This window comes from Drosophila takahashii, chromosome X (genome assembly GCF_030179915.1).
Source record: "Drosophila takahashii strain IR98-3 E-12201 chromosome X, DtakHiC1v2, whole genome shotgun sequence".
NCBI lineage: Eukaryota > Metazoa > Arthropoda > Insecta > Diptera > Drosophilidae > Drosophila > Drosophila takahashii.
Window position 1 is genome coordinate 10,166,626 of NC_091683.1, and position 243,793 is coordinate 10,410,418.

Sequence of the window (243,793 nt, forward strand, 5' to 3'; positions counted from 1 at the left end):
AAAAATTTTATTAAAAAATTCTGATCTGCGAAATTAAAATTGGCGCATAAAAACTGAATCGTTCACGAACTCGGCACAATCATTACGAATAATTTAAAAAAAAATTGAAGAAGATCGATCAAATAGTTCTTGCGCAATCGTGGTCACAGCGAAGGGACTTTTGGAAAAACACGACTTTGAGATAATCGCATTCAAAGTTTTACGTTGACGTTGCAACTATTGAAGTCGAGCGCGTCAAAACGCGGTTTTCCTATCGAACTATTATTCGGATCTGTATGAAAATTTGGGAAGATGTTCTCTAGGGGATATACTTTAAGATTCAGCAAAAAAAAAAATTTCGTTTTTTTGAAAAAAAAAAGGTATATAACCCCTTAAGAGATACTTGGTTAAACTCACTTAGCTTAGGAATTTGGAATGATTTTACAACTAGCATTGCAAAACTTGAATTTAAAGTTCCATTTAACTATTTTTCAAAGAAACGTTGTTAAAGGCATAAAATTTTAATTGGCATACTTTTCTATATAATAATATTCGCCGCAAATTTGTTGCAAATGCCTATAAACCGTAAAAAAAAGTATACTTTTGGGCTGATCTCAGTGATTTTAAAAGAATGAAATTAATGAATGAATTTAATTTTTTTATAAGGGGGTACCCCATGATTTTTTGCGAAAAATTAAAAATGAATAAATTGTCAAGGTTTAAATGCCAATCGTTAGGAAATTTAATAACGAGTTCAGAAAGGTATGACAATCCATACTTTGAATCAGTATTTGCTTTGTGAATTTTTTCTTTTGGTTTTTTTGCTATAACTTGGCCAAAAATTGTCCTACACCAAAAATTCATACTGTTTTGAACAGATAACAAAATTTGCTATAAATCCATACAACTTTCCGTGTAATTTTGGAAAAATAAAATTTTCGCCAATTTTTAATTTTTTTACAAGGGGGTACCCCATGATTTTTTGCGAAAAATTAAAAAGAAATAAAATGTCAAGGTTTAAATGCCAATCGTTAGGAAATTTAATAACGAGTTCAGGAAGGTATGACAATCCATACTTTAAATGAGTATTTGCTTTGTTTTAGCGAAAAAACCAGTTTTGTTTTTTTTTTGGAAATTCGGGATTTCAGTTTTTGACAAAAATTGGAATTTTTTCTTTTGGTTTTTTTGCTGTAACTTTGCCAAAAATGGTCCTACACCAAAAATACATACTGTTTTGAACAGATGACAAAATTTGCTATAAATCCATAAAACTTTCCGTGTGATTTTGGAAAAATAAAATTTTCGCCAATTTTTAATTTTTTTATAAGGGGGTACCCCATGATTTTTTGCGAAAAATTAAAAATAAATAAAATGTCAAGGTTTAAATGCCAATCGTTAGGAAATTCAATAACGAGTTCATAAAGGTATGACAATCCATACTTTGAATCAGTATTTGCTTTGTTATAGCGAAAAAACTGCAACGTTTTAGCGAAAAAACGGGTTTTGTTTTTTTTTTGGAAATTCGCGATTTCAGTTTTTGACAAAAATTTGAATTTTTTCTTTTGGTTTTTTTGCTATAACTTGGCCAAAAATTGTCCTACACCAAAAATTCATACTGTTTTGAACAGATAACAAAATTTGCTATAAATCCATACAACTTTCCGTGTAATTTTGGAAAAATAAAATTTTCGCCAATTTTTAATTTTTTTATAAGGGGGTACCCCATGATTTTTTGCGAAAAATTAAAAAGAAATAAAATGTCAAGGTTTAAATGCCAATCGTTAGGAAATTTAATAACGAGTTCAGGAAGGTATGACAATCCGTACTTTAAATGAGTATTTGCTTTGTTTTAGCGAAAAAACCAGTTTTGTTTTTTGTTTTTCGGGATTTCAGTTTTTGACAAAAATTGGAATTTTTTCTTTTGGTTTTTTTGCTGTAACTTTGCCAAAAATGGTCCTACACCAAAAATACATACTGTTTTGAACAGATGACAAAATTTGCTATAAATCCATAAAACTTTCAGTGTGATTTTGGAAAAATAAAATTTTCGCCAATTTTTAATTTTTTTATAAGGGGGTACCCCATGATTTTTTGCGAAAAATTAAAAAGAAATAAAATGTCAAGGTTTAAATGCCAATCGTTAGGAAATTTAATAACGAGTTCAGGAAGGTATGACAATCCATACTTTAAATGAGTATTTGCTTTGTTTTAGCGAAAAAACCAGTTTTGTTTTTTGTTTTTCGGGATTTCAGTTTTTGGCAAAAATTCAAATTTTTTCTTTTGGTTTATTTGCTGTAACTTGGCCAAAAATGGTTCTATACCAAAAATACGTACTGTTTTGAACAGATAACAAAATTATCTTTAAATCCATAACACTTTCCGTGTGATTTTGGAAAAATAAAATTTTCGCCAATTTTTAATTTTTTTGTAAGGGGGTACCCCATGATTTTTTGCGAAAAATTAAAAATAAATAAAATGTCAAGGTTTAAATGCCAAACGTTAGGGAATTTAATTACCAGCTCAGGAAGGTATGACATTTTATATTCTGACCCTTTTTTTTTTTGTTACGCCAAACATTCTGATATTTTTCTGCAAAAAAAAACCATTTAAAACAATTTTGATTTTTGGCAAAAATTAAAAAATAAAAATAAAAATATAGATTATATCTGTGTGGTATTCTTCGTAGATAGGCCGAAAAGGTCCCAATATAGAAATAATAAGTTATTTGAAAAACTGAAGTTTTGACTAAGCTGTTGATTGCAGTTCCATTGATACACCTATTTTAATCGCGGTCCCACGCGCTCTTTCAGCAAAAAGGCCAAAGAAGAGCTTATCATAATTAGTGCGCTTTTCCTGCGCCACGTGTACGGCTTAAATATAAAAATATCAGCTTACCTTGTGCAAAGCATGTAGCATACATACACCACAATTATGAACAATTAAATAGTAAATAAATTGGAATAACAAAATTACAAAACCAATAAAAATGGGTGAACTTATTTAGAAATATTTAAATATTGATATAATCCAATGCGCGAATTCTTAAGCATTCGAGATTTTTCTTGATATATTTATATATTTGATATATTTCTGGTTCTTCAAAATTGTCTTCTTTTGATAAATACATCTATTATAATCAATTTCGTTTTGGATTTTTTTTCAAATCAAAAATATTAAAAGTTTGACCACAAGCGTATGTAAAACATGGAAAGGAGATGGGCTGACTATTTATAACTCCTTTAGTCAAACGATCTCCGGTTACCAAGGCAAATTAGCCATACATGGAAAAATCATATTGAAATGTGGATGGGGGGGGGGGGGGGGGGGGATATGGGGAGAACCGGGGAAATATGTGCTAAAGTGCGCCGGCCAACCTCAGGTCAATTAATCATACTTTAGTGTTTGGCAGACACCACCACAAAAATATAAGCACAAACAACGAAATACATGGGGCACAATTCATAATAATAACAATAATTTAGCATAAGAGAGGGGGACGGGTGACGGGGGAAGTGAGACGGCGAATGTACACATTAAAAGTCAGGGTCAAAGTGTGGCCATTGTATTTGCCTCTCCCTCTGGCGCTCCGGCCCCCCACATCCCCCAACCCCCCCCGCTCACAAGTGTCTGCTGTTGTTCGAAACAACAATAAACAAAAAGAAATATGAATGGCAAAGCAAATGTAACAAAATGTTAAGAAAAATAAAGAAAACCGAGTAGAAGCAAAAAAAATAATCAAAGAGCATACTCCATTTGGAAATACTCTACAAGTTCTTATATAACTTTTGAAGATTTTTGTTAATTTTCGTTCATAAATACATTTTAAATAACCGTTTACCGCTTAGAGTTTACAATATCGATTAATTTGTGAGGCGCCCGAGCAGGGACGATTTTGAAGAAGTTTTTTTTAGTTAGAAATAGAGGAAACTTTACTACAAATTTACTATAAATTTTAGGGAAATATAGAACGAAGACTTTTTCGTTATTTTGATAAAAAAAAATTTGTTTTGTAGTTTGAAAATATATATCTCCTACAAAAAGCTTATGGTTCTTTGAAAGTAGCTTGTTTTTGAATTATAAAATATATTATTTTGGCATATTGAACTTGTTCCCATCTTTATTCGTGCATGCCCCTTTTCTTTTGGGGTTAAAGGGAGTGAAACAACAATATCGACTGCGACGTCGGGCCGCTGGGGTCGCAAGTACAACTACAACTACAACTACAACTGCAAATACAACGACAACAATAACAATGGCCGGCAATTGTTTTGCGGCGTCGCCTCTGCCGCTGCCGCTGCCTCAGTCGACGCCAATGACGCAGCGCTATGTTTGCGGTGGCTGTTGTTGCTTTTATTGCTGTCTACCTCTCCCCCTCCCCCACTCACTCTCTCGCCCCCATCCTAAAAAGCCGCAAGGGGTTTCTATATTGTTTTTCTTGTTTTCTGTTTGCCGATTCGGTTTTTTCTCTTTCGTTACTTTTTTTTCGAATAAAAACTGTTTTGTTACAAGCGAATGCCGATCGCAGTCGATCTTTCTACACGTTTTCATTATCATTTTACTGTCTGCCTCTCGCTCCCTCCGCCCACCCGCTGCCATCTCCCTCACTCTTTAGCCTACAGTCGAAATTCTATAATTTGAATTAAAAATTTTAAAATTTTATAACAAAATTACAAAAATCTAAGGTTACATTTGTATGAATACCTAAATTTTAGATGAATGTAAACCATAGTTAACTAAATATGCATATGTATATGTTTGTATTCATTTTAGTTTTCAAAAAAACCAAACTGGGGGAAAAATAAAAAAAGTTATCCTCTTGCCGTTTTAGCAATTACATTTAACATGGCGCCCGAACAGGGTCCCTTACGAAAATCCTTCTCAGTTTGAGTAAGAAAAAAGTTAAACGAATTTTTGTAATTGGTTTAGCAAATAACTATTTTATTAAAAAATCCATACAATAAAAATATCTACAACAATTAAAATTGTATCCTCTAGCCGTTCTAGTAATTACATTTCACATGGCGCCCGAACAGGGTCCCTTACGAAAGAGCTTCTTATTTGTGAAAGAGAAGAGAGGAATGAAAATGTTTTAAATTCTTTTTAACAAAAAAACTAATTTAATACAAAATCCGTAAAATAATCAAATCTGATATACCGGCGAGTTTGGCTATTGGAGGCTTGACTGTATATTTGGCGAGGCAACTCTTTCAACTTGTTGCTAAAAATATGCAAGACAGTAAAAGGAAACCGGTTCCCCTCTTATATGTACATACGTTCGTATATGTACATATGTATGTATGTGGATATGTCTATATATAACTGGTTGTTGCTGGGTGCCGAGCCACTGACCGAACGGGTGGATACGAGGGGGGTTACGGGATACGGGTGGTACTGGGTAATGGGTACTGGGTACTGGGCGGTGGAACTGGAACTGGAACTGTGACTTGATTATTCAGTCGGCCCAAGAAGCAAGCCGATCCGTGCACAAATAAAGCCAGGGTAAAAAGAGAAATAAAAACAACATGCAAAACGCCAACACGTAATACAAGATCGTAAAGCGGTTGCTATATAGAGGGGGTTGGCGAAAGGCGGTGGGAAAGGGGTTGGGGATGGGGATGGATGGGCAGCATCGATTACGCGCGCAAAACCGGCAAGCCGATGCAACAGTGGGCCCTGGCTAAAATGGATCACTCGGAATGTATCGATGTATCTTAAAGATAGAAAAGTTTTTCGGTATCTAAATGTTGTATGGAAAAGCCCCGACCTTCGATCTAATGAAGAAGATCCAATGAATCAAACCTTATAAATTATACTCAGTGCACCAACTGCAAATTTTAATTACTATTAAATATAAATATTATATTAAATATAAATATAAATAGAACGCGCTTGATTTTTAAAATGAATCTGTATACATTTTTCAAGTTGGTGCCATCTTACGGGGATCCACTGTACTTGGATGTTGTTGTAACCGTCGATTGTTGTTCTAGTTGTCGTTGTTATTTTTATTGCTGTTGTTGTCACCGCAAGTTGCGCTACTTTGCGCTTATTCGGCTTCTCTGTCTCTTTCTTTCTTTTTCTCTATTTCTCTTAATTCTTTTTGTGTTCATTTCTTTTCTTGTCTCCCGTCTCTTGCAATGTCACCCACCAAAAGAGCCAGTTGTTGTAGATTCAGATTGAGATTCAGGTTAGGTTTATTGCTCTCCCTCCCCCGCCCCTTTCTCCTGCCCTCCCTTTCGAATTCGCCCCGCCTCTCCCACTTTCCTATCTCTGTTGATATGGCTTAACTGTGAATTGGCCGCGCGGCGAACAAAGATCACATCAACTTAAATTGTGGGTTAGGTCGAATATGTGTGTGTGTGAGAGAGGGGGGAAAGGAGGGAGAAAAAAACCGAGAGGTAGGACAAATGATAAGCCGAAAAAAAAAACGGCGCGCGATAATAAAAAATCTAAATAAAAACACATCAACAAAAATTAACAACAACACTCGAAACGAACAGACATGTGTTTAAGTAGGGGATCCAAGGGGCAGTACGAGGGGTTATAAATAGGAAAAATGGGGCGAATGATCGCATCTCCACTGCGGTTGGGGGAATCACGTTCCCACCTTATCTATGTATATATGTATGTATCTGTAGCTGTATCTGTATCTATGGAACCTGGCACCGAATGCAAACATAATTTATTTGGTACGATTCGCAAGTCACACTCGGTATACAATGCAAAAATTCTATAGTGGATGCTCAAATTATTGTTTATGTCGGTTCCTTACCTCATAGAGATAGCACATACATACAAAAAATATTTTAAGAAATCCTAAAGAAATCAAGAACTAATTTCATTCACTGGTTTTAATTTAAGGTATTTATTTAGATACATAATAATCTCTCATTTACTTTACTTTGCAACGATTGACTTTAAAACACATCCATAGATGTTATTAAAGAGCTTTCTTTCACAATAAGAATCAAAGAATTGAAACCTTCAATAAATTGCTGACGTTATTTCGACCCTCCTACGCTGTTGTGGGTAAAATATTGAAGGGTGGTCATGGGGATAACAGAAATGTCAGTTTCGCAGGATGACGTCAAAGGAGACTTCCACATTTGTACTTGAAACCTTGAACTTAACCATTCGAGAAGAAGGGATTTCAAAGAAATATGAAGATATAGAAAACCCTGTAATACAGAAATCTCTTAAAAGTTTTTGTATTTATATCTTTTATTTTGTTTTAATATTACTATTAAGTTAAATAAAATAAAATGTGATTATTGTTCACAACTACCTCAAAATATTAAACAGCTTTATGGGTTCCCTAAAAAACTAACCCAGCATAACCTCAACCAAATCGGTCACGTTATTTTGACATCGAAGGGGGGTTTACATAGTATGGATGGTATCCAGATGCACAGCGTGCAGTCGAAGGGAGTAACTGGCAGGTAAACAGAAGCAACAAAAATAAGAACCTTTAGCACGTGGTGAGCCCTGCTGATGTTCGGTGAATCTTAAGCGGATTATAAGACGTTAACCCCCTCCCCCCCGGCTGTACATTGATTGACCCGTTTTTTACCCCATCTCCCTATAAACTCCCCAAAAAAATACAAGAAAATATAAAAAAAAGACCCGAGAATTCGCCCCCAACATTTTTGCTTCACGTCTTTGAATATTTTTTGCATGTCCAGCTTCGGGTTACGCCAAAATCCACCGCCGCAACCCCCCTCCCCCCAGAAAACCCAAGCCCCCGAGAATTTCGCAGTCCACTCTGTGTATGCTTTTATTTTATTTCGCTTTTCATATTATTATTCTTGTTATTTTTATTTGAGACCCTTGCTGGCATAGCTGCACAGTGTGAAAAATGTAATTCTTTGTTTTTTTAGAAATTTATTAATAGAAATTTGTTAATTTGTAAAACTGTTTTTTTTTCGCTTACACAAAGTCAAGATTTTCGAAAATCCAAAATAATTATTTAATTTTTTTTAATTTATTTATTTTTATTATTTTTCTCTCACTGTCCCTTTTGCTTTATTTATTTCGACGCGTTCGTTTCGTTTTTCGTTTCGCTCGTGCTCTCTCGCTCGCACGCATCAGTCTCGCGTGTCATTCGGCTGCCCCTCTCCCCCTCCCGCTCTCCATCGTCATCGTCATCATCCCCATCCTCCTCCTCTTCTTCATCATCATCATCTTCTTCTTCTTCTTCGTGGTGTGTGAATGTTTGCGTGTGTGTGCCGAAGTTGAATGTGCCGGTTTGTTCTGTTTGCTTGTTGTTGTGTTGGTCGTGTCATGTTGATTTGTGAGCTCTCTCCCTCTCCCTCTCTCTTCTTTTACGTCTGCGCTAGTTATTTGGTATGCTGTTGTGCTTCTTCTTGCTCTTCCACTTCTGCTTCATCTTCACATTCAAGCACACACACACTTGCATACATATACAGACAACTACGCAAACAACATCAAGACAATGCGCAGTAGATAACAAATAGCCCTCTCCCTCCCGCGCACACAAACATACGTACATGCGTACATATGAATTACGTGTGTCTGCTTGTATCTATGGCAACACAGCGTGAGATATATAAGATGTACGTATGTATGTAATGAATGTATGTGCGCTGTATCTGAGTACGTATGTACGTGTGTGCGGTGCTTATGCAGACAGCTGCTTTGTGTGTCAAATTGTAGCGAAAAAAATTGTGTTTTTTTGTACCAACGCGAAGAGGAAGAGGGCAAAGAAGAAGAAGCAACCAAGCGGTAAACGAAGACCCAGTGGCGAATTCGTAGATACAAAGTTACAATGAACAATTGATGATTTTTATGAGAGAAATACATTTTAGCACTTTTTCGTTACATACATTAAAATTTTTGCAAATTGTGAGATTTGAAAATTATGCTGTTTAGCCTAATTTATTAATCAAGTGAAACACGCAAATAAAATGTGTATTATCTCAGAATGTAATTTTTGAAATTCGCCAAAATTTCCACAGGGCTGCTTGTGTTTTTTTGCAATCCGCACTTCTTGCTCTTTGCCCTCTCTTCTCATCAACCAGCTACTGGGGCACAGTGGGGAAATGATTACTTTACAATCTATAAATGGACTAAAAATTATATAATTATTTATTAATTATAATTTATATAAAACTAATAAATAATATTATTAAAATAATAATATAACAAGTTATTAGATTACTTTGCTTTCCACTTTTGACCGCTGTTTGCCCCACTGTGCGCTGTTGCCGTGCGGCGCTGCGCAAAAACAACGCAGGCCACTCTCTGACGCACTGGCTCGCTCACCGACTCTCCCACCCGCCCGCTCACTCACTCACTCACTCTCCCGCCATCTGGCGGTCGCACTCACGCGTCCGACATTCCTTACTGTTTGTTTTTGTGTCTGCCGGCGTCGCTCTCTGGCGACTGCGCGGTCCCAGTGCCGCGTTGCCAAACTTCACTTCGCCTCTGCGTGAGTGTATGTGTTTTATATCAGAAATTTCCATTTAATTTTTTATTTAGATTTCTTTTTTTTTGCCAGGCTTGCGTGTGTGTGTTTATTGGTATATAATTTTATGTGTGTGTATTTTAGTTACACTTTCAGCTGCTGTTTCCAAGCTTCTTGTTTTTTTTTTTGCCATTTCTTCTTTTTGTTTTGCTTGTGTGTGTTTTGGCTTCTACGTCACACCTTTTTTCGGGCAAGAGAAAGAGAGGGAGGCCGAGAGAGCGAGAGAGATGGGGAATTACTGCATAGGCCTGCGAAAAATTGGCAGCAAAATCTCAGACGAGGGTTGTTTTATTTTATTCCACGTTTCCCCCATTTTTCGTCGACTTTTTCGCATAGCCACAGGTGTCGTTGCGCAGTCGACGTCGGCAGAGGCCCGGGCAGAACGACTGAGTGTCATCCGTCAAGTTCAGCTCTCCAAAAAAAAAAATTACGCAAAAAACTTTGCACCTTTGTGCAAATTATTTTGTCGTCAAAAAGTTAACCTCAAAATGCAGCCTCTGCCGGCGTCGACGTCGACCGAGCCTGTTGAACGTGACTCACAGGCCTAAAACTTAACTTTTCCCTGCAACTTTGGGTAGTACCTATTGAACACATGTAAACAAAATACAAAACATTTATTTTTTTAAAGCTCATCTTAAGAAATTTTCTAGTATTTTTTGTAGGCCTTTTTCTGTCTAAGAAAAATTCACTTCTTTGTGATTTCGAACAAAATCCAAACTTTTATCTTAGTAAATTTTTTTTGTATATTAATTTTTTTTTATTTTAAATTTTTTAAAATTTTTTTTCAGTTTTTGAACTTAGTTTATTTACTAAAAGTAAAAGAACTTTCCAAAGTAATATCTAAGAAATACATTCATACATATAAAGATACACACCAGAATCTCAAGAGTTTTGCTTGATGAAAAAGTTATGTGAACTAAATGTTTCTTATTTTTGTTTCATTTGTTTATATGTCGTTTGTGTGCGTGTGTGCACTCAAACAAACTTTGCTCCCTACACTTGACCTTGTTTTGCCATTTTCATTTTGTGCCACAAACACACACACACATATGTACGTATGTATGTACATGCCGAGATGGGGATGGATTATTGCGGTTGACTACGACCAAAAACTGTTTGCCAGAGGAAAAGGGCGAATAAGGGGAGAGAGTGAAGGATGAGGAGGGAGACGCCAACATGTCAAAACCAAAGACGCTGAGAAAGGCAAATGGCGACACACACACACACACACTCACAGTACAGTGGACATCTGAACTTTCAAACATGCGAATTTTCCAGAAACTACAAGTTTCATTTTCAATGCACTCGCCAAAAAAATAAGCTAAAAATGCAGATAAAAATTAAAAAAATATATATGTATAAACATTACATTAAAATAATTAAAATATATATTATCTTTTAGTGGTTGTTAAATATTTTTATTTATATGTATCCTGTAAATACTATCAAGTAAACCCCATCAATAGTTCAACCCTTTTAAAGCCCATGTAAAAGTTAAAAATATACATAAATAAACCTTGCATTTTTTCCAGTGATCATCTGTGTGTGTTTGTGTGTGTGGAATAGAAGAAGGCCAGTAATTTGGCTAAACTTTGTTATTTTTTTCTGAGACGGCTTAAATGCCGGCTACAACAACTGAGTCGACATCAAAAGCGAAGAGCCCAAAAATAAAGCATGCAAGAAAAAGAAGAAAAACACCAACGGCAAAATTGATACACAGAACGAAAAATGGGTACCCTTGATAGTAAAATATAATATGTCAAATATATTTTGGGAAAAAATTAAAAAAAATTTCGGTTTGGAACCCTCGATTTTGTTACTACAAACATAGAAACATTATTTCTCTATCGAAACGGGGATTCCTTTTTCTTTTCTCTGTAAGAATCGACAGCAAAAGCGAAGGGCGATGGAGAGGACGAAAATGAAGGGAGGAATGCGAAGTAACGACCAACGGCAATAAAAATTCAGAGCAAGGCGAAACAAAAACAAAACAGGAAGGACAGGGCAACAAAGTTAAAGTTATTAATGACCTGCTGGCGGCTTTTATTTTTATTTTTTTTCCATGGGTTTTTTTGCAGAACGCAAAGCAGGGGGAGAATTAATCGTTAAGAAAGCGAATGCGAAAAATGAAAACCTCCACATGTGGCGCACAGAACTTAAAAGATTAGCGAAAATAAAAGAGAACTTGAGAAAAAACTAATCCGTAATTCTCAAGGAATGCGAACCGCACCTCTAATCGGTTCTCGAAAATATTGAACCTCAGGGAAATAAATTTATGGCCATAAAATGTAATGATACAATAGTCAAAATTCTAAAAAAAAACATCTTAATCTTTGTAATTTTCAGCGAAGGGAGAAAACACGTTTTCCTAAATTTGTAACGGTTAAGGTAGGCAACAACAAAGGTGTGACCAAATGCAAATAACAGTTAAAAAATGTGATCAAGTTACGTGCATGCACAAATAATTACACACAAATATATGCATGTAATACATAAGATATACATATGTACATACATATATCCCTTAAGACAACCCCTTTCTCTTATTCTTATTTTTGGCCCTTCTGCCATTTACCATCCACTTTTCGCACCACCTTGCTCACTGACGGAAAAAAGGCGAAGCATAAAGAAAACAAAAAGAAAATAGAGAACCGACCTAACCGAAAAGTACACAGAAAAAAACATTTAAAATTATTATTCACGATTTGTTAAGGAAGCTGATTTTTCATTTATCATCTTTGATGATAGTTTAGACAAAAATAAAATACATAATCATTAATTATAATAAACCTAAAGAGAAAAAATTTTTTGGGTTCAAATCCTACTGCTGTTAAATAGATTTGTATATATGTACATATTTAATGTTAAAAATTTTGTACAACATACGAAATATCAATATTAAAACTATCGACTTCATATTAATAACGTATCCCTTTTAAATATTCACTGTACATAATTAAAAAACCATGTAAAAGTTACAACTTTTTTCCAGTGCAGCGATAATAGAGCAATGTGTAAAAGGGCAAGATAGAGAGAGAGAGCGATAGAATGCGAGAAAGAGAGGAGCGGCAGTATAACGGCAATGGCAATGCCAACAAATTAAAGTTACTAAAGCAAAGGAAACGGCAAAAAAAGAAAGAACGTGTGAGCGGAAAAGAGAGGGAGTGACGAAGAAAGAGAGAGGAGAACGAGAACCCAGCGGCGAGGCAAAGAAAGCTGAAATAAAATAAATAAAAGAATCGCAGTCGGCAGCAAAAAATCAGAAGACGGAGAAGGAGGAGAAGACAAAAAAGAAGGGAGGCTGAAAAACAAGAAGTGAGTGGAGGAGGGGGGAGGGAAAGAGGGTGGGGATCCGCATGCAGAACCACTCACTCAAATTTAAAATGAATAAAAACCGGTTCGGTTCGTTTTTTTGTTTTATGCCTTTTTCCTTTCCCTCCCCCTCCCCCTCCCTCCTTCGTGCGTCTTCCTCTCCTCTTTCGCCGACTGCTTTGCATTTGCCATTTTTGCATTTTTGCGTCGCGATGCAGGCGGCTAAAATGTCATTTTTCGGTTCGTATTTATCGGTCTAAACTTTGAAAAAAAAAACTTTTTCAAATTGTATTGGAAAAGCTATTATACTTTTTTATTTATTATTGGAAATTAAATTAAAGACGTTTAACAATTGAACGTTCGCTTTAAAGTTTATTTACAATTTAATTTCAAAACACAATTTGGAAATACAGCATTTTTTTTTAATGGAAAACCTGTGTAGAAAGTAACTAAAATTTAAATATTTTGAATTAAATATAAGATAATTATTTGTATTCCTATATACCATATAAAACAATTTACTTGGCGACATGATAATAATTTTAATACAATATTACAAACTTCTTGAAATCATTTTTAATAAAATGATCTTCCAAGTTTTAAATGACAACCCGATTAAATTCTTAAGATGATATTACATAGCTATACCTATTTGGGGCCCGGAAGAAAGCGGGCCTCGAAGGAAAGGCGATTCATGCGGCCGTAGACGAGCACCTCGCTGATGATCCGTTCGGCGTAGAGTCGCTGATCGGGTCTCATGTGCCGGAAGTGGGTGGCCATCCGCCTTCCGATTAGCTCGCACTCGTTCTCGCTCTCACTCTCCCTCTCCCTGTCCCTGCCTCTATCTCTATCTCTCTCCCTTTCCCTATCCCTATCTCTGTCTCTATCCGGAATCTCCTCCACCCTACGCTTTCTCCCCGTTTCGCCGTAATCGGTGTCATTGCTGCTACGTCTTCGCCGGATACGGATACGTCGATTGGTTTTATCCGTAGCTATGGAACTCGACGGATTATTGGCATACGGATTATTCTTGATATTCCCCTGATAATCGTCGACTTTGTGTTCCGCCTCTGTTTCCGGATCCTGATCGTGTTCCGGTTCTAGTTCCGGTTCTGGCTCCGCCTCGCCATCGCCCACGGCCTCAAGACGCAGTACATCCTCTTCGGTGTGAAAGGGCTCCGAAAACATATCATCGTCCTAAAAAAACCAAAAATAACCAGGTAATGTTACAATGATATTATATGTAATGTATAATCTTAAATGATATATCCTAAAATATTATAATCTTATAATGATATCATATAAACTATATTATTATAAATATCATTGATAGGTGATATTAGTTTTTATAACCAGTAATTCTTAGATATTACATAATATTATTTAAGAAAATTTTTTAAAAAAAAATTTTAAATTATATGCTCTATTTTTACGATATTTTGGGGCTAGAGGATTTCCCATCGATGGACTCACTTCGCTGCCCATTTGTTGGACCTCATCGTTCTCGGACTCCTCGGTTAGATCATCTGGCTGCATAAATCCCAGGGTTTCGTCCGATTCCGTGACGGGCTGGAACTGCGCTATGGTTTCATGATCCTGCAGGAATTTCGATTCCTGTTCCTGAGCCACCTGACGAGTGGCACCTGCGTTCGCCAATTGCAATTCGCCGGTTTCCAGTTCGTAGAGAAAGTCGAGTTCCTTGAAGTACCAAAGCGAGGGCACATAATTGTTGTCACTCTCCAGGACCTTTCGCAGTTCGCGGCGATACGAAGTCCGGAAGTTGTTTATCTTTCGTTTCAGCGTATGGATATTGGCATGGCTGTCGGAAACGCGCATCAGGCCCAAAAGTCGACCGTACGATTGGTCCTTGAGCCGGCGATCGCGGTACAGTTTGCTGCGCACCAGCCACAGTTCCGGCATCGATCGGTACATCCGGAAGAACTCGGTCCAATACTCGATGGCCGTGTGACTGTGCTGCGACATGGCGAATGAACGACTGTCGTACGACCGGCGAGTCAATTGTCGTACGACCGCCGTCAAACCAAGTCGAACGAGAGCGAGTACCATCCCATACAATCTCAAACAACAACCCTTTCTCTCCGTTGTTTAACTAAACTAAATTTATTAAAATGTTGACACTTACTAGGGTTGTCAGATAGTCTTTTAGATCTAATAGTTACATTTTTGTTACAATAGGTATAATATAATTAGGACTCTCCGTTCTCTTAAAAATATATACATATAACAAAGAAAATTACAATTATCATCTTAAATTCTTACTTTCCTACTCTATCTTACATCTTACTAAAGTTTAAAAAAAAATATATATGAAACATATTCAAATGTTGACACTTAATAGGGATTTTAGTTAGTCTTCTAGATCTAATAGTTACATTTTTGGTATAATAATACTAGGACTTTACGTTTTTTTTTTTAAATATATATAAAAAAAAAGTATTATTACCATCTTAAATTTCTCTTATTTTCTTACATCTTAGTAAAACACCAAAATGAGATATAGAAGTAGAAAATATTGAAATTTTACAAGAGTTTTTAGAAAATCTTCTAAATCTTATCTTGTAAACCTGTTACATTTTACGTATAGGAGGTATAATATAATGATAATAATAATGATATCATATTTACTCACATGAATGCTTGTCTCGTCGAGACTATCGTCCATACTCTCCGATTTCACGCGGACCGGCGATTGGATGTTTAGCACCGGCTTGAGGAAGTCCATCAGATGGAACCACCAGAGACGCGGCTGATAGCCATTCAGAGAGGCCTGGACCTTCTTGATTTCCCGACGATAGCAGCATCGCAGCGAGTTGATCTTGCGCTTAACATCCTGAACCGAACAGCCGCCGTTGACGCGTCGCAGGATCTTCAGGAGCTCCTGATAGCCGGGCTCCTTCTTCTGTTTCGATAGATAATCGGGACTGCTGCTGTCCCACAAAGCGGTGAAATGGCGATAACAGCTGATGAACTCCTCCATAACCTCGGGCTCGTCGTACAAATTGTTGGCGCCCACGGGGGACATTCTGCTTTTCGATTTCATTCACTTTTTACCGTGAAAATTTCGACAATTTCGATAAATTGTCGATATTAAATTTCGATCATATTTGCACACCCCCACTTTTCGAAAGACTGACGTTGAATGATGGAGAATGACGGAGTTGTAAATGATATTATAAATTTCCCGGTATGATGTTGCCCCTGCGGTTTCGTTTCCTTTGTATGATGCGGTATGTCATGCAAGTGCAACGTGTGTGAGCGGCCTTTTCGTGCCGTCTCGCTCCTTCGCCCTGTCTTGCCATCTCTTTCTCTTTCTATTTTTGCTTCTTTTATTTATTTATGTTTGTTATAAAATGTCGCTGCTGCAGCAGTTGCTTTTTTTCCCTCGCGCAACGTTGCCGCTCTTCAGTTCGCTTCGAACATGTTGCGACGTTGCCGCTTTTATGTGTGCCTGTGTTTTTTGCACTGAAAACTGGCAACGCGGCGTGGTTGGCAAAATGAAATGGAAAAAGAAAAAAGTGCTTAGAAAAATGTTGCAAGTCTTCCGCCGGCCGGTTGCAAACAACAACTAAAAGGGGCGGGGGGTGGAGAAAAGGGGGAAGCGAAAAAGTAAAAAAGATATTCGAGGAAAAATAGGAGTAAGTCGGAGAAAGAGGGAGAGAGATAGGAAAAACGCGGGCTAAAAGACCTAATAATAACAAAGCAAACGAAAAACAACAAATATTTATGGATTAGAGCAAATTGAATTGTTTTTTAGATCAAGTAATATATTTTCTTTAATTATAGTGTCTTTGTAAATTAGATTATTATAGAAAAACTTTTTCAACTATCAGAACAAATTTGTATCAATTCAGAATCGAATAGCATTTTTCAGTAATATTACATTTAACATGTATTTTTCTTAAACTAACAATAATTTGATTTTATAAAAAAAAATCTCTAAATATCTTAATAGTTTGTAAAATATAAAATTGATTCAAAATTAATATAGACCTATTGTTAAATCAAAGTTTTGTAATTTTCATAAATAAATAAAATATAAAGTAAAATACAAATAAGAATTAAAATGAAATACAAATACAGATTCGCATTTAATTAGCGAAAAGCGCGACTAGAAAATTGGTTCGATGAGTGGGAGCGAACATGCAACCTGATTGAGCGATTGCAGGTAAATCGCACGTGTGTTCGGGTTATTTTTTTTTTAGGCTCGGCCTACGCTGGCCGTTGCCCTCTGCACCCCCGCCCACCGACCACTGCAACCACCCCCTCGTGACCCCTCGTAACCCCGCCCCTTGTCGAACCGCCTGCGCTCGGCGCATTTCACTTTCACTGCAAATTGGCAAGTGACGAAAAAACACAAAAAAAGAAGAAGCAGGGAAATACAAAACACATGAACGCGACGAATGAAAATTATCAAAGGGGCGGGGTGGGGGGAAAATACACAAGAACGAAAATTAAACCATTGCAAAGGCTCATTTTTCAATTTATCAAACGTTTTGCCAGGCGAAAAGCTCGCATTACCCACTAGATCGCTTTTCGTGGAAATTTTTTGTACGTAAATATGGGTAACTGAAACCTATAGACATGGAATTGCATTGCGTGGAATTTATTAAAATAAACGTAAACCTCTGGCAAGTCGTCTCCAATGCTTAAAAGTAGATGATATACCTATTTTTTTAATTATAGCTTCAGTTATTGATTATATATATACATTCTTATGTAATAGTAATACAGGGTATTTGTCTAATAATAATAGTATAAAATTTAAGATAGATAGCATAAGTACCATCACCCAAAGAAAAAGGACTAACTTTTCAAATTTTAAAATAAAATAAACATTCAAATTTTATATCCTTATTTTTAAATTTGTTGTATACTTATAGCTAAATAAATATATTTATAAAATACAATAAGAAAAATGTATTTATGCTTTAAATTAGATTATACCATTTATTTTTCAATAATTTCTTAATTTTATTCCTCAATGTTGTATTGGAATATGAAATTATATGCATTAGTACTGAAATAATATTAATATTTATTTATTTAAAATTAGATTCTAAGATCTTAAAGGAACTCCCCATAATTTCCACTATGTGAAATAATTTGGGACGCAACTGTGCCACGCAGTTCGACGCCCCGTTCGAAACGGTTGCAAACGGTTCGAAGCAGTTCGATGCTCGACGTCGAGCTCATTGCTCGAGCCGTTCGGACTAACGGCGAAAAGCCGTCTGTCTCGCTCGCTTTCTCTCTCTTTCTCTTTTAAAAATTCAAAATAAATATTTTTCACGAATTTCGTAAGAATTTTGCAATTATTCTTGAGCTTTCCCAGTATCGGTTGCCATCGATTTGCGACTTTTTCCCAGGCCAAACATTGATAATCGAAGGGGGCGAGGAAAAAACTGAGACGCAACATCTGCCGTGGTTGCAGTTGCCTCGGCCGCGGCCGCTGCCGGCGTCGCTGCTCGCCAGCTGGCGCTGCGTTGTCGTTGTCGTTGTTCAATGGCTAAAAACTCGGGTGTGTGCTGCGCGCAGAGCATGTGAAAAATTGACAACGTTTGCGCCAGATAACATATACGTTGCGAATTTATTTATAACAAATTCACGAAAATTAACCGAGGTAAATGTGCAGCGCAATTCGTTGAATAAAAAAAATAAATAGCGAAAAAAAATATATACTTATATATATTATATTCGTGTGCGGTTTTCTCTGTGCATATGTGTGTGTTCGTGTGTGTGTCTCGGTGTGCCAGCAAGAAGAATAAAAAAAAAGAAGTTAAGCTGAAGAAAAAGCCAAAAGAAAATGAAATATATATCAAAATTGCGTCGCGATTTTTTTTCTCGCTCTCTCTGTCGCTCTGCTCTCCTCCCTCCTTCTCTCTCGCTCGCTCTCCCATTAAAGTGGAAAAATTTCTAAATGTGCCTGTGTGCGTGTGTTCTAATTTTTTGTTGTTTAATACATTTAAAAAAAGAAGTCGCACACACACATACACACAACGCAATTGGGGAGAGAATTTGTTAATCGACAACAACAAAAGAAAAACACAATTTTTTTTCGACTCCGACAACGCCCTGTGCTAAAATATAAAAAAATAAAAATGTACCGTTATTTGCCTTTTACCCTCCCCTTCGCTAAAAAAAATAAGAGAAATATATATGTATATATATAATGCTTATAAAGTTAACTTTTTTTTACTGTTACGTTAATCAAAATGCGAAAAATCAATAGGAAATAAGATATCGCGTTTTATTTGTGCCTTATGAAAAAGGAAAAATATTAAATTCAAGTTAAAATCGTGACAAAAACTGATTATCATGGATTCTCACGGATTTTTTCATCGCGGATTTAACCATCATTCAACGTCTAACGGGTAAGTTTTGAATAAAAAGTGGAACAACAAATAAATCTAAGATAACTTGAGGGTTTCCAAGAGTTTGTGTTCAAAATGAGCATTTCTAAAGGTTCTTACTTGGGATGGAATGTTTTATTTTATAATTATTCGTGCAAATGTGAAGATGTAAAAATCATATATCATTATCAAACAATGTTTTAGTTTGATTAACCAAAGTTAATTTAAAAGTATTCTTTGTGGTTTAAATAATTCTGAAATAAGATTTGACTTGAGATATATAATATATGAGTTCATTTTCATAAAAACATATTTGAAATCGTGTTTAAAATTCAGGTTTTCAAATAAATAAACTAGAATTACGAATTCGTCATCGATTGGGTTATGGAATTCAGTTTCATAAATAATAATTTTCCGTGTTCGTTTATCAAAATATCTCAAAATTATTTTATGCTCTCTCGGTAAACAGTGAAGTGCATTAACAATTTGATAAATATTACAATATTTTACTGGACAACTTGAAAAAGTGCAGAGTTATAACCTTAAAATATCCATAAATTCCATTGTTCAAATCTTCAAATTCGTGTTTTTCCTTTTGGATTATAACTTTCAAAAACGGTCTATACGATAAAATTAACGTTTTATATTACTAAGGGTAATATGCTAAAAATTTTAATCAAGAGAAACTAAAATTTATTTTAGCTATCTTAACAGAATACCTATTCTTGTTCAATATTAAACATGAAAATGATTAATGTGATGTTCATAAATATAGTAAAATATTGTTTTTAATAAAATTATAACCCTGAAGTGAATTTACTTTTTTCAAAAACTTGGCCATTTTTGTTCTAAATAAAAGTATTATTTTCCTATTGGCTCTCAAAAAATAACCCCAAAATATAAGAAATTTCCTATATGATTAAACTGGTTTGAAAAGAACCCTTCTATAGAAATGGGTTTCTTGTAGACTTTCCACGTGAGTTTAAAGTCCGCGATCTGGTTCTTCAACTCAGCTTGATTTCATTTTTGAAATTCCAATTCCGATTCCCCATGACATGTGTTCGTCGTTCTCCTCTACTTCTTCTTCTTTCATCCATACGTGTGGCGCCAAAAATATCAAGTTTTTTTCTTTTATATTTTTGTGTCTATTTTTTGATGTTCTTCGAGTCTCCGCTTTATATGTGGTATATATTTCCATACATTTGTAGTTTTATTTATTTATACCTTTCTTGGCTTTGCCTTTTGAGCAACTTCTATATCTATATGTATTGCAGTCTCCCATTAGCATTTTAATTATGCAAATATTACTTGTGTTTCTTTTTGTTTTATTTACTTTGTATTACCAATTTCGTTTCTGTGGTTTAAATGTGAATAGCTATACTATATATTTAAATTGGTAGATGGGTAGATGGGGGATACGTGGCCTGAGGTTTTTGTTTTTGTAGCTCGCTGTCTCTTTTTGTCTTCTTTGCTTTCTGATATTTTTTTTATATATTTTTCTTATAAGCCGCACGTAGAATTTCTTGTTGAACCGGTTTTTTTTAGCCGTGCTTACCATATTTTATTTGTTGCCACACACTCACATAATATAATACAAAGAAGCCAAAATATATACGCAATAATACTAGGTAAAGCCATTGACGAAAGAAATTTGAGAAAGGATCTTCAAAATAAATCCCTTGATTGAAAATTGTTAGAGTAGGTCTTAAACTTTATTTTGTTATAAAGATTTTTCTTTTAGAAAATCTGATTTTTCAAAAAAGTATAATATATTTAGGTTTTGTTTTAGCTTTAAGTAAATCAAATACTATTATATCACAGATGTATTTACATACATATGTGTACATCACATAGATTTTCTTGTTGTTTTGCTACTCTTTGCCGTTTTCTTGTTCATTTAAATGCAATCGCAATCCGCATATTGATTTTTCCTTCTCCAGAAAGACAAAAAAAAAACCGAGTTGGTAAAAACAAAAAGAAATACGCAACACACACGAAAAATAAAAAAAAACTTCACGTTCGAATGAAGTTTGGCAACGTCGCCTTTTCACTGATGGCCAGAGGAGATGAAGAGCCAAACGGAAAGAAATAAAATAATATAAAAGAAAATTGTAAGGAAAAAGAATGTCCTTGTGTTTTTGCTAAGGTATTTACTTTATCCCTTTGATGACCGTTTTATTTCCATTAAATTGGGAGTTAAAAACTGATTCCTAATAAAAATATATTTAAAATTTTATAAATAAATAAATAAAATAAATTTTGAAGAATATTCAAAATTCCCTTTCATTAGCTTGCAAGTAAAAAACTGGAAATGTGTATAATATAAAAATGGGAAAAAAGAAAGAGTCGGCTAAAAACTGTCACTTGGCATTTTAATGGAATTTTTGTGTTTGCCAGCGGCAAAAACAATAAAGCTCAAATATATGTACAAAGCAAAAAACAAAATAAAACAAAACAAAATAAAGAAAACATTAAAAACACAAACGAAACAAAGCACAGCGCAGAGTCAAAGTTTATATTAATAATTTGTATTTTTTCCCGCCAGCAAAAGCAAATGTAGATCATTATTTTTTTTGTTCTATTTACTTTTGCCCCGTCTGAAATTTCCGCTTATTATTCCATTGCAAACTTTGAACATGTGAAAGTAATTTAAAAGCAAATTCTTTGCTCTTGTTCTTATCTCGCAACTTTCTTATCTGCCCCTCCCTCTGTCCCCTTTCATCCGTCCCTCCATTCACGCTCCTTCTCACTATCTCCGCCCCTCGAATGTTCTTGAACCTGAAAGAGGAGGAGAACAGACGAGAGAAGAAAGGAAAGGAAAAGAAAAGAAAATAAAAGAAAGAAAGACCAGAAGAAACTATAAATATAAAGCTTGGAGAATCAGAATTCGCTGATTTAATATCAATATATATTTTTGGAATTATTTTTCAACATCATTTACGAGTTACTTAACTATTAATCGTAAATTCAAATATTTCTGATTTTTTTCCATTAAAATATTTACATTTTTTTGGATGAATCCCCATCTATAATATCTTAAATAATTTATTCATATTACAACTTACAAGTTACAACCTTCATTTGAATTTTAAATAATTCATTAATTAATTCAAATTATTAAGAGAATTTGTATTATTTTGACTATTATTAAATCTATATAATAAATAACTTCAAAAGGAATGTAAAATATTGTGAAATATCCGAATATTGCGTTGAAGGAGTTTTCGTAGGGAAATTTAAAAACCTTTTTGTGTTAATTTCGACTCAAATTCTAAACATATGCGAAATGCTATAAAGTTTCGTCGAGAATTCCGCGCCGATTTATTTTCGCAAAATTACAAAAATGAAGAAACCACATGTGCGGCATGTGTGTTTAATATTGCAATATATGTTTGTATATTATTATTTTTGCGTTGCACATTTTTTAAAATTGCAACGTGCGTGTCTCTTTTTTGGGTGGGTAGATATTTTCGTGTAGAAATACAAAAAAGAAATACATGCAACCTACGGTGGAAACTTTTTGAGGTGGAAAACACGTTTTCCCAGGCAAAAACAACAAGCGCAGTGTTAACTGATAAAGCACACGCACGCAACAAAAACAACATGCACACAACAACACATTCAAGTAAAAAGAGTAAATATATGTGTACAGCTGCGGTTGAAATACAATTTCTGTTTAATTAACATTAATTAAAACATTATTATTACGTTAGCTCAGGGCGCCCAAAAATTGCTAAATATTTATTTAGATTTTAAAAACATATATAAAACTATACGTTTTTATAAATTACAGCTAGGAATTAAGGGCATGCTCATTAGAATTTTAAATATTTAAAAATATATTTCGATTTCTAATATCCAAATTGAAATATTTAAAATAAAATATATAAAATTAGGATCATTTACAGAAATATGCAAGATTATAATATTAATTAATTAAAATATCCATATATTTGCCTTTTTATCTTATTTTTCTTTAAATATTTTTTAAACCTACAGTAAATACTTGAAAAATATATAAAAATCAAAAATAAAACGCTATTGCTGACATTCAAAACCAAAATAATTGTAAAGAGCTTTTTATTGTACTGTTTTAAAGTTAAAAAATATCCTTAAATATAATTTGAATCTCATTGAGATATTAGAAATCGAAATATATTTTTAGGTACATTTTGCGAGCCTCCACTGTGTTTTAATACGCCCATATAAAATGCCCGAAAATAAAAAGCCAGCCGCGCACTAAATTAAAGCTCGAAACGAAACGAAAAATCAATACTTTACTTTACCCAAAACACCGAAAAGCGTAAAGGGGCGGAGGAAGGGAAGGAGGCGAAGGATGAAGAGGAGGCGGAGAAGAGGAAGAGCCGGGCCTAAAGGCAGCGGCGTTGGCAGCGACGCCGGCAGCGGCGCTTATCTGAAATAAATTGCTTTCGGCCTACTCGTGATTTTTTGTTGTTTTCCTTTTCTTTTTTTGGTTTATTTTTGTTGTACTTATTTTGGTGTCTTTACGTGTATTTTACACTGTATGTATGGGTGTATATTTTTCTGGCTTTTACCACCCACACATGTGCCCGAATAAAACAGTCAAAAGCATGCGCCTCTGCATGTGTGAGTGTGCTCCACAATTATTATTATTATTATATCGCTCTCTCGCTCTGCCTCTCCTCCCCCTTCCATCCCTCACCCTCTCGCTCTCGTTACATGGGTTTAATTTTTTCTTTTGTACGTGTTTCACCTTGCGCGCCGTGTTTATTGCTGTTGTTTTTGTTGCTGCTGCTGCGTTTTACTCGTTAGACTCGTTTTTACCTCCACCCCACCCCCTCCCCATTCTTTATCATGCTCTCTTCTCCTCTCTCTTCGTAAGTCTCCTATCATTTTTCATGCACAACAAACACACACACGCACACTGAATCGCTTTTGTTGCTGCACTTTGTGGGAGCCAAAATGCGATGTTGCCGCATTTCACTTGGAAATTAAGCTATTTTCAGAGGCATCTCAAAGAAAGGAAAGACGCCTAAATTCGTGGGCAAGCGTAAAAATCTTTAATACATTACGTGTAAATTTTTAAATGAATTAGTAATTTTTATAGTTTTTAAAAATTAAACAATAAAAGGATAATTTTTATGTTATAAAAATCAATAAATCAGAAATATTAAAATGTTACAAAGTTCAGTTCACAAAATGCTAAAAATATTTATTTTAAGTGGCATTCTAATCTTTATTTATTAAAAACTATTTTTACTACATCTGGGTATTCTATAAAAATTAAATATAAAACTGCAAATCTGTAAAATGACAAAGAAATAAAAGGATATCCTAGGGAATCCATTAAATTACTATTCAACGATTCATATGCTCTTGTTTTTGCAAAAAATGTGCCAATTGTCAGAAAAAGATGTCCCAATAAAAATGAACCCACAAAAGCATGACCTTAGTACTTTGTATTTCCAATTCGATTCCAATGTGCTGTGTGTTTATGGCAAATATTTAATTTTTTTCTGCCTCAAAATATTGTGCATTGCATTTGTCTGAACTTTTAAATTGTCGGAAAAAGCGAATGCAGAAAATAAAAGCAGACAACAAAAACAACGACAACTTGGCATGAGAGCAGTAGTGCCCCGTCTCGCTCCCACTCACTGCCCGCCGCCACCGCCCTCTCTTTCCCACACTTGGGTTCGTTCTCTCTGGGGAATTTTGTATTTGTGCGAGTTTGTCGTTTTGTCGCGTCGTCGCTCTGTCGCGTCGTTCGTCGTTTAGTCGCTTGGTCGCTTTGTTGTCCGATTCGTTTTATGACGTTGCGAGTTTTATGTCTGCCCGCGAGTGTATTAGTGTGTGTGTGTGTGGGGTATTCAGTTGCCAACGGCTCTGCCGCCTTGCACTTGTTGTTGCTGTTGCGTCACCCGCACTCTTTTACCCACACCAACACACACTAACGTTCCTGCGCACGATGTCTCTTCATCCCCTCCCCCCTCTCTCAGTCCACCACCCTCTCGCCCCAACCACTTCCTCTTTCCACTCCATTCGCCATGCCGCCTACTGTTAGCTTTGGCATAGTGTACGGCGTACAAACACACATTTGTGCATGTGTATGTATGTAATTCGTTTTACAGCGGTGTTCGCAGCAGAAGCACCTGTCCAATTTAAAAGTAATAAAAGGAAATTAATATTATTTGAATATTTTAAAATTTTTCTTTAATAAACAAAAATTATTTGTACTAATTGTACATATTACAAATTACCTATTATTAGCGCCGGTTTTCTCAATTCCAAATCTTCTTAAATGACTGGCACATTTTGTGAGCTAATATCTTGAGCGCCATTGTGTGGCCCCACGCTTTTGTTGTTGTTGCTCTCTGTTTTTGCTCAACCTCAGCAGTGGCCTCTCCTCTCGGCTCCATCGTTTCCCTTTCATCCTTCGGCCCCCCGCCGACCCCCCCTTGACTGCTGTCTTCTGTGCTCCATTACTGCTTGGTTTATTTGTTGTTCGCTATCGCTCTCTCTCCTGTCTCCTTCTCGCTCTGTCTTCCGCTTGACTTGTGCGCAGATCCCAACACACCTCTCTCGCTCGCTCCGGCACTCCAACTACCGCTCCCTCTCGCTCGCTCCTGAACATGTGCCTCGGCATCATTTTCGTCTTCTTCTTTAAGTTGGTTTCTTCTTTTTAGTGCTGTGCACACTCGATACAATGAACCCATGAGAACCAAAAATCTTGAGATACAATTTTATTTCGAAAGATATATTCAAAAAGGAATAGAACAAATATTAGTGCAATATTTTTGTACATATATTAATTATTCCTTTTTGAGTTATTAAATAAATAAAATCATAAATTTCTAATTAATCAAAAAGTATTTCTTGGAATGATAGTGCTCTTTAGAGAGTGCCCACTGTAGTTTCTTTTGTATGCTGTTATTATTATTATAATGCTTTTGCTTGTGTTTCTCTTTTTGGCTTTTTTATGCTTTTACGTTTTTTGTTTTTCCTATTTTCATTTATTTTTTTTGTTCGTATAGTTTTTAAGCCTCTTTTTTTCTCGAACACGAATACGTATATATTTTCCTTGCCTGCTGTTGGTATGTGTGTTGTTATTTTTATTAATTTGTTTGCGCTGGGGCTGTTTTCTGCTTCTCTGCTCTTTGCTTTTTGCCATGCTACTTGTGAAATTTGGCAACGGCGCTGCTTTAATCTTACGCGTGCTTAAGTTTTTTTGTGTTCTCCCGTCTCCCTCTCGCCTTCTTGTTCGCCGTGTGAAGTTTGGCAACGTGTCTTCGTCTGGTGCTGCGACGCTTGGTTGAGTTTTTTTTCCGCTCTCCTCTTTCTTGTTTTTCTTCTTCTTCTATTTTACTTTATACTTTACTGGAATTTCGTGCTTAATTTTCGCATCTTAAATTCAATTCAATTTTCATAGTGTGAATTTAATTTACTATTTCGCTTCGTCGTTTTCGTTGTTTGCATTCTCCGCTTTGTTTTATTTATTTGCGGCCGTGCAGTTTAATTGCTTTCATTAAAAGCAAACACAGTTGCAAAATTGCAAAATAACAAAATAAAACAAAAGAAAAAAGAGCAGCAGGAGGAATAAAATCGCCGACTGCGACGCCGGCAGCGGCAGAGGCAGAAAAACATGTGGCCAAAAATATTGGAGAGTTTTTCATGGCAACGTTGCCGAACTTCAGCACCCATGATTTTCTACCAGGGCAGCTGTCTTCCTCTGTTTTCGTCCACTCATACATATATCTCCGTTTATATATATGTATTTGTATGTATATATACGATACATATATGCCATCGAATGATAGATGAGTGGGCGAAAAATTATTGATGAGTTCTGCTTTTAAAGAGCTTCTTCAGTTCCATTGGGTGTTGAAATAAATTTAGCAGCCATACGAATACAAAAGAGTTTTTGGGGATTGGGTAAAAGTTTTTATAATAGAATGGCGGTTTAAAAGACGGTCGGAAATACTTGAAATTCCATTGGAACTACAGTTAGAAATGCGGCTTTTATTCAAGAAGGCTTAAAGTTTCCTTATTCAGTTGTAAAAGTTTTATTTTCTCCTTATTTTGTTTGGATTTTCAGCTTTTAGTAATTTGTTCGCCTGTTTATCAAATCGAAAGTAATTTTATCTCTTATACAATGTGTGTAAAATGTATTTATTTATAGTATATTTTTGCAGTTTATATTTGCCAATCAATTCGGCGAACCAATCGTTAAAAAAATTAATGAGCATATTTCGGAATAATTATATTCTGTTGCCATTTAGCGAAAAAACCATTTGAGTAGAATTTGTCGAATCATTTCGCTTAGCAGCTTGAAGTCTGAATTTGAATTGATTCATTAATTGTTTTTTATTCCAAAATAATTATAGAAATTTAATGGACATTGGTTTGGTAATCATCAAAAACGCGTGTTTGGCAATGAAAATGTTTAGTAAGAAGTCTGTGACCTTTAATTTTTCCCATCTTGAGTTTCATACAAATATTGTTATAAATATTTTATTTTATTTTTATTTATTTAGAAAAATTAAAAGCTAATAAATGTTTTTAAATGTGTTTTCCTTTATGCACCCGAGTTATAATTTTGTGTATAGTTTCCTCCAATCAATGCGATTTATTTGATTCGGTAATCGAAATAATCGATCGATAACTAGATTGCTTAGAAATGTCTCACTAATTTAGGGCTAATAATTTCTGTTGAAGTACACAGGTTACTTGGCCGCGTTTTCTGTGTTGCCGTTTGAAATGCTCGACCTGGAGGACTTTTGGCCGTAAAAATACCTTAAGCCCCCGGGTCGATAACAAAAGTCGGATTGCGATGGCTGGGCGGGCAATTCAATGACAGAAATAATCGCAGACGCGATAATGCGCTCTGCACTTCAAACCGGTATACCAGCGGGGTTTTAGGGTTTCGGGGTTGGGGTTTTTGGGGTCTCGAGTGGGGAATGCGGAATGGGGAACGCGGGGCACATTATCTGCTGGAATATTTATGGCCATTATCGATTTTCTAATCATCTAGCCTGCTATGCCTGCTATTTTTGCAACTAATCAGAGTGTTTCTCCTTCTTTCTTTTTTTGCAGTTCGAAATGGACGTCGACGACTGGATGATAAAAACACTAAGTAAACTTCTTTTGTTTTTACCTCTTTTTTTTCGGTGTCTGCCTTGTGATAGAGCGAAAGAGAGGGGGCGAGAGTGAGCGAGCGAGAGGCCGAGAGGCGATTGAAAAAAAAGTGTGCAAGAGCTGTTAATTAATGGAAAAATTCGTTTCGTTTGCGTTGTCGTGTTTTTCGGTTCGGTTCGTTTAGAGGATTAAAAGCAAAATTAATAACAAAAAAATACAATAAAAAAATACAAGATATTATATATTAAATGCCACACACGCACACACACATATCACCATTACCGAAGAATTACTTTTTTCGAAAGTGTAAAATATTTTTTTTTCGATTTTTTTTATTTTGCGTAAAGTGAAGTGATTTATGATATGAAATATGAAATCCAAGCAAAAAATTATAAATAATATTTAGTGCTGAAAACCCCCCGTTTTTACTTGTCATTCCAGAGCAGTGTGTGTAAATAGGAAAAAGAAAAATCAAGAGAATAAATATAAATATTTATATATATAATTAATTAATTAATTGATTTATATTGTGCAAAAAGAAAAGTGCAGCCAAAAAAGCGAGAGAAAAAAAAGAAAAATGCAGTCGCATTAAGGCAACTGTTGTTGCCCCAGTTGCAGCAACAACAGCAAACCGAAAAAAGCAACTTCAAAAGTTATACAAAGTTAAGCTTGAAGAGTTACAAATAAATAATAAATAAATACAAAATATATATAAAGTAAAAAAATCCTAGTGCTAACTTTAAAGCGAAATTTTTTTGTGGGGCACTTCCGAGAGAATGTCGCAGTGCAATAATGTTGCAACTGTCGACAGCAGCAGCAACAACAGCAGCAACAGCAACAGCAGCAACAGCAGCACGTTAACACTAAACAAATCAATCAATTCTGCGGCCAACAACAAGTGTTTAAGCTAAAAGAGTTCGGCATGAAATGGAAGCAGCTATACGCTCCATTTCAGTGCAGGTCGGTGCTCCGCCGCCCACAAACAACAGCAGCAGCAACAACAACAACAGCAGCAGCAGCAACAGCAACAACAACAACAGCAGCAGCAACAACAGCAACAGCAGCAGCAGCAACAACACACCCAACGGTGCGCAGCAGCAGCAGCAGCAACATCAGCAGCAGCAGCAGCAACATCATCAGCAGCAGCAGCATCACCAGCAGCAACGGGTTGTTGCCAGCAGCAACCAGCAACAACAGCAGCTGCAGCAGCAACAGCAGCAGCAGCAGCATGATAATGGACCAACGTCCCATCATTTGCATCAATCATCTATCAGCATCTCTAATCAGCAGAATAAAGCAACGCAACAGCAACAGCAGCAGCAACACCAAAAGCAACAACAGCAACAGGCTGCCAACATGTCCGCGTATCAACAACGCCTGCCATCAAATGCAGCATCGCTTCACAGGTGAGTGTTGTTTTTTTCTAGTTTTTAGACAGTAGAAAAAAAATTTATTTGTAGGTTCAAAAAAATTTTTTTTTTCTATAAAAGTTGATGTTAAAAAGTGGCGACAAAGGCAAGTTTACGACTCAAATTGTAGTGAATAGGAATGAAATAACATTTTAGAACTGAAGTAGCATCTTCTAGATTTTCAAATATTAAGTTTGCAGTCAAAAGTGGGTATTTTTCTCGTATTCACTTTGGAAAACAGTGTAAAAGAGGCAGGATTAATACATAAATCATCGTGAATAAGAAAGAAAATTACATTTAAGGACTAAAGTATCATTTTTTATTTATGTCGAATATATCACAGTGATACAAAATAGATTTTATATCAGTGTAAGGAAGAAAATGGCATCCTAATACAAGTGGTAATCAAACGTACCCATTTCCACCCAGTAAATTTCCGCCGCAAAGCTCATTTCCTGTCTGCTGTCTTTTCCAGCCTTTTTCCGTTCAGAGTTGCTTGAAAAGCAGAAAGAAAGAAAGTCAAGAGCCAAGGCGGTGCAAAAACCAGTAGAATGAGGGATAGGTTTTCCTCTTTCACATTATCGTACTTATTTAGCCGGGCTTTAAAAACCAAAACTGCATAGATTATCTTAGTTTTTTATTAAAAAAAAAAGACAAAAAAAAATAAGAAAATTCCCAACCAATTCAATTTAAAGTATAGATAAAACCTTGAAAACGTTTGGGAACTCCGAGTTTAAAGCATACTTTAAATATTTTTTGTTTCCTTTCCTTTTTTTGACTTTGAGGGTTTTACTACGTATTATATATTTACCTCAAGGAAAATGCCAGTTTAAACTGCATTTCGCCATCATCAGAAGTTAAACAAGTGACAGTTTTCCCAGGTATTGAATTTCCTTCGAAGGGCCCAATTATAAACCATATATATGTAGCTTCCCCTCCCCTGACCAAACGTATTCTTCCCTATCAATCAATTATTTAGCTTCCCTTTGTCCGGGGCTTAATGGTGAAAATGGGAAAAGCGAGTGTAGGCTTTCCCATCATTATAGGCTAATTAATATCACAATTTTCGATGAGCTAATTGTATTATACAATACACAGAAATGGTTTTAGATTCGCCATGTAACGTCAAATATAACTAAACTGATTGGTCTTAAATTTCTTTTACAATATTAGTTGCAACATCGGCATTGTTATTTCCTCCCACACAGAATGAAAATGTTTATTTTATTTATATATATATTATTTTGCTCTAATTGGCTAAAGCTAACGCTTGGCCATTTTTATTCTCCCTGCAATCAATTATACGGTTTCCTTCGTTTTTTATCATCCTGCTGTGGGCGTTGGTATTATTTTTCCTCAGCGTAATTGCATTTTTCCTGCGAGAAAAATAAGGAAAAGCTGCTTTCTGCTGCTGCTGTTGTGGGGTATTAGTTTCCATCATGTTTTTGTAGTAACTTTTCGCAGTAAATTGCAAATTGCATTGGTTTTCATTTTTCTCTCTCGGCGGCTTTAGCTAAAAATAAATTGCATTGTAAGGATTCGGGGAAATGATATGAAAGAGGGTATTTATTTATTTATTTATTTGTTTGATGATTGTTCTGTTCTTGCTCCACTCGAAAGGCCAGACTTGATTTTGTTTATCAGTCGACTTTCAATTAAAATTCTCAGAAAGTAGGTCCCAATTTTGATAAGATTTCCGGTCATGAAAATAAACTTGCATCAAGTTTATTTATGTTTTTCGATTAAAACTCTCAAGTGGTTTCTTCTGAAAATAAAAAAAAATACGAAATAATACTAAATTTTGATAGACATTAAAGATTATTTCGTAGAAAAACGTGTTTAAAAATTGTGCTGCTTTTTTTTTGTTCTGCGGACCAATTAATTGACCTTGACTCGTTTCAATGGCATTTGTCACTATCTTTTAAACGAGTTTTATCTAAAGCTATGCTAATTTTCCATTTTCTTTGTTGTTGTTGTTAAAGAAACAGGTGGCATTCGAATATGATAATAGGTATTAAAGCTTCATAAATTATATTAATAATATTTTTTTGTTTAAAGAAAAACTGGAATCTTATAGGAAAAGTTTATAGTTCTTCTATCAATTCAAAACTCTGTAAATCTGTAAACCAACCATTATTTCCGTAGTTACCTATTTGTATTTTTTTTTCCTGAATTCCACTTTGGGAACCTTAAAAGTGCAAATATCATTTAGCCACATTTTGCATTCCAATTGATTTCGTAATTTGCACTTTCAACGCCAGTTGGCAAATGAGTGAGTCATTGCAAAAAGTGTAAGGTAATATAAGATTTATATATACAGTTTACCTATATATATAGGCATAAAAGAAGTGGTAAAGTAACACAAAAAAAATCCGGAAAACGTAACAAACAAAAACAGATGTTAATGATAATGGCAATAAAGATTATAATGATGATAATGATGAGGTTCGGCTTCAGGTTTTGTGGTTTAGGGAGACAAGCGAAAAACAAAGCGGGAAGTGGAAAGCACTTGAGAAGACAAAAGACAAGGTGATGAAAATGGAAATGAGAGGAAGAAGAAGAAGCTAAAAATAATAATATGTAATTTGACACCATTGACCTGCCGCAATGATTACAGTAAGGGTTAAAAAGCGGACGACAACAGAAAGAGAGGATGGGATTTCCTTTTTCCTAACACTTTTTTTATTCTTTATGAGAAAAAGGGTCCCGATATATTCTATAGTTACCATAGGAACGCTCGAAAAAAATGGAAAATATTTCGCTGTTAAAGCTATTGACATGAAACTTGACAACCCTAGTCAGAATAGGATATTTTATAGCTACTTTCAGAGCAATAGTCTGAAATAAGTTAAAATGTGATGTTTATCGCAATATTTGCTTATTATATCCCGCTGCAAAATCAAGGATTTTTGTAAATTTTATTGTGATTTTACAATAAATATGTACTGTATAAGCAGGCTAAATGAAAAATAGGAGGTAAGATAGAATGCTGAGGACGATGACGATGGACCAAAGATATTTTCTATCTCTTTTCTTGTTTGCTCGTTTTTTTTTGTTCGTTTAAGGTTTCTTTTTTGCTTGTTGGCCAAATTAGAACGCAATTTAAAAGACAAGAGCAGTAGTGTCTTCCTCTTGTTTTTCTTGCGGAAAAAGTTCGGTGATTGATGTGTCTGGAGTACAGATTAAAAATAAAAATTAAAAAAACTACAAAAATGTTTGCAAGAGATTCGAGAAAGATAATGAACAGAACGCAAAACTCAAAGTAAACACTCTGAAAATCTGCGTTTTTTTGTATCTGCTTGGAATTTATAAACAAAATAAATAAATAAACTAAAAGATAGAGAAATGAAAGAAATGTTTGAATTTAGGTATGCAATTTCCTTGTTCTTGTTTTATATTAGATTTTAATTAGAGCTACCTTTAATATTATGGTGGTCTATCTAATATAATATCCCAGGTGAACAAATCGATGTTAAGGGGTGCAAGTTCCTCAGTTAATCGAATTTTAATGGCCACCTTCTATATGTGCCAGGAAATCAAAATATAAACACAGGCACACACTGCACAATTTAACTTTACTTGAATGTCAGCAGAAAGGATTGAAAATCGTTCTTTTGTTATGTTTCCGTTGAAAATGTTTATTCCAAATGGATCAGAAAAGGAAAAAAGCTCAGAAAAAATGGGGGTACAAATAAAATAAAACAAAAAATGATTCGTTGTCTTTTGTTTGTTATGATGTCTCTTGTTTCTGCTGAATCAATTCGAAAGCACAGTTATCGGATTTATCTGTCGGATAATCGAGTAGTTTGTTTAGTTTAACTATTTGCGATTTGCTTCATATTTAAAATGATCGAGCTTTTATTGTCAAATAATTTCAAATCATTTCATATATGTATATGTATGGCTATCTAATTAATCGACACAAGTGTAATCGATAAATATGAAATATACAGTGAAGTTCTGAAATATTTCCTAAATTTTGCAAATCATATGCTTGCTTTCAAGAGGCCTTTTCTTTAACAGTTGTAACCCAGTTTTTCCGCCCCTCCCCCTTTTTCCCGTTTATATTTTTCATCGCTAGCATCTGTGTTATCGATATGCACATTTTGTTTGCTTTTGGGGCAGTGTGGACTTCTCATTTCTCCCATCTCCTCTCCACCTTTCGCTATTCCCTTTGCCTTCTTTTTCTTCTTCTGCTTTGCCAAATGTCAACAATTTTTGTTTCATTCACAAGGGGCGCCACCCACACACCCAAAAACACACACTCGCATAAATTCAAACTGCAATTGCATGAACCCACACACACACACACACTCGTACACATGCATTCGCATTTATACATCGCATTTTTAATCGCTTTCGAACGGTCAAGGTTGCAAAATATTTAATGAGTCAAATGCGACGTCGTCGACGCCCGCTATCAGCTGGCAGCGCAGTCGACGTCGACGCTGGCAGCGCGGCCATCGCTTCCTTGCTCTTTTTTTATATATGTATGTATATATTTTTTTTATTTTTTGTTTATCGACCCGGCACTTTGCACACACACACATTCACATGTACGTGTGAGTTGTTGTTTGCTTGTCACTCAGTCACTATTGCCCTTTCCCTCGCACCTTCCTCCTTCTCTTTTCTTTTATTTGTCCATTTCCTCCTTCATTTTATTTATTTTTTTTTTTTTGCCATTTTTAACCCACGTTTTTTATGGGGGGTGCTATTACTTTTGGCACTCTAAATTACTACAGAGGTCTAAAGCAAACGCAATAAAAAACAAAGTTTTTAGCTTAAAACTGCGGATTAATAAATATTCCAGTTTTCTAACAAAAGAAAAGATTTTTTTATTTTATAAATACACACATATATACGATAGTTTTATTATCAATTAAATTATTATTTTAAATGAATTTTAAAATTAGAATATATTTTTAAAATAGAAGTTCTGTATAAACCTAGTGGATTGAAACCTAAGAATAAATAGTAGGTAATTTTTTTAGATACACCGAATTTAAATATTTAAATATTAACAAAACACATCTCTAACCCAATTTTAAATTTCCCTTTCTTCGGTGAATTTCCGAAACCTGAATGAAAATACACAAAAGCTAATGGAAATTGATATTGCTAATTGCAAACATTACAATTTCAAAGGAAGTTTACATTCGTGTCGGGGAAAATAAAACCACTTAATTCTCGGGTTCGGGTTAAGTTTATTTACTTATGCACATTCGATATTGTGGCTGGCCTTTGTGGGAAGCAAATAATGGCGGAGAAAGAGGAGGAGAAGTCGGGCTAACGCAGATGCAGATACAAATGTATCTGTATCTTTTTGCGTATTGCCTTTGTGTATCTGGTATCAGCGCCCCGAGGCCTTTGTTATTGAATATGCAGCTATAAAAATAAACAAAGAACAGGCCACAGCGACGCCCACTGCCCACTGCCCCGCCTCCTTTTCCATTTCCATTCCCACAGACTTTAAAATTCATCCGAGAAAAAGTTTCGCCTTCGCCCATTTTAGTTTTTCTTTCTTTGTTGAGCCAAAACTATTTTGTAGTTTGTGTAACTTTGGCAAAAGTTTTGAATTTCCATTTAGAATATTTGAAGGGGAGTTTCTCTCTGTGCTTTATTTTTTTTGTTTTTCTATTTTTGGGAAAGTTTTAGGAACTAGAGGAAATTGAAGGAGGGAAAAATGAAACTTCAATTGAAGATTGCATTCGGGGAATTGTAAATCAATTTGAACTTCCTTGCTGGAAAGTTTTTGGTCGATTAGAATTACGATTTTTTTTTCTAGAATTTTTCGTTAAATTACTTTTTCTAAACCACTGAATGTTTTATTTTTCTTACTTTTATTGCCTAACAATCCAATCGACTTTTAGAAAGGGAAATTAACTACGACCTTATTAAGTATTTTAAAGTCAAGCTGTTGCAGAAACTGATTGACTTGGTTTTCGAATCAATAATCAAGTGTGTCAGCATAGAAGAAACTATTTTATTTGGTTTATTAATTCTTCTTTTATTATTCCTATTTTACTTGTCTTGAATAGCCACTAATTATGAAATTGCTGTAATTTGTTATATAAATTACAATATATTTTCCAAATTCTTCTAGATAGACTGTACAAATAACCTTTTTTATAACATACATTTTCAAAAATAAATGCTTGATTTAAAGGCGAATTTAATCCAATGCTTCAATTAATTTAATAAAAATTTTCGATCGAATATTTTGAAGGAATAAAAAGTAAAATCAATCGAAAATATCGATATCTAGAAGTTTTTTTTTATTCAGCTTTTATTCAGTAAGTAAGAAAAGTGTAGCAGATACAAAAATAGTACTGATATCTGTATATCAGAAGAATATGCATCCTTAACTGGAATAATTCACATGTTACGTGTATCGAAATCCCCCCGACCTATCCCACTAGTAAATAGCATTGGGGAAGCGTTTACAGTCGTAGTCGCGGCCGCCAGGGGGCGACAGCTAAAAAAAACGAGAGGAAAAGGCAAAAGCACAAAAAATGCCAATAAAATGCACATACGTAATGAAATATTATTAAAGAAAACGAGGGGAAAAAAAGAGAAAAGCCAAGTATAATTAACAATTGACGCGGTCGATGCCAACGTCGCAGTTCGCAGTCGCAGTCGCCGCTGGCGTCGACGTCGGCGTCCAGACAATGTCTATTTTTGCAAAAGCGCAACAATACAAAAAGTGCAGCGGCCCCAAAGGAAAAATGCAAAAAGCTATAATACAGAAAGAAAAAGGGGGTAGTGGGCAGGGGAGGTGATAAAGGGGGAGGCACTGGGTAAAAAAAAAGTGAGGAGGACTCATTATGAAATCACCTTCAACTATAGTTTTGCACTGCAACGACCCCAAGATAGACAGAGAGGGAGATAATGGACGAGCGAAAGAGACACGAGAGCAATCGAGATGGGGGCAAAAAGAGACCGAGAGATGTCGAAAAGGAGACGGAAAGAGGCTATGAGATGCTCTGGGCAAAATAGCTGTGGTCAAATAAATAGCACTGCCAAATGGGAGAAATATCGAAATTATCGCTGGCACTTATCGGAAATAAATATAGATTACGAGATTATAGCGAAATTACCTATCGAAACTAAAATATGATAACGAAAATATTGCCAACAATTAATGAAACTGAAACTATAAATGTGTATAGTTTCTTTACCAATAAAAATATTGATATTTTATCGATATATATCTGACAACGATATGTGTTGTAATCGCAAAATATCGATAAAATTGTTAAGCTGTAAAGAACACAAGAATATAATTAATTAGTTTTATAGCTATAAAAATCTGTGGTTACTATTTATAGTACCATGCTTTAATCGATAGAATTGAAAAATTAACTTAATCTAAATCGCTAGCATTTTTACCTCTGCTGTATGCTGATAATGTATCTGTATCCGCAATACAATACCTCACACACACTTGTAGAAACGAGCGCACACTCGAGGCCACGTAAAACGGCTAGAGTTCTCTGAGTCATGCCAGCCCCACCCCCTTTCCGCTTCCTTTTTAAGCCCCCCTTTTTTTCCAACCCGTCTATACATATATCTCCATTGAGCAGTAGTTTTACAGTTAATCAGAGACAGAGACGCATGCAAACGACGACATTTGTTCGCATTCTCAGCGATTGAAACTTTAATGACCCCGCCCCCTTCGGCCAACCAGCCCCCCATTCCTTATTATTCAATTTTGATGATGATTGCCCGTTGAATTTTTGATACGTTTTTGCATAACCCATTATATTCTTATAGCCGTCTATCGATCGAATTTGGGTTCTAGAATAATCGTCGGTTGTTATTTTGTATTACGTCGATCGGTGTTAATACAGAAGTATAATTAAAGTTACTTTGTTATATTAAAAGAAGAGCTTGGCACATATATTTATTTTCATGATCAAAATAATGTTTTTTTTGTTTATTAGTATATTTTAAATCTAGGGCTTTAATTACTGAACGTAATTTTAAATTCTCAAACTTGGTATGCCCTCTTAATGATTGAGTAGTTTCTGGAATAATTTGACCATTAAAATTTATATTCGATAGAATTGCTTGTAGGTCAATTAATTTCCTAACGAATATATGTGGGTGTTTTTTAGCTGAACTTTCTGAATGGTTTATTGCTACCTGAATTTGTCTTTCCATAGTGACTCCTATGTGAATCCTATCTTCAATCTATCTATATATTATTCCCTATCGCACCTTTCCAATTCACTTTGTTTTTGTTCCTCTTCCGCGTTTAGTTGTCAATCGTCAATCGATTGCGATAACGATTGATAACGCCACGCACACTCTGTGTTTGACCAATGTCACGTTCCTGTTCACACAAATATATTTACACACACTGCATTCCCACTAGATTATTAAATCGCGATAAGTTTTATGACTTTTATTGTATATTATTTGTTTTACTCGGCATTCGTAATTGGTGTTCGTTCTGCTTTCAGATTAGATTAGCTATGTGACAGCAAAAAAAAAACCTAAAAAGTATATGTACCTATAAAATAAGAACAACAAAAACAGATTAATTCATGGCCCCGTTTTGGCGCGCATTTATATTCGTTTGTTGTATAAAAGTAGATCGTCAGAGTGGAAAAGATAGAGTGCATGGAATCATTTTTATTTATTTTCGTTTTACAACCCAGATTAGATAAGTCCATTTTTGTACACCTTCTCCTCTGTTCCATCCACACTGACCCTTGTATTTAATGTTCAGAGACACTGCGGCGAAAAATGGGAAATTAAATTTCGTATTTGAAGGAAAAAGAAAATACATTTTTTATGAAAAATTGGAATTATCGTTTAAATGTACAGAATTATAACAAACCAAACATAAAGATACAATTTTACCAATAATTTTTATTTTTATTTCGGAATATATTCTTATCGCTTGGATGGCATTGTTGTAATAGTTTTCTCTCTGTGTATCTACATAACGTGGATTTTTATGGGGATTTCAATTGTTTATGAACCTCTGGCTTTTTCAGGCCGGAGTTGAAATTCATGTGAACGCTTGCCATAAATCGCATATATACAATATAATCTATATATTTTTAAGTTTTTTTTTTCCTTAAAGACCATGTGCTGGCAAAAGTTCAATGCACAGCTATGAAAATGGAATGAATTTTCATAGAACCTCTTTGTTGTATCCATATAGACAGGAAATTGCTTTCACAACCTCATGTGAAAATTCGCAAGTTGGTGGAATGTTACGATACAGTCATTTATTCCCAGAATTCATAGAGTTGAGACATACATACAAAGAAATTATTTTTGTTGAAAGTGTTAGTCTATATTTTCCACCCTAAAAATTCAGTTTTTTTCGGCAAAACAATGCAAAAAATTGTCCAAATATGGAGTGTCATACCTCGACGAGTTCGTAATCAAATTCCCAATCGATTGGCATTCAAACCTAGAAATTTTTTAATTTTGTAATTTTTTGCAAAAAATTGTGATGTTACCCCTTATAAAAAATGCAAAAATTGGTCAAAAAATAAATTTCACAGAAAGTGATCGGATTCGTTAGCATAGGTCGTTAGCTGTTCAAAACAGTTGGTCTTTTAGCTGTAGGCCTTAAATTGTCCAAGCTATGACTAAAAAACCATATAAAAATGACTATTTTCGTCGAAAATTCGAATCCATATTTTTCACCCTAAAATATCAGTTATTTGGCCGTAACAATGGAAATAATGATCCAAATGTGGAGTGTCGTACCTCGATAAGCTCGTAATCAAATTCCCAATCGATTGGCACTCAAACCTAGCAATTTTTAAATTTTATAATTTTTTGCAAAAAATTGTGATGTTACCCCTTATCAAAAATGCGAAAATTGGTCAAAAAATAAATTTCCCAAAAAGTGATAGGGATCGTTAGTTTACGTCGTTAGCTGTTTAAAACAGTCGGTCTTTCATCTGTAGTCCTTAAATTCTCCAAGCTACGACTTAAAAACCATAAAAAAAAGACTATTTTCGTCGTAAATTCGAATCCATACCTCGATGAGCTCGTAATTAAATTCCAAATCGATTAGCATTCAAACATCGTAATGTTTAATTTTTTTGTAATGAATAACAAATTAAAGTTTTAATAGTGCTTTAATAGTAATAGTATTTTTACCTTAAAGTTCTCCAGTTCGGTGGATGGAAGAAAAAGCATTGAAGTTCTCTGATTTCTTTTCCCCCTTTTGATATCACAATTTCTCCATTTCGCTGATGTCTTGGTTATTTGAGTACATTTACTTGAATATCATAACAATTTTCAGCGCTGACTTTGCTTTGCGTATGAAATAAAATATCCCAAGGGGCTTAAATGGCGAAAACAACCTGAAGAGCGAACCAAAGAGCCCCCAAGTCAAACTGCTGACTATCGTTGGTTGTGGAGAACAGCTGTCAAAACAGCTGGGTAAAATATCGAAAAAGAAAAACAGAAATAATGAAAGGGCATAAAATTTAAAGAAAATAATATACTTTAAAGCAAGGGAAAAAAATGTGCTTAGGCTCGCATTTAAAATTGCGCGTGTGTAGAGAAAATAAAATAACAAAAGGGGAGGACCGTCGTATGAACGATTCCTATCAATAGTTATCGATTATAGAAAAATTAGAAACAAAATATTAAACAATTGACAAATAAAGTGTGAGTATAAAGTGTAATGAAGCCATCAAAAAAAAAAATAGACAATATATCTTTTAAAGGGATAAAAACTACTATGAAAAGGATGGATTTCATTTATCGATTGATAGATAGACGATAGTCACGAAACCAGCATTGTATGCACTTTTCGACTGGAAGAAAAAGGAAACGCCCTGAAAGTCCAACCGCTTCAGTTTTAATTTGTGTACTTTTTTTGTAATTTATAATATTACGCAAAGATCGGCAAATAGTTGCAAATAGCTGACACATGTGTGCTAAGCTAAGGTAATTTACTCTGATTTTTAATAGGTATTTACATATGTACGTGTGCTGGGCAAACGTAATTAGACACGGAAACAGTCAACAATTTATTTTGAAATTGCGCTAAAAATAAGAGGCAGGCCAATTGGAAATGTTGGGTAAATATATGCCACTAGATTATTTAATATGTGTTGCTGTTAAATGGGTGCTCCACTTTAATTTGCGTTTGATTATTTAACCTATATTAAATAAAATATAATTTAAAAGTATTAATGCTCGATAAATATAATACTTGCCTTTAATCACATTTCCGAAAATACTTGTTTTCAGGTATATTACCCTTAGATTGTGCGATTGCGCTATCTGTCAAGTGATATTAATGCCCAGAGTTGTGACAAAGAGATTGTTATGGGGAATGGGAATCGGAATGGAAGTGGAGGGGAATGTACGACGCCCACTGTCATAATAATAACACTAATCTGAATGGTCATGAGTCATTTGCGGTTTTTTTTCCACTACCACTACCCCTTCTCTTTTTATTTTTATTTCTATTATTTTTGCCTGGTTTTTTGCCTTTGTTTTTTTGTTTTTTTTTTTTTACTTTGGTATAATTTAGTATACGACGCTCTCTATATTCATGAGGTGTGTTGTGTGTGACAGGTGTGCGAGGGGAAAACCTAACCATACCAAACCGGCGGACGGCGGGATGATAACTCATCGATAGACAAGCTGTGTTGTACATTGAACTACTAAATGGGTAAATGCAAATGTGCAATTTCAGCTCATTAATATTCAAGTGCCTCTGTGTTTGTGTTTGTGTTTGAGTTACCGTGCGAGTAATAGATGGTGGAATATGGATATAGATAGATATAGATATATACAAGTGACAGTTCAGTTGACGATAACAACATCCCATCTTGACTTGGCTATTGCTTCGATTTGCTACATTTAATCGATTAACTTAACTGACCCTCGCATTCGCAATGTGTTTAGGATATGAATCAGCCACTTAAAAATATACACTGGGAATATCAACTAAACTGGTTCGAAAACAAATTCATAAATATGCTAAAAAGTTGATAGGCAACCCGGGTGGAAATTCATTCGCTTGGTAACTACTTTTTATGAATTGTCAGAGGGATTTCTTTAGAGGATCATTTATTAGGTTTGATTTATTTATAAATATTAATAAATAAATTAATAATAATTGTTACTTCCTTGGTATATATTTTCATTCTGAACTACAAGAAAGAAAAGAAATCTAAAGTGATGTTAATTAACCATATTTATTATTACCATATTTTTTGACACCCAATTAAGGGCAATAAATTCACTACATATTCCTTCGCGACCCGATTAAATCGTATTAAATAAATGCACAGCAGTGTTAGTGCTTTTCGCGTGCTTGGTTAACTATTTTAGCCGAGTTTTCCCCATTAAAGCTAAAGCCGCCCACCATCCATCGATGGGGAGGAAAAGTTGGCATTCCGGCTCAAAAAACAGCTGATCCAATTCGTGGTGTCTCCATCTCTTTCCCGCCCATTAAGCGGCTCTATCTCTGTCTCTCTCTCTGTATCCCTCGCTCTCTATTTCGCTCTCTTTCCCTCCCTATTTCCATCTCACTTTTTCCGCTTTTGTCTCTGTTTGCGTGGCTTTTCTTGTCTCAAGCACAAATTAAATTTCCAACGAATTTAATGGCACACAGACAGACAAGGAGGAAGAGGAAGAAGGTGGCGAGAAGGAGGTGGGAAAGGAAGAGGAAGAACAGAGACACAGATAGCAAAGGACGTTTTAAAGCTGCAGCTATCTCGCTTCAGCAACAGCGCAAAAGTTGAACGCCTAAAAGCAGGCAACGAAAATAAAAAGGACGTGCGAGGGGGCAAAATATATACATACTCTGGAAAATATGAGGCGAAAAATTAAAGGAAAATGGAAATGGATGGCTGGGGGGAAAAACCGGAGCCAAGAATAATAATCAGCATGCAAAATACGGCAGGCTTTCCTTCCAACCAGCAACTTTTCCCCCCACCTTTTAGCCCCTCTCTTTGGGGAATTCATAACAAGGCTGTCATCGCCCCCTTTTCTACTACGCCCCTGCATTTTCTCTCGCCCAAAAAATCGATAGCGAAAAAAAGTTTGTTATTTTTTTGCTGGCTTGCACTGCACACTGCGCTGCAGTTGAAAAGGCGGGGAGATCGGGAAATTGGGCGGGAAAGTTTGGAAAATGGACGGGAGGGGGCGATAGCAGACAGCTATTTGGTGTATGTACACTTTAAGAAAATACCGGAAACCTTATTGTTTTAAATTAAAAAGTAAGAATTAGGTTTCAATTGAAATAAGTAGGATATGTTATAATTTAAAGTGTTACTCAAGTTAAACATTAGATAAAATACAAAAATGATAAAAAAAAGGATATAAATAAAAAATTGTAAAAGAATTTTACTATTTTAATGAAATGTATTTCAATAGAAGTATGGGGATATATTCCGAAATACCTGCTTTTCCTCAGTGTACGTACTTTTTTTCCAGATTCAGCTTCTTCTTGTTTTGTTCTCCTTTTATTTTTTGCATAGTTTTTTGTTCGTTTCCCTCGGTTGTTTTGTGAATTCATCTTCTTTTTTCTTGGCGGTTTTTCCCTTGTTTTATACTCCCTCTCTTCTTCTGTTTTTCTGTTAGTTTTACTCTAATATTTTCGAGGTTTTCTTTTATTTTGCCGTGTATATAGGCACACATACACATGTTCATATATACATGCATGCATTACATATGTACAGACACAGACACAAGGCGTGGCTGAAAGAAGAAGCAGATGATAAAGGGGGGATAAAGTGGGTGGCAACATGATTGTGTGGATGTGGATGCTGCTGCATGTGTGTGTACATAAAACATATGGAGAGGATGTGTTGTACTCATACATATATATGACTTACTGCGCACATAACGGTACATGTGTGCTTTCTCTCTCTTTCGCCCCCCATGCATCCCCATCCCTAACCTTTGATGCTCCCCATCTCTTTCTGGCTGCATGTTGTTTTCAAACTTTTTCAAACGAAAACAAAGCTGTGCGGTTTTTAATTATTTTCCTTTTTGTTTGGTTGGACTTTAAAGGGGAAAATGAAGAGGAAAACGAGGGAAATGTTAAAGGAATAAGCGGGGAAAATGTGAAATGGAAATATAAATAGAACAAGAAGAAAATCTAGAAGAGAGCTTGAGCTTATTAGCCGAAGCTTTTTTTTTTGACATGAATTTTAAATGTTTTCATTTAAATTTAACATCTTTTGTGGGTTGGCGACCAACAAAGGGGAAAATCGTATAATCAAAGATACATTTTCAATCCCTTACTTACTTTGTGATTTTTATTATTATTTTTAGCAAAATTAAGCGTTATTTTATTTATGACATAATTATTTAGAGGAGTAAATAGAATTAATTCTATTTAAATTGTATACACGTTTTTCTCTATATAACAATTGCTTATTTCTCGTTTTCCCTTTTTCTTTTCAGGTAAAACATCTCAACGAACATGTAAACCAGTGAAAAAAAGCAAAAAGAAATCAGGAAAACACTTTGCATTTTTAGCGAAGGAAGAAAGGAACAAAAAATGGGAAATAAAGTAAAGTAAAGTAAATTAGAGTGAAATGTTGGAAATATATAGGTACAATTTTTAGATTACCATATCAAAAAAAAAAAAATTACATGTATTAAATAATAAAAATAAATAAAAATACAGGGATATATTTCGGTTTCAGAAGGCAAGGTCAACAAAGGGAATTTACAAATGATTTATTTGAGGAAAGTATACACAGGTAGAAGAACGGGAAAAGCTTGAAGGAAACTTGAAAGGTCAAAGTGTACGTACCATATGTACTTACAAACGTGTATATAAAGGCTTTAATAAGGTAAATAATAAAAAGGAAAAAAAGGAAGGCTGAGCTTGTTTATGGGTAAATAAAGTCTAATTTTAAGAAGTTAAAGAGACAAAAGTACGAAAATATAAAGGAAATAATTTTTTTTAATTATCATGTTAAATAACAAAATTAATAAAAGCAAAGCAAATTTTTAATGATTTTCTGCTTTGGCGATTTCGCATGGCTCGTCATTCGTCGTCATTCATGATTGATGATTTCGCTACATCATTTTGTTTGAACTTTTCTTGTTTCACATTTTAAAAGCGCGCTGAAACTGGACAAAAGCCTTGAATTTGATGTTTTCTAAATAAAAGAATGGTTCACTGTGAAGTTTGGCAACGTTGTGCGCCGGCCGCAGGCCATCTCTTTCGCACTCACATTGAATCGTCTTTAATATTTAATGAATTAATAAACGGGCCCGAGTTTGTTTGTATGTTTGTGCGTTTGACGTTGATGCATGAGGTCGCGACGCTGCGTCGACGTCGGCAGAGCCACCGGGCAGAGACGTCGGGTCAAACGCGTCGCACGTTAATCACAAAAATCACAAATCCCCTCAAATGCGTTTATTATTGTTAATAATACTAGGTACTAATCATTTTATTCGAAACTTTGCACAAGGAAAAATATTTATTTTATGTATTTTAGTAAATTTATTTTTTCACTGGATTTTCTAACTATAGTTTTTAGTAAATATAAAAAGTAAATAAAATATGAAATTTATATTAAAGATTAGGTTTTTAATGGCTTAGGCTTTAAATAGATTTAGGAACTTTTCATGAAAATGCTTAGTCATACAATAATTAATTCAAGCTGTCTGGAAAAACAATAAAGTAATGGCATTCTAAAAGTTTGCTAATAAATATTAATAACAAATGCAAAACTATGTTGCCTATAAAAATACAATTGTTAGTGCATTTTAAGCAATGCTTATAAATATTAATGGCGGGGTTGTTATTGTTGTCTTTGGTTGGAAAATGTTTCCCAACGTAAAACAACCAACGTTAAACATCATTTAACAAAAGCCTAACTATTTTGTATTTTTCTCTATTAAATTGCAGTATAATTTAATAACTAATTTAAAGAAATATGTATACTTTTACATAGTTTTTTCATAAATGTAGCATAAATTATATTGTCTAGTTTTTCTTCTTAAATCTATTTTAATATTTTCGACAAAAGCCAAATTAGCCAATACTTTTAAGGTATAGCTAATTTTTGAGCCTCCACTGTGTGGAATTAAAGAAGGCAACAACAAAAATGTTGGGCCGCTGCCTCTGCCCAAGCGGTTGCAGTTCGCTGCGCACATGACTGACCGCCAACATGTTGGGTGGCTCCAATCGAGCATGTTTGACTTCGAACACGCTCGATGCGGCAGCACATGGCTCATCACGAAAACGAAAGAGATGGCAGCACCAGGTTCGCACCGACCATCTCAATCTCTATCTCTTTCCCGCTCGCACAGGTTCGAAACCGGCCGGGGTTCGTGTCCCCAATAACAAAAATAATAATAATAAAGAATAAAGCATAGAACCCACTAAATCAACCGTTAGATCGTTTATACCCCACTTATATTTATATATATAGTATACAAAATACAGTATATCTATAAAGTATAGCACAGTACAGGAGCGTGGAGCCGTATTATGCAGATATGCTAAATTATATGATGATGCGATCATCCGATTATCTTAGATTGCCGGGAAAAACGCGGTCAAGCCGCAGTTGTTGTTGGTTCCATTTATTTCAGTATTTCTCGTTTCTATCTGTCTGTAAATGGGATTGCAGATCACACAGTCCAGCTAGTCCAAATCTCAGAACTAGCATTACACGATTAGCCAGAAGATTTAGAATTAGAATCTGAATAGAACCAGATTTGGTTAGAGATCGCTTTATTATCATTGTAACGGGTCAAGGTGTTTTGAATTTCCATATTTACAATCAAAGAACTTAACTTCTTTTGTCAGTTTCGTTTATATCTTTATAATAGATCACAAAAATGATATAATAAGAAATCTTCTAGATCGTAAAATGTGTGCACTTTAATATACTGATCAAGAAAAACCTTAGGAAATCCAAAGTGGGTTTTAATTATTTAAAATATCAAATTTGAACATTTTAGTTAATTCAGATATTTTGAAAATAAATATATTATATAATATAATATATATAATAATTATAACTTTCAGAAAACCTACTTTGCTTTACATTTAAATGATCTTAAAATACAGTTGATTACAGTTAATTACCAAAAAAATCCAATAAATACTCAGTTTTAAAGTATAGATTATTTTCTTTATAAAATTCAAAGGATTCCTTTCTTTGCTTCCACATATTTGCCCATTTAATCACGTTTCCTCGTCCGCATGGTAAATTTAAAATAAGCTTTAAACTCGGAATTCTAATAGGTTTTCAAGATTTTATCCTTACTTGAAATTTAACAAGCGGATTAGAAAACGGCCTTTCTTTGCTTCCGCAGCAAAGCATTATTCCATGTTAAAATTAAAGTAAGCTTTAAACTCAGAAATCCCAAATATTTTATCCGTACTTTAAATTTAACATGCGGATTAGCAGGATCACTGACCAAATGAGACCCAAATTTAATAATCTGCTGTGTTTTCTCTCCTTTCGCCCCCACTGGTCGTACAGGGGCCTCGAGCAGCTGCCGCAGTATGCCAAGCAGGTGGCGCAGCTGCAGCAGCATCAGTCGCATCACCAGCAGCAGCAGCAACAGCAACAGCAGCAGCAGCAGGAGCAGCAACAGCGCACCAGCCTGCATCCGCAGATCCACCACCACCACCAACAGCAGCAGCAGCAGCAGCAGCAACAGCAGCAGATGCAACAGCAGCAGCAATCCTCGAGAGCGGCGGCCAGTCCTTTGTCACCACCTCGTCCTGGAAATCCTGGCAGCGGCAACAGCAACAGCAGCGGCGGCGGCGGCAGCAACAGCAGCAGTGCAGCAGCGGCAGCAGCAGCAGCGGCAGCCGCAGCGGCGGCCGTCAACACGGGCTATGCGCCACCGCCCCCGCAGCATCGTTTCATCCAGAATCCGGGCTACAGCATTGCCCCGGCGCCCACCTACCGTGAGAATCCCTACTCGCGTCACACGCAAATTCAGCAGCAGCAGCAGCAACAGCAGCAGCAGCAACAGGCGGCAGCCTCGATGCCCGAATATCAGAGGGCGGCAGCTCGAGCGGCTGTGGCTGCTGTCTCGACGGGCAAAGGCCAAAGTTCCAACAGCAGCAGCAGCGGCGGAGGAGGCGGAGAAAGAGGAGGTGCCGGCGGATCAGCTCCTCCGGGCGGCGGCGTCGTTCAGGTGTCGCAATCCAGCGGAGTTTTGGTCATGGAAGCCATGCCCCATTATGCCAGCCAACCAAATAGTAATCCCTCCCAGCAGCAGCAGCAGCAGCAAGGCAGCAATCCCAGTGGCGCGGGAGCAACAAATGCCGCCTCCTCCGCTGCCGGCAGCATAATGGTCGGGAATCTGGGGCGCATCCTGATGCCCCATCCGCAGGCTCTCCAATACACCAGCGAGTACCTGACCAATGCCACAGCGGTGGCCGTTGCTGCGGCGGCGGTTAACCAGCGACAGCAATTGCAGCTGCAGCAGCAGCAGCAGCAACATCCGCCCGAGCCATTTGGCGGCCAGCAGCCGTACAAGAAGCAACGGCTCAGCGAGGCCAATGCCAGCAACATGAATCACCTGCCACCACACCCGCAGCAGCAGCAGCAACATCAGCAGCAGCAACAGCAGCAGCAGCAGCAACATCAGGCTCACCAGCAACACCAGCGATCCTCGCCAGCCCAACAGCAGCAGCAGCAGATGAACAGCAGTCGGCAGAGTCACAATGACATGTGCCGACAAGTGGTCACCACGCCAATGGGAATGCAACTCAAGGTGGAGACACTGCCCCAGCAGCAGCAGCAGCAACAGCAGCAACAGTTGCAGCAGCAGCAGCAACACCAACAGCAGCAGCAGCAGCAACATGCCTCGCAATCCCAGGGACGAAGCCAAGCGGCGGTGAGCAGCATGTCCTCCGGTGGAAGCCAACCCGTGGGCACCATCACCGTTTCCACGGCAGGATCCTCGTCGGGGAGTCACAGCGGCAATGTTGCCGGCGGAGCGGGGGCATCGGGAAGCAGCGGAGCGGCCAGCACAGAGGCCTATCATCCGCAGGTGAGTGTGAAGGCTGTGAATTTAGAGAGACCCCAGAAGAGCACTTCTTGAAATCTTAGTGGGATTATTAGTGGGATCTTAAATCCTATAATTTTAACAGATTTTTAAAATATTCTTCAAAAAAGTATCTAAAAAAAAAGAAAGCCGTATTATTTTATATTTGATATTATTTTGGATTTTATTTTTTTTATTTTAGATTTTTATGTCAATTTGTTTTGGGTGAACTTAGCTACTTCCCCTTTTTTTGTCCACACTTTTATATAGTAGTTTGGATATATATACATTTAAAACACTCTTTAAAAATTAAAAAAATAAATTTACAATTTACTTTACAAACTTTCTGCAAAATTCAAAGTTAAATTGAAGCTTAAAAAAGTTGTTGAAAAATAATTGGTTATTTAAAATTGTAATTCTAGTTCCTCTAGTAAGAATATAATTTTCCTAAATAATTTATAGCTCTTGGTTTTTTATAATAATTGAATAACTAGATAAATAAAAATGATATTAAAGTCAAACCTAAAAATATATATTGTTCAATCAAAGATTTATTTATATAAAATATATATAAAAATAAAAAATATATAATATAGATTTAAAAGGGGATTTTTATACCCTAAAAAACTAGTTTAAGCATAAAAATAGGGATGCCACATTTCAGGGTTGCTACCTGTTTTTCTAGACCCCTTTTTTCTGAAAGAGGCTCTCAACCCTGCGCTTTATAACCTATTAAATGTAGTCTCACGTGACTTTCACACTTGATTCAAGCAGAGCTCTTCTCCATGTCTCAGCGTAAATCAAAGAGCCCACTAATTAACACTTTCCATAATCCCCAGGTGGAGGCCATTTCGCCCACTCTGCCGAGCGACAGTTCGATCGAGGAGCGCGGAAGGACGAGCGCCAAGGAGGACCTACTCATGCAGATCCAGAAGGTGGACAACGAGATCAAGTCCGCCGAAACGACGATGGAGACGCTGCGCAAGAAGGAGAAGTCTCTGATGGAGGAGGCTGCTCTGGCCAAGGAACAGAAGGTTGCCTCTCAAAAGGAACAACAGGATCAGCAGGAGGATCAGCAGCAGGAGGAGGTGGTGGAGCTGGCCTGGCGCAGTCAAATGCTGGCGGAGAAGATCTATGCGGCCAATCGGAAGACGGCCAGTGCGCAACATTCCATGCTGCAGAATGCAGCGGCCGATGAATCCTCTCCAGGATCTCTAGCCGGTCGTCCCTGGCTGCCTTTGTACAACCAACCACTCGATGTGGAAGCACTCACCCTGCTGATCCGCCAGCACCAGAATCAAGTGCGTGCTCCCCTGCTGCTGCACATCAGGAAACTGAAGGCGGAGCGATGGGTTCACAACCAGGGACTGGTGGAGAAATACCTCAAGGAGCAGGCCGACTGGCAGCGCCGATGCGAACGCATGGAGGCGAGCGCAAAGAGGAAGGCGCGCGAGGCCAAGAACCGCGAGTTCTTCGAGAAGGTCTTCACGGAGCTGAGGAAACAGCGCGAGGACAAGGAGCGCTTCAATCGCGTCGGTTCGCGCATCAAATCCGAGGCCGATCTCGAGGAGATCATGGACGGTCTGCAGGAGCAGGCGCTCGAGGACAAGAAGATGCGTTCGTATGCCGTGATACCGCCCCTGATGCACGATTCCCGCCAACGGCGATGCGCCTATCACAACGAAAACGGACGCATCGAGGATATGGTGGCGGTGCATCAGCAGCGCAAGGCTCTTAACATGTGGACAGCCGGCGAGAAGGAGACGTTCAAGGAGAAGTACTTGCAGCATCCGAAGAACTTTGGCGCCATTGCGGCCAGCCTGGATCGCAAGTCGCCGCAGGACTGCGTACGCTACTACTACCTCAGCAAGAAGACCGAGAACTACAAGCAGTTGCTGCGCAAATCCCGCCAGCGCACGCGCAGCTCCCGCAATCCGGCCAAAGCCCAGGCCGCCCAGCCGCAGTGCATCATTGATTCGATGACGACGGGCGTGATGACGCGACTGCAGCGCGAGCAGCAGCAAAAGTCGGGCAATCGATCTTCAGCGGTTGCGGAGCGGGAAAGAGCGGCCGAAAGGGAAAGGGTGGCCGAGAAGGCGGCTGCCGATGCAGCAAAGGCGGCGGAAAGTGCCGCCGAAAAGGCAAGTGCGGCTAGCAAGGCCGTTGAGGCGACGGCCGCCGGTGAAAAGGTGGCCAAGGCGGCAGCAGCAGCAGCGGCGGCAGCGGCAGCAACAACGGATAAAACGGAAGCCTCGGGCAAAAGCGAAAAGAGTGCGGCAACTCCGGCAGAAACACCTGCAGTAGCAACACCACCACCACCACCAGAGATCTCAGCGAGCAAGGCAGCCGCCGGCGAAGAGGAGGCAGCGGCGGCCACCGCGGGAGCAGCCACTGTGGCCACCACGGGCATCGCGGCCAGCGGAGCCAGTGCAGCGAGTGCGGGCGAGGCGACAACGGCCACGGGAGCCACGGCAACGGCGGCGGCCAAGGGAGCAGGGAAGCCGGAAACAGCAAACGAACCGGCGGGCAGTGCGGCCAAGGGAGCGGATTCCCGGCTAGAAGTCAACAATGAACCGCTGGCCAAGGCAGCAGCTACCAATAACGGTGGGTTAATGAATTTCTCTATTTAAAATATATTAAATAATAATATTTAAATTGCACATTCCAGCCAGCAACAGCAGCTCCAGTGCGGCGACTACCGCTGCACCGGGCGTAACCTTGAATGGCTTCAAGCCGGGCTACCAAACGGTGGTCATGAAGCCAACAGTCGAGGATTCTGCGAGTGGTGGAGGTGCATCTGCAGTGACGAATGCAGCGGGAGTGGGAACTCCAACGACGACGACGGGCGGCGGTGATAAGATCAACGCCAAGACAATGCCGCCAGCCAGAGCTACTCCGAATTCCACATCCACAGCCTCGACGGAAAGTGGATCTGCTGGTGGTGGGGTGCCCACCTTTGCCCACACCGCCACCACGGCGGGCAACTATCTGGGCCAGAAGCTGAAGGCCGCCCAGGTCGAGGGACTGGGAGCTGGCAATGAACTGCACTCGGATGTTAGGTGAGTAAATTAAACGAAAGATGGGAAAATATTCACCTTTTTTATTTGGTTTTAAGCTGTTTTTTTTTGTAATGCAATATGTACATTTAAACGTTTTAAAACCGCTCAAATTATTAATGAACGGATATCGATATTTTCGATATTTATCGGAAACATTGTTGTAGCTTCTGTCATTTTTTATAAACATACTTATTTATAATAATGATTTTAAGCCGTTTTTCTGGAATGCAATATATACAGCAAAACGGTTTAAAACTGCTCAGATTACTCGTTAATGAACGGATATCGATATATTCGATATTTTTTAAACATCGATCTAGTTTCTCATATTTTTTTATAAACATATTTATAATAATTGTTTTAGATATAATTTTTCCTCAAAAACAGCGATATTATCGATAAAATATTGTGATAATATCGATATTTAAGTTCAAGTTATATTTCTTGTGCTTTTAGTATTGTTAGATTTATATTTTTGATTAAACTACAACTAACTATTGCCATCTCACTCGATTTTGCAGTGAATCCAAGAGGAAGCGCTTCGAATTGAATTCTGGCGAGGCGAGCGGAGGAAACAACGCATCATCTGCGAATAGCAACAGCAACATTAGCAACAGCCACAGTATAAAGGCCAATGCCAAGGATCCAACGATGGCCAAGACATCGTTGCCATCCGCGTCATCGGCATCGGTTGTTACATCCACGCCATCGGCATCCTCATCCTCATCCGGCTCCATGCTGCTAATCAGTGCCGCCTCCATCATGTCTACCGCATCGGGAGCCACGTCCTCGAGCACGGCGACCACCACGGCCACCGCTCCGGCGATCTCTATGCCTTTGTTGGCCGATGGCAGTGGCAATTTGATGGTCAACGCCTCCGAGGTCCTCGCCCTCGATGGCAAAGGTAAGTGCTGGAATTTTTACTATTTATTACTGCTTTTATTGGAAAGAAATGGGAATTTATTAGCCAAATAATATATATTTAATCTTTCAACTTTACACTGGAATAGGTTTCTAGATTTAATAGGATATTAAAGCAGTAGTTAGGCCTTTTAAAGGGTATAACCCATATTGAAACGTCAGATTTACTATCTAATATTTTCTGTATAAATCAAGAATTTTTATGTTGATCTGGATGATCGAAATATTCTATTTTTGTATTTGATATTCCTTATAAATCTTCAATTGAATCTATTATACATTTAAAATGGTGAATACCTTATTGGAAGAAAGGAAATCCGTTATCCTAGATCCCCAATTGAATATTATCTATTCTTCATAGGCAGAAAGAAAATTACAAATATTTATAACATTTGAATTTTGATAAAAAACTTGATAAAAAGCTGTTCTAAAGCGGTTAGCTTTCAAGCACCAATGTCCTTAAGCTTTTTGACTCTCGAGCTTTTATCTCGTGCTTTTAATCTTTACTAAAAAAGGACCTTTGAGCTTTTCAACTTGCAAAGTTTCTCGCCTTCGACTGCTTTAAAGCTCTCTGTTAACCAGTACTTTCATTTGATTTTTTCCTGCTTATTAAGATTTAACATTGATATGTTAATGTCCTTTTTCGGTCCCTTCTCCCTCAAAAAGGCTTATGAAAAATGCATTTCCCGCCATTGACAACTGCAATGTGGTGGGTGCAGTCTCTTTTGGACCGTTTAATCACACTATCCACCGCCCAACCACCCATAAACCCACCACCCACCTCCACAATCCAATCAAAACTGGCTCCATATCTCCGTTTCTTTGGCTTCTGTTTGCCCTGCTGCTTCTCCGCCAGCGATTTCGATTAATATTTCATCAAAAAAAAAAAAATGGAAAAAGAATACAAAAAATATATGGCCTTAAGTCTCAGGGCCGCCAAAAAGAGTTGACAGAAATGAGAGGGGGATGGGGTGGGGGGTGGCTTTCTTACCCCCCAGAGGAGGTGGAAGAAAAAGAGTAGCTCAATTGGTGGTTCGCTGTTCTGTTCCCGGCTTCTCAAATTTTCCTGCGGCTCAGCTCAACGTTTTTCGGCCGCTTGCGGTTTTGTTTGCACCACCGCCCATCCGGCAGCCGCCACCCACCCACTTAAATCCACCCTCCCACCCACTCGCCACCCACCTCCCCTTCATGCTCATCATCATCTTCGCTTCGCTTCGCTCGGCCTTGTTGGCTGTCATCTCCCTGGCGAGTTAATTAAACTCAATTAAATTAAAGTCTTTTTTGTAAACGTCTTTTTTATTATGCAAGTGATTTAATTTAATTATTAAATTGCGGCAAGGATTGTTTACCTTAGTACCACCCCCCACAACGCCCTTCCAGACATCGCATTTCAATCTACGCTTAACGGAGAAGGTGGAAAAAGTAGATCAGGACAGTTGAGGATGTCGATAAGCTGGAATGGAATTCGATTTAGTATTTGCGATAAAATTGTAATATCGATTATTTCGATAAATTTCGATTAATTTTGATAAAGTTAATCTTAGCTTATTTAATAATGATATTGTCAAAAGATGTAAAGAAATTGGTGATGAATGCACATTTTCTGCCCAAAATTCGTTGAATAAGTACAATCGTTATTTTTGCTCGTTTAAGCAATCGATGATAAAATGTCTAAGAAATTTGGTTTATCAATGGCTTAATACTTGTCCATTTAGTCTCGATTTACTTACCTATTTCAGTTATCGATAAACAAAAATACAAATTGACAGATTGTTTATCGATACTCCTTTTTTCAGATTGTTTCACTTGATTTTCTTGAACTTAACCCGCTGTATTCACAAAAATAGTCTCTTCTTGATTGTGATTTTTAAAATACTTTTTATTTATTTATTTATTTGCATTTCTAGGGCGACAAAAAAAAAAAACATTTAGCGTGTGTGTTGTTGTTGTGATGATTGCTGTATATAAATTCGTAGATTTCGTTGCTTTGATTTTGATATTATATCTTAGGATTGTGCCTGCTGATCATCGGCAGTTGTAGCTGTTGTTGCTTCCGTTGCTGTTGCCTCTCGTTTTGTGTTGTTGCTGGAACTAATGTTGCTGTTGTTGCTGCTGCTGCTGTTGCTCGTGGCAGTCGCTTCGATTTCATCCGCATGGCACATTTTGCGATGCTTGTGGACAAAATAATAGCTGGGAAACTTGCTGCCGCACGTTTTGCAGGGATAATATTGGACATTCATGTCTAGAGGTCGCACTTCTCTCCGCAACAAGGCCGCTGTTGCAGCTCCAGTTGTTCGCTGTTGCTCCGTTGCATTTGCTGCACCCTGTTGCTGTTGCTGCTGCTGTTGCAGATTGCCGCTGTCTAATTCCGGTTCCGCCAGCAATTTCTTATCCGTGGTCGTCAAACTCAATGGATTCAAGTGTCGCTTGGCATGTTTCTGATAGCAATATTGTGATTTAAAGGTGTGCTTGCAATAGACGCACACATAGAGTTCCTGCTGATTAACTGCTGATGAAGTAGATGAAGCAGTAGCCTGTGGTAATTTCTTATGGCCACCTGAAGAGGATGAGGAGGATGATGATGCAGTGGCTCCTCTGGCGGCTGCCTGTTTACCAGCTGCACCACCATCGCCACTATTCTCGCTCTCCTCCTGCTGCTGATGGCTCAACTGTCGCTGCTGACTGCTGATGGCCCTGGCCATTTGCTGGTGAAACGAATAGCTGACGCTTTGTTGGCTGCGCAGTTGCTCCTGGGATGAGGATCCTCCTCCTCCCACTGATGATCCTCCAGCGACACCAGAGGAACCCGATTCCTGGCTCTCTGGCTTGTGGCCATAGGCTGTGTTTAGTATTCGGCGAAATCTCACCGGTCCATCGCAACTGGCCACATCGATGATGAATTTCGAGGGAGTCATGGGTGTGGTGGCCGCCAATTCGAGCTGGGCAGCTGGCACCGGAGCCTTGGCCACCTGTAAACCCGTGGATTTTCTCGACCTCGACTTTCTACCCTTTGATGATTCCCTCTTGGATTGAAGATTTTTCCCCTGAGTTTGCTTGGGGGCAATGATTGTTGGAGTAACTGGCACCGGAGTCGGTGGCTTCACATCCAAACGCTCGATGTTCAAACTGCCTGCACTGCTTCCGGCCAGGGAACTCACCACCGATACATTGCAGTCCATGTCCACATCCGGCTCGGGATCAGCCTCGTTATCCGTCACCGTATTGCTGTCTATAAAGACCTCTATATCTTCATCCTCTTCGTCGATATCCTGAATGGGAGCATCGTTATCCATGAAAGAGGGAGCTACTGTAGGTGGAGGAGCAGGATGAGGAGCAGAAGGAGGTGGAGGTGGAGGCGGGGGAGGATGAGCACTTGGCAGGGGCAGAAAACCGAAATTAGGCATTGTGGCCTTGCTGGGAATCGGCCGGATGACCTTGGCTGCCTGAATGCCGGGAATTGCTGGACAAAGCTGCGGTGCCTGCGGATTGCCGTTTAAATAGCCCTCTGTTTGAGCTCGCGCCAAGAAAGAACTAGAAAAAAAAATTTTTTTATACTTAAATCATCTTGGGAATTCCTTATTACTAAAAAAAGTAACCAATGAATTGTTGAGAACTCCGGTGAATAATCTGTCCAGACCTTAAAATCTAAAAAAATTAAAAAAAAAACTTTTTTTTTTTGTAATTGTTTTGGAAATTCCTTGTTATTAAGAAAAATAATCATTCAATTGTTGAGAACTCCTGTGAATAATCTCTTCAGACCTTAAACTCTAAAAAAAATTAAATAACTAGAAAATTTTTTTTTTTTCAAATATCATCTTGGAATTTTCTTGTTATTAAGAAAAGTAATCATTGAATTGTTGTGAACTCCAGAGAACCATCTCTTTATACCTAAAACTCTAAGAAAATGAAAGATTCCCCGCCGAACCCGAACCCACCGGCAGATTTCCAGGGCCCTTGGCATGTGAAGGACATGGGTGGCCAGCAGAACGGCAAAGATATTGTCGACGGTCAGGTCCAGATATCCCGTGTACATGTAAGTGAGCAGCGGGGCAAACTGATCGGCGGTGACATTACTGATATACAGTAGTAACTCGCCCGTTGACGTGGTGGTGGCTGAGTTGCTTGGATTATTGGAGGCTGCTGTCCCAGCTGATGATGATGCCTCATCCAAGCGGATGGCGGATCTCAGGTAACCACTGTGCATGCCCAGCACCAAGCTGTGGGCCACGAAGCGCACACTGCTGGGCGCCGGTCCGACCTCGAGGATGACATCAGGTGGCGAACTCATCACCAGAGCGGCTCCTCCCATTCCGGATGAGGATGCGGATGCGGATGAGGATGCGGAACGGGTGGCCGCCGTGCTGCTGCTGCTGCCCGTCAGCCAATTGGTGAACATATTGCACACGTGCACAAAACAAAACAACAAAAAAAAAAAAAACAGAATTATTTCGCTGCGAGAGTTGCAAGGACAAAGGACGAAAACGAATGGAGCAGCGTCGCGTGTCCAAAGGGAAATCGGCTGGTGAACTGATGGCCGACAGCCGCGCGTCTCTGGTATTTATACTACCCGGCAGCCAAAAGCAACATGCGACGCTCGTCCTTCGTCCTTCGTCCTGCGGCCGAATCGTATTCGCATTCGTATGCCACTCGTTAACTGTGCCGAAACACTGGAAACTGTGTTTGAAAGACCTCAGCTCTCGAAATCGAAATCAGTTGTGCACCACTTTCAACTGGTAAATTCTATATAGAAGCTTATTACCATTCTAGAGTTAAAAGGGGTTATTTAAAAATTTCTATAGCAATTAATACAAAAATCATATTGTATAATAAAGGTACAACAATGTGATAATTTATATTTTTTATAAACAGTATAAATTCCTTTGGAAAAGTTGTATTTGAAATATTTTTAAAATGAAAATGAAATAAGAATTTTTGCAATAAATTTAGGTTTGAAATTCGGATAGTAAGGATTATAATTTTAAATTGTATTATCGTATTATTATTCAGATTTTCAATTGCAGTAATAGATTGAAATCCTGATTATTGTGGATAGGAATTATTTGAAGAAGTTAAATCTATAGTTAGTAATTATAAATTATTATTGTGGAACAATAGTATAATACAGTTATGATTCAGATTTTAAAATCAGTAATAGTTTCTCTTAGGAAAGATGTATATGAATTATTTTTAAAATTGAAGTCAAACATTATTTTCTACAATTCATTTGTATTTGAATTTGGATTGTAATAGTCAGTAATTTTTATTTTTGTGACCAAACAATTTGCCAGCACTGACCGGAAGCTGAAAAGTTGTTGCTTAGTGGTCTGTTTAATTGGTTTTGTGGGGATTTGATTTGCTTTTTATAAATTATCAAATATTTAAGATGGGTATTACGCTAGCTCTTAACTATGGAATTGCATACATTTTGGGGCTCAGTTTGCATTTTGACCCGAATGCACTAAAATTGGACTCAGCTTCGCGGTTCTTTTGAGTCCTTTTCTTTTCTCCACTTCCACTTTCGTGTCCTGCGTCCTGTTTCCCCTCTTTTGCATGTGTCATTTGAGCGCTTAACAACTCTTTACCGTTTTCTTGTGTGCGTGTCTGTGTGTGTGTATGTGTGTTACCACCCGAAAATGTTGCCCCAATCGACTTAATTGATTTGTGGGCATAACCAACACATATTTACATACAGTTTGTAGCCGTATGTGTGCCTTCTCATGTTGATTTACTGCTTACATATGTGAGTATATGTGCTTTTGCCTTATCTGTGTGTGTGTGTATTGTGGTCTTGCAGCTCGAATTCTCAATCAGCTATTAGCGTTTACCCTGGAATACCTGGAATACCCTGGAATTTGATGGACATAATGGAAAAATTTAGAGAGTGAATTATTCCCAAATTTTGCTTTTTGATTTTGATTTTTACATCAAACTGTATTTTAAAGATCCTTAATTTTTGAAAAACATATATTTATATTTATAGATAAATAGCAAACTATTGTATTTAAACTTTGAAATATTTAACGGATTTCGATTTTAGATTATATATTTTTATATCGAACAATATTTCCAAGATCCTTAATTTTTTAAAAAAATATATATATCTTTTCTTAAACCTTAAGATATTAAAGGAGTCTTTTCACCCTATTTAATAAAGTTCTTGTAGAGAGTACCCTTTGCTTCGACTCATTTTCGTAACTTGAAAGGTTCCTTGTGTTATTTTTCTAAGATTTCCATCAGCATACACAGAGTTTGCCCGTCCCCATTTCTTTTTTTGGTGTGGCTTATTTGGTCATTTGGTTGGCTTTTAATTACCGTTACTGCTGATCGGTTTATTTGAGCAACCGCACACTCAACCCCATATGAATGTCCTCTTTTTCGAACCGGAAACACTCCTAAACCTAAAATACGAAAATACTTGAACCTCTGTGAGCTGAGCGACAGACTGATTTCGGTTGACCGATATGGCAATTGGTCAGTTTGTTGGCATTTTATTATATTATGTCCCTTATATTGATGGGCTAATTTAATTAAGTCGCTTTTGTAAGGACCTCTCACACCCGCTTCCTGTATCTGTTCGTCTGTCTGTCTTGTTCGATTCGATTTAACTTCAATCAAGCGTTAACAATTTTAATTAAATTATTTCCAAATGTAATTATAAATGTGCGTCATGCATAAATTGTGTTATTAATTTATTTACCCACCCACTGACAACAGCAGCAGCAACAACAATTGCAATTACACTGCGAGAGAAGAGGGGTCGAGTGAGGGTCCTTGCTGCAGGATATCTGCAGATGGATGGGATGGTATGGAATGGATGATGTGGTGGTGCATGGATGGAGTCGCCACCAGACGCTGGCCGAGGCCAACTTTTTGAATAAATAATCACAACGTAGGCAAAAAATAAATTTCATAAATTGGCATCAGCGCATCGGCGGCGAAAAAAAAAACCAGAGAAGGCATGTTTAAAAAAGTGGAAAATTGGAAATTCAGAAGCACTTTTCTGTTGTCGTCAATCTCTGACATGTTTTTAAACGTTGCATTAATCCCCTATCCGTTCGTCTGTCCTGCTGCTTCCGCATCCTTATTTTCCCTGGTTTGTTGTTCAATTTTTCAATTATTTCCGGGAAAAACGCTGTAAATCGTTATCTCTTATTCTTCGATCTTCTGATTTTTTTAAGGGAGTATATTTAGCTATAGGCCTTGAAATGTCCAAGCTACGACTAAAAAATCCATAAAAAATATGAATATTTTTGTCGAAAATCCGAATCCATATTTTTCATCCTAAAATATCAGTTTCTTGGTCGTTACAATGGAAATAATGATCCAAATATGGATTGTCATACCTCGTTGAGCTCGTAATTAAATTCCCAATCAATTGGCATTTAAACCTGAAAATTTTTAAATTTTGTGATGTAACCCCTTATCAAAAATGCGAAAATTGGTCAAAAAATAGATTTCCCAGAAAGTGATAGGGATCGTTAGTTTAGGTCGTTAGCTGTTCAAAACAGTCGGTCTTTTCGCTGTAGGCCTTAAATTGTCCAAGCTACGACCAAAAAAACATAAAAAAAGGACTATTTTTGTGAGAAATAAAGGATTCACTAATGAGAATAATAAATCGAAATATTATATTATATTTTCCTTTTTGTTATCTTCCCACTGTATGTTTCAACCGCACAGTGGAAATGTGTCACTTGCAGTCGCCATGCAATTCAATTCAATTAATGAAACGTTGTTAAAGAAGCGCAGGGAAATCCTGAAAACCCCCTCCCCTTTCCTCCCCACCCCTTCGTTCGTTTGCCGTTGTGTCACCTTTGCCCTCTCTTTTGTGTGGGTTACACTTTGTGCTGATCTTTGCAGTAAGTTGGCAAATTGCCTGACAACCGGAAAACCAAATCGAAGCAGCAGCATCTCGCACACCCGCACACACACACGCACACTCACCTGTCAACTGGCTTACGCACACACACACACATGCAGCTTTGTCCATGTTGACAAGCAACTTCTGTTCCGCTCGCCATCTTGCATCTCGCTCTCTGCTGCAGCTTATCCCAGTTGGATTTTATTGTTTGCATACACTCTACTCACTTACACACACCCACACATTCTGCCGCCCACCATAAACCTACCACCCCCCACCCCCTTGGCCCACGCTTTTTATCCTCCGAGTCAAAAGGGACAAACCTTTTATGACAATTAAAACATAATTGACGGTCAACATTAATAAACCAAACGCACACCGAAAAACAAGAGAGCAGGAAAAAAGACACAGCAGCAGCAGGCGAAGCAAAGAGCAGAAGGCAGGCAACAACAGGACAGCCAACGGACAGGATATGCAGGATATATATATGCACTGGGCAAAAAAGAAGTGTAGTTGTAAAGGTAGAAGAACTTTCGAGTTACCCTTAAAGTAGCACTACGGAAATAAAACAAGAGAGAACGCTATAGGCGAGCAGTAAGTGAACTGCTTGCACTGATTTCCTTCATTTATTTGCTCATAACTTTTTAGTGAATGCTCTGGTATTAATATTTTTTTACACTTGGATAGGTATTAATAAACACAACAAAATTGCATTTACACTTTTACAAAATCTTTAAAGAAGTGAGCGCCAGGATTTTTTAAGGTCCCTGAAGACGGTTGGGATTTTTTAGCTTTACTCGTTTGGATTTAGGCTTTTAAAAATGGTTTTTTATCTACAGAAAAATGTTTATGATTTTATTCTTTTCGAAAACCTTAAGAACAGAACAGTTTTCTTTCCTTTACCCTCGATTATTTGCCTATTTTCGATTTTTCCTAGTGCAGGCTTGAGGGGAAAGAGTCGGTGAGTGAACAATCTGCGTTTTTCTGTTGTGTGGTATATATTTACCCCGAACAACAACAGCAACATCGGCAAAAAGATTGCAATTGAACTTTGGGCAAAAGGGTGCGATGAAACCGAATAACGCACTAATCCCCAGCCAGAAACCCAAAGAGTATATCTATATATCCTGCCCACCTGCCACGCCCCCTCTATTCGTCCGCCTCCCCCTATTCTCATACAAATCAACAGCCATTTTGTGTTAGTTAAAAATTCTTTTTGTGTGTTAAACAACAACCCGAAAACACGGGAAAAAGGAAGGCAGCCGAAAGAAGCCAAAGCACCAAAAACACAGAAAAAAGCGCGCCAAAAACTAAATTTGAAAGCATTGCCAAAGGGGGAAAGAGTGTGGAATGTTTACAGTTGTCAACAAAATAATAGTTGCAGTTCCATTTTGCTGGGTTTAAAGTAGAGCTTGAAAAATATCGAGAGTTTGCTATTGAACGATAATTAATTTGTGTTTCCCTTAAAAAATCGATATTATCGAATCGATAATGTCAAAATATCGAAAATATCGATAATTTTGCAAGCTCTAGTTTTAAGCTTTACAAAATACTTGCAGTTAGTAGTTAAATAAAATTTTTTATGAGTTTATGTTTTAAATATATGTACTTTTAATGATTCTTTCTTTTTTTATACATAGTGACTTTCTTTCTTCTAAATAACAAATTTTCTTTTGTAACTTACCACTATGTTTTTACCCCTCTCTGTGAGTTGTATATGTGTGGGTGTAGTACTATCCTCTTTGGGCAATTAAACTGGTGACACGCTGTTATTGTTGTTGTTTATTAATTTGTTCATTGCATTTTAAGTGATCGCTCTCCCTGTTGCTCTTTTGTGCATTATGCTGATGGAAAGTAAACGAAGTAAGAAGTGGTTGGGTTGATTTTTCGGTTGGCTTTTGTTGTTTTTGGCCTTTTCGGCCGAATGCAATTTGATGTTTTGCGCCATTTTTCTCGTTGGGTTGACTGTCAAAAAGCGGCCAAAAGTATGCAACACGCTGCAGCACGGCTTAAATGCCCAATGTCCCAGGGGCGTAGGGCAAAAAAAGGGGAGAGGGAAAAAAGGGGGTGCTGCTGCAAAAGTCACTTGGCCAAAGAGACTGGCCGCCGTTTATGAAATTTTGAACAAAATTGAAATTACGCTAATTGTTTGGACTCGCGTACACGCTGCCTACACCCCTGCCATTTTTTTTTTGTTGTAAAAGGGGGTTAGGTGGGTAAAAAGGGGTAAAGGGGGGTTGTGTGTTCCTGCCTGGCCAAAGCAAAAACAATTAGCGAATTTGATGAGCAAATCCTCGTTACACGCGTTACAGTGACGCAGGGTGAAAGGGGGTTAGAAAACCCCCCTGTTGGTGCAGCTAATTAATAGACTTTTGTGTGAGTGTGTGTGTGTGTCTCAGGCTTGTGGCTCCTCTTCTCTGTGTGTGTGTGTTTCATTTTTGTTTGTCCAGCGCATTAGCCGCCAATTCGCTTTCGTATCCACATCCGCATTCGCATCCGCATCCGCATTTTACCCCCCTTCGCCAACATCCGCAACCAATTTGTTTGCCTGGCAGTTTGTCAGTTTTGCGGCTCTCGCTGCGAGTGTGTTTGCTAATTAGTAAATCATAATTACTCACTCGCATTTCACAATTCGTAAGCTCCGAAGCTACCATCCACCCACCCACTTTATAGGACCTCCATTTTCGAATCCGATCCATCTGTCCAATATCACATCCAACCCCCATCCCCCAGTCGCCATTATTCGCCATTCGTTGGCCAGGTCGAGAGTTTTTCGGCCCTCTCAAAATGTGTCAAACACGGTGAAGGACACATGGAAAAACATCTATAGTTTTTGTCAATAACTCCAATTTATAGGGGAGTATTATCTACTTTTTTTGAACATTTATTCGTGATAGTTGTATCTGGAAAATAAATATGATATTTATTTATTTATTGAATTTATTCTATTTTCAAAAATATTAGTTAGTTTTAATTTACATTTTTTTTTACCAACTTTTCTCTCAGTGTAGCGGTAAACGCGTCTTTCTAATTGCCCCGCATGAAATGCATAAAGGGAACACAGGTGCAATACGGAAATGGATGGGATAATGGGGTCTAACTGCTCGGCTTTGATTGCTGATATCCCCAAAAGAGATTAAAAGAGTTGGGGGAAATATTAACGAGCCCTTTTCTCAGCGTTGGTTGGATTACCGTTGTCAGAAACGGAAAAGCTAACGGCTTATTTAATGCTTTTTCATTTTTTCAGCAAGAATATTGTTATTTTGCCAAAGTTGGTTGTGGAGTTTAAAGAAGAAAAATAACTAAAAAGTTTTAAAATTAAAACATTTTTAAAAAATGTATAATTAAAAATTAAATAAATAAATCTTTAAGAATTAATTGCACATAATATTTGATATTAAATATGTATATCAAAGTAAAATTAAACTTAACTTTGCTTTGTGATTCCTGTTAACCTTTTAAACCTAATTTAAACTCAAAGAATAGAGTCAAAAAGTTACTAAAACGAAATGAAAAAACTGTTGCTTGCTTTTGGGCGCTGACAAACTAATTACCAACTTAAACTTAAACTTAAACTGACAAAAAACCGAAAAAGCCCCAAAAATAATCCAACAAAAAGCCAAAGAGTCAACACATACACATATAGAGAGAGAGACAGAGAGAAAGGAGAAAGTAAGGAACAGAACAGCATCTGCTAATTATGTGTGTATGTGTGGCTTCTTCTACTCCCCTCTCTTTCACTCGCTGCACTTCCCTCTCGTTCTGGCCGAGACTCTTGCTTACATATGTAATTAAATTGCTCAATTAAAATTGCACACCCTTTTGATTATCGCTGGCGCACTCTCTTTCTGTCTCCCTCCCTCCCTCTCTCCGCGATTCTCACAGTCTGTTATTAATCAGACAAAATCGTTGTCCAAAAAGCAAGGATTCGCATACAGAGAAAGAGATTTCGGTGGTATTTATGTCATATTTTATATATATTTTTTAAGTGAGTATTTTTTTCTTATAATGTAAATATAATTTTTTTCCCATAAAAACTTTTGTTTTGAAATCAAGTATATTTATTTATTATATATATATGCAGTTACTAATTGTTTATTAAAGGATACAGATTGATTTCTGATTTACCATAATTTATGCTTTTTTTCAGTGCATTTACACGCACACACACATGTGAACTTTTAGGGCTCTAGTGAAATGACGGCCACAATTGCCCGGAATAAAATATGCTTTTCTTTTTATACCCTTGCAGAGGGTATTATGATTTCAGTCAGAAGTTTGCAACGCAGTGAAGGAGACGTTTCCGACCCCATAAAGTATATATATTCTTGATCAGCATCACAAGACGAGTCGATCTAGCCATGTCCGTCTGTCCGTCTGTCCGTCTGTCCGTCCGTCTGTCCGTCTGACCGTCTGTCCGTCTGTCCGTCTGTCCGTCTGTCTGTTTCTACGCAAACTAGTCTCTCAGTTTTTGAGCTATCGGGACAAAACTTTCGCAAAAGTCTTCTTTCTATTGCAGGTAGTATATATGTCGGAGCCGACCGGATCGGACAACTATATCTTATAGCTCCCATAGGAACAATCGGAAAAAAAAAACTTTAAAAAATTCTAGCTTCGGTGTTTTTTGAAATATTACCTTCTACTTTTGGGGATGTTATTTTTTAAATATTTCTGAATTTCGAATTAATTTTTTAAAAAATCGGACTACTATATCATATAGCTGCCATAGGAACGATCGGAAAATTAATGGAAAAGTAATAGGAAATAAATTCAAGCTTCTTTGGTTTTTATTGTATTATCTTCTACTAGGATATGACTCTTTTTAAATATTTCCGAATTTCAATTTTAATTTAATCAAAATCGGACGACTATATCATATAGCTGCCATAGGAACGATCGGAAAATTAATGAGAAATATTAGAAAATTGAACATTTTTGCGATTTGTTAATTAATAGGAATGATCTGCAAGGGTATATAAGCTTCGGCTGGCCGAAGCTAGCTTCCTTTCTTGTTTGTTGTTATTTCAATTTCTTTTGTGCTGCGCTGCCGCTGATGCTGCTTTCCCCCATCCGCTTTCCCTTTTCCCCCGCTTTCCCCCATCCGCTTTCCCTTTTCCCCCGCTTTCCCGCTCTGCTGGCGTTTCTCTTGAGCCAGTGCCGCCTTTGCCGTTAAATCAACACCATTTCGTAAATTAAAAGTGCCAAGCAAAGCGTTTGCTGCCTCTGCCGCCGAGCGACGTTCATATTAACTGTATTTACAATTATACGGTGCTCACTATCTGCTCGCTTTGCCACACTGAAAAAAAGTTGATGGTTGGTTTAAAATTTCTATCAAAATTAAATAAATAATTTCTGTAGATAAATAATTTCTGTAGATAAATAATTTCTATAGATAAATAAATTTTAAAAGCAAGTTAATATATACTAAAAATACTGGACATACCATAAATTAAAATATGTGTTTAAAATATACCAAATAAATATAATAAAATACTAAATTGATGATCTATATAAGTATTTTTCTCCGTTCTCCTGAACTACAACCCCCCACCCCCTCTCACTCACAATCCCTCTGCATATGTGCATGCCATAATTCCTTGTACTCCCCTTTCCGCCCACTTTCTCCCCGCAGCCCCCCCTTTACGCCCACTTTCACCCACTGAATTCGCTGTTCTTTGATGTTTGCACAAGTTGGAAGCTCGACTTCTTGTGCTTACGCAAGTTGTGATGCTGCTGCTTCTGCCTCTTCTTCTTCTTGTGCTCTGCCAACAACAAATTCCCCATGGTGCTAATTAGCGGTGGTGTCCTGCGTCCTGCGTCCTTCTTCATCCTTCGTCCCCTCCCCTTGTGTCCTGCCAACGTTTTGCTTGCTCCGGTGTTCCGATTCGCGTATATTTTTTAATTGGCCGCTTTCGGCATTTCCATTGTTGTTGGTTTTTACTGTGGCTTCCGTTGTTATCTCCAAATTGATTGATTGTTGCTATTGTTGTTGTGTCAGATTTGATTGGATTTGCGTTTTTGATATTTTGCAAAAGGGATGTGTGTTTAAATAAATCATATATAGTCATACATTTTGATATGAAATACGTTTTTTATAAATAATTAAAATGATGTATTACAAAATTATATTATAATTTTTATAATATTATAAAATTTTTTTATTAGAAATATGAAGGTAATTCTCAAATCGAAAAACCCTATATACTAATTAATCCACCTTGAATTTGCCTGCCATCCCTTCTTCATTTTCATTTTCATCAATTGTTGTTTTCAATTGTCTAATTGAAAGTTAAATAAATTTTTGGTAACTTGTGCAGAAATTTTGTGCTGCTGCAGCAGAGTCCACAATCCAGTGGGAATTACAACGAGTGCAAAAGGGACAGGATGTTTGGGGTAGAAAAGAAAGGGAGATGGGGGCTAAAGGAGGAAGTTCGGGTTAATTTCTGTTTGCTTATATTTGTTGATTTGCCAAAACTATTTGCCAAAATGGTCAAAATTTAATTGCACAATTAATGCGGTGGATAAATGCAAGTATAGTGGTGGAAAAGATAAGGAAACGAGAAGGTAATGGGTTCGGTAATGTGTCAAATTCCTTTAGTAGGATGTAACTATAAATATGTTAGTTAATAAAGTGGTAAATAATGAGTGTAGTTGGTAATAAGAGGTAGGTAGTTTTTTAATGGGTATCTTTTATTCTTCTATGGGAAAGACCTATTCCGTGGTAATCAGTGAGGTAATGCTTCGGGTAATCTGTGTGTAATTCATGAAAGAATAGAGAATGCTAATTGGGGAGTTACTTACTGGGTCAGCAGCATCACTCACACAATCTCAAACGCAAATAGAGACATTAGGCCTACACACACGCACACAACTCCCCTTTCCAACCACCCCATCGTCCACCCCCTCCCCCTTTTTCATAGACCTCCTCAATATTTACTCTTTGTACTTGCAAAAGAAATTGTACTAATGGAATTATTTCATTTTGGAGAGCAGAGCGAAAGAGACGGAGTGAGGAAAAATATAGAAAGAGAGAGCGATAGTGAGGGGGTGTGCGTTGCGTCTCGTTTTGTTTTGTTTGTCGTTTTGATTTACTTTTGGTTTTCGCTTTTTCCCTGGCTCTGATATTTTTTATATATCTTCACTGTGCAAATAACTCGCAATGTTCCACGTTTCATCTGCTTCCCTCTCTTTCTTCTTTCTCTGTCTCCAAAGTCGCGACTGCACAAATCAAAGTAGAAAAGTCACTGGGAAATGAGAAAGAAGATGGATACACGCAGAAAAAAATGTGTATTCTGAAATTATAATTGTATTATCTAGATCCTAAAATATATCAAACTTTTATTTAAAAAGTCTAGAAAGTTTATAAAATTGGTTTTGAAAAATACCGAAAAGCTGGTATATTTTATGTTACTATTTTGATATTATAATATCAAGGAAAATATTTTCCCGGTGCTTTAAGAAACCAGCGAAAGCCCAAACCTCAAGCCCAATGCCAACTTCCTCTTTCCTCCTTTCTCCGTACTTTCACCGCCTCTCCCGTCTCCTCCCTTTCCCATTTCCTCTGCTGCGGCGTCGAAACTTTTTTGTTTTCCTTTGGGGCGGTTCAAATAATTTTTTGACTGATTGAATTATTAATAAAATTGATCGAAATGCAAAGAGAGCCGCGCTGACGACAACGAACGATGCTGGTCAGCAAACAAAAAAAAATAAATAAAATAAAAAATAAAATAGCTGAACGGAAATTCATATCACAGTTTTCGATTTTTCATCTTTGCTTTACTTATTTGTTGTTATTATTTGATTGAATTACTTTAAAGCGAGTGCAGCTGGGGAAATTCATCTTGTCGCCCATATAAGTATGCTTTGCAAGCATGCTTCGATTCGATTTCGTGTTGTAGGTCACATTTAATTAACACAAATTTCCATTAATATGCATTAATTACACCTGACTTCATTTTGTCGAACTGGCACGTCCTTATTATCTATGTGCTATATTGCCAACAACACAGGACATCAATTGTGCCTGACATTTGATCGGTCGACATGAGTTTCCATCAACAAACTCTGATGGCCAGTTAATTATTCCATTATTTGTGGTTGGCTTTTGATTAAATAACTGATGGCATAAAACACCATTTAATAACTTATTATCATGTTATATTTGTAGCATTAAAATTGAAAAGGGAAATCGTCTTTGCATAAGTACGGCTTAAAAACCTATTAAACTGAATTATCCTTAAATCGTGATAAATATGAATTCGTTTTCGTTTTTTCTTGTCTTTTATTTCATTTTATTTATTCTTCTTTTTTTTTGCCATCGCCGAAGTGTATTAAATATTTACAGAATATTTTAAAATCAAAATTAAATAATAAAAAACGAGGTTTGCTCTGTGGCACTCAACCTCAGCGCCAACCCCATTTTCCTGTTTTCCCCTTTGAAGGCTGGGGGTTGGGGGGTCGTCGACCAATTGCCTTTTTATTAATTAATTTATTTGGTGTTGCTGTTGTTTTATGGCTATTTTTACCGTCGCTCTGTGGCATGTGTGCTCCATATATTGACGTCCTGGTGCTTTAATTCGATTTTATTACGAATATTATTTTAATTTAGATTTCTGTTTATTTGACAACATTTTATAAAATTATTCAACCAATCAATCAAATTAAATAAAAAATGTTTTTAAGTAAATAATGAAATTTAAATAGTAAAAGTTACTAAACAAATTCCTAACATTTTAATTTATGTTTTTTTAATTTTAAAATATGAAATGCCTTACAAATATTTCTTTTCAATATAAAATATTCTAAAATTTAAATAAAATTTAACTAGAGTATCCTAGAGTCCACTAAAGGTTCTTTCTATTCAATTCTCAACTTGTTTTCATTTTGATTTACAACATTTTTTTGGTTGCCCGCTTTTTGTTGATCTCTTTCTGGTTTCTTGTTGTTACAGTTATTAATATTAAATATTTATTTTGTGATTTTTATTTAATTTGCAATCTATAATTGCAATTTGATTGAGCTTTTTGCAATGAAGATACAAAAAAAGCGTTGCCACCTTTTTTTGCGGGCACACAGAGTTGAGTGGGTGAGTGTGTGTGTGTGTGGGGTTAAAATGGCAGCCCAGTTAACTTATCCACCTGTTCTCGCCGCCCACCACCCACCACCCCTCGCTTAACAATCAAAATTAAAATGAGTGGCTTATTAAAATTTTAACGCTCAAAAAGCATTTTTACTTATCATTTCTTTTTTTTTTTTTTGCTCAGCTTGGACAACGTAATAAAGTTGGGTGGGTGGTGCAGGTGGTGCAAAGTGGGGAGGCGGCGGCTACTTTGATGTATTTTCATATTCCACTGAGATTCGCGAAATACGCAGGGTGGCTGGGTTTCTGTTTTTTTTTTTTTTACTGAGCCACAAGGACGCAAAGGACTCCTCTCTGTTTGGTCAGCAGCCAGTCGTCGTCGTCGCAGTCGTCTCACTGGCATTTAAAACGCTGATTGATTTCACTTACAATTATTCTTTATTTCCCTCCCTCTTTTCCCTGCTTCCTTTATTTTAATTACATTGATTTTGGCTAAATGCCGCAATTGTGCCTGTGCTCGTCGTCCCATTTTCCCGCCTTATTTGCACATCATTAAAATTGTAAAATTATTAAAGTGGCAAAACAAAAACTAAGACAAACAGAAATTGCCACCGAGTCAGGATTTTTGAGTGGGTGGTTGGTTTTTGCCTTTTCCTCTTTTCTCAGGGGTGCTTCGTTTCCTTTCATGCGATAATCCATTTTATAGAGGGTATATTGTATGTTATTTATCTTGAGGTTTGCTCAAAAGAGTTTAAAATTAATTTCGATGTTGGGAATAAATGTTACCAAAGCAATTATAGGAGAGTAAAGTGAAATATTTGTTAAAATATGTTTAAATTATTATTTAGTTGTTAAAAATATTATTTTTATATTAAATTTTACTTAAGAATACTAAAAGTAATCTACCTTCTCGGCAGAGAGACCTTATCCCTTCTCAAAGCATCCATTTCCATTTATTGCCATCCATCCATCCATCCTCCTTCAGTTTTTCCCATCGAAAGCTGCCTGGGTGGAAGGCGTTTTAAAATATTCAATTGGCTGCTGCTCATTATTTGTTAAGTGGCTTAATGAAAGCGATCCCCTGCTCTTCCCCCCTCCGCCCTCTTTTGCCTGACCAGTAGCTTTAATTAAATCGCATTTTTTAATGTGTTTGCATAACTTTTGCCTGCACTCAGCGAAAATTTCAGATTTCCATTGCCTAAGTAGATGATGAAATTAAGATTGTAAAACTCTTTGGGCTTTTTTTTTTAGAAGGTATTAATGATAATACTAAAACTTATTGGATTGAGGAAATTGCAACAAATGCTTACGGACTTGTCCTTATAATTCTCAACCACTTATTCTGCGACCACAATTTAATTCTTTTTTGAATAGCTAAATAATTTACTTGGATACTAACAATTCCTTGAAATGTTAATAAATTGTTGAGGAAATTGCAATAAATATTTGTGGTTCTTCAATATGAGAAATAAGTGTGCTTATAATTCTCAACTACTTATTCAGATGAAATAATTTTCCTATATATCAAAAAAATGTTGAATACATTATATTCATTAGAAATAAGAGATTCTTCCAAGTAAAGTTGAAAGATTAGATATAAACGCAGATAATTTTCCATATTTTTTCCAGTGTATAATATATTTTTCCCCAGTGTAGAAGCCACTTACTAACCTTGGATTTCTCCCCTCTTTTTTTTCCCCACCAGACAAACTGGCCAGCTGCTTTGTGTGCAAGGCGGAGGCGTGTCCGCGCACCCGCCCCCTGAAGAAGGGGCGTGGCCAGCAGTACGGCATCCCGGACGACTCGATTCCGGCGGGAGCGAGGGTCTGCAACAGCTGCCAATGCAAATCGGTGCGCAGCCGCTATCCCAACTGCCCGCTGCCCACGTGTCCCAATCCCAAGGATCGGGCCCAGCGCCTCCGGAACATTCCCTCGCGACTCTTCGAGCTGCCCTCGGAGGTTCGCGATCCGGTGATGGCCGAGTTCCAGATACCGCCGCACGCCACCCGCTGCTGTTCGGCCTGCCTGATGCGCATCCGCCGCAAGCTGGATCCCCAGCTGAATCTCACGGATGGCTCCTCTTTGGGGGGAGGAGGAGGCGGAGGAGCGGGCAGCGGCAGTGGAGGCGACGAGACGGATGTCTCCACCTCGTCGTGTGATGAAAGGGAGCCTGGCGGCTCGGATACGGCATCGGTGGAGAGTCCCGAGAATCTCCAGCGACACAAATCCTTGACGCTGGTCAAGCAGCAGCAGCAGCAGCAACAGCAGTTACAACAGCAGCAGCAGCAGCAACAGCAGCAGTTGCAACAGCAGCAGCAGCCACTATCGCAACCCCAGCCACCGCCTGCTCCGCAACAAAAGGTGGTGACCACTCCGCGAGGAGGAGATGCACCACTGATAATCACACCCACACGCAAGGCGGGATCGGGATCGGCGACCGGGGGCAATGACAACGATCGCCTGCTGCCGCCCGCCGCTGGACAGGCGCCGAAGAAGCAGAAGACCAGCGAGGAGTACGATTCGTCGGCCACCGAAACGGCCGATGAGGAGAATGAGAACTCGCCCGCCAATCGCCAGAGTCCCAAGGTTCTCTTCCACGGCAGCCATGGTCATGTGGCCAATAATGTGTCCAATCTCCAGCCGCCGGTTTCGGGAGTTTCGGGAGGAGCAGCTGCAGGAGGAGGAGGAGCAGCTGCCGGAGGAGGAGCACCTGGCCAGCAGGTCAATGGACCGATAAGCATGCGACGCGAGGCGGTCAACAATGTGCAGGATTGTGTGTTCTCGGTGATTGAGCGTTCGCTGAAGCACAAGGGACCGCAGCCGAAGGGGGGACAAGGTCAGCAGGGTCAAGGTCAAGGTCAGGGACAAGGACAAAGCCAATCCCCCTCCCAACAGCAACAGCAACAACAGCAACAATCTGCTAATAACCTGGAACGCAAGGAGCTAACAATCGTAAGGGAATATCGACAGGATCCTACGGCCATTCTAAAGCAGCAGCAAACTGCAGGAGGAGGAGGAGCAGGAGCACCACCACCGCCTTCCTCCTCCAGTAATCTACCACATGGAACCTCCGTGCAGAAGCTACCATCTCGGCCAGCTGCAGTGCCTCCGCCGGCACCGCCACCAGCTCATCCGCTGACCCCAACGAGCAGTGGGAATAACAATGGAACGAGCGATAGTTTGGCCACCCTTTCGGTGGTCAACTCTCACCTGGGCAACGTTCACCCGGCTCTAATGGCCCATTCCTCGGCAGGCGGAGGAGTAAGTGGTATCCCCGGATTACCTGGAATACCCGGAATCGGTGTGGACAAGGCCACCATTACGCCGGTGGTCAAGAGCAGTGGTGGTTCGTCGAGTGGTTCATCCAAGAGCGGAGCAACGCCCACGCCGCCAGAGACGATTATTTACAATGTGCCAGCGGCGCATCCGCAACGAGGGATTCCACCGCCGCCGTCGCAACACTCGGTGCATCCATCGCATGGTCAGCATCCCCAGCATCCGCAGCATCCTCAGCATGGTCAGCATAATCAGCATCCCCAGCATAATCAGCATCCGCAGCAGCAGTTGCAGGTTCCCGAACCAGAGCCCCAAACCCTTGACCTCAGCATCAAGAAGCCGCCGCGCGATGGTCACTCACCGCACACGGGTGGATCATCGGCAGCAGCAGGGGGATCCAGCAGCTCCTCCTCCACTTCATCCTCTTCAGCGGATCGCCATCACGGACCGCCGCCGCCAACGATGTCAATGAAGCATATTGTACGCTCAGCCAACATGTATCGCGGCGAAACAGTGAGTGTTCCCTCGCTGGCGGCGCCCAGTTCGTATCTGTATCCCACTCCACCGCATGGAGTGCTCAAGGCCACCGGTGGCGTGGGTGTGGTGCCCGGTGTGATGCCAGGTGCGATTCCAGGAAGCGCTCTATACCTACAACCTGTACCGGTGCCCGTGCCCATTTCGATTTCGGGGCAGGGACAATTGCCTCCTAGAGCTGGACAACCGCCGCCGGCGCAACCGCCATCGAGCAGAGGTGGTGGAGTGGCCAAGGTGCCGCCCAAACTGAGTCCACATCACCTGCAGCATCACGGCCACTCGCCGTCGCAGCAGCAGCAGCAGCAACAAGCGGCTGCCCAGCAACAACAGGCGGCTGTCCAACAGCAACAACAGGCGGTTGCCCAGCAGCAATTGCTGGTGAAGAGCGGCTCCATCACACACGGAACCCCCGCCAATGCGGCCCAGCAGCAGATACAGATCGTTCATGCAGCAGCGGCGGCAGCAGCAGCGGCGGCGGCCTCGTCCTCCCTACTCAGTCCCAAATTCGAGGGACTCGTAAGGCAGACGACGCCCGAGGGCGTGGGAAACGTGCCCGGTGGCTCAGGCAACAAGCATGGCTCCATTACGCAGGGCACACCGCTCCATATGCCTCCCCATCATCTGGAGAGCAAGCGGGCCTACGAGAGCTACTACAAGAGCTCACAGCGTCATAGTCCCGCCCAGCAGCCGGGCGCCAGTCAGCAGTTGCCGCCGCCGCCGCAGCAATCGTCGCCGCAGGCGCCACCGCCACAGGGCTACGGAGTGGGCGTGAGCTCACCCTACGCCCGGTCGCCATTCAGCGGAGTGGTGGAGCAGGCACCGGTTTTGAGTACGCGACAAATAGTGATGCACGACTACATAACCTCGCAGCAGATGCAGGGACAGCAGCAACAGCAGCAGCAGCAACAGCAGCAGCAGCGCAACATGTCGCGCGGCAGCAGTGCCAGCGGGGGCGGCGGAGGAGGCGGCTCCGACAAGGAGTCACCCTCGCCGCGGAACAGCGTGGGCAGTGGCGGAGGATTCGCCTATGGCGGGGAGAAGGAGTCGGCGCCACGCGGAAGACCGGAGTACTCCAGTCGGGCGTCGCCAGCAGATCATGCCAATAGGTGAGTGGAACTTATAACTGGAGGTTAGCCAGGGGTTGACTGGGGGTTACTAGAAGTTATCAGGGGTTTAGCGGGGATTTAGAAGCCAAGTTTTGAGTCTAAAGGTGTAAGATAGTGGTAAAAGGAAAGAGGAACTTATTACTAGAAGTTAACTGGAGGTTAACTGGGGGTTAAGTAGCCAAGTGTGTGTTGAAAGGTATATGATATTAGTAAGTGGGAAGGGGAACTTATGTCAACTTATGGGTATTACTAGAAGTTGACTGAGGGTTAACTGGGGATTAAGAACACAGGTGTATGTTTTAACGTATACGATACATTTTTAAACTTATTATCCAAGAAGGCATTTTAGTTTAGTTTCATAAAGACTAATTTTGCATACTAATTGCAGTGGAGAGGATTGAACTGTATTTAAGATATAAAATATATATAAATACCTAGATGAATAATAATTTAAGTGCCAATCTAAAATGCAACAAGGTTAAGCATTAATTACTATCAAAAATTCGCTGAGGTGAAAACAGGAAATGCCATTTGAAATCAAAATGATATCTGTGTAAAAACATATGCAGCGATGCCGAAAGCTTTTGAAATTCCACCGTCCAGAGCAACATTTCAATTATGGTTCATATATATTTGTGCAGTGGGTCTAAAAGGTCAGCTTAACAGGACTTGACCCCATTTTAACTAATACAGTGGCTTCCGAGGCCAATAGATTGCGTTTCACGCGTAAATAAACAAAATCTGGTGGGCAGCAAATCATTAAAGTATCGCATTCGAATCGCCACATCGAATGGGCACCGTAACTCCACACATCTGCGTCATAATTGCCCACATTCGGCGGAGCAGTTGTCCGATTTGGTTAAAATCCTGTTAAGCACTATCCTGTAAACAGGATGGATGACTGAATGTAAATGAGAGCGATGCAATGCGGAAAAAGTTGCGTCTGCGAGCAGAAGCCTCGATTAAAAGCTCCCGAAATATACAAAAAACAAAAGTGGACAGTCCGAAAAAGAACCTCCAGTTTGGAAAAATCATAAGAGCCAAAATTAAGAAGTTTATTTTGAAAAAATACGAAGAAGAAGATGCGGATAAGTAATAATTAATTCGTGTTGTTTGCTGACATTTGGCTAAACAAATTAACCGAGGATTACAAAACTTCAGTTTTGACACCTGTTGAAAATGATTAAAAATAATATAAAAAATAATGGAAATTCAATTAAAATTTTTTATAAATTATAAGAATTTTTATTAGCGAAAAGCTTGATTTTAAAAGTGACACCTGTTGAAAATGGGAAATACCAAATTTCAAGGTCGTTTTCTGATTCAATGTCAAAGAATGCTAAGGAAGGAATTTTCACTTGAAAAACAAATAAATATTTAGGATTATGTATTTAAAGAAAGGAAACCCATTTCGAAAATTTAATAGGTAACTTTTAGTAAGTTTTGTAGGCTATAAATTAATGAATACATGATAACCCTGGAATGCGTAGATTTTCTAGATTTTCGTATGTAGTTTTTAAAATAGGTACTACTCAATATATTTCATAATTTTTTTGAACCTTGATTTAGAAAACGGTCACACTAATTCCACTTTTTTTCCTCCCTAAAATCTAGCACTCCAAGTCCGCATCGCACGCCGCCACCCCAACGGCAAGGCGTAATCCAGAGGCACAACACGGGCTCCAAACCGCCCTCTCCGGCAGCTCCGCCACCGAGGAGCATGCACATTGTGTCCCCCTATCAATATGCTCCAAGTAAGTTTTAAGCTTTAATTGATAGAGAAACTAAACTTGAAGAGAAACTAATATACGTATTTTCTACAGGTGGTCACGATGCTTTGGCCTCGTTTGTGGACGTGGCCGTCCAGCAGCCGCAGTTGCCGGTGCCGTCGCAAAAGGATGACAAGTCGCCGGGTGCGGCGCCTGGTCCGCCGGGCCAACTTAGCGGACCACCGGGATCCGGACCACCGTTGGGCCCAGCGCCACCCGGACTGCCGCCACACGCCGTGGTGGGCGTGGCTCAGCCACCGCCGCCGACCGCTCACCACGATCAGCGGTATCGCGACTTGGCCCTGCACCACCACCACCACACTTTGGTGCAGCAGCAGATTGCCCAGCAGCAGCACTACCACCGCAGCCTCAATGTGGCCGCCCAGGCGGATATGCAGCGCCAGATGGACCAGGCGAAGCGCGTGATGCGCCACCAGCAGCATCAGCAGGCGCAGCACCAGCAGGCCCAGCAGCAGCACAACCATGCGCTCGTCGAGCGGGACAGGGAGATTCTGCAGAGCCAGGAGCGGATGCGTGAGCGTGATCGTGACAGGGAAAGGGAGCGAGAAAGGGAGCGGGAGCGGGAGCGTGAGAGGGAGCGTGAACGGGAGCGAGAGCAGCGAGACCGGGAACGTGAGCGGGAGCGGGAACGGGAGCGAGAGCGACGCGAACAGGACCGGGAGCGACGGGTGGTGGCCGAGGAACGGGAGCGGGACAGCCGGCGCATGGAGCGCATGTTCGCCGGCGGTGTGGTCACCGCACCAGGCGGACCCGGCGGCCCCGGCGGCGGACCCTCGCCCGGCCAGTTCCTGCGCGCCTCAGTGCCCGAGAGCGGTCCACCACGCTCCATCCCAGATCGCGAACGAGAATCGTAAGTTCTTCAATAATTATAATTAAATAAGTGGAAATATATAATTATGATATGTAATGTAAAGAAATGTTAATTTGGAAATGTAAGGAAGAGTCAGTTGGGAAGAAATCTGATCTTAATTAGTTAAAAATATAAATCTGCATTGATTCTTCAAATTTTAATGATAACTTTCTATATATAAAGTATTTTTATGCCTTGAAAAATTATTCATTTGAAGCTGATGGGAATTACTTGAGGATAAATCATTTCTAAGAAAAAACCTATACTATACTAAGAATATTTGGTAAAAATATGAACGTCGTATAATAATAATTTCTTAGAAAAAACCTACACTATACTAAGAATATTTGCTAAAAATATGAACTTTCTGGCTTTACTGGTTTGGATTCTACATTCAACTTACAATTTTATAAAAAGTGTTTTATATTTATATACATAGATAGATTTAAAAAAAAAAAATACCATAAGTATAATACCATTTAAAAATATACAATAAATATAAAGTACTTTACTAATTCTGTATATACCTCCGCAGATACTATCGTCAGGCACATGGAGGCCCCGCACCAGAGGACACGCCCGGCCAACTGAGCGCCCAGAGTCTGATCGACGCCATCATCAAGCACGAGATCAATCGCTCGAATGACGCAACTGCAGGACCTGGTCGCGAATTCCCTCGCCCCACCTTCGTCCATGCTCCGCTGCCGCCGCGCGGATCGGGATCAGGTGGCGCCGGAGGCACTCGCTCCTCGCCAGCGAACGTCTTGCATCAGATGTACGTGCGCGATCATCGGCAGCCGCACGAGAGCGGAGCAGTCTCGCTGCTGACGGCCGAGAACAATGGCAAGCCCAGCTCCTCGGGATCGCCCAGTGTGATCAACATTGACCTGGATCAGGAACGCATCTCGGCGGCCGCAGCCCAGGCAGTTGCCGCCCAGCAGCAGCAGCAGCAAGCTGCGCCGCCTCCCTCGCAATCGTCGCAATCGAGATCCGTGCATGGCCAGTTGAGGACGCCGACCTCCCAGGCGGGCGGTTCGGCTCCCAGTCCCCAGCAGCAGATCCACACCAAGAGCATCACCTTCGGGGAGCTGACGGATTCGATAATTACCAACGACTATGTGACCAATCCGCATCTGCGGCCGACGCCGCCGTTCATGGCCTATCTGCAGGAGGCGCAGTCCATTCTGCCGCCGGATCGCTGGAAGCAGAATCGCCGCATGCAGCAGAAGGCGGAGGAGGCGAAGCACCACTCGCAGCAGCAGCAGCAACAGCATCATGCTCAGCATGCTCCTGGTGGCGGAGGAGCACCAGGCGGAGGAGGAGCACCCGGCGGAGGAGCACCCAGCGGAGGAGGAAGTGCCGCCGGCAGGGCCAACACGCCCGGCGAGGATGGACGCAACATAATCCGAATGCCGCAGGCGGTCAGTCCGCGTAAATACAGCCACGAGATGATGCTGCATCATGTGATGGGAGCCGGTGCGCCGGGCGGTGAGCCTGGACAGTTCTTTATACCCAGCCGCGTCGTGATGCCGGAGCAGCGGGGAGCGCCAGGCGGAGGAGGAGGAGCACCTGGCGGCGGCGGCGGTGGAGGAGGGGCTCCTGGCGCCGGAGGCCCCGGTTCCGGAGGATCCACCATTGACAACTATGTAAAGAACCGCATCGCCGAGGTGATGCGCGATGATATAAGCTATGGGAAGAACCGAACGGTGGAGGTGCGAACGGAGGAGGACATGGCCGATATGGTGGCCGCCCAATCGCATGCCGCCCATGTTGCCCACGCCGCTCAAATGGCCCATGTGGCCCACGCTTTGGAGCTGCAGCACAGGAGCAAGGAGCAGCAGCAGCAGCAGGCGCCTCCGCCGGAGATCAGTGTGTCGCGCAAGACGCCCAACCAATACGAGGTGGTCGATGCCAGCGGACGTCGCTCGGCGGGCAGTGCCGCCTCCGTTTCGGTCTCCGTCTCGGGAGCCAATAGCCACCACTCGCCGTACCATCCGCCGGCGGGAGCCTATGCCCCCAGCACCTATGCCTTTCCCTACAGCGCGCTGACCGTGCCGAGTGCCGCTGGGGGATTGCCGCCGCCGCAGCCGCTGCAGCTGGCCCACCAGGCGCTCGCGCCGCCGGGGAATCTGAGTGCCAAGGCCAAGGCGGCACATGCTTTGAGTGAACTGGGCGCCGTCGGTGGCGGAGTGTCGCTGGTGGTGGGTGGAGGGTCGAGTGGAGGAGCACCCGGCGGACCAGGCGGCCCAAGTGGCGGAGGAGGCGGCGGCGGAGGAGGAGGAGGAACACCCGGCGGACCTGGTCACAATTCCATCCAGCATTCCGCATCGGCAGCCGCTGCTGTGGTGGCCGCTGCCGCAGCAGCCGCCGCGGCCGGCGAGTCGAAGCCGCTGCTGTTGTCCAAGTACGACGCCCTCAGCGACGAAGATTAGTTGTGACTGCCGGCGTCGTCCGCGGCGTCGGCGTCGCACCTGCGGCCAGGAGCAATAGCAGTAGCAGCGGCAGCACTGCCACCCGGCAGCGGCGGCACGAGCGTGGTCTACGGCTATCCTGGCTACCGGCGACACTCCCAGCAGCAGCAGCAGCAGCCACCACCTCATCCGCATCTCGTCCAGCAGCAGCAGCAGCAGCTTTATCAGACCACAGTGCTGCCGCCTCCGTTGCAATCCCAGCAGCAACAGCAACTCCAGCAGCAACAGCAGCATCAGCAACATCAGCAACTCCACCAGCAGCAGCAGAGGAGCCTCTACTATGCCAGCGAGCATTATCCGGGGGGCAATGGGAGCAGTGCTGCCGGCGGCAATCCGGGCTACTATTAGGTTACTAAGATCACTTGTTGGACAAAGAGCCTCCGCTAAGCAAACGAAATATGTATGTAAAAGAAAAGGAAAAGAATATGGCTTTAAATCTAAAAAACAAAACAAGATTAAAACATAAAGAGGAGGCAAAATCAGCAGGAAATCTAAAAAGAAAGAGAGAGAGAGAAGCTGAGAGGAGACAGAGAGGGAGTTCAAGTTTTGTCCAAAATTTAGACATTTTCCAAACAGTTTAAGCAAACTATTGTGACTGCAGGCGAGGGCAGACCCATTTAAAAATTGTAAATCATGTATACCACATTTAATTTTAACTTAGACTTTTTAACAAATGAAAAATGATTTTTCGAGGTGATTTTAAACAGAGATTTTGGAAATGTACATAATCGAACTTTAACCACCTGTCTCCCCTCGAATCTCCTTTGTGTCGCCTAAATGTAGTAATGTAATAATGTCCCTGTTCTTTCGTGGCATCTGTAAATGTTTCCTCCTCCTCCGCCGCCGCCTCCGTCTCCTCCTCACACAGCTCTAGCCTCAGCACCCCGAGTCAGAACGTAATGAAATTGGTAGTGACCACAATATAGATATATGAAAAACTAGAAATCACACCACACACTTATATATACAATACACCTATGGTTATAAGGAGTAAACAAAATAATAAAAACACACTGTTGGGCTGTTCTTAGAAAAAAAAACAAAAATAAAACAAAAACAAAAACCTAAAACCTAAAGGAAGAAAGTAAGAGAAAAGAAACCAAGTAAAACGAGAAACAAGTAAATAAATATATATATATTACCTATAGAACACTTTAAACATTATTTAAACGACTTTTTGTAAATTTCATAAAAACTGCGCATAATTTTAATGAGCATCATTTAATCAATCTTATTGATAAATTTACAATTTACCACTACTATTATTCGTTTTTTTTTGCTATTTTTATATGCAAGATCTAATTTATATGGAGCATGATTGTGTTTTATTCTCTTCTTAAGCAAACGCTATTGAATTATGTACGTTTAATTGATTAGCTGATAAGCTAATGAAAGTTTCGATGTAAGTAAAATAAAAAGTAGGCCCCAAAACATATAAATATATATATATGGGATATACATACGCATATTTTTTTATATAACACTTATGTCTTACGAAACAGTTTTAGTGTTTAGCTACTTTACTGTTTAATTCGTTTTTTAACTATTTTTTTTTTTGATATGCAAACGCGAAACAAACGTGAAACCAATTGAGAAACGTGAAAACAAAAAATTCAATATTTTTAATACATAATGAAACTAAAAACGAAACAAAATCTATATAGTAAATATATATGAAGTAAACAACAAACGCTAAGACTTATTCAACAAAACAAAAACTGTAAAATATTAAAAGATAAATGATAAACGATATATAAATATATGAATGTAAAAGCTAACGATGCAGATATTCGCAACCGAAAACCGAAATAGGCGGAAACGGAAATGGATATGGAAAACCCAACACGCAACTCTGGCCGAGCGGCGCGCGCAGCAACGTTTTAGTTAAGGGCAGGAAGCGTATTTTTTTTTATAAATATATATATATATATATACATTAAATTAAAAATAAAAAAACAAATTCTATATATATACAGAAAATTTTACAAAATATATATATATACATATATATGATAATAAATGTATGTAAAACGGCAGCATAATAACTAACGGAATAAACAGCGCCAGAGGTTCGAGCCGAAGGATCGGGTGGGGCGATGGCGGCCGGAACTGCACGGACGGACAGACTCGCGGACAGACTCGCGGACAAGGACTCGAGGAGCCGCCTACACAACGAAACGGCTCGCGTCGCCGCCACCCGATCGCTGACAGCCCCGATATCCTCGATAGAGAGCACTTTCTACACATATAAATATATAAATGAATACTGTATGAATAACCGAATTTTATAGCCGGGCGAATTACAAAAACCCCGGCTGAATTGAATGGATGTAAAACAAACAAGAAACAACAAAACAATGTGTATGCACAAGGCGTGCCCTGAAAATTTGATTTAAGCAAATTGCAAATCACAAAAAACAAATTGAAATTCGTTGTATTGAAGGACCTTTTATTGTTTGGTTTTTCCGTTTTATTTTTCGTTGTATCAATTCAAAATCGATATAGTTGTATGGAAAAAGAAAAACAAAAGAACGAGTAAAGGCGGCTTTTGAGTGCATAATGATAACAATAAACACAAATTATGAATGGAGATAAAACGATAAAAAGAGGGAGGAGTGAAAAGTAAACAACAATATTATGTGGAGTATATGCATATAATGTGCGCCGAGTCGCAGAGCTAGAGCCGATTATGATCGATACATGATAATGATGTTTAGCACTTAAGTTTTAGTTGTAACTTTATGCCTTAAGTTGTAAGCTTAAAAATAATAATATAAAATTAAATACAACATATTAAAAAGCAAACAAAACAAAATAAAAACAAATACAAAAAAATAAAACAAAAGAAATGTATAACAAAATGTTCTTGTTTTTTCTTTGTGTCTTAATGGGTTTTTCAGTCAGATAGTGCTAAGGATCAATTGGATTAACAAAAAATGTTTGCCAATTTTTTTTTTTTTGTAATTATGATTTTTTTATGAATTTAAAAAGAATAAAATGTCAAGGTTTATAAGCCAATCGTTAGGAAATTTAATAACGAGTTCAGAAAGGTATGACAATCCATACTTTGAATCAGTATTTTCTTTGTTATAGTGAAAAAACTACAACGTTTTAGCGAAAAAACGGGTTTGGTTTTTTTTTGGAAATTCGCGATTTCAGTTTTTGACAAAAATTGGAATTTTTCTTTTGGTTTTTTTGCTGTACCAAAAATGGTCCTACACCAAAAATTCATACTGTTTTGAACAGATAACAAAATTTGCTATAAATCCATAAAACTTTCCGTGTAATTTTGGAAAAACAAAATTTTCGCCAATTTTTAATTTTTTTATAAGGGGGTACCCCATGATTTTTTGCGAAAAATTAAAAATGAATAAATTGTCAAGGTTTAAATGCCAATCGTTAGGAAATTTAATAACAAGTTCAGAAAGGTCTGACAATCCATACTTTGAATCAGTATTTGCTTTGTTATAGCGAAAAAACTGCAACGTTTTAGCGAAAAAACGGGTTTGGTTTTTTTTTGGAAATTCGCGATTTCAGTTTTTGACAAAAATTGGAATTTTTTCTTTTGGTTTTTTTGCTGTAACTTGGCCAAAAATGGTCCTACACCAAAAATTCATACTGTTTTGAACAGATAACAAAATTTGCTATAAATCCATAAAACTTTCCGTGTAATTTTGGAAAAATAAAATTTTCGCCAATTTTAAATTTTTTTATAAGGGGGTACCCCATGATTTTTTGCGAAAAATTAAAAATGAATAAATTGTCAAGGTTTAAATGCCAATCGTTAGGAAATTTAATAACGAGTTCAGAAAGGTATGACAATCCATACTTTGAATCAGTATTTGCTTTGTTATAGCGAAAAAACTGCAACGTTTTAGCGAAAAAACGGGTTTGGTTTTTTTTTGGAAATTCGCGATTTCAGTTTTTGACAAAAATTGCAATTTTTTCTTTTGGTTTTTTTGCTGTAACTTGGCCAAAAATGGTCCTACACCAAAAATTCATACTGTTTTGAACAGATAACAAAATTTGCTATAAATCCATAAAACTTTCCGTGTAATTTTGGAAAAATAAAATTTTCGCCAATTTTAAATTTTTTTATAAGGGGGTACCCCATAATTTTTTGCGAAAAATTAAAAATGAATAAATTGTCAAGGTTTAAATGCCAATCGTTAGGAAATTTAATAACGAGTTCAGAAAGGTATGACAATCCATACTTTGAATCAGTATTTGCTTTGTTATAGCGAAAAAACTGCAACGTTTTAGCGAAAAAACGGGTTTGGTTTTTTTTTGGAAATTCGCGATTTCAGTTTTTGACAAAAATTGGAATTTTTTCTTTTGGTTTTTTTGCTGTAACTTGGCCAAAAATGGTCCTACACCAAAAATTCATACTGTTTTGAACAGATAACAAAATTTGCTATAAATCCATAAAACTTTCCGTGTAATTTTGGAAAAATAAAATTTTCGCCAATTTTAAATTTTTTTATAAGGGGGTACCCCATGATTTTTTGCGAAAAATTAAAAATGAATAAATTGTCAAGGTTTAAATGCCAATCGTTAGGAAATTTAATAACGAGTTCAGAAAGGTATGACAATCCATACTTTGAATCAGTATTTGCTTTGTTATAGCGAAAAAACTGCAACGTTTTAGCGAAAAAACGGGTTTGGTTTTTTTTTGGAAATTCGCGATTTCAGTTTTTGACAAAAATTGGAATTTTTTCTTTTGGTTTTTTTGCTGTAACTTGGCCAAAAATGGTCCTACACCAAAAATTCATACTGTTTTGAACAGATAACAAAATTTGCTATAAATCCATAAAACTTTCCGTGTAATTTTGGAAAAATAAAATTTTCGCCAATTTTAAATTTTTTTATAAGGGGGTACCCCATGATTTTTTGCGAAAAATTAAAAATGAATAAATTGTCAAGGTTTAAATGCCAATCGTTAGGAAATTTAATAACGAGTTCAGAAAGGTATGACAATCCATACTTTGAATCAGTATTTGCTTTGTTATAGCGAAAAAACTGCAACGTTTTAGCGAAAAAACGGGTTTGGTTTTTTTTTGGAAATTCGCGATTTCAGTTTTTGACAAAAATTGGAATTTTTTCTTTTGGTTTTTTTGCTGTAACTTGGCCAAAAATGGTCCTACACCAAAAATTCATACTGTTTTGAACAGATAACAAAATTTGCTATAAATCCATAAAACTTTCCGTGTAATTTTGGAAAAATAAAATTTTCGCCAATTTTAAATTTTTTTATAAGGGGGTACCCCATGATTTTTTGCGAAAAATTAAAAATGAATAAATTGTCAAGGTTTAAATGCCAATCGTTAGGAAATTTAATAACGAGTTCAGAAAGGTATGACAATCCATACTTTGAATCAGTATTTGCTTTGTTATAGCGAAAAAACTGCAACGTTTTAGCGAAAAAACGGGTTTGGTTTTTTTTTGGAAATTCGCGATTTCAGTTTTTGACAAAAATTGGAATTTTTTCTTTTGGTTTTTTTGCTGTAACCTGGCCAAAAATGGTCCTACACCAAAAATTCATACTGTTTTGAACAGATAACAAAATTTGCTATAGATCCATAAAACTTTCCGTGTAATTTTGGAAAAATAAAATTTTCGCCAATTTTAAATTTTTTTATAAGGGGGTACCCCATGATTTTTTGCGAAAAATTAAAAATGAATAAATTGTCAAGGTTTAAATGCCAATCGTTAGGAGATTTAATAACGAGTTCAGAAAGGTATGACAATCCATACTTTGAATCAGTATGTGCTTTGTTATAGCGAAAAAACTGCAACGTTTTAGCGAAAAAACGGGTTTGGTTTTTTTTGGAAATTCGCGATTTCAGTTTTTGACAAAAATTGGAATTTTTTCTTTTGGTTTTTTTGCTGTAACTTGGCCAAAAATGGTCCTACACCAAAAATTCATACTGTTTTGAACAGATGACAAAATTTGCTATAAATCCATAAAACTTTCCGTGTAATTTTGGAAAAATAAAATGTTCGCCAATTTTAAATTTTTTTATAAGGGGGTACCCCATGATTTTTTGCGAAAAATTAAAAATGAATAAATTGTCAAGGTTTAAATGCCAATCGTTAGGAAATTTAATAACGAGTTCAGAAAGGTATGACAATCCATACTTTGAATCAGTATTTGCTTTGTTATAGCGAAAAAACTGCAACGTTTTAGCGAAAAAACGGGTTTGGTTTTTTTTTGGAAATTCGCGATTTCAGTTTTTGACAAAAATTGGAATTTTTTCTTTTGGTTTTTTTGCTGTAACTTGGCCAAAAATGGTCCTACACCAAAAATTCATACTGTTTTGAACAGATGACAAAATTTGCTATAAATCCATAAAACTTTCCGTGTAATTTTGGAAAAATAAAATTTTCGCCAATTTTAAATTTTTTTATAAGGGGGTACCCCATGATTTTTTGCGAAAAATTAAAAATGAATAAATTGTCAAGGTTTAAATGCCAATCGTTAGGAAATTTAATAACGAGTTCAGAAAGGTATGACAATCCATACTTTGAATCAGTATTTGCTTTGTTATAGCGAAAAAACTGCAACGTTTTAGCGAAAAAACGGGTTTGGTTTTTTTTTGGAAATTCGCGATTTCAGTTTTTGACAAAAATTGGAATTTTTTCTTTTGGTTTTTTTGCTGTAACCTGGCCAAAAATGGTCCTACACCAAAAATTCATACTGTTTTGAACAGATAACAAAATTTGCTATAGATCCATAAAACTTTCCGTGTAATTTTGGAAAAATAAAATTTTCGCCAATTTTAAATTTTTTTATAAGGGGGTACCCCATGATTTTTTGCGAAAAATTAAAAATGAATAAATTGTCAAGGTTTAAATGCCAATCGTTAGGAAATTTAATAACGAGTTCAGAAAGGTATGACAATCCATACTTTGAATCAGTATTTGCTTTGTTATAGCGAAAAAACTGCAACGTTTTAGCGAAAAAAACGGGTTTGGTTTTTTTTGGATATTCGCGATTTCAGTTGTTGAGAAGATGTGGAATTTTTTCTTTTGGTTTTTTTGCTGTAACTTGGCCAAAAATGGTCCTACACCAAAAATTCATACTGTTTTGAACAGATGACAAAATTTGCTATAAATCCATAAAACTTTCCGTGTAATTTTGGAAAAATAAAATGTTCGCCAATTTTAAATTTTTTTATAAGGGGGTACCCCATGATTTTTTGCGAAAAATTAAAAATGAATAAATTGTCAAGGTTTAAATGCCAATCGTTAGGAAATTTAATAACGAGTTCAGAAAGGTATGACAATCCATACTTTGAATCAGTATTTGCTTTGTTATAGCGAAAAAACTGCAACGTTTTAGCGAAAAAACGGGTTTGGTTTTTTTTTGGAAATTCGCGATTTCAGTTTTTGACAAAAATTGGAATTTTTTCTTTTGGTTTTTTTGCTGTAACTTGGCCAAAAATGGTCCTACACCAAAAATTCATACTGTTTTGAACAGATGACAAAATTTGCTATAAATCCATAAAACTTTCCGTGTAATTTTGGAAAAATAAAATTTTCGCCAATTTTAAATTTTTTTATAAGGGGGTACCCCATGATTTTTTGCGAAAAATTAAAAATGAATAAATTGTCAAGGTTTAAATGCCAATCGTTAGGAAATTTAATAACGAGTTCAGAAAGGTATGACAATCCATACTTTGAATCAGTATTTGCTTTGTTATAGCGAAAAAACTGCAACGTTTTAGCGAAAAAACGGGTTTGGTTTTTTTTTGGAAATTCGCGATTTCAGTTTTTGACAAAAATTGGAATTTTTTCTTTTGGTTTTTTTGCTGTAACTTGGCCAAAAATGGTCCTACACCAAAAATTCATACTGTTTTGAACAGATAACAAAATTTGCTATAAATCCATAAAACTTTCCGTGTAATTTTGGAAAAATAAAATTTTCGCCAATTTTAAATTTTTTTATAAGGGGGTACCCCATGATTTTTTGCGAAAAATTAAAAATGAATAAATTGTCAAGGTTTAAATGCCAATCGTTAGGAAATTTAATAACGAGTTCAGAAAGGTATGACAATCCATACTTTGAATCAGTATTTGCTTTGTTATAGCGAAAAAACTGCAACGTTTTAGCGAAAAAACGGGTTTGGTTTTTTTTTGGAAATTCGCGATTTCAGTTTTTGACAAAAATTGGAATTTTTTCTTTTGGTTTTTTTGCTGTAACTTGGCCAAAAATGGTCCTACACCAAAAATTCATACTGTTTTGAACAGATGACAAAATTTGCTATAAATCCATAAAACTTTCCGTGTAATTTTGGAAAAATAAAATTTTCGCCAATTTTAAATTTTTTTATAAGGGGGTACCCCATGATTTTTTGCGAAAAATTTAAAATGAATAAATTGTCAAGGTTTAAATGCCAATCGTTAGGAAATTTAATAACGAGTTCAGAAAGGTATGACAATCCATACTTTGAATCAGTATTTGCTTTGTTATAGCGAAAAAACTGCAACGTTTTAGCGAAAAAACGGGTTTGGTTTTTTTTTGGAAATTCGCGATTTCAGTTTTTGACAAAAATTGGAATTTTTTCTTTTGGTTTTTTTGCTGTAACTTGGCCAAAAATGGTCCTACACCAAAAATTCATACTGTTTTGAACAGATAACAAAATTTGCTATAAATCCATAAAACTTTCCGTGTAATTTTGGAAAAATAAAATTTTCGCCAATTTTAAATTTTTTTATAAGGGGGTACCCCATGATTTTTTGCGAAAAATTAAAAATGAATAAATTGTCAAGGTTTAAATGCCAATCGTTAGGAAATTTAATAACGAGTTCAGAAAGGTATGACAATCCATACTTTGAATCAGTATTTGCTTTGTTATAGCGAAAAAACTGCAACGTTTTAGCGAAAAAACGGGTTTGGTTTTTTTTTGGAAATTCGCGATTTCAGTTTTTGACAAAAATTTAAATTTTTTCTTTTGGTTTTTTTGCTGTAACTTGGCCAAAAATGGTCCTACACCAAAAATTCATACTGTTTTGAACAGATGACAAAATTTGCTATAAATCCATAAAACTTTCCGTGTAATTTTGGAAAAATAAAATTTTCGCCAATTTTAAATTTTTTTGTAAGGGGGTACCCCATGATTTTTTGCGAAAAATTAAAAATGAATAAATTGTCAAGGTTTAAATGCCAATCGTTAGGAAATTTAATAACGAGTTCAGAAAGGTATGACAATCCATACTTTGAATCAGTATTTGCTTTGTTATAGCGAAAAAACTGCAACGTTTTAGCGAAAAAACGGGTTTGGTTTTTTTTTGGAAATTCGCGATTTCAGTTTTTGACAAATATTGGAATTTTTTCTTTTGGTTTTTTTGCTGTAACTTGGCCAAAAATGGTCCTACACCAAAAATTCATACTGTTTTGAACAGATAACAAAATTTGCTATAAATCCATAAAACTTTCCGTGTAATTTTGGAAAAATAAAATTTTCGCCAATTTTAAATTTTTTTATAAGGGGGTACCCCATGATTTTTTGCGAAAAATTAAAAATGAATAAATTGTCAAGGTTTAAATGCCAATCGTTAGGAAATTTAATAACGAGTTCAGAAAGGTATGACAATCCATACTTTGAATCAGTATTTGCTTTGTTATAGCGAAAAAACTGCAACGTTTTAGCGAAAAAACGGGTTTGGTTTTTTTTTGGAAATTCGCGATTTCAGTTTTTGACAAAAATTGGAATTTTTTCTTTTGGTTTTTTTGCTGTAACTTGGCCAAAAATGGTCCTACACCAAAAATTCATACTGTTTTGAACAGATAACAAAATTTGCTATAAATCCATAAAACTTTCCGTGTAATTTTGGAAAAATAAAATTTTCGCCAATTTTTAATTTTTTTATAAGGGGGTACCCCATGATTTTTTGCGAAAAATTAAAAATGAATAAATTGTCAAGGTTTAAATGCCAATCGTTAGGAAATTTAATAACGAGTTCAGAAAGGTATGACAATCCATACTTTGAATCAGTATTTGCTTTGTTATAGCGAAAAAACTGCAACGTTTTAGCGAAAAAACGGGTTTGGTTTTTTTTTGGAAATTCGCGATTTCAGTTTTTGACAAAAATTGGAATTTTTTCTTTTGGTTTTTTTGCTGTAACTTGGCCAAAAATGGTCCTACACCAAAAATTCATACTGTTTTGAACAGATAACAAAATTTGCTATAAATCCATAAAACTTTCCGTGTAATTTTGGAAAAATAAAATTTTCGCCAATTTTAAATTTTTTTATAAGGGGGTACCCCATGATTTTTTGCGAAAAATTAAAAATGAATAAATTGTCAAGGTTTAAATGCCAATCGTTAGGAAATTTAATAACGAGTTCAGAAAGGTATGACAATCCATACTTTGAATCAGTATTTGCTTTGTTATAGCGAAAAAACTGCAACGTTTTAGCGAAAAAAACGGGTTTGGTTTTTTTTTGGAAATTCGCGATTTCAGTTTTTGACAAAAATTGGAATTTTTTCTTTTGGTTTTTTTGCTGTAACTTGGCCAAAAATGGTCCTACACCAAAAATTCATACTGTTTTGAACAGATAACAAAATTTGCTATAAATCCATAAAACTTTCCGTGTAATTTTGGAAAAATAAAATTTTCGCCAATTTTAAATTTTTTTATAAGGGGGTACCCCATGATTTTTTGCGAAAAATTAAAAATGAATAAATTGTCAAGGTTTAAATGCCAATCGTTAGGAAATTTAATAACGAGTTCAGAAAGGTATGACAATCCATACTTTGAATCAGTATTTGCTTTGTTATAGCGAAAAAACTGCAACGTTTTAGCGAAAAAACGGGTTTGGTTTTTTTTTGGAAATTCGCGATTTCAGTTTTTGACAAAAATTGAAATTTTTTCTTTTGGTTTTTTTGCTGTAACTTGGCCAAAAATGGTCCTACACCAAAAATTCATACTGTTTTGAACAGATAACAAAATTTGCTATAAATCCATAAAACTTTCCGTGTAATTTTAGAAAAACAAAATTTTCGCCAATTTTTAATTTTTTTATAAGGGGGTACCCCATGATTTTTTGCGAAAAATTAAAAATGAATAAATTGTCAAGGTTTAAATGCCAATCGTTAGGAAATTTAATTACGAGTTCAGAAAGGTATGACAATCCATACTTTGAATCAGTATTTGCTTTGTTATAGCGAAAAAACTGCAACGTTTTAGCGAAAAAACGGGTTTGGTTTTTTTTTGGAAATTCGCGATTTCAGTTTTTGACAAAAATTGAAATTTTTTCTTTTGGTTTTTTTGCTGTAACTTGGCCAAAAATGGTCCTACACCAAAAATTCATACTGTTTTGAACAGATAACAAAATTTGCTATAAATCCATAAAACTTTCCGTGTAATTTTAGAAAAACAAAATTTTCGCCAATTTTTAATTTTTTTATAAGGGGGTACCCCATGATTTTTTGCGAAAAATTAAAAATGAATAAATTGTCAAGGTTTAAATGCCAATCGTTAGGAAATTTAATTACGAGTTCAGAAAGGTATGACAATCCATACTTTGAATCAGTATTTGCTTTGTTATAGCGAAAAAACTGCAACGTTTTAGCGAAAAAACGGGTTTGGTTTTTTTTTGGAAATTCGCGATTTCAGTTTTTGACAAAAATTGAAATTTTTTCTTTTGGTTTTTTTGCTGTAACTTGGCCAAAAATGGTCCTACACCAAAAATTCATACTGTTTTGAACAGATAACAAAATTTGCTATAAATCCATAAAACTTTCCGTGTAATTTTGGAAAAACAAAATTTTCGCCAATTTTTAATTTTTTTATAAGGGGGTACCCCATGATTTTTTGCGAAAAATTAAAAATGAATAAATTGTCAAGGTTTAAATGCCAATCGTTAGGAAATTTAATTACGAGTTCAGAAAGGTATGACAATCCATACTTTGAATCAGTATTTGCTTTGTTATAGCGAAAAAACTGCAACGTTTTAGCGAAAAAACGGGTTTGGTTTTTTTTTGGAAATTCGCGATTTCAGTTTTTGACAAAAATTGAAATTTTTTCTTTTGGTTTTTTTGCTGTAACTTGGCCAAAAATGGTCCTACACCAAAAATTCATACTGTTTTGAACAGATAACAAAATTTGCTATAAATCCATAAAACTTTCCGTGTAATTTTGGAAAAATAAAATTTTCGCCAATTTTAAATTTTTTTATAAGGGGGTACCCCATGATTTTTTGCGAAAAATTAAAAATAAATAAATTGTCAAGGTTTAAATGCCAATCGTTAGGAAATTTAATAACGAGTTCAGAAAGGTATGACAATCCATACTTTGAATCAGTATTTGCTTTGTTATAGCGAAAAAACTGCAACGTTTTAGCGAAAAAACGGGTTTGGTTTTTTTTTGGAAATTCGCGATTTCAGTTTTTGACAAAAATTGGAATTTTTTCTTTTGGTTTTTTTGCTGTAACTTGGCCAAAAATGGTCCTACACCAAAAATTCATACTGTTTTGAACAGATAACAAAATTTGCTATAAATCCATAAAACTTTCCGTGTAATTTTGGAAAAATAAAATTTTCGCCAATTTTAAATTTTTTTATAAGGGGGTACCCCATGATTTTTTGCGAAAAATTAAAAATGAATAAATTGTCAAGGTTTAAATGCCAATCGTTAGGAAATTTAATAACGAGTTCAGAAAGGTATGACAATCCATACTTAGAATCAGTATTTGCTTTGTTATAGCGAAAAAACTGCAACGTTTTAGCGAAAAAACGGGTTTGGTTTTTTTTTGGAAATTCGCGATTTCAGTTTTTGACAAAAATTGGAATTTTTTCTTTTGGTTTTTTTGCTGTAACTTGGCCAAAAATGGTCCTACACCAAAAATTCATACTGTTTTGAACAGATAACAAAATTTGCTATAAATCCATAAAACTTTCCGTGTAATTTTGGAAAAATAAAATGTTCGCCAATTTTAAATTTTTTTATAAGGGGGTACCCCATGATTTTTTGCGAAAAATTAAAAATGAATAAATTGTCAAGGTTTAAATGCCAATCGTTAGGAAATTTAATAACGAGTTCAGAAAGGTATGACAATCCATACTTTGAATCAGTATTTGCTTTGTTATAGCGAAAAAACTGCAACGTTTTAGCGAAAAAACGGGTTTGGTTTTTTTTTGGAAATTCGCGATTTCAGTTTTTGACAAAAATTGAAATTTTTTCTTTTGGTTTTTTTGCTGTAACTTGGCCAAAAATGGTCCTACACCAAAAATTCATACTGTTTTGAACAGATAACAAAATTTGCTATAAATCCATAAAACTTTCCGTGTAATTTTGGAAAAACAAAATTTTCGCCAATTTTTAATTTTTTTATAAGGGGGTACCCCATGATTTTTTGCGAAAAATTAAAAATAAATAAATAATCAAGGTTTAAATGCCAATCGTTAGGAAATTTAATAACGAGTTCAGAAAGGTATGACAATCCATACTTTGAATCAGTATTTGCTTTGTTATAGCGAAAAAACTGCAACGTTTTAGCGAAAAAACGGGTTTGGTTTTTTTTTGGAAATTCGCGATTTCAGTTTTTGACAAAAATTGGAATTTTTTCTTTTGGTTTTTTTGCTGTAACTTGGCCAAAAATGGTCCTACACCAAAAATTTTGCTATAAATCCATAAAACTTTCCGTGTAATTTTGGAAAAATAAAATTTTCCTACACCAAAAATTCGTACTGTTTTGAACAGATAACAAAAACAAAAAAATGGTCCTACACCAAAAATTCTTACTGTTTTGAACAGATAACAAAATAATAATTAAATCCATGGTACTTTCTGGGTGATCTTGAAAAAATAAAGTGTTCGCCAATTTTAATGTTTTTTGTAAGGGGGTAGGTACATGATATCAACAAGGTTTATTATTCCCATTGTTGAGTTATAATGTGAATTTTTTGGTACAAAATCAGGATCGGAGATTGTGATAAGTAAGATTTTTAGGACCGGAACAGACTGCTCTTGACTATTATTTCACTAAGAAAGTAGCGTCACAACCATTATCCGAGGTTCCAGAAGGGAAGAAGGAAAACAAGAAAGCTTTTTCGTAGTGCCGAACCAGAAACGTACCGACGTAAGACCCCAAAAAAGCGAAACTAGGCGACGTCACGTCGTCGGTCCAGATAGGAGTGAGATTAGTGATAACCTCTGTTATCGGGAGCAGAGAAGACCTCGGAGACCTTGCTGCTAAAATACAAAGTATTCGAAATGAAAACGAGAGCCAGATTGTATTTATTTTTTCATTTATTTTGTAACGTTTTTCTTTAGTTGCTATTTAACTTAAAATTTGCCATAAACTAAATTGTTTTCACTTTAATTTACTATATAAAAATACGCACAATAGTGTTGCAATGGAAGCATAAATAGGCATGTTTCAGCATTAACAAAATTCATGTACAATTGTGTTCATTTCTAAGTTATTGTTTTGTCTTTTTCGTTGTTTTTTTTTTTTTGTATTTTTCTTAGATTTTTGTTTTGTTTTTCTGTATTTGTTGTTGCCAAGGCGGATATCTATGAAATATTATGGTATATGGTTATATAAATAACGAACAAAGTATATATAAATAGTGTATAATTCAACTGGCATTACATTTCTTGTTCTTCTTTGTTTATCGATCATTCAAGAGTACCACATATAGTTTAGTTTAATTCACTTAGTTTTTCTTAGGAGGAAGACGACTTGGACTTGGGTAAGTGTTAAGTGTAAGGTTTTCTTTTATTCCGATAAGGCCACACTTGCTTCATGCTGGGCACAGTTTTTTGTTTTTGTTGTTTTGTTTTCTTTGTTTGTTGTACAAAGGGAAGAACGCGTTAAAAAAAAATCATTATAATAAACATCCAAAGCTCAGGTTTAAGTTAGGTGTTTGGGTGTTTAAAAATTAAATAGAGCAAAAAACAGTATAATATATAAGTATGTTAAATATAGGCATTTTAGTAAACCTTTGCACGCTGCCGTAACTCTCCATTTCGATCAAAACAAGTGCATGGGGGAGTGAGAGTAAAATCAAATCAAATCGAAGGTAAAGTAAAAAATAAAATAGACTTTAAAATAAAATAATAAATAATTAATATGCCTTTTGCACTGCGCTTCCTCTTCCTCATCCATTTCCATTTTCACAAGACTATACATAATTTGTGTTTTTGCGTATATATAATTTATATATAATATTAATGATAAGGCACTTTGAGAATTATTTACCCCCCTCGTGCGCGGTGCACACAAATTGATAAACACGCGTGGAATTTGCTCTTTCGTTTAAGTCATGCTTAAATTTGTTGATGCTGCTGCTGCTGTTGCTGTCATTACATAATTTAATAAGCCGAGTGAAGAAGGTAATAAATAGGAGTAATTAAATATTTGATTTAGTTCGACTTGAATTGCGGCTCGGCTCGGCGCAATTGTTTCGATATAAATTATTTGCACAAAAAAAGGTCTCAATAGATGTAGACTAAAGTCGCTGTATACAGGTTACAGATTATATATTTAGATGTATATATATATATATTTATATTTGTATGGGGCAAAAAGTGTGTACAAAAATAATTTAAATATTTCCTTAAGTTTTGCGCATTTGCATTGCGTTTTGTATTTTGTTTGCTCAGTTTTTCTCGCTTAATTTTACATTTCTAACACTGTACTCAGTTTGTTTTTCCGCTTTTCGGACTTTTCTGATTCGTTTTTCTCTCTTTTCCGGCACATACAAAGATCGACAATCGGTTGCTTTTCCCTACATAAATATATTTTAAATAGGCTTTTTTTGTTGTTTTTGTTAAGGCTTTTCCTTTGTTTTTTCCGTTTTTATTACATATGCATGTACTTCATTATCATTGACATAGGCATAATTATAATATGGTTTTATATAAGTTGTATATAAATTAAGGGTTTCTCTCATAACACTAAAAATTATATAACTGCCCCCAAAAATAGAAGAAATCAAGAAAAATGTTTGTAAAATAAATTAAATAAAAATAATATATAATAAACAAAATGATCTGTCGCATATACCATATAAAAAACATAAAATTATCAATGGTCAAAATATATATATGTGTGCGTGTGTGTGTGTATGTCTGAGTGTGTCGCGTGTGTTGTTTTCATAAATTATTAACATTAATTGCATATAAAATATATCTGGTATGTTTTATGTAAATAGATGTGAAAATAAATTATGGTGTTTAAAAATCAGCATTTCCATTTCATAGATCGATTTAAATAGTACAAAGAATCGTAGTCATTTCAAACAAAAAAAAAAAGTAAGATCAAATCAATGACAGAATTCCATTATTAACTTCTTCTCGAAAAACGAATAAATTGTTTGTTGCTCGTTGGTTGTTGGTTATTTGTTGTTGTTGTGATTGGTTGCACGAATTGCAGAGGTATATCATCAATAATATTCATATCATCCAAGATCATCATCGTATAATCGTAATCGTAATGTAATTGGTAAATCATAATTTATAAACTTTATCAAAATATTAACTCTCGTATGTACACAACGTTTTCTATTACATAAATTTAGCAAAAAATAATAAATTAAAGAATTTCCTTAGCTCCGTTTCTCATCGATCGATCGATTGATTGATTGGCTTGGCTTGGCTTGGATTGGAAGACATCAGATCATATCAGATCAGATCAGATCAACTCTATACTCTCTCTTCATCCACATCAAGGGATATATATACAGGAGCTGGCCATATATATAAACCGATAATCAATTTTTACATAAGACTAATCCAAAGTGCGTGGCCTATAAATATTGAACAAAAGCGACAGGTGCGTTGTTGTGCTGGGGTTCTAATGGGTGCACTGCAGTAGGTTCTATATAAATGCAGGAACGATATTCACGTTCGTCGTTGGCCGTTTGTTGATTCTCGCTTTCACTTCGATTTGAGCAACATTCGCTGAAGATTCCCATTTCGTTTCTCGTCTTGTCCAGTTTTAAAGAATGTTTCGTTAGGCTTTCCTTCTTCCTTTCTGTTTAGTTTTAGTTTTAGTTTAGCGATTCAGCGTTTAGCTTTTAGTTTAAGATCATCGTTTGCTTGGATTGTTTGTTTGTCATTTACGTATCTATCTACCTAATCGTCTTAGGTCCTTCGGTCCTTCTCATATTTAACGAAAACGATTGACTGTCACAGCATGAGAGAAATCATATCAAAGATCGTTTCACATCTAGGGGATGGTTGTACTTGGATTTGAATTTGAATTTGGATTCCGGAAGGAATTGTTTGGATTGCTCGCTACTGAGATTTTGTCAAGGATGCTGTTTGTGGTTTGCTTGCTGATGGAGGGATGCTTGGATGGATGGCGTGTGATTGGATGTTGGATAGTGTTTCTCTTCTTTGTAATTCCTCCTCCTCCTCCTTAGAGCACCAAATTGGACTGCTGCTGCTGCTGGTAGGCCTCCACCGCGGAGCTCAGGCGATTGAACACCGGCAGCCTGGGCGTCGAGTCCTCCTGCTGCATCGGTGTGCTGACGCTCTTCTGCAGCAGCTGCTTGCTGCCCGCTGCTCCAGATGCGGAATTGGGTCCGCTGACCACCACATCGTAGGGCGGCGGCGTGTGCACCGGCGAAATGGGCACATTGGGACTCTCGGGCGGCGTGGCCGGTCCATGGTGGCCCATTCCCATGCCCATTCCCATGCCCATGCCCATCACCATGCCCATGCTCATGCCGAGGCCGAGGCCCGAGCTCGAGGATGTGGACGAGGCGGAGCTGTTGCTGGCGCCGCCGCCGCCATTGGAGGCCAGGATCGGCAGGGCGTCGTGGAAGGGGAAGCTGGTCAGCGAGTTGGTGGGACTCAGGGACAGCGATCCGGTGGGCGACTCCCGGTCGGATCCCGTGCTCATGCTCAGCGGTGGGCTCAGCGGCAGGTAGAACTGCTGGCTGCTGTTGTTGCTGCTGTTGCTCTGGCTGCTCTGGTTGCTCTTCGACGAGAAGCTCTGCTGCTGCTGGGAAGACGACGAGGAAGACGACTGCTGCTGCTGAGACTGCGACTGCGACTGGGAGGAGGAGGACTTGGCTGCCTGGGCCGCCTGCTGGGCACGGGCCTCGTCCGCATTGTGGACAAAGTGACAGCGCGGCCCGTAGGGACAGAAGCCCACGCTGTGGAAGGTGCGGCAGTACTCGGTCTTGTACTTGGGATGCCGCTGCAGGTTGCGCAGCTCGTGGTATCCATGGGCGAACTGGCACTTCTCGCCGTACTTGCACTCGCCGGCCTCCTCGAAGGGGCGGCACAGCTCCGTCTTGTACCTGTTGAAAAAGGATGGGAGAAAGGCAGCCATTAGTCGCGACTTCTTGTGGAAAGGGTTGGTTTTATACTAGGTAAAGCTCTAACCATCTGTTTTTCAAAATGAAATACCAAACCATCGCTCTTGTCGCTGTGTTCCTTGTGTTATAAATTTACGTATCCCTAAGCAACGACATACGATTAATTTTTGTTGACTTTAAAATTACAGTGAATATCCCTAAAAGGCAAATTACATTTCATTTATGTTGACTTAAAAATCTCAGCAACTATACATGTGAATTTGAACAGGTAAGTACTATTCTGGATATAAATATCTATCAATTGATTGTGACCAAAATCGAAGTGGACAGATTCAATTATTTTCTTTATAAAATAAATATCTATATTAAATATCTTTATTAAATATCTATAGACATATCTATAATAAATATGTTTCATTATATTATATTTCTTATTTCTATAATAATTATCTATTAGAAATATCTATAATATATCTAAGATATCTTTTATAAATATGTTTAATAAATATCTATACAAAATATCTATAATAAACATATATATCTTTCTAATTAAATAAATTCAGGATATCTGGATTAATACAAGATTCAAATCTAAATGAACAGATTAAATATCTATAATGAATACCTATTTATAATAAATATCTATAATAGATATCTATAGAAATATCTATAATAAAAATCCTTTATAAATATCTTTAAGAAATATCTTTTATAAATAAGAATAAGAAATATCTTTAATAAATATCTACGATAAATATCTATATATTTCTAAATAGACCCCTTGATACAATTGGTCTTAGTTGAATTACCACTCACAAATCCCTACTTGCGCTTGAATTTAGATCGGAATTTTCCCGAGTTCCCAGTCCTTTGTTGACTTGACATCCCTTATCTTTTCCCCTTGATTACTCCCCCTATTTTCATTTCCCTTACCTGGAGGTGTTCATCGGCTGCTGTGGCAGTGGCTCCGACTGCGTCCGCTCCAGCTTTCGGTGCAGGTTCATGTTGCCCAGGTTCTCGATGATGGTCACCAGACTGGCCACCGGTGGCTGTTGCTGCTGCTGTTGCTGTTGCTGTTGCTGCTGCTGGATGAGCTGGTGCCTCTGCTGGGCCGGCTGTGAAATGGTGCGTGTGAGGGCGCCATGGTGGCGATGTGGCTGCTGCTGCTGGTGGTGCTGCTCCATGTTGCTGCTGCTGCTGCTGTTGTTGTTGTCCAGGACGAGATCCTGAAGTTGCTGCTGCTGCTGCTGCTGCTGCTGGAGATGATCGCGATCACGGTCGCTGGCCACCTGTGAATGCAAGAGGCGAAAAGCCAAAATCAATTTCTGTCTCTCTGTCGCTCGGGCGTATACGTAACGAGCGAATATTTCGCAAAAATCCCAAAACCCAAAAACATGAAATAAAATAGAGGGGAGGCCGAAAACAAAGGCAAAAGGCAAAAATTCGAAAAAGGCAAAAAGCAAAAGCAGCACAAAGCCAAAAGCCAAGCTCACTTTTACTTTTAACTTGACCTATAAGCAAAAGCAGAAAAAAGAAAAGGCAGAAAAGGCTGAAAAAAAACTGAAAAAACCCAACCAACACACAGAGAAGAGCTGCTAGACGACTGGGGAATATTGCAAAAGGCACACAAAAATGTTATAATTTTCCAGACATTAAACAAGCGCCAAGAAAAACCAGCTACCTCTCTTTTTTTAGCCGCTTTCAGTCACTCTTTGCCCCTTTTTTTTACCACTCTGTTACCACTCTTTCAATACCCCCCACCTCTGGTTTCATGTCGTCATCAGTTTCGGTTTTGTTTCTTTTTTTTCTTTTTTTTTTTTTTTTTTTTTTTTGGAACGCAACGTCCGACTTGGCCTGTTCATTTTCGTGCGATGCTGTAACATGTTATGCAACCAGTTAACACACACACACACACACACACACACACAGGCAGACCGAGTCGGCACTTAGCCCACTCCATCGAGCGTGGCCAAAACTAACAACAACCACTACCAATTACATATGTATGGAGCTCAAGTTCAAGCCAACAACACGAAAGGCAGGCAGAAAGACAGAAAGACAGAAAGGCAGAAAAGCCGAGGCTCAAAAACGCCAAGCTCAAAAGCCGGAGCTACGAAAAAGACAACAACAAGATTTTCGGGGCCCTCCCCCCAACCAGTAATCAACCGCCTCAGCACCCCCCGCTAGTCGAAAAAAGCCAACACAATTTGCCACTCTCCGCAGACGAAAAACTGGTTGGCTTGCTCAACAAGTGGGAGGGAGAGGGAGACATTGAGGGTGTGTGGCGATGCCGAGGGAGTGGGAGCGAGACAGCACGAGGCGGTGGCGCATGCGCACCTACTAAAGAGACCAGGGTTGCCAGGGTAATGCTAATAAGAAATGCTAACGACATTTAAAACAAATTTAAAAAAACGGAAGAAAATAAACAAAAAAAGAGCTACAAAACAAGACTCTTAAATAGCTTAAAAAAATTTAAACTTTTATGAAACAAGGCAGTCCTTTTAAAAGGTTACCACTAAATTAAATTAAAAACTCACCAACAAGTGTTTGTACTGATAACCAAAGCCAATTCCATTAATACATTTCAAATTTGATTAATGTAGACTAATATAGAAGTTGATATTAAAGGTTTCAACTTTAAAGTAGTAGAAGAAATACTTTTTTCTTTACTCTAGCGGCAATATAAACACTTTATTGACCACAAATCACAGGATTTAGATTTGTGCTGTGGACTCGCAGATGTTCAACTGTACATAGAGAGCCAACATGCGATTACAGAACGATATAGCCCACTTAGAGCGTCGTTATCTCGACAGATTGGGGTTTGGATGGGAAGTGGGGGGATGTGGGATGTCAAGACACATTAAAAGTCAGCCAGACATCAGATGAGGCACATAACAAATAAATATTTATACATATATGTACGTATGCACTTCATTTAGGTTATCTTTGGCCCGATTTCAGTTTCAGTTTCACCACTCAGCATTCCTTGAAATTTCATGAGTAATTCCAGAACAGGCTGAACGGGCCAAACGAAACGAAACAATTTAAATGTTCAATTAATTAATTTGCCTGCCCAATCAGTTTAGAAGCTCCATATACCATATACCATATAGCATATAGCCGATGTTCTTGTTCTTGTCGTCGATCGTTCTTATCTTATCTCTCGTCCCATTTGGCATCGTGTTGTCTTGATTTTTGTTGCTGTTTCTGTTTCACTTTTATTTCACCATTGGCATTGGCATTGAAGGGTGAGAACCACTTTTCTACCTTGGGTTCGGTACTTGACGGGCTAGAAATTACACCATTTTATTCCCAAGTACCTATGTACCTAACCCTTTAAGGTAATTTTAAAGAGCGAAATATTTGTGAAATTATTTAAACCCTGATCAAAAGACTTGAAAAAGTATATGAAATCAATAAATGTTTTAAAAAGCATCCGAAAGTATTTTGTAGTACCCTTTGGGGACAAAATAGGTTGTAAAATTCCATTTAATGAAATTATGTAAATATATTTCAAAGAAGTTAGCCTGCTATAAATAAAAGTCTGTACAATATCTCTGTTCAAATCTCATCAATGGTTTTTCCACGCGTTAAATAAAAACGGAACTTCCTGCATTGCATCGTTAATTAGTCGACTGACATTGACGACCACCTGGCAACCCTGTTTATCAGTTTCCCAGTTTCAGTTTCAATTTCGGTCTGTAACTCCGCTGCGCAGACAGCAGAAAAAGGAGGAAAAAACATGGAAAAAAACAACAGAAAAAATTAAAAACATTAACGAGCAAGCGCAACAAGTTTAGCAAACCTTTGGCGATGTTTTATTTTTTTTGCTCTTTTTTTCTGACCAACTTCAACGCTTACGGCATCTTTGCGACTGCGACTGCGGATACGGTTGCTGCCTCCTGCTTAAGCTTTTGATTTTGATTTTGCTTTTTGCCTTTGGCTTTGGCTTGCACCAAGTACCATAAATAAGATCCAAGTTTATGCCGGGTAATTTACGATTTCTTCATTTGAAGAGCCCATAAAAATCCACCAGAGGCCACCCTTGAAAAACATTACTCATATTCGCTAGGCAAAGTTAAAAAAGTGGGTAATCTTAAAGTTTCACAATAAAAAACAGCACTGATGAACTATTTGAATAAAGTTATAATGGTGTTAATATCTTCTCTTTACCCGTGAAATATTTGTATTTTCTTAAACACATATTTCAGATATCAGTATTCTAAAAAAAATTTTGATTTTATTTATTTTTTATCTATTCTATAATCTTGGTAAATACAATGAATCCTTGAATAGGTAATCGAAAGTGAAACTGGAACACAACCCAAATACCGCGTTAGCAATCCGAAACTCGGTTGAAAAGTGAAAATCGCTATCGGTGAAGAAATCTCACTTCCGCAACGAAAAACCCAAAGATAACCTTCAAACACGACGTTTCTTTTTTTTACGATTATTTGTGTGTCAATTAGTTTTGTTTAATTTTGCACAGCTGTTTTGGGGACGACGACGTTGAATTCATGGTCAAGTTATGACTCCGATTCGTGAACTGATTTCGCAAAGAGAGGTTCGCATAAACTCGCTTTGTGTGGGGTGAGTAATGGGTGATAAAATGGGGTGGAAAGGGGGGAGGGACAGGCAGACAAGGAAAGACGGTGTTTTTTTTTCTCCTTTGAAACGTGTTCGAAAAACGACTTTAAGACAATTCACCTCTCTTTGCCCCTCTTTCTTTGGCGGGTTTTGTGTAAAAACAAGATTAAGACCCATTTTGGCGAAGAGGAGGAGAAGATGGGGAGTACGGAGAGCTAGATTTGCGGTTCGTTTCAAAACTCTTGTGTTTTTTTTCCCTGTTTTGCGACCGTTTTTCCCCTGTTATGTATTATGCCTTGCTCTCTTTCTATCGCCAACTCGCCGTCTCTTTCTATCGGTGCTCCACACACTCATCTCTCTTTCTTTCCTTCCTTCTTCGTCTAGGTGAGAATTTCCCTTTCATTTGAAAATGAAAATAAGTTTACTTTTCTTTCAGTCATGCACGTTGGCTTATTTTTCAAGCTCTTCTTGTTTTCTTCTACTTGCTGGTAGAAGACTCTCTTCTCCCCCTTCTCGCTTTCTTCCCAATGTTTTCTTGCCACTTGTGTTTTGGTCGCCTGGTTTTTCTGTTTTCCGTTTCATTGTTGCGGTGGGTTAGGTTAAGACAACAACAGAAGACTAGACAGAGACAGAAGGAGAGAGTGTTTGTGGGTGGGAAAGAGAGGGAAGAATGGGGAATATGCGCTATTCGAGTTAAGGGCTACAGACCTTGAAGCCTTTTTGCAAATTTTTCCATTTTCATAAATTCTATTTTATAATATAAAATTACTTGCTCCATGCACTTTTATTACTTCATTTAGTAAAGCCAAGGGTGCTACTTTGGAGCACTATTAATTAAGTCGTAAAGTCTACCTACTTAAGTCGTTATCAAATTGTAAGCACTTTAAATGCAATGAAGTTTCGATTTCCCTTGGGAAGCTTGAACTATTTCAGATTCTAGAAAAGGGTATATTTCCATATCATATAATGAAGTTGAGTAATAGTTGAGTTACCATATAATTCTAAATGTTTTTAAACTTTAAATGATATGCAGGTTTACTTTAAAAAGGGTTCGTTTCACTCAATTTCAGATATTACATTAATCCATTAATCTTATTCCATGTCAAAATGTGCAAACGACGATTTCAATTTCGGTTCTTAATAGTTTCGATATTTTTTGGTTTTTGGACAACGCATGGATTACACATGGAAAACTTTAGTTATGCAGATGTGGTGTATGGTTTATGGTATATGATGTATGGTATATATACCATATATATATCTCTTATCGAGAGTGTGTGTTCAGGTCTTGGCTCACGGGCTGTTAGGTAAGATCGGCGATTGTTGTTGCTGCTGCTGCTGCTTACTTGTTTGTGTCTCATAAACACGTTCACACAGACACACCGGACTTTCTGAGAATGTGTGCGAGATGCTGAAGACCTGCTGTTGTTGGATTTTTGTTTTTTGTTTTTGTTTTCTTTTTTTTCGGTTGGACTAACTGGTTTATAAAGCCGTACCAATAAAAGCAACAACAACAACAACATCGCGATGACGACGACGCAATATCCATAACCTCGATGAGCTAACACCAATACAATGGTAAAAATAAAATAAAAAAAAACAGTAACCAAACACACACCCAGACAATCTTTATTCTGTTCATATATATGCGAATTGAAAATGAATACAAAGTTATTATTGAGTGTTATTTATAATACCTGAACAACCTGCACGAACGGCTAAAAAGAGATGGAAAGAGGCGAGGGGGCGTGGCGCTACTATATATTATGTGTCTGTATACAGCGGTGGATCAAAAAATAGGATTGAATCGTAGTAAACAGAAATAAAATAAAGTAAAGTAAAACATTTCTGGGGAACATTTTTATAAACCACATATATTGTACTCATGATTGTTACTAATATTTTGCCCACCGCTGTCGCTGGTATAATTCGCATCTAGTATTAATCGACTGGGGGAATAACATTAGCAATTAAAGCGGGCTATTTTACATTTAGCTAGGGATGGGAAGGGAATACTTGGAATGATGATCGATCGAACCGCACAGATAAAGATCCGATAGATATACGCACCTGATTTGCATATTTACACACACACACACACAGACGAGATCTTTACGGTTCAATTAAAGTTCAAGGTAAGCCTCAAATTTTCTATGCAAAGTGCGAGATTTCTTCCAACGAAATTTGATTAGCAGCCAGACGCAGATCAAATTAAATAAAATCAAAAATCAAAACAGAAATCGTACCTTCTTTTATCCCATTTGTTTTCTCTTTCTGTTTTTTTCTTGTTTTTTAACGAAAACAAAAACCTCGCATCGATTTTAATTGTTGGCAAATTTGAATTGGTAATTAACACATGCGGCTGTCATGCGAGTTTTTCATTGCTTTTCATTTTCATTCTCATTCAAATGCATTCCATTTCGATTTCCATCTCCATTTCCATTTCCATTGCATTTTGCATTGCGTTCCCCCCTTTCCCTCTCCCCTTTCCTTCCTGATCAGTGATCACTTTTGATCGATTGATGGGCTGAAAGCACACAACAAAACAATCTAGAACAGACGATCCCCCAGCCCCTTTTTTCTGTTTTCCTGAACCCCCCTCGAAAAACACGATCTACAACTGATAAAGCACAGAAAGCAACGTGCGGCACTGAACGAAAACGTTTGTAATTTAAATTTGACATGAATAAAATATTAAGTAAATGAAATAATATTTTAATTAATATCTTAGGATCTCAGATCATTAATGGGAATATAAACCAATTAATCTATAATCAAAAATAAACAAAAATTTTTATAGAATATGAAGACTATCATTGGATAATCGGAACCCCATTTAACGTCTTTAACAAAAACTAGTTAAAATGTTTGCATAATAAGCTAATAAGGGATTAATAAACAAGGCATGAAATTGAAAAACAGACCTTACAAGTTCCGGCTAAACAAATGGGTTACTATAGGTTCTAGCTTTTAAGAAACTACAACTGGAGCAGGGGGAAATTGGTTGTTTCGTAACTCAAGAGATGGCTATTGTATCACAAGATATATCGTTTAGTTTCTTCCGATCAAGGAAAATAAATACATAATAATTTACATAATGTTGCCAAAGGGCTGGTAAAACTTGGTTTTGGTTTTGGTTTTCAGTTTTCGGTTATTTGGTTATTCAGTTTTTGGTTTTGGGTTTTGGGTTCGGGCCATCCATCGATTGAGGTCTAGGTCGAATCGTCGAATGGAGCATTTCACATTTTCGTGGCGTTTGCGTTGTCCATCCGTTCGTTCGTTCGTTGTTAATATTTGGTAAGCGAAATAACAAAGCATAGATAGCGAGAGTGTTTAAGGGGGACTGGGGGAGGTGGATAAAGGGAGGAGGGAGGAGGGGGACAAAGAGGAAGACCAAGACGCATGCGCAACTGCCGTGCCAGTTTCGTTTCGTTTCATTGCCAAGCGTCCGTTGTCTCTTCCTCTTCTCTTCTCCTCTTTTCGCTTCGTTTCGTTTTTGCTTTTGTTGTTTCTTTTCCTTGTTTTTTTGTTGTTTTGCTTTGTCGAACCGGCTCACATAATAATAATTGGCAACAACGAAAATCACATAATAAAGCACAATAAAAGAAAACTTCACAACGACTTGGCCTTGCTAAATTCGGAGCACAAGAGCCATTAAAACCAAGCTTAAAAAAAAACATAAGAAGTACAGTGAACACTACTGCAGCATTGCTTGGAAATTAGAAAATATTAGTAAATACAAAGGTTTACCATGTAGAGAGTTTACTGTACTGCTACAAAATCCGGCACAGACAAAAAAAAAACGAATCCAATCACAAATCGAATTTCGTATCCAAGAGAGTTCCGTCTTTAATCGATGCACATACATATAAAAATAAAATAAAATAAAACATAATAATCATTTTCTTCTTCTTCCTCTGTCGCAACGCGTTGCGTTTGCGCAGTTTCTTTTATTGCTTTTTTACTTTTTTTTTTTAGCGTAAAAGAAGGGAAATACATATAAAATGTTGCAATTGCCGTTTTTGTTTTGCTTAAGCAAACCAGTCAAACAAATGCAAAATGAGAGAAAGAGAAGGGGAAAAGGGGGGCCAACGAAAAGAGGTAAAATGGAGAAAGGGAGATGGATGATGGAGACCTTTTGCACAAACACACACAAGCAGAAAAAAAGAGAGAAAGAGGGAGACGGAGAGAAAAAAGCCACCGTTATGCAATCGAAATGGAGAGTTTCGAATGGGAGCAAAGTGGGAGGGAGAGGAAGATAGAGATAGAGATAGTAGATATGTATCAGATAGTAGAAAGAAAAAGTGGAAGGTATCATTTTCAAGGTAATCTTAAACGCAAAATTATCTCATGTTACTTACTATGTAACATGAATAACAATAGGAATTATGAGAGGCATATAACACTATATTCGAATGTTAAATTATACACTTGTATTATTCATTTGTTTCCATCCTTGCAATATTTTACATTTTTTAAAGACCAGTAAATTCAGGAAATTGGTTTCGGAAGCACTAAAGCAAAAATACAAATTGCCTAAAAAGTGATTTGTAGCCAACAATACAACCGGAAAAGTACACCAAACTCTCGAATTACATAATTCAATCAATCGGATTCCCCACTGATCTTAATTATGATATTTTCCAACTAGTTTCAGGAGCCAGAAAATTCACAGGAGTTCCGGTTACAAAAAAGGTTTTCCTTCAAGAAGCTAAAATTTCACGCGTTTTTATTGAATCAGAAGTTTATTATCTCGTCAAATTCTGTCTATCTCGAAGAATTTTAGATAGCAAATTGTTTGGTTGTTTGTACAGATAATAAACAGGGAATAAATGACCGAATGTATTTACTTATGGAGCTCACATTTTCCGTTCCAGAATTTTGTAGGCCCGGAAAATCAACAACCCAGAAGTGGTAACCCCGACCCCTTTTTGCCCTTGCCTTAACCTCTGCTCCGCTCCACTTGCAACCCTCTACCTCTTTAGTATTCCAGTATCCCCCTTTTCCAGTGAACAGACTTGGTCTCCTTATCAGACGACGGGGTGTCCAGAACGTCGAACCTTATCGGGGGACTTGTTTTTTCGGTTGGGTTCCCTCTGATTGTTCGTGTGTGTGTGTGGTGGAGTGACTTTCGGTACCCCAATCACAATCCAAATCCCACTCCCCCAACTCCAAATCTGCTTGTTTCTCCCTTGGGGAATAAAATGCCATAAAATAAATCCCTAACCGCGACCCGAGAACTCGATTTATAAACGATCCAAAACAATGCGATCCGCTCCGATTCAAACAGAGCTTTAATGCGTTTGCCGAGCACCACAAACATTTCGAAATTGATTTGTGTGTTTTTTACTGTTTCTTTCTATAATGCTCAAATTACGAACAGCTTGAAATGATATTGATAAAATGATGAAAATTACCCAAACTGTCACTTTAGTGTGCCCGTTTCCCAAGCATGTTTGCCAGTGTGGCTGTGCTTCAACTTTAATGGCGTTAAGTAGGAAATTATGAATATCATCTTGTGATAAACATAAGCCTAGCAATTTTATTTGCTTGTTCTCTGTTCTCTGTGTTCTCCACTCTCTCGCTGTTCTTAGGCGCTTATCAATCGGGCCGGCAAATGTATGCCTGTGTTTGTGTTTGTGCCCGAGCACAAGCACATGGCAGTGGCAGTGACCACCTCCCCCTCCCAATCTTTCACCAAAACCCCCTCTGAACTTCTCCTATCTGTCCTATGCACACTTGTATGTGCTCTTTTCTCCCAGTTTCACCAAGTGCAGGGCAGGCACGTAAATCATAAAAAATAAAAGAAGGAAAAACACACATTTTAAGTATAGATTGAGAAGAAACGACGCTCTTTCTCTGTTAACACACGCGCGTTCTAAAGTGCAGCTATCTGTGTGTGTGTGTGTGATTTAATGTGATAAGAATACTTATTATTGGGTTAGTTAGTTCATACAGTAATAATAATCTTTCACTCGCTGCTGTTTTTGTTGCCACTCAAAAGCGATAAGCAAAGCGCACAACTGATATATGAGTACTAAACTAACAAAACCCGAGAGCAACAATAACTGAACTAATAAAAGAAACAACAAACGAAATATACATGCACATACACAAAACATCAACAACAAAAACTGCATGTTGGGCAAAAAATAAAAAAAATAAAACAACAAAAAGCGGCAGAGATCATCTTAATTTCCAGCTGAAAACACCGGCGATCAGTCGAAAATCGGAGATTCCATTCCAAAGGCAATTGGAATTTTCCAGAAGTTACAATGAGACGTCAGAAAGTAATGATTTGATAAGCCCGGTAGAATTCCGCTTGGAAGATTTGTTTGGATCATCAAAGTGACGGCACTAAAAACCATCTAATAAACAGCCAATAAATAAACATGTTTGTTATTTTTGACAGCTTTAAAGGCACTCGAGTACTTGTAATAAAACTTTTTAAAATGGGTTTGATTTTATTTCAAGAGTCTCTTATATTGGAAATTCGAACTTATTATGAAATTCATATTTATAAATAATAAATTTAAGTAAAGTACAAATAAAGGCATTAATTGAACAAAATAATAAAAAAAAATCTTTTTGATTTTTTTTTGAAATCAACCCCTTTGCATTCTTCCCTACTCTCTTCTCATTCTTTTTTCCTGTGCCAATAATTTATCGGCTATTTAATAACCCGCACAAACAAAACAAAGAACAAGAACCAAACAATAAGGTATGCACCGGAAAAAATATGTGCATAAATACGAAGTGGTCAAGACTATATATATATGTTAATACCTTTGATTATTTCTATAACTTATAATTTTATATTAAACCATTTTCAAGAGGGTATAAAAATATAGAAAGTCCTTGAAGTATTTTATTACAAGAACCCACTCTTAATCTCCCATCTCACGTGCATTCATCTTCATATCACACTATTCGCTTATCAGCTGTTTCTTTTTTTTCTCTTTGTGTAGACAGAGAAATAGAGAGGGAACAAAGGATGGAGAGCGAGATCAACTTGTTGGGAATGTGGTAAACACGTGGTTGTGGGACTCTCGGAAACAGAAACCGAAATCCGATCGAAATCGTGATTAAAATAAATCGGGGGTTGCTTAGAACAGGAAAAAACCAACAAAAACTCACATGTGTTGCTGCTGTTGTTATCTTTGTTGTCCTGCAAAACCAGTTGTCTGAGTGTATGCTAGACAGGGACAGCGCTATCGCAAAAGCAAAGGCACCAAGCAAAACGCAAAAACAAAAGCAAAAGCAAAAGGCAAAAAGCAGGCGATCAAAAAGCGACAGTAAATGTGAATGGAAATCTACTAAACAAACGGGGTTCTCTGCCAGCGTCGACGTCGACTGCGCTGCCAGCGTCCGCATTCGATCGCGACTTTATTATATAATAGATTCGATTGGATTGGATTTTTCGGTGGATTTCGTTTTTGTGTGGATTGGCAATCAGAAAAGAAAAAACATGTTGCAAGCCGCAACTTTTTGTAGGGTGGCCCGCATGAAAAGCGTGAAAAGCAAATGCCAGCCAGCATAATGGAAATATTATTAACGAAATTAATAAGCGAAGCAAACAGTAAAAGGGAGATGGAGATACAGGCTGTTATATGGTTTTCTGCGAATAACAAGCCATACAGAATATTATTTTCCACACATTCCCAGAACTCGGGGAAAAATCAAACTTAAGATCGATTCTAAATGCAAATAAAACCGCCTTCGAATGCATAGAGAAAAAAACCTATGGCTACTATTAAAGTAACGATACGTGCACAGATAATTTTTATGTTTAAATATTAGGTATTAAAGGGAGCTTTAAATCCCATTGTTTTATATTTTAAACTTGCATTTAAATAGTTTTATATCAAAGTGAAATGTTTCATCTCATCAAATTGATCATTGTATCGTATCCATTTTTTTCTTTCTGTGCATGCAAACAACAAACAAAACCGATGGGGGCGAAGGAGATGGCGGAGAGAAGAGCGAGGGAGAGGCGAGATGTACTTTGGCACTCAATTGAGCGGCCATTAGCAATAATACCAACAACAATGAGCACACAGTACAGCCAAGACAATTTCAAGATTACAACAATAACAACAGCAACACAAATGACAATAGAATATGAAGTGTCTTTGCCTCTATTCTCCATCCCGTTCTGGCCAACGGCAAATGGCCCCAATGCGCACGCCTGCCTGGCTCGCTCGCTCTCCCGTTCTCCTCGCTCACCTCCCCACCTCCATCTCCATCACTCCCCTCCCCCCATGGAGCTAAGCCAGGCAAGAGCGAGAGAGGTGGAGAGCTGGAGAGTGGGGGCCGCCAGGCAATTGCGTTGGTGTGGGCGAGATAGCGAGGCGACGACAAAGGCGAGAGAGCGCGGCGAATATCCCACACAGGCACACTCACATTTGTGTGCATGTTTTTTTATTTGTATTTTTTACAACTGCACGATAAGAGGACAGCCAGCAACAACAATAATACCAATAATAATAATAATAAGCAGCCAGTAGCACTGCACGCAAATAACTTTATTTATACTTTATTTTTTGCGCGGCGGGGGAAACAAAGAAATGAAGAACAATTAAATTTCAGTAAATTGCTATGTGGAAAACGCAATATTTTCGATGTTTTTCTTAATATTTATGTTTCTTTGATATTGTACATAATACCAATTTAGTACTTTTAAAATTTTTCAATCTTATAATACAAGTATACAATCTGAGCCATAATTATTCTTTTTTTATACGACCCTTTTCATTTTGAGTTGAAAACCAAATCGTTTTTGAAATGTTTCGGGGTTGCGATCCCTAATTTCAACCCCCATCGACTAATAAACTCTTGACGAACCGAACCGAACTGAGGATCCCCTTCTTTTTCTTCATCTTCCTTTGCTTCTCCTTTCCCCGTCCCCATCTTCCCTCTCGCTCCCACCAAGGGCATCTCAAGGGTCAGCCAGTCAATATGCCGACAATGTGTTCTTGTTCTTGTTGTTGCCCCGGCCTCATGTCCTCATCCGTTTCATGAGTTTAAGTGCCCCGTCGAGTAGTGAGTTTAGATGAGGTGCCCACTTTAGCCTTTTCATAGCCAAGTTCTAGAATGAATTGCTAGAATTCGACACCACAGCAGGTTTATTTTTTTGAGAAAACATTATTTTCGGAATATATGTACGTACAAATTCTTCAAAAGCATAAAATACATGAACAGGTGTATTTTTAGCTACTTTTATAAAGCCAAATTAATAAACCTCTTAGGGAAACATTAAATAACAACTTTAATTTATTCTGTTTATCTATTTCATTAGCCTCAAGATATTACAAGTACATATATGTTTTAAGTAGTTTTCAATATATTTTGGGGCTGGCAACACTATCGCTGCGCTTGCATTGTGCGTCAGTGTGGGTGAGTGCGAGGGAGAGCGAAAGAGTGAGAGGTACGGGGGGACTTGAGCCTGGGATTTTGATGGGATGGGTATGGTTATACGCGGTATTGGACCTGGACTTTGGGGATGGGGCTGCATATTAATCGAGTCGAGTCGGATCGAATCGAAATGAAATGACGTTCGGCGGAGTTGAGGGTTAACGAAGGAGAATAGGAGGAGGGGGAGAAAAGGAGGAGGAGAGTGAGGATTGAAGATTGAAGAGTTGCCTTTTTTTAGGTAGGTAGCGGTGGTCGCTCTTCCTCTCCTCCTCCTTGTACTCCTCCTCCTCCTTCTTCTCCTCCCCCGCCACTCGGATTCTTCTTCTTGCAGCAATGGCGTCGGGACAAACACACACAGAGGAGGAAAAAAAACACAGATCAAAATAAAACGACGACGTTGTTGTTATCGCCTTGGCAGGAAATGGAATTATATTCGTAAAAAGTAGTCGCCGTTTGTCGCTTGTAAGTGTAAGTGAGCCTCTCAGCAGGAGAGGGAAGCGTGGAGAGGGGAGGGGGTAGGGGACAGTCAAGGGGAGGGGGCGGGGGAAGGGAATGGAGAAGGTAAGGCAAAGAGTGGAGGTGGAGGAGTTTGTTGAAACGTAATACCGCTGATTACGTACGAGGATTTCGATATAACAAACTAAGCACATTTTACACATTTTACTTTTCAGCCTGAAAACAGAGAAGCAAAAAAAAAAGAAAAGAGACGGGCCAAACAACTGCAACTACAGTGGGCCCTACATTACTGTAACTTGATTGCCAAAGCTTTATTTGTTTTTATATTGTACAGCGAATTAAACTACTATTTTTCTGTGTTTTGCTATAAAAAAAAGTTAAAAAAATAGCTGCAATTTTCCTTAATATATCAAAGTACAAATATAAAAAAAGATTTCCGTCATGCTATTCCACTGTACCGAGCGTGGAGTGCAAACTGCACATAATGCACACATGGTAATATGTATACATTTCATAATAAAATCAAGAAGAAGCCAAGAAAAACGAGAAATTAAAAGTTATGCGAAAAAATGAATTTTAAACTTGGCGCTCCCTTCCCTCCTCTTTCGGGCCACTATTCTCCCTTCTCCTCCCCTAACCCCACCACACTCCATATTTCAACCGACCAAAGTGGCGCAAGCAATGTAAAGAAAGCCGAAAATGTTTTTTTTATAAATCCAAAAGCACTAAGATTGCGAAACTTTTGTCGCCTGAAAAATGAGGAAACAAAAAACTAATTTTTTTTTGTTTTTGCGATGATATGAATTTGCCTTTCCAAATCTTTTGCCTGCGTACACGACAGAAGAGCAGCAATATAAAATTTTCCAAACCTAAATAAAAGTTTCCGTTTTGGAATTCATTTCTGAATTTTTAAATGTGTAAGTAGGTTATGACAACCGAAAATAGAGTTCAAGTCTCAGCAATTTTAATATTTTAGATCGCCAAACTTAGTAACTTATACCTCCTATACCTTAGGTATTAGGTAGGTAATTTACATAACAAATTGAAATGGTAGCTGGATCTAATGAACTTTTTTTTGGCTTGCACAACGAGTGCGACCATTTTGTCGCCTGCAAAAAGTTGCGCTGCTGCAGCAAAAGTTTTTATGTGTGTGTGTTGCGCCCTTTCGCTTTCGGCAGCAATTTGTTGTTGCCTTTGTATCTGTCGAAAAGCAAAAACAAAAAGCGCTGCGTAATGACAAAACAAAAAAAAAACATCGAAATGAGTTTTCCATGCGAATAATCGCTGCTGCCTGTCGATAATCGATAACACGGCGGCAAAAGCAAAGTTCATTCAACAAGCATTTGCAACTTTATCGGACGTCAACCTGCCTTGGCCCTATTCGTTGTTGTTGCTGCTTGTTTTTCTCCTTGCCCTCTTGTTTTTTCCCCCTTATTTTGTGGTTCTACTTGACCCTTTGGCTTTGCATTTTAGTTTACGCAAATTGGCGAAAGGAAGAACAAGAAAATCAAAACAAAAAAATGCTCTCTCTTTCCCCTGTGAGCTCCACCTCCTCCTCCTCCGCCACCCACTCTCTTTCTTCTTTCTCTTTCGCTCAAACTTTGCACGTAATCGCAGCAGCAGCAGAAAAAACCTGGCTCATTTGAGAGCAACTTCCAATGCGGACACAAAACCAAAAAAAAGAAAGAAATATAAATGAAATAATATAAATAATACAACAGAAATCACTAAAAACACAAAAAATCCAGCCCAAGCAAACCCGGAACTTGAGTTAATCGAATTTGTTGTCGATCAACAGCTGCTCTGCCGACGTCGCTGCCAATAACACGCACACCAGCCAACACATTTGTTATGTATTTTGTGTATATATGTATGTATGTACGAACAGTAAATGATCACGAGTGGTGTTATTGGTGTTGTTGCTTTTAATGATGCTGCTGCGATGACGCCAATTGTAACAAATAAATGTGACGTTGGAGAGGGGGGTGTGGGAAAGAGAGGGGGCCGAGCGGAGAGTGAAGGATGCCCCGCCCCCTTCGCCAATACACTTATCAAAAATCCTTATCAGACAATTATTTAGTCCACTTTACAGTCAGTCGTTACTTCGCTTCTTCTTTTTCATTTTCGATTTCGATTTTGTTGCTGTGAGTTGACAAACCGAAATAATAATTATGAATCAGCTTTAATAATGGGGAATAACAAACAGCCAATGCAAGTGTAACGAAACGGAAATATAACGAAATGAGAAATGGAAAACAAGTTATCGAAATTAAGCAAACGCTGCACAAATTGCTTTTAACGACACACGAAAACAAAACGGCGAAACGCAAAATGCAACTCCGAAAATAAATAAACCCAAAAACAAAAGAACATGTGGTTTAGGCATGTTTCAAGTTGTCGACCTAAAAATATTTAAAGTGTTTTTCAAGAGACAAAAATTGATCACTTCAAATAGGACTGCCCTAAGATCTTGGGTTTTTTGTAAAATCTAAAATGCATTTATCATATTTTTCCACTTATAGTTGGATAGTTTTGGCTGTGGTTCCGTTTTATTAAACACACTTGACTATCTTTTTTATAAAAATTCGAATTTGAATAAAATATTTATGTTGAAATCAAGTTATTAACTATTTCAACCAAAAAACTAAAGATTTATATCCATATCTCTTTAGTTTAAAAATTATTTATAACTGTCTTAATTAAAAATTAATTATTTTTATATAAATCCTGTTAATTTCAGTTTTTCTTTCTTTTTAGCCAAAAATTTAGTTTTCTTCCTTTCCCTAGAAACCTAAATACGATTCCCTTTAATAAACCTTTCTCAGGATTGGAAGAACAGAATTTGGGGAAAATAAAATGAGAAATATCAAAAACGATCCCTGGTGGAGAAAAAATTCAAATTCATTTCCCAAGGAACTCATTACAAAGGGTTATTAAAAAAACACACATTAGGTTCCGCCTAAGAATGTTCAATATTAGGTTTTTCAAAAGTTAAATTACCCCCAGGAGAAGCAAAAAAAAATAAATAGCAAATTCTAAGAAAAACTTACCGCTTGGAATATGTCGCTGCACTCGAAAAAATGCGAATTAGCCACCGTCGTGGATTTCTGCACTACAGTAGCAGACATTTTGTGGTTCTCGTTTAACAGATATTGAATTTGATTCCGCCGTTGTTGTTGTTATTGTTGTTGGTGTTGCTTTTCTATTTTCCACTGGACAAGACTGAAAAAATATGCGATTTTTTCGGTTTGTTTTTGCTATATTTCTTTTTATTTTCTTTGCTTTTTTTGTTTGATTTGTATTTGCTTTGCACTTGAATGTTGAGTTATGTGTGTTGTTGTTGTTATTGGTTCCGCGAATATTGCATTGCAACAATAAAAAAAATCAGCTAAAAGAGTGAAGAGAGCGTGTGATTAGCAGCGAACGATGGAAGAGAGAGGGAGAACGAAGAGCGGCGAGAGGGAGCAGAAATTACACGTGCTTGGCGTACGAGCGTTTAGGTGCGTGTGTGTGTGTCTGTCTAGGACATTTTTCACGCACATGTGTAAGTCGTTTTTGCTTTGCTTTGTTCCTTTTTCCCTTATTTTTTTTAGATCTTTTTCTTTTTTTTTTGAAACGGCAACAGCCGATGTCTGTTTCACGCATGTGTGTTTGTCTTGTTTGCTTTGCTTTTATCGTCGTCTTCGTTCGCGTTCTCGAAAAGCGGAGATAAGCTTCGTCCCTTTCCCTTCCTGCCCCCTCCCCCTCCCTCTCGCCCTCTTTGTTTGCCCGTGTGTTCTGCGTGTGTGTGTGCGATCTCTAGTGGTGGTCGTATCTCAAATGCGTCTGTGTGTTTGTAATTTGTATTTTATTGCTGCGCCAGCAAACTCAAAAACAACAAAAACAAAAAAATAAATTAAAAAGGGCAGCGATTGCGCTGTTGCTTTTGGCCTGTTGCTTCGCTCGCTCCTGCTGCTTCTTCTTCTTCTACTGGAGGTCCTTGCAACTGCACACATGCGCACGTGAAGTGTTTGCTTATTTGAACATGTCGGTCTTTCGGAAATTCCCGTTTTACTATTGTTTCTACTTAACACCTTTAAAAAAATGGGCAAAAAATATTTGTTACTGGAAAAACAAAGTAAAATCAAAGTTTAAGTTTTCCGGCACTTTAAAAAAAAAAACACCTCCACTCGATCGATCGCACAATCACATTCAAAGCACAGGGAAAAACACAATTTGAATGGGCTCGCTAATTACTTTGGGTACGGGCGCAGAGGTCCTGTCGCTCCTCGCTCGTTCGCAAAAAACACAACAAAAGAGACGCAGCACGTCCGTGAGACACAACCAACCAGATCGAAATCAAAACTTGCACTCAGTGTTGCCAGGCGAAAATGTTGCCTTCCGCCTAAAAAATCTCAAACGCCGATACTTTCGCCCTAAAAAATCCAGCGAACTCTTAGACGATACTCTTTCTCTTTGTGAAACTCTTTCCGTTTTCTTACGCTCTTACGCTCGCTCTGCCTCTCTCGCTCTCGTTACGTTTTGATTGCCAGCGGAAAAGTATTGAAAAACTCAGCCGATCTTAGTTGATTTGTATTTTTTGTAATATTCTAGTGATTTTTCGAAACTTTTGTGTAATAAAATTTCCGAAAAAGAGTCCTAAATTTTACCTCTAAAAATGTCTCCCCCCTAAAAATCCGCATAGCACGTCAAAAAACCCCTATATTTCGGGGAAAACCCCTGTTGTCTGCCGGTGTGACCAGACTGCGGCGGCCCCGAAATAGAGGCAGCGAATCATCGATGGCGACTATCGGCGTGTGCACATCACTAAAATGTTAAGAGCAGCGTATTTTGAATAGAAATGTTAAGCTATTTTGCACTAACTAAAATATAAGACAAATGTATTATTAAATATTAATGGGAAACAAAATTATTTTATCCAATATAAATTTACTCCGCACAAAGACAATTTGGGCGCTCTTTCAAAATGCTTATTTAGTTAATACCAAATAAAAAACATTTAGATTTAAAACTTGGGCAAATAAAATAAAATTAGTTTAGAACTTTCCCGTTTTAATTTTCGAATTTGTACAACAAAAAACAGGTACAATTTTGATCGAGATTTTTTGGCGCGAAAATGTAAAGAATTTGAATAATAGGAAAGCAATTCCAAGACAAATCATGACCCCATACCACTTTTGGTATAACTGCATAATTATTTTTAATATTCGAATATTTTCTTGTTGAAATGTTAATTTGAAACAAAACCAATTAAGGCATTCTAAATATTTATAGAATAAATAAATGTGACAAAAATTAACTTCATTGTAACTAAGAAAGAATTTAAAGGTTGACAACGATTATTTTAAAACTATAAATTGATGGTAATTTTATATGTTTGGGGTAGTAATTTACAGTATTGGGCGGAGGAAAAGCCCGGATTTTGTCGACCTGTGTTATGGGATATTGTTTACTAGCAATGTATTAGTAGCTATTAAGTCACAAGTGGACTTGTTCTTATCAGCACTGCAATTGGTTCTCCAATCAGCGCCTTCTGCTGAAAAACGGGTTGCCGATTGGGATGGGTCAGTGGTGCAGTGAACATCCCACCGCAGTTAATAAATAAAATAAAAGACAGAAATCGCAAACAGACAGGCGGCGTACGTGTCGTTAGTCAACAATGACGAATAAGCAAAGAAATGGAGAGGGCCTAATAAATACATATATTTCACAAGCGGTTTGCAAAAGACGTCAGCCAAGTTTGTCTTAGCTCCCTAAAATACCATCTGAAAAAAACAAATAAATCAGTTAATTTGTGTTTCGCAAGAAAATAGTAACTGAAACACCTTGAGACCTTTGGGAGTGTAAACCGGTTTCCAATAAGATTTCAAGAGGTTTTCCTGATGCATCTAATCAGAATTTAAATCTAACCCTATACATCAAAAAATTATATTTTAAGAACCTTAATATCTAATTACCAGACAGATTTTTAGGTTTTATGCTGGTAGCCTAATAAAATAGTCTAATTTTTAAACATTTGTGCCTAAAACCATCGTACCCAATAGATTTTCTTCAATATAGCACAGCTAAAACAAATTGTAAGTCATAAGTCACGTTCTAGTTTTCATAACTTAACTTGTATTATCGGACACCAAAGGTGCTTATTTATACGTGCGACTTTAAGATCTGAAACCCCAGTATGAAATTCCACTTAATATATTTTGATTATATTAAATACACGAATATTCAACTGAAACTATTCTCAAGCCAATACAAAAAAAATGTAAATAAAACGTATCAATTCAAAACATCGAGTTTTTTTTTTAATTTTATAGTTTAATAAAAAAACCTAATTATATGCTACATCATTGAAAAGGGATTAGAAATCATAAAGCCTAAACTTTGATAAACAAGGCAAAGTATTTGATAAGTAAATACATTTTCTCTCCCTTTTCGTTCGCCCCATCTCTGTCTAATGCAGATGTGAACAGCTTGGAGTCGAAATTTAATTTCAACATATTTATTGATGTAATTCAAAAATTAAATATAAGTTATGTTTATAATTATTACTGCTTACTATGCAAAATTACTTTGCAGTTTTGCGTTCTGTTGTTTGTTTTTTTTTTTGTTTCCTTCATTATAATTATTATTATTATTTGTTTGTTTTACTCGCGTTGCTGGTTGTATTTTATTACTTTCCCCCATCTCAGTTGGCTTTGCTTGGTTGTTTCTCCTCCTCCTTCTCTTTCTCCTCTTTCTCCTCCACTATTCTGCATAAATTTTTTTGTTTGCTTTTCTCAGTGTATTTTATGAATTTTTTTATTGTTTATTCTCGTTTTTGTTTCTTATTTATTCCACTTTAATTAGTTATTGAGTTTTGCTTCGCTCGATTCATAATTAAGCATTGGATTCGATTTGACGTGAATCAAATGGGATATATGCATACATATATTGTGTTTATTCGCTTATATATATACATATACATATATATAGGTTTAGTTTTCCTCAGCATTACTTCTCCTTGCTCCTTCAACATTACCATTATTATTATTTCTTGTAATTTATTAGGCTAAGTGTTGATTTCTTTTTGTTTTTTGTTTTTCTTTTAATTTTTTGTTTTTTTTCATTTTGGGCAATGATGTTTGCTTGTTTTGAGTGGGTTTATGAGAGTGGGTGTTTTGTGTTTGTGGGTGAGTGTGATTGTGAGTGTGAGTTTGGGTTGCGAATTGATTTGAATCGAATTGATTTGTAACAATTTGTGTGTGTTGCTATCGATCGCAGTGATTCACTTGTGAATCACATTTGCTGGGGTATCATTTTTGTATATTATTATTATGTGTTGTTTGCTTCTGCCTTGCTGTTTGTTGTTTGCTGTTTCTTGTTCCTTATTTGTTTAGTATTGAATTTAAATTAATATTAAGAAACATCCTAACGCCCGCTGCCAACGTTGTTCAATCCTCCGGCTTTTGCAGAGGCTGTTTCCTCCTCTTTGCTCCTTTCTCCTTGCTCCTTGCCAGGCTCAGGCCTTCCGCCCACATCCGCATCCTCCTCCGCCCTCCTCCTCTTCGTCTTCGTCTGCAACCTCGCCGCCAAGCTGATCCCCAGCCTTTAGTCCGCGATCAGGGGCTTGCCGTTCTGCTTCTCCTTGTCCTTGTCCAATTGCTCCAAGAGTATAGCTGGATTGGGCTGACCCTGGTGGGTCTTCTGCTTCAGCATTGTCCAGTCGTAGATGTAGTCATACTGATGGTTCAGCGTCCTGAACAGTATGCTGTATGGCGGATTGTAGAGGAAAGAGAGAAAGTTCGGATTAGTCTACCATTAGATCATCGAGCTGCGAAAGCCTATGACTAAAGTGGAATCCCAATGTGAATGTCACCATAAATACAAGTATTACTAAGAGATATTCTAAACTAAATAATTAAATCGAATATGTGAAATTATAGTTTTTAGAAATAATTATCAACAGTAACGGAAAGACTGATAATAAAATAGCTAATAATTAAAAGAAGATTAAGTTAAGTTTTCCCCAAATATGTTAACATTTTTTCTAAAATTGCAGTTTTTTTTATAAACTTGTAGCAATAGGATGTTTTCATTAAATGAAAATAAAAAAAAATCCTCCAAATCAAAAGGGAATTATTTTTTGAACATAAATACAAATAAAATAAATAAAAATGAAAATGAAATGTGTATAAACTAGTATAAACACAAAATATGAGATATTACTTCAGTGGGTTACAAACACCTAACCAAAATGGAAAAACCGCCTTGCATGGGATTACAAACCTTATCACTAAATATTTGTAAGTAACTCTGGGTAATTTCAGTGATTATCAATTGTACTTAATTTAGCTCCTTTAGCTTATTTAAATTACGGATAAGAGTGCCCCAAAATGTAGCATATAAATATTCAAAATAAATCTTGATTTAAATTGAATTAATAAGACAGTACAATCTAACATTCTTAGCCTGATCATTAAGACATTAGATAAAATGAAAAATACCGATCCCCATCCCAATACTTAGCACTCACCGGAACAATTGACGTAGGTACATGTAGTCCGGCTGCTCCTCGAAGCGCAGACTACGACAATAGTTCAGATACATGGAGAACTCGGCCGGCGAGCCCTTGCAGAGGACCTCGATGGGCGTGGACATCTTCTTCTCGGAGATCTTCTCGTACTTCTGCTGCTTGGTGTTGGCCTTCATGCCCTGCCAGGGCAGGACGCCGCGATTGAAGTACATCATCACGTAGCCGAGGGACTCCATGTCGTCGCGACGGGACTGCTCGATGCCCAAATGGGCGTTGATCGACGCGTAGCGGGCCGTGCCGGTGAGGTTCTTGTCCTCGCGGTACAAAATGTGATGGCGCGTGTGCGGATCGCGGAACTTCTTGGCCAGCCCGAAGTCGATCAGGAAGAGCTTGTTGCAGTGCCGTCCGATGCCCATGAGGAAGTTGTCCGGCTTGATGTCGCGATGTATGAAGCACTTGAGATGGATGTACTCCAGGCGCCCGATCATCTGGTCGACCAGCATCAGCACCGTTTTGATGGTGAAGTGGCGCGTGCAGAAGTTGAACAGGTCCTCCAGCGAGGGTCCCAGCAGGTCCATGACCAGGGTGTTGAAGTTCTTCTCCTTGCCATGGTGGCGGATGCGGGGGAATCCCACCCCGCCGCTGAGGATCCTGTACAGCTTGGCCTCGTACAGCAGCTGCGGATGGCGGGCGTGGGCGCTCTCCATCTTGATGGCCACCTCCTCGCCGCTCTGGATGCTCATGCCCAGGTAAATGTCGCCAAAGGAGCCGCTTCCTGTGGGGTTTTATTTATTTTAATTTAAAAAAACAAATCTCTTTGGCTTAGTTTACTCACCTATCTTTCTGATCACCCGATATTTGCCACCGACGATTATCTCGGGGCGACTTTCCTTCAATATCCTCATCTTGTCCATCCTGGCTAGCTGCTCCTCCACCTAGGGGCTTCTCCTCAAAAGCAGTTGTGTGGGCTCTATTGAAATACTGCAGATTCGCAGGGCAAATATGTAATTAAAGGGTTTTTAGGATGATGTAAACATGATGTAAACAGCTGGAATTCCCTGAAATAAACTACCAGTTGGCCTGGTCCCTCATATAAACATAAAAAATACAACTGATACTAACAGTAGGTAGAGATTCGATGAAATTACACCTAAAAGGGATCTATTACAATGGAAAAACATCTGTTGCGAGTCCCTAGAAAATCTGAGATGGAACTTATGTTACATTAATGTACTATATATTTTAGAGTTCTTTTTTTATAAAGCTTATTACTATTTACTTATTCAAGATGGGTTGACCTTAATATTGGAAATGTGATTAAGAGTATATTTTTCAGAAAATTAATTTCAAAAGCCTTTCCAAAATTACAACACAGTTAAAATTTTTTTTAGTTAATGGTCAATTTGGGGATTTAGTTATTTAGAGAGTGGTACAAATATTATGGAAGATCTTTTCAACAGACTTTTAGATAAACCCCCTCGACAAAAACTGCAACGATTAACAATAACAATCGGAATTGGGATTTACGGACCAGCTGACATTTACCTAATATTATTAAATCTATTTCTTTTTTCGGTTGTATGCTCTGGCTATACTTTCTTTTCCACCTTTCTTCCTCTTCTTTCGGATTTGTTTTGCTTTTTTTCACCAGCTTGCAGTTTACGTGTTTTTCTGCCCAGTACTTCGTCCAATCGATATATCTGCATTATCGATTACACCCAGCAGTCGATCCCCATTTTGGTGTATGGTGTTCGGTGGGAGAGGGGGATTTTCCTGGGGGAGGGGGCGGAGGGATAAATAAACACAGACAGACAGACATCGATAGACGATAGATTGGCGACAGGTACTGCTTCCTCTTCTTCCTTACCCCGTTGGAATGCATATTACACACACACACTCATTGCTATGACGCACAACAACAACAACATGTTCATCAGCCAGTGTGATACACACACACGCACACAGCTGCAGTTGCACCTTACAAATGTTTTACACAAAAGAAAATTTCGAAGGCACACATACAAACAGTCATCGCTCAACGAGACACGCACACTGGCAGAGACGAACACACACGCACACACACACACACGTTTGCATATTTAGCACGCATTTGGAACTGGACGAAATGGGGAAAATATGAAAGATCCTCGCGGATATTCGGCAATCACGTTTCGGCAGCTGAAAATATTGCTTACCCGCAGACGAGAAAACGAACAAATTACTGCCCTGCTGGGTGTTTTTCCTCAAGGTTGGGGCTCTTTTTACAAATATATTCGCTGCTCTGCTCTCGGCTGCGCTGCTTTTGCTCTGCTGCTGCTTCTGCTGGTGGAGAAAAAAAAAACGGAACGGGGAAAATTTCGTCGCAGATCCGTTTTCTTTTCGCTCTTTCCTTCCACTTCTTCGTTAAATATTGCACGTCGGACGCGAGGCCTTTGCAGCTGTTTCGTACGCGCACAAACGGAACAAAAAGAGAGGAAATATATGTATTTTATTAACTAAAATAAAATGGTAGACTCCAGCAAAAATGCTTTTGCATTAGTCTGGTGTGTAGAGTAGTGGTGGAGAGACATCGATGCCAACATCGATGTTTTCACACTATCGATAGCCTCGATGTTTGGTGGGGAAATCATCGGTGTTTTTCAAAGTTTATTTTACTATTTATTACAAGGCTAAACAAATTACATTTAACATAACATACACACACATTTTCTTGAATTTTTTTTGGCAATTCAGCTAGTGAGATGATAAAATGAATTTACATATATAAATTATTAATTATAATAAATTATTCATAAAATACGTTTTTGCCAGTAAGAGAGGTCTTTTGGAAATTCTTATTGAAAATGACTATAGGGGGATTCCCTAAACTGTTGAATTGCTGAATTGTTGAATTTTGGTCAGCTGTTAATCAGCTGTTCCATACAAAGTCAACTTTCAGAAATTTCAGCAATTCAACAGCCTCGGGGCTGCTGAAAATTTTGTTGAATTGCTGAAAAGCCAGAGTTGTCACCTTTTTTTAAAAGTCGTGGCAACTCTGTAACATTTTAGTATCACCAGTACGCATTATTTATTTTAAAATCAACTTAGAAAGCCTATTTGTGGTTCTTTTTACCTTAATAACACTTTTAGACAGTAACTAGCAATAATAAATCAAATTTTACATGCTTTAAGTTCCGTGAAATTTTTCAACAAATAACAGCTGTTTGAAAATTCAACAGGAACCATTTTGAGTCGTTCCCTTAATTGCTGAAATTTTTTGTTGAATTTTCAACAATTCAGCAATTCAACAGTTTAGGGAATCCCCCTTATTTAATATTGTATTTTTATTTCAAACATCGATGATTTTCTTGGCAATATGCGATAGTTTGCTACCAGATCTATCGATTGTCGTGTTACTGCGCGCCGCTTTTCAGCACTGTTCCGTTGCCGCTATTTTCAAATAGGCAAATACTTTTATTGTATTTCCAATAGCATTTTTGCACTGTCTGAGACTTTAGGTAAAATCAAAGACATTTTCCCTAACCATTTCAATACGAATTTCCTATATCCAAAAACCCAAAGTATAATCCAATAAGACGCCATAGTGCCTGTTTTTTGGTCTATATATTTTTATTAAAAACAGTTTTTTTTGTTGGTTTTTCTCTTTCAGTTTTTTTGTTTTTGTTTTTGTGAATTTTCGGTTTTTGTTGTTTTTTTTTGTTGGTTTTCGGTTTTTGTAAATAACGTGACGACTTGAAAACAGAAATTAAATAAGTGTACTTTACTCGTAATGTAGTAGAAAGTGTTATAAAAGCAATATTACAATAACTGTGGTAGAATTGGCTCCTAAAATAGATATTTTACAACTGATACCACTTCTTGTCTTTATATTTAAGCATTAATTGATGCGCAGTGCCGCTGAAATCTTGAGCAGTGTTGGCCATGCGCTCGGCGCGCTCCTCCAGCAAATTGAGCTTCTCGCCGCGCTCCATGGCCAGCTGGTGCGCCCGGCTGATCTCCGATGCGGCGGTGGAAGCCCTCGCGCCGAGCTGCTCCAAATTGGCCCCGGGTATGTGCCGGGCCACCGATCGGTTCGGCTTCCCGCTCTGCTCGCCAACTGCAGGGATTAAATGGGAAAAGTATTATTATTACTTGTATTTAAAAGTCACAAAGCTCTACTTACATAGCTCCTCGCGATCCAGGAGCTTGGCGCCGCCGCCAAAAAGACCCTTGAAGAAACCCTCCTTCGGCTGTTCGGGCATTTCGTGTACCGTATATAGTTCACCCATCATCTCCAAAATAAATTGACTAGAAATATTGAAGCGAATTTGAATTAGTATCATATACGAAAACTTGAATAATTAATAAAATATGAAACAATTTAATTCGGCTTATAATAACTAAGTTTACTAGAATTTTGAGATAAACATTTTCCTAAGGCTTACCAAAATTCCGATGATATCGTGAATTTTTGAATTTCGGTGGGCGATGCCATGTACAATCCATGACCTTTATGACTAAAGCAAAATATTTTTGATATTCTGTGGAATAGAGAACAGCAAATGTAAAAGTCACAATCATGATTTCCAAGTTCCAGACTTACTGAGTTGTATCTTCATGAACAATGATCTGTTGACCCCATATCGAAAGCATTGGATCTACAATTCCCTGTTTACATTTTGTTTGAAAACTAAGCAGAACAGAACGAGAACATTAGTCCGTGGCAATGAAATATAAAGAAATGAGTTCAGATCACCTTAGTTCCATAAGCGGTAAGAAATCAGTATCCAGTAACAGTTTTAGACTAGGAAGACTATGTACCATTAGATGGCCATTCGAAAGATAGGTTGCTAAGCAAGAGCCATCTGAAAATGGAAGGAATGTGGGTTAATTGAATTATTTGATCATGTTGATGAATATAGATAGGAATAAATTTCAATTTCAAATGTATTATAATTACTTAATCCTAGTAAACTAAATATTCTGTTCTTATTATTAAAATATAATATTTGCATTAATAGGCCTTCAAATACCTTTCATCGTGATAGTTTCTGCCTTGACTGCAAAATCCATTTCCGATAATTGTATGCGGTTGATGCAGCACTGGTTGGCCACATCGAAGACTTTTGTTTGCTTCTCGCTAGCGATAACGATGTATTGTCGATCGGTGAGAGTTTCCAGGCCGGTGCTCACGCTTCCGCTGATGCCGCTGCTGCTGGCGCTGCTGCTGCTCATCCCGCCGCCGCCGCCGCCGGTTGCTCCGGCACCACTGCCGCCGGCCGCTCCAGCCGATGCCCCACCAGCTGCACCACCAGCTGCTCCGCCAGCAGCTGATCCTCCACTCGCCGCACCACCGGCAGCACCACCAGCACCGCCGACTGCTCCGCCGGAGGACGCAGCACCCGCCATGCCGCCAGCGACCGAGGTGTTTGATATTGTATTGGCAGTTGTCGGTGCGAATGTGGGACTGGTGCGGCTGCTGCTCTTTGTGGGTGTGCCTTTAAAGGGTATTTCAAGAAGAAGATTAGTCAAGTGGATGCCCATTACATTTTGAGTGGGCCGCCCTTACGGTCTTTGTCCCCCCTTTTCTCGTCACGCCAGGTCTCAAACGTATAGGGTATGATCGAGCCGTATGAGTCTAAAAAAGACATGGAAGTTATGGATCCTTTGAGTCGTACCACGGGGCCACCTGGAAAGTTAATAAGCGCATAATATATCATTATGGATTTGTAATATAATCATTTTAAATGTTTAAACAAATTGATTCACGGCTTCTCCAATTGAAATATAGCTCTATTTAACTAGTTGTTAAATTATTCAAAGAGTTCTGAAAAAATGCACGATTTTTTTCCATTGTTACGTCCAAAAAACTGATATTTTAGGGTGAAAAACATGGATTCGAATTTTCAACGAAAATAGTCCTTTTTCTTTGGTTTTTGAGTCGTAGCTTGGACAATTCAAGGCCTACAGCTAAAAGACCGACTGTTTTGAACAGCTAACGACCTATGCTAACGAATCCCATCACTTTCTTTTTTTTTTTTTTTACCAATTTTCACGTTTTTGATAAGGGGTTACATCACATTTTTTTGCAAAAAATGACAAAATTTAAAAATTTCTAGGTTTTAATGCCAATCGTTAGGGAATTAAATCACGAGTTCAACAAAGTATGACATTCCATATTTGGATCATTATTTCCATTGTTACGACCAAAAAACTGACATTTTAGGGTGAAAAATATGGATTCAAATTTTCGACAAAAATAGTCCTTTGAATACACATATTTTAAAATGCCGTAAAGTCTAGGTACTTCCAAAGACACTTACCATTTATTGTTATCAATACTGGCTGAGATTTGCGCACATCTCGCTCCGGCATGGTGATGAACAATGTCAGTATCGAACCGAAACTAGTTCCAATCCACAAAGTAGGAACAAGTGTCAAAATATCTGCATTGAAAATATATACATTTAGATAAAAATTAGTATAAATTGAGTAACCAATCGATCTTACCATTTCGTTTTGCATAACTCTCGATAAAAGCTAAACAGGTAACAGATTCAGAGGAAGACATATCAATGCTGGACATTGACGATGATCTGGATCTTGAGAAAGTTCCATCCAATTTATCTGTAATTTATTCGGGTTTGGTTTTGGGGATCAGAAATTGGTTTTTTGATGGATGGCAGATACAGATAGGAGAAAGAGAGAGAGTTAAATAAACGAGTTACATCAAAATCGTTAAATATTTTAATAAATATTGTGAAACAGAGACAGGCGGATATAGAAATAGAGAGAGATAGAGTGATAAAGAGAGAGAGATAGAGAGAGAGAGAGAGTAAAAGCGGCGGGCGGTAGTAAGCAAAACTTTTGCTTAGATATTTAATCGAATTTTGCTTTATTTTCTAATTGAATTATTATAATTGCGATTTTTGCACTATGTTGTTTTTGCGCTGGACAACACTAAAATTACCGCTAGGCTGCCTAATTATTGTTACTTGCTCTATGTGTGGTTTGCATGTTTATGTGTGTGTGTTTTTTTTAATGTTTTTAGCCGCTCGCACGATTTAAATATTCCTATCATGGGATTACCAAAGCAACTAAAAAGTATTGATGGACTTTAAAAATGATTAAAGTCAAAAATATATGCAATTATTTCCATTTATAAATTTGTAAATTGACCTCATTATAAATATACTAAGCATGTTATTTTGAATTCATTTGCAATTATGGTAAAAAACATTGTTCATCTGTTGATGATTTGATTTTACTTCAATATCAATATTTTACATTTATGTGAATAAGTGATTTTATTGTTCTATATTAAAATAATATATATTGCTTTGAAAAGTGCTTTAAAAATAATATATTCAATATAAACATTTGGTATATGTACAATATTATTTTCAGAACTTTATATGCCCAAAAAAATCATTTTGACTTATTTATATAGTTTGAAATAAAATAATCCCAGTTCAAGTTTTTACATCTGCGAGCGACTTTTATATTTTTTTTTATTTTTCCATTAGTTTTTTAATTTTTTTTGCTGTGAGTGCAATTTCGAAAGCAGCAGGCGTCTGACTAGGAAACAAAAAAAAACTCACAAAAAAAAGGACGAGTGAAACTTGGTTGCATGTGTGCTTAGCTAGGCTTTTGTATGGGTGTGTGTGTGCGTGTGACAGTATGCAGTATGTGTGTGAACTATGCGAAAGTTTAGTTTAGTTTAGTTTTTGCCAATACAAAATCGGATCTTGTTGTACTATTTTTCCATAAGTATCTATATAGATATAGAAATCCGGTTAGTCTAATTCTTGGTTTAGTTATTCGGTTTGAAAATTCATTATTATATTTCTGGTTCAAAGCGTGCCAAATGCAAATACAAATACCGAGAGAGAGAGAGGGAGATAGAGACACAGAGCGAAAGAGACAGATATAGTGGGAGACAGTGGCAAGAGGATAAGAGGAAAAGAGAGAAAGTAGAAGTATAGAAAAAGAGACAGCGAGCAGAGAGCGAACAAGCGAGCGAGACAGATTGAGAGAACATATTCATATGCACTGTTATAGTTATAACTAGATTGTTTTCTAGGGCTAGAGAAAGACAGAGAAAAAGAGAGAGCGAGAGAGAGAGCGAGCGAGCGAGCGAGCGAACGAGCGAGAAAAAGACAGACAGCTCCAGCCATCGCCCCCCCTCAAAAACCCCAATAAAAAAAAAACTAAAAAACTGATAAACAAAAAAAAATCAAAACGAAAATGTATCGAAAATTTCCAAAAATTCCAATTTCAATACACACACACACCAAGTTACCCAGACAGACACGCACACATACAGAGGAAGGGGGCGGGGCCACAAGCAACGTGCATCTCGTCTGCTGTCCATATTCAGGTGTGTGTGTGTGTGTGCGTGTGCTTGGATGTGTGCGTATGCGGTGTGTGTGTGTGTGCAAAGAGAGAGAGATAGAAATACACAACGTCAGCGATACAGTCGAACTTCTTTCTGCCGCTTCACCGTTGACAACCAGCCCAAGGGATTAAGACCCTCATTTACCAACTACATTGGACAAACCACTTGTTGGTATAGCAAAATGGACCAAAAAAATAGGACAGGTCGCGATAGAGAAGTTCAACTGTACATAGATTGTGTCTTTGTGGTGTATGTGTGTGGTACACTTGAAAAAAATGCAATTCGTTGTTCATGACTAGATAGTGCAATCTGTTTTCTTTGTTGGTTGCTATTGGTTGCTGTTGTTGTTCTTGCTGTTGTAGTTGTTGCTTGTATTTATTGCTGTTATTTTGTTGTTGTTTTTGTAGTGATTGCTGTTAGCTGTTATTGTTGTTGTTGTGGTTTTTTCTGTAGTGCTCTGTTGTGCTCCCACCTTGTGATTTGGACTTTTTTAGGGACTCGTACGATGTCACTGACTGCTGTTGCTGTATAACGGATGTTTGATGCGGATACGGATGCGGATGCGGATACGGATGCGGATGCGGATGCTGATGCTGATATTGATGTTGTTGCGCACCTGCACCGCTAGCACCACCACCACCGCCGCCGCCGCCACCGCACTCGCCGCCCCATGGATCACAAGACGATTGATCAAACGATTGCTGCTGTTGCGATTGCTGCTGCTGTAGCTGCTGTTGCAACTGCTGCTGCTGCGACACCACCTGTTGCTGCTGTTGCGGCTCAGCCGCACCACCGCTAAATCCACCGCTAATCGCACTGCTAATACCACCAACACCAACACCGACACCGCCACTAGCAACACCCGCACCTGCATCGTCTGCACCGTAAATCCCGGAGGATCCCGCCAATGTCGCTGTTGCTGCCGCCGCTGCTGCTGCTGATGACGATGTTGCAACATGATCCCCGGAATCAGGACCACCACCCATCGATTGCTGCTGCTGTTGCTGTTGTAGCTGCTGCTGCTGTTGCTGTTGCTGCTGCGATAGCTGCTGCTGCTGCTGTTGCTGCTGCGATTGCTGCTGTTGCGGTGCTGCAGTTGCAACTCCGCTGCCGTTGATCTGGGCAATTGCAAAATATACATAAACAATAATTGTGGGAGACACGGGAGAGAGAGATAGAGAGATACACACACATAGTCAGAGATAGAGAGAGAGAGATAGAGAGAAAGACAGAGAGAGACAGAGAGATAAATGCACTAAATGATTGAATGGCCATCTCTTTCACATTTCGTTGGTTTTTTCGAGTTTTGTTTTTCCGTTTCTTTTTGCAATTTCTTCTGTTGTTCTATTTTGTGCCGAGTGGGAGTGTACATATGTGTGTGTGAGAGCTGTGTAGGTGTGAGTGTTGGTAATGGGGGTGTAGCATACTTTTCAGATACGCTCAACATAAGGATTAACGAAACTAGTGTGCAAATTAGGAGAACTTTTGGTGAGTTTATGTACAGTGAAGGCTGGCTAACGTTTCATGTGGACATATTCAAATGAAACCTAGTTTTTGTTGGCAAATTGTAAACCAAAGACAACTTAAAATTCGATTTGCACATTTAAGGTTGGGAGTCAAGTTTCAAACTGTTTTGAAATTTAGAAAATTTAGCAATTGTCTACTTATGCTACAGCCAATTTCCATTGTCAAACTCAATTTTCTCTATAGCTTTTTATATCCTTCAACGCGAGTATAACTCGTCTAATGGATCAATGAAAGTAATTTTCTTACAAATAATATTTAAAACAGAATTCAATTTATACCATTTTTAGGAAACAATGATTTAAACTACAAATTTTAAACTTTTTTGATATTAATCCTATTCTTGAATTAAATTATAGTAAAATAAAAAACTTACTTTTCAATTTGATCAGTAATTCAGTCTTTTTAACTCGTTTCTTACTTGACAGATAGATCTTCTAGATAGGAAAGGTTAGAGATACATAAGTGTATTTAAATTAAAATAAAAATTTAAGCTTTTTTCGTCCTGACTAGCAAGCGATCACTTTAGTTTAGAGTGTTGGTGTTATTTAAGCAATTTACATTGGTGTCCGCTAATCGTTTTTCGTTTGTCGTTAATCGGCTCTTTTCAGGTGCACAGCAAACAAGAATGTAATATTTTTGATTGAATTGTGATAAATACAGAAGCGTTGGATGACGATTAAATTTTGGTGATTAGTGCAAATTGTATGTGTGTTTATACTTAATATTCGCTTAACAAGTTATCAATTAATCGAGTATCCGATCACAACACAAATACGATTACACAGCGAGAAACGGAGGCGTCGTTGCAGTGGTGGTGGGTGGGTGACATTGATTGGGTGGCTTGATTGACAGTGATAAACATAAGACACAATAAAAACACGAGAACACGATAGTAAATATTTAGGTGATCATAGCAAGGATAACATTAGAGTAGATTACTTTGGCAAATGTATGTTATGTTATGAAATATGGGTAAGTGTCAAAAATTCGAGCGAGACAGAGAGATTGAGAGATAGAAATTTGACAGATATATAGAGCGAATAAACGTTGGTGGGTCTCGGGTTAGAACGAGAGGTAGACATATAGGTAGACATGTGGTTATGTGGGTGGAATTTTTAGCTGTTATTACATGAATAATCGATATAAAAGTATTTAGGTATATATATATATATGTGTTTTAGCTTAGTTAGTAGATTTCTCTTAATCACTTTTCAATAGCTTGATTGGGTTGGTATTGTAATTATGTACAAGTGAAGAATTGTGAAGTTGGGTAAAGCGCTAAGCAAAATCGGTAACAAAAACAAAGGCATAAAGGCAACGGTAAATTTGCTTATCGATAGCCAAAACACACATTCAATGGAACAATCGAAACGAATATAATTTTTAATTAAACATAGAAAAATAATGGAAATAACCTAGGTTATCGATAGCAGAAGATACGACCAGGGGCGTTGGGGCGTGGGTCTTGAGGAGGGGCGAGAATCGGGACGGAAATAACATCGATGGGAGCACAACGTTTGAGCCTAACCTCACAATCGAACTTGGTTAACAAGTAGTTCCAAGTGGCATCGATCAACAAATTGTAACCGTACGGCATTGGGCCACCCACCTAATTGAGTACTGATTTTTCTTTCAGTGTGTATATAAGGTGAGTTCGAGTGGTGAACTTACAAACTAACACGGGTCACAGTGGTCAACGTACAACAATCAACAATTCGTTTTCAGGTTTTTAGATTTCGATTACATTTTAAATGCACTTTCTCTTTGCACAGTGCATTCGTATGGAGTGTGGTGTGGTGTGGTGAGTTGAGTGGCTGGTGATTGGTGAAACTTTCAGTGTGTGGTGTGTTGGCCTACAGCACCCGCTTTACATCGATCTCTTAACTTAAGATTTATACATATAATGTGGTGTTTTTGTTTTTGCATACTGAGTAGATAGTTTTATAGTTACACTTTGTATGTGGGTGTGTTGGTGCTTGTTAGTGGTTGTTGTTCTTGTGTTTTGGGTGACTGGTGAGTAGTGGTAGTGATGGTGTAGTTGTTGTTGTTGTGGTGGTGGTTGTTAAATGATTTACCAAAGAACTTCCACACAATCACATACAGGCAGTTGTATTGCAGCTCTTCTGCATCCGTTGCCTAGGTATTGAGGAGAAGAAGAAGCATAGATAAGAAAATTTTGGCAAAATTTGTACTTTTGTTAAGTTTTCTATTTTCTATTTGTTGTTGTTTTTTTATTTTAGTTGTTTTTGTTTGGGTGCGTATGTGAATTTTTTGTTGGTTGCTGTTGTTATTGCATCACGTTGTGGTTGTAGATTGCTGTTCTAGTTGTTTTTGTTGGTTGGTTTCCCATTTATATATTTACTGTTACTTTTACTTGATTTTAATTTGTTGTTTTGTTTAGCTAACTCTCTACAAAGTAAGCTCTATACAAAAAATGCAATTTTGGTTTTTGTTTTCGTTTCAAAAATCAACAAAACAAGCATCATCGGAATTTTGATTATCGTTTCGATTTCATCTCGATATCCGATTTTGGAATATGCACATCTCTAGCTGCTTTATTTTAGGGGGTTTTGGGAACACGGGCATGGGCAAGGGAGCGGGGTGCTAAGTTTACAGTTGTATCTCATTTCATTTGCTATTTTCTACAGTTTGCAGCAACTAAAAGCAACAAAAAGCAATAGCACAACACAAAAGGGAATAGAGAAAGTGAAGAACCCAAATAGAAACGACGACAGAACGCCGATTTTCGGGGGAGCAGAGAAAGAGAGACAGAGTGGGAGGACTGGGTGGGGAGAAGGTGTCGAGAGGAGGGAAAAAGAAGATATCACTTGCAACGTCGAGGGGGGAATACTGCGTTTATGCGGAACTAATACTGACAAAAATAATAAATAAATATCCTGTTCTTAGGGTGATAAATTCTTCGGTTCAGAATGGGATTTTTTATTATTAACAAAAAAGTTTGTTTTGATATATATTTTTAAGATGTAAACTGCTCCTATCACAACTCCCGAACATCCGAACAAGCCTAACAAACATATTTGTTTCTCTATCTCAGGAACACGGTCCCTGCTCGGGCGCCATCTGTAAAATTTCGCTTTAGCGAATATATACACCGCAGACCATCGCATAAACGCAGTAATTACATATCCGAACCTCCGATTCGGATTCCTGATTCACATTCTTTCTGCCTGCCTTGCGACCACTCAGTAAAAAGTTCGCTCGCTCGCTCTGCATATGATATATTTTTTAGGGAAAAGGGTTCGATTACACTCTCTTTTTTTTTTTGTTAACCGGGTAAGATAGGTAAGATGATCCTTCGCCGGGGCCATACTTACGTATCTTCTTGCCGCCAACTCCTCCGCTGCCGCTGGCAACGCCTCCTCCACCACCGCCGCCCGTCAACGGGGAGACATCGTTCTTAAGGGTGCGCACACCGCCTCGCAAATCTCGCGGCTGGTACTTGATATTCGGAACGGACAATAGCCGCTGATCGCGCGACTTCTCCTTGAACTTTTGGCGGGCGGGCTTCAGCGGAGCTGGTGCATCCGCCAGTGGCAGATTGTTGGGTCGCTCCACCTCCACCGCAGCCGGCTGTTCAAAGTCAACCCGACGAAAGTTGCTGCTGCTGCCGCTGGCGGCGGCGGCCCCCTCATCTGGCGAATCGGTGGTCGAGGATCGAAATTTGCCACGAACTGCCGGCGATGGTGATGATGATGATGCTGCTGCCATTTCGGCATCATCCAGCGACTCCATCTCCTCCCTGCCCTCCGGCGTGGCCTCCTCCTCGGTCGCCGGTGGCGTGGCTCCCTCCGGTGACACCTCCTTGGGTGTGTAGAAAATGGAGTTATTCTTGAGCGACTCCATGTCGGCGTTGACATTCAGACCGCCGATCTTCATATTGACTTTCGATAATTGACGCTTCAAATTGAACGTTTTCCAGGACATTGACTTGCGTCTGTCCTGCAGCTCCTTGGGAGCCGCATCATCCCGCTGGGGACTCTTGGCCATCATCATGGCCGCCGATGCCGCCGATCCGCTGACCAGTGTTTCACGGGAACTGTTCACCACCATCGGTGGACCATCCGGTGAACTGGGACGTGAGGAGCTCATCGTTGTCGCCACGCCGTCGTTGGCCGTCGACGATTCGCCGGGAGCCTCCGGTACAAATTCAAGCGACGGACTGTCCGGACTGGTCGTGTCGTTCAGCTAGATGAAGATCGGGATTTTTGGGGGGTAGGGGGGCAGAGTTTTAATTTTCGTTTTTCTTTTTCGGTTCGTTCAGGCAACAAGTAAGAAAAGTAGTGGTCTGTTTCGACGGACAGGGGAATTTGGGGGAGATTTGGGGATTAACATTCACATCTTTTTGGGTTACGGGGGTTTATTGTTTTTTTTTGTAGGTTTTTGTTTTGGTTTCTGTTTCTGTTTAATTTGTTCTCTTTTCATTTCTTTTCTAAGCAAGTCCAAAGATGCAGAAGTATAGCAGCAACAATTAAAGGCAAAAGAGTTAAATGTGATGGAATTTAAAGGTAAAAATTAGAAAAAAAATAATAAAAAGGATCACAGCACCAGAATGGGGGTAAAGTAATTATATCATAGCATTTTGTACACTTTTTATGAAATTTTCTGAAAAAAACTTTTTTTTACACTTTTATTTATAAAATGGTATATACAAAGGTTAATTTTCTTAGGGAAAAAGAAAAAGCAGGTACATTTTTGTTATCTTTACTAACTATAATTCAGATTGAGCTTGTGAAGATCCCTGTTCGGGCGCCATGTTCAGTCTTTCTAAGGTTCCGAAATGTATAAAACCTATTGTCCTCTTTTATTTATACTAACTAACTCTAAAAATTGAAGTTTTATAAAATTTTATTAAAGACTCTATGCAAAAGCTGCCCACTTTGTTTTTATATGCTTCCATATGAAAGTAGGTCATGGAGTATAAATCATGAAAAGCGCGAAAGGGCTAAAATGAATTCATGAGAGAGTGGGAAATAAATTTTGACATGCTTGGCCGTTTAAACCCCTTCGCATTTTGCATACCGAGGGGATGGAGGCTGCGCATTCTTGTTGCTGCTATTTTGCGTTTTTGGTTTGCTCCAATTTGTTCGTTTTCTATGGCGTATGTTTGGTATGTACTTTGTTTTTACAAGGATAAACAGGGGTTAAACTTGGTTTCGTGGGGGTGGCTAAGGGGGAATTGGGGGTTCAACAATTTACAATTTAAACTTGATTTGTACTTTATTTGGTTTCATTTGTTTTTTTTTTTTGTGGGGTTAACATGTATTAGATGAGGATTTAACTTTAGGCAACGACTTAGTTAGCTGTTATACTTGAGGCGTATAACAGTTTGATGCTAGGTGTGGGTGTGTACAACACACACGCACACATACACATACGCAAACACATACGCATTGGCAAAACTCAAAACTCAAACACAAACACACACACACACGCACAGGCAATACAACGTTTTTTTGGTTTTTTGTTCGGATAAGCTTAGATTTAGAATAAAAATTTGTAAAACTGAACTACAATCGTTTAATATTCGAATTAATTTTTAAAAAAATGTATATTAAACATTGAATAATTTGTTAGCTGCATTGGTGGTGGGTGGTTGGGTGGTTGGTTGGTTATGTTACAAAGTGTTTTGAAGAAAGGTGACAAAGTAGGATAAAATCACACACATACACTGATCAATCTTCAATCAATCAATGAGTTGGTACACAAGGACAGAGAAAAAGAGACAGGTACAGAAAGGCAGAGAGGAGGAGAAACATATTTTTGTTGTTGCTGTTGTTAATGTTGTTTCAGTTGTTATTGTTTATTGGGTGTTCGCTAGGCTCTTATTCAGGCAAAACTCAGATGAAATCAACTCAAATCGAACCAAACCGAGTCGAATCGAATCGACTCGAATCGGAGGGAATCGAATGAAATCAGACCAAATCGGTATCGGTATCGGTATCGGATTATACCACACACGTATGAACATGTACAACAATCAAGGCGATCAATCGTGTCTATGCGATGGTCTTGGGCGTGGCAATCAAAGGAGAAGCACGAAAAAAAAACACCAATCCATCCAAATCAATTAATCAATCATCATACCGTAGGCAAGCTTCGTGCAAACACAAAAAAGTTGACATCAATGTAAATATGATTTTTACCATGCTCCATTTAGTGCGTTTTCACTTAGAGAGACAGAGACAGATATAGGCAAGGAAACGGAGACAGAGATAGAGAGAGAAAAGGATGGCCAGATTTAACTAGACCTAAGATACTAAAAGAAAATAACGAAATTTAAATATAAATGACAGCCAATATACGGTAAAATCGGGATAGTTAGTTAGCGGTTAAGTCTAGAGAAAACTATAGCAGGATGGTAGAGTTAGAGCGGGATGGTTGGTTAGTTGTTTGTTAGTTGTTTGAAAGAGAGAAGAGAGATTATTTGGCGGGAAGGAAGGAACATACTTAATAGCAAATGCCAAGCTATACTATAGCTATTTTGATATAGGTTTATAATTTCTTAGATATTCCGCTATATATTTCGGTTATATATGCTTGCTTGCTTTTATGTGGGTGTGTGTGTGTATATATATATGGACGGGGATCTAATTACTGGTGGGGGATTCAATACGAAAATTCCACAAAGATGCAATAAGGTGACAGCGAGACAGAGAGAGCGATAGGTTAACTAAAGGGAGAACGAAAACAAAAAACACAAACCAAAACAAAAGTTTTATTGGCTACAATTTTTAAAAGTTAGCTCATACATACGAGTATGTTTAAGTATATATATAGATTATAATGTATTTATCAATTTTGTTTTTTGTTAGTATGTGATACGTAATTAAAATTTCGTTCGTTATGTAATAAGTAAATATCGGTATGCATATAAAGTTCAAATATATGTAAGATGTCTAGAAAAATACTGAGTATGTAACATGTTCAAATGAGCTGAGCACTTGTTGGTCGGTGTGGGAGTTTCAGTATACTACATATGTAGTAGCATACTTTTCGGTCTGTCAGTGTTCTCAGTGTTGCTGTGTTTCAATTCAAATCAATGGCTAATTCGAATTATCTGGTCTGTCTGTGTTTTCAGTGTGGTTGTGTTACAATTCAATTCAATCAAATCAATTGCGAATTTGATCTGATCTTCTGGTCTGTCGTTTGTGTTATTTCTGTATGAAATCGAGTGAATGTTTGTAGGCGCGGTTCACTGCGATTCGGTTATATAATTAGTCTCAGTGGCAAAGAGAGACAGAGAGACTGACAGACAGAGAGAGGTAGAGAGAGAGAGAGAGCGAGGGCACTTACCTGATCTGAGCTGGGCGATCGGCTTTGCTCCTCTTTGTTCTCAATGCGTTTTGGACTTTTTGGTGTTCGCGAGTAAGGATCATGTGCGCCATACAGATCGGGGCATGCAACACTCAATAGGCAAATTTTTTGGATTATATCAATTATGACAAGTCCATATTCGGTACCATAAGCCATTCTAAAAACAGAAAATATTCATATATATTTCCAAATCAACTGCATACAAATCAACGTCACAAAACAAATGCGAGAAAACAATTTCTGGTCGAGATAAAAACCAAGGAAAACCAATTACTAAAGATTATAAAAATTATAATAAAGAAAAATAAATTAAATATAACAAATTATACAAAAAAAAAAGCCGTATGATATACCAAAATTTCAATCGATTATGCTTTTCTTAAAAGAATACTACATATAATGCAATAAAGTTGTACTATTTGTTTTACTCTATAATTTTATGGTATTTACTAAACGAAATCTGCAATTAAATGTTTAATATATTTTTAAAAATTACTAAAAAGGGCATAAGAAGTGTGCTTTAGAAAAAATGAATATGAAAGCAAACTACAGTGCTTAGCTAAAGTAAAAGAAATTCGAAAAAATACCCAAATACTAATTAGCAATACGAAAATGAAACTTTAAAGTATATATTAATAAAAATCGAACTCAATAAATACCGAAACACAAATACGAAATACAAAATACGAAACCGTTAAAAAACGAAAACTGAAAGACAAATGAATTATTTTGATGCGCATCATCACTCTCACACACGCGCACACACCAGGCACTAAAATACGGATCCGTCCGGTTTTAGGTGAGTCTTCAAGTCAGTCGTCTATCGTTTTCAAGGGGGAGGTTAGGGGGTCGGTTTTAAAATCCAGGAAGGCGACAAGAGGGAGTTTTTTGTAGAGGTCACAAATCTGTCCAGGACTTTGGGACGTTGATTTTAAGTTAACGGTCTGCTTGCAACTGTTGCATACTACGGAATACACAACGCAAACAAATTCAACAAAAGCGGTGCTCCTTGGGGGGGGCGGGGCAGAGGCGTAGGCGGGTGGAGGGGCAGGGGTTATCTGGGGTTTTTTTTTCAGGGCAGGCTAAAACACTCGTCGAGCGTTAGCGGCTACGTCTCAGGCGCTTTTCAGAGAACGTCATGCATATACGAATACAAACTAGACTACGTCTAAGTATTATTTTTTTTTTTGGGGCAGGGTTTCGGGAGCTAGTATCTTTTAAGTCCGCTTTCCTGTGTCCTTTGTCTGGTGGGTGGTTGGGTGGCTGCTGGGTGGCTTGGCTTCTTGTTGGCGGTGGGGGCTGCTGGGGCATTTGGTGGTGGTGTGTGTACGTGTGTGGCTGGATCGATGGGCAGATGGACAGAAGATGGATCGCTGGATGGTCGGATGGTTGGATGGATCGAAGCGAGTGTCTCGGGGATGATGGGATAATGGGATGAGCGGTGGCTAGCAGCAGCTACACTACTTACAGGCCGTAACTGGAGCTGATGCACAGCGAGGTGACCTGCACGTTCCGGCGATTGGGTCCGGTGGTGAGGCAGACCAGCTGCGACTGGAAGCCCGGCGGCTTGCGCTGCGCCCCAAAGCGCACCTTCAGCGAACACTCGGTCGTCTGTGGAGGTTAGATAAAACAAAGAAGAAGTTAACAAGATACTAACAATCAATATATATATTTATTTACCTTATCCGAATCACTCGACTCGGCCTTCTGCACTTGATGGCCCGTTAGAAAGTCGCACTCGGGACTCGTGCCATAAATGTCATCAAAATTCTCATAGAGTATCGGTATCTCCAGCACCAGCACCTCCGACGTGGACTCCACCTTGCGGAACTTGAAGAGCATCACCTGGCCCATGGCGCCGGCCACACAGAGGCGTCGCGACTCCGAGCAAAGGAAGATGAGGTGCACCGCCAGCGGATTGTCGCTCTCCGGATGCGAGTGGGCGACGTGGGAGCGCGGCTTCTCGAACATCTTGGCCGTCTTCAGCTTATAGAGGATCTGCAGCGTGCCTGCACCGGAGTCCCAGAACTTGAGGCTGCCGTCCTGGTGTCCGGTGATCACGATCTCCGAATAGCTGCACGACGCCGGCGACCACTCGCCACCGGATATCGGCCATTCGCGCTCCGAGAAGCAGCTCTTTTTACTTGTCGTTGTGCGACCAACCTGAGTTTTTGGATTAAATCACCAAGATTAGTCAACTGATACAAGCTAAAGCTAAGGCAAAACTCACTGAATAGAAAGCAGGAACCAAATCCGATGGGCAATCGGTTAAATATGTGCAACATGTAACAGGTGATTCGTGTAAGTCCATTGGATAAGGCGATTCAAAACATGGAAAACCGGGTGTTAATAAGTCTATTAATACTAAGTCGTATTGCAGCAGCACGGCAATAGCATACGGCTCCTGGGTCTCTGTGGAGGCAAATAGAAGAAAAAGTCAGTAGGTCTATAAAAAAATATCTAACTTTAATTAATGGTCTAAGTTAAAGTTAAAGTTAAATAAATAAATATAACTGAAAAAAGATTATTATTTATTTTACTAGGTATTATATTTATAATATAAATATTTGTTTTTATATGACTGATGTTTCTATTGACTTGTACATATTTCTATATCTTTTAATATGTATAATTTTGTCTGCAGTTTATTTATATTATTATTAGTAATTATTTATTTTACTAGGTATTCTATTTCTATTAAAAATATTTGTTTTTATATGACTGATATGTTTCTATTGACTTGTATATTTTTTTTATATCTTTTAACATATCTAATTTCTTCTGTAATATTATTTTTTTTTGTTTCACTGTGTTTTATAATTATGTTAAATATATTTGTTTGCTATGTTTTTAATGACTTGTACAGTTTTCTCTTCGTATTTATTTATTTTACTACCTGTTATATTTCTGTTAAAAATATTTTGTTTTTATATTGACCTGTAGATTTTTCCTTATCTAATTTTTTTTGTCATAAAAAAAACCTACCGCAGGGCCAGGGATTCTCGCAGAGTGTTATGAAATCGCATACGGCGTGCTCCATCTCCAGCACCGTGGTGGCCTTGCCCACCATTACCGTGATGCAGTTGGACTTGGAGCCCTTCTCCGAGGGCATGCCGCCCGAGAAAATGGTGAAGGTTTCCCTGCAGAAAAATAAATAATAAATAAGTATATCAGTCAAGTTTTTATTAATCACTTTTATATTTTTATTGTGCTTCTGGCGATGAGTCTTATTGTTCGGATTTATGGTTATTACTCAAAAATAAAGATAATGACCTCAGTTGTTATCTTCAGATATTTAATAAAAATAAAATGCGTAATGACAATAAATGCGAGTAGTCTTTCTTACTCACCCAGTCGCGCTGGACTTCAAGTCTACTTTGTAAATCGGTTTGCATTTTTCCGCATTGCCATCCTTGTTGATTTTAGCTGGGAGACACGAGATATATTTATTTATTTCAAAATTATCAAGAGGACTACTTACCATGCGGACAGACCTGCGACTGCGGCTTGGCCTGCGGCTTCGTGGGCCAGGAGCAAATGGAGCCATCCGTGTGCGAGGACACAAAGTACTTGCCCTCATAGTGCCAGGCCAGGGACTTGACGGCCTCGGCCGCTTGCCATCGCAATTCAGCGCATTTCGCCTTCAGATCCCACAAAACAAGCAGCCCGCACTCAAATGCAATAAGCAACTGGGCGGGAAAGAGGCTCATCAGTCGGTGAATACCACATTTACCGTTTTTTCTGTAATCATTACCTTGTTTGCATCCAATGGATTATCACATAACGCAATCACAGCACCTGGATGACTAGTTCTAACCCTGAATTTTGGATTAAACACATGGTTAGTATCTCGCTCTGTGGATTCTTACTTACACCTCACTTACACTTCAATTGCTTTATTCCAGTTAATAATATAACCACTAAGTGCAAATGTATCTATGTGAACAACGTGTATGTTTCCCTTCTCGGTGCCCACGTACAGCCATTTGCTGCCCACGGGCAGGTGTATGCAAGTCACGCTGCAAGATAGACGGAGGGATTATGTCATCAGGAGATATATGTATATATGTTCCCAATTAGACCCAATGATAACCCGTTTTATTCATATTTTTATGGAGACATAACATCCTAAATGGGAAACGAGCTATTAACTTGACTCATTAGAAATTAAAATGGTCTTATTTTCGATGTTTTGTCTATCCAAGTTAAAGTTAATATATCTAAATAAAAAATATTGATTTTTATACAAACTATGGTTTTGATAACCTAATAAAATATTAAATCAATCCACTAAAATTAAATTCCGAATTAGCCCCAGTGATAACCAGTTTTATCCATATTTTTTTATGGAGACATAACATCCTAAATGGGAAACGAGCTATTAACTTGACTCATTAAAAATAAGAATGGTCTTATTTTGATGTTTTCTTAAATCCAAGTTATAGTCTAATTTCAAAACAATTAAGTAATTATATATATTTAATTTAAAAATATTCTTAGTAAGCACATTTACTTGATTTTCATACAAATTATGGTTCCAAAGACCCAATAAAATATTAAATAACTCCTTTAAAATTCAATTTCAACTTACCGCTCCCGCTGAAATTTCAGGCTCTGCACAATGCGCGGTGTCTTTTGGCGAATACTCCACAAGTGAATGGTGTCATCGGCGGTGACGGTGACCAAGGCGCCCTCGTTGACCAGGAACTGGGCAAAGAGCACGGCGCACTCGGATTCGCCCTCGTGTTTGGCATGGGCATCGACGCCAGGTCGTCCCAAACTGAAGTTAAAATAATAATATATAAATAAAATCAGTAAATCATACAAAAATATTTGCTAAAAATCCACACTTACATGCGAATGTAGCCCGATTTGTCGCCAATCGCTAGTAGCTTTTGTACAGGATCGAAGGCAAAGGATGTGGGCGAGTATGGAAAGCCATGGCGAAAGGTCTGCGATAAGAAAAAAATTAAGAATAGGTTAAACGAATTTTCAACCTCAATTATCAACTCGATTATCACGGAAATTTTTAGAACAACACACTGATAAATATTATCATATCTTTTGCTACATCTAGACACTTAAATTGAGGTTCTAGTCTTCTTTAAGACTCTATTTAAAGACAGCATACGATATGATTTTGATGTACAAATTAAGCCAATTGAAACTAATAATATTAGATTGACAGTAAAATGGGTTCGATGGAGTTTTTCGACGTCATTAAACATCGGTTATAGCCGCGTGTGTCTTATGATAGATTCAAATCATTACAGCTACCAAATAAAACACCCGCTAGCTGCAACAGATGCCTCTGCATAATGGCACTTTCTCTGTAGAGAGATACGATTAATAGGGGGTTGCTTACTTTCTTTAACGTAAAATGGTCGGCCTTGAGTTGCTCCTGGATCTCCTGCTCCTGTCGTGTCGCTTGGGGCTGAACGCTTTGTCGAAATCCATCTAGAACTCCTTTGAATGTGAACTTTTTCATTTTTGTAACATGAGTCGTCCTCGTGCTCCGGCTGCTCTATCCACAGTTATGCGATGCTGTTCTTGTGCTCCCTCTCAAAATGGTCTGGCCAAGGAGGAATAGTTTACCAAATAGTTGTAGTTGTAGTTGCAGTTGGGTGCGAGGAGTGACGGAGTGGACAGAGTGGACAGAATTGGAATGGTTCTACGGGGAAACAGTAGTGCCGGGGTCGGGATGGGGGATGATCCTGGTCCGAGGAGAACCGAAAAGTGTGGGGATTGGTTTCTTCCTCTGCCCGCGGCGAGTCTCTCCCTCGAGTCCTTGGTTGTCCTTGTTTTTAGATAGTGCTTGAACTGTGCGTAATCGAAGCCAGAGAAGCCAGCGCTGCTCTGAACTCGTCCTTGTTGTTTGATTTATTTTTGAGATGTGAAACTAGGTTAACAATAGTCGAATTAATATCTGCAAAAAAAAAGAGGGAGACAACATAAAGAATATGCAATTGAAAGGGGATGAAAACTAAGTCAAGTTTTATTTTGCAAATTTTTTAAACAATCAAGTTTTTATAATAAACACTAAACTTCAGAAGTGCATCTTTATATTTATTATTATCTTTAAATTATTATTAAATGGGTGGTGCTTTAGAAATCACTAGGACTGGAATTCGATCGTAGTTTTAATAAATTAATTGAACTTTTGGGTATACAAAATATATTGTTGCCTACTTTTAGACACCTTCAGATTTTAAAACCGTTGTGATTTCGATTTGAATGTTAAACCTTAGGCATCCAATTAAATTATTATAAAATTGGAGCGATTAACAATTTAAATACAACACAGATAAATTATCGATAGAATTGTAATTAAAATGTTGTAATTAAATTTCCATTTTTATTTTGCCAGAGCTTTCAAAGAGCAACTGGCATATGCTTCTTTCTTTTCGCACAAACACTTTCTTGACTTCTGAGAAGCGTTGGTGTTTCAGGTTTAGCACTTCGCAGAATTAACTGATGGAATGCCAATTTAGATATAGATAACAGCTGCCAATATTAAATCGTTTTTTTTTTCATTTGTTTGCCATTTTTTTTGTTTCTTTGTTTTGCTTGCTCCTGTTATTTTCTTCCCTTTCTTTTCCCCCCGTTTCTTTTGTTTTTCGCTTGGCCTGGGGGATTACATAAACCTTGATTTCTATTCAGCCTTTGACAATGGCACACGTAGATTAATTAAGAGCCATCAACTCTCGACCCCCACCACCCCCTACCCCCTGCTGGGTGCGAGAGAGGGATGGCGAAGGAGAATCAATCTGTAGAACGGGATATTGCGATTGCAATGGCGGATGTTAAATGTTAAGCGATTGTTTCATGTTAATTGAAAATCGTTGCTGCCACATTATGTTGCACAACGGGGGGGGGTGGGTTGCTGGAGGGGGGGAGGGGAATATGTGGGGATATGGGTTGCCTATATATGCACTTTTTGATGGCACACAAATCGATTTTTTCGCACACTCGCACATCGCAAATGTCGTGTGTTGTTCGGCTTTCCTTTTTTGTGTGTGTTCTTGTTTTATTCTATATTTCCTTCTTGCTTTTGCTGTCGTTTTTTGCTTGTTTTATTTGCAATTGTTTACGCTTTGACAAACCTACACACATGTACACAAGGACATACACACACACACATGTATATATGGGTCGTCAGGACGGAAAACGCGCAACAGTGGGGCAAAAAAAAAGAAGGAGGAGGGGGAGGGGGAGGAGGAGTGGGGAGAAGGACAAGCAAATCGTTGGCATACTTTAAATTTAATTCCCGCAAACAAACATTGCAGAGGGGCGAAGGAGTGGGGGGAGTAGGAAAGAGAGAGAGGGAGAGCAGAGGGAGGTGTGTCTAAGTGTGTGTGTCTGTTGATAATGACAGTGTGCTGTCCCCCTTCCACTCGTCCTAATGATGATTAAAATGCCATTGCTTCAAAGAGAGAGGAGAAAGGCGGAGAGAGAAAGAGAAAGATGGAGTCGTAGGATGCTGCCCAAATCTGTGTATGTATATATGTGTACGTAAGCAGCTCCCATCTCGCTTTCTCTCATGTGTGTGTGTGTGTATAGATAACCTCGATTTACAGATTTTTCACACACATAGGCACTGCTTGGCCCTGCTTGTTGCTACTCACATGTTAGCTACATCTTCTTCTTATGCTGATGCTGCTTCTTCTTCACTTGAACGTATGAAAAATACAAAAAAAAATGTTTTCTTTTAATTTTGAATTTTTTTCATTTGCAAATAGATCATGGTTTTTCTTTTTATTAATTGTTCAACTTTGGTCTTTTCATGACACACACACACGCACTGAATAGCCGCGCTTTTGAAATGTCTTTGGATTTAGGCTTTTGATTTTCACACTTTTTTCCGACAAAATGTTGTAAAGTTTTTCAAGTTAATGGCTTGGATTTTTTTGTGTTAAGGGACAACAAGAAATATGCTATTGGTTGGATGGTCAGTTGTCGACTGAGCTGCTGCTGCTGCTCCAACTGCTGCTGCTGCAAAGGGGCGAGGGAGAGGGAGAACGAGAGCGCCAGAGAAAAAGAGCAGGCGATGCTGCTTCCTAGGACATCTGTGTGTGTGTGTGTGTGTGTCGGTGAGAGCTTTACACACATACGCCAACTCTCACTCGCACTGCTTGCAATTTATGCTTATTGGAAATGTAACGGAATCGAATCAATCGCAGCTCCTTTTCAGCTAGCCTACTTCAAGGCGTTTCGCTGATTTTCCTTTGATTAATGCGAAAAAGGAATCTCAGTTGGTGTTGCGTGTGTGTGTGTGTGTGTGGACAGCTGCCATGTGAGCGACTATTGCGCAGGCTTACGCTATTTCGCCCCCCAAAAAACGTTTTTCGCGTACACGCTGGGTATCCTGCAGCAGCAGCAACAACAACAGCTTGGCCAAAAACAATGCAAAATGTTTTGCGCGCGCGGTCACATGACACGAGTTACACACACACACACATGTACAGCACTTATACAACTGTAAAATTTGTTGAGGCAGCGCAGGAGCAGCACAAATACTCATACAGCTTTTTAAGTTTTTTTTTAATTCTTCTAGCTTTTCTTTTCGATTTACTTGACCGAATATCTGGAACATCTGGAATAGATTTTTCCTCTTATTTATAGATATTTTTGAATTTTTGCACAAATTTTGTAGGATTCTTTCTTAGTTTAGGGGGAAAAAACAACGCGTGCGAACGCGTCGAATGCTCTGCAGCGAAAAACTGAAACTGGGCAAAACTCGAAAGGCAAACGGCCGAGTTTTCCGCGCAGTTTCCACGGCACGTGTTATACATACACGGAGAATACACACACTTACGTATATAACGTATATCCTGGTGGTTATGCAAAGCAGCGAGGAGTCGTAGGGTTGTCGCTGGCTTTGATTTTGATTTCTGTCGCAGCCAGCTGGCAACCCTGGCCGAGGTTTCCCCAGGAATCGATACTTGTTATTGTTGTAGGAAAGGGAGCCACTTTTTTTGTTGTTGGTTCTTAGAGAAAGGGAAGTAATAATCCCACATGCGAGTACATACTAAAAAATGTAATCTGCTAAAATGTAAATACTTGCATACTCCCACAATATACAGGCCCTCTCGCTCTAGCACATTAAATTTGCATGGTAATGGTAATGAGTTATGTGCCGTTATGCTTTATCCTTTTTGTGTGCCCATTATCAATAACTCAGCAAAGTAGGCAATAAAAAGGAGCCTGAAAAGAACGTGAGTGCGAGGGAGGGAGAGGGGCAGAGAGAGAGTGGGAACTCTTGCGTCATGTTGGTTAATGTAGTCCAATAAGAAACTTGTTGGCCGAAGAACAAGAACAATAAAGATAGAGCAGTGACTTTCGCTGCTCTGATAAGAATCTGCTGGTGCGAAAGACGGGGGAAAGGGAGAGGGAAAGGGACAGTATAGAAGAGAGCGAGCGAGAGCTCAAATGATTCATCTGGAGCGAAACGAGCAGCAACAACAAGTTAACGGTGATGTGATGGGTGATGATATTAAAAGGCAGCTCGCAAATGCAAACATGTTGTCATTCCAGCACACACACACACACGCCGTTAGAATTTGCATTTCGACCTGACACACTCACACAAACAAAGGGGACATAACATCATCGTCAGCGCAACAACAGCAAAACAACAGTAACAACGCATTCCGCAACACAACACCCACATCCACCCACAAAATACCAACCGAACCCCCCGCAAACCACAAGCCCCGCCCACCTGTTTCATGGCGATTCTCTCCGCTGCTTGTCACACTTGTCGCGCTTGACCAGTCCACTTGGATGGCCGATCGGTTCACCACGGGGCGATAAACGAAAACACAACGCAATGTTTAAACAAAAAGCACGACAAAACAAACGACATTCGTTAAAACTAAAGTGACCAGCTTGCGGAAAGCCAAAATCGATTTTTGATGTATTTTTTCTAAAACTGAGTTGGCAGGTTGTGTCGTAAGATATCGATATTCGGGTGGGTGTCCTCGCTGGCTTAGCCGCGTCACACTCCCAATGTTTTGCAGTACATAACCAAAAAATACCGAAAATATAACTGAAACGGGTTGGCAGGGCCGAACATTTATCGATATTTAAAGCTTAGCAAGTACACACACCCACAGGTTTGCACATCGCTAGAACTGTAGCTAATAGCTAGTACACACTCCCGCCGTAGCGGATACACCTACCTATATTTTTTGCTGGATTTTGCGAAAAACGGCGATAACCGATAGGTTACGTTTGGAGTGGGATTTTTTAGTGCTGCCAAAAAGAAATGCCCATGAAATTGGTTAAATAGTTTATTGGGATTTCAGGCACAAATACGGAGAACATCGCTGCCCAAGTGTACTCACTGTGCAGGGCGGAACGGAAGCCACGAACCCGAAACGAAACCGGCGCGGTGCGGCAATCGGAAAAGTCATCAATTGTATTGGCCAGCCCATTGGAGGATCTGCATCTTCATTGGGATTCGGGATCGGAATCGGAATCGGGATCGGGATCTCAGGGACCATGAAGAGCGTGCTGATGGTGGCCGAGAAGCCCTCGCTGGCTGCCTCGCTGGCGGGGATTCTCTCGAACGGACGCTGCACGGCCAAGAGGGGTGAGTTGCGCTAGAGGGGATTACCCTAGAAATCTTTGATAATCCGAATCCCCTCCAGGCACCGGGAATGGCTGCTCCACGCACGAGTGGACCGGCAACTTCCGCAACGAGGGCAGCGTCCACTTCCGCATGACCTCCGTTTGCGGCCATGTCATGTCGCTCGATTTCATCAGCAAGTACAACTCGTGGGACAAAGTGGATCCCGTGGAGCTCTTCGGCTGTCCCACCGAGAAGAAGGAGACGAATCCCAAGCAGCACATGCGCACCTTCCTCGCCCACGAGGCGCGCGGCTGTGATTACCTCGTCCTTTGGCTCGATTGCGACAAGGAGGGCGAGAACATTTGCTTCGAGGTGATGGACGCCGTCCAGCATGTCATCCACAATGTGTACAGCCGGCAGGTCACCTACCGCGCCCACTTCTCGGCCATCACGGACAAGGACATCAAGGGAGCGATGGAGACGCTCGGGCATCCCAACGAGAACGAGGCCAAGTCGGTGGATGCGCGCCAGGAGTTGGATCTGCGCATTGGCTGTGCGTTTACGCGCTTCCAGACGAAGTTCTTCCAGGATCGCTACGGCGACCTGGACTCCTCGCTCATCTCCTACGGCCCCTGCCAGACGCCCACGCTGGGATTCTGCGTGAAGCGGCACGACGACATCCAGACCTTCAAGCCCGAGAGCTTCTGGCACCTGCAGCTGCTCGCCGGCCAGCCGGAATTCACGCTGGACTGGGCGCGCGGTCGGGTGTTCAAGAAGGACATCGCCATCATGCTGCTGAATCGGGTCAAGGAGCACAAGGAGGCGACGTAAGATGGGCTATCCATGATTAGCGATTAGAGCTCTGCATGAATGGATTCAATGAATTAATTAGAATTTTGAGCTTAATTAGATTAGAATTAATTTGAATTTTGAGTTTAATAGAATTGAATGAATGAATGGCTTGAATTCCGAATGAATTTGAAGAAGAAAGGCCCATCATTTTGTGATTAAATCTGCCTAAATTTTATTTACTATGCAGTTAACATTGATTTGTTAAAAATGTTTCACTTTTTGTTCTCAAAAAAATTGAATTATGTTGAATTTTTTGTTTTATATGAATGAATGAATTCAATTAGAATTTTGAGTTTAATAGAATAGAATGAATTTGAATTTTGAGTTTAACAGAATTGAATTAATGAAAGGCATGAATTCCGAAATAATTTAAACGACAATTTCTTTTGAAGAAGAAATTTGATTTTATTTACTATGCAGTTAACATTGATTTTTTAAAAATATTCCACTTTTTGTTCTCAAAAGAAAGCAAAACAAAATCTGGCAAGTTAAAAAAATTCATAAAAAATATTCACTCATTCCTTCAATTCGAAATGAATTAATTGAATTAAACAAATCAGAAATTTCATGGCATAATATGATAAAACAAAAATTGAATGATGATGAGCGATTCTATATATAAGCATGCAGTCATGTTTTGTCAGATTATCTATCTTACCATTGCCTTCCAAATTGGGATGACTACATCATGCCAAATTAGCATAATCTTCTGGCTCTTTAAGATGACTTTTATATCTAGTAACCTCTGCTCTTTTTCAGCGTGGAGAGCGTGGGCAGCAAGGAGGCTTTCAAGAGCAAACCGCAAGCCCTGAACACCGTCGAGCTGATGCGGATCTGCAGCTCCGGCCTGGGCATTGGCCCGTTTCAGGCCATGCAGATCGCGGAGCGACTGTATACGCAGGGCTATATTAGTTATCCGCGCACGGAGACCAATCAGTATCCGACCAACTTCGATCTGCCTGCGGTGCTGCATGTGCTGAAGCCATCGGGGGATTTCGGCGAGGAGGCGCGCTCTATTCTCGGTGATATGCAGGCGCCGCGAAAGGGCAAGGATGCCGGCGACCATCCACCGATTACGCCCATGAAGCTGGGCAATCGCAGCGACTTTGATCGCGACACCTGGCGCGTCTACGAGTTCATCTGCCGGCACTTTATGGGCACCGTGTCGCGGGATCTCAAGTATCGCGTGACGACGGCCAAGCTGCGCGTGGGCCTGGAGAGCTTTAGCTGCACGGCCAATGTGCTGATCGATGCCGGCTTCACCAGGGTGATGACCTGGCAGGCTTTTGGCAGGGATGAACCGATGCCTCCCTTCGTTCAGGGCACCCAGGTGGCCATCAACGATGTGCGGCTGACCGAAAGCCAAACGGGTCCGCCCGATTACCTCACCGAATCGGAGCTAATCACGCTGATGGAGCAGCACGGCATCGGCACAGATGCCTCCATACCGGTGCACATCAACAACATTTGCCAGCGCAACTATGTGCATATCGAGAACGGGCGCAAGTTGATTCCAACAACGCTGGGAATTGTTTTGGTGCACGGCTATCAGAAGATCGATCCCGAGTTGGTGCTGCCCACCATGCGAACGGAGGTGGAGCGAATGCTAACGCTGATTGCCCAGGGATCGGCCGATTTCCAGGATGTCCTGCGCCACGCCATCCAGATCTTCAAGCTGAAGTTCATGTACTTTGTGAAGAATATCGCCAATATGGACGCCCTGTTCGAGGTCTCCTTCTCGCCGCTGGCCGAGTCAGGGAAGGCGCATTCGCGGTGCGGCAAGTGCAGGCGCTACATGAAGTACATACAGGTTGGGTTGTGATTTATGCTTTGTAAATTATCTACTAATTTCTAACTAATTCTGTAGACCAAACCCGCGCGGCTGCACTGCTCGCATTGCGACGAAACTTATGCCCTGCCTATGGGCAATGTGAAGGTGTATCGCGAGTTCAAGTGCCCGCTGGATGACTTCGATCTGCTGGCCTTCTCCACCGGCGTCAAGGGTCGTTCGTATCCCTTCTGCCCGTACTGCTACAACCATCCGCCGTTCAGCGATATGCCGCATTTGGGTGGCTGCAACACCTGCACGCATGCCACATGCCCGCACTCGCTGAACACGCTGGGCATCTCCGGCTGCGTGGAGTGCCCCACCGGCGTCCTCGTGCTCGACTGCACCCTGGCGCCCACCTGGAAGCTGGGCTGCAACCGCTGCGACGTGATCATCAACTGTTTCAAGGGGGCCACCAAGATCACAGTGGAAGGTCTGTATATATTATATATTATACAGGGTTCGGAGATTGACACACATGTTAAAAAACATGAAAAATTGTATTTTACAGTTGTTAAAATGTGAAATAAAATTTTACTTGTGTTTCTTACACAATGCGTTATTAACACGACGTGTTTTTTACACACTGTGCTTTTAACACAAATGAAAATTACATTTCACTGACATTAACGAGTCGGCACTTTAATATAAAAAACTCATTGTTAAATTGACACATATGTTAAAAACATGAACAATTTTATTTTACAGTGTGAGCAAAATTGTTAAAATGTGCAAAAAATGTTTACTTGTGTTTTTTACACAATGTGTTATTAACACGACGTGTTTTCTACACACTGAGTTTTTAACACAAATGAAAATTACATTTCACTGACATTAACGAGTCGAAGGAAAAATGAAAAAAAAAGTTTTAACCATTTCAAAGCATATATGAATAGAAAAGCGTGAATTGTTCCGTTCAACATACAATTCAGACACTTTAATGTCAAAAACTTATTGTGTGAAAAACACGTCGTGTAAAAAACATGTCGTGTAAATAACACAAATGACACGTGTGTGTTATTTATGTTTCTAACATCAGAAGGATACAATTTTTTACACACAAGTGAAAAACTTTTTTTGAACACTTTGACATAGTAATGACACAAGTTTCTTACAGTGTGTGTTGTTTTCCGAACCCTGATATTATACATATACTTTATATATTTATATTATTTTCTTTTACAGAGGCCAAGTGCCAGGAGTGCGGCGCCCAGCAGGTGAACGTCGTCTACAAGTCGGACAAGAGCAAGTTCAAGGACGGCAGCGAGGAGAAGAGCGGCTGCATCTTCTGCTCCACGGACTTCTCCCACCTGGTCGAGAAGCATCGGGCGGTGGCCTCGCGACCCGTTCGCTCTGGCGGCGGCTCCCGGGGAGGAAAGGTGGGACGTGGTGGCGGCGGAGTAGGTGGACCCGCTGGTGCCGCCGGTGGAGCGGCGACCGCTGGCGGCGGCGGTTCTGGTCCTGGGGGCGGTGGGCGTGGCGGACGCGGCGGGAGACAGCCCAAGGATAAGATGGCCCAGCTGGCGGCGTATTTCGTTTGAAGAAGACCCCTAGATTGCATTTAACACAACCACAGGAACACAAAGCCGAATAAAAGAAACGAAATTTGTATAAAGAATTGCGCCTTTTTCTCTTGGGTCGAGGGTTTCTGTTTAGAAAAAAGGGCGTAATTTATACAAATTTATAATTTAGTGATATGGATATGGATCAACTTAAAAATTAAGATTTCAGAATTTCCCTATTTTATTGTTCTTATTTCAACTAGTTTCATTTAAAATTTAATTTCTAACTATATTAAATATCTGAAGTCTTGAAAAATTTGTATTGTTAAAAGTAATACATATCTGAACCCCCAATAATACATTTTTCAAGCAAACAAAAAAGTTTTTTTTATACGAGTATAAAGTGTTTGTATACAAATTCAGCTAAACTTAAAAAAATAGTATTCATATGTATCTAAAAATGTACATACACATAATTTCTTTAAACCCCTACTTTCACACAATGGAAATTTGATAAATCAGCAAACAAAGAGACCCCCATTTATTTTCGTGACTACGGGTTTTCTGTATTAGATATTAGATCCAAGGGTTGTTTTTATGAAAATGTCCCATGACTCACTTGAGTCTTTGTACATACATACATATGTATATCTTATATACTTTCTATATTTTTTTTAACGACTGGGTTATGACTATTATTTATTCCTGGCTGAATAATAATCATTTAGAATATTCTAGTTCTTTGAGTTTAAAAATGTACCATTAAAAACGTATGCATATTTTTATACATATTTAGATATATCTGTACATACATACATACATAAAACATAGTTACATATACACTATATACATAAATACGACGGAGTTCTACTTTAATTATTTTCGTATTTCTTGATATTAAATATTAAATAAAATAAATAAAAACTTAATGTTGATAAGCTATTGTAGGGGTTAAGGTACATCAAGGGTTAAGGTGCTGACATCAGTCTACATCCGATTTCATCAGCCATATTCATTCCAGGAACTTTCCAGATGCACGCACACCGACATGCAGGTGCAGTAATGTACATATGTATGATAGAGTGGGGAAGTTGGGGAAATCATTATGGCATTATGTGTGCGTGTATGGGGCTCTCTTGTCTAAAGGCTGTTGACCAAAGCGAAGACAAATCCTCCCAGGCGGCGTCAAAACAAACAAAGGTCGTTTAACTCGACAAACAAAGAGCGTGACAAGATGTCCATGCATATATGTATATACATTTGTATATATAAATTTACACACCCTCCCCAGCTAGAAACACACACACATACACTCACAAACAGCTGCGACCAGTGCTGGAAAGCGATAGCCAGGCTATCGATAACTCTGCCATCCCAGCCCACTAGAGCGAGCGAGACGGAAGCCCTGCTCTAATGCAAGACGCATTTTCTTTTCAATGTCTTTTTTGCATATTTCAGCTAGCCAATTGATTGTCCTTCGCAGCTAACTAACTCTTGGCAACGCAAAATCTTATTCTCGATCGCCCAGACAAAGGAAATACCCCTAATAAAGCTAAACAAAGCGAAATAAATCGAACTACCACCCGAGAGAGAGCGAGAGGGCAGGCGGCGACTTTCCAGTCAAACTGCCTATAAATAGCGGCGCGCGGCCGTCAATCGGAGCATTAGCTGTGAAAAAATAGTAGAGAGCGGACGTGAAAAAAGGAAAGCGAAAAAGCAAGTTTTTGAACATCAAAAAGTATTATTCAAAAAGTGCAGAACCCAAAAAGTTTCGAGAGATAAATTGAGTTTTTATTGTGCGGCAAATTAAAAAATAAGGTGAGTTCAATTTCCTCGCTTTTCCAAATTGCAGTCAAAATGGCGACGCAGCTGGAAAAGTGCAGCGAAAAAGAAAATGGTGTTTTCCGTGTGTGTGTGTGTGTATGCGCAGTTCCAGGGGGCATTTTTTTTTCTTCCAATAGAATTAGAGATTAGTCACTTTAACTAAATTTGCCGTCTCATTGCGAAATTATTCAAGTTGTGAAAACATTTGGGGGAAAAACCAAGACTGTGTGTGTGTATGTGTGTGTATGCAAAAATACTTTTCTGGGTCACGGGAACTGGGTCACTACGCAGAAAAATCAATTGCGCACTTTCCTTCCAACTTGTCGATAACTAAACTTAATTTTTATACCCTTGTTTTTTTCACCCTCAGCCAAAATGCAAATTTTTGTGAAGACTTTGACTGGCAAGACCATCACTTTGGAGGTTGAGCCTTCCGATACCATTGAGAATGTCAAGGCCAAGATCCAGGACAAGGAGGGCATCCCTCCAGATCAGCAGCGTCTGATCTTCGCTGGAAAGCAGCTGGAAGATGGACGCACCTTGTCGGACTACAACATCCAGAAGGAGTCCACCCTTCACTTGGTTCTCCGTCTCCGAGGAGGCATGCAGATCTTCGTGAAGACTTTGACTGGCAAGACCATCACTTTGGAGGTAGAACCCTCCGATACCATTGAGAACGTGAAGGCCAAGATCCAGGACAAGGAGGGAATCCCTCCAGATCAGCAGCGTCTGATCTTCGCTGGAAAGCAGCTGGAGGACGGACGCACTCTATCCGACTACAACATCCAGAAGGAGTCTACTTTGCATTTGGTGCTCCGTCTGCGTGGAGGCATGCAGATCTTCGTCAAGACTCTTACTGGCAAGACCATCACTTTGGAGGTTGAGCCTTCCGATACCATTGAGAACGTGAAGGCCAAGATCCAGGACAAGGAGGGTATCCCCCCAGATCAGCAGCGATTGATCTTCGCTGGCAAGCAGCTGGAAGACGGACGCACCTTGTCCGATTACAACATCCAGAAGGAGTCCACCCTTCACTTGGTCCTGCGTCTCCGTGGAGGCATGCAGATCTTCGTGAAGACTCTTACCGGAAAGACCATCACCCTTGAGGTCGAGCCATCCGATACCATTGAGAATGTCAAGGCCAAGATCCAAGACAAGGAGGGAATTCCTCCAGATCAGCAGCGTTTGATCTTCGCCGGAAAGCAGCTGGAGGATGGACGCACCTTGTCCGACTACAACATCCAGAAGGAGTCTACTTTGCATTTGGTTCTCCGTCTGCGTGGTGGCATGCAGATCTTTGTAAAGACTCTCACTGGCAAGACCATCACCCTTGAGGTTGAGCCTTCCGATACCATCGAGAATGTTAAGGCTAAGATCCAGGACAAGGAGGGAATCCCTCCAGATCAGCAGCGTTTGATCTTCGCCGGAAAGCAGCTGGAGGATGGACGCACCTTGTCCGACTACAACATCCAGAAGGAGTCTACTTTGCATTTGGTTCTCCGTCTGCGTGGTGGCATGCAGATCTTTGTAAAGACTCTCACTGGCAAGACCATCACCCTTGAGGTTGAGCCTTCCGATACCATCGAGAATGTTAAGGCTAAGATCCAGGACAAGGAGGGAATCCCTCCAGATCAGCAGCGTTTGATCTTCGCCGGAAAGCAGCTGGAGGACGGACGCACCTTGTCCGATTACAACATCCAGAAGGAGTCTACTTTGCATTTGGTCCTGCGTCTGCGTGGTGGCGCTCTCTAGATTTTCTCACTTTTATAAAAAATAATCTCATCCATTTGATCTTGCCACGGCAAAACACAAGTATTCATGCTAAATTTTAGTTAATCGGCTTTGAAAAAAGGCTTCAAGTATAATCACAACATATATTGGTATTCTAAAAATAAAAATTCAATTTGTGTGTTCAAAAGTAATACGTTTTGTGTGGTTTATTTGGGATTGCAGAGGGGGCTTGTTTTGGGGGCAACGCTTATTTGCGCTTATAAAGGTCTACATATTTATGTATCTTTCAAATAATGTAAGGAAAGCTATAGTGTTTATCCTAAAATGTTCCTAATAAGTAAGTAAAATGGGGAAACGTCTCATATGTGATTCATATTTATAGTAGGTTTCGTAAAATAGAGAACATAATAAATTGGAAATTAGGATAAAAAATATGGATTCGGATTTTCGACGAATTAATCCTTTTTTTTATGGTTTTTTAGCCGTATCTTGGACATTTCAAGGCCTACAGCTAAAAGACCGACTGTTTTGAACAGCTAACGACCTATGCTAACGAATCCCATCACTTTCTGGGAAATTTATTTTTTGATAAATTTTCGCTTTTTTGATAAGGGGTAACATCACAATTTTTTGCGAAAAACGACAAAATTTAAACATTTCTAGGTTTGAATGCCAATTGTTAGGGAATTAAATTACGATTTCAACAAGGTATGACACTCCATATTTGGATCATTATTTCCTTTGCTACGACCAAAAAACTGATATTTTAGGGTGAAAAATATGGATTCGAACATAGTACCGTAATATTATTATTTCCATCCCTTTCTAATTAACATCATTCGATTGTAAAATAAATAGGTACATAGGTACATTGTAGTACAATGTTTAGGTACCTTAACTGGAATGGGGTCTAATTTAGGGGATTTTGCGGGAACTGCTGGCACATTCGAACGGTGGAGTCGGTCACACTTGAGGTCAGAGCACTTTTTTCCGAGCACAACAGGTTCGCAGTTGTTTTTTTTTTGTGTGAACGAGGAGAACAGGAGGCAGCTAGGATGAGCAAGGAAATCTATTTGGCCACCGTGAAGCAGCACAACACGGCCAAGGACCTGTGGATAGTCATCGACAACAAGGTGTACGATGTGACGAAGTTCCGGCTAGAGGCAAGTTGCGATGGAGATAATGATTCTGGATCCCAATCTATATCCATTCTATCCATTGCAGCATCCCGGTGGCGAGGACTCCCTGGTGGATGTGGCCGGTCGCGATGCCACCAAGGACTTTAACGACGTGGGTCACAGCTCGGAGGCGAGGTCAGTGGGTCCACCGATTCATCCAGTTCTCCTCAATATCTCTGGTCACTATCTCCAACTTCTCTTTCTTTCAGGGAGATGCTGAAGAAGTACTACATTGGCGACCTGGCCGCTGCTGATAGAGTCAAGAAGAGTCCAATTAGGTGAGAGTCCCGTCCGGGTTTAAGGTTTAAGGTTTAAGGTCACCATCCATCTGTAAATAAAGAATCCTTGCCCTGCCCTCCTCATTATATTCCTGATAAGACACTATTTCATCATCATTCCTCCGAAATTTAGATATAAAATCACTCCACTTTTCGAATGCATGACGTATTTTCGACCGAAACCGGTTTTGCATGGTCATTTATTTCAGTAATCAATAGTCCATTAAGCATCGAACAATTAGCCAACTGTTATGTAATTTATTAACTGCCTGGAAGCCCCCAAAGTGTTCCGCTTGACGTGTCCTGAAAGTTATTTGAATGCTTTAACAGAATGGATAATCTATTACCAATACCAAAAGATATATAATATTAGTATTTCCCTTGGAAATTATGTGCTCTTCTTAGAGAATTACTATTCCCTTGTAAATATGGTTCTTTAAATGCTTAAACAGAATGGATAATCTATTACCAATACCAAAAGATATATAATATTAGTATTTCCCTTGGAAATGATGCGCTCTTAGAGAATTACTGCTTCCTTGCAAATAACTAGGTAACAAAAACGATTTGACCAAGAAACAATACTATGTTACTATTATTTTAAACCTTTCTAAAAGCCGCTTGTATAATACTTGTATTTTATAACAAAAATCACCTGCCTCTTCCAAGATTTAAGTCGTTCTCAAGCACGAAAATAAGGTTCTACAAGAGCTAGTTGGATTCGTAAGTCCCGATTGACATCCTGTAAATATCCCATATGTAATTTCACAAATAACCAAAGCACGTAAAGCACCTGGAACTTAATCTGGTATTTTGGAAAACAATCAATGCACGCTGTAATTTTCCACCTCGTTTCTCGATTAGTTTCTATTCTGAATTGCCTTTTTATTTTGATTGATAGTGCCACGCCCACCACAGAAGCCGCCGCCCCCAAGCAATGCTGCATCTTAAATTAACCCCTATTAATCCGAAAAACCTGCTAATTAACCAAAGTGTCCTTAGTTTGGTCGATGGAAACTAGTTTTCGGGACTGTTCTCAATGTTTTTCACCCCATATATTCGATATATTCTTATTTTCCAAAATAGCTGCCGTCATATTGCCTTGGCTCTGGGCGCCGCCGCAATTGGAATCGCGCTGGTCTATGTGATCCGACGCGGAGTGGCCAGGAATTAATCCGTGGCCGGGGGACCCGAAAGCCAGCTTCATTCCGTGATTACAGAGATATTTTTCCAACTCAATAGATCATTTTCCAAACATTTGATACGAAATAAACTGTACAAATTGCTTAAACAAACGATTCTAGAATTTTATTTGGGGCGGGGAAAATAAATGGAAATTTATACAAAAGAAGGTAAAAAAATATAAATATAACAACTAACTTTAAAGAACTTTTACTTTGATATCGTATTTAAGGTCTGGAACACGTTTTTAATCGCAATGATACGCGAATTAAATCCCCGAAAGTAAGAACAACTCCGATTTCTGGTCAGAAAAAAACGATTCTAGAATTATATTTAGGGCGGGAAAGAAATAAAAAATAATACAAAAAAATATTTGAAAAATATACAAAAGAAAGGGTAAAAAATATAGATATAATAACTAATTTTAAACTTATACTTTCATATCGTTTTTCAGGTCTGGAACACTTTTTCAATCGCAATAATACGCGAATTCTTTAGGTCTCTTAATAAAATACATTCAAAAATCCCCGAAAGTAAGAACAACTCGGATTTCTGGTCAGAAAAAATTCAAATTTATTTTGTCGTCCTTCCGTCGTCACAAACCTGATTGCTCCTCTTCCTGCCATCCCAGCTCCTCCGGGTCCCTCGGATGAACTTCGATTATATGTAGGATATATATATATAGGTATATATATATGTACCGCGAATCAGTTAAAGACTGGCTCTTAAACGTAAATATCGTTGAGGATCAATGCGAAATCGCACTGCAACTTTCTAAGATTAATGCAACTGCTTCTCCGCCAGCTGCGCATGTTTCTGTTTCTTCTTTCTTTCTGTTTTATTATTATTGTAGGCTGTTCTGTTCGGTTCTGTTCTGTTCTCGACTTGTAGTTTGTTGTTTTTTTTAGTTTAGTTTATGTGTTTAGCATAGGGTTTCGTTAGTTCTCGTCGTACAGGGGCGTGGCATCGCCCAGATTCATGGAGTGGGGTGAGGTGTTGGTGCGTGGAGTGCTGCGCACGGATGCCTTTGAGGACATGGATGAGGATCCGCCGCCGCCAGGTGGTCCGTGGCCTTGGTTCATGCCCATTCCCATTCCCATTCCTCGATTGTGTCCGCTGTTGTAGTCGTTTCCAGGCGTCGATCCATAGCCTCCTCCTCCTCCGCCTCCTCCCATTCCCATGTTCATGCCCATTCCCATGTTCATGTTCATGCCCATCTGCTGCTGCGGATGATGATGCTGCTGATGATGCTGCTGCGGCGGTGGCCTGCGTCTTGCCCAGGCATCGTTGGCCAGCTGCCAGTCGAGGTTCTCTTTGGCACGTTGCTGGTGATGCGGCGGCATGTTGTAGGCATTGGAACCGCCAACTCCTCCTCCACCGCCTCCACCTCCTCCCATATCATAATATCTAGGTGTGCTGCCCGTGCCGGAACTGCTGCCGTAGTGATGCCGCTGGCTGCTCGACGACTGCGAGCTGGGACTCGGCACATTGTGGCCGTAGCGCGGCGTCTGCGAGGCATGCGGCGTGTAGGGCGTCATGAAGGGCGTCTGTCCGCTGGGCGTGTAAGGTGTATTGATGATGGCCCCGAAGGAAGGCGTCGATGAACTGCCATAATGCGAGGCAGCAGCCGCAGCAGCAGGAGCTCCGCCTGAGGAGGAGCTATAGCCCACAATGGAATGCGATACGGAGTAGGCAGAGGAGGATCCTCCACCACCGGAACTGCTAATCCCGCTGCGTGGCGTGCCGCCCGTCACGCTGCCCGTAATGCTGTACGGCGCCTGGGAGCCCAGCGAGGAGGAGGAGCCGCCGCCGGCGGCGGAGGAGGACGAGGAGATGGCCGGCGGCGGACGCATCGCATGGAGCAGGGGCGTTGAATTCGAGGCCGTGGATCCAGTGGCCGGCGAGGCCGTGGGATCCAGCCAGTGCTCCTTAAACCATCTCAACAAACTGTTGACCGAATCAAAGATTTGTCCCCTAAAACGATAGCCCTCGGGCATCACGGTCACATATTCGTGACGCACCTTTGTCTTGGGCAGATAGGAGAGCAGGAATTTGCCCGGCATGCTGCGCGAGGCGGTGAAGAAGTAGTGTATCTTCTTGGGATCTAAGCTCTTCTCATCGCGCAGCACCTGTTCCATAAAGTCCCGCTCATTCGCATTCGCAGCCGCCGTATTGGGCTTATAGTACTTGTACTGTATCAGTTCGCGGGCAGCCAAAGCCATTGGGTTGATGTGACGGGCGATGATCTCGTCCAGATCCTCAAACTCCTCGGTGCCAATCCATAAACTCCTTCCCAAACTATAGTCATTCTCCTTGCCCTCCTCGCGCACATCGATGTGCTGGAAGATGTCGTCGGCCACCTTCCAGGTGGCTGTCAAGTGATCCTTGGACTTGCTGCTCGGTCGCAGGGCTACCTCTCCCTGATCCGCCTCCGCTAGCATTGCGACCACCTCGGCATACGACTTGTTGAAGAAGCTGGGATGCGCGATGACACGACGGGCGTAGGTCTTTCGCTTCAACGCCTTCGCCTTGGCATCGCTGGCCTTGCGATTGTCCTGCTCCTCGGTGACAAAGTCGTAGAAGTTATCCCTTCGCGGCCGCCACTCGTTATTCACATCCTTCAGATCCGCCGTCTTCGAGGAGCAGTCGACGGAGAACCGATCAATGTCGATCTTAATGATGCGCACATGGATCATCTGGGAGACGCGTACACGCTCCTCGGGATTGCGCACCTGCTTATCGGACAGATTCTTGATGTGTATAAAGCCCGGAAGGCCATTCTCCAGACGCACTCTCACTCCAGAAGCCTGACCGGGACAGGCATTGGCATCAAAGTGATTCCACACCTCCGAGAGCTCGGGAAAGTCATCCTTGTGGCAGAAGGGACACTGCCAGCTGTCGCTCGACTCGATTCGCACCGGATTCGCATTGTCCAGCTGCTCGCCTTGCGGACGACGATAGGTAAAGCCTGTCACCATGGCTGTTACACATTTTCCAACATAGAACGAGTCCGGCGTCTCCTTGGTCAGCATGTCGAAGAGCTCCTCTGCACTCGGTTTGGTATACGGCGTTCGGTAGTCCTTGTACAGGCAGCTCAACTCGTTCCTGATGTCGTACAGTGTGATGCTCTTGCTGCCGAAACCCTGACGCTCCAACTCCACTGCGAAAGCATCCAGATCGAGATCCTTGAGGCGCTCCGGTGACTCTAGAATCTCCTCGAGCGCCCCCGCCGGATTGGTCTCCTCGTCGTCGTACTCCATCGCATCGATGGCCATCTTTCTGGCCCACTCGTAAGTCTCCGGGTGGACTCGCGATCCATCTAGCACCTCCACATACGCCTCCGTGCTGTCGCCCAGCGACGAGGTGTCAATCTTGATGAAGCCACTGCAATTGATAAAGACTTTCGGACCCAAATGGCAGACGGTGACCAGCTGTGTGCGATTCTCCAGCCGCTGGTTGCTCTGCTTGAGCAGTTTGAGCAAAGCCTGCCCTTTGCGCGGTCCCAAACCGCAGGTGTACTGCAGCAGGTTGACCGTCCGCGAGTTCTGCACCATTAGATTAATGTCGAGGCCCACTTCGCTCGTCCGATTGATGAACTGCAGGCTCAGCTGCTCCAGCAGCTGCTCGCGTGGCACTCGCTCCTGCAGCGGATGATAGCGCAGGCAGAGAATCTCATCGTCGGCGTCGCACAGTTGCGAGTATTCCACCAGCGGATCCTGCATTTTGCGGGCCAGGGAAACAGCCTGTTTTAGCAACGCAGGATACTCCTTGAAATCCGACTCGCCCTTCTTCGAATTCGCATAGATCTTGGCCAGCTCGTTGTCGATGATCTCCACCTCGATGGGCGGAAACTGTTCGGCCGAAACGAGCTCCTGCAGTATCTCCTTGATGTCCGTCTGAATGTTCTGCGCATCGCGCGATTCAGCGCCAATTACCACAATATGCGGCTTTTTCATCTTGATAAAGTCACTTAGCTTGCGCAGATCGGCCAATTTCTGGGCCTTCTCCTCGGCATTGTGCGAATTCTTGCGCTTGAGGATATTCGGCAGTCGCAGGTAGTCCGAGATGTCGCCCTCGACGGTCGTGACGGCGCAAAAGGCGGCCACCGATTGGTCGGGATCGTAGGCTAAGGATAATACCCTTATGCCCCTCAGTGTGCTCCACTCCTCGTAGCCATAGTCCGTGGGCAACTCCGGCTTATAGGGCGCCACTTTCAGCCATTTATAAAGCTTCCCCGTGCAGGAACGCAGCACAAACTGCTGCGCCTCCTCGTGCAGCGTGGAGCGCAGCTCCTTGATCAGATCCGGAATGACCCACTTCTGCAGCGCCAGCTTAACGCACTCCGCACGCAAGGCATTCCACTCCAGAACATGCTTAGAGAACTGATCCAAATGGTACAAAGCCTTCGATTCCTCCACATAATCGCCCGGTGGCCCATTGGCATTGGCATTGCCCTCGAATTCCTCGAGGAACGTGATCTCCAGCAGCTTCTCCTCCTCGGCCATCATCAGTTTGATGAACTGATCGCCAAATAGATCGCCCACCGGCTTCTTGGCCACATATTTCATGGAGTAAACGGGTGAATTCTCATCGATAAGCACCATTCCATTCTTAGTGGGTCTTATATTCAAACGCGCTCGATCGAAGTAAACCTCGCGCATCGTTTTGCGGAGCAGGGGCTCCTGGGCGAGCTGGCGGGCCACCACATACTTGGCCGCATGCAGCACCTCGTCGGTGGTCATGAAGCGAGGCGATAGATACTGCTTGGCCAGCTCCGTGGGACCGAGACTCTCCTGGGTGACCTCGTTGCGCTGATAATTGTCGCGCAGATTCTCGGCAAACTGCTCGGGCGTGAGGCCAAAGTGCTTGGCAAAGCCACAGATGCCCGCCTTGCGGAAAACCGCATAGGGACTGCTATTAGGCGCCTGCTTCAGCTGGTCGTCGATTAGCTCTGGATCGTCTTCATCCTCCTCCGGCTCGGGAATCACTATGGCTGCACTCTCATCGCCATCGCCGTTCTCAGCGGAAGCAGCTGCGGTGGCTTGGCGACGCGCCTTGGCCTCGCGACGCTCCTGAATGACCTTACGCCGCTGCTCCGCCTGCATGCGCGGCAATTCATGCGAATAGTTGAGCAGAAAGTACATATGCACATCCTTCAGCTCCTCCATCGACTGCACATCGTCCAGCCGCTCGAAATCGCTGTCCAGCATTAGGCGCACATCATCGGGAATGGGTTTCTCCGGATCGGCGCACAGTGTGTCCAACTGGAACTGGCGCATCTTCTCGAAGAGCACCTTTAGCTTGCGCTTACGCTCGTTTAGCTGGCACCAGCGCTCGTCGTAGTAGTAAACCTTCCACAGATCATCGATATTCAGCTCCGGCTTGACATACTCCTTGCGATAGAAGGCTATGAAGGGCACCTCCAGCTGCTGGTTGCGTATGAATTCGAGCGTCTGCTTGATTTTGTTCACCGCCGTCGGCGGTTTGCGCAATTTCTCGCGATTCTCGGCCTTCTCCTGCTCGGAAACGGTCTGTTTGCAGAACGCATACTTGTAGATCCAATCGGCCTCGAGGTCTAGCTCATGGGAACCCTCGGGCACTGGGGTTACGGGCACCTGGCGCAGCTGCATGCGCTCCGGTATGTCCGTCTTGCGGATCTCGTTGTCCATGTCGGTGAAGTGGCCGCGCTTCAGTTCGCTCGGCTCGTATATGTCGAAGATTGTCTTCTTGGCCACCTTCTTTTTCAAAGCCTTCTTCTTTTTCACGCGCATATCATCGCCGGCGCCGAGCTCCTCGTCGTATTCATCGCCCTCGGAGTCGTCCTCGTACTCATCCTCCTCGTACTTGGAGAAATCGTCGTAGTCAAAGTCCACGCCAAAGATGTCCTGGCCCTCTTGCAGGGAACTAAATGGGAATTTGAGGTAATTTCAATGGATCTATCAAGTAGTTTGGTTAAACTTACGCATCTGTAAAGATGGGACGACGCTTCTTTTTCTTCTCGGCTATGGGACGCCCATTGTCGTCCACTATGAAATCATCCGCATCCGATTCCGAGTCCTCCTCGTCGAAGGCATCCGCCTCCCGGGGACTTCGCTCGCTGCGATGCTCAACGCTCTGCAGGATTAGATGATTAGTTTGGTCTGTAGGTTATAGGTTACTGGCTACTACCTCGTCGTTCTCGTCGAACAGCTGCTCGGCGATCTGCTCCCGGGCAAGACCCTCGTCCACGTGCTGCTCCTCGCCATCGCTTTCGTTGTCGTGGATGCGACGCAGGCGCTTGAACCGCTTCTGCAAGGGTAGATAGTGATGAATAGTTGTCCCCAATTCTGTAGAGCTCTCTTTTAAGGGTTTCTTATGATTCTTACGACCTTTTACAAGAAAATCGTGAAATATTTCGAAATAAAATATACTTTTTATTGTTCTTAAAAGGAAATCATAGGAAACACCTTACTATATATGATTCTATCCATCTTTTACAAGTGAATCTTTATATATTTCGAAATAAAACATACGGTTTCTTGGTTCTTAAAAGGAAATTCTTATGATTCTATCGATATTTTACAAGGGAATCGTGAAATATTTCGAATTAAAACATATGATTTTATGTTCTTAAATGGAAATCATAGGAAACACCTCAGTATATATGATTCTAACGATATTTTTGAAGTGAATCCTTATATATTTCGAAATAAAACATACGTTTCTTTAGTTCTTAAAAGGAAATCATAGGAAACACCTCAATATAGCATAATATTCTTCCATAGATTATAAGAATATTTAATAGATCATATAATAATCCCTTCAAAAAAACACCTACCCGTCTCTCTACTTTGACGCCCAAGTTCTCCTCAATCAGATCGTAGTCGTCGTCCTCCAGCCGATCGTCCAGATCGTCGTCCTCGTGCTTTTTGCGCTTCTTGCCGCTGCCGCCGCCTTCGGTCTCGCCACCGCTCTTGGTGTCCGAGTCATCGCCGCTGCCGTCATCCTCCTCGATGGGATTGTCGTCGATCAGATCCTTGAGCTCCTCGCGCAGGCGCTCCTCGTCATCTGTGGAAAATAATAAATACTTAAAATGGATTTCTGAGTTCTGAATATATGGCAATTTTCATTACATAGTTTTATATGATGTAAGATTTCGGTTTGAAAAGAAGTTAGGATAGATATAGCATTTTTCTACATGTTAAAACACGTCCGATTTTGGTCCCTCAAGGAGTTATAATGAGATGTCTGTTTATGATGAAATTCGAACGAAGGAACTGGAATTTCCTTTGATTATTCCAGTCTCTCGAGATCGTTTCCCCCATTATTTGGAAATTCTCTGGGAAAAGCGGCGTTCTTCCAATTCGCCGCACTTGTTCCATTTTCCACTTACTGGAACGATTGTTGTTGTTGCTGCTCCATGGCCACGGTAGCAGTAGCACGGTAAAAACACAAGACCTAACCTCAAAGTTGTAAACAAAAGTGCAGAACCCGAGTTTTAGGAGGCATTATCCCCAACTTGCCGATGCAGCGAGGGGAGGGGAGTGGGGAGGGGGAAAAGCCCGCCAGCGATCACCACTACACACACACACTTTGTTTTTGTACGCGCGCTCTTGGCGGCTGGAAAAACTCACCTTCTTCTTCTTCGCTGCTGTCCGAGACGGCGGCTTTCAGCTTCTTGAGCTTCTTGCGCTCGTTCACGTCCAATTCTTCCTCCTCCTGCGGGAAAAACGGAACAAGGAAAAGTCATTAGATTTGCGGAAAAGTGCAATCTATATATTATAGTACATATATATATTTGCACGCAACGCGCACCGCACACATATACATACATATACACACAGTATGCGCGCCTACAAACAGCAAAAAAAAAAAAAGAAAACGCAACGCGAGAAATACTTGCACTTGCTACACACATACCTCCGATTCCTCGGCCTCGGAGTCCAGAAATTCGGCCATCACAATAAATTAAACAATTAAACTATAGGCTTAAAAACGAATCTAACTAAAAGTAATGCACAAAAAACGTCGCTTGCAGAGTCACAATAAAAAAAACCAAGAAGTGTCAAATAGAGCTGGATGTTTATTCGATACTATCGATGGTGAGAGCGATCTGGCAGCATTGCTGCTTGCAACCGATAAGCTATGTCATCGACCGTTCCTTATTTCAAGTGTTATCGAATTTGTAAGATGACCAGTAATTAAATGGGCATTAAAAATTGTAAGAATTGGTACAAAACAGAATAATAAATTAATGTAACATAAACATAACACTAATATAACATTTTGTAAAATTAAATTTATGTGAACTAAGTTTTGTTATGTTTGGTTGACTTTTATTGATCGAAAATTGGTCGAAAATCCATATTTTCACCGTACAATATCAGAATTTCGGCCATAACAATTGGAATAATGATCCAAATATGACGTGTCATACCTCGCTGAGCTCGTAATTAAATTCCCAATCGATTGGTATTTAAACCTGGACATTTTATTTTTTTGTCATTTTTCGCAAAAAATCATGATGTACCCCCTATAAAAAATTTGAAAATGGGCGAAAATTTGATTTTTTCAAGATCACCCGGAAAGTGTTATGGATTTACTTATTATTTAGTTATCTGTTCAAAACTGTATGTATTTTTGGTGTAGGACCATTTTTGGCCAAGTTACAGCAAAAAAACAAACAGAAAAAATTCAAATTTTTACCAAAAACTCAGATTCTAATTTTCCACAAAAAATAATTAGTTATTTGACCGTAACAATGAAAATATTGATCCAAATATGGATTGTCATACCTTTCTGAACTCGTTATTAAATTTCCAATCGATTGGCATTCAAACTTGGACATTTTATTTTTTTTTAATTTATTGTACATGTCCGAGATTAACTGATTTTTTGAATTTAGGGGGAAAACTGAATTTTCTAGGGGGAAATATCGACTGTTTGGGATTTTTTAGGGGGAAAGCTAAATCTGGCTCATCTGGCAACACTGACGTTCAACCACCTCTGCAGTTACATTTCTAACTCCGCCGGCTCTGGGCACACTCGCATATTAAAAAAATTAGTATTTTTTTTTCGTTCATCCTGAAAGTGCTAGTGGACGCCCACTCGATCCCCATTCCCGAAATTCTGAAGTGTATTTTGGCCCGGCCCCAGGAACGGAACGGAACGGTTTCTCCAGTAAACAACACACAACTTAAACACTCTCCCTTTCGAGGCGGCACGAATAGCATAGCAAATACAACCTGCATAGAGAGACACAACAACAACAATTCAATATTCGGCGGTTTGTTTTTTGCCAGTGTGTGTGTGAGTGTGTTGTGCGAGTGTGTGTATGAGCCGCGGCCCGGTGCTCCGGTTGTTGTTGTTGTTGCTGTTCCAAGGAGCAGAAAGAACACATAAATAAATATACCAAAAATATACATACATATATATATTTATGTGACAAGACAACAAACGCCAGGGAAAAACTGGAAAGGAAAGGAAAGCCGAGCGAAAACAATTGAGAAATTAAGGCAGCAGCAGGAAAAGGCAAAGGAAACGGAAAAGGAACCGGAAAGATGGATCTAATCAATAAGTTCAGCGATGCATTCTGGAGTACGCAAATTTGGCTGCCGCCGAACACGACCTGGGCGGACATAGCGCCCGGTTCGCGGCAGGATGTGGTGCACGCCAACTACAAGGACCTCATCTGGCCCATTCCATTCGCCGCTGTCGTCATGCTGGTCCGCTACACGCTGGAGCGGTGAGTTTTCCTTCCCTTTCCCGATTCTCGATTTCCTTCCCGGCAACTCTATTCCATTCGCCTCTCTTTAACCCCATTCATTCCCCCTCTCCCTCTCCCACTCTCTCTCTCGCTCTCCCCACCCACGTTTGTTGCACCATGTACAGTAAACTTTATTCATAATTTCTGTTTTTTTTTTTTCGACAAACATAACCTCACGTGGAAACGCCCAACATTCTGCAAGCGTATATGTACATATGTATGGGTGAGGCGGCGCACACGCGTGTTGTTCTTGTTGTTGTTGTTGTTGCAACTCTAAGTTTTCCCTTCCAAGAGACGCCGGCTGCAGTTTCCATTTCCAGTCAGCCGGTTATGAATTTCCCACAAAATAAATTCATCCCCTTCCCCCTCCACTTGCGAGTTCTTACTAATTGTTTAGTTAAAGGGAAAACATACACTACTGGTCAAAAGAATAAGTACACACGTTACACCCTCACTTGCTAAGAGATATCTCTATAGGTTTTGAGGCCAGACCTCCCAAACCTTTTTATTTGGAAAGGTTATTCTGTTCTGCAATATTTAAATAAACAATGGATACAGTAAAACCTGCCTAATCCATGTTAGCCCTACATTTGTGCGATAGGTCGGTTTTGGTGTGGTCAAAATAATAAGTACACTTGTGTTACTTATAAATTTTAAAATATTAAATCTAGAATGGGGCTACGGTTAGTATTTTATCTTAAGTTAGGATCATGTTTATAAGAAGTCTGGGCCAATTGGACGATCCAAAAAGTTTCCAAGCCTGGATTTGGTTATTTCAAAGTCATCATCCATGCTAAAATCTGATTTGCAGCTTAAAAGGAACACTTAACACTTAAGTATGGCTTGTGATTCCCTAAAATTTCCTTAAAAATACTACTCTGAATAAATAAAATCGATTTAGAAAAAAATGAGTACTTACACCGTAAAAAATAAGGAAAAAGGGGAAATAAATAAGAAAAAACCAAAGTTACATGCGGTTTTAATTAAAAAAAAATAGTTAAATTTTAAATTCTTAATTTTTTTATTTTTATTTTGATAGTAGATAAAACGACTAAAAAAATGAGATATGTTTCATAAAGATCGGTCAACAAATTATTAAATGGCTGTTGACGATGTGCACGATAACAAAACTGCTATATCGTTAAAAACGAATTTCATACAAACTTGTATGGACGGGGAATTTGTATTTATGTATAGATATCTAGCGTTGTGCGATTCATGTAGTACGGTTTAAGTTGTTTACCGATCTTAATGAAACATATCTCATTTTTTTAGTCGTTTTATCTACTATCAAAATAAAAATAAAAAAATTAAGAATTTAAAATTTAACTATTTTTTTTTAATTAAAACCGCATGTAACTTTGGTTTTTTCTTATTTATTTCCCCTTTTTCCTTATTTTTTACGGTGTAAGTACTCATTTTTTTCTAAATCGATTTTATTTATTCAGTGTAGTATTTTTAAGGAAATTTTAGGGAATCACAAGCCATACTTAAGTGTTAAGTGTTCCTTTTAAGCTGCAAATCAGATTTTAGCATGGATGATGACTTTGAAATAACCAAATCCAGGCTTGGAAACTTTTTGGATCGTCCAATTGGCCCAGACTTCTTATAAACATGATCCTAACTTAAGATAAAATACTAACCGTAGCCCCATTCTAGATTTAATATTTTAAAATTTATAAGTAACACAAGTGTACTTATTATTTTGACCACACCAAAACCGACCTATCGCACAAATGTAGGGCTAACATGGATTAGGCAGGTTTTACTGTATCCATTGTTTATTTAAATATTGCAGAACAGAATAACCTTTCCAAATAAAAAGGTTTGGGAGGTCTGGCCTCAATAACTATAGAGATATCTCTTAGCAAGTGAGGGTGTAACGTGTGTACTTATTCTTTTGACCAGTAGTGTATATGTATGTTCATATGTGTGTATATTTGTTTATAGTCGGCAACACCAGCTCCATGCGGTGTGTGTTTTTTTTATGGATATATGGATGTATGCACCAGTAAGGAAATGGGAACAAACTAGGAACAGTGGGGCAAAAGCTCTTTTTTTTGCAATATATTATATTTACTCAAAAAATTTATTTATTGAGATATTTATTATCTATAAAGATATATTTTTGTATGTTTAATTAATTTATCCTCTAAATCATATATTGATAAATGAAATATATGTATTTTAATTATTTTTATAATTTAGAATTCTCCTAAATAACACTTTTTTTTTGTGCTATTAACACTTTTTCAAGTCATTTTCCAGCCATAAATGTAGAACTGTGAACAGATTAACCTAAACTTGGTTAATTTTTTATGGTGTCGAACGACCTCGATAGAAATCCAACACTGATATTTATTGACTTGTCACTCCTAAACGATAAGAACTTTATGTTTACTCAAACTTTTGATCGATTTCAAGGAAAACCTCAACACCACTTCTGCAGAAGCAAAGCCCAACATCTGAAACCCTATCTGAAAAAAAAACTTTTCCACTTTATGCACTTGCAAAGTAAATATTAGTATAGCGAATCTAGATAGGATTATTTCTAATTGAATTGTACGAAAATATGTCAGTAATTCTCTTACATTAAGATTTTTCGAGATAAGATAAATTATCTTTGGACACTTGACCCATTTAAAAAAATCTAATTTTTCTAAGATTAGATAAATATTTTTCAATGTAACTAGTATTTAAAAAAATATTAAAAATAAAAAATTGTAGTTAATGTTAATGTTTATTGTTTGCTGAATACACGATTATATGATACTCAGCTTAAAGTTTATAAAAAGACGACTGTACTTGGGACCAATTCTAAGTAATTTCTAAGTGGATAGTAAAAAGCTAATTACATCTCTACTTTATTTCACACAAAAGTGAATTTCAAGTGCGAAAGTGTTTCAAAACTTGCCATGAATTCCCATGACTCTTGACCCACTGTGGGCCAATAGCATTTTGGCCGCTTTTCAGGCCAATTAACCTGAGCGTCGTTTGGCTTCAAATATATGTATGTGCACACACATGTGGCTGTGAATTTGTGGTTGTTGTTTGCCGTTCGTGTGTGCGGATTGCGTGCACCAGCATTTGCATGTAAAAAAGTTGTAATTCTCATATTTTTGCAATGTTTTTGGTGCCCTTAATTTGGCATAAATTGCAAATAGAGCCTAGTGGACCGATGCCCCTAAAAAAGAGACAAAATAGTGCATATATCAAGTGAGACAAAAATACAGTAAAGCTTGAATAATGTTTAACAGAAAAAATATTTTTCTCTTTTTCTATATATTTAAAAAAACCCATTTAAAAGTTTTTCTTTTTAAAATCTTAGCTAGATATTTTTAGAAAAACCTATCAAGTTCAACTTGCCGAGTTTCCACTGTGCTCTTTGGTTTTCATTCCATTTTCTGCTCTTTTTCGGTGGCTCTTTTGCATTCGAGTTTGAAAATGAGACAAAAACCAAATCTGTTTCATGGCGGACCACTTTAGTTTTTGTATTTCTTCTCTTCTGCCTTCTTAAACGAGAATTGGTCTTCAAGGTCGAATTGGAATTTTTTTTTGGACGCGTCTCTCTATTAACATTCATTTAATGGCAAAAGTCGCAGTCCGATTCATCACGATTCGATGGGATTGAGTTCTCCGAGAGACCCCTCCCAAAGTGCTATCCACAGTGGCCATAATGGAACCACCTTGGGCATTACTAGCACCACCGATACCGCCACTCCACTCCACTCCATAGAACAGCACAGTACAGCCCTGCCCCGATAAGATTTGTGCCAAGATTTACGTATAAAACCTGATAGCAATGCCTCAGTCCCTCGATTGTTTTACGCCGAACTCTCGAATGACTGTTCCCATTGAGGGTGTGTGGGTACAGCAGGGACAGGGGCGTGGGTATAAAATTGGGAGGGGTGCTGGTTTTTTTTCAGTAGGTGTGTTAATAACACTTAATTGGGTTAAAAGGGTGCATTTCAACGGAAATAAGGAACAAATAAAAGAATCTCCAAACGCGAATTCTTTATGTTTTTTGTTGGTTAATAAGAAACTCGCCAAAATAGCCCATTCACTGTCTTGAGATTAACCATAACTCTTCTATGTGTTTGCTTAAGGCAAAGATAAGTAACTATCTTATATTTATTCTGCATGTACTTTTTCCTATACTATCTGAGTCCATGATTCGTCAACCGTTTTTCTTTTGCGGGCCTGGCCAAAATCACTTGGCCAGCCAGTGAGTCATTGACTCGAGAAGTTTTTCCAAATATGTGCGCACTTTATGGCCCGATTGGCGCTTCCCTTATGGCCAGTATACTATTACTATTACTATTACTATTCCTATGCCAGATACAAACACGCTTTGGAATGTTGTGGGCATTGGATTGGGGTTTATGTTTATGTTTATGCTGGGGAGGGAAGAACTAAAACAATTCAAACAGTTGCGGCTAAACAGATAGTACTTGGTTTAAAAAAATAGCAATTATTTTAAAGAAATTTTCTAACAAATCTTTACTATTCAAGAAAAACTTTTGCCAAATGGGAACAGGAAGGAACCTATAACTGTTTTCATTTAAGTTTCAGATAAGATAAATGTATCCATTTTTACTATCATACCTTAAACTTTTTTGTTAAGCGGAAATTACTTTTACTTTTCTAGAGTTAATCTAGAATATTACATATTTTAAGGCATATAAGTACAATTCAATAGCCCTAAACCTTCCCGGTATTTCCAAACTTTCCTAGATTAAAGATATAGATATAGTTCAAGTGGGATTTATGAGTGCTATTTTGTTGGGCGCAGCTGTGTGTGGGGCATGTACTATTTGTCCGCATTTATGCTGAAGCTTTTGTGATACGTAATCGCCAAGAGGCGACCCTCGAGCTTCAGCGCTCTAGTGCGATAAAATTTCAGGTTAATTATTTTAATGGCTCACATGCACACAGCAATCGGATAGTGGGGGTATATGTATATATATATACCAAATAAACGTAGAGAATCGCCGGCAAATGGGTAGTTGCTTCTCCATTTCTCCATCTACCTCTTTATCACCGCGAGAAACTCTAGATTGGCAATAGAATTTCTTAGAACAACAATCCCAAAAACCCAAAAACCGATCCGTAAACCCGTTTCCAAAACTTTTCCCCGTTTCTTTGCCAACGCGGTCGGTCAGTCGAATTGCTTATCGTGCCGATTGCCCAATGGTAATGGTAAAAAAAAAAACAAAATGCCATAAAAACCAAAAAAGAAAAGAATATAAAAAACGCACGTGCTTTACGCACCAGCTGAGAATGGAAATAGGAATGGGAATAAAAATGCCTGGTCAGGTGGTACTCCATTTTTCAGGGGAGAGCGGATTTCGACTTAATGCCAGTGCAATTCGTTAAATGCCCAATTAGCACCTCTCATTCCTCGTTTCTCACAACATTTCTGGGGGAAAAAGATAATACTAGCCTTTAGAAATGAAACATAGTTCTTTAGAACTCTGACTTATGATTTTGTGGGAATTTTCTTAAAAAAATCTTATATCGGAAATGAATAATAATATCCGACAAAAGATTACGATTATCGCTTCCTTTTCAGCTTGGGCACTTGAGAAACTGGAATTACTAATTTCTAACCCTAAACCCAGCGATAAGTGTAATTTCTGCTTAAAATTCATGTCTTAAGTTCACGAACCGCAGATTGCAGGAGGGATCGTAAAGCAAATTTGGAAATATAGAGCATGCTATAAAGATTAGAACCGCAGCCAGGGCGATCAATTAGTCGCTGACTAATGGCGCTTATGCTAAATTCCATCTGGCCATGAGTCAGAAGACTCCAAAAGTCGGGCCACATATGTGTGTTTATATATAGGATATAGCATATAGCACTTACTTGCGCTAATCGCACAATCGCCGGCTTTTGCCTTGCCTTGCGTGTTGTATTATCGCCGGACAAGCGCAAATAATTCGCCAAACAACAGAACAACAGGCGACATATGTACTATATGTATATTTTTCGTATATTCCCCCATACACAGTGGGCTCCAAAATTTTAGTTGTTACGCCGATAAGACCCGAATAATTGCCAGTACATTGCACTTTGGGCGCGATATTTGCACATTGCCAATGCCTAAGTGAAATTTAATAATAAACGGGGGGCGCATTCTTATCGCAAACTGTCATCGAGCTGCAGCTCGAATCAAAACACATTCATTATTCGCACGAAGCGAAACCAATTTGATAATCGACATCTAGCGTTTTAACGGAAAATGCAGCTCTCCAATTGCCTTAAAACGATTGGTGCTTAATTTTAAAATGGCTAAATGGGTCTTGAACTATGAATCATAGTTGATGGTCTTAGCAATGGGTAACAAAAAGTCGAACTTTTTAAGACTACAATTTAATAATCGACATCTAGCGTTTTTACGGAAAATGCAGCTCTCCAATTGCCTTAAAACGATTGGTGCTTAATTTTAAGTCTCTAACTATAAATAATAATTGAGATGGTCTTTGAAGAGGGGAAACAAATAGTCGAATTTCTTTAAGACTATAATTTGATAATCGACATCTAGCATAATGCAGCTTTACAATTGTCTTACAACGATTGGTGCTTCATTTTAATATTATTAATAATAGAGAAGGTCTAAGAAATGGGTAACAAGTAGTCGACTACAATTTGAGTTTAAAAATAATCGAATACAATAGTTTTTTCTTTGGTTTTCTTTATTATAATCATAGTTGTGCTTCAATAAACGTGATCTTAATTCACAAAACTAACCATTTAAATGCGAAATAGGTTAAATACAAAAATTGCAACTTGAATTCTAGGGCACATTTCGGTTAGTTTCCAAAAAATCAAATGATTGAATAACTCCTGACATATTGTTAGTTGCACAGTGTACATTTTATTGCCATAACCATAACCATATAACCTATAATCTTAATCCCTGAACTGCGGCAGCAGCCAACGCTGCTTGGAGTCCTTCTCCTGCTGCTGCTTCTGCTGCATCTGCTCCTCCTCGTTGAGGACCAGGAACAGCTCGTGGTCCGTCTGCAGATGGCTGGAGAGGAACGCGAGGAAGCTCTCCTCGTCGCCGAGGCAACGGGGCTCCCGCAGCTTGGAGTCCAGATTGTAGTAGCTGCCATCGATGCGACGCAGGGCCAGCCAGTGGCGCATCTGGAAGGGCAATTGGATGTAGTAGCCGAGGTTCATTTGTGCCGGCACGTTCAGGATGAACCCAAAGATGGCCTTGAGATTGAGGCAATGGGGATCCCGTCGGCGATCGAACCACACAGCCTCGCAATTCCGCTGCTGCAAGGCGTACATAATCACATTCACATCGTAGTTGCCCCAGCCGATCCACGAGCGATGCGGATTCAGCCAGTTGCGCGGGGTCAGTGTGGTGCAGTAGTGGTCCAGTTCCGACTTGGAGAACATGTCGGGGCTCTGGAACAGGTTGTTCAAGGCGTGCAGGCCGCACAAATGCCGAGTCTGTCTCTCGTGGTAGATGGAGGATTCCTGGTTTCCCTGCTGCATCATTGTGCCGTTTCCATTTCCATTTCCGTTGTTTGGGTTCTTGTTTGCCAGTGTCCCAGAACTGGGATTTTCCATTTCGCAGCTGTATAGGCTGACAGATTCCAGTAACTGATTGAGCTGGGCAGCTGGGAAATGTCACTAGATTTAATAATTTGCCTTTTTGTTTACAAAAAACTTAGGACTCGATTTTGCTTTTAGGGATGGCAAGGCAATAGCGATGGCAAACTAGTATCGATAGCTGTGTGAAAAAGTTAAGCTCTGTTAGCTTGTGCGCATATCGATATTTTAGTAACGGTACTTGATTTAAAACGAAATTTAAGAGTTTCTATATAAGAGATATATAATAAGTCTAGGGATTTCTTAAAGTCCACTAACCACTAATCAATTTTAAAACTATCTCACATACCATAAAATTATAAAAAACAAACAGAAATTGCTATTTTAAATAGAAAACCCATAAATTATTTAAAGCTAAATGGTTTGAATAAATGGCATGAACTTTCCATAAGAAATGTTCCAATTATGAATGGTCTTTATCGCTGATAATAAAACTTACAGAGTGCGTCACTCTTAATGACGCACTCCCCACGTATTTTCGATAAAACTTGAATAGTCCAATTTATTTTTACACGCCCTGTGCTGACGCTGCCCCATGGACACGCACTTCTTTTAAAGAGAGAGACCCTCCAATTACCGGGTTGATTTCGTCTAACCCCTATGCATTGGAAAGCCATAACTTGTCAACGAGTTAGGAATAATATAAATCAATATCCGACAGCGAATGCGGGTCAATCAAATCCTTCACTCTGTGCGTTAATTGAATTACGTACGTACTACTACTTGAACTTGAACCGAACCCCCAGATTCGAAATTCGGAATTAATTCAAATTAATTGTTATAATTTTTCTATACTTCCATTGAAAATCTGATATTTCCGCGTCTCTTCTTTGGCTCAACGCCATGCGTTTTTTGCCTACGGAATGAGGGTTACTTCTCGAAAACCCACTTGGCATTCCAATTTCGATTTCATTGGCAAATTAACTTCCGAAATTAGATATAGTACATAGTATATCCATAGTATATGTAAGTCTGGCGTGTCCCCTTTTGGGCGGGCTAATTATCCATGCATGTGGGCGTGCGGTGAGCCCAAAAAACCCATCCCAAATCCAAATCCCAGTTGCCATGCTCCACACGTGCCAGACGTTGGGGCGACAACGACGACGACGACGACAGGTGTGTGTGCAAAATAAATATAAATAAAATAAAAAATAAAGTAAAATCATAAACAAAAAAATATCCAGAAACGTTTCCGCCATGGGTGTACATGCATACGTAGCTGAATAATTAGATTTGTGGTCGTCGTCAAGCCCAATGGAACTTTTATTGGACATGTTGTCAGGTTTCAGGGATAGGGAGTTCCAGGTTGCCAAGATTACAACCAGTTCCTGAATACTACATTATTTCTTATGCAATATTTTCCAGTTTATACTAAACCCGTTAAGGACATGTACCCAATTTTATCTGGCCAAACTTTATATGGCCTATAAACTTTTTAAAACCTGTGCCTCCAACAAACTGCTCTTTATCTACTCAAAAAACATAAAAAAAACTCTAAAAATAGCTCTTTCTAATAGAGCTGGCAAAAATATCGATATTTTGTTATTTCTCGATATTTAATTTGAATCTATATTGTCAAAATATCAAAAATATCGAAAGGATCGATAATTTTCAAGATCTACTTTCTAATAATGATCTCTCTAAAAATAGCTCTTTTTAATAGAGCTTGGGAAAATATCCGCAATTTCGCATTATTTAATTTGTGTTTTTCCTTCAAAGCATTGATAATATCGAATCAATATTGTCGAAATATCAAAAATATCGAAAATATCGATATTTTCAAGATCTTCTTTCTAATCATGATGTCTTTATCTATACCATTTGCAGTTTTTGGATATCGCCAATAGGCAAATCCCTGGGCATACGTAGTTCTAGACCCAAGAAAGCGGCAAATGTTCCTATTCTGGAGACGGCCTATGCCAAATCGACGCGATTGGACAACAAATGGGTGAGTGTGCGAGAGTCCAGAACTGAATCCCTATAACTAACTGATCCCTATGATCTTTCCCCCTTGCAGCTGGCTCCGCTGTCCAAGCAGACGGACATGAGCGAGCGCCAAATCGAGCGCTGGTGGCGCCTCCGAAGGGCCCAGGACAAACCGTCGACGCTGGTCAAGTTCTGTGAGAACACCTGGCGCTGCATCTACTACCTGTACAGCTTCATCTTTGGCGTGATTGTGCTGTGGGACAAGCCCTGGTTCTGGGATGTGAAGAGCTGCTGGTACGGCTACCCGCATCAGGTGAGGATCCTCTTAAAATCCTAATCAAGATTAGATAATAATTATAATCTTGTTCTGGTTTGCAGTCAATCAGCAACGACATCTGGTGGTACTACATGATTTCGATGTCCTTCTACTGGTCCCTCACCGGCACCCAGTTCTTCGATGTGAAACGCAAGGACTTCTGGCAGATGTTCATCCATCACATGGTCACCCTGCTGCTGATGTCGCTCAGCTGGGTCTGCAATCTGCATCGCGTCGGCTCGTTGGTCCTCGTTGTCCACGATTGTGCCGACATCTTCCTGGAGGCCGCCAAGCTGACCAAGTATGCCAACTACCAGAAGCTCTGCGACGCCATCTTTGCCATCTTCACGGTGGTCTGGATTGTGACGCGCCTGGGCTTCTATCCACGCATCATCTACAGGTGAGTAGTAGAGAGGTTAACCTTAATTCCTCCTGTTCTGATCCAAGCCAATCCAACCCAATATCCTGTTAACCCGGCAGCTCATCTGTGGAGGCCCCGCGCATTCTGCCCATGTTCCCAGCCTACTACATCTTCAACTCATTGCTTCTGATGCTGCTCGTCCTGCACGTCATCTGGACATATATGATTCTCAAGATCGTTGTCGACTCTCTGCAGAAGGGTCTGGTAAGTGTGGGAGGGCGCCTAGCTATATTCCCCTAACTGTGTCTTTGAACTCCTTAATGTTACCTGCTAACCTTTAAATATAGTTTAAATTTGTTCAGTCAATTTTTAAAGCTCTTTGAAAAATTTTAAAATACCTTATTTTGTATATATTAACACTTGAAAATATATATCTATGTGTAATGTTATAAAGTATTGCTTGATATTGATTTAATTAAGAAAATTTAGGTTTTCTATTCATTTTTCATCATATATTACCAGTTTTTTATTTAATGTATAAAATGCATATTTTCCATGTACCATATGTATAAGTCTATTATTTTTAAATATTTTCTTATAAGTGTAAATTAAGTAGAAAGTTCGAGGTTATTGTTTTACAAATTAGATGTGTATTGTTATAAAAATTTCTTGATAATTGGATGTTATATTTTTCAAATATTTTCTTACAAGTACCAGATTTGTATCAAAATTAAATAGAAAGTTCGAGGTTATTGTTTCAAAAATGAGTTGTAAAATATTGATAAAAATAATAATAGTTTATATTAATATAATACTTATAAGAGCTATTATTGTCTACATATAGAATTTAACTATGTTTATCCCTTTGCAGATGTCCGGTGACATACGTTCCAGTGATAGTGAGGATCTCACAGACAGTTCGGAGAATGCACGTCTGGCCAATGGCTCGGCGCGCTCCAAGAACAAGTCGAACAGCGGTGCGACGTCGGGAGGATCTGCAGCAGGAGCAGGAGCAGGTGGTGCCACCCAGCGCAAGTCCAACAATGCCAACAACCACACGACCGAGGCGGCAGGAGGAGCTGCGACAACGGCGGCCAAGTAGGCTGGGATGCGGGTGACTGGGAACGGAGGATGGAGGATGGAGGAGGAGCAGCCGGTGGCCACCAGTGGCTGAGCACAGCACCAGTACCACAGTACCATCACCAGTGGTAGTGGGCACATTTTCCGAGGGGCAGGAGCAACAACAACAGCAAAACAAACAAAATCAACACACACACACACACCCCACACCAACACCAACCCAAACACACACACACCCACACACACATAAAAAAAACCAAACCAGTTCAGAACGTTTTTATGTTAATTATTATTTTTTATATATAAATCATTTTTTTTAAGATAAACAAAAAAAGAGCAAAACGAAAACCAAAAGAAATTTCAATAAATGCGAGAAAATTTATGCGTAACGATCCACTTGTACATCGTTATCAATTAATATTTAATATATGTATATATATATATTTATATATAAATATGCCTCACCGTTTTTTGTTGTTGTTTGTCTTGCTTAACCAAAAAAAAAAAAACAAGAACTAAATAAAAGAAAAGAATTAATGAAACAAGAAAATAACGTTAAAAGTAACCAATCTAAACGTAAAGCTAAAGTTAAGTTATTTTACCAAACGAAATGGAAGATAGCAGAGTGGGACTAAACCAAATTCGCTTAGACAAGAATTCAATAAACGAAGAGTAATGAGTAATGAAAAAAGAATAGTAGTCAAAACTATTGTAAATATTGTACTTGTATGTTTCCCATATTAATAAATTTATGCAAAACAAATTACAAGACCCAAGCAAAGTGTTTCGAAAACAAGAGGGATGGCATTATCGGGGGTTATATTGTGGAAAAATGATCAAAGGATCGGGAACCATTTAAAAAACAATCTTATTTGTATGCATTTCATTTGGAGCCTCAAGAATATCGCGAATTCTTCAGTTCAGAGGCACTTCAGCATCAGTGAAAGCTTATAGTTTTATAAATAAATAAGCTACTGATCTTAAATCCTTTAAAAAACGATGGTATTTGTAAGTATAATAGTATCCATATGGAACATCGCGAATTCTTTAGTTTTGGGGCATTTAGGAAAAGATTTACAAGTAATATCAATATAAAAAATTAAAAAAAAATTCAGTGCATGATTTGAAGTAGTTTTCGAGATAAGATAGGAGATGAAGTTATATTTTTATTCACAGAAAAGAAAATCAAGAATTGTAAATCCCCCTTAAGCATCAGTAATGTTTTAAAATTTATCTGATCTCCCCCAGTAATTAGAAACTTAATGGTTTTCGTTTTCAATCCCTGATATTTTTCGTTTTTATTTGGTAAATTTCTTTTTCTTCATATTATGAAAAATAAACTGCTGGTCGAAATCATGTATGGTATTATAAATCCTTTTATGGAGTTTATTTTGTCTCACCTAAATTTGTATAAACTACAAGCTAGTTTCTATACATGTTTCGAAATATAGACATTAAATTAAATGCATTTAAAGGAGGGATCCACGCACTAGTGAAATTAGACAGGTTCTTTCTTTTATAAACCCTTTTTTTTTACTTTTCGACTACACAAACTAGATTTAGTACAAGTAGTTTAGTGGCTTTTGAAAATTTTTGTAAAAAGTATACTAGAATTTTGACTGATTTTGTATTTATTAAGAATAGAAATTGCATAAAAAGATCAGAGCATCTCTTTCGTTCGTAAATCCTTTAAAAATCGTACAAAAAAGCATTGGGAGATGGAGGAAAAACGAGGATTCAATACGTTTTCGTACACATTTCGGCAATTAAAAAACGGAAGCAGTCTTAGCCTAACCCAGATAGATCCTATTACAATTTATTTTGTCGTCTCCTTAGTCTACACACTAGTTTTTAGTACTGGTAGCCGTCGGGTTGATAGGGCCGTGCGAAGGGCGCGGGGGCGAAGGGCACGGGCGGCGGCCGCCAGTTGGTGGGCGGCGGTCGCGGCGGCGGTGCCGGCATTCCGGGCGGCGCCCAGGCGTTCGCCTGCATCATGCGCGGCGGCGGCGGAATGCCCATCGCCGGCGGCAGCGGCGGCTGACCGCCGGCCATCGGTGGCAGCGGCGGTGGCGGTATCGTCGCCGGGAATGGCGCTGGTTGCGGCACCGGCGGCGGCGGCGCAATCATGCCCATGTTGTTGTTCGAAACGGGCACCACTGGCGGCGGTGGTGCCATCATAGGCGGGGGCATCATCTGGCCCGGCATCTGGGGCATCATATTCTGCACCGGTGCGTCGGCGAACAGTTGATGCGGCCGATCCGCGTGCGCCGAGGGATTCTGGGCGGCCAGCAGACGCTCCGCCGCCGAACCATGCCGCTCGCCCTTGTGATCCTTCTTAAAGGCATAGGATACGGATATAGGACGATTGCACAGATACTGCCCATTCATGGCATCCATGGCCGCATCGCTGGCCTCGAAGCTGGCAAAGTTGATGAAGGCGAAGCTCTTGGATTTGCCAGTCTCCGGATCTCGCATGATTTTCGGCGTCTGCAGAATGACGCCGAAGGCGGAGAAGGTATCGTAGAGCAGTTTCTCATCGACCTCCACATCCAGATTGCCTATAAAGATATTGGCGCCCACATCCAGATTCTTCTGATGCGCCGAAGCCTTATTAACGCGTATGGGTTTGCCATACAACTTGATCATGTTCATGATCTTGATGGCATAGTCGGCGTCCTCCTCGCTGAGGAACTCCACGAAGCCATAGCCCTGGTGCATCTGGGTGACCCGATCCTTGGGCATGTGTACGTTAACTGGGTGGGGGTATAAGGATGGGGATTAGATGGTAGGATAGGTAATCCTCCTCCCACTTACCCACTGGTCCCGCCTGCACAAAGAGCTCCCAGAGCAGCGTTTCCGACACCTTGTCGTCCAAACCGCCGGCATAGATGGTGGCATCTACGGAATAATCAAAACAAGAGATTAGAAGGGGTGTTCAGAAGCATACCCTTTACAAGCCCACCTTGATTCCGTTCAGCAATCGGTCCAGCTGCCATTTCTCAGCTATTTTTATAAACAAAACCTAAAAACTAATTTTCGGTTCGGCGTTTCTTTTGACATGCAAACTGAGCAGGGTTGCCAAATGCCCAGAAAAAACAAACGGTCCTGCTAAAACTATATTAGCAAAGACAACAACCTCACAACGGCAGTGCCATCCCTAGTATCGATAGACCGATAGGCAGCCACTAAGCCAGAACTCAACTCTAATTTTTATGTAATTGTAATGTCACTTTGTTGTCGTTTGTTACAAGCAAGCAAGGAAAATTCGTGCTAGAAACCAAAGAACCAAGCCCCCAATATCCGTGCGCTGTGATGTGATAATCAATTGTGTGTAAATTATGAATTGTCATCAGATTTTGAGCGGCGCCTGCAATGCGGGCGACCGGTGCTTCGCCATTGGCTCCGTGGAAGGAATACCATTTACAGTAAGCGAAGAAGAATCTAATATCGAATTGGGGCAAAATTTGGAGGAGGAATCTTCAAGATGAATTGATTTACCGTCTGCTGGATCCGCCCCTCTCCTCCCCCGGCCGGCCACGCCCCCGCCCCCGCGTGCCTTCGATTAGTTTGCCCCGTTTTTTTTTTCACAATCCAATTCCACACTTCCAATTGGAAACGGGGCATCGTCGTCATTCCAACCAGAACCGATCGCAGCACGTCTTTAATGTTTTTATTTACATATTTGCCAGTGTGTGTGTGTAGTCTCTGTGTGTGTGTGTGTTTGTGTGTTTATTATTTTTTGCCACACTTGGTGGTCAATTAAAAAATCAAATGCAAATAATGATGAGATAGAGAACTTTTTTGAGTGTGTGCTGTGCAAAAATTCGATAACAACAAAACGCAGAGCATGTGTGTGTGTGTTTGTGTGTGGCACAAAATGTTTGTTTTCACCTGCATTTACATACTTGGCCAGCAATTAATTACAGTTTTTTTTTAAGGTCAAGTGCTGGCAGTAAACAAGCCGCACGCACACATGCGTAGGCTGCAGTGAGAGTGTGTGTGTGTGTGTGTACCCTTCGATTGGTCAGGTGGCCTTTGATGCCCTAATTTCGCAGCTTGCAGGTTGTCCCCCTCCCACTCTCCTTCTCACTCTCCTCTCCCTTTCTCCCTCTCCTCTCCCTTTCTCCGTCACACGTCATTGGCAAATTGGAATTATAAACGACCATAAAAAACGTGAGCACGCATTTATAATGTGCCTTTTCGATCCCTATACTATATGTAGTACCATATATACTACATGCAATCTAATAACCGGAAAAAGTATTCTCTAAATGCCGATTTGTTCTAACGATCACAAGAATTTCCCTTGGAAGCCTTGAAAACCAATCAAACTTAAGATCTGTGATCCATAAAAAAACGTAATATCGTTCTATTAACGATTGTATTTAACCTGAATGTTTATTCGATCTTAAGATCACAGGAATTTCCCTTAGAAACCTCGAATCCAACTTAAGATCTGTGATCCATAAAAAACGTAATATCGTTTTATTTACGATTGTATTTATCCTAAATGTTTATTCGATCTTAAGATCACAAGAATTTCCCTTAAAAACCTTGAAAGATGATCCAACTTAAGATCAGTGATCCATTAAAAACCTAATATTTATCCTGAATGTTTATTCGATCTTAAGAATTTCCCTTAAAAACCTTGAAAGATGATCCAACCTATGATCTGATACCCTCTAATTTTATTAGTATTTACCCTGAATGTTTATCCTATCTAGAGAACAAGGTCTGTGTTTTCCTTCAAACCCCCAAGAAGCATAATTAACTGTGCACATTTCGCCATTCTAATGAGAGGCCCCACGGGGCGTATGTGTACATTCTATAGAATATTCTGCTATATCTATATATCTATATTCTATTCTGTAATCAGCACCGCTGTTGACACAGTCCCCCGTTCACAGACCGCCCACCCCCTCCCCATCCCTCCCCTTTCCCCCCTTTTTGCGCCATATCATTTGCCATCATTTCAATTTGTTTAATTTCGAGTGTATGCATATGTTTATATTTATTTAGTATATAGTAGTCGGCACGAAGACAATCCCCTGGCGCCATCTATCGGGTAAGAGGGGGTAGAAACCATGAAAAAGGAGAAACCCATCCAATACCATGTTTATAATAGTAATCTAAAACCCTGGTTGTGAGTAATATTTAGAGAGCATCGCTTGCAGTTTTAATTTTAGGTTATTTCTAGGGAACGAAACCTTTTATATAAAGTAATCTTATCTGGGCCCAAAAACTAATGAGTCGGTAATCGGAAAGGCGGTGGGAAAACCCTCCATAAAATGTATCTTTTTTATTAGTTAAATAGAGCAGTGCGTCAAAAGAAAAATTTAAAAATAAAACTGTCACCGGAGAGAAGTTGATACCCTTTTTTGTATGACAAACTGATAAAATAACCTGGGGTATCATGAAATAACCAACTCAAAAAATCTCTATTAATATTCCTCCTTTATCACGGTTATAGCTAAACAACAGAACCATAATCTCTCAAATCAATAAACCAATTATACGATAAAAATTGTTGATTTTATCATTTTCATATGGGAAATGATATTTTTTAGCCAGTTTTTCCTAGAATCTCGTTACCCACACAACCCATAAAATAGATAAAATGACTAAACTACTAAACTACCTATACTATATATAGTTTAGCACTTAAAAAGCGTAGCAGGGTATTCAAATTTGTGGCCACGATAATGAGCATATCAGCGAGACGACAGCTCAACAAATAAATCAAACACACATTTTAGCTAACCAGGTAACCAAACATGATGTGGCAAGAGCCTTGTCGGCCTGATAAGCCAGTTAACTGGACAGTTGGGGTATTGTTATCGATATATACCTAGGCTATATATATATAGTACCTCCTATATACACTTGAAAAGAAACAAACAAACGGATAGATTAATTATAACCTGATTTTCCGCTAACCAACAGGCCTACGCCGCCGGCTGCAATGTTGTCATCCTGGCCAGCACCTTCGAGCGCGTCCAGATCATTCCGGGCGCCAACCATGGCTACGTCAAGATATCCGCCCTGGACTGCAGCACAGATACCGGAAAGATAGCGGCTGCCTACGAGAATAAGATATGCATTTTTGAGCCCACGCCGGTGATTGAGTCCAGCAAGCACAATACCCACTTTCTGGACTACAGGTTCGGGTTATTCTAATATGATTTCCATTATATCATCATCATATTCTCTGTATTCCTCTGCAGATGGGTGCAAACGGGCTCCTTTACCAGCCAGTCGAGCGTGGTCACCTTGTCGTGGAACCTCGAGGGCACCCGCCTCCTCACCGGCGGCACCAACATCCAGCTGTGGAAGAGCAAGTCGCCCACCCACCAGCAGGAGGAGGAGCACACGGGTGGGTTTTTTTCTTTTCGTGTGTTTTGCAGCCAACTATCGATTGGCGTGGGAGGAGATGGAAATGCAAATGGAGAGATGGAGATGGATGATTCACGGATGCAAAGTGCATTTTTCATTTTATAATAGCTTACATGTCGTCATTAGGGGGTTTTCTTATAAATTATGCATTGGAATGGCAGATTAGAGGAACTATTCCATAAATATTTAATTGTTTCTTAACATTTACTGGGTTTACATTTTATAATAGTTATAATAGTCTTCAATGGGCTTTTTCCTATATGCTTATACATATATTCATCAGTATTTTAGATTTTAGGAACTATTCCTTGATTTTTTACTTTTTCCTTAACATTTAATGGGTTTACATTTTATATTATTATAATACTCGATTAGTATTCTAGATTTCAGGAACTATTCCCTAATTATTTACTTATTCCTTTTGATTTCCAATAGTTTCAAATTTTTGTTTACGTATAGAAAAGCCTGGCGGTTCAGTTACATTGTTTAGTCTGGAATTTGTTTATGGAAGGTACTGATATTTGACTTTTTTAAATTATTATTTTTGTAACTTAAATCAAAGTGATATGAGAGCAATTTCAAAGGTCTGTTGGTTTAGTTTTGTATATTGTTTACCGATACGGAAATTCAATATTAGTGAAACGTCTTAAAAATATATATTTCAGATTGCAGAATTACTTTATTTTCATTAGCATTGAATGAATATAGATAGTTTTCTATTTCTCGATATTTAAAATGAGTTTTCCCTTGCAAACATCGATATTATCGTATAGTTATTATTCAAATATTATCGAAAATATCGATAAATTTCCAACAACTCAAATCAAAGTGTTATGAGGGCAGTTTCTAAGGTCTGTTGGTTTAGTTTTGTAAATCGCACATTGTTTGGATTGGAATTTGATTAAGGATCCTTGACAAAATGGTACCAATACTCTCTTGAAAACCCTATTAATTCCTATTATGTATTATCTATTATATTTCTAACCTATCTAAACTATCCCCCAATTTCATATCCCCCCTTAACAGGCGTCAAGTTCGAGATTGGCGAGAGCAAGGAGCCGAAGCAGCCGAACAACGCCCAGTCGGAGGATGTGTCCACGTGGGAGAACATCTGGAGCTGCCAGACGGCCATACCCATATACCACATGGCATTTAGTCCGGACGGCACGCTCTTTGCCACCTGCGGTCGCAACGATCGTCTGGTGAAGATCTGGTACGAGAACAAGCAGGTTCTCTTCCCGGCCAAGGGCACAACCGCAACCACAACCTCCTCTTCCGGAACCACTCATCGTCATGGAGGCGAAGATGCCACTAGTTCTTCTTCTGGCAATGGTGATTTGAACTTCACCTACGTCTACATTGCCCATCCGCGTGCCGTTTCCAATATTGTGTGGCGCAAGACGAGCAAATATATGCCGAAAGGATCGGTGGCCAATATGCTGGTCACCTCCTGCCTGGACAACATTTGTCGCATCTGGATTGAGACTGTGCTGCCGGATGATGGCATGGTCAACATGACCCAGTTCGATCCGATGGCCTCGCAGAACCCAAAGTTCCGTACGCATCGCCACAAGCATCGCTTTATGCAGCGACTGAAGCACATGAAGACCTGCTTTCACATCCGCCGTCACATGAAGGCTGGGGCAAATGCTCCGCATGGTAATCACGTAGGAGGAGCAGCAGCAGCAGGAGGAGGAGCAACTGGCGGCGTTTCTAGCGGCACCATGGGCGCCATGGGCAGCTCACCGGCGAGTTATAGCAATTATTTGGGTCCCATACCTTCGCTGCCTTCGTCCTGCAGCGTTCATGATTTTCATTCGTACGGTTTCCAAGGATCCGGCGTCACTCCCGGCATGCACTTCCATTTGGCGGCATCGATTAACGCGGAAACAGACATACCACTGGTTCCCTCGATGCAAACCAGCGATCCGGCGAATCAGAATGTGTTTATCCTGCACTGGCTGAACAACAAGGAGATGCATTTCACCCTCCAGGCAGAGGCCATACTCCAGGAGCTCACCAAGAAGGTGATTGACGAGGAGAATGGTCATGATTTACCCGATGATGCAGCTGCAGCTGCTCCTGCAGGCAGTCACTCCCATTCGCAGGGACATGCGCACAAGAAGTACCTGCGTTCCTCCAAATCCGTTTCAGTGGATGACAGCGGCGAGGAGTATAGCCGTTATAGTCAACACACGGGAGTAGCAGCCAATCTCCACCTGAACTCCATGTCCAATACCACGTCACAGAACTCGCTAAACAACGAGCAGGCGGCGCATCCAATTACCCAATTGGTTGACTCGCTAGACAACAAGATTGAGTGCCTGCTGCGCGACTGGCACCAGAGTCCCGATCTCCTCTTCGCCATCCATCCGGTGGACGGTAGCTATTTGATCTGGGTGATTGAGTGGCTGGATGACTACTATCCTGGTTCTTTCCGCCAGGCGCAAGTATCCTTCTCCACGCGCATCCCTTCGGCCTTTCCGCTGGGCGATGCCATGTCCATGTCCACCACGGTTAGCCTTTTTAACACGGGCACCCATCCGCTGGCCTTTCGGGATATAGCCAACAATGTGCGCAGCAAGGATGAGTTTCACAAGGGCAATGCGGATGACTCCTCGCTGAAGAGCGATCAGCATTCGGGACAGACTTTCGAGCGGCACGACGAGGAGCAGGAGGATGCGGTTGATGAGCAGGAGGAGAATGATCGCGAGGGCGATGCCGATCAGGATGAGAGTGCTGCAAATAGTGGGGGAGTTGGAGGAGCAGGAGGAGCAGCGGAGCACAGCAGCAGCTCGCAGGATTCGGCGGCAGCAGGAAGTGCTCTCCCACTGAATGTTTCTCCCTCCGTTTCCATGGTGACCAAGCATTCGAATGGCACTCTCAATCTCTGGCAACTGACCTTTGCCTTCAAGACCAAGTTCACCCAAGTATTAAGCATCGGTCATGTGAGCCGTGCCTCGGGACATCGCTTCCGGGTGAACGACATCACCTGCCATCCGGTGCTGCCGCTGCTCGTCTCCACTTCGCATCATAATCTCCCCGATTCGCCGGAGGTTAAGTCACCTCTATCACCCTTTGAACAGCCTTTGAGTGGAGGAGGAATTCCAGGAGGAACTGCAGCAACTGGAGGCTCTTCTACCGGCGACAAGGATGTCTTTACGCCCACTGGCTTCTGCTCCGAGCTAATCCTTTGGCGCGTCGACTCCGTGGGACCGCTGTGCCATTCGGGCGGCGTGAGTGAGCTGGCCAGGATCAACTCGCCGGAGATCTCGGCCTTCAGCAACGTGGCCTGGATACCCACGCTCCTGCCGAGCACCACGCTGGGCAGCTACAGTAACTCACCATCCGCCTGCTTTGTGGCCTCGGATGGCGAGAATTTGAGGGTCTATCAGGCCGTCATAGATGCTCGCACTTTGCTGGCCGAGATCTCCTGCTCGGAGAATCTAAATACGCTGCACAAATCGCATTCGCTGTCGTCGATGATCTCGAATGCCTCGTCCACGATGCGCGGCCAGCGTTCGGCGCTGCATGATAAGCTGAAGGTCGTTTCCCAACAATCAACAGCGCGTCCTGGTTGCATCCTCCAACTGGATGCGATATCGGATGCCAAGCATGATTGGCAAAATACCCAGTTTTTGCATGTTTTCCAAGCTCAGTTAATTACGGGTGGGCAAAGGCAAACGTCGGATTTGAATGACCCGGAGGATGAGCCGCGTTTGAATGCTCTGCTCGAATCCGATATGGATGCCATTGTGGATCTGCAGCGGAATGCGGACTTTGAGGAGCCCTTCTATATTGTGAACATAGAGAAGACGCTGCGCGGCAGCACAATACACATGTGGAGGATTGTAATCAGCTCCAAGCAGCAGAGCTCCTTTCTCTCGGAGACGGCGATGTATGTGCCCGATAGCAACCTCACCCAGGAGCCCGACGAGGATGGCAATCCCGGTAATCCCCGTCGAATGTCGCAGGGCGCTGAAACTTTAACGGGAGCCGAGCACTTTGGACCGCAGGTGGAGGCGCCGCACATCTCTATTACGACGAAGAAGGTGTGCACTCAGGAGTTGCCTTTGCCAGAAGGTGTAGATGTAATCCATGCCTCGCCAGCCGCTGGTCATCTGAGCAGCTCCAGCATTTATCCGGCCTGCTTTGCACCCTACATCATAGTGACCGCCTGCTCGGATTCGATTTCTCGCTTCTGGAAATGTGAGCCCATTGAGGATCCCGATGGCGATGCCTATCATTGGAGCGAGTGGAAAATGTTTAGCCGCATTCAGCACTCGGCCATTGAGATTCCCGGCCAGCCGTTGAACATTAGTGCTGCCTATTCGGGACGGATTGCGTGTGCCTACAAGTACGGCAAGAGTTTCACGCGACCGAACAAGGGACCAGATCCGGATTCACGTTATGTCAACCTTTGTGTGGCCATCTACGAGTGCGAGAGTTCCGGAGGAAGTGAATGGGTGCTGGAGGATACCATCCACCTAAAGAATGTCCATTTACCCAGGATAAACATAGGTCACGGCATCGATTTGAGTTACCTCCACGATAGTAGACTTCTCGCCAAGAAGCAGCGGTTGAATCAAGTGCTTCATGGCACTTTTTCACATGATCCCGAGAGTCGATCGCCCAGGAGTGGCGAGACCACGCCGGAATTGGCCGTTGGAGGTGCCAGGCAACCCTCCTCGGCCGCCGCCTCTGGTTTGCTGACCGTTCCCAGCTTTAGTACCCTGCAATCCCTGAGGAAAAGCATCGCCGAGAACGGCAACACCTGTCCGCTGACCCAAAAGCATCTCGTTCAACTCGATTGGGTTAGCAAAGAGGATGGTTCGCACATCCTAACCGTTGCCGTGGGCAGCAAGATCCTGTTATATACGCCCGTTTCCTCAGACATTGCCCAGGCGAACATCAAGGCGATGAAGGAGTCGCGCTCGGTAAACAGACCGATCCTAAGAAAGGCCAGTTCCCTGGCTCAACCGAACTTTGTGGACGAGATACGCTGGATGAAGTTGCGGCAGATTGATTTACAGACAGCCGACGGACTGCCTCCTCTGCCCATGCAAATCTCTTGGGTTCGCGATGGCATTCTGGTGGTAGCCATGGATTCGGAAATGCATGTGTATTCCCAGTGGAAGCCGCATTACTCCTCGCATTTTGCTGCTGCTGCGGCGGCTGCAGCTGGAGAGGATGTCCCAGATACGAGGAACCTGAGAGACGAGGATCTGCGCTCGCTGGCCAACGAATCCACACAGCTGCGGCTGAAGAATGTGGCCTCCATGCCGCTGATCAGCAAGGTGAGCACCGCCAATCTGCAGCTGTTGTCGCATGACAAGAAGCGACGTCTGGGGAATACCAGCATGGCTAATATGAATGGAGGAGGAGGAGCTATAACTACAGATCCCGAAGACACCGGAAACGATGACTACATGACCGACTTTGGCCTTTTCCAGGCCTCCCGCATCGCCTGTCCGGTGCTGCCGCAATATCATCCCAAGCAGCTGATGGAGCTGCTCAATTGCGGCAAAATCCGCTGGGTGAAGGCCATTCTGGCGCATCTCGTTCGCTGCATGAGTGGCAATAGCTCGGGTTTAGCTGGCCAGGATGAGGATGGCTATGCCAGGCAACGCAGCTGGTCGAGATCGCGCACCTTGAGTATTAGCTACACGGCCGATCAGAATATTCAGGCCGAGCATCGTGGAAGCACTACCCAAATTCCCGAGGAATTAATGCTTGACTACGCGGAGATTAATTCTATACCACCTCTGCCACTTTGGGTGCTGCTCAATGCGGATCGCGAGACGCCGGGGCAGAGTAATAATTATACCGAAGGCGACAAGGATTACGATGAGCTCTTCGACATGCACAACTCGGAGGATAATCTGGATGAGCTGCTCAGCGAGGGGGATGAGAAGAAGCGTCAGGAGAGGCGACTCTCGTTGCCTGAGAAGCATTCAATCTCCCACTTTGGTCCAAGGCAGGGTCAGCTTTTGTCCCGCCTGCTCACCCACACCCATTTGCCTGGTCTCTCTTCCCTGGATCAGATGCATCTTTTGGCACTGGCTGATACGGTGGCCACTTGCAATACGGATTTCTCGGATAAATTCGCAGCCGATCAGGGAAAATCAAGTGGAGGAAGCAGCGGAGGAGGAGCAGCTGCTGCAGGAGCCGTAAAAGAAAGCACCGATTCCCTCGACGACTGCGGCCTGCGCTTCCTGCTGGCCATGAAGCACTTTACCTACCTGCTCCGCTGCCTTCCCCTCCAGCAGCGGGCGCAATTTCAGCGGCAGGGAGTGGGCACATCCAACATCGTTTGGGCCTATCACTCGGAGAGCGAGGAGGAGTTGCTCAATCTAATACCCAGCTATACAAAGGGAGATCTGCGATGGGCCACGTTGAGGGACCTCGGAATGGGCTACTGGCTGAAGAACATCAATACGCTGAGGCGGTGCGTCGAGAAGCTGGCCAAATGCGCCTATCAGCAGAAGCAGGAGCCCCTGGATGCGGCCATCTATTACCTGGCCATGAAGAAGAAATCCCTAGTGTGGGGTTTGTTTAGATCGCGTCGCGACGAGAAGATGACCGCCTTCTTTGGCAACAACTTTGCCGAGGATCGCTGGCGCAAGGCGGCGCTTAAGAATGCCTTTGTGCTGCTCGGCAAGCAGAGATTCGAGCACGCGGTGGCCTTCTTCCTGCTAGCCAATAGCTTAAACGATGCCATTGAGGTTTGCATGAACAAGCTGGAGGATTTCCAACTGGCTTTGATCATTGCCCGTCTCTATGAAGGCGACTCCGAGGGTTGCTACTATCATCAGCTGCTGCATGAGCACATTTTGGGCACCGATGCGGAAACTGGACGCTGTGATTTGAGTCGCGCCCATCCCGATCCCTTCCTGCGCTCGATGACCTACTGGACAATCAAGAAATACCAGGAGAGCCTCAACACCCTGCTGCTGAACAATGTGGGCAGCCTGCACAGCAGCTACCGGGAGGAGGATCTACTGCTGCGTCCCGAGCCGCAGGCCACCAATCCGAATGTCTTTAATTTCTACATCTATCTGCGCACCCATCCGCTGCTCATCCGTCAGAATATCGCTCTGTCCGCCCAGGAGAAGCGAATCGCTCATGTTGTTTTATCTGGATTTAATTATGCCGGCGATGCGGCACCAAGTGCGGTGGCCTGCGACAAGCAGCTGCAGCTGGAGGATTCCATAACGCCGATAGAGCGGCAGCTGTACTTTACCACCGCCCATGGGCATTTTAAATCCGGTTGCCCTGCGCTGGCGCTCGAGGTGCTCAACAAGCTGCCTCAGAAGATTAGCGATGATTCGGGAGGCAACGATGGTGAAAGTTTAGCCGGGAGCAGCGTAGCCCAGGAGCGCGGCCAGGCGAGCAAGGAGGAGCTCATCAACACGGGCATCATGGATCAGTGGGGAGGAGGAGGTGGAGGAGCAGGAGCAGCCACAGCGGATGCCTTCGACTGGGGTGCTCCGGTGGCCAGTGAACCGGAGGCCAAGTTTGAAATTAAATGGGATGATGAGGAGGATGAGGAGGAGGAGCAAATAGATCCCGATCTGGAACCGGAATTAGCTACCCCACAACCCATTCTAACCCGAGGCAACCGGAATGGCGATACCAAGATGGACATCATGGCCCAGCAGCTCAAGTTCGTGGCCTGCCTGAAGATCCTCATGGAGGAGCTGTCCACTCTGGCCACCGGCTTCGAGGTGGACGGCGGCCAGCTGCGCTACCAGCTGTACATGTGGCTGGAGCGCGAGGTGGAGGCCCTCAAGCAGCTGTGCAACTACTGCAGCCAGGCGGAGCAGGCGAGCCATGCCGACGGCGGCGAGGCGGAGGCGGACAGGGAGGCCAAGGAGATGAACGCCAGCATCTATCCCAGTACGGAGCGGCCCACGCTGCACGAGATCCTCATGCAGGACAAGCAGGATTTCGAGGCCAAGGTGATGCGAGCGGCCAAGCGGAAGAGATGGCTCAAGGGTAAGATTGGGTGATTATATCCAGGGTTCCGAGATTGACACACATGTTCAAAACATTAACAATTTTATTTAACAGTGTATTTTACAAATGGGTTTAAATGTGAAAAATAATTGTTAACACACACACAGCTTACTTGTGTTTTTTACACACTGTGCTTTCAACACAAATGAAAATTACATTTCACTGACATGAAAAATGATATTTTACAGTGTATTTTACAAACGTGTTAAAATGTGAAAAATAATTGTAAACACACATGGCTCAATTGTGTTTTTTACACATTGTGTTATTAACACGACGTGTTTTTAACACACTGTATTTTTAACACAAATGAAAGTTACATTTAACTGACATAAAAAATTATATTTTACAGTTTATTTTACAAGTGTTAAAATGTAAAAAAAAATAATTGTTAACGCACACAGCTCAATTGTGTTTTTAACACAAATGAAAATTACATTTCACTGACTTAACGATTCGAAGTGAAAATGAAAAAAAAAAGTTTTAACCATTTTAAAGCATATATGAATTCTTATACTCTAGAAAACGGTGCCTTTATCAGTTCAATTCTAAGACTTTTATGTCAAAAACTCACTGTGTTAAAAACGCGCTATGTAAAAAACACGTCGTGTAAATAACACAAATTCTGACACTTGAAAGTCACAAATGACATGACACAAGTAACTTAACTTATTTTTAACTTTGACATTTAACATGTTAATAACACAAGTTTTTTACACCTTGATTATATCTAATGGATTTTAACCCCCTTGTTTTTTTAGCCAACGAAACCCTGCTCCGCACCCTGCTCAGCTATTGCTCCCTTCACGGCGCCAGCGGCGGTGGCCTGGCCTCGGTGCGCATGGAGCTGGTGCTGCTCCTGCAGGAGCTGCAGCAGGAGAAGACCCAACAGCAGCTGCTCAGCCCGCTGCCCTTCCCCACCACGCTGCCCCTGCTGAGTGCCTGTGTGGCTGGGAATAAGACAGTGATCGCGGATCCCATTAAGTACCTGCAATCGCAGACGGTGGACATGCTGCAGAGCATCATCAAGGTGCTGCCCTTCCCGGGCATCGAGCCGAGTTCCCTAAGCGAGATCTTTGTGCTCCGCGATCTGGCCGTTGCGCTCTCCTCGTGCATCTACCAGTCGCTCTGCGATTCGGAGAGCTTTGTGGTGAACAACTCGGCTTTTAATGGCTACCCGAGTCCTGGGATGGAGAACATAGCCAAGATTAATTCATCCTTCGAGTGCAGCTATCTGGTGGGCAGTCGGAATGCCTATGGCCGCAGGCGCAAGTATTCCACCGATGAGCCGGCTGGCGTTTGCACCACACCGTCCAAGTGGCCAGGAGTTACTAATCTGCGGGCTCTGCTCGCCCGCGAGAAGGACGAGGATGTGCCCAAGCTGAATGTCCTGCTGCTGGAGTCCTTCGTGTCCACCTACATGGCCCTCTTCATCTACTCGCTCTCCACCTGCGACAGTCGTCTGCTGTATCGCCTGAGTGGCCAGAGTTTCAACAACGACACCTGGTCTACTCTTTTCGGTGGCGGCATGAAGAAGTTGCTCATCAAGCCGGCTCAGCCTTCTGGAGGAGGAGGAGGAGCAGCTACTGGTTCCACCTCCGAGGAGCCGGCGGATGAGAATAGCGTTTGGAACACGGTCACCTCGATAACGAAGCAGCGCATGAAGCTGAACATGAAGATCCTGGGCAGCTTCAGCCAGAACAGCACTTCGAGCAACATGAAGGAGGATAAGCCGACGTACAGGGAGCAGTTTATGCCGCCAGAGACATCGATGCTTTCCTACTTCCTCACCAAGCCGCCCACAACAGGTAGATCAATCGATCCTCTCAAGAAGACAGTGCTTCTTAACTAACTAATGATTATCTCCCTTACAGAATGCGATGACTATGACACAGACGACTCGCACGAGTCGGAGAACGAGGAGGAGGAGGAGGACGACGACGATGTGAATGTGAGCCGATCGCAGCTAAAAACCAAGGACAATACAGAGCACACCAATCCCATGTCCTATTCGTGGAGCATCCTGCGCCTGGCGCTCATCAAGATCAGCACGCACAAGATCCAGGAGCTGGTCAAGGTGGCCGGCATCGAACTGCAGGGTAGTTGTAGTCATTCATCTAACTCATCCACCAAGAAACTGATTTTAATTTATATTATTTCTCGTTAAGATTTGCCTGTGATTAGTCCGCTGTCGCACGAAGTGCTGAGGACGCTGAATCGCTGGAATGATTTCGCTTTGGCTGACCTTATTGGACGTGGACCGCCTTCCCGGAATTATATACCCGGCTGCTATGCGGAGAGCGGCATTAATGGTTTGGCCATCCACAAGTACCGATCGCTGCTGAACAAGGACAACACGCCGTTCGTTTCGGGCTCCTCTGCGGGTCCCATTCGGCGGCTGTGGAACTATCTGGTGCGCCAGGAGCCCGCCCAGGAGGTCTTCATCAAGAGCATCTTTGGCAAGAACATGGAGCCGAGTGCACGGGGATCATCGCATCATACCCACAACGACAACGAGACGGATGAGGGTGAGCTATCCTTTGTTTCTGGGTTCAAATGGTTATTATAAGTGATATAATAAAAATCAATATTTAATGATTATTTATTGATTTTTATAAATTGTACTCCATTTAAATAATTATTTGTTGAGTTTTTTTCAATCGCTCAAAGAATAATTATTATTATTGTCAGCGAAAAAAATATCAATCAAAAAATAATCATTATCTATAGCGTTATTTTTTCGCTTAAAGTGCAATATCTTTTTTCTCAGAGGTTTCTTTAGAAAAAAATTTGCGCAGCATTAAAAAAATATTTTTAAATTTGAAAAAAAAAGTTTTAAGAATAATTTTATATATACATTTTTTTAAACTTATATAACTTTAATTCCAGGTCAATCCCATTCGACCAACGAGAACACCGACCACATACGCATCATTCACAAGGATCACGAGTCCATATTGTCCTTCTGTCTGAAGAACAACAGCTCCTCGATGATCGCCTTCGCCAATCCGCGCGAAATTCAGGAGTTCGACATCTCGCTGCTGCTGGAGTCGCCCAATTGGTACGAGGACGAGTGCGACTACGACATGATGAACCTGTCCAAGGATGCGGACACCAACAGCTCCTCCTTCCTGATCATCCAGACGCAGGAGCAGTGAGTTCAGCTCTGCTATTCATATGGATTTTAACTAATTGCTTTGTATTTTACCCGGCAGAAACCAATTTGGAGGGAATAGCAATGCCTACAGCGAGTCGAATGCCAGCACACAGAGTGCCTCGCAATCGGGACGCGGCACATCGATGGTGGGTGGATCCTGTTTAGCATTTCAAGACTATATAATTTAATTTAATTGAATTTATTATAATTTAGGTGCTGCGCCACAAGGTGGACAATGTGAAGCGCATGAGCGCCCATCCGCTGATGCCGTTGTATCTGACTGGCGGCCAGGATGGCTCCGTGCAGATCTGGGAGTGGGGCCACCAGCAGCCCGTCTGCTCGCCCCGCACCTCGGGCACCTTTGCCAAGGTCACGCGCTGCCGCTTCTCGGAGCAGGGCAACAAATTCGGCATCGGCGATGGCGATGGAAAGCTCAGCCTCTGGCAGGCGGGCATCGCCTCGCAGAACAATCGTTCGTTTATAGTGAGTTTGTTTGATTTAGCTGACTAACTGATTCCACTAACTCTGCTTCTAATTTTCCTTGCAGAGCTACCAGTGCCACAACAAGGCTTTGTCCGATTTCGTGTTCCTCGGTTCCTGCAGTCTCTTGGCTAGCGGTGAGTTGTTTTCTCTTAGAATCTTTCCTATTTTTATATATAAATTCCCTTTGCAGCTGGTCAAAGTTCCGAGAACAAGAACATCAACATCTGGGACACACTGCTGCCCCACAAGAAGTCCTGTGTGTCGGGTAAGATTACGAATTAGAGTCTAGATTATTTCATGTCTGAAAATATATACTTTTTGTACAGCCTTCACCTGCCACGACCAGGGATCCTCTTGTTTGGTGTTTGCCCCGCAGCACCAGGTGCTCATCTCGTGCGGCAAACGCGGCGACGTTTGCGTCTTCGATGTGAGACAGCGAACGCTGCGCCATCGCTATCAGGTGCGATTCCTCTGAAATATAAATCTCTATATATTTGTAATGTGTATTTATGATTCCTTAATAGGCCCACGATAGCACCATCAAGTGCATAGCTCTCGATCCGCACGAGGAGTTCTTTGTCACTGGCTCCATTGAGGGTGACATTAAGGTGGTTTAACTGAGATATTTTAGTTATCATTTAATTAATATTATTTATAAACCATCCCGCAGATCTGGGACATGAATCAGTTCATGCTGATCAACACGTTCCCCCATGAGCATGCCAAGAACGGATTCTTCAAGCACACCGGCCAGGGCGTCAGCCAGGTGTACGTCGATCCCTTCGGGCGGCTCTTCTCCTGCGGCTCCGATGGCTGCATGAAGGTCCGCCTGCTGGTGGAGAAGGACAACATTGTTCACTCCCTGTATTGAAAGCTGTATTCTATCCGTTACATTTCGGATGTCCATGTCCGCGTCCTACAATATATATATATGTGTATTCTTTGTTGATCGTTGATTATTGTAACATTTTTAATTGTATTTCAATTTCAATTTCCTACTCGTACAGATATACATATACATCTATCTATCTTTATATATTTTATTACTACCTTTATTTGCATAACTGTATTGTTTATTACTTCTGTATTCTGTCTTTATTTTTTTTTTCGTTTTGCTATTTAATGTTTTTCCAAACGACGAAACAAAAACGATTCGCTTGATTCGTTGCATGTTCTTTGAGTATTTCCTAAACAGACTATATACTATTACACTACTATACAGAAACAAGATATATATATATACATACATATATTATATACATCTATTATATGCTTTAAATCAATTAATTATTATTATACGATATACAAGACATTCGACAGTATGGTAATTGATATGCTTACGAATATATATTACGATCTATGTCCTTGTGTTGAGCTTTGTGCAAAAATTTGTCTGTTGTTGAATCAATCAAGATATATGTATACCTAAAACGAAACTAAATGAATTAACTAAAAATAAATAAAGTGCAAAATGAATAAAAAAAAATTAATTAAACCGAAACCCGTGTTTATTTCAATAGCCGCTAGATGGCGTCAGTAGCGTTCTTCCGGCCAAAATTCTGTTTGTTTTTTGCTGTAACTTGGACAAAAATGGTCCCAAATCAAAAAGGCGTATGGTTTTGAGCAGCTAACAACCTAATAATTAATATCAGTAGACTTTTCGTTTGATTTAAAAAAAATACATTTTGGACCCAATTTTCACTTTTTTGATAAGGGGTTACATCATAATTTTTGGCAAAAATTTGAAAAAATTAAAAGTTTCTAGGTTTAAATGCAGATCGGTTGGGAATTTTATTACGAGTTTAACGAGGTATGACAATCCATATTGGGATCCTTATTTCAGTTTTTATGACAAAAATTTGGGTGGAAAATCAGGATTTTGATTTTTGGTCCAAATTTGAAATATTTCTTTATCGATTTTTTGCTGTAACTTGGGCTAAAATGGTCCAAAATCAAAAAGGCGTACGGTTTTGAGCAGCTAACAACCCAAAAATTAATATCAGTAGACTTTTCGTTTGATTTAAAAAAAATAAATTTTCGACCCAATTTTCACTTTTTTGATAAGGGGTAACATCATAATTTTTGGCAAAAATTTGAAAAAATTAAAAATCTTCAGATTTAAATGCAGATCGTTTGGAAATTTTATTACGAGTTCAACGAGGTGTGACAATCCATATTTGGATCATTATTTTACTTTTTATGACAAAAAGAATGTTTTTTTTAGGTGGAAAATCAGGATTTTTATTTTTGGTCCAAATTTGAAATATTTCTTTATCGATTTTTTGCTGTAACTTGGTCAAAAATGGTCCCTAATCAAAAACGGCGCATTTTTCGAGCAGCTAACAACCTAAAAATAAATATCCCTAATTTCGGTTTTATGGCAGGTTACATGTGATGATGAAAATGTTTTCAGTAAAATATTAACTTGATTTTTCGTCCAACCGATACCACAATATAAAGGTTTTTATAGAATGTATTAACTTTTTCGTTTGTAAATAAATAAACACGCATTTCCAATTCGTTGTCGTCGACAGGATGTTCTCAGCACGGTCACAATGGCCATAAGACCATATACGGTTCCAACCATTTATTTATCCCACTAATATACACATCAACTGAATTGTTCCATTTCCGTTTGCCATTGAAAAGTGTTTTTCTTATTTCATCTTTATTATTTCTTTTCTGTGTTTTTGCTTATTTTTTTTTCATTGTTAGACAATCGAACAAATTAAACGCTACGCCTCTTATGGGCATTTAATAATAAAACTAGGAAAAAAAAATAATAGGTTGAAGAGTTCACATGGGAGACAGAGACAGAGAGGCAACAAAAACATAGATGGTAGCCAAAAGAGGAATTATTATGGATCGGATCGGGTCGGATCGGCGGATCGAGCGGAAACGTTGGCATCCGTTGAAAACAGCATTATGTGTAATAGTATACAGCGAAGTAGGGTAAGATAAAATGGGTAGAACCGAATCCGGAGTGTGTTGGTCGTCAAGGGGGCCCGTTCATTTCGTATCGTATCGTATCATATGGCATCGTATCGAGACATCGAATCTACGACCTCGGCGGCTTAATTAGCTTGCTGGTGGGCGGTGGCAGCTTGCAGAAGCCAGCCGCATCGAAAACGGGCAGCAGTTCCCTCACCCGTCCGGGAATCGAACCATCGAGCATTCTGCGAAAGCATTCAACATTAATAGAATAGTTTTATTGGCAATAGAAAGTAAAAATGTTCATAACTCATAAGTTTAACATGGGAAATTTTAGTGGAGATTTTCAGAAAGGTGACCCAAAACAGTCCATCTAACTCCATTAATCTAATTCCGATTTTGAAGTGGCACACCCCTTAAAGTGCCTGGCTTCATTTCCTAATCAGTTGTACTCAAAATTATATATATTTAAAATTTTTTTTTTTTGGTGACCCCGATTTCGAACCCATACCTGCGCTTATAGTCAATCTTGGCGCCCTTTAGCGAGATGTTGGCCTCAGTGGGAAAGAACGTGGCATCGTAGAAGTTGAGTCCGTTCTGCAACAGGATGTTGTACTCGTCCATGGAGGCCAAAGTGATCCGGATGACGGCGGGGGGCAGTTCCCGGCGCTCGGGACGCTCAGCCTTCTCGATGGCATCGCCCACCACGGAACCCACGCTCTTCGAGGTGCCTGCAAATTAAATTATTAAAGAGTTTTTAGGATAATGAGTGGTATTTTATAGGGAATATTAAGATATTGTTGATGGGGTTTGGGTTTTCCAACTTCAAAGTGTTTCAAGTTATGAGAGATTTATTGTGAATATTTTAAAATAATTATTAGATCATTTTTTAAATCCCCTTTGAAGACCTTGAAGTCGTGGATAAATCGAGCACCTTTTTTCGAACTTCTTAAATAAGACAGGGTTATAATTTCAATATATTTTCGCATGTTACCAATTGGTGGGTACTTTACTTCGAAGGGCCGCTCGGCGCAGAGTCTGGGTGGGCGTGTGCAGCAGCTGGATCTGCTCACCTTCGACGCCCTTGTCCCCGCCGGCGGAGGAGGAGCCGGCGGCGACGGAGGAGGAGGAGGCGTTGGCGGCGTTGCTGGCGAGGCTCGAGTAGATGTGCAGGCGCACCACCTCCACCACCGAATCGAACTTGTACATGGCATGCCGTATGTCCTCCACGGGCAAATCCTCCGGCACATCGAGCACGTACAGGGTGAAGGTCTTCCTTGGGCGACAGGGAATGGCTATCTGTGGATCGCAGAGGAGAACGAAGGGAGAACGGAGAGTGACTGCTGCGCATGCGCATGGTTAAGCTATGGCATATATATATATGTATTTATGGGCTTTCTGGGGGTTATGACTTAATGACTGTCTGTGTGTGCTGGGTCAATCCCAATCTCTGAGGAGGAGGGTCATCAGTTATATGGTTATACTCACGCTGCGCGAGAATGTTTGCTGCAAAATGGGGGAAATAAAATATGCATATTTTTCACTTGTCGGTTGGGTTAGTCTGGCAGAAGGTGCTCGATGATCGATGATCGATGGTCTGGCGAGGATCTGACGAGGATCTGGCGAGGATCTGATGAGGTGAGTGCTGGCGATGTAGCAATGGGCAGTGATGGGAAGTTCTGGCGTGTGGGCGGTGGCTTTGAGGGGTTTTAAACCAGGCAGGTGCAACGAATGTCCAATAGATAATTTTGGAAAATTTTTAAAAATTGCTCAGTATCTGATTTTAAAATTTTTAAGGGGATATTTCAAATAATCTCTAAATAATATTCCAATTAATAATAAAAAATAATGAGTAAATTTAATTAGATTAAATTAATCTTCTTTTTGTTTCAGCTTTTAAATAGATAAATATTTAGATTTTAACTCTATAACTTCAATTTTTAAAACCTAGATAATATGAAAAATGGTATAGTAGTCCTTAAAGTTTTTAAGATAATTTGTATATCAATTTTGAAGTGCAAAAAGCCTTTAAGCGATTTAAATTGCCATCTTTGATCATAATTTGGGATCTGTGTGGTCACGAATAAGAATAAATATATATAGATAGTTTTCTGCGTTTAGTCACACTTAGGATACTTTCGATTGGGAATTGGGAAGGCGTTGCACCTTCGACCTCACTGCTGTGGCACATACCTTGTGCCCCATAATGCCCTTCCAATCACTGGAGATGTGGGTGTGGGTGGGTGGGCTCACCTTGCGGTAGAAACGCGCCCCGGTGACCTTGTGGAAGCCCTTCTTGAACACCGCCTGATAGTCATCTGGGTGTGAGAATTTAAACAGAATGCCTGTAGCGGTTTTCGTCAAGCTGAAGCATCCCTTGAAGGCCATCTTCTCGCAGATGAGGGCCGCCCGCTCCATGGACAGCTCGTAGGATGGGGTCAGTAGGAAGGCGCCTGTAAGTACGATTCCGCTCTGGTTAGCCTACGTGGTTAGTCTCTCCAGCTACCGGATTAGTTTGGTTTTTATTCGGATTTGGATTTGGATTTAATCGTCATGCACTAGAAACCAACTTCGGCAGGCCAAAGTTTATGGGCTAATAGCCTTGCAGTTGAAAAGTCGAATTTTCCTGATTTATTTCTCTAATAGATATAATACTTATATATATAAAAGATTTTCTGATAGCTGAGTTCTATCTATATTTTAAAAATTTCCAATACATTTGAATTATCTTTCTAAACTCTAAACTAAAGTAAATTCAAATATTTAAGTTTATAACCAACAATCGTTTAGATATTATATATTTATATTATATATTTTTTGAATATTATATAAGAACCAAAAATCTTTGATAATTATTTTCCAAAAATGTGTATACGAACTATACAATATAAACATTTGCATTAGAAAAGTCAATTTTTGGGAACTTTTAACTATGAAACAGTCACTTTAGATATTATATTAGAACCAAAAAACTTTTAAAATTATTTTCCAAAAATGTGTATAGCAACTATACGATATAAATTAAAAAATACCATTTTTGAGAACCTTTAACTATAAAACAGTCACTTAGAAACTCGACCGGTTTAGATACCCAAAACTTCGGAATATGGTGTTATATAAAATCAACTGCAAGGTAAATTCCAGGGGATTAGGAATAAGGAATTAGGTGTTAAGGGTTAAGGGTTAAGGGTTGGTTAGTGCTGGGTCATGGCCACCTTTGGTCAGAAAGTTATCCGGCGACGAGACCTCCGAGTCGGAGTCATCCTCCCGCTTGTCGGTCCACTTGGGCTCCGCGGATAGCTTGTGGGCCGCCACCTTGGTGACGATGCCCGTGGAGCGCTGCCTCGGGAACTCGTTCTTTTCGCACTCCAGATCGGATGTGTTGCCCAGGAACGACATGTTCGCAAAAGATATTTAAGGTGTCGAAACGAAAGGAAACAGAAACAGAAAAAAAAACAGACACTTGGTGACACTCGAAAAATCGATTCGAAAACGGTTTTTGGAAAATTCGATCGCAATTCGCTCAGGCGGCAGGCGGTTGGCGGTTGGGGCGATAATTTTGAGGCAACTGAAATGTAGCTGCGCTTTCGAAGCGCTTTTATACGGTCCGCTGGGCCCGCTTCGCATCGCATCTTTGGCTTCTAGGTTTGGGCACCGATCAGCGGAAAGAAAGTCCCACACACTCATACAATTCGGGTCAAAACGGCAGCACATTAAGCTGGAATCTTCGAATTTCCAAATTTTATGTCACTTATATTCGATAATTTAATTTATTAAAATCTTTTAAATGGGTGATTAATTGTTAAAACCAATTTTTAAAATATATTTGAATATTTAAGGGTTGACTAACTTATTTAAAAAAGACAACAAGTCGTATACGCAATTTTGCATGTTCCTTTAAAAAAATCACGTATACGTATCAAGGTTTTTTTGCATAAAAACATTAAAATGTAATTAAAAAGACCTGGGGAAAGGGATAATTTGTCAATAGCTCTTAAATTTCAATTCTAACTTACAACTATATATGAAATCAACAAATATTTTGATATTAACTAACACGTCGTATACGCAATTCCTTAAGTTGCTCTTAGAAAATTAAGTATACGTAAAAACTAAGTTGGTCCAAGAACTTGTAACTAAGTTTTTAGTTCATAAATTTGATTTCTTAGCTAGAAATATAAGTGAAAATAACAAATGATTATGGAAACTAACAGATTTTCATGGTTTCATGAACGCTTCTACCGTTTTCACCGGCACTGTGGCCCCGGGTTATGCGATCATGTCGGATGTCTCTCAAATTGGAAGTTGGTTCTTACAATTAGACGACGGCGCATTATTGTTTGTTATTGATCCTCTCCCGGTGGAGTGGGCGACTGCGACTCAAGAATGGGATTGGATTGGTGCCCGATGCCCGATGGGTTCGGATGATTCGGATGATCGGGTGGTCGGGTGGCCGCAGGTTGACGCCATCGACATCGCCATATAGCCAAGATCACGCTGCGGCGGCGCCAACTGTTGCGTAAAATTCAAGAACACGGCTGTTCGCCCAAAAATGGTGGCACATGGGCCAGCGAATTGCGAATTATATAACGAGCGGATCGGTTATGGGCAGTCGGATATCATCAGCTGGCGGCAAAAGGAGTCCAAACGGGATCAAGGGCGTCGAGAAGTTCGATTCGGGCCTTGGGACTTCAAAATGCCCGGCATAAATTGGCCCTCGGCTAGGAAAGAATCTTCGATAGACTTGAGAACACATCGTTATCGTATAAGGCATTAACCTTAACATCAGTTTATGTCATCATATCTATATCCCAATCAGCTTTGTTTCAAAATCACAACCAAACATTTGTCATTTTATAATATGTGGTTTATTAATAAATTATTTTATTTAAATTAATTTTGTCAGTTTTCATTTTTGAATATTTATAATATTTTGTTTGCTTCTTTGTTTGCCTTCTTTCGTTTAAACAAAATGTGTCCTTCGCTTAATAATATTATAATAATCATAGTAATAATAATAATAATAATAGACTACTAAAGTGTTTTACATGGCAACATTTAATTTCATTTCGTTTCGATTCAATTCGATTCGATTGGAGTTTCGTCTCGCTTTTCGGTTGCTCTGGATTGGATGGGAAACAAGGTCCTAACGATCGGAAGGATCAGCTTTAACTGATTGAGGGAACTGAACAGCAAGCAAATGTGTAGATATTTTCTTCTTTTTCTATACGTTGAAAAGGGGGGATTGGATTGAAGTGGATTTCACTGATCGAAAGTGTTATACAATTTGTATGATTTTCATATATATATATATATTTTTTATAATCTTTATACGCTGTTTATATATGGGTGTGTATTTCACTATATAGTAATATAAGCATTTTTGTGGAGATCACTCTGAGTGTGTGTGTGTGTGTGGGTTTGCTTGCTAAAAAAAAAAACACATCTGTTTTCGGGGGAGGGGCGGGGGATAAATCATATATCACTAGCTCTTAAAAGACATGCGCTGCCAATAACAACAAGAATTGAGTATTATCTGCTCCGTCTTTAACTTTACCGTTTACCATTTACCGTTTATCGTTTACCGTTTACCGTTAATCGTAATCGTTATTTTCTGTTTCTGGGGGTAAGCACACATTTACATACTTACATACATACATACACAACAACTACGTTAATAACCGATACAAATGTTAACAATTATGCGGCGGATCGATCGATATATGTAGATGTATATATATCGCTTATCGCTTAGAGTTTTATCTTTTTTCTTCTTTGAGGGGGCGGTGCAAATCAGCGGGGTTCCGGGGGGCGGGGCAACTAGGCATTATCTCGAAGCGGGGATTTCAGGCAGGTGGGACATTCATAGAACTTACATGGCAAAACATTATATTCGTATAGTACTTTCTTCCAATTCACTCCGATAATTTTAGCTCTCCTTAGCGTAATTAGTTTTTTGGATTGTTTATGGTTTTGGTTTTGCTTTTTGTGCCAAGCGTACACACTCATATATATTCAATTCAAACATATATGTATTTAATTTGTATGTATATTTAAGTATAGCCTAGTTTTGTTTTTTTAATCCATTTTTTGCAAAAAGCAGCATAAACAACTTTTGTGATTTTTCATTTTTCCTTTTGCTTTTGTATAATTTTTTTTCGATTATATTATATTATATGAATAGTTTGGGTTTTTTTTTTTAGTTGCTGCTTGCATTACACTTAGCCGGCTATATAGGTAGTATTATTAACTAGATAAATCGATGATTTTCCAAGTTTCAATGGGTTCGACAAAAAAATCAGAAGTTTCATTTTCATATTTTAAGTGCATTTTCTCTTTTTGTATTTTCGTGTATTTTTGCTTTTTGTTTGTGGTTCGATATTACATACATAAATACATACAGCTTAGGTTTAAGGGGGCGGGGGGCGTGGCAGGGGGCGGTAAAAGCTTGCCTTGACTATATAAAACTATGAGTGTGTGTGTGTATGTTTGTGTGTTTGTATGGTGGGGGTGGCAAAACGAATATAAAAAACGCTTTGAACTGACTAGATTTAAATAAATTTCGCCTTAACTTACGGTCGAAACATGCTAAACAATAATGTATAATATAATATATAGGTGTATATATTTAGTAAAAAAAACGTTAAGTAGGTAGGTATATAAAAGTCTTTGCATTGGAATCTTTAAACACATATGTATAAGAGGGATTGAAACGATCCGCGAATTGAAGCCAAGCGTTTTATCTAGGTTTAAAATTCTGCCTCACTTTTCCTCAAATTTTTCTAGTTATTTTTGTTGTCTGGTCTCCATTGAATTATAGATCGATCAGCTAAGATAAGACTAAGTTTCCTAATGGAGGGAGGCTGGTTTCCTTTCATTTACTGTCTGTCTGTCTAACAAGCAAGCTTGGAAGAAAGCTTGTGCTAAGCTCGATGCTAGCCGAAATCGAAATCAATCGCTGGATTGATCACCGTACTTCTGGGCGTGTGGGTAGTAAAGTTATATAAAGTTATACATATGGCACTGGTAAATGCTGGAAGCTTCAATAGGCCTAAATCTCACTTTCACTTTCACTTACACTTTCACCAATGGCAGTGCAGCTCGACTGAGAGGGGGTTCAAATGTTTGTGCGGACTAGGATCGGATAGGATATGTCATATATATAGTGTGCTATACTGTTACTGGGACACAAAGAAAGCGGGGTGTCAAACAATTGAGTCTAGTTCTATATGCTAATGATATTACAGGTCGAAATCAAAGGGATTGTGATGTGTCCTTTGTGTATGCGTGTGGTTTAGCAGTCCTTAGATCGATAGAGAGCAACTCAAGTATAAGTTTAATAATATGCACAGTGCGTTGGCGGTCTATAAAGCCAGGCTACAGTTCGTTTCTCGTCAGAAGATCCTATTTCGATCATAATCTCATGGCTCATAGCTTTATAGCTGCGAAACGCACTGCACTCCTAACACGTTATGTACAGTACAGTGCAATAAATGTCCAAAAGTCTGTTGCAAGGACTACAAATTTAGTTTACAAACAATGCATTCTGCGCCTTTTGTTTATAGGCTTACAAAAAATCAGTTATAGATTGCTTAATTTCGTTTTACAATTGTTTGCTTTGCTTTTGTTTATCGTTTCATTCAGCTTTGTTTTCGTTTTTGCTTTTTGTTTTTTTGTTTTTTGTTTTTTGGACGGAACAATTTACAACATATGATTATGAAACAATGGGGGAAACGAACATAATACTTAGATGGCCTCTAAAATATAAACTAATCGGATGAGACACTTATGCGTACGGATACAGATAGAAATACAGATAAAGATACAGATGCAGTTACACATTAGAGCTTACAAACGAAATTAAACAGACTTAGAGGAAAACGAAAGAAGACAAAAAACGCGATTAGTGGCTACAAGTATGATTTGCTAATGGAATGAAGTAGCTTTCGGGTGCTATGATATACATATATCATTTTATATATGGTAGCCGTATATATATCGATAAGGAAAACGAACAGATGCAATTACATATAGTTACGTGTTGATTGGCTTAGAAAGAGAGCGCGCGTGCGACACACAAGTGAATGAATATATCGTAATATATATCGTAATCTATATATCGTTATATAGTATCTCTATATGGGTAGAGGGGTACGTTAGCCATTCTAGGAGGGGGAGGACTTGGCGTATCCTGACGGCATTTCATTTAGATTTATCTGTGTGTGTCTGTGTGTCTAATTTCACTATTCCAAGTATGGCTTTTTGAAGTAATTTTGCACTTGTTCCTTTTTCTCGTTGGTAATAAATACAATAATGATAATCATAAGACAAGATAATAATAATCGTAATAATAATAATGGTAATGATAATAAATATGCACGTATGCTATAAATATGGTAAATTTGTTATATAAAGCTTGGATCGCTCGGTAATATCATATAATATTTGGTTACACATTTCCCCTATTTGTGATTCGGTTCTGTTTTCTGTTCGGATTTTTTCCTTTCCTTTCCTTTTTCAATGCAATCGATCAAATAAAGCTCATAAGCGTCTATATATTATGTGAGTTGTGTGTTTTGTGTGTGTGTTTCTCTTTTCTAGTTTAGATTTATGATTGGTATTTAGGTATTAGGCTTCAATAACCAACTTATAAAGCGATGTTTTCTGTTCGAGTTTTCTTTTCGTTTTTCGATAATGCAGCATTTTTTGGGTTATCCTTTCGATTTTTTGAATTCTTTAAATTTTAGCGCGCGCTTTATAATCATAAATATATATATGTATATATATATTTGTATATAGCATGTATATTATTCAGTTTTTAAGTTCTAGCGACTTTTGGGAGCGGTGCCCGGCACATTTTGGAAACTCTCCTCTTTTTCTCTAATTCTCTCTGTCGCTATCTCCCTCACTTTCGCTCTCTCTTTCTTTCTCTGGCGCACACACACGCACACAAAACGCACTCACATGCACACACAACAGAGAGAATATATAGGATATGCAAGATCGGGCCGAGATCGTGTGAATATATATATAAATATAGAGAAGTTGATTGGAAACAGACGGATCAGATAGAACGACATTATCTAAAGATGCGCGCGCGTGTGTGTGTGTGTGTGAAGCGAAGAGAATGGAAAATGGAAAATGGGAAAAATGTGTGGACTAAGCTATGCTTTAGATGGCTGATCCTTAACTACACCATAGTACTTATGCAGATACTGATACAGATACAGATACAGTTGCTGAGATATAGATAGTTTGTATACTATATATGGCTGCCCGTCGATTCCGATTGTGTCAGGCACGCGCTCCTCGAGATACTTTTGGATTATCCCCACGTTTACATATGCCTATAGGTGTATGCTTTTTAATATGAACTTAGCCTAGCAATAAATATGTTTCTCCTTCTGCTTCGTCGTATTTGCTTTTTCTTTTCTCCCTTCTTGCTCGGTTGATTCCGTTTCCGTTTCCGGTTTGCCTTTTTTCGACCTCAGCATGGATTGTTTGTTTTCTTTCCTAGTGATTGGAGCGACCTCATGATTTCCGTTTCGAGTACTGGGGATATTGCTAGAATTGCTTTTGCTTAGAACTGCCTGCTCTCGATGTCCAACGCTCCATCGTAGGCATCGAATGCTTCATCGGCTGCTCCTGCTCCTGCTCCTGGCTTCTTTGCGGTGATTGCCGTGGCCGTTGCCACACCGGCGACCAGCTCGTCGAGCAGCTGCATCTGCTTGCGAGTGGGCGAGCTTAGGGGCGTGGCAACCGTCTGATATCGGTGATGGAACGTGGACAATATATCGCGAATTTTAGCAATGATCTCCTGTACTCAGGCATTTGACTCCTGCGGAAGGCGAAATAAATGAATTAGAATTACATTCCTTAAAGAAATAGTTATAAATATAGAAAAATAAAAAAACGCGAATTCTTTAGATCTCTAGATGATCAAGCAAACAATGAGTACAATGAATATGGAATACAATTGGATCAATTAGAACTGCCTATAATAACATAAATATGGATTTATAAATTCAAAATGTTATAATTATAGAAAAAATAACGAGAATTCTTTAGATCTCTGGTAGAGCCCTGCATGAATCATTCAATTTTTGTTTTATCATAGTATGCCATGAAATTTCTGATTTGTTTAATTCAATTCTATGTGAAATAAATTGAATGTTGTTCTAATTCATTTCGAATTGAATGAATTGAATGAATTATTTTATGAATTTGTTGAATTTTTCAGATTATATTTCTGTTTTCTTTTGAGAACAAAAAGTGGAAAATTTTTAACAAATCAATGTTAACTGCATAGTAAATAAAATTCAGGCAGATTTAATCACAAAATTATGGCCCTTTCTTCTTCAAAATAAATTGTCGTTTGAATTATTTCGGAATTCATGCCATTCATTCATTCAATTCTATTAAACTCAAAATTCAAATTCATTCAATTCTATTAAACTCAAAAATTCTAATTAATTCATTCATATAACAAAAAAAATTCAAAATAATTCATTGGATCCATTCATGCAGGGCTCTAATCTCTGGATAAGAAAGCAAACAATGAGTACAATAAATACAGAATAAAAATGGTTCAACTAGAATTGCCTATAATAACAAATAGATTACATTTCTTAACGAAAATGTTGTAATTATAGTAAAATAAAAACGCGAATTCTTTGGATCTCTTGATAAGAAATAAACAATGAGTACAATAAATACGGAATACAAATGGATCATCTAGAGTTGCCTATAATAACATATAGATTACATTCCTTAAAGAAAAAGTTATATATATAAAAAAATAAAAACGCGAATTCTTCAGAATAAACATCAAAAATGCCAACCAATCTCACCTTTAGGTTGTCAAAGTAGTGCATGATCTGCTCGTAGTCCATGTCGAGGTCGTCCAACCCAAGACGCTCGCCGGGGGCGACGGACTCATCGACGGTGGCCGAGAACATCGGATTGCCCACCACGGTGGCGCGTTTGACACGCGACGATTTCGTGGTGGGCTCCTGGCTAACGGCGCTGGGTGGCAGCCGCATGATCTCGTCCGTTCCATTCGAGTTGGCCGCATCCACAGTGCTGTTGGCCATGCTGTGGTTCTCTGTTGGCATTAATTAATCGTTAGGATATATATAATATATGATATGTTTTAATCCCTACCCTTAGCTTTGCCCTGGACTGATGCTGCTGTGGACGGCGTTGCCGGCGAGGACGCGGCTGCTTTGGTAACTCTCTTTGGTGTCAGCGAATCGAACTGAAATGCGTTCTTCTGGTGCGGATTCGTGTACTCCACCAGCTTCTCGGCGTTGTGCAGCTCCTCGTGCTGCTGCTGCTGTTGTTGCTGCTGCTGCTGCTTTATTTTATTGTGCGCCGCCTTGATGAGTGGCTCCTGGCTGAAGTTGTGGCTATGGCTATGGCTGCGCTGATGCTGATGGGGATGGGAATTGGGATTGGGATGGGAAAGGGGATGGTGGACTTGCTGATTCGGCTGCTGGTTGGTTGCATTGTTATCGCTACTGCTGCTCTGCAGATGTTCCCTTTTGTACAGCTGGCTGTGTCGCTTGTTAGCCGCCTCCTTTGCGGATCCTCCTGAACTGGGCAGAGGCTGAACCGGCAGACAGGCGCGTGAGCCCACATTCCTATGCGGCGGCACTGGCGGCTTGTAGTCCAAGGCATTGTCCCTGCGCTCGTTGGCCAGATAGCTGCAAAGTAAACCCAGTTTAGAGTGGGCTGATTGGTGGTCAAATGCAAACACAATACTCACTGGTCGGCGGCGTGCTGCTTGTTCAGATTCGAGGCCGGCACAATGTGCGTCTGCAGCTTGGGCTGCTGGTCAAACGAGCTCACGCGTCGTCCATTATCGTAGTTCACAATGGGATTGCTGGTGATGCGCATGCGGGAATCTAGGGATTCACAATTAATATAACAAACGATAAGTATAAAATTAAATCATATTTTACCGCGTGGATTCAGATGCGTGTTGGTCTCCGCCACAATCGACTGACGATCGATGGTGGAGCGACCCAGCCAGACCCAATCGTGGGCATTCGTGGTCGACTCCTTCAAGCGCACATCCCGGAAGCCACCTCCTCCTCCTCCGTTCGACCCATTGCCCTTGCCCGCCGACAGCGGATCCAGGCCAGATTCAATCATGGCCGGCCGGAATTTGGAGGCATACACCACGCAGGAGATCACAAAGACAATGATGGCGAAGCAGAAGGCGGTGAGCAGGACGTACATGCCCAGTTCCATGGTGGTCATGGTCCCAGTGCCGCCGATACCCTTGCCATGATGACCTTTGTGGACAGCTTGGATGCTGCCGCGATGCTGACGCGCCTGAACAGTGGGCTCGTACAGCTGGCTGGAGTCCCGCAGGGGAATGCCCACTGAAAAAGGGGAAGGTTAAGGATGAGTTTTACATAAGAAACAAGAAAGGTAGCAGATAATTCCTATTAATTTACAAATCGCAAAAAAGTTCAATTTCCTATTATTTCTCATTAATTTTTCGATTATCCTATGACAGCTACATGATTTAATAGTTTAATTTTGATAAAATTAAAATCGAAATTCGGAAATATTTAAAAAAAAAACATTTGCCAGAGTAGAGAGAATACAAAAAAAAAACCAACAAAGCAATAATTTTTTTCATATTAACTTTAATTTAAGTTTCCGACTGTTCCTATGGCAGTTATCCTAAATTTAATTCGAAACTCGGAAATATTTAAAAAATAATAATCCCAAGAGTAGAAGGTAATATTTAAAAAAAAACAACGTTTTTTTTCCGATCTTTCCTATGGGAGCTAAAAGATATAGTTGTCCGATCCAGCCGGTTCCAACTTATATACTACCTGCTATAGAAAGAAGACTTGGGAAAGTTTCATCCCGATAACTTAAAAACTGAGAGAATAATTTGCGTGGAAACGGACGGACAGACGGACATGATCAAAAATATTTGTACTTTATGGGGTCGGAAACATCTCCTTCAATGCGTTGCAAACTTTTGACAGAAATCATAATACCCCTTTTGCAAGGGTATAAAAATCATAGTAAATAAACCCACCTATAATATCAGCCAGATCTCCGGTTTGCCTGTAGTTCTTCCTCTCCCTGCCCACTGTGCCATCGTTCTGGATCGCCTCCTGCTTGCTCACGATATCCACGTTGTTGAAATCCACCTCGATGGATGCGAGGGCACTGGCCAGCGGCGCAGCATTCGATTTGTTCTGCTTGGAGCTGCTCAAAGTGCCCCTTCGCTGGCGACACTCCTCCGAGAGCAGCAGGGTGACGCGCAGCAGGTTGCCATTGCCCTCGCCGACGGCGATGACGCGCGGATGATGGGAGGCCAGCATGGGGGCAAAGGCCACCACCTCGGTGTCCAGGCTCTCCACCAGCAGGAAGTAGTCCTCCACGGCAATGTCGCTAAGGGAATAATAGGGTTTTTCATTACATTTCTATAATTTTCTATAAACTAAACCAACCGCAGTGGCGTCTTCGAGCCATCGGTGAACTCCAGATCGATGTCGAGCAGTCCCTCCTGATACTGAGCGGTCAGCTTGTGGGTGACGGAGGTCTCCGCCAGGTAGCCATTCTCAATTGTGTTATCCGGACTGATTGTCAGCTGCAGGCCCGAAATGACGCGCACAATGAGCTTGGATAGATTCACCTTATCGCTGCCCACGCGAATCTCCTTGGTGCCAATCACGCGACCCGTGATGGGTGACAAAACCTGCACATCGGTGCGTCCCATCGACTTGCCCTGCAGAATGCGACCCTTCAGGGAGGCAATCTTGGGATCGGCCACCCGGAGCAGCGGCTGCACCAGATCCGTGACCCTCAAACCCGTTCGCCTGGAGATAAAGTAGCTGGTGCGTCCGGAGTTCTGTTTGTGGGGTGGAAAGAAGCGGTTTTAATATATTGTGATTATTATATCGTGGAACCCAGAAGATCTCACCTGATCCACCGCCAGGAATTTGGCGTACACCTCCACGGGACTCTGCTGATAGCGAGCCCGACAAACCGTCTTGTCTGCCCCCAGATTGTTGTAGTAGTTGGTTCCATGCTGACCCCAAACGTAGGATCTCTTCTTCCTGCGCCGCGACTGCTTGTTGTGGCTTTAATAAGGTGAAATAGGAAGATTAGCGGGGGGTGCATAGTAAAAAAGTAACTAATACAATATAATATTTAAATATTGTGTAACTATAATCTAACTAAAATCATATAATATTAAAATATTGTATAAATGTAATACAACTTAAACCATATAATATTAAAATATTGTAGAAATAAATTATATGATTAAAATAATATATATACCAATAAATAATGATATTGAGTAAATATCCATATGATAACTTTAGGCTTATTTACCATTAACATTTAAATATTGTATAAATATAATTTAACTAAAACCATATAATACTAAAATATTGCACAAATATAATATAACTAAAACCATAAATGATTAAAATGTGTTATAAATATAATACAACTAAAATAATATATATACGTATAAATAATCCATATAATATCCATATGATAACTTTTGACTTATTTATAATTAATATAAAAATATTGTATATTTAAACCATATAATATAATATGTAGGCATATAAATAATAATTTAGTATACAAAAAATCTATATAGCTTAAGGCTTATTTTACATTAATTTCATTTAGCTGGAGTCTACAAATATTATATTTCTCTTAAATCAAACTAATTATGAACAGAAAAAACTTTATATTACTTCAGGACTTACAATGAATCAGCTGAAAACCCATTAGTTTGCTTTTAGACTATAATCTTAAGTTAGCTTTATATAAACAATGTAATATTCCTATTTTTAGAGACTGTTGTAGTAACTTAATTTTGACATTAAAAAATCCAAACCAAATTCGAAAATTAATAAAATTTTTACCAAACTATAAAGGTAATATAATAATATAGATACTTTATATCATATAGCATATGTCTGAATTTAGAAACGCGACTCACAGATAGTGATTGTCATCGGTGACTTTCCATCCCTTGATTTGTGAGAGACGGAAGTCGGATATGTAGACCTCGAGGGGGAATTCGGGCATCCAGACGATGAACTTGGCCACGCCCACATAGGTGCCGTACTTGACGATAACGGAGGCGTTCGAGGAGCCCCGCTGCTCGGAGCCATCCACATAGACGGAGCTGCAGGAGGAGGAGACCTAAAAAGAAACTAGTTACTTAACCATTCATTCAATCTATCTAATATATAAACCCACCTTGATCACACTCTCATCCTCCGCGTGACAGGAGCTCTGGAGCGTCACATCGGCCACCTTGCCCGCCTGCGAGACGATGAACACCTTCATGGCCTGGGCCACCTGCCTCCCAGTGAGCACCGCCGTGTTCATCACCTCCCAGATCTTGGCCATCGGCAGCACCGCCTGTATGTCGTCCTTGTTGATCTCCAGCTTGGCAATCAGTCGCTTCTTGTTGTCATCCGGTATCACTAGTTCCCCGGAATCCTTATCCTTGGGCGTATCATACACATGGGTCACGGACCACACAATCTTCCCGCCATCCACAATATCGTTCGAATCCTCGGCCACCTCGAGCAGCCAGGAGAAGACCTCGAAGACCTCGCTGGTTAGGTTCGCCGCCTCCAGACTGGAGGATTCGGCGGCGGCCTCCTTGCGGAAGGCCGTCACCCGGGCGGTGGTATGCTTGGGATTCTCCTTCTCCACCGAGACGCTCCACTGATCCGTCGATGCGGTGGCTCCCAGGATCCTCAAACCCGCCTTCACGCGAGCTCGCACGGTGAAGGCAGCCACCCGCTGGTCGGGATACTGATGCAGGAAGACGGGCACATGGAGGCGGGAGAGCGGATACAAAGGATGTTGCGGCAGGAGGAAGGTCACCGCATCGTCGGCGCGCAGCATGCGATAGGGAGTCCTGGCGGCCAGCAGGGGAACCTGAGCGAACGTGGTCAACGGTTGGATCTGCACCTTGGGCTCACATTGCTCCGGATTCCTCAGCGGCGGCTCGAAGACGCTGTAGGAGACCTGCGCATAGCGTTGCGGCACCTTGGGCGCCGTCGCCTGGCCACTGCCATCTTGACTGGGAGCCGGTAGCTGTGGCCACCAGCCGAGGGGAACCACCACCTCGGCCACGCACACGCCATCCTCGCCCTCCGGCATGCAGCGTCCCTTGAGCGGCTGCTCCGAGGCCATGGCCACGTGCAGCAGGACGCAGACCTTCTGGCGCTGCAAATGGCCACCGGGATCGGCGCCGGCATGGAAGAGCACCCGCAGCACAGGCGAATCCTGCGAGACGCTGTTGCGCACCAGATGGGCCGAGATATCCAGATGCATGTTGGGCTGCTGCAGCTCCAGGAGGGTGGCATTCTGTGGATGGGATGATCAGAAAAGAGAATTTTCTAGCCAGGATCTAGACTTACGCTCATGTAATCGCCCGACTGGCTGTCCATTGTGTCCGGCACAATGTAGCGGGCCGGCACCGTTTGCTTGGTGGAGAAGGGTCCGTAGCTGGCGCGTATGGAGACGGGCTGGGTGGTCTCCACGACGGTGAATCTGTCCAGGGAGAGCACCGAATCGTAGGTGGATCGTTGACGGAGCGGCGGAACCGCCGAGGAGGTCGGCAGATTGGCTATTTCCGGCGTGACAGGTGGTTGGCGGGCGTGCTTCAGGAAGAAGCCGCTGTCCGGAGCCTCGAAGTGCACCTCCACGGAGTCTGGCGGGGATTGGGTGGGGATTTGCGGGGGGTAGAGAGCGGATTAGTGGTTTTTCAAAGGGTTAGAGGCGGAGGAGGGTTTTTCCAGGTGGAGGTCACCTGCTCCTCCTCCAGATCCCCTAGATTTTTCGTTAATATTCAACAATTTCATTACTTACATGCCAAGGATAGTTGCAATGCAATCAGCAGGCAGATTCTCATCATCTTGCTCGTGTGCAGGAATCCAAAATGTGGCGAAATCCTGATGTCCTGCGGCCACCCACTCGCTAATTTGCTAATTAACTGCCTACGCACTCTCGTTATTTTCAAAAAGTTCTCTCACTCGCTCTCGCTGGGCGCCCACTCGTTGGGCGTTTTTTTTAACCGTTATTTAGTTAGTTAATCGGGGCCAAAAGTTAACCGTTAATTCGCTCTTTTCGTCCTTTTTTCTCGCTCAGCAATCCGCAGCACATCCTTTATTGATTCTTTCCAGTGTGCCCACACACCATCACACACACCCACACACACACACGCACTCACACTGCCGTGGCCCTCCTCGCACACAGATACACATGCACATGCAGGTATAGACACATCTTCTTCTCCTGCAAATCGCAATTTAAGAATCGCGCAGTTTTCGATTTAATTGCCAACCGATTCGATTCGATTTTCACACTTCGCTGCCCGCTTTTCACGCGCTGCCAAGGAACTGCTGGGCTGGGAAATCCCTCTATTGACGCCCTAATGCATGCCTCTTTTTCATTCAGGTCGCTCAGAATTTAACACAAATATCGAACATTTCCAAACACTAGTGGCGAGGCATCGATGTTGGCATCGATGTTTTCGAGTCATCGATAGGTCTTTGGCAGGACATCATCGATTGAAAAGGACACTTGTCAACCGATAGAAAAGCTTAGAGTATTTTTTGAATTTTAATAATGTAAATAATATGCTAAAAGAAAATAAAAATATTTAGATTATATATTTTCCTTAATCTTAATATTTCTAATCAAAAAAATTATTAGTAATAACATAAATTTAAATGGTTGAAGTATTATTTTGACAGACTATTAAACTTTCTAGTTAAACTACTATTTTCTTGGGCATTCCCTATTTTTCAAAACAATTAAATCGTTATTTTCACATTTAAATTAGAATTTCCAATTAGCAATTAGAGATGGCTCAAAAATTGTGCGATAGGTGTATGTACGCGCTACGTGGTACTTTTGGTAGTATATAAATACCGCAAAAGGTCCTAAAATTGGATGTGGTATTTTTGATAGTATATAAATACCGGAAAATCCCGGCGAAAAAACGTCCTAAAATTGGAAGTGGTATTATTCTTCGAACATTTATAAAAGACAAAAGTGCAGCTGTCCGGTTGCATTGACGAAAACTCCTAAAGTATTAAGCACCCACATTCTGCAGCTGTGAGTATGAATCGATTTGGGCCGCAATCAGGCGGAAAACACGAGTAAAATAAGAAATAAGAAAACTTTAATCCCAAAGGGCGCTGCCCTTTGTGGGTGTGCGTCTGTGTGTGAGTGTGTGCGTATGAGTCAGCGCGCAAAAGAAAACAATTGTTTTTGTGTTAAAAGGCCATTTGAATGCTCGTCTGAAAGTGATAAATCAACAGAGCGACCAACATTTGGCTACTCAAGTGGAATTGGGGCTTCGGTTTGTGTTTTTTTCGGGCCTTTTAAGGCCTTAATTGAAAGTGCTGGTGTGTGTGTGAGAATGTTTTCAATGAGCCGAATGCGTGTTGTTGTTTTTGTTAACCGCAGTTCAGCAGCATTGAATTGACAAACACCCATACAACTGCACTCGCACTCGCGGAGAGAGAGCAAAACTCCCATACGTGTCAGTTTTGGTTTGCGCGAGTGACTCAGAGAAGCCGAATCTGCGCATGTGTGCGTGCATGAGTCGCACACACAGTGCGCACTCGATACAGTGGACCGATTATCGATCTCACCCGATAGCTTCAAAACTTTGGATGTTGCGTTATCAAAAAACTTGCTTTGAATCCTAAATTTTTTAAATTTCAGCTTGCTTACAAAGTATCTGTATTTAAAAGTCTCCTAAAATTCAACATTGTCTTATTGTAGTTGGGAATTTTTTTACCTGTGATATCAAAATTAAAAACATTAAGTCTCTTGTAAACTTTTTGCATTGAAAATCATAATTTAAAGCAGTCAATTTAAACGAAATTTACCTGATCTTTCATATATACATAATAAGATAAGATATTAATATTCGATATTATATTATATAAATGTTTATAAAAAGTTACTTTCAAAACTTCTGATTCTAGCCAATTTAAACGAAATTTATATGATCTTTCATATATAATTACATCAATAAGATATTATTATTCGATTATAAAAACTTATTTTAATCTTCTGCTTATGGGTAATAAAACATAAAATGGAAATAAAAATTCCAATAATAATATTTACCATATAGAGCGCCCACTGTATGTTGACACAGTTTGTTTGGGGAGCAATGAAAATCGGTTTCAGCGGAATTCACTGCAATATGTCTATATATAGCCATAAATACATACCCGCCCGTCCAACGAAATGCTAATGTGAGTCGTCGCTTGTTTCGTTTTCAGATCCACGCCGCACACAACACATCACTCCAGCGCGATTCACTAGCTCCGCCGGCTCCATTTGCCTCCATTAGCTACCCTTAATTACCAAATCCAGCAACCAACTAGCCATGTCATCCCGCAAGACCGCCGGACGTCGTGCCACCACCAAGAAGCGCGCCCAACGCGCCACCTCCAATGTCTTCGCCATGTTCGATCAGGCCCAGATTGCCGAGTTCAAGGAGGCCTTCAACATGATCGACCAGAATCGCGATGGCTTCGTGGAGAAGGAGGATCTGCACGACATGCTGGCCTCGCTGGGCAAGAACCCCACGGACGACTACCTCGACGGGATGATGAACGAGGCGCCCGGACCCATCAACTTCACCATGTTCCTCACGCTCTTCGGCGAGCGGCTGCAGGGCACCGATCCCGAGGACGTGATCAAGAACGCCTTCGGCTGCTTCGACGAGGAGAACATGGGCGTCCTGCCCGAGGATCGCCTGAGGGAGCTGCTGACCACCATGGGCGATCGGTTCACAGACGAGGATGTAAGTTGTGGCGTCTTGGAGTCACTTAAAATATTTGTTTAATAATTATGATAGTTCAGCGATCGATTTAAGAGTGATTCCACTTTTTGTTGATACTTTTAAATGGTTTATTTTGATAGGAACGTTGAACCTTGTAGCAGGGACCGAAAATTACTGTTATTGTAAATTTTTCTTACAAAAAAAATCACGCACTTAGAAGGGTCCTAGAATTTTTTTAAATACACCACTATTTTTATTAGCCATTGTAGCTTAGAAATCCGTAATGATTTTTATTTTTTGATTTTTATAATAATTTTTATAACAGTTATTCCCTTAACATTTTTGAAAAATGAAATAATTAAAAAAAACATGCTAACCGTGTTTTATATAACTTAGTAAAAATTTGTTAAAAAAGGCAACCGCGCATATGTTATAACTAAATTTTTTTAGAATTTATTTTACCCTTAAAATCGCCATAAATCAAGTTTGAGTTTTATTTTTTAATCACGACGAATAACTTTTATTTGTCAACATTTATTATAAAACTCCAAAAATAACAGTTATTCTTTGAGTTTTACTTTACAAATCAGAAAATAACTGTTGTAGAGTGATTTTTAAAATAAAACTTGTAGAGATTATTATTAAAAATCCATTTTCCCCTCCGCAGGTGGACGAGATGTACCGGGAGGCGCCCATCAAGAACGGCCTGTTCGACTATCTGGAGTTCACGCGCATCCTCAAGCACGGTGCCAAGGACAAGGATGAGCAGTAAGACGATCGCCAGGAATCGACGATCGCCCAGCCAGCTGCCTCCAATCAGCCTGTCCAAACTATATCCATCATGAGTTTCGTTTTTTGATAATTTAATATATATATATTTTTTTTGCTCTCGCGCCCTCTGTTTCTTTGATTCCTGATATATTCCTCATATATTCCTATTCCTGTACTTACCTGTGCATTTAAATTAAACAAAAAGTAGCCAACACAAGCGAATGTTATGTACGATATTGTAGTGTGTGGAGTTGGAGCCGAATAACACAATTTCCCCCCAGAAAAAAAAACCCCAACCCCTTTCATAAGTATTAACTCATTGAATATACATATATATTACCTATATACAAATACATACTTATACAAGAATGTGGCAATAAAAGTTTGTTTTTCTTACACCCAAAAATGTGCGCAAGGCAGCCCAAATAGATGTCTGCAGAAATCAACTGATCAAACAAGCGAAACTTTGGAATAACTTTTGGAAATATCTCTGTTAGTCAACAGTTTCTTGGAAACTCAACTCTCGAGGTCCAAAAAAAAACTCAATCTTCGAAGCACATATCTTATCTTTTGCCTGGGATTCCAAATATTTGAGTCACATCTTTTAATTCCGTCAACATGATGACGTTTAACCAGTTAAAATAATGTATAAAATGGCTTTTTAATCATGAAAATAATGTTTCACTAAAGTTACATAATTAAGAATTTAATTTATTTAAAAAATCGATAAAATAGATGGCTCTAAACATTTTATATTACAAACTTTAGGACAGTTGTTTATTAAAAAAAGGAACCATTTAAAAGGTATATTCCCAGGGATTACAAATGGATTAAAATGGCTTTTTAATCATGAAAATAATATTCCATTATAGTTTCATATTAAAGAGTTTAATTTATTTTAAAAATCCATAAAATAGATGGCTCGAAACATTTTATATTACAAACTTTAGGACAATTATTTATTTATTTAAAAAAAAAGAACAATTAAAAATGTATATTCTCAGGGATTACAAACAAGACACACTAAGCGTATTCTATGTACAAACAAACTAATGGCTAATGGCCTCTGCAGCAGATGGATCCAGCACAGCCCCTTGGATGGGATTACTCCACCTTCTTGGCCAGCGGCGCCGTGTCGAAGCGTCCCTTTCCGCTCTTCCTCTGCCGATAGGCGTCCCTCACCTGGTTGATCACGTTGGCGAAGAGTATGGTGCCGAAGAAGACCAGGATGGTGCCCAGCCAATGGTTGAGGGTGAAGGGATTCCGGAAGTAGATGATGGAGAACAGCAGCGAGACGAACTTGCGCAGGGTGACCACCAAGGTGACGGTCAGCGAGGCACATTCGGTGGTCAGCACGTAGACGGCGCTGATGCAAACATACTGGGTGACCACATTGCACAGCAGATAGAACAGCATCAGCGGAAATTTCCACTCCAATCCAAGGGCTCCGAGAAGGGGCACCGCCACCTGTTCCGAGGACCAGGCAATGCCAAAGTGCTGGACTATATTCCCTGCCATTATGAGGAATCCCGGCAGGGGCAGCATGTGCGTGAAGAAGAGCGCCTCGCTGGGATGCTTGCCGTACTTCTTGTATATCACCTCCTGGTAAATGCCCATATAGGCGGTGACCAGCAGGGCGATGGTCAGCAGGCCAATGCCCACGGACCACCAGAAGAAGTCCGAGTACGAGGTATCCACTTTGAGACTATGATGTGTGTTATCCTTGACGTCGCCGCTGGAGACCAAAGTGCAGAGTATTATGCCCGCCGTGATCATGGCCACGGAGCTGTATTGCCGCAAATTGTAGCGCTTCTTCAGCAGCACAATGCCCATGATCATGTTGGCCATCAGGGAGCCGCTGCGGAAGATCATGTGCAGCGGCATGGGTATATTAAAGTTGAACGCATAGTTGTTGCAAACGTTCGCCCCAAAGAACAGGGCCACCAGGATAACGTAGTCCTTGAGTGCGATCTTTGGGCGCACCGTAAAGAACTTGGACGTGAAGACGAGACCCTCCAAGGCGATGAACAGGAACTGGGCGAAGGTGATCAGGTTACCCGCTCCCGGATCGATCTGAATGATCAGCTCCAGGAAGACCACGTTGCTGCAGCAGCCGATGAACACGAACAGCATGCCCAGCAGGGCCTTCATATTGATAGCCATATCTGAAAAATACAACATTTCGAGGATTAGAAAAGGTTTTTAAGAAATTTGTTAAAATTATGTAGGGTAGAAAAATTTATAAAATCATTTTGTATTCATATAAGAAATATTACATTTTTTTATATATATTTTATATTATATTTATGCAAATAATATATAATATAATGTAAAATTACTTATATTAATACAACATATTTTTAGAAATTTTTGGATCTTATTTAATTTATATACTAAATTTTAAAATCAAAACCACTCCCCAAAAACTAACCATTACTTAAAGTTAGGTATTGTCACGGTTTCGAATTATATGGTTGCGTTTATAATAAAGTACGTGACAATAAAATGTTATGGTTTTTTTATTGCCTAGCCTTTACGATAAACTATTATTCACCGAAACTATGATAGAATATTAAAAAGATTTTAAGACACCTCATTAACCGAAACACGAACAATCAATGTAACATCCCCTGTTTAATTTTGATTTTCTGGGCACTTTGTCAAGTGTTTGTTCTGATTTTATCTCACATGTAAAACAATCTGTGTTATCAGTTATGTTGAAGGGAAAATACAATAGGGGAGTGAAGTATGTATTGTAGTAGTGTATTTATTAAATAAATTCTTAGAAAATCAATTAAGATGGATAATTACGGTTTCTGGCTTTAAAAGAGATATTCCCTAGATATTATTATCCAATATGCACTGCGATTGCTTTCTGTACTTGCTTTCTGCTGTTACTATTAACTGATAAAAATTCATTTATAAATTAGTCTTATCAAATGGCTTGATTATGGTGAAATACGGCTGCTCTAAAGTTGTTCATCCGCAAATGGAAACTAGGCAGCTCGAAACAAATTAATTGTTACTGATATGTGCAAAGCACAAGGTGATACCGAAATAAATTGATACTCCGAAAACGAAATACATTAACATAAATTATAATTGTTATTCTTTTGGGTAGACTTTAAAGACTAATCATAAGATCTGAGGGCCATATTAACAGATTGTTAAATAATATGGGCTATACAAATGTACATATGCCTTTCTTTTTATTGACAATTAAATTTAATTATCATATTAGCATAGAGATATTTATGTAGATTTTTAAAAAGTTTGTGGGAAATTTTACTTTCTGCTGATCAATTGCAGTCGATTATTTATTCACTATCTTTTGAGCACTAATCGCATTTCTGATTTTTCAAATCCCAAATGCTTTCGATAAATTTTGATCACTGATCTTGATATCCTCGATTTTAAAAGTGATTTCAGTGATCTTTCTTACAAGGTCGCTGGGTGGGTGGTTGTGGGTGGATGTGGGTTGCCCGCTCAGCGTTAGTCGACAAAACGGTCGATTGTCACGTTGCCGATAAGAAATACGCGGATTGTTCGATGGCCTGGCTATCGTTATCGGTATCACTTACCTTCACAGTGGGAGATATTCTAATCCGCGGGAGACACGAGATGCAGATGCTGGTTAATCCGGTTTGGTGACGGATCTCGATTTGTTTTGTTTCTGCCTCGTTTCGCTGGCGGGAAGTCAAGAATCATGATTGATTATATAGTTATAATGCTGAGTAAACACGCACACACATATGTACACACACCCAAGCGGGTAAATCGAATAAGAACAGTACACCAACACCAACCTGCGAATCAATTATCTCTCTCTCTCTCTCCCTCTACCGCATAGCATTCGCCGCGCGACCTTCACCGTTTTTCTGTCTCTCTCTATGGGCTCTCCTTGAATTGCTGTTTACCGTTCGTTGGGCGCATTGGAACTGCGCCGATTTTTTTTTTGGTAGCTCGCTAATAACTGTTAACAGCTTGATTACAATCTAGTTGTTTTGTTGTAGTTGTCGTCGCTACCGCCTGCTGTTGTTGCTGAACAGCTGATAATATATAATACTGAAAGCGCGATAGCTTTATCGATATACTTTCGGTATATAAATACTGAAAATCGAAATACTATCTAAAGTCCGATAGCCAGCCAGCTTTAAGCTCATGCCGATATCGATTGGCGGAACAATCTCCAATCGAATTTGAATATTGCAATTGGTAACCGCACTTTGAATATTTAAATTTTATTGTTGCGAATGATTTTTATCTATTCTGTTCATTTTCATATTTACGTGTTTTTTTTGTTGCTTTTTTAATAATTAACTACTAATTTATAAATAGGCAAGTAAAGTTATTTACAGAGTAGATGTGATAAAAAATAGGTTAATAACCCCATTAAAATGGCACCATAATCTCGAGCTGTTAGCAGGTTATGCCTCAATAAATTGCTATCTCATTTTAAATAGTGGATTCTCTTAAAAAATGAAGCATTAACCCCCCTTGATGACCGAAGTTTATACATTGTATATGAGGCGGCAGAGATAAGAGAAATTATCGGAGGTCTTATCGGCCAAAATGCATAATCTCGTCATATCCGCCATCTCGGTGGCCTCGTAAAGTGATTTGGATTTATATATGAGATATTACGATTTCGTTCTTGGCCCTGCACTTGGTGCGTAGTTTTCGTTTTTGGCCAAGATCGCAATGGTTTGGCAGTTGGATTTCGGCCGCGGTCCCATCATGAAGGCCAATCAATTGAGTTTTCTGCTTTTGGCCTTGTTCTGTACAAGTTCTCATCAGGTAAATCGATGGATTTGCATATATAATTTATTTTAACGGACTTTTGATCCTTGAAAATCTTATTTAGTTATAATAGTACAAAATTCCTAAGTGTCAACATGTCGTATACTTGATATTCAGTTGTGAAGCATTTTTTATTATTATTATTTTTCTATTCCCCTTCTTATTCAAATATTTTTTAATTAAAATATAATAAATAACAAAAAAAATAAAAAAGCTTTTGATCATTGAAAATGTTATAAAGTTATAATTGTAAAATATTCCTAAGTGCCAACATGTCGTATACTTGATATTTAGTTGTGAAGTATTTTTTATTAGTTTTAGTTTTTTATATACCTTTTTTTCAATTATTTTTGAATGAAAAGATAATAAATAGAACGTATTTTAGGTTTATTAAATATTTCTTGGTTTATTCCTTAGTTTTCAACTATTTAACTATTTTTAAATAAAAAATTAAATTATAAAAATGTGTTTTAAAAATTCCTAATACTTTCTGAAAATCCCTAAACGATGTGTTCTTCCCTTTCAGCTTTCCAAGCCCGAGGATCCCACCTACTGGGCAGCGGTGGTGGAGCACAAGAACGCAGAGGCTGATACGGCCCGGAAACGCACCACCCTGACCTCGGAATCCTTCCAGCAAATCATCCGGAATGCCGGCGATATAGACATCATTGTGTTTCCAGAACATATAATAAATAGTCGCGAGACAGCCACTTTCGTTCCCCAAGAATCGCAGAATGTGACGCCCTGCTACCAGGCGGATTACGAGCTCTTCTTGATCGAATTATCCTGCGCGGCGCGATCGAGGAGCCTGTATGTGGTCATAAATGTGGTGGAGAAGGAGCTGTGTGGCAGTGGATTGGGTTCGGATGCCCTCAATCCCTGTCCCTCAACCGGCGTTCGTTACTTCAACACCAATGTGGTTTTCGATCGCAGGGGCAGGGTGATCTCGCGATATAGAAAAAGCCATTTGTGGCGCCACGAATATGTGGAAACTTCAGTGCTACGTACGCCCGATTTGTCCACTTTTACCACCGATTTCGGAGTGACCTTCGGCCATTTCATCTGCTTCGACATGCTCTTCTACGATCCGGCCATGAAGTTGGTGAGGGAATTGAATGTCACGGATATTATATATCCCACCTACTGGTTCTCGGAACTGCCCTTCCTGGGCGCCGTTCAGCTGCAGGAAGGCTGGGCCTTTGGCAACGATGTCAATCTCCTGGCCGCCGATGCCAGTCAACCGGATGGAAGGACCACGGGATCGGGTATCTACGCAGGTCGTGGTGGTCGTCTGGTGGCCGAGATCTACGAGGAACCCACCACGAAGCTGCTGATAGCGGAGGTTCCGAAGAGGGAACATGGAAGATTGGCTCCTAGTTTTACTCCCCTCTTTGAGCCCCAGTTGAAAACACAGAGATTCACCGGAGTGGCCACCTACAGGGATTACAATGTGGATATTTTCGAGAGTGAGCTGCTGCCCGAGGATTTCTTGGAGGTGGAAAGGCAGCTCTGCCACGGCAGCTTCTGTTGTTCTTTTTCAATTGAGAGAAAGCTAACGATTAGTAATGAGGTAATCTCAAGTTCAGATCCCAAAACCTATCGCTATAGATTGGCCGCCTATTGGGGCAATGAGACGACTGTCATACGCGTGGATCGCACAGAGCAGGCCATTTGTGCTTTATTTACCTGCCTGGATGAGCACATCAGCAGTTGTGGCTATATATTCCCCGCCTCCGAGGAGGTCATCAATAAGCACCACTTCACGAAGTTGAATATCTCTGGAAACTTTCCCGCTGCTCCGCGTGGTCGTCGACTGATCATGCCCAGCACCTTGAATGCCCTCTTCCTGCCCGTTGCTGTTGCGGATTATGATTGGGTTGAGTCACCCGAGGCGGCTGCCAATCCGGATAAGCCCATCTTTGTGGGCCTCAGCCTGGCGAAGCCCCAGAACGACCTGCTCACTTTTGCCATTTGGGCCAACTACTTCACCGAGCTGCCCAGCACGCACAACTTGGATCACATGCAGCCGGATTACACCAGTCCCTCGACTTCCTCCTCCGGAGTTTTAACCTCCAGTGTTTTGTGGCTCCTTAGCTGCCTTTTCTTTATACCACAGAATCTATAGCAAGGTCACATTGGTTGGTCACACTCATATCTTGCTTTGGGCACACTGCGATTCTTATTTACGCGGCAAATTCAAAAGCACATTGTTTTGTACTTGTAAATGCTTATATTTAGTATAAATTGGTATTATTTTTTGTTGTTTTAATATTTCTACTTTGACAGACACATATTGTTGAAATATTCTGTGACTCATTTTCTTAACTTAACCATATCTTCTTTTTGTAATCTTCTGATAAAAGCGTGACGCTCAGTTATTTAGATTATTTTTATTGCTTCATAAGCAAATAAATAAAGAAATTAAAATCTCTGGCTAAAAGTTAGACAGCAATATTCTTTATAATGTGATACATTTGCATTATAGCTTCAATAAAACCTCGAAAAAATTAGAAAATCACCAGTGTTTCATCAACTTGGCATTTCCTTTGAATTGGCTCGAGCTCTCTAAAAACTGACCGTAACTTTTAGGCGGGCATTCGTGAGTCTCCAAAAGAGGAATCGGGAAGCGTTTGAATCAAAGGACGGCCGCGCCCACAGCCTGCCGCCCCTTTGGACCACCCACCCAGCCAACGACGACGACCTTGTGGAGATTTCCTTCCAGCGCCTGCGCTCCAAGGACCTCTGCCAGCGTTGTTTGCATTTCCAACAGGTAGCGACGTCCTCGTCGTCGTCGTCATCATCCTCCATGCAACAGTGGCCGCCGTTTATAATGAGCCAAGGACGTGGATGAGGGGGTGGTTGGGGGGTGGGTGCTCCCACACACTCACGCATCTTCAATGGCAACGAAGACGACGGGAGAATCCTGCTGGACAGGATTCACGCTGTGACTTTCCGTGCGATTTAACATCATTTGCTTGCTGATGCCACACCGCCTCCAAAGTACCGCCCCCCGCCCACAGCCTGACCTTCCACCCCTCGAAAAATAAAACCCAAAAAAAACTGAAAAGGTGTCCACCAGCAACAAGGATAAAAGTTCTCCCAAAGGAAAGGGCTGCTCCAAAGACAAATTGCCTAGAAAAACTGAAAAAAATTATCTAAATAATTAAATAAATATTAAAAAAATATATTACAAATATTTACATTTCATTAATTACCAGAAAACAATTTTTTAAATTACCTTGTCAATTAAAATCGAAATCAAAAGAAATATATATTGTCAAGCCAACTAAAAAGTCAAACAAAATAATTCTCACAAAATCAAACCCTTAAAAAAACAAATAAATAAAGTCCTACATAAAACATGATTTTAATGCACATGAGTAGGTACTTTTAATTATTGTTTATTTACTATTATTTACTATAATCATATATGATATACAATAAAATCTAGTTCTTTACCGAGCGAATGAGAATAAAATGTTTTCAAAAGATGGTCTAATTTCCCTCCATTTATTTGAAGTTCCCGCCTGCCCTTATTTTTTCATCACCCTCCTGCCATTCAATTCGATTCCCAGGCCTTGGTAAACATTTATTTTTTTGCACAAAAATCAAAAACTTTGAGCTCTCTCCGCTTGCCCGATTTTTTGGAGGGTGTTTCGGGGTGGTTTTTGGGGTGGTGCTGGGTGGTTTTGGGTGGCGGGATGCTGCTGTGGCACCTGCCACTTGAAAATTCCGCACGGCTTCTGTTACATTTTGATTTATTTGCTGAAATTTATTGTTAAAGTGAATGGAGGCGCAAAGTTGCCAGTGAAAAAGAGGGCGGAGTTCGAGCTCGAGTGGGTGGTTGGGGTGGCAGGGGGCGGCGGGGGGTGGCGGTTATGTATAACAGGTGGTGAAGTGTAGGTGAAGGCCGCCGTCGCGCCCATAAAATATCAGGCCGTGCGAAAGTGTACGGCTTCATTTCTTTTTTTCTACCCGATTTCCGTGTGGCCCAACTCCAACCCCTCACCGCCAATTCAATCGAGAGGTCCGAGGACGAGGAAGGATTCTCAATCAGAATCAGTTCCAGCCATTGACACACACACACACACACACACAAAAGAGCCCTCGTATTAGCAACTAACCGCATTCGGAACTCGCAACCATTTCGATTCCCTTTCTCCTGGCCACACAGTAAGGAATTATCGAGGATTTGAAAGTAAGAAACAATCTTAGATACGCGAATTCTTCAGGAAAGATTTCTGAAGGAAACTCTCACAGAAAAATAATATCAAAAACGCGAATTCTTCAGATTTTTTCATAATTTTTGTAGGAGAGACGGAAATATGCAAACAGCATAAAGAATTTGCGAGCATAGCAACTGCTTGCACTCAATTAAATATATTTCTCAGTAGTTAAGGGATTTAATATATATTTAAATATATTTCTGAGTAGCTAAAAGTTTCAATCTTTTTTAGTTAATTTAGCTATGATTTTCAAACAAATAAAGTAATATTTTCTGACTGTGCAGTTGGTTTCTTTTCGCCACCTCCATCGCCAGTGCTTCAGTCACTTCCCTGAGGTCTCAGGCAGAACTGATTGAATTGAATATCAGTTTTCAGCTGCCACAGCTCCCCAGATTGCCACGCCCCCATCCACTGTCGCCCCTCAAGGAACCCTTGCCGTTCTGGCTTGCCATTTGAATTTGAATGGAAATGATTTCACTTGATTTTCATATTTTTATTATGTTCCCTTCGGGCTCACCTGCCACACACACACACATACATATATCCGGAGTCATCTCGCCGTCTCACTCCCTAACTGTATTGCCCTCTCTTTCACACACACACACCCGGACGCCTTTTTGACTTTATTAAAATGTATTGTAAACATGGCTTTGAGGGGAAGTATTTTACCTTATTTACCCGACTTACCAGGCCGCAACTTTTGGTCGCTGCCAGAATGCAATTCTCTGGTTCTCTAATTCTCTGATTCTCTAATTCTCTAATTGTATGCAGAATGTGGCAAATACTTGCGGCCTTTAAGTGGGCAACCCATCCGGAAATTCCGCTGGGTAATATATTAAATCGATTGTTTGGTACAAAACATATCATATATTGTATTCAACTCCAATTTAGCTAGTGGGTATATTACAAAAATCAAGGTCGCTTTGAAACCATTAAAAAAGGTGCCTAAAAGTATGCAGTATAAATAATAATAATAAAAATAAATTTAGTTGCATACTTTTAGACAGCTATTTTGGTAATTTCAAGAAAATTTCAAGAAAAAAATAATGTTCTTTTAGTAATAACAATTAAGTAAGAATTAATTTGTAATTACCAAAATTATCATATCAATTAAGAGTGAATGCAGTTCGAATTTTTGATTTGCCCCAATTGCTTAGCCCTGCCATTGATTTGGGAGTCGCAATTTTTTGGCCACTTGTCCACGCAGCCAGAATTCAACCACCCTGCTCAGGTATATATATAATATACACATACACTAGTACATATTTGTGCATACAGATGTATAATTCAGCAGGAGCAGGGCAAAAACTGGGGCCGAAACAAAAATATAAATAAGAAAGAATATGATTACGTATACGCAACGTGGAACTTCTTTAGCTTCAAGTGCGTGAGATTGTGTGTGTGTGTGCCTGGTCATTACGCACGTAGCATTTGTATGAATGGAAAACCCACCCACCCACCTACACCCACTCCATTTTCCTTGCCGCATCGCTGAGCACATAAAAATAAATCAAGTTTTTCTTCATTTCCTTTGCTGTTCGTCGACTTTCCCCCCTGCCGCTTTTCTTTTTGTGTTCGGCGCTGTTGCTGCCATATGCCTTTTTTAAGATTTTAACTTTATGCGGCATACTTACGGGGGTCCAGGGCCCGGGAAACGCAACGCACAGGTGGAAAAGCTAACGACGCCGCTGACCGCGCGCGTCCTTAACGCGTTTTTTATGCTAAAACTAAATGAAGTCAAACACGGGCAGGAAACGGCAGGGAAAACAGAAAGTACAGAGGGAACAGGTAACAGGTAACAGGTAAGAGCCAACAGGTAACTGGTAACATGTAACGGGCAACAGGAACAACATAAACGACAACACATGGTGATAAAAGCGACGGGGCAAACTAAAATCTAAAAAATAATAAAATGCCACAGGCAGCAGCCGCAGACAAGCGTTCAACAGCAACAGGCTATATAACCACAAGTGGTAGCAGCATCGAAAAAAATATCAGTGGCAGAAAACTACAAATTACACTTAAAAATTGAGAGTTGCGAAATCTCGAAAAAGTTCGCCTAAACGTATGCTGTAAAAATAAGAGTTGTTAATTTGTTGAGGTAAAATATGTATTGTATCTTAAAATCACAATAGTTTTTTAATATATATTTTTGACAAAGCTTAGAAAATCACAAAATGCCATTTCAAAATAGCTTTCAAATAGAACAAAAACTAAAGCATACTTTTAGGTACTATTTACAAAAGTTTTAAAATCTCTTTTTCTTTTTTACTGCTTTAATTTTTAATTTGGTCTATTTAAAAATATAAAAATATTATAATACGTTAATAAATACGTTTATAGATGTTCTGTTACTCAAAGATTTATTAAAATAAAAAAAATATATATTTTGCTAGCATTCAATGTTTGCCTTTTCAGTGTAGACAAAAAACAAAAGACTGTGTCCATAACAAACAGTGAAAAAAAGCGCAAAACCAAGTGAAACAGCCGCAGCGATGCCAATAAAAGTATTTATATAACCGCACCGCACCAGCAGACAACAAAATCTCAATTAATTTACATGAAAACCGCAAAAAAACGGCGACATATTAACCATAACCAGAAGCAACAGGCAATAAAAGCAACACCATACAAAACGGCGATAAAAAATAGCTTTTTCGGAAAACCAAAAGCAATTATTTTTAAAAAATCACAAATTAATCAAAAATATCATTTAGGAAACTGTCAATATTTGTAGCCAAAAAGCCAACAACAGAAACGCATTTTTCAAGGAAACTCCATTCAAAAAACGCACCGCCCCATAAAAGGCGTGAATAATATGCGGAATATTATTAAGTTAATCATACATTTTTGTTGCGTCCATCAAATGTGTGGAAATTGAATTGAATTGAATTGAATAGCATTTTATTGCCAAGGCAACCCACGTCCCCCGATTCTCAGCTGTGCACACATACACGGCCCACCTTTTGAATGTCTGCTATAATTTTCAGCATTTTCAACACGTCAACGCTACGTGTTGATGATGCTAACAATTTTCCATTTCCATTGCAGCAACAAAAAAGGGAAGCGCGGACAGGAGGGGGCGAAAATTCATTCAAACTGCAAGGGAATCCAGCGCTATAATAATGCCATTGCCAGAACTTACACACGATTGCACTGCGAGCGTTTATATTTCATTTCCTGTTGCATTTTATTGCTGACTCCATTACTGGCTTGCAGGATCTAATCGGGTTATGCCACTGGATGACTGGGTGCATCTGCAGTGACCATGGATGCCAGGGATTGGGCATATTCCATGTCACCTAACGTTGAAATACTTTCAATTTTTATTTAAATATTTTATAAAGGTGTCTAAAAGTATGCCACAATCTATTAAGTGTGATTATTAAATCTTTTATAACGGCACCTTAAAGTATGCTAAAATATATTTCCAGCATTGAAATTTAATGGATTTAGTTTTTCGCTGCTTATGGATTCCAAAGAGATTGTTGATATGAAAAGAAAACATGAAAAACATACTAGAAATAAGTATCATTAGTAAAATAATACTTTCATTTTTTTAAGGTATTAAAAAGCATACTTTTAAATATGAGTAGGTTTGGAAATCTTGAAAAAGGTGTCTAAAAGTATGCTATGAAATCTGATGGATTTGTTTTTCGCTGCCTAGAGATTCCTTAGATAATGGTGATGCGAAACATGGTTTTCTTTCACTTTTCTAAGCCCATTAGTTTTAAGTTAATAATGCATAATGCATAATGAATGTATCAGAATTAATAATAAATTTATGTTTAACATTCCCCTTTACATTTTGACGCGTATGACCGTTCAAAAGTATGCTTCATAGCGCTTTCGACCAGTTAAATATGCATGGAATGCGCAACTTTACCACACAATTATAGAGTATTTTTAGAGAGCCCCGTGGAGAAGGCAGCAGTCGATTGAGCCATCGATTTGAACTGTCTGTTATTACTTTATTGTTCTATATTTATGCACATGCAGTGGCTGAAGTGTCCTTCGAACTTCGCACACACACATAAATGTGCCGATACACAGATACACCGAAACACAGCCACAATGCAGCGACGTCCTTGCTCCTTGATGGCAACGGATATATCCACCGCCCATCCACCCCGAAAGCAACCCACATTATTTTCATATTAGTTTTGAAAAGCGCATTATGTGCGGTTTGCCCCCATTCCGCATTCCGCATTTTGCCCGGCTTTTTTCGGCATGTGTAATGGCTCGCATTATTATCCTCATTTCGGTGTCCTGTGGCCAGTCCCAAAATGAAAATATGCAAATGCCAGCCGGTTGCAAATTCCCTGATACGGATACAGATACGCCGCTAATCTCTGTCTGCAAAGCCGACTGCAGACGTATTTCGAGGACATTGCAAAAGGCCAAGGATCAAGGACCAAGGACTAAGGACCCGGCGGGACTGCAACTGAGTGGGAGGCAAATAAAAAAGGAAGCAAAAATGCAAGTGCTAATTTGCTGTTTAGGTCGAAAGGGAAAGTGTTAATGGGTTATTTCAACTATTTACGGAGTTCGCTTTATTTAAGTGCTAATGGGCTATTTAAACGATTTCTTAAGTTCTCTTTATCGCGTGAGCAAGGAGAATTTTTTAAATATTTCATTACTATTTAACACTTTAAAACGGTGTCTGAAAGTATTGTTTTAGAGTCCTTTAAAACTGATTTGGAAAAAAGTGTAAGTAAAGTGTTTAGGCATTATTTCAACTATTTCCTAACATTTCTTTATCACGTGATCGCTCAAAAAGGTGTCTAAAAGTATGCAATGAAAAAAGCTAAATTGCAAATATTTTACTGCCTACTCTTAGACTCCTTTATAAATGATTTGCAGCACTTGGTTTTAATTTTATTTTCTAAAACTATGCAACAAGCTGGTGTTTATAGAATGTTTCCTAAAATATGCATCTATCCTTTCGGCCATGAAACCCCACCTTGTTTTCACAGGACTCCCGCTCGAGATGCCGAAAGTTGTGTCATCGGACCTTCACATCCTGGGCCACACTCCATTGCACAGGCCATCGAAGGACCCACAGCAATCCCAGAATGTTTTCCCATAAAAGTATAAGTAATTCTCGTGCTTAGCCTGTGGGTCAAATCAAGCGTAAACTGTCCGATAAACCGATAAACAAAACAATTAATTGCATTGTGACTGGCCCATGTCCTTTTTGCGGACCCTTTTTAATGACTATTTTACACACACGACTTGTCTTTCGGCATACGATTTATTATGATTGGGGTTTGCTATTTGGTATTTGCCTGGGTCACTGACTTTTCCTTTGGGGATGCAAATGTATGTCCCTCTCGGCCAGAAACAGAAACTGCTCCGAAAGTATGCCATAAATAAGGACGAGAGCGAAGTGCACGGCATATTTGGCTCCTGAATTGTTCCTCCGACGAGTGCGCAATATATAAAAAAATATTCAGAGGGCGAGTGAAATATTTAATAACTTTGGTATGCCACCAAAAAATATTCTTCAAGCCATACCCGACCAACAGAAAGTCTCAGATATTTTTTTATTTGTGCAGCATAAAATCAAAGCTCGCGAAAATGTTGCAGGTACCTATGGAAAAACACCATCGATTAATTTCTAAATTAAGTTTTCCCAAACTTCACGTTTCGCTTTCGTTGTCCTGACAGATAACCAATTATGAATTTGTTCTGATTGCCAAAGTTTAGTCTAGATGTCAAAATCAAAGTTTACATGGCAGCAAAATAATTAAAAAGATAATTGATTTTGCAAACTTTCAACGAAACTCAATATTCAGTTGGGTATAGTATTTATGGGGCAATGCAATTTGTGTGGTATTTGTTTAAATGACTAAACAAAACAAAGCAAAATAAACTAAACAAATTTGTTAATATATCAGCTCCATATTTAATGTTAATTAAACTGTATGACAAATAAACCTAGTTTAATAAATTGAAAACAAAAAAATATAAAATATTTGATTTTGATTTGAAAAAATTTTAATAAGTGTATTCTCTTGAATTTGTATACAACTTCGAACAATCATAATTTAAATGTAGTTATATAAAATACAACATAATGTAATAAAATCAAATTTAATGGCTTAAAAACATTTATAAACAAATATTTCTCATGTTTAAAATGCCAATACAAATTCCGGATTTTTGAAAGACTTTGAAACAATGATTAACAGAATTTCCAATATAAATTTAATTTCTAAAGCATTAGTTTAGATTTAAATCCTTACGAATTATATTCACTTTAACTACAAGTCGATAAAAAATGCCAGGCAAATGAGGGAAAACGAAACGAAGGTTGCAAATTGAATAAAGGAGTGACACAATCGACAAGGATACTGGCGCTGATACTTCCTGCCAAAAAAAAAAAAAGAAAAGAAAGGCATAACTGCAACTAGTCTTCATCTGTCTGTCTATCTGTGTGTGTGCGAAAGATTTTTCCAACCAGTTGTTCACCGATTTTCTTCAGCTTTCCTCTCGTTTACCACCACCACCACCCACGTATTGCCTATAACAAGCCGCCAATTACGATAGAAATCTAGAGAATGTGCAAAATCGAGCAAAAAATTTGCGACTATAAGGCGAAAACAAATTTACATGCAAATCCATTTTAGCCATGGCAAGGACACGCCAGGAGCCAAAATGGCGACACGCTCCATGTCTGTGTGACTGCCAGAGTGTGACAGTGTGTGTATGTGTGTATGGGTGGGTGTATTTCAGCCAACAAATTATCTCAATTTAGCATAATATTTACTGAACTGCATTGAACCTTTTTGCCAGACGACAGAAGCATCGAAACGGAGGTGGAAAATCCAGTGGAATGCGGAAAAATGTGGACTAAGAATTGGGTGAGGGTGCATTTTGGTTAGGGGAAGGGGAACTGTGGTATCCAAAGTGTGGGTAATTAGAGGCCGATTGTAATTGGGATTGCCAGCTCGTAATGTTCCATCGGCCACAAGTGCAAAAATAATTCGTTTTTTGGCCGAAACAAAACAGTTTTTTTGTCGAAACAATAGAAATATTGATCTAAATATAGATTGTCATACCTTTCTGAACTCGTTGTTAAATTTCCTAACGATTGGCATTTAAACCTTGACATTTTATTTATTTTCAATTTTTTGCAAAAAAATCATGAGGTACCCCCTTATAAAAAAAATTAAAAATTGGCGAAAATTTTATTTTTCCAAAATCACACGGAAAGTTTTATGAATTTATTGCAAATTTTGTTATCTGCTCAAAACAGTATGTATTTTTGGTGTAGGACCATTTTTGGCCAAGTTACAGCAAAAACACCAAAAGAAAAAATTCAAATTTTTGTCAAAAAATAAAATCCCGAATTTAAAAAAAAAAACGGTTTTTTCGCTGAAACAAAGCAAATACTGTTTCAAAGTATGGATTATCATACCTTTCTGAGCTCGTTATTAAATTTCCTAACGATTGGCATTTAAACCTTGACATTTTATTTATTTTCATTTTTTTTCAAAAAATCATGGGGTACCCCCTTATAAAAAAATTAAAAATTGGCGAAAATTTTATTTTTCCAAAATCACACGGAAAGTTGTATGGATTTATAGCACATTTTGTTATCTGTTCAAAACAGTATGTATTTGTGGTGTAGGACAATTTTTGGCCAAGTTACAGCAAAAAAACCAAAAGAAAATATTTCAATTTTTGTCAAAAACTGAAATTCCGAATTTCCAAAAAAAAACAAAACCGTTTTTTTCGCTGAAACAAAGCAAATACTGTTTCAAAGTATGGATTGTCATACCTTTCTGAGCTCGTTATTAAATTTCCTAACGATTGGCATTTAAACCTTGACGTTTTATTTATTTTCATTTTTTTTCAAAAAATCATGGGGTACCCCCTTATAAAAAAATTAAAAATTGGCGAAAATTTTATTTTTCCAAAATCACACGGAAAGTTTTATGAATTTATTGCAAATTTTGTTATCTGCTCAAAACAGTATGTATTTTTGGTGTAGGACCATTTTTGGCCAAGTTACAGCAAAAACACCAAAAGAAAAATTCTAATTTTTGTCAAAAAATGAAATCCCGAATTTAAAAAAAAAAACGGTTTTTTCGCTGAAACAAAGCAAATACTGTTTCAAAGTATGGATTGTCATACCTTTCTGAGCTCGTTATTAAATTTCCTAACGATTGGCATTTAAACCAATTTCAAAAAAAAAAAACGGTTTTTTCGCTGAAACAAAGCAAATACTGTTTCAAAGTATGGATTGTCATACCTTTCTGAGCTCGTTATTAAATTTCCTAACGATTGGCATTTAAACCTTGACGTTTTATTTATTTTCATTTTTTTTCAAAAAATCATGGGGTACCCCCTTATAAAAAAATTAAAAATTGGCGAAAATTTTATTTTTCCAAAATCACACGGAAAGTTTTATGGATTTATAGAAAATTTTGTTATCTGTTCAAAACAGTATGTCTTTTTGGTGTAGGACCATTTTTGGCCAAGTTACAGCAAAAAAACCAAAAGAAAAATTTTGTCAAAAACTGAAATCCCAAAAAAAATCGATCCGCCTTTAATTAATTGAAGCAAATACATTTATTTGGGAATTCAACTATTTATTTGAGTGATTTTTTTTATGGCAGAATTCCATTTTGGTTGTTTGCATGCATAAATCCAATTCGCTGTTAATAATTGCATTGGCTTGCCATTCAATAAAACATCTAGCCATATATATTGGCCATATTCGGGGTACCTAAATATGGTATATATTTAATCAAGTGTGTTTTCCTTTTTCGAGTTTAGAACTGCGTCACGATTGCAGCACAGCGGGTGGAGAAATGTCGCGGCTTTGGCGCCGTTTCATGAGCTAAGAAATTGAATTGAATTTCAAGTCCTTGTCGTCCTGCTCCTGACTTATGGGTCTTGTATCCCGCTAGGTGAGCTCGGGCTCCTCTTTTCTTTCGCTGATTCACCTTGCTGTCCTGGGCATCCATTTCATGCATGGCGCTCTGACATTCCATTCCATTCAATTCGATTCCATGGCAGCCCAGTCGCGGGGGCTCCTCCATTCGATATCAGTCAAACTAATGGCGCTTGATTCTGTCTATTGAAAAGTCCCATTGCTGTCTTCTGGCAACCGGGGGGTGGAGAATTTTCTTCGGGGCGGGTGGCTGAGGGGTGTTTTGGAAATTGCAAACTTTCCTTTTTGGCTCGCTGCATTTCGCTGACATTGAAAAAGGTGCACAAGACACGGGTAAAGTCGATGCAGCCAGCGAAAAAGGAAAATTCTCAGGGGGATGCCACAAAATTGTCTAGTGTTTTCAAGACTTTTGAGAAGCTGTCTAAAAGTATGCTGTTCAAAGTTATGCTTCCAGAAATTTGCAAGCAGTACTATCTTAAAAAAGATTTTTATCATTATCATTGTTTTTAATTTAAATATATTATTTAGTGCATTATTTTCGTGGAAAGTAATAATTAATCAATCAAGTGTCTAAAAGTATGCAACAATACCAAACTAGTTTGGTAAACTAACCAACCAATATTAAATTATTTTACTTCAAATATATTATATATGGCCTTTATAGGCAACGCTCATGAATTTATTTTCCTGGAAAAATAACAATTAATTAATCAAGTGTCTAAAAGTATGCAACACTATATTGGGCATCTTTATTTTTTTCACTGCATACTTCTAGACACTTTTGAAAGTGATTTTCAAACACCAGTTTGGTAAACTAACCAACCAATTTAAACTAATTAAGTTTGTTTCTGGCTTTTATGGGCGTTGATGGCATTTGTAACCCATTTTTTCGTACGCCAATCGAGATGGCAACTGCAACTGGGGAAATTGGTCAACAATTTTGTGATCTTGCCAAATTGCTAACCCAATTAAGCAATTTGCTGTGTGCCCAATCGATTCGGGGCCTTCAATTATCACAAATTGAAGTCCGCTTTACACAAAATCCTAATCCGACAAATAGAATATATTGCTATCGAGGTGTTGTCCTGCCAAAAGGATTCACTTTCAATTTAAGTCGTCTTCTTTTTTTTTGTATTTTCTTCCTTTGCGTACCACTTTTTTTTCCCCCCCCCCAGAGCTTTTTCAATTTACTAACGGAAATCCAGGCAGTAAAGCGCATTCAATCAACTGCTCCTAACTTTGTTGTGAGGTGGGATTGCAGGATTGGAGGACTGGAGGGATTGGAGGTTGGGGATGGGGATGGCCGGCATTAAATTTATATGTCAATAAATCTCGAAGAGCAAAAGGCAAACGGCAAGTCATTGGCTTTTGCGGATGTGCGAGTAGTGCAGTATGCCTGTATTCTCGGCTGGGAAAACTTATTAGCCGGCGCGTTTAAGGCTATTAAACCAAGTCAGGTGGTGGGAGGTCGTGCCACATACACGGCCATAAATCAGAGGCCTGACATGGCCAGCTATAACCTACCGAAGGGGGTGGTGAGGGGGCGGGGGGTGCTGGGAAAATCCAGTGACAGTTTCCCGATACAAAGGATTAACATAACAGCTCAATAATACTGAACACCAACACACTACATGTGCTTAAATTTGACAAATTCCCCTGGTTGAATAACACCTGTAAAACAAGATTTGATTAAGTGCGTAGATATGTCGCTTGACCCGGCTTTATTTTCTATAAATAATGATAATGATAATAATAGCCATTAAAAATCCTTTAAGCTTAGTTCACACTTTAGTTACTTACATAATTTCTGATTTCAACGTTATTCCGCTTAAACTTAAATTTTAATTTTGAATTTGCTAAGAATATTACTTACTTTGTTTGCCAATTTCAAGAATATTTTAATTAAATTTTCAGATATATTTTCTTGAACTTTTATTATTATGTTTTATTTAATATATAGTTCGTTTTATTTTAATATTACTCTTGATTTTCATTTAATTTCTTTATTTAAGTAAGTTTCTCAATACTTTTTGTATTAATTTAATTTAAATTTAATATTTAATAGATTTTACTTTCATTTCCTTTAGATTCCTTCCCTAACTTCACTTGACTGACATTTAAATTATACTGCAATTCCACTTGAAGTTTGTTTCTGCCTTAAATATTACACAATATTATTTCGATTCCGATGCAATTCCACTTTGTCCTTGGTTATTTGATGTTGCCACAGCAAGCGGCTAATCGCACACATGTAAACACATTTCTCAAGCTTTTCCGCACACTTTCCCCGCCCAGTTTTCCACCCACTCATGTGGATACAGTTCATTTTCCGAGTGCGTATGCGTAATAATTCGTCACTGGTTTTTGTGGCTGCCTTGGTTGTGTTGTGTTCTGTTTTGTGTTATGTGTGTTGTGTTTGCCGGATTTAAGCGTTTGTTATTAATCAGCCAGTCAGTTTGCAAGCCACTGACCCACTTCACACCCTTTTCCTGGCGAATCCTGGCGAAAAGTCCTGGTCCTGGCATAAATCTCAGACAACGCGTCGTATGAGCGATGTCAAATGCAGGCCAACTGACTACTGAGCAGTGCCGTTTTGGCTCGTTTTGGCCCGCTTTTGAGCATCATTAATAATACTTTTTAGTTAGCATACACACATACGCATATTCTCCTTTCCGGCTAACAAATTGCCCGGCTCAAGGCACAACAAAATTGCAATTAATCAAGCAGACAAAAATCTGCCCCCAAGTCCCGAGGCCAACTCACCCATATATACCAAAATAATATAAATATACATATGTATATAATTTCGTGGCCTGACTAATCAATGATTGAGCGATTGGAGAGTATCGATAAATGGCAGTCGAGCTGAGTTCTGGCCTGATTATCTGATTATCCGGCAGGAAAGAATGGCCAGGACTAAACCGAAATGGCTAGAAAAGGCAGCAAGGAATATACATTAGTATAAGAGAGGACCCAAGAAATTAAATTATTTGTTAGCCGAGGCAAGCGGGAAAAAGGAAAAAGAAAAACGAGTCCAGGAAGGAGATCTAAAAAACGAGCCTGACAACAAGGCCATAAGGATATCACACACACGTGAACACTGTGAGAAAATATTTTGAAACTTTGCCCTAAAAAAATTAAGCTTTCAAAGAGTTTTCTATTAGCAATGATAGGTATTTTTATATCTTGAATATTAATACAATTATATTAAAATAAAAAAAATATATTAGATAAACATTTATTATTATTTTACAATGAAATATATAAAATCTTAATTTATTGTTCTTTGAAGCTTATATTTTCTTATATTTTTTTTTTTTGGTTTTTTTCCAGTGCATGCACCCACATCTATGTGTGTTTGGTTGTGTGTGATGGCTTCGTTCGTCTGGCTGGGCAACAAGTGAAAATCCATTTGTTAGAGGAAATCGTGCAAAAAGCTTAAATACGAAGCTTAAACATAAGTAGCAACGAATGCCGCACACACACACACACACACACAGCAGCCCACAACCACCCCCTGAGATACTCACATATGGGCACATAAGTATATGTATGTATATGCATATGTGAAGCAGGCCAAAAACTAAATGAAGCTGCCGCCGTTTTACCGTTTCTCAAAGAGTTGCCTTAACTTTTCACTCAGTTTGTCAAATATTTTTAGGAATTTTTTTAACATGATGTTTCAATGCATTTTTATACATTCCGATAACAAATTGACTGATAAAATGTCAGTTATCAAACCTTTTACACCAATCTGTGCCTTTGTTGCTGATAGGGTCAAAAATGTGAACGATTAACTTCCTAGTTATGATATATCATAAAATTTTTATCTGGGGTGCATAAATCAATTGGTTTATTGCCGAAATATAAATACAACTATGTTTACACTGGGAAACTAGCAATTTGATTATTTTATGTTACGTTTTAATTATTGCTAATGTTTCTCAAATTGATCGATATTATCGATAGACTCAAAACTTTTTAAAAATTAGTAGCACAAAGTAAAGGTTTTTTTATTTTGGGGTTTTAAAATATTATTTATTTTTGGAAGAGTATATAGTTATTCTTATTGTGAAGAGGAGATTTTCTTTTCTTCCTCTTTGTGCTTTTGTGCTCCTTTCTTCCCATTCTCCTTCGCTCGCTTTTGTTGCTGTTGTTGTTGGGACCTCGTCTTAGCTTTTAACGTGTTTTACC

General features: G+C 39.5%; 19 protein-coding genes and 1 long non-coding RNA gene across 32 annotated transcripts; 8 read left to right on the forward strand and 12 right to left on the reverse strand.

Moving 5' to 3' along the window:
- Positions 1-13,141: 13,141 nt before the first annotated feature.
- Positions 13,142-15,948, reverse strand: LOC108066861 (serine/threonine-protein kinase prpf4B). 2 transcript variants are annotated; one of them, XM_017155581.3, is made up of 2 exons: positions 15,426-15,948; positions 13,142-13,972 (listed from the first exon to the last, which is right to left on the reverse strand). In XM_017155581.3, exons 1-2 carry the CDS (start codon positions 15,834-15,836, stop codon positions 13,424-13,426), a joined length of 960 nt encoding a protein of 319 aa, XP_017011070.2. In that variant the 5' UTR covers positions 15,837-15,948; the 3' UTR covers positions 13,142-13,423. The 2 variants fall into 2 exon arrangements, with proteins under 2 accessions (XP_017011070.2, XP_017011061.3); XM_017155572.3 differs by lacking the exon at positions 15,426-15,948 and adding an exon at positions 14,249-14,903 and having other exon boundaries at positions 13,157-13,972.
- Positions 15,949-18,265: 2,317 nt separating this feature from the next.
- On the forward strand, positions 18,266-79,695 carry Smr (nuclear receptor corepressor smrter). Of its 2 annotated transcripts, none has more exons than XM_070218768.1 (10): positions 18,266-18,413; positions 28,699-29,663; positions 47,126-48,653; positions 49,487-51,251; positions 51,316-51,706; positions 52,228-52,610; positions 71,270-74,480; positions 76,095-76,234; positions 76,304-77,120; positions 77,656-79,695. In XM_070218768.1, exons 2-10 carry the CDS (start codon positions 29,185-29,187, stop codon positions 79,550-79,552), a joined length of 10,611 nt encoding a protein of 3,536 aa, XP_070074869.1. In that variant the 5' UTR covers positions 18,266-18,413; positions 28,699-29,184; the 3' UTR covers positions 79,553-79,695. The 2 variants fall into 2 exon arrangements, with proteins under 2 accessions (XP_070074869.1, XP_070074870.1); XM_070218769.1 differs by having other exon boundaries at positions 18,268-18,413; positions 28,797-29,663.
- Positions 54,550-57,023, reverse strand: LOC108066799 (uncharacterized). The gene is made up of 2 exons (XM_017155487.3): positions 56,563-57,023; positions 54,550-56,158 (listed from the first exon to the last, which is right to left on the reverse strand). Exons 1-2 carry the CDS (start codon positions 57,021-57,023, stop codon positions 54,634-54,636), a joined length of 1,986 nt encoding a protein of 661 aa, XP_017010976.2. The 3' UTR covers positions 54,550-54,633.
- A 14,134-nt stretch (positions 79,696-93,829) lies between the features above and the next one.
- Positions 93,830-116,696, reverse strand: Tis11 (Tis11 zinc finger protein). Of its 2 annotated transcripts, XM_017160762.3 has the most exons (4): positions 116,569-116,696; positions 115,383-115,720; positions 98,806-99,161; positions 93,830-97,854 (listed from the first exon to the last, which is right to left on the reverse strand). In XM_017160762.3, exons 2-4 carry the CDS (start codon positions 115,458-115,460, stop codon positions 96,966-96,968), a joined length of 1,323 nt encoding a protein of 440 aa, XP_017016251.2. In that variant the 5' UTR covers positions 115,461-115,720; positions 116,569-116,696; the 3' UTR covers positions 93,830-96,965. The 2 variants fall into 2 exon arrangements, with proteins under 2 accessions (XP_017016251.2, XP_070074310.1); XM_070218209.1 differs by lacking the exons at positions 98,806-99,161; positions 115,383-115,720; positions 116,569-116,696 and adding an exon at positions 97,940-98,098.
- Positions 116,697-118,809: 2,113 nt separating this feature from the next.
- Positions 118,810-123,405, reverse strand: CkIalpha (Casein kinase Ialpha). The gene is made up of 4 exons (XM_017160761.3): positions 123,040-123,405; positions 121,680-121,825; positions 120,845-121,619; positions 118,810-120,079 (listed from the first exon to the last, which is right to left on the reverse strand). The coding sequence occupies exons 2-4, from the start codon at positions 121,756-121,758 to the stop codon at positions 119,920-119,922; spliced, it is 1,014 nt and encodes a 337-aa protein (XP_017016250.1). The 5' UTR covers positions 121,759-121,825; positions 123,040-123,405; the 3' UTR covers positions 118,810-119,919.
- Positions 123,406-124,428: 1,023 nt separating this feature from the next.
- Tomosyn (syntaxin-binding protein tomosyn) lies at positions 124,429-147,970 on the reverse strand. Of its 4 annotated transcripts, none has more exons than XM_017160753.3 (23): positions 147,805-147,970; positions 143,449-144,009; positions 142,938-143,035; positions 142,675-142,863; positions 141,968-142,102; positions 141,838-141,901; positions 141,565-141,772; positions 141,434-141,509; positions 141,069-141,223; positions 140,314-140,495; positions 139,764-140,246; positions 139,552-139,694; positions 138,063-138,240; positions 134,084-134,954; positions 127,334-127,450; positions 127,147-127,269; positions 126,393-126,512; positions 125,857-126,321; positions 125,580-125,688; positions 125,427-125,513; positions 125,269-125,364; positions 125,007-125,131; positions 124,429-124,940 (listed from the first exon to the last, which is right to left on the reverse strand). In XM_017160753.3, the coding sequence occupies exons 2-23, from the start codon at positions 143,569-143,571 to the stop codon at positions 124,684-124,686; spliced, it is 4,404 nt and encodes a 1,467-aa protein (XP_017016242.2). In that variant the 5' UTR covers positions 143,572-144,009; positions 147,805-147,970; the 3' UTR covers positions 124,429-124,683. The 4 variants fall into 4 exon arrangements, with proteins under 4 accessions (XP_017016242.2, XP_017016245.1, XP_017016246.1 ...); XM_017160756.3 differs by lacking the exon at positions 134,084-134,954 and adding an exon at positions 129,694-130,339 and having other exon boundaries at positions 147,805-147,969; XM_017160757.3 differs by lacking the exon at positions 134,084-134,954 and adding an exon at positions 130,090-130,339 and having other exon boundaries at positions 147,805-147,967.
- A 339-nt stretch (positions 147,971-148,309) lies between these two features.
- Positions 148,310-152,954, forward strand: Top3beta (topoisomerase 3-beta). The gene is made up of 5 exons (XM_017160772.2): positions 148,310-148,677; positions 148,736-149,483; positions 150,268-151,318; positions 151,376-151,769; positions 152,522-152,954. Exons 1-5 carry the CDS (start codon positions 148,587-148,589, stop codon positions 152,875-152,877), a joined length of 2,640 nt encoding a protein of 879 aa, XP_017016261.2. The 5' UTR covers positions 148,310-148,586; the 3' UTR covers positions 152,878-152,954.
- A 1,530-nt stretch (positions 152,955-154,484) lies between these two features.
- LOC108070338 (polyubiquitin-C) lies at positions 154,485-156,584 on the forward strand. Its single transcript, XM_017160768.3, has 2 exons — positions 154,485-154,656; positions 155,033-156,584. The coding sequence occupies exon 2, from the start codon at positions 155,038-155,040 to the stop codon at positions 156,412-156,414; it is 1,377 nt and encodes a 458-aa protein (XP_017016257.1). The 5' UTR covers positions 154,485-154,656; positions 155,033-155,037; the 3' UTR covers positions 156,415-156,584.
- A 771-nt stretch (positions 156,585-157,355) lies between these two features.
- On the forward strand, positions 157,356-159,144 carry LOC108070335 (cytochrome b5). Of its 2 annotated transcripts, none has more exons than XM_017160766.3 (4): positions 157,356-157,556; positions 157,618-157,706; positions 157,781-157,849; positions 158,751-158,825. In XM_017160766.3, the coding sequence occupies exons 1-4, from the start codon at positions 157,449-157,451 to the stop codon at positions 158,803-158,805; spliced, it is 321 nt and encodes a 106-aa protein (XP_017016255.1). In that variant the 5' UTR covers positions 157,356-157,448; the 3' UTR covers positions 158,806-158,825. The 2 variants fall into 2 exon arrangements, with proteins under 2 accessions (XP_017016255.1, XP_017016254.2); XM_017160765.3 differs by lacking the exon at positions 158,751-158,825 and adding an exon at positions 158,936-159,144 and having other exon boundaries at positions 157,362-157,556.
- A 436-nt stretch (positions 159,145-159,580) lies between these two features.
- On the reverse strand, positions 159,581-167,096 carry Spt6 (transcription elongation factor Spt6). Its single transcript, XM_017160764.3, has 6 exons — positions 166,931-167,096; positions 166,645-166,729; positions 165,849-166,078; positions 165,200-165,319; positions 164,994-165,145; positions 159,581-164,935 (listed from the first exon to the last, which is right to left on the reverse strand). The coding sequence occupies exons 1-6, from the start codon at positions 166,967-166,969 to the stop codon at positions 159,970-159,972; spliced, it is 5,592 nt and encodes a 1,863-aa protein (XP_017016253.2). The 5' UTR covers positions 166,970-167,096; the 3' UTR covers positions 159,581-159,969.
- A 933-nt stretch (positions 167,097-168,029) lies between these two features.
- On the forward strand, positions 168,030-180,482 carry schlank (ceramide synthase schlank). Of its 2 annotated transcripts, XM_070218720.1 has the most exons (7): positions 168,031-168,190; positions 168,460-168,755; positions 178,231-178,351; positions 178,421-178,642; positions 178,708-179,045; positions 179,126-179,270; positions 179,878-180,482. In XM_070218720.1, the coding sequence occupies exons 2-7, from the start codon at positions 168,571-168,573 to the stop codon at positions 180,106-180,108; spliced, it is 1,242 nt and encodes a 413-aa protein (XP_070074821.1). In that variant the 5' UTR covers positions 168,031-168,190; positions 168,460-168,570; the 3' UTR covers positions 180,109-180,482. The 2 variants fall into 2 exon arrangements, with proteins under 2 accessions (XP_017016239.2, XP_070074821.1); XM_017160750.3 differs by having other exon boundaries at positions 168,030-168,755.
- Josd (Josephin domain containing) lies at positions 175,632-176,516 on the reverse strand. The gene has a single exon (XM_017160752.3). It carries the CDS (start codon positions 176,359-176,361, stop codon positions 175,690-175,692), a length of 672 nt encoding a protein of 223 aa, XP_017016241.2. The 5' UTR covers positions 176,362-176,516; the 3' UTR covers positions 175,632-175,689.
- An 870-nt stretch (positions 180,483-181,352) lies between the features above and the next one.
- Positions 181,353-183,199, reverse strand: Spx (Spliceosomal protein on the X). Its single transcript, XM_017160749.3, has 3 exons — positions 183,049-183,199; positions 182,901-182,984; positions 181,353-182,839 (listed from the first exon to the last, which is right to left on the reverse strand). The coding sequence occupies exons 1-3, from the start codon at positions 183,080-183,082 to the stop codon at positions 181,938-181,940; spliced, it is 1,020 nt and encodes a 339-aa protein (XP_017016238.1). The 5' UTR covers positions 183,083-183,199; the 3' UTR covers positions 181,353-181,937.
- Positions 183,200-183,274: 75 nt separating this feature from the next.
- Rbcn-3A (rabconnectin-3 alpha) lies at positions 183,275-199,639 on the forward strand. The gene is made up of 15 exons (XM_017160748.3): positions 183,275-183,511; positions 186,030-186,247; positions 186,311-186,459; positions 187,506-194,477; positions 195,260-196,306; positions 196,373-196,597; positions 196,667-197,026; positions 197,388-197,652; positions 197,714-197,801; positions 197,869-198,138; positions 198,203-198,272; positions 198,329-198,403; positions 198,465-198,598; positions 198,663-198,746; positions 198,809-199,639. Exons 1-15 carry the CDS (start codon positions 183,425-183,427, stop codon positions 199,007-199,009), a joined length of 10,245 nt encoding a protein of 3,414 aa, XP_017016237.2. The 5' UTR covers positions 183,275-183,424; the 3' UTR covers positions 199,010-199,639.
- On the reverse strand, positions 186,032-186,997 carry LOC138913853 (uncharacterized). The gene is made up of 3 exons (XR_011419720.1): positions 186,593-186,997; positions 186,234-186,494; positions 186,032-186,166 (listed from the first exon to the last, which is right to left on the reverse strand). It is a non-coding gene; the product is annotated as an uncharacterized lncRNA (long non-coding RNA).
- Positions 199,640-201,016: 1,377 nt separating the features above from the next.
- LOC108070342 (uncharacterized) lies at positions 201,017-204,512 on the reverse strand. 5 transcript variants are annotated; one of them, XM_017160774.3, is made up of 6 exons: positions 204,285-204,512; positions 203,323-203,522; positions 202,558-202,575; positions 202,083-202,368; positions 201,581-201,800; positions 201,017-201,314 (listed from the first exon to the last, which is right to left on the reverse strand). In XM_017160774.3, exons 1-6 carry the CDS (start codon positions 204,466-204,468, stop codon positions 201,197-201,199), a joined length of 1,026 nt encoding a protein of 341 aa, XP_017016263.1. In that variant the 5' UTR covers positions 204,469-204,512; the 3' UTR covers positions 201,017-201,196. The 5 variants fall into 5 exon arrangements, with proteins under 5 accessions (XP_017016263.1, XP_017016266.1, XP_017016264.1 ...); XM_017160777.3 differs by lacking the exon at positions 202,558-202,575 and having other exon boundaries at positions 202,143-202,368; XM_017160775.3 differs by lacking the exon at positions 202,558-202,575.
- Positions 204,513-205,931: 1,419 nt separating this feature from the next.
- Positions 205,932-218,601, reverse strand: dtn (transmembrane protein 132C dtn). The gene is made up of 12 exons (XM_017160767.3): positions 217,957-218,601; positions 217,506-217,798; positions 216,328-217,452; positions 216,065-216,270; positions 215,024-215,183; positions 214,551-214,951; positions 214,133-214,491; positions 213,033-213,458; positions 212,837-212,975; positions 212,233-212,774; positions 211,920-212,173; positions 205,932-210,907 (listed from the first exon to the last, which is right to left on the reverse strand). The coding sequence occupies exons 1-12, from the start codon at positions 218,000-218,002 to the stop codon at positions 210,893-210,895; spliced, it is 3,966 nt and encodes a 1,321-aa protein (XP_017016256.2). The 5' UTR covers positions 218,003-218,601; the 3' UTR covers positions 205,932-210,892.
- Positions 218,602-219,070: 469 nt separating this feature from the next.
- Positions 219,071-222,050, forward strand: sqh (Myosin regulatory light chain sqh). Its single transcript, XM_017160771.3, has 3 exons — positions 219,071-219,207; positions 220,392-220,918; positions 221,565-222,050. The coding sequence occupies exons 2-3, from the start codon at positions 220,499-220,501 to the stop codon at positions 221,667-221,669; spliced, it is 525 nt and encodes a 174-aa protein (XP_017016260.1). The 5' UTR covers positions 219,071-219,207; positions 220,392-220,498; the 3' UTR covers positions 221,670-222,050.
- Positions 222,051-222,540: 490 nt separating this feature from the next.
- Positions 222,541-225,726, reverse strand: Efr (ER GDP-fucose transporter). The gene is made up of 3 exons (XM_017160769.3): positions 225,475-225,726; positions 225,250-225,354; positions 222,541-223,833 (listed from the first exon to the last, which is right to left on the reverse strand). Exon 3 carries the CDS (start codon positions 223,829-223,831, stop codon positions 222,773-222,775), a length of 1,059 nt encoding a protein of 352 aa, XP_017016258.2. The 5' UTR covers positions 223,832-223,833; positions 225,250-225,354; positions 225,475-225,726; the 3' UTR covers positions 222,541-222,772.
- A 679-nt stretch (positions 225,727-226,405) lies between these two features.
- Positions 226,406-229,319, forward strand: Btnd (Biotinidase). Its single transcript, XM_017160745.3, has 3 exons — positions 226,406-226,465; positions 226,995-228,550; positions 229,058-229,319. The coding sequence occupies exons 1-3, from the start codon at positions 226,406-226,408 to the stop codon at positions 229,317-229,319; spliced, it is 1,878 nt and encodes a 625-aa protein (XP_017016234.3).
- Positions 229,320-243,793: the final 14,474 nt, after the last annotated feature.

What these genes read in the sequence shown, in the direction of transcription:
- LOC108066799 (XM_017155487.3), bottom strand. Translation starts at nt 57,023, where the DNA reads ATGTTCACCAATTGGCTGACGGGCAGCAGCAGCAGCACGGCGGCCACC. An exon ending in AGGGCCCTGGAAATCTGCCG is followed by an intron (nt 56,159 to 56,562) that starts GTGGGTTCGGGT and finishes TTTTTTTTCTAG; the next exon opens with TTCTTTCTTGGCGCGAGCTC.
- Efr (XM_017160769.3), bottom strand. Translation starts at nt 223,831, where the DNA reads ATGGCTATCAATATGAAGGCCCTGCTGGGCATGCTGTTCGTGTTCATC.
- Top3beta (XM_017160772.2), top strand. Translation starts at nt 148,587, where the DNA reads ATGAAGAGCGTGCTGATGGTGGCCGAGAAGCCCTCGCTGGCTGCCTCG. An exon ending in ACGCTGCACGGCCAAGAGGG is followed by an intron (nt 148,678 to 148,735) that starts GTGAGTTGCGCT and finishes AATCCCCTCCAG; the next exon opens with GCACCGGGAATGGCTGCTCC. An exon ending in CACCAAGATCACAGTGGAAG is followed by an intron (nt 151,770 to 152,521) that starts GTCTGTATATAT and finishes TTTCTTTTACAG; the next exon opens with AGGCCAAGTGCCAGGAGTGC.
- LOC108070338 (XM_017160768.3), top strand. Translation starts at nt 155,038, where the DNA reads ATGCAAATTTTTGTGAAGACTTTGACTGGCAAGACCATCACTTTGGAG.
- Tomosyn (XM_017160753.3), bottom strand. Translation starts at nt 143,571, where the DNA reads ATGAAAAAGTTCACATTCAAAGGAGTTCTAGATGGATTTCGACAAAGC. An exon ending in ATCCATTGGATGCAAACAAG is followed by an intron (nt 141,773 to 141,837) that starts GTAATGATTACA and finishes TTTCCCGCCCAG; the next exon opens with TTGCTTATTGCATTTGAGTG. An exon ending in AGAAACTATCACGATGAAAG is followed by an intron (nt 125,689 to 125,856) that starts GTATTTGAAGGC and finishes TTCCATTTTCAG; the next exon opens with ATGGCTCTTGCTTAGCAACC.
- LOC108066861 (XM_017155572.3), bottom strand. Translation starts at nt 14,842, where the DNA reads ATGGTACTCGCTCTCGTTCGACTTGGTTTGACGGCGGTCGTACGACAA. An exon ending in TCCAACAAATGGGCAGCGAA is followed by an intron (nt 13,973 to 14,248) that starts GTGAGTCCATCG and finishes TGGTTTTTTTAG; the next exon opens with GACGATGATATGTTTTCGGA.
- dtn (XM_017160767.3), bottom strand. Translation starts at nt 218,002, where the DNA reads ATGATGAGAATCTGCCTGCTGATTGCATTGCAACTATCCTTGGCAT. An exon ending in ATTGCAACTATCCTTGGCAT is followed by an intron (nt 217,799 to 217,956) that starts GTAAGTAATGAA and finishes AATCCCCGCCAG; the next exon opens with ACTCCGTGGAGGTGCACTTC. An exon ending in AGATCTGGCTGATATTATAG is followed by an intron (nt 213,459 to 214,132) that starts GTGGGTTTATTT and finishes CCCCTTTTTCAG; the next exon opens with TGGGCATTCCCCTGCGGGAC.
- Spx (XM_017160749.3), bottom strand. Translation starts at nt 183,082, where the DNA reads ATGGCAGCTGGACCGATTGCTGAACGGAATCAAG. An exon ending in GATTGCTGAACGGAATCAAG is followed by an intron (nt 182,985 to 183,048) that starts GTGGGCTTGTAA and finishes ATTATTCCGTAG; the next exon opens with ATGCCACCATCTATGCCGGC. An exon ending in TGTGCAGGCGGGACCAGTGG is followed by an intron (nt 182,840 to 182,900) that starts GTAAGTGGGAGG and finishes ACCCCCACCCAG; the next exon opens with TTAACGTACACATGCCCAAG.
- LOC108070342 (XM_017160773.3), bottom strand. Translation starts at nt 204,468, where the DNA reads ATGTCGTTCCTGGGCAACACATCCGATCTGGAGTGCGAAAAGAACGAG. An exon ending in AGGGCATTATGGGGCACAAG is followed by an intron (nt 202,369 to 203,262) that starts GTATGTGCCACA and finishes TGCGATCCACAG; the next exon opens with ATAGCCATTCCCTGTCGCCC. An exon ending in GCGCCGAGCGGCCCTTCGAA is followed by an intron (nt 201,801 to 202,082) that starts GTAAAGTACCCA and finishes TTTAATTTGCAG; the next exon opens with GCACCTCGAAGAGCGTGGGT.
- Josd (XM_017160752.3), bottom strand. Translation starts at nt 176,361, where the DNA reads ATGGAAAATCCCAGTTCTGGGACACTGGCAAACAAGAACCCAAACAAC.
- Btnd (XM_017160745.3), top strand. Translation starts at nt 226,406, where the DNA reads ATGAAGGCCAATCAATTGAGTTTTCTGCTTTTGGCCTTGTTCTGTACA. An exon ending in TCTGTACAAGTTCTCATCAG is followed by an intron (nt 226,466 to 226,994) that starts GTAAATCGATGG and finishes CTTCCCTTTCAG; the next exon opens with CTTTCCAAGCCCGAGGATCC. An exon ending in GTTTTAACCTCCAGTGTTTT is followed by an intron (nt 228,551 to 229,057) that starts GTGGCTCCTTAG and finishes CGTAACTTTTAG; the next exon opens with GCGGGCATTCGTGAGTCTCC.
- CkIalpha (XM_017160761.3), bottom strand. Translation starts at nt 121,758, where the DNA reads ATGGACAAGATGAGGATATTGAAGGAAAGTCGCCCCGAGATAATCGTC. An exon ending in TCGGGTGATCAGAAAGATAG is followed by an intron (nt 121,620 to 121,679) that starts GTGAGTAAACTA and finishes AAAACCCCACAG; the next exon opens with GAAGCGGCTCCTTTGGCGAC. An exon ending in TACCTACGTCAATTGTTCCG is followed by an intron (nt 120,080 to 120,844) that starts GTGAGTGCTAAG and finishes TCCGCCATACAG; the next exon opens with CATACTGTTCAGGACGCTGA.
- sqh (XM_017160771.3), top strand. Translation starts at nt 220,499, where the DNA reads ATGTCATCCCGCAAGACCGCCGGACGTCGTGCCACCACCAAGAAGCGC. An exon ending in ATCGGTTCACAGACGAGGAT is followed by an intron (nt 220,919 to 221,564) that starts GTAAGTTGTGGC and finishes TCCCCTCCGCAG; the next exon opens with GTGGACGAGATGTACCGGGA.
- LOC108070335 (XM_017160765.3), top strand. Translation starts at nt 157,449, where the DNA reads ATGAGCAAGGAAATCTATTTGGCCACCGTGAAGCAGCACAACACGGCC. An exon ending in GGTCACAGCTCGGAGGCGAG is followed by an intron (nt 157,707 to 157,780) that starts GTCAGTGGGTCC and finishes TCTTTCTTTCAG; the next exon opens with GGAGATGCTGAAGAAGTACT. An exon ending in GTCAAGAAGAGTCCAATTAG is followed by an intron (nt 157,850 to 158,935) that starts GTGAGAGTCCCG and finishes TTTCCAAAATAG; the next exon opens with CTGCCGTCATATTGCCTTGG.
- Smr (XM_070218768.1), top strand. Translation starts at nt 29,185, where the DNA reads ATGGAAGCAGCTATACGCTCCATTTCAGTGCAGGTCGGTGCTCCGCCG. An exon ending in AATGCAGCATCGCTTCACAG is followed by an intron (nt 29,664 to 47,125) that starts GTGAGTGTTGTT and finishes CTGGTCGTACAG; the next exon opens with GGGCCTCGAGCAGCTGCCGC. An exon ending in CCTCGCCCTCGATGGCAAAG is followed by an intron (nt 52,611 to 71,269) that starts GTAAGTGCTGGA and finishes TTTCCCCACCAG; the next exon opens with ACAAACTGGCCAGCTGCTTT.
- Tis11 (XM_017160762.3), bottom strand. Translation starts at nt 115,460, where the DNA reads ATGTCTGCTACTGTAGTGCAGAAATCCACGACGGTGGCTAATTCGCAT. An exon ending in GCAGCGACATATTCCAAGCG is followed by an intron (nt 99,162 to 115,382) that starts GTAAGTTTTTCT and finishes TTGCATTCACAG; the next exon opens with GTGGCCAGCGACCGTGATCG. An exon ending in CAGCCGATGAACACCTCCAG is followed by an intron (nt 97,855 to 98,805) that starts GTAAGGGAAATG and finishes CTTTTTCAACAG; the next exon opens with GTACAAGACGGAGCTGTGCC.
- Rbcn-3A (XM_017160748.3), top strand. Translation starts at nt 183,425, where the DNA reads ATGAATTGTCATCAGATTTTGAGCGGCGCCTGCAATGCGGGCGACCGG. An exon ending in GGCCGGCATCGAACTGCAGG is followed by an intron (nt 196,598 to 196,666) that starts GTAGTTGTAGTC and finishes TTTCTCGTTAAG; the next exon opens with ATTTGCCTGTGATTAGTCCG. An exon ending in CAAGAAGTCCTGTGTGTCGG is followed by an intron (nt 198,404 to 198,464) that starts GTAAGATTACGA and finishes CTTTTTGTACAG; the next exon opens with CCTTCACCTGCCACGACCAG.
- Spt6 (XM_017160764.3), bottom strand. Translation starts at nt 166,969, where the DNA reads ATGGCCGAATTTCTGGACTCCGAGGCCGAGGAATCGGAG. An exon ending in CCGAGGCCGAGGAATCGGAG is followed by an intron (nt 166,730 to 166,930) that starts GTATGTGTGTAG and finishes TTTTTCCCGCAG; the next exon opens with GAGGAGGAAGAATTGGACGT. An exon ending in GCGTCAAAGTAGAGAGACGG is followed by an intron (nt 165,320 to 165,848) that starts GTAGGTGTTTTT and finishes CTACCCTTGCAG; the next exon opens with AAGCGGTTCAAGCGCCTGCG.
- schlank (XM_017160750.3), top strand. Translation starts at nt 168,571, where the DNA reads ATGGATCTAATCAATAAGTTCAGCGATGCATTCTGGAGTACGCAAATT. An exon ending in CGCGATTGGACAACAAATGG is followed by an intron (nt 178,352 to 178,420) that starts GTGAGTGTGCGA and finishes TCCCCCTTGCAG; the next exon opens with CTGGCTCCGCTGTCCAAGCA. An exon ending in ACTCTCTGCAGAAGGGTCTG is followed by an intron (nt 179,271 to 179,877) that starts GTAAGTGTGGGA and finishes ATCCCTTTGCAG; the next exon opens with ATGTCCGGTGACATACGTTC.